This window comes from Chiloscyllium plagiosum, unplaced genomic scaffold (genome assembly GCF_037043375.1).
Source record: "Chiloscyllium plagiosum isolate Xiang-an unplaced genomic scaffold, Cpla_swu_hap1 HiC_scaffold_9, whole genome shotgun sequence".
Classification (NCBI taxonomy): domain Eukaryota; kingdom Metazoa; phylum Chordata; class Chondrichthyes; order Orectolobiformes; family Hemiscylliidae; genus Chiloscyllium; species Chiloscyllium plagiosum.
Window position 1 is genome coordinate 90,326,245 of NW_028270147.1, and position 243,793 is coordinate 90,570,037.

General features: G+C 43.9%; 3 protein-coding genes across 11 annotated transcripts; all 3 read right to left on the reverse strand.

Moving 5' to 3' along the window:
* Positions 1–100,465: 100,465 nt before the first annotated feature.
* On the reverse strand, positions 100,466–132,393 carry LOC122554647 (torsin-1A-interacting protein 2-like). 2 transcript variants are annotated; one of them, XM_043700008.2, is made up of 8 exons: positions 132,279–132,393; positions 127,635–127,700; positions 126,267–126,311; positions 126,038–126,118; positions 124,245–124,304; positions 120,111–120,170; positions 111,382–111,444; positions 100,466–104,302 (listed from the first exon to the last, which is right to left on the reverse strand). In XM_043700008.2, exons 1-8 carry the CDS (start codon positions 132,361–132,363, stop codon positions 103,515–103,517), a joined length of 1,248 nt encoding a protein of 415 aa, XP_043555943.2. In that variant the 5' UTR covers positions 132,364–132,393; the 3' UTR covers positions 100,466–103,514. The 2 variants fall into 2 exon arrangements, with proteins under 2 accessions (XP_043555943.2, XP_043555942.2); XM_043700007.2 differs by lacking the exon at positions 132,279–132,393 and adding an exon at positions 127,801–127,897.
* Positions 132,394–143,509: 11,116 nt separating this feature from the next.
* LOC122554646 (torsin-1A-interacting protein 1-like) lies at positions 143,510–183,633 on the reverse strand. 3 transcript variants are annotated; one of them, XM_043700005.2, is made up of 13 exons: positions 183,481–183,633; positions 180,866–180,946; positions 179,010–179,066; positions 178,088–178,150; positions 177,190–177,261; positions 175,272–175,319; positions 170,264–170,314; positions 169,468–169,545; positions 163,916–164,023; positions 156,087–156,176; positions 154,382–154,468; positions 149,490–149,579; positions 143,510–144,451 (listed from the first exon to the last, which is right to left on the reverse strand). In XM_043700005.2, exons 1-13 carry the CDS (start codon positions 183,530–183,532, stop codon positions 143,691–143,693), a joined length of 1,638 nt encoding a protein of 545 aa, XP_043555940.1. In that variant the 5' UTR covers positions 183,533–183,633; the 3' UTR covers positions 143,510–143,690. The 3 variants fall into 3 exon arrangements, with proteins under 3 accessions (XP_043555940.1, XP_043555941.1, XP_087847032.1); XM_043700006.2 differs by lacking the exon at positions 178,088–178,150; XM_087990906.1 differs by lacking the exon at positions 163,916–164,023.
* An 8,236-nt stretch (positions 183,634–191,869) lies between these two features.
* Positions 191,870–229,244, reverse strand: LOC122554645 (uncharacterized). Of its 6 annotated transcripts, none has more exons than XM_087990903.1 (13): positions 229,218–229,244; positions 224,553–224,651; positions 215,137–215,235; positions 211,954–212,067; positions 211,711–211,836; positions 210,647–210,751; positions 209,409–209,507; positions 209,155–209,280; positions 205,570–205,671; positions 204,069–204,167; positions 201,095–201,199; positions 197,690–197,791; positions 191,870–193,034 (listed from the first exon to the last, which is right to left on the reverse strand). In XM_087990903.1, the coding sequence occupies exons 2-13, from the start codon at positions 224,614–224,616 to the stop codon at positions 192,271–192,273; spliced, it is 1,905 nt and encodes a 634-aa protein (XP_087847029.1). In that variant the 5' UTR covers positions 224,617–224,651; positions 229,218–229,244; the 3' UTR covers positions 191,870–192,270. The 6 variants fall into 6 exon arrangements, with proteins under 6 accessions (XP_087847029.1, XP_087847028.1, XP_087847027.1 ...); XM_087990902.1 differs by lacking the exon at positions 229,218–229,244 and adding an exon at positions 228,990–229,026 and having other exon boundaries at positions 211,969–212,067; XM_087990901.1 differs by lacking the exon at positions 229,218–229,244 and adding an exon at positions 228,990–229,026.
* Between the last annotated feature and the right edge of the window lie 14,549 nt (positions 229,245–243,793).

A 243,793-nucleotide genomic window follows, 5' to 3' on the forward strand; every position in this document is an offset into this window, starting at 1 on the left:
GATGCGTGGGAATTCCAGCCTTAAAATAAAATTATCACTGTCGCAAAATGGCATTAGAGCCTGCAGTTCCACCTTGTTTTGCAAACCTGCAACCTCCATTTGATTTGATTTTTTGTGGCATGTACTGAGGTACAGTGAAAAGTTTTGCTTTGTGTGCAATACAGGCACCTAGAATGCCAATGGCAGCTGGCACAGAGGAATACAATGCCTTCATACTTCTCCCCACCAACCTAACATGGACATATACCACCGTTTGTTCATCGTCACTGGGTCAAAATCCTGCAACTCCTTATCTAATAGCACCTTGTAAGCAGTTTCACCACACAGAACTACCACAGTACAAGATAGTAGCTCACTGCCATCCAAACCTGGTTCAACCACAGATTTAAGTCTCTGACTAACAACCTATCCAACGTGGAAATGAGGATGGTTATTTTACATTATTAATTATGTTCTGGAAAACATGGCATTGACTGGTTTTGGAAGCAGATTCAATATAACTGTATCACAGATTATGGCATGTAAGTTGGCCCACTGTATAAGATGACCTTATTTTTCCAGCGACAAAATCATACTTTGCATATACTCAGAACAGGCTAAAGAAAAGTCATAGTGGACTCAAAACTTTAATGCTGTTTCTCTCTCTCTCCCCAAATACTACCAGACTTGCTGAGTTTCTCTAGCAATTTCTTTTTTTATCTAATTGGTGCTGCCATTCTATGGGCTGATATTCATCTAAATTTCCTGCTGAAGGCTATAATCATTCAAAGACTACAAATAAAACATTAATGTCAAAATTACCAGGCTCCAGTGATTCATCATTGGACAATGGTAAAAACACCAGCAATCACATCATGTCATAGTCATGTCACGGAACTAGTAATCCAGAACTGCAGGTGATTTTTCTGTGGACGTGGGTTAGACTCCCACCATGGCAGATGGTAAATTTTAATTCATTTATAAAAATATGGAAGTAAAAGCTAACTTAATAGCAGCCATGTAACCAATGTCAACTGCTGTGAGAGGAAACCTATCTATTCACTCATGTCCTTTAGGAAGGAAATCTGCAGCCCTTATTTGGTCTGGCCAACATGTGATTTTAGAACAATGTGGTTAACATTTAGCTGCTCTCTGGACAATTAATGATGGTGTCTTAACCAATAATGCTAGCAGCCCGTGAGTGAATGATAAAATAAATCTGAATCACGATAGGATCCTTATGACAGTGCTATAGCCAAAATGATACAGAATGAATTTCCTGAACCCTTTGTCGTGGATACCAAAGGAAAGGAAATTGGTGGATTTTGTGGTTGAAGAACATGAATTAATTCACTTAGTAAACCATGACATGACTTACTATGAATTACCAGACATGCTTTCACATTTAAAAATGGGAATTACTTCCACTGTTAGTACATATTTTATACTCAGTGAATAAGTGGGCTAATACACCACAATCTTTGCCTTACCAAAAGAAACCAAATAAATAACTTAAAAGAGATATTAGATGTTGACATTGCAAAAAGAGCAAGACAGTGGGACTATTTAGATCGGTTTTACACAGAACTTCTGCAGACATGATGGGCCGAATGGCTCTCTGTGGATTCTATGATCAACTTCCCAAGGGCAGTAGAAGTGTGTAATTAGAGATGCCTTATCAATAAAGCTAAAAAGAACCCCTTGTGCATGCACACCCGCACACCGACACCCACCCTTACCTCAACTCCTGAGATGATGCTGCTCTGAGAAAACAGAACTCAGGGTCACATATTAGCTTCTTGATATCCATTGTCTACATAAAACCAGTGACCAGAGCTGCTCAAAGGCTATCATGAGGAAGGAGGAAAGCTGGTAAATGCACCAACACCAGAAGGATACACTTCAATAGGAAATTGTACTGTTTCATTAACTATACAATACTAAAATTAAAAACAAAATGCAGTTGGCCAATCAATCACTTCTCTACAAAATCGCTGGCAAAACATGGCTTTCTAATGAACCTTGGACCAATCAGCTCCCATCTCACAAGTGGGTTCTGTTTAAATAAAAGAGATTTGACCTCCATGACAAAATTCGGCTATTAATTTACTCATGATCTTTGCTTTATAGTGTAGATTGAAAATATTCTGAGTTTCCCTAGTCTGAGAGACTGTGGGACCTTGAAGGAGATTAATGTTCTCCTATTGTTGAACTAGATTGTGTGGAGAGAAGTAAGCTTGGCAAACTATCAATATGAATAACGACACAGCAATTACTGTCTGGAATACCAAGGGGCTGGTACCTACTAAGATTTGTGATGAAATCATCTTAACTGAAGCCAATTAATAGCTATAATAAATAAGAGCCATTAAGAAGCAAAATAACTGCCTTCTTCTAATCCTTGCCTCTTGATCTTTCTTGATGTTAATCAGTCCACTATTGGTGGCAATGTCTTCAGCTGCCAAGACCCTACGCTCTGGTATTCTCTCACTAAACCTCTCTGCTTCACTACTTCTCCTTTAAGATACGCTTAAAAAATAGTTCTTTGACCAAGTTTTTGATCATCGATCTTATAAGGATTAGAGTCATAGAATCATACAGCACAGACACAGACATATCAGTCCAACCAGTCCATGCCGGCCATATTGCCAAACTGAACTGGTTCCACCTGCCGGCACTTGGACCATATTCCTCCAAACCCTGCCTATTCATGATTTTAATGTCCTTTAAATGTTGTAGCTGTACCTGCATCCATCATTTCCTCCGGCTGTTCATTCCACACATCAACAGCTGTCTGTGTAAAAAAAATGCCCCCATGTCCTTTTTAAAACTTGATTTACTCACCTTAAAAACATGTTCCCTAGTTTGGAACTCCTGGGGAAACAACCACTGTCATTCACCCTATCTATACAGAGACAGATAGATTCTTGATTGCTAAGGGGATCAAGGATTACGGGGAGAAAATGGGAGAATGGGGTTGGGAAACTTAACAGCAGTGATTGAATGCAGGAGCAGACTCGATGGGCTGAATGGCCTATTTTCTGCTCCCATGTCTTATGGTCTTATGGCCTATATCCCTCATTATTTTATAAACCTCTATAAGGTCATCCCTCAACCATCCACACTCCAGTGAAAGAAGTCCCAGCTTTTCCAGTCTATTTTTACATCTCAAATTCTTTATTCCTGACAACATCCTGGTAATTTATTTCTGAATCCACTCCAGTTTAATAATATCATTCCTATAACAGGGGGCCAAGAACTGCACACACTACTGCAGAAGAGGCCTCTTCAACGTCCTGTACAACTTCAACATGAAGTCCCAGTGGCTATACTCAAAAGTCTGAGCAATGAAGACAAGCGTGCTAAACGCCATCTTAAGCACCCTGTCTACCTGTGATGCACTTTCAAAGAATTATGTATGTGAACCCCCTAGGTCTCTCTGTTTTGACAACACTACTCAGGGCCCTCACATTAATTGTATAAGTCATGCCCTTTTTTCTTTTACTAAAGTGTAATGCCTCACATTTGTCCAGATTAAACTCTATCTGCCACTCCTCAGTCCATTGACCCAATTAATTCAAATGTTTTTAGCACAGCCTTCAGCCCTCGATATTGTGCCGACCTTTTACCCATCTCTAAGATCAAACTAATCTGCATTCCCTTCATTTTAGTATCATCCATGTGCCTATCCAAGAGTAGCTTAAATATTTCTAATATATCTGAATCTACTACCATTGCTGATAGTGCATTCCGTGCACTCACCACTCTCTGTGTAAAAGAACGACCTCTGACATCTCCCCTAAACCTTCCTCTAATCACCTTAAAATTATGCCACCTTGTGATAGCTACTTCTGCCATGGGAAAAAGTCTTTGGCTATCCACTCTATCTATGCCTCTCGTCATCCTGCACACCTTTATCAAGTCTCCTCTCATCCTTCTTCACTCCAATGAGAAAAGCCCTAGCTCCCTCAACCTTTCTTCATAAGACATGCCCTCCAGTCCAGCAGCATCCTGGTAAATGTCCTCTGTACCCTTTCTAAAGCTTCCACATCCTTCCTTAAATGAGGTCACCAGAACTGAACACAATGTTTCAAGTGTGGTCTAACCAGGGCTCTATAGAGCTGCAGTATAACCTTGCAGCTCTTAAACACAATCCCCTGCTAATGAAAGCCAACACCATATGCCTTCTTAACAACCCTATCAACGTGGACAGCGACTTTGAGGGATCTATGGACATGGACCCCAAGATTCCTCTGTTCCTCCACATATACAAGAATCCTGCCTTTAACTCTGTATTCTGCATTCAAATCTGACTTCCAAACTAAATCACTTCACACTTTTCCAGGTAGAACTCCACCTGCCTCTTCTCAGCCCAGTTCTGCATCCTGTCAATGTCCCATTACAACCTACAATATCCCTCTACTCTATCCACAACTCCACCAACCTTCGTGTCGTCAGCAAAATTACTAACCCACCCTTCCACTTCCTCAACCATGTCATTTATAAAAATCACAAAGAGCAGAACAGGTCCCTGTGGAACACCACTGGCTACTGAGCTCCAGATTGAATACTTTCCATCCACTACCACCCTCTCCCTTCTAAGCCAATTCTGTGTCCAGACAGCCAAATTTCCCTGTATCCAATGTCTGTTTACTTTCTGAATGAACCTACCATGGGGAACCTTATCAACGCCTTGCTAAAATCCATGTACATCACATCCACTGCTCTACCTTCATCGATGTGTTTTGTCACATCCTTAAAGAATTTAATAAGGCTTGTGAGGCATGACCTGCCCCTCACAAAGCCATGCTGACTACCTCTAATCAAAAACAATGGTTTTCTAAGTAGTCATAAATCCTGTTTCTCAGAATCTGCTCCAATAATTTGCCCACTACAGACGTAAGACTGACTGGTCTGGGATTCCCAGGATTATCCATCTTCCCTTTCTTGAACAAGGGAATAACATTTGGCACCCTCCAATCATCTAGTACTACTCCAGTGGACAGTGAGAATGCAAAGATCATCGCCAAAGATGCAGCAATCTCCTCCCTCGCTTCCTGGGTATATCCCGTCTGGCCCAGGAGACTTAACTATCCTTATGCTTTTCAAAGTTTTCAGCACATCTTCCTTCTTAACATCAATCTGTTCGAGCATATCAGCCTGTTTCACACCGTCCTCACAAACATCAAGGTCCCTCTCAGTAGTGAATACTGAAGCAAAGTATTCATTAAAGACCTCTCCTACCTCACCTAACTCCAGGCACAAGTTCCCTCCCCTATCCCTGATCGGCCCTACCTTCACTCTGGCCATCCTCTTGTTTCTCATTTAAGTGTAAAATGCCTTAACGTTTTCCTTAATCCTACCCACTAAAGCTTTTTCATGCACCCTTTTGGCTATCCTAAGTCCATTCTTCAGTTCCTTCCTGGCTATCTTTTAACCCTCTAGAAGTCCTGCCTAGTGTCAATTGATCAAGATTTCTTTGTAATCTTAGCTAATCTTCTTCGCTGTCCACAATACAACAAATTTAGGTGGAATCTGCAAACTTACTCACCATACCTCTTATATTCTCATCCAAATTATTTATGTGACAAATTAAAGTGGACCAGGTTCCGATCCCTGTGTCTTAGGCCTCCAGTTTGAAAAACAACCCTCCATCACCACCCTCTGTCTCCTACCATCAAGCCAATTTTGTATCTAATTGGCAAGCTCACCCTGAATCCCAAGTGATCTAACTTTACTAATTAGTCTACCATGTGGAACTTTGTCAAAAACTTTACTAGGGTCCAAGTAATTAACATCTACTTCTCAGCCCTCATCAATCTTTTTGGTTACTTCATTAAAAAAACTCAATCAAGTTTGTGAGATCCGATTTTCCTGGCACTAAACCGTGCTGACTATCCCGAATCATTCCTTGCCTCTCCAATGCGTATAAATCCTGTGTTTCAGAACCACCAACAATGACTTACCCACCACGATGTCAGACCCACAGGGCTATACTTTCCAGGCTTCTCCTTCCAGCTTTTCTCAAACAATGGCAGGACATTAGCATTCTCCAGTCCTCTGTACTTCACCTGTGTTTATAGATGACCCAAATGTTTCTGCTCGGGGCCCCACAATTTCCTCCCTAACTTCCCACAATATTCTGGGATACACTTGATCAGATCCTTAAGATTTATCTACCTTTATGTTTTCTAAGGCCCCCAGCACTTCCTATTCTGTATTGTGAACTGTTTTCAAAATATCAATGTTTATTTCCCTGAGTTTTGTAGCCTCCACTTCTTTCGCCACAGTAAAAACTGACGTGATTATTCATTTAAAGTCTCTCCATGATGTTCAACATATAGACAACCTCGTTGACCTTTATAGGGTCTTATTCTCTCCTTAGTCGCTCTCTTGCTCTTAATGTACTTGTATAATCTTTTTGGATTATCTTTAACCTCATCTGCCAAGGCTATCTCATATCACTTCTTTGCCTTCCTGACTTCCTTCTCAGGAATGTTCCTACACTCTTTATACTCTTCAAGAGACTCAATTGATCCCCGTTGTCTATACCTAATATATGATTCCTATTTTATTCTTGACTAGAACCTCAATATCTTTATTCATCCATTGTTCCCTAATCTTACCAGCCTTACCTTCCATTCTAAAAGGAACATAATGCCTCTGAACTCTCATTATCATACTTTTTAAGGCTTCCCACTTGTCAGTCATCTCTTTACCTGCAAACTTTTTAAAAGTTTTTGTTTTATACCCTTAATATTTGTCTTACTCCAATTAAGAACTTTAAATTTTATGGAAGACTTATTCTTTTCCATATTTTAAATCTAATGGTATTATGATCACTAGTTCCAAAGTGTTCCCCTATTAACACCTCAGTCACTTGCCTGCCTTATTTCCCAAGAGAAGGTCAAGTTTTGCTCCTTCTCTAACAGGAGCATTTACATATTGATACATTTTTTTTGAATGCATTTAACAAATTCTTCACCAGCCAAATCTTTAGTAATTTGGCAGCCCCAATCAATATTTGAAAATTACTCCTCAGAAATATCTTCTCTAATTACAGTAATCAAAAATGTCACTTCCCCTGCTCTCTTGTCGCTCTTTCTATCCTTCCTATACAATCTAAAACCTGGAACATTGAGCTGCCAGTCCTGTCCTCCCTTAGCCAAGTTTCTGTAATAGCTACAATGTCCCAATCCCATGTTCTCATACTTGCCCTGAGCTAATTAGCCTTAACTGTAAGACCTCTTGATTGAAATAAATGCTGTTTAATTCTTCAGAGTTACTTCATTGTCTGACTTGCTCTTGACTGTCATTTCTAACTAACATGCTCTTTTCTGAATCCAAACCATCCTCATCATTCGTTCTATTTTCAATGTTACTCAGGAAGCCCCCACACCCCTTAAACACTTACGGGCTCTTGAAACATAGCTAGCAAATGCCCCCACCAGTACACTGATCCCTTTCCATTTCAGGTTAAACCCATCCTTTTTGAACAGGTCTCTTATGCCCCAGAAAAGATCTCAATGATTCAAGAAACTGAATCCCTACACATTGTGCCACCTCTTCAGTCATTGAGTTATCTGCCCTCATTACAACTTGGCACCATAAGTAAACTAGAGATTACTACTTTTGATATTCTGTTCTTTAACCTAACCTCTTTTATTCACTCTGCAAAGCTTTAACCCTTTCCCTAACTATGTCATTCCAACCAAAGTATGGAACAATTTGCAGCTTCTCTTTCTCCCCGTTGACAACATGCTTCAAGTTTGTTTGCGGTCAAGTTTGATTTTATGATACTCCAGGGAAGTATTTTGGGCCATTAACTGCGTTGAAGTTAATATACAAATGCAAGTTGTTCGAAATCTACGGCCCACAATCTCTGGTCAGTGTTGATGAGCGAGACAATCACCAGCAGCCAGCAGAGCAGGAAAGAGAAGGATCTGCAAACAGTCACCAGGATGTAAATTGCGTGGGAAAGAGAGGGGAAGTGAATATCAGATAAAATAGACTGGCACATTCCAAGGTCCAAGATTACACACTGAGGGTTGCACTAAAGCTTGGGGCAGCTGCTGCCAAGGTGTAGTGGGGTGAGACCACCGTCTAATGTCTTTCTGCTGAAATTAAATGGGGGTCTGTTGATTATCTCACTCTCCTGGTGCCTCAGATACATATAAATATGGTCTTGTATAAGTAAGAAATGTCTTATGTTTGTTTGTTCTCAATATGCTAAGTCTGTATAGAATTGAACTGCTCTAATGACTATATATCTCTATAAAGATGTTTTATGAATAAAGTATATTTTCAAAATAAAACCAAAATAGCACCAAGAGGGAAAAAATTCAACATGTAAAGTAACCTTTCACCTTTTGGCTAAGTTCAAATATGGGTTCCAAGCTGCAAGTCATCAGAGGTTTTTGAGATCATTGTGGGATCATGATTGGTCACTGGAGTATCATCGATTGAGCTGGGCTGCTATTGGTGGATCATTCCATCGGCTTTAGCTTAATGCCAGTACAGTGTACAGCCAACCAGAGCTATGACCACTGCAAACAGCTGAGCCCAGGCCAGGGTGTCTGGTACACGGACCGGGCGAATGTGAAGAAGGTGAAGGAAGGTACACTAGTCAATTGGACTTCTTTGTGAAGGGGATGGTCTTGAATTGCTGTGGGTTCCAAAAAGCAGATAACTACTATCTGTAGAATCCCCCAGTAGGGGATACTTTGGTGCAACTCTCTGGAACGTGAAATAATGCAAATGTCTCCTGAAGGTATTTTAGAAAGAAAGACAAGAGCCCTCTCTCTGTCCTGTCTGTGCCACCATTGTTTCTCCTCCCTGCACAGGTTGTTACAAACCATATGTTTAACCCCCATGCTCCAGCAGCAGATGTCCTGACCTTCCTGGGAAGTTATGTACAACTTAAAGAAGGCAGCAACAATGTAGTGAACACCTTCAGAATCTGGACCAGTAAGTGGCAGGTCAAGGTAACCCTGGAGGGTGGATATTGGTGGGAACATCCTCCACCTGCATTCCAGCTTCGCAATTGGGGAGAGCTGACGTTCTTTGACATTTATGGGGTAGCATAGAGTTTGCAGAAACTGCAGGAGGTCAGGGCATGTAAAGCGGACTGTGAAGTGACATGTAGGTCAGAAAGGTGGGCATCGTAGAATATGAGTTCCTTGACTGGGGCTGTTAATCTGGTAAGATCAGGGAGCCCTGGCCGACAGATACAAACAGGAGGGTCAGGCACCCTGTTCACTCCAAAAGCTGGTTATGAGGGAACCGAACCAGGACTCTCCATGTGTAAATAAAGTAACTTGGTGCGGGGACACCAACCTCTGTGGAGTTATTTCAGTGGCGATGAGAGTAGAGCATGCTCCTGAAGAAAATTGCTCACAGCATTCGTCTTTGAGTTGGGGTAAACGTTTCTGGCATAGTGCCATTATTTGGGAAGAAAGAGTCAGAGGTGTGGCCAGAGGTAAGGAGGAATCTAAAAGGAAAACTACGTGGGGATCCCACAATCCAACAGCTGCTACATGAAGGGCACAACTGTGACTCCTCTGATGAAGCTAATATGAGGGAGGACGGCCACAAACAATAGGGGAGAAAAAGTCCCGAAGGGGGCAAGGAGATGAGCACCTCCCCAGTGTGGAAAACAGCAGACCTCACGATTGACCTGGTGAAATCCCACCTCCGGATGTCTTGGGAAGTGCAGAGGATCCACCACACCACATCTCCAAGCAGCTGGGAGCAGCAGCACTCTGAACCAGGAGCAGAACGCAAAAACAGCTCTGCCCAATTCAGAACCAGACCTTCCTGGCTTAGCCTCCACTCCGCTAACCCCAGGACAATGCACCCACAGGAGGAATAGCGTAAGTGCAACAGTTCGCCCACACCATAAGGATGCATGACCCAGCAACAAGACCAGGGGAGGACATTTATTGGACAGTTCGGTGACACAAAGACAATCTTGAAAGGAGTTTAAAGATTGGCAGCGTACATACTAAAGCCACTATACAATATGCCTCCATGTTGGCTTACCCAGCCAGCATCAAAGCGGACCTCCTGTTTCTGCAGGAGTGCAGGATATCGCATCTCAGCAGCTACAGGATGTGGTTGAGCTTGTGGACCCATGGGCCTTCAATCTAGTTGGGGGTTATCATTGCCATTCTTCTGTCCTGGGTATTCCACTATGTGGAGGCAACTTCGCCATCTCTGAAGGAGATAGTGGACGGCCGCTTCCTCATAGCAGACTTTAGGTGTAGAACGCTCTCCTGAGAGAAATGAACATGTATGCCCAGCGGTAAAGAATGAGCATCTGACTGTCCTTCAGCAGCTCCCACGTCTATCCTCCTATTTATGAAGCCTACAATACAGTATGCTTTAATAACAGTTCTCTCTACATGTCCTGCCACCTTTTATGACTGATATCACACACGTCTCTCTGCTTCTATGCACCCATCAGAATAGTACATATGTTTTGTACTATGTCTCCATGTTCTTCATACTAAAGCACATTGCAGAGCAGTTATAATGAACTGATATAAGACATTAGTTAAACTTCAGCTGACACACTGTGTTCAGTTCTGGATGTATTGGAAGGATATGATTGCATTGGAGAGGTTTAAAAGAATGCTTTCATAGATGATACCCAGGTAGATGGTGAGGAAAGTGATCATTCTGAAACTGGTACAGTTGGGGGGAAAAAAGTCAATCAAACAGACAGGGCAGGCAGGAACAGAGTAAAGAACGAGGTCAGACCGATAAATTAAACTCAATTTATTTCAATGCAAGAGGTGTAACAAGCAAAGCTGATGAACTCAGGGCATTTGACTAGGATACCATAGCAATTACAGAGACATGGCTCAGGTATGGACAGGACTGGCAGCTTAATGTTCCAGGGTGGAGTTGCAATAGGAAGGATTGAAAGGGGGCAAGAGAGGAGGGGGTGTGGTGTGTTGGATTAAGGATAACATTATGGCCATATCTATAAAGGATATTCCTGGGATTACTTCCAAGGAAGTTATTTGGGTGCAACTGAGAAATAAGAAAGGGATGATCATCCTATTGGGATTGTACTATAGCCCTCCAATAGTCGGCAGGACATCGAGAAACAAATTTGTAAGGAGTTCTCAGATATGTGTAAGGATAATAGGATGGTTATGGTAGGGGATTTTAACTTTCCAAACGTAGACTGGGACTGCCATAGTGTTAAGGGCTGGGATGGAGAGGAATTTGTTAAGTGTGTACAAGAAGATTTTCTGATTCAGTATGTGGATATACCTATGAGAGAAGGTGCAAAACTTGACCTACTCTTGGGAAATAAGGCATGGCAGGTGACTGAGGTGTCAGTGGGGGAGCACTTTGGGGCCAGCGACCATAATTCTATTAGTTTTAAAATAGTGATGGAAAAGGATAGACTGGATCTAAAAGTTGAAGTTCTAAATTGGAGGAAGGCCAATTTTAACAGCATCAGGCAAGAACTTTCAAAACTGGATTGGGGCAGACGTTCGCAGGTAAAGAGACGGCTAGAAAATGGTAAACCTTCAAAAATGAGATAATGAGAGTCCAGAGACAGTATGCTCCTGTTAGGGTGAAAGGCAAGGCTTGTAGGTGTAGAGAATACTGGATGACTAGAGAAATTGAAGTTTTGGTCAAGAATAAGAAGGAGGCAGATGTCAAGTATAGATAGCAAAAATCAAGTGATTCCCTCACAGAGGGAAATCAGGAGGGTAGCGCTGAAAATGTGTTGCTGGAAAAGCGCAGCAGGTCAGGCAGCATCCAGGGAACAGGAGAATCGACGTTTCGGGCATAAGCCCTTCTTCAGGAATGAGGAAAGTTTGTCCAGCAGGCTAAGATAAAAGGTAGGGAGGAGGGACTTGGGGGAGGGGCGTCAGAAATGCGATAGGTGGAAAGAGGTCAAGGTGAGGGTGATAGGTCAGACTGGGGTGGGGGCGGAGAGGTCAGAAAGAAGATTGCAGGTTAGGAAGGCGGTGCTGAGTTCGATGGATTTGACTGAGACTAGGTGGGGGTGAAATCTGAGTTCATCCCTTGTGGTTGGAGGGTTCCTAGGCGGAAGATGAGGCGCTCTTCCTCTAACCGTTGTGTTGTTGTGGTCTGGCGATGGAGGAGTCCAAAGACCTGCATATCCTTGGTGGAGTGGGAGGGGGAGTTGAAGTGTTGAGCCACAGGGTGGTTGGGTTGGTTGGTCCTTGTGTCCCAGAGGTGTTCTCTGAAATGCTCTGAAATCAGGATGGTAAAAAAGGGAACGAGATAGCTTTGGCAAGTAGGGTTAAGGAGAATCCAAAGGGAATCTACAAATACATTAAGGACAAAAGGGTAACTAAGGGGAGAATTAGGCCCCTTAAAAATTAGCAAGGCCATATATTTGTAGAACTGGAGGAGATGGGGGAGATACTAAATGAGTATTTTGCATGACTGTTTACTGTGGAGAAGGACACGGAAGAATGTGGGGAAATAAATCTTGAAAAATGTCCATATTACAGAGGAGGAGGTGCTGGATGTCTTAAGATGCATAAAGGTGGATAAATCCCCAGTACCAAACCAGGCGTACTCTAGAACTCTGTTGAGCACCTAGGGAAGTGATCTCAGGGCCCTTTGCTGAGATACAGAGGCACCTCCATTATGTGAATATTAATTATCCGAATTGTGGATGATCTGAAGGAGATCACAAGGTCCCGATAGAATCATTACATCAAAGAGCTGTTTCAACCCTTTTGTTTACAGGTACAATGATTAAAAATAAACTCGGCTCACTGAAATGCTGCCGAGAACAGTCCTGGATAGTCCAGGCACCATCTCCAAATGACTGACCGCCCTCCCTCTCTCTCTCTCTCCCCACACTTTCCCTGGAGTTCTACATAGGGGTGAACCCTAAAACCCCTTCCCTAGATAATCTCTCCAACATTGTCTTGTGCCAGCATGTTGTGTGTGTGCTGTGTGCGCCGCTATTTGGAGACTTACCCCACAAAGGCAGCAGCAGTCTTTGGTGTCCAGTCCAGCTGCCCCACCGGGTGGGAGGGGAGTATTGGGGGGGAGGGAGGGGCAGGGGTCAAAGTGGGAGCGGACGGGGCTTGGGGGCAGAGGGAGCGGATGAGGTTGGAGGCGGGCAGGGGTGTGGGCAGGGTTGGTGGGGGCAGGGTCTCGCATGCAGTGTGCTGCTGCCTAGTCTCCTGAACGGGGAGCTGACTTCACAGAAAACTCCGAGCTCCAGAGGAAATCAATTAGCCGTATAATCAATTATCCGAAGGAAATAGTGCTCGCCCATCTCGTTCAGATGATCGAGGTTCCTCTATATTTGTATCAATCATAGTCACAGGTGAGGTGCCAGAACACTGGAGGTTGGCTAACGTGGTGCCAGTATTTTTAAAAAGTGGCAAGGAAAAGCCAGGGAACTATAGACATTGGTGGTGGGCGAGTGGTTGGAAGAAATCCTGAGGGATAGGATTTACATGTATTTGGAAAGGCAAGGACTGATTAGGGATAGTCAACATTGCTTTGTGCATGGGAAATCATGTCTCACAGACTTGATTGGGTTTTTTGAAGAAGTAACAAATAGGATTGATGAGGGCAGAGTGGTGGATGTGATCTATGTGGACTTCAGTAAGGTGTTCAACAAGGTTCCTCATGGTAGACTGGTTGGCAAGGTTAGATCAGATAGAACAGATGGAAAGTTAGCTATCTGGATATAGAACTGGCTTGAAGAGAGAAGACAGAAGGTGGTGTTGGAGGGTTGTTTTTCAGACTGGAGGCCTGTGACCAGTGTTGTGCCACAAGGATTGGTACTGGGTCCACGACACTTTCGCCATTTATATAAATGATTTGGATGCAAACATAGGAAGTATGGTTAGTAAGTTTGCGGATGACACCAAAATTGATGGTGTAGTGGGCAGTGAAGAAGGTTACCTCAGAGTACAATGGGATCTTGATCAGATGGGCCAATGTGCTAAGAGTACCCATACCATATGCCTTTTTAATAACTTTTTCGAGTTGCCGTACCACTTCAAGTGCATGTGCTCATATAAACCCAGATCTCTCTGTTCCTCTCTGCACCCTTTTAGAATTGTACATTTATTTCAGTTTGCCTCTCTTAGCTTACTACTAACGGTTCATACACCCTTGCATTAAATTTTATGTATCATGTGCTCAGGTATTCCATCAGCCTGGCTATGCCCTCTGCCACTGAAGTCAATTACTGTAGTCCAAGTTCATACTTCTTACTTTGTGAAAAAAATCACCCAGAGTATGTAAGTGTTCACAACTAAGCAAATGTTTTGTCAATCAAAGCCAAAACGCTGAATCAAGTCATTCACTTTATACAACACAAACCATTGTGACTTGATAGACTCGAACACCAGGATTTTTTAGCTGGTTGAGGAGGAGGAAGCAACCGAACATATCTATTTTTCTTGCACTGATGTGAAATCAAAGGAAGTCATCAACCCACAACAAAACAAAGGATTTAACTTGCATTCATTAGATCAAAGGAACAATAAATTCAAAAATTTCAATAACACAAGTGGCATAACGCATTGTACCATAAGGTTAATGATTAAAATGTTAACTGCATGTAGCTTAATTACTCTGTTAAATAACATCCCTATTTTTAGAGACCACCTTCATTGCCAACTAAGGTTACAGACTGATTTCTAAAAATGAAGAGTTTACCTCCACAACAGCCTTAATAATTTAGGGTTATCTGTGATCTCCTTGGAAGTAAAAGCAGTATAAGGCATGGCACTGAGATGGACACTTCAGGGAGATCTCAACCTCAAGGAACACTACCTTATCTTTCCACTCGGCAATTTACAGCCTTCCAGAGTCAACATTGACCTCAACAACATCATGTCATAACTATTACTCCCTTACTTTTTGGATGGTGGTACGTCTGCTCATTCCCATCTAAATTTTTGCTTCTTATCTCATTATGCTGTCTTTCTGTATTACACCATCAAACCATTCATCATTTAACCTTTCCTGTCTTCCACCCTATCCAAAAGCTTCTATTTGATCTTCCATTTCTCCTTGTCTGTCTTGCCAATGATGAGGAGGTGCCGGTGTTGGACTGGGCTGGACAAAGTTAAAAATCACACAACACCAGGTTATAGTCTAACAGATGTATTTGGAAGCACTTGCTTTTGGAGTGCTGCTCTGTCACTGGGTAGTTAGAGGAGCAGGATCATAAGGCACAGAATTTATAGCACAAGATCATAGTGTCATGCAAGTGACATGATATATTGAACAAACCTAGATTGCCGTTAAGTCTTTCATCTTTTAGAATGGGTTCTGGATTAGAATGGTGCTGGAAAAGCACAGCAGTTCAGACAGCATCCAAGGAGCAGGAAAATCGACGTTTCGGGCAAAAGCCCTTCATCAGGTATTCCTGATGAAGGGCTTTTGCCCGAAACGTCAATGTTCCTGCTCCTTGGATGCTGTCTGAACTGCTGTGCTTTTCCAGAACCACTCTAATCCAGAATCTGGTTTCCAGCATCTGCAGTCATTGTTTTTACCTAAATCTTTTAGAATGGGGTACAGCTTTGATTCTAGTAGGTGTGAAAGTAGATACGTTCCCTGGGCTGGATGGGAATTTTCTGAGAATTCACTGGGAAGCTAGGGAGGAGATGGCCGAGCCTTTGGCCTTGATCTTTGAATCATCATTGTCTACAGATTTAGTACCAGAGGATTGGGGGTTGCAAATGTTGTGCTCTTGTTCAGGAAGGGCAGTAGAGCTGACCCAGGTAATTATAGACCAGTGAGCTTTACGGCTGATATAGGAAAAGTTTTGGAAAGGATTACAGGATTATAAGATTATAAGGTTTATAATCATTTAGCAAGCAAAAATCTGATTGGAAATAGTCAACATGGATTTGTCAAGGACAGGTCATGTCTCGCAAAGCTCATTGAGGTTTTTGAGAAGGTGACCAAGCATGTGGATGAGGGTAGGTCAGTTGAGGTGTTGTACATGGACCTCAGTAAAGCCTTTGATAAAGTTCCACATGGTAGGCTATTGGAGAAAATGCAGAGGTATGGAATTGAGGGTGATTTAGCAGTTTGGATTAGAAACTGGCTTTCTGAAAGAAGGCAGCGAGTGGTGGTTGATGGAAAATATTCAGCCTGGAGTCCAGTTACTAGGGGTGTGCCACAAAGACCTTTGGGGACCATTGCTGTTTGTCATTTTTATAAATGACTTGGACGCAGGCGTAGGTGGATGGGTTAGTAAATTTTCAGATGACACTAAAGTCGGTGGAGTAGTGGACAGTGTGTAAAAATGTTGCAGGTTGCAGCGGGACTTGAATAAACTGCAGAATTGGGCTGAGAGGTGGCAAATGGAGTTCAATGCAGATAAAGGTGAGGTGATTCACTTTGGGAAGAATAACTGGAAGGCAGAATACAGAGTCAATGGAAAGTTTCTTGGTAGTGTGGATGTGTGAGGGATCTTGGTGTCCATGTACATAGATCCCTGAAAGTTACGGTGTGTTAGGTTTTATTGGTAGAGAGATTGAGTTCTGGAGCTGTGATGTCATGCTGCAACTGTACAAAACGGTAGTGCGGCCTCACTTGGAGTATTGTGTGCAGTTCTGGTTACGTCATTACAGGAAGGATGTGGAAGCATTGGAAAAGGTGCAGAGGAGATTGACCAGGATGTTGCCTTGTCTGGAGGGAAGGTCTTATGAGGAAAGGCTGAGGGACTTGGGTCTGTTCTTATTGGAGAGAAGAGGCGATTTAATAGAGACATACAAGATGATCAGAGGATTAGACAGTGAGAGTCTGTTTTTGAGGATAATGACATCTGCTTGTACGAGGAGGACACAGCTGCAAATTGAGGGGTGATAGATTTAAGACAGATGTCAGAGGCAGGCTCTTTACTCAGACAGTGATAAGTGTGCGGAATGCTCTGCCTGTCAATGTAGTCAACTCAGCCACATTAGAGACATTTAAACAGTTCTTGGATAAGCACATTGATGATGGGATAGTGTAGGGTGATGGGCTTAGTTTAGTTCACAGGTTGGCACAACATCAAGGGCCGAAGGGCTTGTTCTGCGCTGTTTTGTTATATGTTCTGTGTTCATTAATATGTAAATCACAGAACTTTTTTCAAGTCACATATCCAAGGTAACTTAAGGTCTTGTAAAGAAAGGTGACATCTCAGCTCAGACAATGCATTATAGGTATGAGGTTAGAATCTGTCTGTATTTCAATATTGACTGGTTCCATTTCCAAAGTAGGAATTTATAAAATGTCGCGTGGGTTGACTGCCTGCACTGACTGGAGACGTAGAAGACACCAAAGAAGGTGACCTCAGCTTACACCAGCATCTTGATCAGGTGGAATATCGTGTGTAATTTTGGTCCCCTTCCTATCGGAAGGATGCTGTGAAACTTGAAAGGGTTCAGAAAATCCTTACAAGGATGTTGCCAGGATTGGAGGATTTAAGCTATATGGAGAGGCTGAAGAGGTTGGAGCTGATTTCCCTGGAGTGTCAGAGGCCTTATAGACGTTTATAAAATCATAAGAGGCATGGATAGGATAAATAGACAAGGTCTTTTCCCTGGGGTGGGGGAGTCCAGAACTAGAGGGCAAAGGTTTAGGGTGAGAGGGGAAAGAAATAAAAGAGACCCGAGGGGCAACTTTCTCACAGAGGGTGGTGCGTGAATGGAATGAGCTGCCAGAGGAAGTGGAGGAGGCTGGTACAATCACAGCATTTAAAAGGCATCTGGATGGGTATCTGAATAGGAAGAGTTCAGAGGAATATGGGACAAGTGCTGGCAAATGGGACAGCATGGACGTGTTGGGTCGAAGGGTCTGTTTCCATGCTGTACCTCTCTGTGACTCTATGACTGCCTACATTGACTGCCTGCAGATTGTGCTTTTTGAGCAAAATAGGATGTATCTGCAAAAATAATTTGGCAAATGCAACTTCACCCATAGACTTGTACGTGTGTGCACGTGGATGCGAGGGCGACAGAGAGAGAGAGTGGGATTGTGGGAGAATCGGAGAGAGTGGGAATGTGGGTGGATGGGAGAGAGTGGGAATGTGGGTGTATGTGTATGTCAGTGTGTTTGGGAGAGAGTGGAATTTTGGGAGTATGCGAGTGAGGGTGTGTGTGGGAGAGAGTGGGGTTGTGGGTGTATGTGCGTGTGAGTGTGTATGGGAGAGAGTGGGATTCTGGGTGGATGTAAGTGTGAGTGTGTACGGGAGAGAGTGGGATTGTGGGTGTACGTGCGTGTCAGCGTGTTTGGGAGAGAGTGGGATTGTGGGTGTATGTGCGTGTGAGTGTGTATGGGAGAGAGTGGGATTGTGGTGATATATGCGTGTGAGTGTGTATGGGAGAGAGTGGGATTGTGGGTGTATGTGTGTGTGAGTCTGTATGGGAGAGAGTGGGATTGTGGGTGTATGTGTGTGTGAGTCTGTATGGGAGAGAGTGGGATTGTGGGTGTATGTGCGTGTGAGTATGTATGGGAGAGATTGGGATTGTGGGTATACGTGCATGTGAGTCTGTATGGGAGAGAGTGGGATTGTGGGTGTATATGCGTGTGAGTATGTATGGGAGAGATTGGGATTGTGGGTATATATGCGTGTGAGTGTGTATGGGAGACAGTGGGATTGTGGGTGTATGGGAGAGAGTGGGATGTGGGTGGAAATGCGTGTGAGAGTGTATGGGAGTGAGTGGGATTGTGGGTGTATGTGCATGTGAGTGTGTATGGGAGACAGTGGGATTGTGGGTGTATGGGAGAGAGTGGGATTGTGGGTGGATGTGAGTCTGAGTGTGTACGGGAGAGAGTGGGATTGTGGGTGCATGCGCGTGTCAGTGTGTTTGGGAGAGAGTGGGATTGTGGGTGTGTGTGAGTGTGTTTGGGAGAGAGTGGGATTGTGGGTGTATGTGCGTGTGAGTGTTCATGGGTGACACGGGATTGTGGGTGTATGTGCGTGTGAGTGTGTATGGGAGAGAGTGGGATTGTGGGTATATGGGCGTGTGAGTGTGTATGGGAGAGAGTGGGATTGTGGGTAGATGGGCGTGTGAGTGTGTAGGGGAGAGAGTGAAATTGTGGATGTATGTGAGAGAGTGTGTATGGGAGAAAGAGGGATTGTGGGTATATGTGAGTGTAAGTGTGTATGGGAGACAGTGGGATTGTGGGTGTATGGGAGAGAGTGGGATTGTGGGTGTATGTTCGTGTGAGTGTGTATGGGAGAGAGTGGGTTTTTAGGTGTATGTGCGTGTGAGTATCTATGGGGGAAAAGTGGTATTGTGGGTGGATGTGCGTGAGTGTGTATGGCACAAAGTGGGATTGTGGGTGTATGTGCGTGTGAGTCTGTATGGGACAGAGTGGGATTGTGGGTGTATGTGCATGTGAGTGTGTATAGCAGAGAGTGGGATTGTGGGGGTATCGGAGAGAGTGGGATTGTGGGTGTATGTGCGTGTGAGTGTGTATGGGAGAGAGTGGGATTGTTAGTGTATGGGAGAGAGTAGGATTGTGGGTGTATGTTCGTGTGAGTGTGTATGGGCGAGAGTGGGTTTGTAGGTGTATGTGCATGTGAGTATCTATGGGGGAACGTGGGATTGTGGGTGGATGTGCGTGTGAGTGTGTTGCGGAGAAAGTGGAATTGTGGGTTTTTGTCCATGTGAGTGTGTGTGGGATAGAGTGGGATTTTGTGTGTATGTGCGTGTGAGTGTGTATGGGAGAGAGTGGGATTGTGGGTGAATAGGAGAGATTGGGATTGTGGGTGTATGTGCGTGTGAGTGTGTATGGGAGAGAGTGGGATTGTGGGTGTACGTGCGTGTGAGTGTGTATGGGAGAGAGTGGGTATATGTACTTGTGAGTATCTATGGGGGAAAATGGGATTGTGGGTATATGAGAGAGAGTGGGATTGTGGGTATATGGGAGAGAGTTGCATTATGTGTGTATGGGCGTGTGAGTGTGTATGGGAGAGATTGGGATTGTGGGTGTATGTGTGTGTGAGTGTTCATGGGTGAAGCGGGATTGTGGATGTATGTGTGTGTGAGTGTGTATGGGAGAGAGTGGGATTGTGGGTGTATGGGCGTGTGAGTGTGTATGGGAGAGAGTGGGATTGTGGGTATATGGACGTGTGAGTGTGTATGGGAGAGAGTGGAATTGTGGGTATATGGGTGTGTGAGTGTGTAGGGGAGAGTGAGATTGTGAGTATATGGGCGTGTGAGTGTGTAGGGGAGAGAATGAAATTGTGGATGTATGTGAGAATGAGTGTGTATGGGAGAGAGTGGGATTGTGGGTATATGTGAGTGTGAGTGTTCATGGGTGAAGCGGGATTGTGGGTGTATGTGTGTGTGAGTGTGTATGGGAGAGATGGGATTGTGGGTATATGGGCGTGTGAGTGTGTATGGGAGAGAGTGGGATTGTGGGTATATGTGAGTGTGAGTGTTCATGGGTGAAGCGGGATTGTGGGTATATGTGCGTGTGAGTGTGTATGGGAGAGAGTGGGATTGTGGGTATATGAGCGTGTGAGTGTGTAGGGGAGAGAGTGGGATTGTGGGTGTATGTTTGTGTGAGTGTGTATGGGACAGAGTGGGTTTGTAGGTGTGTGCGTGTGAGTATCAATGGGAGAACGTGGTATTGTGGGTGGATGTGCGTGTGAGTGCGTACGGGAGAGAGTGGGATTGAGGGGGTATGGGAGAGAGTGGGATTGAGGGGGTATGGGAGAGAGTGGGATTGTGGGTGTATGTGCGTGTGAGTGTGTATGGGAGAGAGTGGGATTGTTGGTGTATGGGAGAGAGTAGGATTGTGGGTGTATGTTTGTGTGAGTGTGTATGGGAGAGAGTAGGATTATGGGTGTATGTTCATGTGAGTGTGTATGGGAGAGAGTGGGTTTCTAGGTGTATGTGCGTGTGAGTATCCATGGGGGAACGTGGGATTGTGGGTGGATGTGCGTGTGAGTGTGTTGGGGAGAAAGTGGGATTGTGTGTTTTTGTCCATGTGAGTGTATGTGGGATAGAGTGGGATTTTGTGTGTATGTGCGTGTGAGTGTGTATGGCAGAGATTGGGATTTTGGGTGTGTGTGCGAGTGAGTATGTCTGGTAGAGTGTGTGATTGTGGGTGTGTGTGAGTGTGTATGGGAGAAAGTGGGATTTTTGGTGCCTGTGCGTGTGAGTGTGCATGGGAGCGAGTGGGATTGTGGGTGTATGTGCCTGTGAGTGTGTATGGGAGAGAGTGGGATTGTGGGTCTGTGTGAGTGTGTATGGGACAGAGTGGGATTGTGGATCTGTGTGAGTGTGTATGGGAGAGATTGGGATTTTGGTTATATGGTAGAGAGTGGGATTGAGGTTGTATGTGCGTGTGAGCGTGTGTATGGGAGAGAGTGTGATTGTGGGTATATGTGCGTGTGAGTGTGTATGGGAGAGAGTGGGATTGTGGGTATATGTGCGTGTGAGTGTGTATGGGAGAGAGTGTGATTGTGGGTATATGTGCGTGTGAGTGTGTATGGGAGAGAGTGGGATTGTGGGTGTATGTGCGTGTGAGTGTGTATGGGAGAGAGTGGGATTGTGGGTGTATAAGTGTATTTGGGAGAGAGTGGGATTGTGGATGTATGTGCGTGTGAGTGTGTATGGGAGAGAGTGGGATTGTGGGTGTATGTCTGTGTGAGTGTGTATGGGAGAGAGTGGGATTGTGGGTGTATGTGCGTGTGAGTGTGTATGGGAGAGAGTGGGATTGTGGGTGTATGGGAGAGATTGGGATTGTGGGTGTATAAGTGTATTTGGGAGAGAGTGGGATTGTGGATGTATGTGCGTGTGAGTGTTCATGGGTGACGTGGGATTGTGGGTGTATGTGCGTGTGAGTGTATATGGGAGAGAGTGGGATTGTGGGTATATGAGAGAGAGTGGGATTGTGGGTATATGGGAGAGAGTTGGATTATGGGTGTATGGGCATGTGAGTGTGAATGGGAGAGATTGGGATTGTGGTGTGTGAGTGTGTTTGGGAGAGAGTGGGATTGTGGGTGTATGTGCGTGTGAGTGTTCATGGGTGAAGCGGGATTGTGGGTGTATGTGCGTGTGAGTGTGCATGGGAGAGAGTGGGATTGTGGGTATATGGGCGTGTGAGTGTGTATGGGAGAGAGTAGGATTGAGGGTATATGGGCGTGTGAATGTGTAGGGGAGAGAGTGAAATTGTGGATATATGTGAGAGTGAGTGTGTATGGGAGAGAGTGGGATTGTGGGTATATGTGAGTGTGAGTGTGTATGGGAGACAGTGGGATTGTGGGTGCATGGGAGAGAGTTGGATTGTGAATGTATGTGCATGTGAGTGTGTATGGGACAGAGTGGGATTGTGGGTGTATGTGCGTGTGAGTGTGTATGGGAGAGAATGGGATTGTGGCTTTATGTGCGTGTGAGTGTGTATGGGAGAGAGTAGGATTGTGGGTGTATGTGCATGTGAGTGTGTATGGGAGAGAGTGGGATTGTGGGTATATGGGAGAGAGTGGGATTGTGGGTATATGGGAGAGAGTGGGATTGTGGCTATATGGGAAAGAGTTGGATTATGGGTGTATGTGCATGTGAGTGTGTATGGGACAGAGTGGGATTGTGGGTGTATGTGTGTGTGCGTGTGTATGGGAGAGAGGGGGATTGTGGGTGTTTGGGAGAGAGTGGGATTGTGGGTGTATGTGCGTGTGAGTGTGTATGGGACAGAGTGGGATTATGGTCTTATAGGAGAGAGTGGGATTGTGGGTGTATGAGAGATAGTGGGATTGTGGGCCATGTGCGTGTGAGTGTGTATGGGAGGGAGTGGGATTGTGGGTGTATGTGTGTGTGTGTGTAGGAGAGAGTGGCAGTGTGGGTGTACCTGCATATGAATGTGTGTGGGAGAGAGTGGGATTGTGGGTGTACGTGCGTGTGAGTGTGTATGGGAGAGAGTGGGGTTATGGGTGTGTGTGAGTGTGTATGGGAGAGAGTGGGATTGTCGGTGTATGTGCATGTGAGTGTGAATGGGAGAGGGTAGGATTGTGGGTGTTTGTGTGTGTGAGGGTGTATGGGAGAGAGTGGGATTGTGTATGCATGTGAGTCTGAGTGTGCATGGCAAAGACTGGGATTGTAGGTGTATGTGTGTGTGCGTGTGTATGGGAGAGAGTGGGATTGTGGGTGTACCTGCGTATGAATGTGTATGGGAGAGAGTGGGATTGTGGATGTATGGGAGAGAGTGGGATTGTGGGTGTATGGGCATGTGAGTCTGTATGGGAGAGAGTGGGATCGTGGGTGTATGTGCGTGTGAGTGTGTATGGGAGAGAGTGGGAATGTGGGTGTACGTGCGTGTGAGTGTGTACGGGAGAGTGTGGGATTGTGGGTGTATGGGAGAGAGTGGGATTATGGGTTTATGTGCTTGTCAGTGTGCATGGGAGAGTGTGGGATTATGGGTGTATGCGCGTGTGAGTGTGTACGGGAGAGTGTGGGATTGTGGGTGTATGCGCGTGTGAGTGTGTATGGGAGACAGTGGGAGTGTGGGTGTACCTGCGTATGAGTGTGTGTGGGAGAGTGGGATTGTGGTTGCATGTGAGTGTGAGTGTGTATGGGAGAGAGAGGGATTGTGGGTGTATTTACGTGTGAGTATTCATGGGGGAAAGTGGTATTGTGGGTGGATGTGCGTGAGTGTGTATGGCACAGAGTGGGGTTGTGGGTGTATGTTCGTGTGAGTGTGTATGGGAGAGAGTGGGTTTGTAGGTGTATGTGCATGTGAGTTTGTATGGGAGAGAGTGGGATTGTGTGTGAGTGTGTATGGGAGATAGTGGGATTTTTGGTGCCTGTGCGTGTGAGTGTGCATGGGAGCGAGTGGGATGTGGGTGTATGTGCCTGTGATTGTGTATGGGAGAGAGTGGGATTGTGGGTGTGTGTGAGTGTGTATAGGACAGAGTGGGATTGTGGGTGTATCTGCATGTGAGTCTGTATGGGAGAGAGTGGGATTGTGGGTGTATGTGCGTGTGAGTCTGTATGGGACAGAGTGGGATTGTGGGTGTATGTACGTGCGAGTGTGTATAGCAGAGAGTGGGATTGTGGAGGAATGGGAGAGAGTGGGATTGTGGGTGTATGGGAGAGAGTAGGATTGGGGCTGTATGTGCGTGTGAGTGTGTATGGGAGAGAGTGGGATTGTAGGTGTATGTCTGTGTGAGTGTGTATGGGAGAGAGAGGGATTGTGGGTGTATGTGCATATCAGTATGTATGGGAGAGAGTGGGATTGTGTTTCTTTGTGCGTGTGAGTGTGTATGGGAGAGAGTGGGATTGTGGGTGTATGTGCGTGCGAGTGTGTATAGCAGAGAGTGGGATTGTGGAGGTATGGGAGAGAGTGGGATTGTGGGTGTATGTGCGTGTGAGTGTGTATGGGAGAGAGTGGGATTGTTGGTGTATGGGAGAGAGTAGGATTGGGGCTGTATGTGCGTGTGAGTGTGTATGGGAGAGAGTGGGATTGTAGGTGTATGTCTGTGTGAGTGTGTATGGGAGAGAGAGGGATTGTGGGTGTATGTGCATATCAGTATGTATGGGAGAGAGTGGGATTGTGTTTCTTTGTGCGTGTGAGTGTGTATGGGAGAGAGTGGGTTTGTGGTTGCGTGTGAGTGTGTATGGGAGAGAGAGGGATTGTGGGTGTATGTGCGTGTAAATGTATATGGGAGAGAGTGGTTTTGTGGGTGTATGTGCGTGTGAGTGTGTATGGGAGAGAGTGGGATTGTTGGTGTATGGGAGTGTGTTTGGGAGAGAGTGGGATTGTGGGTGTATGTGTGTGTGTGTTCATGGGTGAAGCGGGATTGTGGGTGTGTGTGAGTGTGTATGGGAGAGAGTGGGATTGTGGGTATATGGGCGTGTGAGTGTGTAGGGGAGAGAGTGGGATTGTGCGTATATGGGCGTGAGAGTGTGTAGGGGAGAGAGTGGGATTGTGGGTATATGGGCGTGTGAGTGTGTATGGGAGACAGTGGGATTGTGGATGTATGGGAGAGAGTAGGATTGTGGGTGTATGTACGTGTCAGTGTGTATGGTAGAGAGTGGGATTGTGGGTGTATGTGCGTGTGAGTGTGTATGGGAGTGAGGGTGTATGTACGTGTGAGTGTTCATGGGGGAAAGTGGTATTGTGGGTGGATGTGCGTGAGTGTGTATAGCAGAGAGTGGGATTGTGGGTGTATGTTTGTGTGAGTGTGTATGGGAGAGAGTGGGTTTGTAGGTGAATGTGCGTGTGAGTGTGTATGGGAGAGAGTGGGATTGTGGGTGTGTGTGAGTGTGTATGGGAGAGAGTGGGATTTTTGGTGCCTGTGCGTGTGAGTGTGCATGGGAGCGAGTGGGATTGTGGGTGTATGTGCCTGTGATTGTGTATGGGAGAGAGTGGGATTGTGGGTGTGTGTGTGTGTTTATAGGACAGAGTGGGATTGTGGGTATATCTGCATGTGAGTCTGTATGGGAGAGAGTGGGATTGTGGGTGTATGTGCGTGTGAGTGTGTATGGGAGAGAGTGGGATTGTTGGTGTATGGGAGAGAGTAGGATTGTGGGTGTATGTGTGTATGGGAGAGAGTGGGATTATGGGTATATGGGAGAGAGTAGGATTGTGGCTGTATATGCGTATCAGTATGTATGGGAGAGAGTGGGATTGTGTTCGTATGTGCGTGTGAGTGTGTATGAGAGAGAGTGGTTTTGTGGGTGTATGTGCGTGTGAGTGTATATGGGAGAGAGTGGGATTGTGGGTGTATGTGGGTGTGAATGTGTATGGGAGTGACTGGGATTGTGGGTGTATGTACGTGTGAGTATTCATGGGGGAAAGTGGTATTGTGGGTGGATGTGTGTGAGTGTGTATGGCACAGAGTGGGATTGTGGGTGTATGTTCGTGTGAGTGTGTATGGGAGAGAGTGGGTTTGTAGGTGTATGTGCGTGTGAGTATCTATGGGGGAACGTGGGATTGTGGGTGGATGTGCGTGTGAGTGTGTTGGGGAGATAGTGGGATCATGGGTTTTTGTCCATATGAGTGTGTGTGGGATAGAGTGGGATTTTGTGTGTATGTGCGTGTGAGTGTGTATGGCAGAGAGTGGGATTGTGGGTGTGTGTGTGTGTGTATGGGAGAAAGTGGGATTTTTTGGTGCCTGTGCGTGAGTGTGTGTATGGGAGCGAGTGGGATTGTGGGTGTATGTGCCTGTGAGTGTGTATGGGAGAGAGTGGGATTGTGGGTGTATGTACCTGTGAGTGTGTATGGGAGAGATGGGATTGTGGGTGTATATGCATGTGAGTGTGTATGGGAGAGAGTGGGATTGTGGGTGACTGTGCATGTAAGTGTGTATGGGAGAGAGTTGGATTGTGGGTGTATGTGCGTGTGTGTGTGTATGGGAGAGATTGGGATTGTGGGTGTGTGGGAGTGTGTTTGGGAGAGAGTGGGATTGTGGGTGTATGTGCGTGTGTGTGTTCATGGGTGAAGCGGGATTGTGGGTGTGTGTGAGTGGGTATGGGAGAGAGTGGGATTGTGGGTATATGGGCGTGTGAGTGTGTAGGGGAGAGAGTGGGATTGTGGGTATATGGGCGTGAGAGTGTGTAGGGGAGAGAGTGGGATTGTGGGTATATGGGCATGTGAGTGTGTATGGGAGAGAGTGGGATTGTGGGTGTGTATGGGAGAGAGTGGGATTGTGGGTGTATGTACCTGTGAGTATCTATGGGAGAAAGTGGTATTGAGTGTGTATGGGAGAGAGTGGGATTGTGGGTGTGTGTGAGTGTTTATAGGACAGAGTGGGATTGTGGGTGTATCTGCATGTGAGTCTGTATGGGAGAGAGTGGGATTGTGGGTGTATGTGCTTGTGAGTCTGTATGGGACAGGTGGGATTGTGGGTGTATGTGCGTGCTAGTGTGTATAGCAGAGAGTGGGATTGTAGGGGTATGGGAGAGAGTGGGATTTTGGGTGTGTGTGCGAGTGAGTGTGTATGGTAGAGAGTGGGATTGTGGGTGTGTGAGAGTGTGTATGGGAGAAAGTGGGATTTTTTGGTGCCTATGCGTGAGTGTGTGCATGGGAGCGAGTGGGATTGTGGGTGTATGTGCGTGTGAGTGTTCATGGGTGAAGTGGGATTGTGGGTGTATGTGCGAGTGAGTGTGTATGGGAGAGAGTGGGATTGTGGGTATATGGGCGAGCGTGGGATTGAGGGTATATGGGGGGTGAATGTGTAGGGGAGAGAGTGAAATTGTGGATGTATGAGAGAGTGAGTGTGTATGGGAGAGAGTGTGATTGTGGGTATATGTGCGTGTGAGTGTGTATGGGAGAGAGTGGGATTGTGAATGTATGGGTGTGTGAGTGTGTATAGGAGAGAGTGGGATTGTGGGTGTATGTGCGTGTGAGTGTGTATGGGAGAGAGTGGGATTGTGGGTGTATGGGAGAGAGTGGGATTGTGGGTGTATAGGAGAGATTGGGATTGTGGGTGTATAAGTGTATTTGGGAGAGAGTGGGATTGTGGATGTATGTGCGTGTGAGTGTTCATGGGTGACGCGGGATTGTGGGTGTATGTGCGTGTGAGTGTATATGGGAGAGAGTGGGATTGTGGGTATATGAGAGAGAGTGGGATTGTGGGTATATGGGAGAGAGTTGGATTATGGGTGTATGGGCATGTGAGTGTGAATGGGAGAGATTGGGATTGTGGTGTGTGAGTGTGTTTGGGAGAGAGTGGGATTGTGGGTGTATGTGCGTGTGAGTGTTCATGGGTGAAGCGGGATTGTGGGTGTATGTGCGTGTGAGTGTGCATGGGAGAGAGTGGGATTGTGGGTATATGGGCGTGTGAGTGTGTATGGGAGAGAGTAGGATTGAGGGTATATGGGCGTGTGAATGTGTAGGGGAGAGAGTGAAATTGTGGATATATGTGAGAGTGAGTGTGTATGGGAGAGAGTGGGATTGTGGGTATATGTGAGTGTGAGTGTGTATGGGAGACAGTGGGATTGTGGGTGCATGGGAGAGAGTTGGATTGTGAATGTATGTGCATGTGAGTGTGTATGGGACAGAGTGGGATTGTGGGTGTATGTGCGTGTGAGTGTGTATGGGAGAGAATGGGATTGTGGCTTTATGTGCGTGTGAGTGTGTATGGGAGAGAGTAGGATTGTGGGTGTATGTGCATGTGAGTGTGTATGGGAGAGAGTGGGATTGTGGGTATATGGGAGAGAGTGGGATTGTGGGTATATGGGAGAGAGTTGGATTATGGGTGTATGTGCATGTGAGTGTGTATGGGACAGAGTGGGATTGTGGGTGTATGTGCGTGTGAGTGTGTATGGGAGAGAATGGGATAGTGGCTTTATGTGCGTGTGAGTATGTATGGGAGAGAGTAGGATTGTGGGTGTATGTGCATGTGAGTGTGTATGGGAGAGAGTGGGATTGTGGGTATCTGGGAGAGAGTGGTATTGTGGGTATATGGGAGAGAGTGGGATTGTGGCTATATGGGAAAGAGTTGGATTATGGGTGTATGGGCATGTGAGTGTGTATGGGAGAGATTGGGATTGTGGGTATATGTGAGTGAGTGTGTATGGGAGACAATGGGATTGTGGGTGTATGGGAGAGAGTGGGTTTGTGGGTATAAGTATGTGTGTGTGTATGGGAGAAAGTGGGATTGTGGGTATATGGGCGTGTGAGTGTGTATGGGTGCGAGTGGGATTGTGGTTATATGGGCGTGTGAGTGTGTACGGGAGAGAGTGGGATTGTGGTTATATGGGCGTGTGAGTGTGTACGGGAGAGAGTGGGATTGTGGGTATATGTGTGTATGGGAGAGATTGGGATTGCGGGTGTGTGTGCGTGTGTATGGGAGAGAGGGGGATTGTGGGTGTTTGGGAGAGAGTGGGATTGTGGGTGTATGTGCGTGTGAGTATGTATGGGAGAGAGTGGGATTGTGGGTGTATGGGAGAGAGTGGGATTGTGGGTATATGTGTGTGTGAGTGTGTATGGGACAGAGTGGGATTATGTTCTTATAGGAGAGAGTGGGATTGTGGGTGTATGAGAGATAGTGGGATTGTGGGTCATGTGCGTGTGAGTGTGTATGGGAGGGAGTGGGATTGTGGGTGTGTGTGTGTGTGTGTGTGTAGGAGAGAGTGGCAGTGTGGGTGTACCTGCATATGAATGTGTGTGGGAGAGAGTGGGATTGTGGATGTATGGGAGAGAGTGGGATTGTGGGTGTATGTGCATGTGAGTGTGTACGGGGCAGAGTGGGATTGTGTGAGTATGGGCATTTGAGTCTGTATGGGAGAGAGTGGGATCGTGGGTGTATGTGCGTGTGAATGTGTATGGGAGAGAGTGGGAATGTGGGTGTACGTGCGTATGAGTGTGTACGGGAGAGAGTGGGATTGTGGGTTTATGGGAGAGAGTGGGATTATGGGTTTATGTGCTTGTCAGTGTGCATGGGAGAGTGTGGGATTATGGGTGTATGCGCGTGAGTGTGTACGGGAGAGTGTGGGATTGTGGGTGTATGCGCGTGTGAGTGTGTATGGGAGACAGTGGGAGTGTGGGTGTACCTGCGTATGAGTGTGTGTGGGAGAGTGGGATTGTGTTTGTATGTGCGTGTGAGTGTGTATGGGAGAGAGTGGGATTGTGGTTGCATGTGAGTGTGAGTGTGTATGGGAGAGAGAGGGATTGTGGGTGTATGTGCGTGTGAATGTGTATGGGAGAGAGTGGGATTGTGGGTGTATTTACGTGTGAGTATTCATGGGGGAAAGTGGTATTGTGGGTGGATGTGCGTGAGTGTGTATGGCACAGAGTGGGGTTGTGGGTGTATGTTCGTGTGAGTGTGTATGGGAGAGAGTGGGTTTGTAGGTGTATGTGCATGTGAGTGTGTATGGGAGAGAGTGGGATTTTTGGTGCCTGTGCGTGTGAGTGTGCATGGGAGCGAGTGGGTTGTGGGTGTATGTGCCTGTGATTGTGTATGGGAGAGAGTGGGATTGTGGGTGTGTGTGAGTGTGTATGGGAGAGAGTGGGATTGTGGGTGTGTGTGAGTGTGTATAGGACAGAGTGGGATTTTGGGTGTGTGTGCGAGTGAGTGTGTATGGTAGAGAGTGGGATTTTGGGTGTGTGTGCGAGTGAGTCTGTATGGGAGAGAGTGGGATTGTGGGTGTATGTGCGTGTGAGTCTGTATGGGACAGAGTGGGATTGTGGGTGTATGTGCGTGCGAGTGTGTATAGCAGAGAGTGGGATTGTGGAGGTATGGGAGAGAGTGGGATTGTGGGTGTATGTGCGTGTGAGTGTATATGGGAGAGAGTGGGATTGTTGGTGTATGGGAGAGAGTAGGATTGGGGCTGTATGTGCGTGTGAGTGTGTATGGGAGAGAGTGGGATTGTAGGTGTATGTCTGTGTGAGTGTGTATGGGAGAGAGAGGGATTGTGGGTGTATGTGCATATCAGTATGTATGGGAGAGAGTGGGATTGTGTTTCTTTGTGCGTGTGAGTGTGTATGGGAGAGAGTGGGTTTGTGGTTGCGTGTGAGTGTGTATGGGAGAGAGAGGGATTGTGGGTGTATGTGCGTGTGAATGTATATGGGAGAGAGTGGTTTTGTGGGTGTATGTGCGTGTGAGTGTGTATGGGAGAGAGTGGGATTGTGGGTGTATGTGCGTGTGAATGTGAATGGGAGTGACTGGGATTGTGGGTGTATGTACGTGTGAGTATTCATGGGGGAAAGTGGTATTGTGGGTGGATGTGCGTGAGTGTGTATGGCACAGAGTGGGATTGTGGGTGTATGTTCGTGTGAGTGTGTATGGGAGAGAGTGGGTTTGTAGGTGTATGTGCGTGTGAGTATCTATGGGGGAACGTGGGATTGTGGGTGGATGTGCGTGAGAGTGTGTTGGGGTGATATGGGATTGTGGGTTTTTTAGTCCATGTGAGTGTGTGTGGGATAGAGTGGGATTTTGTGTGTATGTGCGTGTGAGTGTGTATGGCAGAGATTGGGATTTTGGGTGTGTGTGCGAGTGAGTGTGTATGGTAGAGAGTGGGATTTTGGGTGTGTGTGCGAGTGAGTGTGTATGGTAGAGAGTGGGATTTTGGGTGTGTGTGCGAGTGAGTGTGTATGGTAGAGAGTGGGATTTTGGGTGTGTGTGGTAGAGAGTGGGATTGTGGGTGTGTGAGAGTGTGTATGGGAGAAAGTGGGATTTTTTGGTGCCTGTGCGTGAGTGTGTGCATGGGAGCGAGTGGGATTGTGGGTGTATGTGCCTGTGAGTGTGTATGGGAGAGAGTGGGATTGTGGGTGTATGTACATGTGAGTTTGTATGGGAGAGATGGGATTGTGGGTGTATATGCATGTGAGTGTGTATGGGGGAGAGTAGGATTGTGGGTGACTGTGCGTGTAAGTGTGTATGGGAGAGAGTTGGATTGTGGGTGTATGTGCGTGTGTGTGTGTATGGGAGAGAGTGGGATTGTGGGTGTATGGGAGAGAGTAGGATTGTGGCTGTATGTGCGTGTGAGTGTGTATGGGAGAGAGTGGGATTGTAGGTGTATGTCTGTGTGAGTGTGTATGGGAGAGAGTGGGATTGTGGGTGGATGTGCGTGTGAGTATCTACGGGGGAAAGTGGGATTGTGGGTGTATGTGCGTGTGAATGTGTATGGGAGAGAGTGGGATTATGGGTGTGTGTGAGTGTGTATGGGAGAGAGTGGGATTTTTGGTGCCTGTGCGTGTGAGTGTGCATGGGAGCGAGTGGGATTGTGGGTGTATGTGCCTGTGAGTGTGTATGGGAGAGAGTGGGATTGTGGGTGTGTGTGAGTGTGTATAGGACAGAGTGGGATTGTGGGGGTATGTGCATGTGAGTGTGTATGGGAGAGAGTGGGATTGTTGGTGTATGGGAGAGAGTGGGATTGTTGGTGTATGGGAGAGAGTAGGATTGTGGGTGTATATGGGAGAGAGTGGGATTGTGGGTATATGGGAGAGAGTGGGATTGTGGGTGTATGTGCATGTGAGTGTGTATGGGAGAGAGTGGGATTGTGGGTGTATGGGAGAGAGTGGGATTGTGGGTGTATGTGCATGTGAGTGTTCATGGGTGAAGCGGTATTGTGGGTGTATGTGCGAGTGAGTGTGTATGGGAGAGAGTGGGATTGTGGGTATATGGGCGAGAGTGGGATTGAGGGTATATGGGGGGTGAATGTGTTGGGGAGAGAGTGAAATTGTGGATGTATGTGAGAGTGAGTGTGTATGGGAGAGAGTGGGATTGTGGGTTTTTGTCCATGTGAGTGTATGTGGGATAGAGTGGGATTTTGTGTGTATGTGCGTGTGAGTGTGTATGGCAGAGATTGGGATTTTGGTTGTGTGCGAGTGAGTATGTCTGGTAGAGTGTGTGATTGTGGGTGTGTGAGTGTGTATGGGAGAAAGTGGGATTTTTGGTGCCAGTGCGTGTGAGTGTGCATGGGAGCGAGTGGGATTGTGGGTGTATGTACCTGTGAGTGAGTACGGGAGAGAGTGGGATTGTGGATCTGTGTGAGTGTGTATGGGAGAGATTGGGATTATGGTTATATGGTAGAGAGTGGGATTGAGGTTGTGTGAGCGTGTGTATGGGAGAGAGTGGGATTGTGGGTATATGGGCGTGTGAGTGTGTAGGGGAGAGAGTGAAATTGTGGATGTATGTGAGAGTGAGTGTGTATGGGAGAGAGTGGGATTGTGGGTATATGTGAGTGTTCATGGGTGAAGCAGGATTGTGGGTGTATGTGCTTGTGAGTGTGTATGGGAGAGAGTGGGATTGTGGGTATATGGGCGTGTGAGTGTATGGGACAGAGTGGGATTGTGGGTATATGGGCGTGTGAGTGTGTAGGGGAGAGAGTGGGATTGTGGGTATATGTTCGTGTGAGTGTGTATGGGAGACAGTGGGATTGTGGGTGTATGGGAGAGAGTGGGATTGTTGGTGTATGGGAGAGAGTAGGATTGTGGGTGTATATGGGAGAGAGTGGGATTGTGGGTATATGGGAGAGAGTGGGATTGTGGGTGTATGTGCATGTGAGTGTGTATGGGAGAGAGTGGGATTGTGGGTGTATGGGAGAGAGTGGGATTGTGGGTGTATGGGAGAGAGTGGGATTGTGGGTATATGAGAGAAAGTGGGATTGTGGGTATATGAGAGAAAGTGGGATTGTGGGTATATGGGAGAGAGTTGGATTATGGTTGTGTGAGTGCGTATGGGAGAGAGTGAGATTGTGGGTGTATGGGAGAGAGTGAGATTGTGGGTGTATGTGCGTGTGAGTATTCGTGAGTGATGCAGGGTTGTGGGTGTATGTGCATGTGAGTGTGTATGGGAGAGAGTGGGATTGTGGGTATATGAGAGAAAGTGGGATTGTGGGTATATGAGAGAAAGTGGGATTGTGGGTATATGGGAGAGAGTTGGTTTATGGGTGTGTGAGTGTGTATGGGAGAGAGTGGGATTGTGGGTGTATGTGCATGTGAGTGTTCATGGGTGAAGCGGTATTGTGGGTGTATGTGCGAGTGAGTGTGTATGGGAGAGAGTGGGATTGTGGGTATATGGGCGAGAGTGGGATTGAGGGTATATGGGGGGTGAATGTGTAGGGGAGAGAGTGAAATTGTGGATGTATGTGAGAGTGAGTGTGTATGGGAGAGAGTGGGATTGTGGGTTTTTGTCCATGTGAGTGTATGTGGGATAGAGTGGGATTTTGTGTGTATGTGCGTGTGAGTGTGTATGGCAGAGATTGGGATTTTGGTTGTGTGCGAGTGAGTATGTCTGGTAGAGTGTGTGATTGTGGGTGTGTGAGTGTGTATGGGAGAAAGTGGGATTTTTGGTGCCTGTGCGTGTGAGTGTGCATGGGAGCGAGTGGGATTGTGGGTGTATGTACCTGTGAGTGAGTACGGGAGAGAGTGGGATTGTGGATCTGTGTGAGTGTGTATGGGAGAGATTGGGATTATGGTTATATGGTAGAGAGTGGGATTGAGGTTGTGTGAGCGTGTGTATGGGAGAGAGTGGGATTGTGGGTATATGGGCGTGTGAGTGTGTAGGGGAGAGAGTGAAATTGTGGATGTATGTGAGAGTGAGTGTGTATGGGAGAGAGTGGGATTGTGGGTATATGTGAGTGTTCATGGGTGAAGCAGGATTGTGGGTGTATGTGCTTGTGAGTGTGTATGGGAGAGAGTGGGATTGTGGGTATATGGGCGTGTGAGTGTATGGGACAGAGTGGGATTGTGGGTATATGGGCGTGTGAGTGTGTAGGGGAGAGAGTGGGATTGTGGGTATATGTTCGTGTGAGTGTGTATGGGAGAGAGTGGGATTGTGGGAGTATGTTTGTGTGAGTGTGTATGGGAGAGAGTGGGTTTGTAGGTGTGTGTGCGTGTGCGTATCTATGGGAGAAAGTGGTATTGTGGGTCGATGTGCGTGTGAGTGTGTATGGGAGAGAGTGGGATTGAGGGGGTATGGGAGAGAGTGGGATTGAGGGGGTATGGGAGAGAGTGGGATTGAGGGGGTATGGGAGAGAGTGGGATTGAGGGGGTATGGGAGAGAGTGGGATTGAGGGGGTATGGGAGAGAGTGGGATTGAGGGGGTATGGGAGAGAGTGGGATTGAGGGGGTATGGGAGAGAGTGGGATTGAGGGGGTATGGGAGAGAGTGGGATTGAGGGGGTATGGGAGAGAGTGGGATTGAGGGGGTATGGGAGAGAGTGGGTTTGAGGGGGTATGGGAGAGAGTGGGATTGAGGGGGTATGGGAGAGAGTGGGATTGAGGGGGTATGGGAGAGAGTGGGATTGAGGGGGTATGGGAGAGAGTGGGATTGAGGGGGTATGGGAGAGAGTGGGATTGAGGGGGTATGGGAGAGAGTGGGATTGAGGGGTATGGGAGAGAGTGGGATTGAGGGGGTATGGGAGAGAGTGGGATTGAGGGGGTATGGGAGAGAGTGGGATTGAGGGGGTATGGGAGAGAGTGGGATTGTGGGGGTATGGGAGAGAGTGGGATTGTGGGTGTATATGCATGTGAGTGTGTATGGGAGAGAGTGGGATTGTGGCTGTATTTGTGTGTATGGGAGAGTGTGGGATTGAGAGTGTATGGGAGTGAGAGTGTGTATGGGAGCGAATGGGATTGTGGCTGTATGTGCGTGTATGTGTGTATGGGAGAGAGTGGGATTGTGAGTGTATGGGAGTGTGAGTGTGTATGGGAGAGAGTGGGATTGTGTGTGTATGGGCGTGTGAGTGTGTATGGGAGAGATTGGGATTTTTGGTGCCTGTGCGTGTGAGTGTGCATGGGAGCGAATGGGATTGTGGGTGTATGTGCCTGTGAGTGTGTATGGGAGAGAGTGGGATTGTGAGTGTATGGGAGAGAGTGGGATTGTGTGTGTATGGGCGTGTGAGTGTGTATGGGAGAGATTGGGATTTTTGGTGCCTGTGCGTGTGAGTGTGCATGGGAGCGAATGGGATTGTGGGTGTATGTGCCTGTGAGTGTGTATGGGAGAGAGTGGGATTGTGGGTGTATGTACGTGTGAGTGTGTATGGGAGAGAGTAGGATTGTGGGTGTATATGCATGTGAGTGTGTATGGGAGAGAGTGGGATTGTGGCTGTATGTGCGTGTATGTGTGTATGGGAGAGAGTGGGATTGTGAGTGTATGGGAGTGTGAGTGTGTATGGGAGAGAGTGGGATTGTGTGTGTATGGGAGTGTGAGTGTGTATGGGAGAGAGTGGGATTGTGTGTGTATGGGAGTGTGAGTGTGTATGGGAGAGAGTGGGATTGTGGGTGTGTGTGAGTGTGCATGGGAGAGAGTGGGATTTTTGGTGCCTGTGCGTGTGAGTGTGCATGGGAGCGAGTGGGATTGTGGGTATATGGGCATGTGAGTGTGTAAGGGAGAGTGAAATTGTGGATGTATGTGAGAGTGAGTGTGTATGGGAGAGAGTGGGATTGTGGGTGGATGTGCATGTGAGTGCGTGTGGCAGTGAGTGGGATTGTGGGTGTATGTACGTGTGAGTATTCATGGGGGAAAGTGGTATTGTGGGTGGATGGGCGTGAGTGTGTATGGCACAGAGTGGGACTGTGGGTGTATGTTCGTGTGAGTGTGTATGGGAGAGAGTGGGATTGTGGCTGTAGGTGGGGGTATGTGTGTATGGGAGAGAGTGGGATTGTGAGTGTATGGGAGATGAGTGTGTATGGGAGCGAATGGGATTGTGGGTGTATGTACATGTGAGTTTGTATGGGAGAGATGGGATTGTGGGTGTATATGCATGTGAGTGTGTATGGGGGAGAGTAGGATTGTGGGTGACTGTGCGTGTAAGTGTGTATGGGAGAGAGTTGGATTGTGGGTGTATGTGCGTGTGTGTGTGTATGGGAGAGAGTGGGATTGTGGGTGTATGGGAGAGAGTAGGATTGTGGCTGTATGTGCGTGTGAGTGTGTATGGGAGAGAGTGGGATTGTAGGTGTATGTCTGTGTGAGTGTGTATGGGAGAGAGTGGGATTGTGGGTGGATGTGCGTGTGAGTATCTACGGGGGAAAGTGGGATTGTGGGTGTATGTGCGTGTGAGTGTGTATGGGAGAGAGTGGGATTTTTGGTGCCTGTGCGTGTGAGTGTGTATGGGAGAGAGTGGGATTTTTGGTGCCTGTGCGTGTGAGTGTGCATGGGAGCGAGTGGGATTGTGGGTGTGTGTGAGTGTGTATAGGACAGAGTGGGATTGTGGGTCTGTGTGAGTGTGTATGGGAGAAAGTGGGATTGTGGGTGGATGTGCGTGTGAGTATCTATGGGGGAAAGTGGGATTGTGGGTGGATGTGCGTGTGAGTATCTATGGGGGAAAGTGGGATTGTGGGTGGATGTGCGTGTGAGTATCTACGGGGAAAAGTGGGATTGTGGGTGTATGTGCATGTGAGTGTGTATGGGAGAGTGGGATTTTTGGTGCCTGTGCGTGTGAGTGTGTATGGGAGTGAGTGGGATTGTGGGTGCGTGTGAGTCTGTATAGGACAGAGTGGGATTGTGGGTGTATCTGCGTGTGAGTCTGTATGGGAGAGAGTGGGATTGTGGGTGTATGTGCATGTGTGTATAGCAGAGAGTGGGAATGTGGGGGTATGGGAGAGAGTGGGATTGTGGGTGTATGTGCGGTGAGTGTGTATGGGAGAGTGTGGGATTATGGGTATATGCGCGTGTGAGTATGTACGGGAGAGAGTGGGAGTGTGGGTGTATGTGCGTGTCAGTATGTATGGGAGAGAGTGGGATTGTGGGTGTATGTACGTGTGAGTATTCATGGGGAAAAGTGGTATTGTGGGTGGGTGGATGGGCGTGAGTGTGTATGGCACAGAGTGGGATTGTGGGTGTATGTTCGTGTGAGTGTGTATGGGAGAGAGTGGGTTTGTAGGTGTATGTACTTGTGAGTATCGATGGGGGAAAGTGGGATTGTGGGTGGATGTGCGTGGGAGAGAGTGGGATTTTTGGTGCCTGTGCATGGGAGTGAGTGGGATTGTGGGTGTATATGCCTGTGAGTGTGTATGGGAGAGAGTGGGATTGTGGGTGTGTGTGCGTGTGAGTCTGTATGGGAGAGAGTGGGGAGTGGGATTGTGGGTGTATGTGCGTGTGAGTATTTATGGGAGGGAGTGGGATTGTGGGTATATGTGCGTGTGAGTGTGTCTGGGAGAGAGTGGGATTGTGGATTTTTGTCCATGTGAGTGTGTGTGGGATAGAGTGGGATTTTGTGTGTGTGTGAGTGTGTATGGCAGAGATTGGGATTTTGGGTGTGAGTGTGTGTGTATGGGAGAAAGTGGGATTTTTTGGTGCATGTGCGTGTGAGTGTGCATGGGAGCGAATGGGATTGTGGGTGTATGTGTGTATGGGAGAGAATGGGATTGTGGGTGTGTGTGAGTGTGTTTGGGAGAGAGTGGGATTGTGGGTCTGTGTGAGTGTATGGGACAGAGTGGGATTGTGGGTGTATGGGAGAGAGTGTGATTCTGGGTGTATGTGCGTGTGAGTGTTCATGGGTGAAGCGGGATTGTGGGTATATGGGCGTGTGAGTGTATGGGAGACAGTGGGATTGTGGGTGTATGGGAGAGAGTGTGATTCTGGGTGTATGTTCGTGTGAGTGTGTATGGGAGAGAGTGGGTTTGTAGGTGTATGTGCGTGTGAGTATCTATGGGGGAAAGTGGTATTGTGGGTGGATGGGCGTGAGTGTGTATGGCACAGAATGGGATTGTGGGTGCATGTTCGTGAGAGTGTGTATGGGAGAGAGTGGGTTTGTACGTGTATGTGCGTGTGAGTATCTATGGGGGAAAATGGGATTGTGGGTGGATGTGCGTGTGAGTATCTATGGGGGAAAGTGGGATTGTGGGTGTATGTGAGTGTGTATGGGAGAGAGTGGGATTTTTGGTGCCTGTGCGTGTGAGTGTGTATGGGAGAGAGTGGGAGTGTGGGTGTGTGTGAGTGTGTATAGGACAGAGTGGGATTCTGGGTGTATGTGCGTGAGAGTGTGTATAGCAGAGAGTGTGATTGTGGGGGTATGGGAGAGAGTGGGATTGTGGGTGTATGTGCTTGTGTGTGTGTATGGGAGAGAGTGGGATTGTTGGTGTATGGGAGAGAGTAGGATTGTGGGTGTATGTTCGTGTGAGTGTATGGGGGAACGTGGGATTGTGGGTGGATGTGCATGTGAGTGTGTGTGGGATAGAGTGGGATTTTGTGTGTATGTGCGTGTGAGTGTGTATGGCAGAGATTGGGATTTTGGGTGTGTGTGCGAGTGAGTGTGTCTGGTAGAGTGTGTGATTGTGGGTGTATGTTCGTGTGAGTGTGTATGGGAGAGAGTGGGTTTGTAGGTGTATGTGCGTGTGAGTATCTATGGGGGAACGTGGGATTGTGGGTGGATGTGCGTGAGAGTGTGTTGGGGTGATATGGGATTGTGGGTTTTTTAGTCCATGTGAGTGTGTGTGGGATAGAGTGGGATTTTGTGTGTATGTGCGTGTGAGTGTGTATGGCAGAGATTGGGATTTTGGGTGTGTGTGCGAGTGAGTGTGTATGGTAGAGAGTGGGATTTTGGGTGTGTGTGCGAGTGAGTGTGTATGGTAGAGAGTGGGATTTTGGGTGTGTGTGCGAGTGAGTGTGTATGGTAGAGAGTGGGATTTTGGGTGTGTGTGGTAGAGAGTGGGATTGTGGGTGTGTGAGAGTGTGTATGGGAGAAAGTGGGATTTTTTGGTGCCTGTGCGTGAGTGTGTGCATGGGAGCGAGTGGGATTGTGGGTGTATGTGCCTGTGAGTGTGTATGGGAGAGAGTGGGATTGTGGGTGTATGTACATGTGAGTTTGTATGGGAGAGATGGGATTGTGGGTGTATATGCATGTGAGTGTGTATGGGGGAGAGTAGGATTGTGGGTGACTGTGCGTGTAAGTGTGTATGGGAGAGAGTTGGATTGTGGGTGTATGTGCGTGTGTGTGTGTATGGGAGAGAGTGGGATTGTGGGTGTATGGGAGAGAGTAGGATTGTGGCTGTATGTGCGTGTGAGTGTGTATGGGAGAGAGTGGGATTGTAGGTGTATGTCTGTGTGAGTGTGTATGGGAGAGAGTGGGATTGTGGGTGGATGTGCGTGTGAGTATCTACGGGGGAAAGTGGGATTGTGGGTGTATGTGCGTGTGAATGTGTATGGGAGAGAGTGGGATTATGGGTGTGTGTGAGTGTGTATGGGAGAGAGTGGGATTTTTGGTGCCTGTGCGTGTGAGTGTGCATGGGAGCGAGTGGGATTGTGGGTGTATGTGCCTGTGAGTGTGTATGGGAGAGAGTGGGATTGTGGGTGTGTGTGAGTGTGTATAGGACAGAGTGGGATTGTGGGGGTATGTGCATGTGAGTGTGTATGGGAGAGAGTGGGATTGTTGGTGTATGGGAGAGAGTGGGATTGTTGGTGTATGGGAGAGAGTAGGATTGTGGGTGTATATGGGAGAGAGTGGGATTGTGGGTATATGGGAGAGAGTGGGATTGTGGGTGTATGTGCATGTGAGTGTGTATGGGAGAGAGTGGGATTGTGGGTGTATGGGAGAGAGTGGGATTGTGGGTGTATGTGCATGTGAGTGTTCATGGGTGAAGCGGTATTGTGGGTGTATGTGCGAGTGAGTGTGTATGGGAGAGAGTGGGATTGTGGGTATATGGGCGAGAGTGGGATTGAGGGTATATGGGGGGTGAATGTGTTGGGGAGAGAGTGAAATTGTGGATGTATGTGAGAGTGAGTGTGTATGGGAGAGAGTGGGATTGTGGGTTTTTGTCCATGTGAGTGTATGTGGGATAGAGTGGGATTTTGTGTGTATGTGCGTGTGAGTGTGTATGGCAGAGATTGGGATTTTGGTTGTGTGCGAGTGAGTATGTCTGGTAGAGTGTGTGATTGTGGGTGTGTGAGTGTGTATGGGAGAAAGTGGGATTTTTGGTGCCAGTGCGTGTGAGTGTGCATGGGAGCGAGTGGGATTGTGGGTGTATGTACCTGTGAGTGAGTACGGGAGAGAGTGGGATTGTGGATCTGTGTGAGTGTGTATGGGAGAGATTGGGATTATGGTTATATGGTAGAGAGTGGGATTGAGGTTGTGTGAGCGTGTGTATGGGAGAGAGTGGGATTGTGGGTATATGGGCGTGTGAGTGTGTAGGGGAGAGAGTGAAATTGTGGATGTATGTGAGAGTGAGTGTGTATGGGAGAGAGTGGGATTGTGGGTATATGTGAGTGTTCATGGGTGAAGCAGGATTGTGGGTGTATGTGCTTGTGAGTGTGTATGGGAGAGAGTGGGATTGTGGGTATATGGGCGTGTGAGTGTATGGGACAGAGTGGGATTGTGGGTATATGGGCGTGTGAGTGTGTAGGGGAGAGAGTGGGATTGTGGGTATATGTTCGTGTGAGTGTGTATGGGAGACAGTGGGATTGTGGGTGTATGGGAGAGAGTGGGATTGTTGGTGTATGGGAGAGAGTAGGATTGTGGGTGTATATGGGAGAGAGTGGGATTGTGGGTATATGGGAGAGAGTGGGATTGTGGGTGTATGTGCATGTGAGTGTGTATGGGAGAGAGTGGGATTGTGGGTGTATGGGAGAGAGTGGGATTGTGGGTGTATGGGAGAGAGTGGGATTGTGGGTATATGAGAGAAAGTGGGATTGTGGGTATATGAGAGAAAGTGGGATTGTGGGTATATGGGAGAGAGTTGGATTATGGTTGTGTGAGTGCGTATGGGAGAGAGTGAGATTGTGGGTGTATGGGAGAGAGTGAGATTGTGGGTGTATGTGCGTGTGAGTATTCGTGAGTGATGCAGGGTTGTGGGTGTATGTGCATGTGAGTGTGTATGGGAGAGAGTGGGATTGTGGGTATATGAGAGAAAGTGGGATTGTGGGTATATGAGAGAAAGTGGGATTGTGGGTATATGGGAGAGAGTTGGTTTATGGGTGTGTGAGTGTGTATGGGAGAGAGTGGGATTGTGGGTGTATGTGCATGTGAGTGTTCATGGGTGAAGCGGTATTGTGGGTGTATGTGCGAGTGAGTGTGTATGGGAGAGAGTGGGATTGTGGGTATATGGGCGAGAGTGGGATTGAGGGTATATGGGGGGTGAATGTGTAGGGGAGAGAGTGAAATTGTGGATGTATGTGAGAGTGAGTGTGTATGGGAGAGAGTGGGATTGTGGGTTTTTGTCCATGTGAGTGTATGTGGGATAGAGTGGGATTTTGTGTGTATGTGCGTGTGAGTGTGTATGGCAGAGATTGGGATTTTGGTTGTGTGCGAGTGAGTATGTCTGGTAGAGTGTGTGATTGTGGGTGTGTGAGTGTGTATGGGAGAAAGTGGGATTTTTGGTGCCTGTGCGTGTGAGTGTGCATGGGAGCGAGTGGGATTGTGGGTGTATGTACCTGTGAGTGAGTACGGGAGAGAGTGGGATTGTGGATCTGTGTGAGTGTGTATGGGAGAGATTGGGATTATGGTTATATGGTAGAGAGTGGGATTGAGGTTGTGTGAGCGTGTGTATGGGAGAGAGTGGGATTGTGGGTATATGGGCGTGTGAGTGTGTAGGGGAGAGAGTGAAATTGTGGATGTATGTGAGAGTGAGTGTGTATGGGAGAGAGTGGGATTGTGGGTATATGTGAGTGTTCATGGGTGAAGCAGGATTGTGGGTGTATGTGCTTGTGAGTGTGTATGGGAGAGAGTGGGATTGTGGGTATATGGGCGTGTGAGTGTATGGGACAGAGTGGGATTGTGGGTATATGGGCGTGTGAGTGTGTAGGGGAGAGAGTGGGATTGTGGGTATATGTTCGTGTGAGTGTGTATGGGAGAGAGTGGGATTGTGGGAGTATGTTTGTGTGAGTGTGTATGGGAGAGAGTGGGTTTGTAGGTGTGTGTGCGTGTGCGTATCTATGGGAGAAAGTGGTATTGTGGGTCGATGTGCGTGTGAGTGTGTATGGGAGAGAGTGGGATTGAGGGGGTATGGGAGAGAGTGGGATTGAGGGGGTATGGGAGAGAGTGGGATTGAGGGGGTATGGGAGAGAGTGGGATTGAGGGGGTATGGGAGAGAGTGGGATTGAGGGGGTATGGGAGAGAGTGGGATTGAGGGGGTATGGGAGAGAGTGGGATTGAGGGGGTATGGGAGAGAGTGGGATTGAGGGGGTATGGGAGAGAGTGGGATTGAGGGGGTATGGGAGAGAGTGGGATTGAGGGGGTATGGGAGAGAGTGGGATTGAGGGGGTATGGGAGAGAGTGGGTTTGAGGGGGTATGGGAGAGAGTGGGATTGAGGGGGTATGGGAGAGAGTGGGATTGAGGGGGTATGGGAGAGAGTGGGATTGAGGGGGTATGGGAGAGAGTGGGATTGAGGGGGTATGGGAGAGAGTGGGATTGAGGGGGTATGGGAGAGAGTGGGATTGAGGGGGTATGGGAGAGAGTGGGATTGAGGGGTATGGGAGAGAGTGGGATTGAGGGGGTATGGGAGAGAGTGGGATTGAGGGGGTATGGGAGAGAGTGGGATTGAGGGGGTATGGGAGAGAGTGGGATTGTGGGGGTATGGGAGAGAGTGGGATTGTGGGTGTATATGCATGTGAGTGTGTATGGGAGAGAGTGGGATTGTGGCTGTATTTGTGTGTATGGGAGAGTGTGGGATTGAGAGTGTATGGGAGTGAGAGTGTGTATGGGAGCGAATGGGATTGTGGCTGTATGTGCGTGTATGTGTGTATGGGAGAGAGTGGGATTGTGAGTGTATGGGAGTGTGAGTGTGTATGGGAGAGAGTGGGATTGTGTGTGTATGGGCGTGTGAGTGTGTATGGGAGAGATTGGGATTTTTGGTGCCTGTGCGTGTGAGTGTGCATGGGAGCGAATGGGATTGTGGGTGTATGTGCCTGTGAGTGTGTATGGGAGAGAGTGGGATTGTGAGTGTATGGGAGAGAGTGGGATTGTGTGTGTATGGGCGTGTGAGTGTGTATGGGAGAGATTGGGATTTTTGGTGCCTGTGCGTGTGAGTGTGCATGGGAGCGAATGGGATTGTGGGTGTATGTGCCTGTGAGTGTGTATGGGAGAGAGTGGGATTGTGGGTGTATGTACGTGTGAGTGTGTATGGGAGAGAGTAGGATTGTGGGTGTATATGCATGTGAGTGTGTATGGGAGAGAGTGGGATTGTGGCTGTATGTGCGTGTATGTGTGTATGGGAGAGAGTGGGATTGTGAGTGTATGGGAGTGTGAGTGTGTATGGGAGAGAGTGGGATTGTGTGTGTATGGGAGTGTGAGTGTGTATGGGAGAGAGTGGGATTGTGTGTGTATGGGAGTGTGAGTGTGTATGGGAGAGAGTGGGATTGTGGGTGTGTGTGAGTGTGCATGGGAGAGAGTGGGATTTTTGGTGCCTGTGCGTGTGAGTGTGCATGGGAGCGAGTGGGATTGTGGGTATATGGGCATGTGAGTGTGTAAGGGAGAGTGAAATTGTGGATGTATGTGAGAGTGAGTGTGTATGGGAGAGAGTGGGATTGTGGGTGGATGTGCATGTGAGTGCGTGTGGCAGTGAGTGGGATTGTGGGTGTATGTACGTGTGAGTATTCATGGGGGAAAGTGGTATTGTGGGTGGATGGGCGTGAGTGTGTATGGCACAGAGTGGGACTGTGGGTGTATGTTCGTGTGAGTGTGTATGGGAGAGAGTGGGATTGTGGCTGTAGGTGGGGGTATGTGTGTATGGGAGAGAGTGGGATTGTGAGTGTATGGGAGATGAGTGTGTATGGGAGCGAATGGGATTGTGGGTGTATGTACATGTGAGTTTGTATGGGAGAGATGGGATTGTGGGTGTATATGCATGTGAGTGTGTATGGGGGAGAGTAGGATTGTGGGTGACTGTGCGTGTAAGTGTGTATGGGAGAGAGTTGGATTGTGGGTGTATGTGCGTGTGTGTGTGTATGGGAGAGAGTGGGATTGTGGGTGTATGGGAGAGAGTAGGATTGTGGCTGTATGTGCGTGTGAGTGTGTATGGGAGAGAGTGGGATTGTAGGTGTATGTCTGTGTGAGTGTGTATGGGAGAGAGTGGGATTGTGGGTGGATGTGCGTGTGAGTATCTACGGGGGAAAGTGGGATTGTGGGTGTATGTGCGTGTGAATGTGTATGGGAGAGAGTGGGATTATGGGTGTGTGTGAGTGTGTATGGGAGAGAGTGGGATTTTTGGTGCCTGTGCGTGTGAGTGTGCATGGGAGCGAGTGGGATTGTGGGTGTGTGTGAGTGTGTATAGGACAGAGTGGGATTGTGGGTCTGTGTGAGTGTGTATGGGAGAAAGTGGGATTGTGGGTGGATGTGCGTGTGAGTATCTATGGGGGAAAGTGGGATTGTGGGTGGATGTGCGTGTGAGTATCTATGGGGGAAAGTGGGATTGTGGGTGGATGTGCGTGTGAGTATCTACGGGGAAAAGTGGGATTGTGGGTGTATGTGCATGTGAGTGTGTATGGGAGAGTGGGATTTTTGGTGCCTGTGCGTGTGAGTGTGTATGGGAGTGAGTGGGATTGTGGGTGCGTGTGAGTCTGTATAGGACAGAGTGGGATTGTGGGTGTATCTGCGTGTGAGTCTGTATGGGAGAGAGTGGGATTGTGGGTGTATGTGCATGTGTGTATAGCAGAGAGTGGGAATGTGGGGGTATGGGAGAGAGTGGGATTGTGGGTGTATGTGCGGTGAGTGTGTATGGGAGAGTGTGGGATTATGGGTATATGCGCGTGTGAGTATGTACGGGAGAGAGTGGGAGTGTGGGTGTATGTGCGTGTCAGTATGTATGGGAGAGAGTGGGATTGTGGGTGTATGTACGTGTGAGTATTCATGGGGAAAAGTGGTATTGTGGGTGGGTGGATGGGCGTGAGTGTGTATGGCACAGAGTGGGATTGTGGGTGTATGTTCGTGTGAGTGTGTATGGGAGAGAGTGGGTTTGTAGGTGTATGTACTTGTGAGTATCGATGGGGGAAAGTGGGATTGTGGGTGGATGTGCGTGGGAGAGAGTGGGATTTTTGGTGCCTGTGCATGGGAGTGAGTGGGATTGTGGGTGTATATGCCTGTGAGTGTGTATGGGAGAGAGTGGGATTGTGGGTGTGTGTGCGTGTGAGTCTGTATGGGAGAGAGTGGGGAGTGGGATTGTGGGTGTATGTGCGTGTGAGTATTTATGGGAGGGAGTGGGATTGTGGGTATATGTGCGTGTGAGTGTGTCTGGGAGAGAGTGGGATTGTGGATTTTTGTCCATGTGAGTGTGTGTGGGATAGAGTGGGATTTTGTGTGTGTGTGAGTGTGTATGGCAGAGATTGGGATTTTGGGTGTGAGTGTGTGTGTATGGGAGAAAGTGGGATTTTTTGGTGCATGTGCGTGTGAGTGTGCATGGGAGCGAATGGGATTGTGGGTGTATGTGTGTATGGGAGAGAATGGGATTGTGGGTGTGTGTGAGTGTGTTTGGGAGAGAGTGGGATTGTGGGTCTGTGTGAGTGTATGGGACAGAGTGGGATTGTGGGTGTATGGGAGAGAGTGTGATTCTGGGTGTATGTGCGTGTGAGTGTTCATGGGTGAAGCGGGATTGTGGGTATATGGGCGTGTGAGTGTATGGGAGACAGTGGGATTGTGGGTGTATGGGAGAGAGTGTGATTCTGGGTGTATGTTCGTGTGAGTGTGTATGGGAGAGAGTGGGTTTGTAGGTGTATGTGCGTGTGAGTATCTATGGGGGAAAGTGGTATTGTGGGTGGATGGGCGTGAGTGTGTATGGCACAGAATGGGATTGTGGGTGCATGTTCGTGAGAGTGTGTATGGGAGAGAGTGGGTTTGTACGTGTATGTGCGTGTGAGTATCTATGGGGGAAAATGGGATTGTGGGTGGATGTGCGTGTGAGTATCTATGGGGGAAAGTGGGATTGTGGGTGTATGTGAGTGTGTATGGGAGAGAGTGGGATTTTTGGTGCCTGTGCGTGTGAGTGTGTATGGGAGAGAGTGGGAGTGTGGGTGTGTGTGAGTGTGTATAGGACAGAGTGGGATTCTGGGTGTATGTGCGTGAGAGTGTGTATAGCAGAGAGTGTGATTGTGGGGGTATGGGAGAGAGTGGGATTGTTGGTGTATGGGAGAGAGTAGGATTGTGGGTGTATGTTCGTGTGAGTGTATGGGGGAACGTGGGATTGTGGGTGGATGTGCATGTGAGTGTGTGTGGGATAGAGTGGGATTTTGTGTGTATGTGCGTGTGAGTGTGTATGGCAGAGATTGGGATTTTGGGTGTGTGTGCGAGTGAGTGTGTATGGGAGAAAGTGGTATTTTTGGTGCGTGTGAGTGTGCATGGGAGCGAGTGGGATTGTGGGTCTGTGTGAGTGTGCATGGGAGCGAGTGGGATTGTGGGTCTGTGTGAGTGTGCATGGGAGCGAGTGGGATTGTGGGTCTGTGTGAGTGTGTATGGGAGAGAGTGGGATTGTGGGTCTGTGTGAGTGTGTATGGGAGAGAGTGGGATTGTGGGTCTGTGTGAGTGTGTATGGGAGAGAGTGGGATTGTGGGTCTGTGTGAGTGTGTATGGGAGAGAGTGGGATTGTGGGTGTATGGGAGAGAGTGGGATTGTGGGTGTATGGGAGAGAGTGGGATTGTGGGTGTATGGGAGAGAGTGGGATTGTGGGTGTATGGGAGAGAGTGGGATTGTGGGTGTATGGGAGAGAGTGGGATTGTGGGTCTGTGTGAGTGTGTATGGGAGAGAGTGGGATTGTGGGTGTATGGGAGAGAGTGGGATTGTGGGTGTATGGGAGAGAGTGGGATTGTGGGTGTATGGGAGAGAGTGGGATTGTGGGTCTGTGTGAGTGTGTATGGGAGAGAGTGGGATTGTGGGTGTATGGGAGAGAGTGGGATTGTGGGTGTATATGGGAGAGAGTGGGATTGTGGGTGTATGGGAGAGAGTGGGATTGTGGGTGTATATGGGAGAGAGTGGGATTGTGGGTGTATGGGAGAGAGTGGGATTGTGGGTGTATATGGGAGAGAGTGGGATTGTGGGTGTATGGGAGAGAGTGGGATTGTGGGTGTATGGGAGAGAGTGGGATTGTGGGTGTATATGGGAGAGAGTGGGATTGTGGGTGTATGGGAGAGAGTGGGATTGTGGGTGTATATGGGAGAGAGTGGGATTGTGGGTGTATGGGAGAGAGTGGGATTGTGGGTGTATGGGAGAGAGTGGGATTGTGGGTGTATGGGAGAGAGTGGGATTGTGGGTGTATATGGGAGAGAGTGGGATTGTGGGTGTATGGGAGAGAGTGGGATTGTGGGTGTATGGGAGAGAGTGGGATTGTGGGTGTATGGGAGAGAGTGGGATTGTGGGTGTATGGGAGAGAGTGGGATTGTGGGTGTATATGGGAGAGAGTGGGATTGTGGGTGTATGGGAGAGAGTGGGATTGTGGGTGTATATGGGAGAGAGTGGGATTGTGGGTGTATGGGAGAGAGTGGGATTGTGGGTGTATGGGAGAGAGTGGGATTGTGGGTGTATGTGCATGTGAGTGTGTATGGGAGAGAGTGGGATTGTGGGTCTGTGTGAGTGTGTATGGGAGAGAGTGGGATTGTGGGTGTATGGGAGAGAGTGGGATTGTGGGTGTATGGGAGAGAGTGGGATTGTGGGTCTGTGTGAGTGTGTATGGGAGAGAGTGGGATTGTGGGTGTATGGGAGAGAGTGGGATTGTGGGTGTATATGGGAGAGAGTGGGATTGTGGGTGTATGGGAGAGAGTGGGATTGTGGGTGTATGGGAGAGAGTGGGATTGTGGGTGTATGGGAGAGAGTGGGATTGTGGGTGTATGGGAGAGAGTGGGATTGTGGGTGTATGGGAGAGAGTGGGATTGTGGGTCTGTGTGAGTGTGTATGGGAGAGAGTGGGATTGTGGGTGTATGGGAGAGAGTGGGATTGTGGGTGTATGGGAGAGAGTGGGATTGTGGGTGTATGGGAGAGAGTGGGATTGTGGGTCTGTGTGAGTGTGTATGGGAGAGAGTGGGATTGTGGGTGTATGGGAGAGAGTGGGATTGTGGGTGTATATGGGAGAGAGTGGGATTGTGGGTGTATGGGAGAGAGTGGGATTGTGGGTGTGTATGGGAGAGAGTGGGATTGTGGGTGTATATGGGAGAGAGTGGGATTGTGGGTGTATGGGAGAGAGTGGGATTGTGGGTGTGTATGGGAGAGAGTGGGATTGTGGGTGTATGGGAGAGAGTGGGATTGTGGGTGTATGGGAGAGAGTGGGATTGTGGGTGTATATGGGAGAGAGTGGGATTGTGGGTGTATGGGAGAGAGTGGGATTGTGGGTGTATGGGAGAGAGTGGGATTGTGGGTGTATATGGGAGAGAGTGGGATTGTGGGTGTATGGGAGAGAGTGGGATTGTGGGTGTATGGGAGAGAGTGGGATTGTGGGTGTATATGGGAGAGAGTGGGATTGTGGGTGTATGGGAGAGAGTGGGATTGTGGGTGTATGGGAGAGAGTGGGATTGTGGGTGTATATGGGAGAGAGTGGGATTGTGGGTGTATGGGAGAGAGTGGGATTGTGGGTGTATGGGAGAGAGTGGGATTGTGGGTGTATGGGAGAGAGTGGGATTGTGGGTGTATGGGAGAGAGTGGGATTGTGGGTGTATGTGCATGTGAGTGTGTATGGGAGAGAGTGGGATTGTGGGTCTGTGTGAGTGTGTATGGGAGAGAGTGGGATTGTGGGTGTATGGGAGAGAGTGGGATTGTGGGTGTATGGGAGAGAGTGGGATTGTGGGTCTGTGTGAGTGTGTATGGGAGAGAGTGGGATTGTGGGTGTATGGGAGAGAGTGGGATTGTGGGTGTATGGGAGAGAGTGGGATTGTGGGTGTATATGGGAGAGAGTGGGATTGTGGGTGTATGGGAGAGAGTGGGATTGTGGGTGTATGGGAGAGAGTGGGATTGTGGGTGTATGGGAGAGAGTGGGATTGTGGGTGTATGGGAGAGAGTGGGATTGTGGGTCTGTGTGAGTGTGTATGGGAGAGAGTGGGATTGTGGGTGTATGGGAGAGAGTGGGATTGTGGGTGTATATGGGAGAGAGTGGGATTGTGGGTGTATGGGAGAGAGTGGGATTGTGGGTGTATATGGGAGAGAGTGGGATTGTGGGTGTATATGGGAGAGAGTGGGATTGTGGGTGTATGGGAGAGAGTGGGATTGTGGGTGTATATGGGAGAGAGTGGGATTGTGGGTGTATGGGAGAGAGTGGGATTGTGGGTGTATGGGAGAGAGTGGGATTGTGGGTGTATATGGGAGAGAGTGGGATTGTGGGTGTATGGGAGAGAGTGGGATTGTGGGTGTATGGGAGAGAGTGGGATTGTGGGTGTATGGGAGAGAGTGGGATTGTGGGTGTATATGGGAGAGAGTGGGATTGTGGGTGTATGGGAGAGAGTGGGATTGTGGGTGTATATGGGAGAGAGTGGGATTGTGGGTGTATGGGAGAGAGTGGGATTGTGGGTGTATATGGGAGAGAGTGGGATTGTGGGTGTATGGGAGAGAGTGGGATTGTGGGTGTATGGGAGAGAGTGGGATTGTGGGTGTATGGGAGAGAGTGGGATTGTGGGTGTATGGGAGAGAGTGGGATTGTGGGTGTATATGGGAGAGAGTGGGATTGTGGGTGTATGGGAGAGAGTGGGATTGTGGGTGTATGTGCATGTGAGTGTGTATGGGAGAGAGTGGGATTGTGGGTCTGTGTGAGTGTGTATGGGAGAGAGTGGGATTGTGGGTGTATGGGAGAGAGTGGGATTGTGGGTGTATGGGAGAGAGTGGGATTGTGGGTCTGTGTGAGTGTGTATGGGAGAGAGTGGGATTGTGGGTGTATGGGAGAGAGTGGGATTGTGGGTGTATGGGAGAGAGTGGGATTGTGGGTGTATATGGGAGAGAGTGGGATTGTGGGTGTATGGGAGAGAGTGGGATTGTGGGTGTATGGGAGAGAGTGGGATTGTGGGTGTATGGGAGAGAGTGGGATTGTGGGTGTATATGGGAGAGAGTGGGATTGTGGGTGTATGGGAGAGAGTGGGATTGTGGGTGTATATGGGAGAGAGTGGGATTGTGGGTGTATGGGAGAGAGTGGGATTGTGGGTGTATGGGAGAGAGTGGGATTGTGGGTGTATGGGAGAGAGTGGGATTGTGGGTGTATATGGGAGAGAGTGGGATTGTGGGTGTATGGGAGAGAGTGGGATTGTGGGTGTATATGGGAGAGAGTGGGATTGTGGGTGTATGGGAGAGAGTGGGATTGTGGGTGTATATGGGAGAGAGTGGGATTGTGGGTGTATGGGAGAGAGTGGGATTGTGGGTGTATGGGAGAGAGTGGGATTGTGGGTGTATGGGAGAGAGTGGGATTGTGGGTGTATGGGAGAGAGTGGGATTGTGGGTGTATGGGAGAGAGTGGGATTGTGGGTGTATGGGAGAGAGTGGGATTGTGGGTGTATGGGAGAGAGTGGGATTGTGGGTGTATGGGAGAGAGTGGGATTGTGGGTGTATGGGAGAGAGTGGGATTGTGGGTGTATGGGAGAGAGTGGGATTGTGGGTGTATGTGCATGTGAGTGTGTATGGGAGAGAGTGGGATTGTGGGTCTGTGTGAGTGTGTATGGGAGAGAGTGGGATTGTGGGTCTGTGTGAGTGTGTATGGGAGAGAGTGGGATTGTGGGTCTGTGTGAGTGTGTATGGGAGAGAGTGGGATTGTGGGTCTGTGTGAGTGTGTATGGGAGAGAGTGGGATTGTGGGTCTGTGTGAGTGTGTATGGGAGAGAGTGGGATTGTGGGTCTGTGTGAGTGTGTATGGGAGAGAGTGGGATTGTGGGTCTGTGTGAGTGTGTATGGGAGAGAGTGGGATTGTGGGTGTATATGGGAGAGAGTGGGATTGTGGGTGTATGGGAGAGAGTGGGATTGTGGGTGTATATGGGAGAGAGTGGGATTGTGGGTGTATGGGAGAGAGTGGGATTGTGGGTGTATGGGAGAGAGTGGGATTGTGGGTGTATATGGGAGAGAGTGGGATTGTGGGTGTATGGGAGAGAGTGGGATTGTGGGTGTATGGGAGAGAGTGGGATTGTGGGTGTATGGGAGAGAGTGGGATTGTGGGTGTATGGGAGAGAGTGGGATTGTGGGTGTATATGGGAGAGAGTGGGATTGTGGGTGTATGGGAGAGAGTGGGATTGTGGGTGTATGGGAGAGAGTGGGATTGTGGGTGTATGGGAGAGAGTGGGATTGTGGGTGTATGTGCATGTGAGTGTGTATGGGAGAGAGTGGGATTGTGGGTCTGTGTGAGTGTGTATGGGAGAGAGTGGGATTGTGGGTCTGTGTGAGTGTGTATGGGAGAGAGTGGGATTGTGGGTCTGTGTGAGTGTGTATGGGAGAGAGTGGGATTGTGGGTGTATGGGAGAGAGTGGGATTGTGGGTGTATATGGGAGAGAGTGGGATTGTGGGTGTATGGGAGAGAGTGGGATTGTGGGTGTATGGGAGAGAGTGGGATTGTGGGTGTATGGGAGAGAGTGGGATTGTGGGTGTATGGGAGAGAGTGGGATTGTGGGTGTATGGGAGAGAGTGGGATTGTGGGTGTATGGGAGAGAGTGGGATTGTGGGTGTATGGGAGAGAGTGGGATTGTGGGTGTATGGGAGAGAGTGGGATTGTGGGTCTGTGTGAGTGTGTATGGGAGAGAGTGGGATTGTGGGTGTATGGGAGAGAGTGGGATTGTGGGTGTATGGGAGAGAGTGGGATTGTGGGTGTATGGGAGAGAGTGGGATTGTGGGTGTATGGGAGAGAGTGGGATTGTGGGTGTATGTGCATGTGAGTGTGTATGGGAGAGAGTGGGATTGTGGGTCTGTGTGAGTGTGTATGGGAGAGAGTGGGATTGTGGGTCTGTGTGAGTGTGTATGGGAGAGAGTGGGATTGTGGGTCTGTGTGAGTGTGTATGGGAGAGAGTGGGATTGTGGGTCTGTGTGAGTGTGTATGGGAGAGAGTGGGATTGTTGGTGTATGGGAGAGAGTGGGATTGTGGGTGTATATGGGAGAGAGTGGGATTGTGGGTGTATATGGGAGAGAGTGGGATTGTGGGTGTATATGGGAGAGAGTGGGATTGTGGGTGTATATGGGAGAGAGTGGGATTGTGGGTGTATATGGGAGAGAGTGGGATTGTGGGTGTATATGGGAGAGAGTGGGATTGTGGGTGTATATGGGAGAGAGTGGGATTGTGGGTGTATATGGGAGAGAGTGGGATTGTGGGTGTATGTGCATGTGAGTGTGTATGGGAGAGAGTGGGATTGTGGGTGTATGGGAGAGAGTGGGATTGTGGGTGTATGGGAGAGAGTGGGATTGTTGGTGTATGTGCGTGTGAGTATTCATGAGTGATGCGGGATTGTGGGTGTTTGTGCGTGTGAGTGTGTATGGGAGAGAGTGGGATTGTGGGTATATGGGGGGTGAATGTGTAGGGGAGAGAGTGAAATTGTGGATGTATGTGAGAGTGAGTGTGTATGGGAGAGAGTGGGATTGTGGGTTTTTGTCCATGTGAGTGTATGTGGGATAGAGTGGGATTTTGTGTGTATGCGCGTGTGAGTGTGTATGGGAGAGATTGGGATTTTGGTTGTGTGTGCGAGTGAGTATGTCTGGTAGAGTGTGTGATTGTGGGTGTGTGAGAGTGTGTATGGGAGAAAGTGGGATTTTTGGTGCCAGTGCTTGTGAGTGTGTATGGGAGAGAGTGGGATTGTGGGTGTATGTACGTGTGAGTGTGTATGGGAGAGAGTAGGATTGTGGGTGTATATGCATGTGAGTGTGTATGGGAGAGAGTGGGATTGTGGCTGTATGTGCGTGTATGTGTGTATGGGAGAGAGTGGGATTGTGAGTGTATGGGAGTGTGAGTGTGTATGGGAGAGAGTGGGATTGTGTGTGTATGGGAGTGTGAGTGTGTATGGGAGAGAGTGGGATTGTGTGTGTATGGGAGTGTGAGTGTGTATGGGAGAGAGTGGGATTGTGTGTGTATGGGAGTGTGAGTGTGTATGGGAGAGAGTGGGATTGTGTGTGTATGGGCGTGTGAGTGTGTATGGGAGAGATTGGGATTGTCGGTGTGTGTGTGTGCATGGGAGAGAGTGGGATTTTTGGTGCCTGTGCGTGTGAGTGTGCATGGGAGCGAGTGGGATTGTGGGTATATGGGCATGTGAGTGTGTAAGGGAGAGTGAAATTGTGGATGTATGTGAGAGTGAGTGTGTATGGGAGAGAGTGGGATTGTGGGTGGATGTGCATGTGAGTGCGTGTGGCAGTGAGTGGGATTGTGGGTGTATGTACGTGTGAGTATTCAGGGGGGAAAGTGGTATTGTGGGTGGATGGGCGTGAGTGTGTATGGCACAGAGTGGGACTGTGGGTGTATGTTCGTGTGAGTGTGTATGGGAGAGAGTGGGTTTGTAGGTGTATGTACTTGTGAGTATCTATGGGAGAAAGTGGGATTGTGGGTGGATGTGCGTGTGAGTATCTATGGGGGAAAGTGGGATTGTGGGTGGATGTGCGTGTGAGTATCTACGGGAGAAAGTGGGATTGTGGGTGCATGTGAGTGTGTACGGGAGAGTGGGATTTTTGGTGCCTGTGCGTGTGAGTGTGTATGGGAGTGAGTGGGATTGTGGGTGCGTGTGAGTCTGTATAGGACAGAGTGGGATTGTGGGTGTATCTGCGTGTGAGTGTGTATGGGAGAGAGTGGGATTGTTGGTGTATGGGAGTGAGTAGGATTGTGGGTGTATGTGCGTGTGAGTGTGTATGGGAGAGTGTGGGATTATGGGTATATGCGCGTGTGAGTATGTACGGGAGAGTGTGGGAGTGTGGGTGTATGTGCGTGTCAGTATGTATGGGAGAGAGTGGGATTGTGGGTGTATGTACGTGTGAGTATTCATGGGGAAAAGTGGTATTGTGGGTGGGTGGATGGGCGTGAGTGTGTATGGCACAGAATGGGATTGTGGGTGTATGTTCGTGAGAGTGTGTATGGGAGAGAGTGGGTTTGTACGTGTATGTGCGTGTGAGTATCTATGGGGGAAAATGGGATTGTGGGTGGATGTGCGTGTGAGTATCTATGGGGGAAAGTGGGATTGTGGGTGTATGTGAGTGTGTATAGGACAGAGTGGGATTCTGGGTGTATGTGCGTGAGAGTGTGTATAGCAGAGAGTGTGATTGTGGGGGTATGGGAGAGAGTGGGATTGTGGGTGTATGTGCTTGTGAGTGTGTATGGGAGAGAGTGGGATTGTTGGTGTATGGGAGAGAGTAGGATTGTGGGTGTATGTTCGTGTGAGTGTGTATGGGGGAACGTGGGATTGTGGGTGGATGTGCATGTGAGTGTGTGTGGGATAGAGTGGGATTGTGTGTGTATGTGCGTGTGAGTGTGTATGGCAGAGATTGGGATTTTGGGTGTGTGTGCGAGTGAGTGTGTATGGGAGAAAGTGGTATTTTTGGTGCGTGTGAGTGTGCATGGGAGCGAGTGGGATTGTGGGTCTGTGTGAGTGTGTATGGGAGAGAGTGGGATTGTGGGTCTGTGTGAGTGTGTATGGGAGAGAGTGGGATTGTGGGTCTGTGTGAGTGTGTATGGGAGAGAGTGGGATTGTGGGTCTGTGTGAGTGTGTATGGGAGAGAGTGGGATTGTGGGTCTGTGAGTGTATGGGACAGAGTGGGATTGTGGGTGTATGTACGTGAGAGTATGTATGGGAGAGTGTGGGATTGTGGGTGTAAGTGTGTATGGGAGTGAGTGGGAATGTGGGTGTATGTATGTGTGAGTATCTATGGGGGAAAGTGGGATTGTGGGTGGATGTGCGTGTGAGTATCTACGGGGGAAAGTGGGATTGTGGGTGTATGTGCGTGTGAATGTGTATGGGAGAGAGTGGGATTATGAGTGTGTATGGGAGAGAGTGGGATTTTTGGTGCCTGTGTGTGTGAGTGTGCATGGGAGCGAGTGGGATTGTGGGTGTATGTGCCTGTGAGTGTGTATGGGAGAGAGTGGGATTGTGGGTGTGTGTGAGTGTGTATAGGACAGAGTGGGATTGTGTGTGTATCTGCGTGTGAGTGTGTATAGCAGAGAGTGGGATTGTGGGGGTATGTGCGTGTGAGTGTGTATAGCAGAGAGTGGGATTGTGGGGGTATGTGCATGTGAGTGTGTATGGGAGAGAGTGGGATTGTTGGTGTATGGGAGAGAGTGGGATTGTTGGTGTATGGGAGAGAGTAGGATTGTGGGTGTATATGGGAGAGAGTGGGATTGTGGGTGTATATGGGAGAGAGTGGGATTGTGGGTGTATGTGCATGTGAGTGTGTATGGGAGAGAGTGGGATTGTGGGTGTATGGGAGAGAGTGGGATTGTGGGTGTATGGGAGAGAGTGGGATTGTGGGTGTATGGGAGAGAGTGGGATTGTGGGTGTATGGGAGAGAGTGGGATTGTGGGTATATGGGAGAGAGTGGGATTGTGGGTGTATGTGCGTGTGAGTATTCATGAGTGATGCGGGATTGTGGGTGTATGTGCGTGTGAGTGTGTATGGGAGAGAGTGGGATTGTGGGTATATGGGGGGTGAATGTGTAGGGGAGAGAGTGAAATTGTGGATGTATATGAGAGTGAGTGTGTATGGGAGAGAGTGGGATTGTGGGTTTTTGTCCATGTGAGTGTATGTGGGATAGAGTGGGATTTTGTGTGTATGCGCGTGTGAGTGTGTATGGCAGAGATTGCGATTTTGGTTGTGTGTGCGAGTGAGTATGTCTGGTAGAGTGTGTGATTGTGGGTGTGTGAGAGTGTGTATGGGAGAAAGTGGGATTTTTGGTGCCTGTGCTTGTGAGTGTGTATGGGAGAGAGTGGGATTGTGGATCTGTGTGAGTGTGTATGGGACAGAGTGGGATTGTGGATCTGTGTGAGTGTGTATGGGAGAGATTGGGATTATGGTTATATGGTAGAGAGTGGGATTGAGGTTGTATGTGCGTGTGAGCGTGTGTATGGGAGAGAGTGGGATTGTGGGTGACTGTGCGTTGGAGTGTGTATGGGAGAGAGTGGGATTGTGGGTATATGGGCGTGTGAGTGTGTAGGGGAGAGAGTGAAATTGTAGATGTATGTGAGAGTGAGTGTGTATGGGAGACAGTGGGATTGTGGGTATATGTGAGTGTTCATGGGTGAAGCAGGATTGTGGGTGTATGTGCTTGTGAGTGTGTATGGGAGAGAGTGGGATTGTGGGTATATGGGCGTGTGAGTGTATGGGACAGAGTGGGATTGTGGGTATATGGGCGTGTGAGTGTGTAGGGGAGAGAGTGGGATTGTGGGTATATGTTCGTGTGAGTGTGTATGGGAGACAGTGGGATTGTGGGTGTATGGGAGAGAGTGGGATTGTGGGAGTATGTTCGTGTGAGTGTGTATGGGAGACAGTGGGATTGTGGGTGTATGGGAGAAAGTGGTATTGTGGGTGGATGTGCGTGTGAGTGTGTACGGGAGAGAGTGGGATTGAAGGGGTATGGGAGAGTGGGATTGAGGGGGTATGGGAGAGAGTGGGATTGAGGGGGTATGGGAGAGAGTGGGATTGAGGGGGTATGGGAGAGTGTGGGATTGAGGGGGTATGTGCGTGTGAGTGTGTATGGGAGAGAGTGGGATTGTTGGTGTATGGGAGAGAGTAGGATTGTGTGTGTACATTTGTGTGAGTGTGTATGGGAGAGAGCAGGATTGTGGGTGTATGTGCGTGTGAGTATGTATGGGAGGGAGTGGGATTGTGGGTTGTTGTCCGTGTGAGTGTGTGTGATATAGAGTGGGATTTTGTGTGTATGTGCGTGTGAGTGTGTATGGCAGAGATTGGGATTTTGGGTGTGTGCGTGTGTATATGGGAGAAAGTGGGATTTTTTGGTGCCTGTGAGTGTGCATGGGAGAGAGTGGGATGGTGGGTGTATGTACGTGTGAGTGTGTATGGGAGAGAGTAGGATTGTTGGTGTATATGCATGTGAGTGTGTATGGGAGAGAGTGGGATTGTGGCTGTATGTGCGTGTATGTGTGTATGGGAGAGAGTGGGATTGAGAGTGTATGGGAGTGTGAGTGTGTATGGGAGCGAATGGGATTGTGGGTGGATGTGCCTATTAGTGTGTATGGGAGAGAGTGGGATTGTGGGTGTATGTACGTGTGAGTGTGTATGGGAGAGAGTAGGATTGTGGGTGTATATGCATGTGATTGTGTATGGGAGAGAGTGGGATTGTGGCTGTATGTGCGTGTATGGGAGAGAGTGGGATTGTGTGTATGGGCGTGTGAGTGTGTATGGGAGAGATTGGGATTGTGGGTGTGTGGGAGTGTGTATGGGAGAGAGTGGGATTTTTGGTGCCTGTGCGTGTGAGTGTGCATGGGAGCGAGTGGGATTGTGGGTATATGGGCGTGTGAGTGTATGGGAGAGAGTGGGATTGTGGGTATCTGGGTGTGTGAGTGTGTAAGGGAGAGAGTGAAATTGTGGATGTATGTGAGAGTGAGTGTGTATGGGAGAAAGTGGTATTTTGGGTGGATGTGCATGTGAGTGCGTGTGGCAGTGAGTGGGATTGTGGGTATATGTACGTGTGAGTATTCATGGGGGAAAGTGGTATTGTGGGTGGATGGGCGTGAGTGTGTATGGCACAGAGTGGGACTGTGGGTGTATGTTCGTGTGAGTGTGTATGGGAGAGAGTGGGTTTGTAGGTGTATGTACTTGTGAGTATCTATGGGGGAAAGTGGGATTGTGGGTGGATGTGCGTGGGAGAGAGTGGGAATTTTGGTGCCTGTGCGTGTGAGTGGGCATGGGAGTGAGTGGGATTGTGGGTGTATGTGCCTGTGAGTGTGTATGGGAGAGAGTGGGATTGTGGGTGTGTGTGCGTGAGTGTTCATGGATGAAGCGGGATTGTGGGTATATGGGCGTGAGAGTGTGTATGGGAGACAGTGGGATTGTGGGTGTATGGGAGAGAGTGTGATTCTGGGTGTATGTTCGTGTGAGTGTGTATGGGAGAGAGTGGGTTTGTAGGTGTATGTGCGTGTGAGTATCTATGGGGGAAAGTGGTATTGTGGGTGGATGGGCGTGAGTGTGTATGGCACAGAGTGGGATTGTGGGTGTATGTTCGTGAGAGTGTGTATGGGAGAGAGTGGGTTTGTACGTGTATGTGCGTGTGAGTGTGTATGGGAGAGAGTGGGATTGTGGGTGTATGTGCGTGTGAGTGTGTATGGGGGAACGTGGGATTGTGGGTGGATGTGCATGTGAGTGTGTGTGGGATAGAGTGGGATTTTGTGTGTATGTGCGTGTGAGTGTGTATGGCAGAGATTGGGATTTTGGGTGTGTGTGCGAGTGAGTGTGTATGGGAGACAGTGGGATTGTGGGTGTATGGGAGAGAGTTGGATTGTGAATGTATGTGAGAGTGAGTGTGTATGGGGGAACGTGGGATTGTGGGTGGATGTGCGTGTGAGTGTGTATGGCAGAGATTGGGATTTTGGGTGTGTGTGCGAGTGAGTGTGTATGGGAGAAAGTGGTATTTTTGGTGTGTGTGAGTGTGCATGGGAGCGAGTGGGATTGTGGGTGTATGTGCCTGTAAGTGTGTATGGGAGAGAGTGGGATTGTGGGTCTGTGTGAGTGTGTATGGGAGAGAGTGGGATTGTGGGTCTGTGTGAGTGTGTATGGGAGTGAGTGGGATTGTGGGTCTGTGTGAGTGTATGGGACAGAGTGGGATTGTGGGTGTATGTACGTGAGAGTATGTATGGGAGAGAGTGGGATTGTGGGTATATGTGCGTGTGAGTGTGTAGGGGAATGGGTGAAATTGTGGGTGTGTGCGTGTGAGTGTGTATGGGATTGAGTGGGATTGTGGGTGTATGGGAGAGAGTAGGATTGTGGGTGTATATGCATGTGAGTGTGTATGAGAGAGAGTGGGATTGTGGGTGTATAGGAGAGATTGGGATTGTGGGTATATGAGAGAGAGTGGGATTGTGGGTATATGGGAGAGAGTTGGATTATGGGTGTATGTGCGTGTGAGTGTGTATGGGAGAGATTGGGATTGTGGGTGTGTGTGAGTCTGTATAGGACAGAGTGGGATTGTGGGTGTATCTGCGTGTGTGTATAGCAGAGAGTGGGAATGTGGGGGTATGGGAGAGAGTGGGATTGTGGGTGTATGCGCGTGTGAGTGTGTATGGGAGAGAGTGGGATTGTTGGTGTATGGGAGTGAGTAGGATTGTGGGTGTATGTGCGTGTGAGTGTGTATGGGAGAGTGTGGGATTATGGGTATATGCGCGTGTGAGTATGTACGGGAGAGTGGGATTGTTGGTGTATGCGCGTGTGAGTGTGTATGGGAGAGTGTGGGATTGTGGGTGTATGTGCGTGTGAGTATGTATGGGAGGGAGTGGGATTGTGGGTTGTTGTCCGTGTGAGTGTGTGTGATATAGAGTGGGATTTTGTGTGTATGTGCGTGTGAGTGTGTATGGCAGAGATTGGGATTTTGGGTGTGTGCGTGTGTATATGGGAGAAAGTGGGATTTTTTGGTGCCTGTGAGTGTGCATGGGAGAGAGTGGGATGGTGGGTGTATGTACGTGTGAGTGTGTATGGGAGAGAGTAGGATTGTTGGTGTATATGCATGTGAGTGTGTATGGGAGAGAGTGGGATTGTGGCTGTATGTGCGTGTATGTGTGTATGGGAGAGAGTGGGATTGAGAGTGTATGGGAGTGTGAGTGTGTATGGGAGCGAATGGGATTGTGGGTGGATGTGCCTATTAGTGTGTATGGGAGAGAGTGGGATTGTGGGTGTATGTACGTGTGAGTGTGTATGGGAGAGAGTAGGATTGTGGGTGTATATGCATGTGATTGTGTATGGGAGAGAGTGGGATTGTGGCTGTATGTGCGTGTATGGGAGAGAGTGGGATTGTGTGTATGGGCGTGTGAGTGTGTATGGGAGAGATTGGGATTGTGGGTGTGTGGGAGTGTGTATGGGAGAGAGTGGGATTTTTGGTGCCTGTGCGTGTGAGTGTGCATGGGAGCGAGTGGGATTGTGGGTATATGGGCGTGTGAGTGTATGGGAGAGAGTGGGATTGTGGGTATCTGGGTGTGTGAGTGTGTAAGGGAGAGAGTGAAATTGTGGATGTATGTGAGAGTGAGTGTGTATGGGAGAAAGTGGTATTTTGGGTGGATGTGCATGTGAGTGCGTGTGGCAGTGAGTGGGATTGTGGGTATATGTACGTGTGAGTATTCATGGGGGAAAGTGGTATTGTGGGTGGATGGGCGTGAGTGTGTATGGCACAGAGTGGGACTGTGGGTGTATGTTCGTGTGAGTGTGTATGGGAGAGAGTGGGTTTGTAGGTGTATGTACTTGTGAGTATCTATGGGGGAAAGTGGGATTGTGGGTGGATGTGCGTGGGAGAGAGTGGGAATTTTGGTGCCTGTGCGTGTGAGTGGGCATGGGAGTGAGTGGGATTGTGGGTGTATGTGCCTGTGAGTGTGTATGGGAGAGAGTGGGATTGTGGGTGTGTGTGCGTGAGTGTTCATGGATGAAGCGGGATTGTGGGTATATGGGCGTGAGAGTGTGTATGGGAGACAGTGGGATTGTGGGTGTATGGGAGAGAGTGTGATTCTGGGTGTATGTTCGTGTGAGTGTGTATGGGAGAGAGTGGGTTTGTAGGTGTATGTGCGTGTGAGTATCTATGGGGGAAAGTGGTATTGTGGGTGGATGGGCGTGAGTGTGTATGGCACAGAGTGGGATTGTGGGTGTATGTTCGTGAGAGTGTGTATGGGAGAGAGTGGGTTTGTACGTGTATGTGCGTGTGAGTGTGTATGGGAGAGAGTGGGATTGTGGGTGTATGTGCGTGTGAGTGTGTATGGGGGAACGTGGGATTGTGGGTGGATGTGCATGTGAGTGTGTGTGGGATAGAGTGGGATTTTGTGTGTATGTGCGTGTGAGTGTGTATGGCAGAGATTGGGATTTTGGGTGTGTGTGCGAGTGAGTGTGTATGGGAGACAGTGGGATTGTGGGTGTATGGGAGAGAGTTGGATTGTGAATGTATGTGAGAGTGAGTGTGTATGGGGGAACGTGGGATTGTGGGTGGATGTGCGTGTGAGTGTGTATGGCAGAGATTGGGATTTTGGGTGTGTGTGCGAGTGAGTGTGTATGGGAGAAAGTGGTATTTTTGGTGTGTGTGAGTGTGCATGGGAGCGAGTGGGATTGTGGGTGTATGTGCCTGTAAGTGTGTATGGGAGAGAGTGGGATTGTGGGTCTGTGTGAGTGTGTATGGGAGAGAGTGGGATTGTGGGTCTGTGTGAGTGTGTATGGGAGTGAGTGGGATTGTGGGTCTGTGTGAGTGTATGGGACAGAGTGGGATTGTGGGTGTATGTACGTGAGAGTATGTATGGGAGAGAGTGGGATTGTGGGTATATGTGCGTGTGAGTGTGTAGGGGAATGGGTGAAATTGTGGGTGTGTGCGTGTGAGTGTGTATGGGATTGAGTGGGATTGTGGGTGTATGGGAGAGAGTAGGATTGTGGGTGTATATGCATGTGAGTGTGTATGAGAGAGAGTGGGATTGTGGGTGTATAGGAGAGATTGGGATTGTGGGTATATGAGAGAGAGTGGGATTGTGGGTATATGGGAGAGAGTTGGATTATGGGTGTATGTGCGTGTGAGTGTGTATGGGAGAGATTGGGATTGTGGGTGTGTGTGAGTCTGTATAGGACAGAGTGGGATTGTGGGTGTATCTGCGTGTGTGTATAGCAGAGAGTGGGAATGTGGGGGTATGGGAGAGAGTGGGATTGTGGGTGTATGCGCGTGTGAGTGTGTATGGGAGAGAGTGGGATTGTTGGTGTATGGGAGTGAGTAGGATTGTGGGTGTATGTGCGTGTGAGTGTGTATGGGAGAGTGTGGGATTATGGGTATATGCGCGTGTGAGTATGTACGGGAGAGTGGGATTGTTGGTGTATGCGCGTGTGAGTGTGTATGGGAGAGTGTGGGATTGTTGGTGTATGCGCGTGTGAGTGTGTATGGGAGAGAGTGGGAGTGTGGGTGTATGTGCGTGTCAGTATGTATGGGAGAGAGTGGGATTGTGGGTGTATGTACGTGTGAGTATTCATGGGGAAAAGTGGTATTGTGGGTGGGTGGATGGGTGTGAGTGTGTATGGCACAGAGTGGGATTGTGGGTGTATGTTCGTGTGAGTGTGTATGGGAGAGAGTGGGTTTGTAGGTGTATGTACTTGTGAGTATCTATGGGGGAAAGTGGGATTGTGGGTGGATGTGCGTGGGAGAGAGTGGGATTTTTGGTGCCTGTGCCTGTGAGTGTGTATGGGAGAGAGTGGGATTGTGGGTGTGTGTGCGTGTGAGTGTTCATGGATGAAGCGGGATTGTGGGTATATGGGCCTGTGAGTGTGTATGGGAGACAGTGGGATTGTGGGTGTATGGGAGAGAGTGTGATTCTGGGTGTATGTTCGTGTGAGTGTGTATGGGAGAGAGTGGGTTTGTAGGTGTATGTGCGTGTGAGTATCTATGGGGGAAAGTGGTATTGTGGGTGGATGGGCGTGAGTGTGTATGGCACAGAAGGGGATTGTGGGTGCATGTTCGTGAGAGTGTGTATGGGAGAGAGTTGGTTTGTACGTGTATGTGCGTGTGAGTGTGTACGGGAGAGAGTGGGATTGTGGGTGTGTGTGAGTGTGTATAGGACAGAGTGGGATTGTGGGTGTATGTGTGTGTTTGGGAGAGAGTGGGATTGTGGATATATGGGCGTGTGAATGTGTAGGGGAGAGAGTGAAATTGTGGATGTATGTGAGAGTGAGTGTGTATGGGAGAGTGGGATTGTGGGTATATGAGAGTGTGTATGGGAGACAGTGGGATTGTGGGTGTATGGGAGAGAGTTGGATTGTGAATGTATGTGAGAGTGAGTGTGTATGGGAGAGAGTGGGATTGTGGGTGTATGTGCGTGTGAGTGTGTATGGGAGAGAATGGGATTGTGGGTGTATAGGAGAGATTGGGATTGTGGGTGTATGTGCGTGAGAGTGTTCATGGGTGACGCGGGATTGTGGGTGTATGTGTGTGTGAGTGTGTATGGGAGACAGTGGGATTGTGGGTATATGGGAGACAGTGGGATTGTGGGTATATGGGAGACAGTGGGATTGTGGGTATATGGGAGAGAGTTGGATTATGGGTGTATGGGCGTGTGAGTGTGTATGGGAGACAGTGGGATTGTGGGTATATGGGCGTGTGAGTGTGTATGGGAGAGATTGGGATTGTGGGTATATGGGCGTGTGAGTGTGTCGGGGGGAGAGTCAAATTGTGAATGTATGTGAGAGCGAGTGTGTATGGGAGACAATGGGATTGTGGGTGTATGGGAGAGAGTGGGATTGTGGGTGTATGTGCGTGTGAGTGTTCATGGGTGACGCGGGAATGTGGGTGTATGTGCGTGAGAGTGTGTATGGGAGAGAGTGCGATTGTGGGTGTATGTGCATGTGAGTGTGTGGTAGAGAATGGGATTGTGGGTATATGTGCGTGTGAGTGTGTATGGGAAGTGTGGAAATTGTGTGTATAAGTGTGTGTGAGTGTGTATCGGAGAGAGTGGGATTGTGGTTGTATGGGCGTGTGAGTGTGTATTGGAGAGAATGGGATTGGGGGTGTATGTCCATGTGGGTGTGTATGTGTGTGAGTGTGTATGGGAGAGAGTTGGTTTGTGGGTATAAGTATGTGTGAGTGTGTATGGGAGCGAGTGGGATTGTGGTTATATGGGCGTATGAGTGTGTAGAGGAAAGAGTGAAATTGTGGGTATATGTGTGTGTGAGTGTGTATGGGAGAGAGTGGAATTGTGGGTGTTTGGGAGAGAGTGGGATTGTGGGTGTATGAGAGTGTGTATGGGAGAGAGTGGGATTGTGGGTGTGTGTGTGAGTGTGTATGGGAGAGAGTGGCATTGTGGGTATATGTGCGTGTGAGTGTGTATGGGACAGAGTGGGATTATGGTTTTATAGGAGAGAGTGGGATTGTGGGTGTATGGGAGATAGTGGGATTGTGGGTGTATGTGCGAGAGAGTGGGATTGTGGGTGTATGTTCGTGTGAGTGTGTATGTGGGAACGTGGGATTGTGGGTGGATGTGCATGTGAGTGTGTGTGGGATAGAGTGGGATTTTGTGTGTATGTGCGTGTGAGTGTGTATGGCAGAGATTGGGATTTTGGGTGTGTGTGCGAGTGAGTGTGTATGGGAGAAAGTGGTATTTTTAGTGCGTGTGAGTGTGCATGGGAGCGAGTGGGATTGTGGGTGTATGTGCCTGTAAGTGTGTATGGGAGAGAGTGGGATTGTGGATCTGTGTGAGTGTGTATGGGAGAGAGTGGGATTGTGGGTGTATGTACGTGAGAGTATGTATGGGAGAGAGTGGGATTGTGGGTATATGTGCGTGTGAGTGTGTAGGGGAATGGGTGAAATTGTGGGTGTGTGCGTGTGAGTGTGTATGGGATTGAGTGGGATTGTGGGTGTATGGGAGAGAGTAGGATTGTGGGTGTATATGCATGTGAGTGTGTATGAGAGAGAGTGGGATTGTGGGTGTATAGGAGAGATTGGGATTGTGGGTGTATGTGTGTGTTTGGGAGAGAGTGGGATTGTGGGTATATGAGAGAGAGTGGGATTGTGGGTATATGGGAGAGAGTTCGATTATGGGTGTATGTGCGTGTGAGTGTGTATGGGAGAGATTGGGATTGTGGGTGTGTGTGAGTCTGTATAGGACAGAGTGGGATTGTGGGTGTATGTGCGTGTGTGTATAGCAGAGAGTGGGAATGTGGGGGTATGGGAGAGAGTGGGATTGTGGGTGTATGCGCCTGTGAGTGTGTATGGGAGAGTGTGGGATTGTTGGTTTATGTGCGTGTGAGTGTGCATGGGAGAGTGTGGGATTATGGGTATATGCGCGTGTGAGTATGTACGGGAGAGTGTGGGATTGTTGGTGTATGCGCGTGTGAGTGTGTATGGGAGAGAGTGGGAGTGTGGGTGTATGTGCGTGTCAGTATGTATGGGAGAGAGTGGGATTGTGGGTGTATGTACGTGTGAGTATTCATGGGGAAAAGTGGTATTGTGGGTGGGTGGATGGGCGTGAGTGTGTATGGCACAGAGTGGGATTGTGGGTGTATGTTCGTGTGAGTGTGTATGGGAGAGAGTGGATTTGTAGGTGTATGTACTTGTGAGTATCTATGGGGGAAAGTGGGATTGTGGGTGGATGTGCGTGGGAGAGAGTGGGATTTTTGGTGCCTGTGCGTGTGAGTGTGCATGGGAGTGAGTGGGATTGTGGGTGTATGTGCCTGTGAGTGTGTATGGGAGAGAGTGGGATTGTGGGTGTGTGTGCGTGTGAGTGTTCATGGATGAAGCGGGATTGTGGGTATATGGGCCTGTGAGTGTGTATGGGAGACAGTGGGATTGTGGGTGTATGGGAGAGAGTGTGATTCTGGGTGTATGTTCGTGTGAGTGTGTATGGGAGAGAGTGAGTTTGTAGGTGTATGTGCGTGTGAGTATCTATGGGGGAAAGTGGTATTGTGGGTGGATGGGCGTGAGTGTGTATGGCACAGAGTGGGATTGTGGGTGTATGTTCGTGAGAGTGTGTATGGGAGAGAGTGGGTTTGTACGTGTATGTGCGTGTGAGTGTGTACGGGAGAGAGTGGGATTGTGGGTGTGTGTGAGTGTGTATAGGACAGAGTGGGATTGTGGGTGTATGTGTGTGTTTGGGAGAGTGGGATTGTGGATATATGGGCGTGTGAATGTGTAGGGGAGAGAGTGAAATTGTGGATGTATGTGAGAGTGAGTGTGTATGGGAGAGTGGGATTGTGGGTATATGTGAGTGTGTATGGGAGAGTGGGATTGTGGGTATATGTGAGTGTGTATGGGAGACAGTGGGATTGTGGGTATATGGGCGTGTGAGTGTGTATGGGAGAGAGTGGGATTGTGGGTATATGGGCGTGTGAGTGTGTCGGGGGGAGAGTCAAATTGTGAATGTATGTGAGAGCGAGTGTGTATGGGAGACAATGGGATTGTGGGTGTATGGGTGAGAGTGGGATTGTGGGTGTATGTGCGTGAGTGTGTGTATGGGAAGTGTGGAAATTGTGTGTATAAGTGTGTGTGTGTGTGTATTGGAGAGAATGGGATTGGGGGTGTATGTCCATGTGGGTGTGTATGGGAGAAAGTAGGATTGTGGGTGTGTATGGGAGAAAGTGGGATTGTGGGTGTATGTGCGTGAGTGTGTATGGGAGAGAGTTGGTTTGTGGGTATAAGTATGTGTGAGTGTGTATGGGAGAGAGTGGGATTGTGGGTATATGGACGTGTGAGTGTGTATGGGAGAGAGTGGGATTGCGGGTGTGTGCGCGTGTGTATGGGAGAGAGTGGGATTGTGGGTGTATGTGCGTGCGAGCGTGAATGTGAGAGGGTAGGATTGTGGGTGTGTGTGTGTATAGGAGGCAGTGGGATTGTGGGTGTATGTGTGTGAGTGTGTTTGGGAGACAGTGGGATTGTGGGTGTATGGGAGACAGTGGGATTGTGGGTATATGGGAGAGAGTTGGATTATGGGTGTATGGGCGTGTGAGTGTGTATGGGAGAGATTGGGATTGTGGGTATATGGGCGTGTGAGTGTGTCGGGGGGAGAGTCAAATTGTGAATGTATGTGAGAGCGAGTGTGTATGGGAGACAATGGGATTGTGGGTGTATGGGAGAGAGTGGGATTGTGGGTGTATGTGCGTGTGAGTGTTCATGGGTGACGCGGGAATGTGGGTGTATGTGCGTGTGAATCTGTATGGGAGAGAGTGCGATTGTGGGTGTATGTGCATGTGAGTGTGTGGTAGAGAATGGGATTGTGGGTATATGTGCGTGTGAGTGTGTATGGGAAGTGTGGAAATTGTGTGTATAAGTGTGTGTGAGTGTGTATCGGAGAGAGTGGGATTGTGGTTGTATGGGCGTGTGAGTGTGTATTGGAGAGAATGGGATTGGGGGTGTATGTCCATGTGGGTGTGTATGTGTGTGAGTGTGTATGGGAGAGAGTTGGTTTGTGGGTATAAGTATGTGTGAGTGTGTATGGGAGCGAGTGGGATTGTGGTTATATGGGCGTGTGAGTGTGTAGAGGAAAGAGTGAAATTGTGGGTATATGTGTGTGTGAGTGTGTATGGGAGAGAGTGGGATTGTGGGTGTATGTGTGTGTGAGTGTGTATGGGAGAGAGTGGCATTGTGGGTATATGTGCGTGTGAGTGTGTATGGGACAGAGTGGGATTATGGTTTTATAGGAGAGAGTGGGATTGTGGGTGTATGGGAGATAGTGGGATTGTGGGTGTATGTGCGTGTGAGTGTGTATGGGAGAGAGTGGGATTGTTGGTGTATGGGAGTGAGTAGGATTGTGGGTGTATGTTCGTGTGAGTGTGTATGGGGGAACGTGGGATTGTGGGTGGATGTGCATGTGAGTGTGTGTGGGATAGAGTGGGATTTTGTGTGTATGTGCGTGTGAGTGTGTATGGCAGAGATTGGGATTTTGGGTGTGTGTGCGAGTGAGTGTGTATAGGAGAAAGTGGTATTTTTAGTGCGTGTGAGTGTGCATGGGAGCGAGTGGGATTGTGGGTGTATGTGCCTGAGAGTGTGCATGGGAGCGAGTGGGATTGTGGGTGTATGTGCCTGTAAGTGTGTATGGGAGAGAGTGAGATTGTGGGTCTGTGTGAGTGTGTATGGGAGAGAGTGGGATTGTGGATCTGTGAGTGTGTATGGGAGAGAGTGGGATTGTGGGTCTGTGTGAGTGTGTATGGGAGAGAGTGGGATTGTGGGTCTGTGTGAGTGTGTATGGGAGAGAGTGGGATTGTGGGTCTGTGTGAGTGTGTATGGGAGAGAGTGGGATTGTGGGTCTGTGTGAGTGTGTATGGGAGAGAGTGGGATTGTGGGTGACTGTGCGTTGGAGTGTGTATGGGAGAGAGTGGGATTGTGGGTATATGTGCGTGTGAGTGTGTCGGGGAATGAGTGAAATTGTGGGTGTGTGCGTGTGAGTGTGTATGGGAGAGAGTGGGATTGTGGGTGTATGGGAGAGAGTAGGATTGTGGGTGTATATGCATGTGAGTGTGTATGAGAGAGAGTGGGATTGTGGGTGTATAGGAGAGATTGGGATTGTGGGTGTATGAGTGTGTTTGGGAGAGAGTGGGATTGTGGGTGTATGTGCGTGTGAGTGTTCATGGGTGAAGCGGGATTGTGGGTGTATGTGCGTGTGAGTGTGTATGGGAGAGAGTGGGATTGTGGGTGTACGCGCTTGTGAGAGTGTCCGGGAGAGTGTGGGATAGTGGGTGTATGCGCGTGTGAGGGTGTATGGGAGAGAGCGGGATTGTGGCTGTGTGTGAGTGTGTATGGGATAGGGTAGGATTGTGGGTGTATGTGCATGTGAGTGTGTATGGGATAGAGTAGGATTGTGGGTGTGTGTGTGTGTGTATGGGGGAGAGTGGGTTTGTGGGTGTATGTGCGTGTGAGTGTGTATGGGAGAGAGTGGGATTGTGTGTGTGTGTATGGGGGAGAGTGGGTTTGTGGGTGTATGTGCGTGTGAGTGTGTATGGGAGAGAGTGGGATTGTGGGTGTATAGGAGAGATTGGGATTGTGGGTGTATGTGCGTGAGAGTGTTCATGGGTGACGCGGGATTGTTGTTGTATGTGTGTGTGAGTGTGTATGGGAGAGATTGGGATTGTGGGTATATGGGCGTGTGAGTGTGTATGGGAGAGAGTCAAATTGTGAATGTATGTGAGAGCGAGTGTGTATGGGAGACAATGGGATTGTGGGTGTATGGGTGAGAGTGGGATTGTGGGTGTATGTGCGTGTGAGTGTGTATGGGAAGTGTGGAAATTGTGTGTATAAGTGTGTGTGTGTGTGTGTATTGGAGAGAATGGGATTGGGGGTGTATGTCCATGTGGGTGTGTATGGGAGAAAGTGGGATTGTGGGTGTGTATGGGAGAAAGTGGGATTGTGGGTGTATGTGCGTGAGTGGGTATGGGAGAGAGTTGGTTTGTGGGTATAAGTATGTGTGAGTGTGTATGGGAGAGAGTGGGATTGTGGGTATATGGACGTGTGAGTGTGTATGGGAGCGAGTGGGATTGCGGGTGTGTGCGCGTGTGTATGGGAGAGAGTGGGATTGTGGGTGTATGGGAGAGAGTGGGATTGTGGGTATATGTGCGTGCGGGTGTGTATGGGAGAGATTGGGATTGTGGGTGTATGTGCGTGCGAGCGTGAATGTGAGAGGGTAGGATTGTGGGTGTGTGTGTGTATAGGAGGCAGTGGGATTGTGGGTGTATGTGACTGTGAGTGTGCATGGGAGAGAGTGGGATTGTGGGTGAATGTGCATGTGGGTATGTATGGGAGGGAGTGGGAATGTGGGTGTATGTGCATCTGAGTGTGAATGGGAGAGGGTAGGATTGTGGGTGTATGTGTGTGTGTGTGTGTATGGGAGACAGTGGGATTGTGGGTGTATGTGTGTGTGAGGGTGTATAGGAAAGAGTGGGATTGTGTATGCATGTGAGTGAGTGTGCATGGCAAAGACTGGGATTGTGGGTGTACGTGTGTGGGCGTGTGTATGGGAGAGAGTGTGATTGTGGGTGTACGTGCGTGTGAGAGTGTATGGGAGAGTGTGGAATTGTGGGTGTATGGGAGAGATTGGAAATTTGGGTGTATGTGCGTGTGAGTGTTCATGGTTGACGTGGGAATGTGGGTGTATGTGCGTGTGTGTGTGTATGGGAGAGTAGGATTGTGGGTATATGGGAGAGAGTTGGATTGTGGCTGTATGTGCGTGTGAGTGTGTATGGGAGTGAGTGGGATTGTGGATGTTTGGGAGAGAGTGGGATTGTTGGTGTATGTGTGTGTGACTGTGTATGGGAGAGAGTGGGATTGTGGGTTTATGTGCGTGTCAGAGTGCATGGGAGAGTGTGGGATTATGTGTGTATGCGCATGTGAGTGTGTACGGGAGAGTGTGGGATTGTGGGTGTATGCGCGTGAGAGTGTGTATGGGAGACAGTGGGAGTGTGGGTGTACCTGCGTATGAGTGTGTGTGGGAGAGAGTGGGATTGTGGGTGTCTGTGCATGTCAGTATGTATGGGAGAGAGTGGGATTGTGGGTTTTTGTCCGTGAGTGTGTATATGGGAGAGGGTGGGATTGTGGGTGTATGTGTGTATGAGAGAGTGTGGGATTGTTGGTGTATGTGAGTGTGTATGCGAGAGAGTGAGATTGTGAGTGTGTGTGAGTGTGTATGGGAGAGAGCGGGGTTTTGGCTGTGTGTGTGTATGGGATAGAGTAGGATTGTTGGTGTATGTGCATGTGAGTGTGTATGGGAGAGGTTTGGATTGTGGGTGTATGAGAGTGTGTATGGGAGAGAGTGTGATTGTGGGTGTATGTGCGTGTGAGTGTGTATGGGAGAGAGTGGGATTGTGTTTGCGTGTGAGTATGTCTGGGAGAGAGTGGGATTGTGGGTGTATGTGCGTGTGAGTTTGTATTGGAGAGAGTGGGTTTGTGTGTGTATGCGTGTGTGAGTCTTTATGGGAGAGAGTGGGATTGCGGGTGTATGTGCGTGTGAGTGTGCATGGGAGAGACTGGGATTGTGGGTTTTGTCCATCTGAGTGTATATGGGAGAGGGTGGGATTGTGGGTGTATGTGTGTGTGAGTGTGTATGGGAGAGAGTGTTTGTGGGTGTACGTGCGTGTGAGTGTGTCCGGGAGAGTGTGGGATAGTGGGTGTATGTGCATGTGAGTGTGTATGGGAGAGAGCGGGATTGTGGCTGTGTGTGAGTGTGTATGGGATAGGGTAGGATTGTGGGTGTATGTGCGTGTGAGTGTGTATTGGATAGAGTAGGATTGTGGGTGTATGTGCGTGTGAGTGTGTATGGGAGCGAGTGGGACTGTGGGTGCATGTGCATGTGAGTGTGTATGGGAGACTTGGAGTGTGGGTGTACCTGTGTATGTGTGTGTGGGAGAGAGTGGGATTGTGGGTGTATGTGCGTGTGAGTGTTCTGGGAGAGAGTGGGATTGTGTGTGTATGTGTGTGCGTGTGTATGGGAGAGAGTGGGATTGTGCGTGTGAGTGTGTATGGGAGAGAGTGGATTTGTGGGTGTATGTATGTGTGATTGTGTATGGCAGAGAGTGGGATTGTGGGTGTATGTGCGTGGGAGTGTGAATGGGAGAGGGTAAGATTCTGGGTGTATGTGTATGTGAGTGTGTATGGGAGAGAGTGGGATTGTGGGTGTATGTGCGTGTGAGGGTGTATGGGAGAGAGTGGGATTGTGGGTGTATGTGCGTGTAAGTGTTTACGGGGCAGAGTGGGATTGTCTGTGTATGGGCGTGTGAGTGTTTATGGGAGAGTGGGATTGTGGATGTTTGGGAGTGAGTGGGATTGTGGGTGTATGTGCGTGTGAGGGTGTATGGGAGAGAGTGGGATTGTGGGTGTATGTGCGTGTAAGTGTTTACGGGGCAGAGTGGGATTGTCTGTGTATGGGCGTGTGAGTGTTTATGGGAGAGTGGGATTGTGGATGTTTGGGAGTGAGTGGGATTGTGGGTGTATGTGCGTGTGAGTGTGCATGGGAGAGTGTGGGATTGTGGGTGTATGCGCGTGTGAGTGTGTACGGGAGTGTGTGGGATTGAGGGTGTATGTGAGGGTGTATGTGAGTGTGTATGGGAGTGTGTGGGATTGTGGGTGTATGTGCGTGTGGGTGTGTATGGGAGAGAGTGGGACTGTGGGTGTGTGTGCATGGGAGAGACTGGGATTGCGGGTTTGTGTGCGTGTGTATGTGAGAGAGTGGGATTGCGGGTGTTTGGGAGAGAGTGGGATTGTGGGTGTTTGGGAGAGAGTGGGATTGTGTGAGTGTATATGGGAGAGAGTGGGATTGTGGGATTTTGTCTGTGTGACTGTATATGGGAGAGGGAGGGATTGTGGGTATATGTGTGTGTGAGTGTGTATGGGAGAGAGTGTGTTTGTGGGTGTGTGTGCGTGAGTGTGTATGGGAGACAGTGGGAGTGTGGGTGTACGCGCTTGTGAGTGTGTATGGGAGAGTGTGGGATAGTGGGTGTATGCGCGTGTGAGTGTGTATGCGAGAGAGAGAGAGATTGTGGCTGTATGTGAGTGTGTATGGGATAGAGTAGAGTTGTGGGTGTATGTGCGTGTGAGTGTGTATGGGTGAGAGTGGAATTTTGGGTGTATCTGCGTGTTCAGTATGTATGGGTGTGAGTGGGATTGTGGGTGTATGTGCGTGTGAGTGTGTATAGGAGAGAGTGGTATTGTAGGTGTGTGTGTATGGGAGAGTGTGGGATTGTTGGTGTATGTGCATGTGAGTGTGTATGGGTGAGAGTGGGGTTGTGGGTGTATGTGCGTGTGAATCTGTATGGGAGAGAGTGCGATTGTGGGTGTGTGTGTATGGGAAGTGTGGAAATTGTGGGTATAAGTGTGTGTGAGTGTGTATCGGAGAGAGTGGGATTGTGGTTGTATGGGCGTGTGAGTGTGTATTGGAGAGAATGGGATTGGGGGTGTATGTCCATGTGGGTGTGTATGGGAGAAAGTGGGATTGTGGGTGTATGTGCGTGTGAGTGTGTATGGGAGAGAGTGGGTTTGTGGGTATAAGTATGTGTGAGTGTGTATGGGAGAGAGTGGGATTGTGGGTATATGGGCGTGTGAGTGTGTATTGGAGAGAATGGGATTAGGGGTGTATGTCCATGTGAGTGTGTATGGGAGAAAGTGGGATTGTGGGTGTATGTGCGTGTGAGTGTGTATGGGAGTGAGTGGGTTTGTGGGTATGGGAGAGAGTGGGATTGTGGGTATATGTGTGTGTGTATGGGAGAGATTGGGATTGCGGGTGTGCGCGCATGTGTATGGGAGAGAGTGGCATTGTGGGTGTATGGGAGAGAGTGGGTTTGTGGGTATAAGTATGTGTGAGTGTGTATGGGAGAGAGTGGGATTGTGGGTATATGGGCGTGTGAGTGTGTATTGGAGAGAATGGGATTAGGGGTGTATGTCCATGTGAGTGTGTATGGGAGAAAGTGGGATTGTGGGTGTATGTGCGTGTGAGTGTGTATGGGAGTGAGTGGGTTTGTGGGTATGGGAGAGAGTGGGATTGTGGGTATATGTGTGTGTGTATGGGAGAGATTGGGATTGCGGGTGTGCGCGCGTGTGTATGGGAGAGAGTGGCATTGTGGGTGTATGGGAGAGAGTGGGATTGTGGGTATATGTGCATGTGAGTGTGTATGGGACAGAGTGGGATTATGGTCTTTTTGGGGAGAGTGGGATTGTGGGTGTATGGGAGATAGTGGGATTGTGGGCCATGTGCGTGTGAGTGTGTATGGGAGGGAGTGGGATTGTGGGTGTGTGGGTGTATGTGTGTGCGAGCGTGAATGTGAGAGGGTAGGATTGTGGGTGTATTTGTGTGTGTGTATAGGAGACAGTGTGATTGTGAGTGTATGTGAGTGTGCATGGTAGAGAGTGGGATTGTGGGTGTATGTGCATGTGTGTGTAAAGGAGAGAGTGGGAGTGTGGGTGTACCTGCATATGTGTGTGTGTGGGAGAGAGTGGGATTGTGGGTGTACGTGCATGTGGGTATGTATGGGAGAGAGTGGGATTGTCGGTGTATGTGCATGTGAGTGTGAATGGGAGAGGGTAGGATTGTGGGTGTATGTGTGTGTGTGTATGGGAGACAGTGCGATTGTGGATGCATGAGAGTGAGTGTGCATGGCAAAGACTGGGATTGTGGGTGTATGTGTGTGTGCGTGTATATGGGAGAGATTGGGATTTTGGGTGTATGTGCGTGTGATTGTGGGTATATGGGAGAGAGTAGGATTGTGGGTATATGGGAGAGAGATGGATTGTGGCTGTGTGTGAGTGTGTATGGGAGAGTGGGATTGTGGATGTATGGGAGAGAGTGGGATTGTGGGTGTATGTGCATGTGTGTGTATGTGCGTGTGAGTCTGTATGGAAGAGAGTGGGATCGTGGGTGTATGTGCGTGAGAGTGTGTATGGGCGAGAGTGGGAATGTGGGTGTACGTGCGTGTCCGCGTGCATGGGAGAGTGTGGGATTATGGGTGTATGCGCGTTTATGGGAGATAGTGGGAGTGTGGGTGTACCTGCGTATGAGTGTGTGTGGGAGAGAGTGGGATTGTGGGTGTATGTGCGTGTAAGTATGTATGGGAGAGAGTGGTATTGTATTTGTATGTGCGTGTGAGTGTGTATGGGAGAGAGTGGGATTGTGGTTGCATGTGAGTGTGTGTGTATGGGAGAGAGAGGGATTGTGGGTGTATGTGCGTGTGAATGTATATGGGAGAGAGTGGTTTTGTGGGTGCGTGTGAGTGTGTATGGGAGAGAGTGGGATTGTGGGTGTGTGTGTGTGTGTATGGGAGAGAGTGGGATTGTGGTTTTTTGTCTGTGAGTGTATATGGGAGAGGGTGGGATTGTGGGTGTATGTGTGTATGAGAGAGTGTGGGATTGTTGGTGTATGTGAGTGTGTATGGGTGAGAGTGGGATTGTGGGTGAACGCGCTTGTGAGTGTGTACGGGAGAGTGTGGGATAGTGGGTGTATGCGCGTGTGAGTGTGTATGCGAGAGAGTGAGACTGTGTGTGTGTATGGGAGAGAGCGGTGTTTTGGCTGTGTGTGTGTTTGGGATAGAGTAGGATTGTGGGTGTACGTGCATGTCAGTATGTATGGGAGAGAGTGGTTTTGTGGGTGTATGTGAGTGTGTATGGGAGAGAGTGGGATTGTGAGTGTATGTGCGTGTGAATGTATATGGCAGAGGGTGGTTTTGTGGGTGTATGTGCGTGCGAGTGTGCATGGGAGAGACTGGGATTGTGGGTGTTTGGGAGAGAGTGGGATTGTGGGTTTTTGTCCATCTGAGTGTATATGGGAGAGTGTGGGATTGTGGGTGTATGTGAGTGTAAGTGTGTATGGGAGAGAGTGGGATTGTAGGTGTACGCGCTTGTGAGAGTGTACGGGAGAGTGTGGGATAGTGGGTGTATGCGCGTGTGAGGGTGAATGCGAGTGAGTGAGATTGTGGGTGTATGTGCATGTGAGTGTGTATGGGATAGAGTAGGATTGTGGGTGTATGTGCGTGTCAGTATGTATGGGAGAGAGTGGGATTGTGGGAGTATGTGAGTGTGTATGGGAGAGAGTGGGATTGTGCGTGCGTGTGAGTGTGTATGGGAGAGAGTGGGATTGTCAGTGTCGGTGCCTGTGAATCTGCATGGGAGAGAGTGGAATTGTGGGTGTATGTGCGTGGGAGTGTGAATGGGAGAGGATAGGATTCTGGGTGTATGTGAGTGTGTATGGGAGAGAGTGGAATTGTGGGTGTATGTGCGTGTGAGGGTGTATGGGAGAGAGTGGGATTGTGGGTGCATGTGAGTGTGACTGTGCATGGGAGAGAGTGGGATTGTGGGTGTATGTGCGTGTGAGGGTGTATGTGAGTGTGAGTGTGTATGGGGGAGAGTGGGATTGTGTCTGTATCGGCCTGAGAGTCTTTATGGCAGAGAGTGAGAGAGTGGGACGGTGGGTGCATGTGAGTGTGACTGTGCATGGGAGAGAGTGGGATTGTGGGTGTTTGTGCGTGTGAGTGTGTATGGGTGAGAATTATTGTGGGTGTACGTGCGAGTGAGTGGAATTCTGGGTGTGAGTGTGTGGGAGAGATGGGATTGTGGGTATATGTGCGTGTGAGTGTATATGGGAGAGAGTGGGATTGTGGGTGCATGTGAGTGTGTACGGGGCAGATTGGGATTGTCTGTGTATGTGCATGTGAGTGTGTATGGGAGAGAGTGGGTTTATGGGTTTATAGGAGAGAGTGGGATTGTGGGTGTATGTTTGTGTGAGTGTGTATGGGAGAGAGTGGGATTGTGGGTGTATGGGAGAGAGTGGGATTGTGGGTGTATGGGAGAGAGTGGGATTGTGGGTGTATGGGAGAGAGTGGGATTGTGGGTGTATGGGAGAGAGTGGGATTGTGGGTGTATGGGAGAGAGTGGGATTGTGGGTGTATGGGAGAGAGTGGGATTGTGGGTGTATGGGAGAGAGTGGGATTGTGGGTGTATGGGAGAGAGTGGGATTGTGGGTGTATGGGAGAGAGTGGGATTGTGGGTGTATGGGAGAGAGTGGGATTGTGGGTGTATGGGCATGTGAGTGTGTTTATGGGAGAGAGTGGGAGTGTGGATGTTTGGGAGTGTGTGGGATTGTGGGTGTATGTGAGTGTGAATGTGTATGGGAGAGAGTGGGTTTGTGGGTATACGTGCGTGTGAGTGTGTATGGGAGAGAGTGAGAGTGTGGGTGTACCTGCATATGAGTGTGTGTGGGAGATAGTGGGATTGTGGGTGTATGTGTGTGTCTGTCTGTATGGGAGAGAGTGGGATTGTGGGTGTATGTGCGAGTGAGTGTGTATGGGAGACAATGGGTTTGTGGGTGTATGTGCGTGTGAATTTATATGGGAGAGAGTCGTTTTGTGGGTGTATGTGAGTGTGTATGGGAGAGAGTGGGATTGTGGGTGTATGTGCGTGTGGGTGTGTATGGGAGTGGGATCGTGGGTGTGTGTGCATGGGAGAGACTGGGATTGCGGGTTTGTGTGCGTGTGTATGTGAGAGTGGGATTGTGGGTGTTTGGGAGAGAGTGGGATTGTGGGTGTATGCGTGTGTGAGTGTGTATGGGAGAATGTGGGATAGTGGGTGTATGCGCGTGTGAGTGTGTATGCGAGAGAGAGAGATTGTGACTATGTGAGTGTGTATGGGATAGAGTAGAGTTGTGGGTGTATGTGCGTGTGAGTGTGTACGGGGCAGAGTGGGATTGTGTGTGTATGGGCGTGTGAGTGTTTATGGGAGAGAGTGGGATTGTGGATGTTTGGGAGTGAGTGGGATTGTGGGTGTATGTGCGTGTGAGTGTGAATGGGAGAGTGTGGGATTATGGCTGTATGCGCGTGTGAGTGTACGGGAGTGTGTGGGATTGTGGGTGTGAATGTGTATGGGAGAGAGTGGGCTTGTGCGTATACGTGCGTGTGAGTGTGGGTGTACCTGCATATGAGTGTGTGTGGGAGAGAGTGGGATTGTGGGTGTATGTGCGTGTCAGTATGTATGGGAGAGAATGGGATTGTGGTTGCATGTGTGTGTGAGTGTGTATGGGAGAGAATGGGTTTGTGGGTGTATGTTTGTGAATTTATATGGGAGAGAGTCGTTTTGTGGGTGTATGTGCGTGTGGGTGTGTATGGGAGAGATTGGGATCGTGGGTGTGTGTGCATGGGAGAGAGTGGGATTGTGGGTTTGTGTGCGTGTGTATGTGAGAGTGGGATTGTGGGTGTTTGGGAGAGAGTGGGATTGTGGGTGTACGCGCTTGTGAGTTTGTACGGGAGAGTGTGGGATAGTGGCTGTATGCGCGTGTGAGTGTGTATGCGAGAGAGAGAGATTGTGGGTGTATGTGAGTGTGAGTATGTATGGGAGAGCGCGGGATTGTGGCTGTGTGAGAGTGTGTATGGGATAGAGTAGAGTTGTGGGTGTATGTGCGTGTGAGTGTGTTTGGGAGAGAGTGGAATTTTGGGTGTATCTGCGTGTCACTATGTATGGGTGTGAGTGGGATTGTGGGTGTATGTGCGTGTGAGTGTGTATGGGAGAGAGTGGGATTGTAGGTGTGTGTGTATGGGAGTGTGGGGGATTGTTGGTGTGTGTGAGTGTGTATGGGTGAGTGGGATTGTGGGTGTATGTGCATGTGTGTGTGTATGGGTGAGAGTGGGGTTGTGGGTGTATGTGCATGTGAGTTTGTACAGGGCAGAGTGGGATTGTGTGTGTATCGGCGTGTGTGTCTGTATGGGAGAGAGTGGGATTATGTGTGTATGTGCGTGTGAGTGTGAATGGTAGGTAGTGGTATTGTGGGTGCATGTGAGTGTGTATGGGATAGAGTGGGATGGTGGGTTTGTGTGAGTGTGTATGGAAGAGAGTGGGATTGTGGGTGTACGTGCGTGTGAGTGTGTATGGGGGAGAGTGGGATTGTCGGTGTATGCGCATGTCAGTGTGTGCATGTGAGTGTGTGTGTTCTTGGTAGAGTGTGTGCACGGGTGTGATGGAGTATAAGCCTGTGAGAGGGTATGTGTCTCAGTGTGGGGATATATGTGTGTATGTCTGAGAGACAGCGTGTGTATGAGAATGGGTCTGTGTGAGTGTCAGATTATGTATGGGTGTGCATGTGTGTGTGTGTGTGTGAGAGAGAGAGTGTTTGGTGTAATGATATCACCTGTAGTGTGACATGAACCCAAGATCCCAGATGTGGCTATCCTCGTGGGTATCGAACTTGACTATCAGCCTCTGTTCGGCTATTCTGCCTTGTTGCCTATCCCGAAGTCCGCCTTGGCACACACACTCCCTCTCTCTCTATCTCTCCCCCTCACATGCACGCACACACACATGTCAGTCTAACAGAGTGAATTTGCATTTGCAGAAATGTATTTGCAGGTGCATTCTAATTTGCTCAAAAAGCACATGATCTGCAGGCAGTCAATCCATGTGACATTTTATAAATTCCTACTTTGGAAAAAGAACTAGTCTGACTCAATACTGGAATACAGACTCTAACCTCACGCCACTAATGCATTGTCTGAGCTGAGATGTCAGCTTTTTTTTAAAACCCGTAAGTTATCTCGGGAATATGACTTGAAAGAAGTTCTGGGATTTACATATTAATGAATCAAAACCTGCAACCCATTCTAAAAGGTGAAAAACTTAACAGCAATGTCGGTTTGTTCAATATGTTGTATCAGTTGCATGACACTATGACCTTGTGCTATAAATTCTGTGCCTTATGATCCTGGCCCATTAGCTGTCTTGCTGAGACACTGTTACACCTCTAAGTGGTCTCAGTTCTGAAGAAGGATCACCTATCAGAAATACTACTATGTTTCTTATTCCACAGATGCTGCAAGATGTGCTGAGTACCTGCCATGTTTTCTGTTTTTATTTAAGGTCCCAGTTCTATGAGAAGTTACTTATTCTAAAGCCAGACAGGAACTGGAACACTGATTTAACCCAACATGCCTGAACGGAGACAGAAAAGATGTTTTTTTAACAAAAATCTGGAAAGGTTATTGGTTTTAATCACTTCCCCCATATCCAATACTGATTACTTTGTGGGGTGGATGTCAAAGGAGGTTTGCCTCAGGATGCAACTGTGCTGCCATCACAGTTGAACAGCCTGTCAACACTCACTATGTTCCCACACTTGATCATTTGAACAAAGAGCTCGAGGGGATCAGAACAGTATACATCATAACGTGAAGTTAGCACTGAACTAGACCCTCGTGTTGTCCACCAGTTTCCACGCTCATATACAAATAATACCCTCGTCAAACACTAATACACTAACATATACCCACAACCTGGTACATCTTATCCAAGGCATCAGGTCAAGATTTGGCCAATATCAGACTGTACATTTATACATATAAAATACTCTTCATTGTTCACCAAGGAAGAGAAACACAGCTCAATAGCTGCTGAAACCCGAATGCATGCCTTTATTAACACTAGGTTTGAGCCTACAGCATTTCTCTGGCTGGCATCACACACTGTACTCTCCATTAACATGAGATCATGCAACACTCTGTGTTTGTTAACTGCCTTGCACCAATTCCCATTACACCTGTGCTCACTGACCTATGTATGATTCTTGATTAAGTCAAGCCTCTCTTTAAAAACTTTTATCATGGTCTTACACCCTGTCCCTTTGAGCTTATCAACCTCTTCCAGCCATATAAATGGCAAAGACAACTGCACTCCTTCAATTCTGGCCTCTTCAGCATCCCTGATTTTAATCATTCCATCATTGGCACCTATACCTGCCAATGTCCACAAGATCTGGGATTCCCTACCACACCTCTCCCCATCTCTCCCTCACTTTCCATTCTTTCAAAGTCCACAAAACCTATATGTGACCAAGATTTTGGTTATTTATAGAGTCACACAGCACAGTCCGTTTCATTCATGTTGACGAGTTTTCCCAAACTAAACTAGTCCCACGTGCCTGCATTTTGTCCATATCCCTTTAATCCTTTTCTATTCATGTAGCTGTCTAAATGTCTTTTAAATATTGTAACGGTACCTGCATCTATCACTCCTTCTGGCAGTTCATTCCAGATATGAACCACCCTCTGTGTGAAAACATTGCCCCTCAGGTCCCTTTTAAATCTTTCCCCTCTCACCATAGAATTATACCCCCCAGTTTGAATTCCCCTACTCTAGGGAAGAGACTTTAGCTATGTCCCTCATGATTTTATAAACCTCTATAAGATCACCCCCTCAGCCTCCTGCACTCCAGTGAAAAAAGTCCCAGCCTATCCAGCTTCTCCTTATAACTCAAACCCTCCAGTCCCAGTAACGTCCTTGTAAATCTTTTCTGCACTCTCTTCAATTTACTAATATCCTTCCAAATTTGACTTCATGCCTGTTTATGTGGCTTACTGCTATACTTTGCTTGGTAAGACTCCTCCAACCTTTAATCACTCATGCACCCTTCAATTTTCGCACTCCTGCTATTTGTACATCACACTTTAGCCTTGGCTCTGGTTACTAAAACCTTCCCTTCTCCACTTAGCTCTACACATCTAAAACCTGCTTGAAATCCATCTTAAAATCCTCCTAAATCGTTGTTTCAATTGCTCTGTGTGTATTCTTTATCGATTTGTACTTCCTTTGCCTTACTGCTGTCATTCCACCTTCACATCCTAAAACGTTGCTTGAGTTGGTCTCTATATTAGTGGCAATTGGTAAGAAGGGAACAGAGCACTTCATGGCTTTTTGAGTAGGTCACACTCCTGGATAAAATATACTAAACATAATAGTTCTTTCTTGCCTTGCAATGCAGCTAAAGTGGACACACTCAACATTATCACTGGAAGCAAAGAGGAATAATGTAGGTATGGACCTTAAGTCTGGAATAGGATCAGATAGGTTTTAGGAAAAGTACAATATTACAAGTCATTTATTTATATAATGTAATGAAACATACCAAGGTATTTCACAGACACAACATAAAACAAAGTACAGGTCGCTCTGCTATAATGCACAAATTGGCTATAACGTGATTGACGAATTGTGGACATTGTTTAGATAACGCCAACTTTCTACTGAATGGGTATCGCAATGAGCGATCATCTACAGCATGATTTTCTATAGCGGGTTTTCATAGCGCAATTTTCTACAGTGCAAGCAGAACAACTTGTATGTACTGATCTTCATAAGGAGATACAACTTCACATGACCAAAGGTTTAGTGAAAGACATAATTTTAACACACATCTTAAAGGCTGAAAGTGAGGTTAAGAGGTGGAAAGGCAAAGGAAGGAAGTACCAGAGCTTGAGGCCTAGAGAACTAAAGGCTTTCTTCAGTGCTGTAACGATTCTGTGAGTCATCTCTTTTTCTCCCCAACTTCCCCTGGAGATTTGGTCCACACATGTATTTCACCAGAGTGGAATAGTGAGAGACACAGCTCTCCTAGGATGGCACACAGTAAGGATGCACATTGTCAAATTATAAATCACTAGCCCAGCATTTCAGAAGGTGCATTTTGATAGTCGTCTTTGTATTAACAGTTGGTAAACTCATCACAAACTCCTTTTTAACAAAAGCGACTGATAGTCTGTTGCTATGTGATCTCTTAACAATCCATTGAAAGGTGAGGATTGCAGGGGGGGAAAAAAACCAGCTCTAATTAAGCCCAGAGACAAAAATCAACAGATTATGACAGGAAAGATAAGCTCTTATTCGTTTATCAGTAATATCAAAACCTCAGGAATAAAAACAAAAGATTACATTCATTATAGCTTCTGCTGGCCAGAATCCACATCACCACCCACATCCCCCTCCATGAATCAAAAGTTACAAATATTTCATCATTTTAATTCCCATTACCTTCTAATGTTTTCTTGTTATCTGTGAAGGACTGGTCTGTCAGCCAACTCTCGCTCTTTCTCAACTCTCTCTTCAAAAAGTCCATAATGTCTTCAACAATGCCTCCAATTATCAGTTCCACTTGTCTCTTTCTTCCCAGCTCTACATCCATCTACTTTTACTGACGTCCCCTCCGAAAATCTTATGCTCCGCTTGCCACATTTTCCAATGATAAAGCCAGTTGCAGTGCCTGTTTGCAGTCCAGTTTGTCTTCAGCTAGTAGACGCTTTTCCACATCAGTAATCCCACATACCAAATGGTCTCTTAGCATCTCATTAAGGGTTAAACCAAAGTCACATGCCTCTTAACCTAATCAAAAATCCCAGTACGGACTTCCATGGTACTTGAATTCCCGAGTAAAACCAATAACATCTCCGATTTAAAGGAGATTTGAGGTCGTAATATTCCTGAACTAAATACGTCAACTTTTGAAAGATTTTAGTATTGGGTGCCTCAGGGAGGGTTAGGCTCCTAATAACTTGAAAAGCTGTGGGTCCGCAAGCTGTCAGGAGAATTATTAATTTTTCATCTGCCCCAATGTCATTTGCTCAGAAAAAAATAATGCATTCTTTCTACATTCTGGGCCCATCTTTGATAGCAGGGTCAAACAATGGCATGATGCCAGTACGCTAACCCCAACTCAAAGACAAATGTTGCAAAGGAGTTTCTTCAGGAACATGCTTAACTCTCATCACCACTAAAATAACACCACAGAGGTCAATATCCTGCCACCAAGTGACCCTTTAGTTACACATGGAGAGTCCTTGACACTGATCCAGCTCCCTCACAGTCAGATCTCAGAGTGTTAAAATGTCTGACCTTGCTCTTTTTATTTGTCAGCCAGGGCTCCCTGATTGCACTAGGGAACTCATATTCAATGAGGTCTACCTACTGACCTCATTACAATCAGTACAATCTCCACCAACTTTTCCACAGCAGTTAGCAATGAGATAACTAATGATAGCATCAGTGACAAAAATAGAAATTACTGGAGAAATTCAGCAGATCTGGCAGCATCTTTGGAGAGACAAACAGAGTCAATATTTTTACTCCAGCAACCCTTCTTCACTTCAGCATCACTAGATCTGAAATGTTAAATGTGCTTTCTATTCAAAGAGTTTCTCAAGTAATTTCTGTATCTTTTTCAGATTTTTGGAATCCACAGCTATTTTTATATCTGGCATTAGTGACAAGTGTGGAGCTCTAACCTTTCCTAGACTGCCTCTACCTCTCACTGCCTTGCAACATGCATCATGAGTATCCCAAGCATCACAGATGCCAGTCCTCAGCCAATTTACCTGACTCAAGAAATGGTTGGCGATATTGATATTTCAAAGGGCATAGGCCCTGAAAAGATTCCAGCAATAGTACCGTGAAGATTTGTGCCACACTCCTAGCTAAGCTGTTCCAGTAAAGCTACAATACTAGCATCTACCCAGTGGCATGTCAAAAATTGCCAAGGTATGTCTTGTTTGCAAAGTGCAGGACAAATCCAGCCCAGTCAATTATTGTCCTATCAGTTTACTGTTGATCATCAGTAAAGCGATGGAAAGTGTCATCAACATTGCTATCAAGCAGCACCTGCTCAGTGACACCTAGTTGGGTTCCGCCAGGGCCAATCAGCTCCTGACATCATTACAGCCTTGGTTCAAACATGGACAAAAGAGCTGAATTCCAGAGGTGAGGTTAGAGTCCCTAACATCAAGGATACATTTGACTGTGTGTGGCATCAAGGAGCCCTAGAGAAACTGGAATCAATGGGTATCAGACAGCAAACTCTCCACTAGTTAGGGTCATACCTGAAGATGGTTGTAGTTGTTGGAAGTCAGCCACCTCAGCACCAGGGCATCTCTGCAGGAGTTCGTCAAGATAGTGTTCTAGGCCCAACCATCTTAAGCTGCTTCATCAAATGACCTTCCCTCCATCATAAGGTCAGAAGTGGGAGTCTTCGTTGATGTTTGTACAATGTTTCAGCAACATTCACAATACCTTAAACACTGATGCAGTCTATGAGCAAATATAGTAAGACCTCGCCAATATCAAGATGGGCTGAAAATGGCAGGTAATGTATATGCCACTCAAATGTAGGCAATGGCCATTCACAATAAGACACAATCCAACCATCACCTCTTGACATTCGAAGGCATTACTGTCATTGAATTCCATCCCCCAACACCCCCCCCCCCCCCCCACCTCAACATATCAACATCTTGAGGGTTATCATTAACCAGACTAACTATATAAGCATAGTGGCTACCAGAGAAGATCAGAGGCTAGGAATCCTGCAATGGATGACTCACCTCCTGACTCCACAAACCATCCACCACCTAAAAGACACCAATCAGAAGGAGGTGGAATACTCCCACCTTGCCTGAATGGGGATAGCTCCAACAACCCTCAAGAAGTTTGACACCATCCAGGACAAAACAGACACCTGATTGGCACCACATCCACAAGCATTCACTCCCTCCACCACTAACGTTCAGTAGCAGCAGTTCTACTATATGTAAGATATATACTGCCAAAATTCATCAAAGTTCATTAGGTGAGCCTATGACCCTTTCCATCTGGAAGGTCAAGGGCAGCAGATACATGGAAATATCGCCACCTGCAAACTCGCCTCCAAGCCACTCACCATCCTGACTTGGAGCTATATTCCTGTTCTTGCAGTGTCACTGGTCAAAATCATGGAATTCCCTCTCTAATGGAATTGTGGATTGACCTACAGCAGATGCACTCAGCAGCTCCAGGAAGCAGCTTAGTATCACCTTCATCAAGGGGAACTAGGGATAGGCAATACAGGTATACGTGTTGATCCAGCCAGCAGAGCTCACATCCCCTGACTGAATACAAAACAAACATGGTTGAAGAAGATATCCACCATTTCAACCAGGCAAAGTTCCATTAGAACGCCCTCATGTAGTTTCAATCCCACCTAGCCAGCTGGTGGACAAAGTGTTTTTATACATATCCATAGGAATCTCTGGACTAAAACGAATTCCACTTTAGTCTTTCTCTGACTGTAAAGTATAGGCGATTATATAATTTACTAGGTAAATTGCTTCTGTGGAGAATGGGTGCAAACATGATGGACCAAATGGCCCCATTCAGTGTTCTTATAATTCTGTGACTCATGGTTGATAACACTCTGATATCACTGTTCAAATTCACCACAGCTACAATTATAAAAGCTTGTCCCCTGCCTGTCCACCAGAATATCAACCATGAGTGTGAAAATAAAGGCTCATACACCACAGAATAACAAAGTTCAGAACAAGTATTGTTCTCAATACTTCTCAATACGTCTGGCATTAAAAGGACACGAGCTATCATTAAGGCTCACTATCCGGGTACTTAGGAGGCAAGGTTGGCGGTACAGTGTTAATGTCACTGGGGCAGTAAACAAAAGGCCCAGACTTTTGTTCGGAGTAGATGGGTTCAAATCCTGTTATTCTAGCTGGTGTAAGCTGAACTAAGCTAATAAATAGAATCCCTACAGTGCAGAAAGAGAACACTCGGCCCATCAATCTGCACTGACTCTCCAAAGAGCATCCCACCCAGACCCATCCCATACCTATGACCTTGCATAGGTTTTTTCCCATGGCTAATTACCTAGCCTGCATATCCTCGGACACTGGGCAATCTAGCATGGCCAATCCACCTAACTGGCACATGTTTGGACATGGGAGAAAACTGGAGCAGCCAGAGGAAACCCACACAGACCCGGGGAAAGCATTCAAACTCCACACAGACAGAAGCTGGAATCAAATCCAGGTGCCTGGCACTGTGAGGCTTACCACTGAGCCACTGTGCCACTCAAATCTGGAATGAATAATGAACAGAAGACCATTATCGGTTGTTGTAAAAATTCATCAGGGTCACTAATGCCCCTGAAGGAAGATAATCTGCTACCCCCACCTGCTCTGTAATGTATGAGACACATGATTACAGCAATGTGATAGACTTCCAAGTACCCTATGAAATGGCCTATGAAGCCACTCACTTGTATTAAATCACTATAAAGCCAAAAAATAGGATTGAAACTGGGTGGATCACCCAGCATCAACCTATATCCCAATAATGGCACACCTGCTCTGACAATCCTGCAAAATCCTTGTGACTAACATCCAAGGAGTCGTATAAAATTGGGATGACTGTCCCACAGATTTGTGAACTGATAGTCTGCCACTGTGAACTATGATTCAGTTAGTATGACTATATCTCAAACACAAAGTCAAAAAAGTATGGTGCTGGAAAAGCACAGCCGGTCAGGCAGCATCCAAGGAGCAGGAGAGTGGATGTTTCGAGGATAAGCTCTTTCTCAGGAATGTGATATTCCTGATGAAGAGCACATGCTCGAAACATCGACTCTCCTGCTTCTCGGATGCTGCCTGTGCATTTCCAGCACCATATCTTTTGACTCTGATCTCCAGCATCTGCAGTCCTCACTTTCTCCTATATCTCAAGCACCAACATCCTCAGGTATGTTCTGTTCCACTGACAAGAACCACCAGATGTGCTGACACAGTATTTTACACTCAGGAGGCAGATGCCCTGGGAGTTTTCAACAATGACTCTGAACACCATGAAGTCTCATGGCATTAGGTCAAACACAGGCAAGGCAATCTCCTGCTGTTAACCACTTTTGGCCATCACCACCTCAGCTGATATATGTTGCGCATCATTTGAAAGAAGCTTTGATCATGCCAAGGTCATAGGATGTATTTTGAATGAACGACTTAAACATCCATCACCAAGACTGGCTGAGCACTGACCAAACTGACTGGGTCCTAAAAGACAGTGCCTCTGGACTGGATCTGCGGTAGGTAGTAAGCAAACCAATCAAAAGGAAGAAACTACATCACTTCATCCCCACCAATCTATCACAGGTGCATCTGAGAATAACAAAATCATTGGAGTCAACACTGCAGATTCCTTTTGGGAACAAAGTCCCTTCTCCACATTGATGACACCATCCATTGTGTCAATGGGCACTATCACTGCACTAAATGGAATTGATTTTGAATGCACCAAGCAACTCAAAACTAGCTATCTATGAGGCACTGTGAGCCAGCAGCAACAGCAGAATTGTATTCAACCACAATCAATAATCTCAAGGACTGGTTTATCCCCCCATTCTCTCATTACTGCCAAGATGGGGAATCAACAGTGCGGGTTGGAATGCCAGGACCAGCACCAAGCCTTCCCCAAAATAAGGTGTCAACCTGGTCGAGCTACATCACAGGAATACGTGCAAGCCAAATAGTGGAAGCATAACGTGGTAGACGGAACTAAACAATTCCACAATGAAATGCTCGATAGTCCTGTCCCATCTCGCTGTGAATGGTGGTGGACAATTAAGCAACTAACCAACAGGAGGAGGAAGCTCAACCAATGTCACCATTTTAATTGAGGGAGTCCAGCACATCGGTGCAAAAGGCCAAAGCATTTACTCTTCAGCTAGAACAGCAGGTGATCCATCTCAACCTCCTCCTGAGTTCCCAGCATCACAGTCTTCAGCTAATTCAATTCACTCCACATGATATCAAAGAAACTGTTGGAGGTACTAAAACTGCAAAGGGTGTGTTTATGGGATGTTACCAAATCGGAACAAGTTAGTAGCTAACTAATCTATTATTCTGTGAAGTTTTCCAATAAAAGTACAGCAAAGTCAATTCTCCTAGTTTTTCTTTTGCTTTAATTTGTCTAGAGTGTATGAATGAAGTGTGTTTTGCTTCATATCTGGCAGTTTGACCAATCGAATTGCAACTGGAACTCAGCACCTCACACTTACCTTTAAAATAAGAATAACTTAGGGTCTAGACATTCTTAATATATTTTGAGAGGATTTGGTCTCATCCATACCATGATGCTTGGCTAATTATCTGTAATTCTTGATTTTCCTCCTCCAACCTTTTTAAAAAGCAGGGTTACCCTTGTCACCCTCCAATCTGCTAAATCTATTCCAGAATCTAGATTAGATGCCCTACAGTGTGGAAACAGGCCCTTTGGCCCAACCAGTCCACCCCGACCCTCCAAAGTGTAACCTATCCAGACCCATTTCCTTCTGACTAATGCACTAACACTATGGGCAATTTAGCGTGGCCAATTCACCTGACCCGCGCATCTTTTTTTTTGGATTGTGGGAAGAAACCAGAGCACCCAGAGGAAACCCACGCAGACACGGGGAGAATGTGCAAATTCCACACAGGCAGGAGTTCTGAGGCAGGAATCGAACCTGGGACCCTGGTGCTGTGAGGCAGCAGTGCTAACCACTGAGCCACAGGGCTGCTCCTTTGGAAAACAAAAACCGATGTATCAACAATCATGTTGGCTACATCCTTCAGTACCCTGGGGTGAAGATTAGAGTTAGATTTAAGTTTAGATTCTATTATCACATGTACTCAAGCATAAGGTACAAGAATACAGTGAAAGGTTGCCACACGCAGCACCATCTTAGGTACAAAAGATAAAGAAATAAGTTAAAAAGTTCAGCACTGTAGTCTTCTCAGCATAGAAGTAGAAAAGTAGAGAAATAAAGTTAAAACGTCAAACAGCACACTCCTTTACGGAGGCATGGGCCTGCAGATGCTCCAAGCTGGGCTTCCCGAATCGGGCTCATTCTCTCCTGTGCTGGGCTAAGATCCGCACAGGTATGCTGGGTTTGGCTACCACTTGCAAAGCTTTGGCCCTGACCAACACACTGCTGCTGACCACCTCTGTCACCGTTCCTCATGGCCCACTATCAAGCTCTGCGGATTTATCAGCTTTCAATCCCATTAATTTTGCTGGCACTTTTTTTTTTAATTGATACTAATTTCTTTTAATACCTCCTTCCCAATAGGCCCTTGCTTTCCCAACATTCCTCAGAATTTGCGTCTTTTGTGAAGACAGAACTAAAGTAGCTGTTTTGTTAAGAAGGCAAGGGCTTTTGTTACAAAGGAAGAGATCACTGGAGTCTTACCGCAATTTGTACAGGGCATATATGTTGCCACAACTGAATTATTGCACATCATTTTAGTCTCTTTACTTTAGTAAGGAAATATTTGATAAAGAGGGAGGACAACAAAGGTGGTCTGGACTTGTTCATCAAGGAGAGGATTGTCCCGTAAGGCAAGACTAAGTAAACTAGGCCTTTCTCCCCTGTAGGAGAAAGTGAGGACTGCAGATGCTGTAGTAGTTTGGAAGCACAAGAGATGAAATTCTAATGGGGCTTGGGATTTTAGAACACGAGGTCACACTTGCCGAATAAGGGGTCAGTTATTTAGTATTGAGATGAGAAAAGTGTCTTTGGTCAGTTGAAAATCTTTGGAAATCTCTACCCCGAGAATCTGCAGATGCTCAGCAACCCTGTTTGATCATTGTCATTCCTTCAACGCTGCCATGTCAAAACCCTGGGATTTCAATCTATGCAAAACAGATTCGGGTACTAAGGGAATTAAGAAATATGGGAATAATCCAGGAATTTGGACTCAGGGTTGAAGACAACAGTGAAGCAGATTCAGTAAGTCACAATGCTGACCAATCAGAACGTACCCGTTTGATCTCAGAACCAAATTTGAGGGTTAACTGCTCCTGCTGCATATCCATGCCAACAGTGGTTGCATCAATCAGCACCCTCTCTTCACATATTGTATAGATATCAGTGTACCTTTCCCAAGTCTGGTTCTTCCACCCTAGTCGTTTTGAGCGGAAGATGAATAGGTTTGACTTTGTGTCGCTTTTAAGCAATATACAAAATGCATATAGTCCAATGCTGAAGCTTTGCCAGGTTATTTTAATTAATTCAATTAATTTCTAACCACAATTTAGAAATTAGAATTAGGATATATAGTCTGGCTACGTCATATAATTTTTAAATAGATAACATGATAGGCTAATTTTTACAAAATCATTGTACTTATGTTCATTTTTACTAGAAATTGCACCAATTTCCTCATTATGGAAGACAAACTAGAGAAATCATAATTATTGCATAGGGTTGGGTATTTCACCATAAGTTGGAAGGAATAGCACATGGTATAAAGCAGTGCCAGACTTTTACAATCAATGTCCTCTACTTGCATTCTGAAAAGCTGTTTGTTAAGGTAATTCAGGGTAGGTTCAGTACAAAGCACATGGACTCTGGATATAAAATTGGCAGAAAATTACAAAGCAGAGAATAAGGTGAGGAAGGGAGAAAGAAATGTTTCACAAGCATTAATATTGGGATTACAGTCATCATTAATTTAAGTTAAGAGCTAAGAATTTGGACAAAGATTGGCAAATTGTATGTAACTTGGAAACAGAGTTAACACTGAGAAAGAATGCAAATTTTTCCACAAAGCATTCAAAAGAATATGTAGGCTGGACATAGATAATGTGAGGTAATTTGCTAGGGAAAATGGAAACATCGTCTACATTTCTTTACTCAAAGTGATTAGAATGCAAAACTGAAGAAAAAATCATTACTGGCTGCTTGATGGAATAAACTGTCTTCAGATTCCAAATGTTAATGTTGCATCTAATAGGGCCTATAACAATGCCACAACATCTTTGTGGACAGTTTGGCAAAAGGTAAATAAATTGCAAATCAAAAATACAATGTGCACGTGCTTAACAGTATGTCAAAGGAATATAAAGGAAGCAAAAGTAATGTTCAAAAAGTGACTTAGATTCAGACAATTATAACTCACTTGCACCATCTGGTGGTTACTTTTAAGTATCATGTGGAAGTGCAGGTGTTGAATTGGCAAAGTCAGAAGTCACATGAAATCAGGTTGTAGTCCAACAATTGGAATCACAAGCTTTCAGAGTGCAGCTCCTTCATCAGGTGAAGTGAGAGAGAAGAGCATGCAGACACTGAAATTTTAAGTCATACTATACCTTCACTAAATAGTTACCTGATGAAGGAGCAGCGCTCTGAAACTAGTACTTCCAAATAAACCTGTTGGACTACAACCTGGTATGGTGTGATTTTTAAGTTTGTCCAGCCCAGTCCAACACCGGCACCTCCACATCACAGAACCTATAGGTAGAGAGATCAAGGGCAGAGAGAGCAAAAGATCATACAACTGGTGTGAGTGGAGAGTTGAATAATAAGTCTCTGCAGATGATGCGAGTAAAGTGTCAACAGCTGAATTACAAGCGAAGAGATTATCTATAATCCGATTAAATGAGGCAGAGAGATAATTACAACAAATTAAAAGTAAGGTGATGTTGGAGACAAACTAAATGACTGGAATAACATGATAGGTATCAGAGTCGCATGCCAAGGGTCTAACCAAGATAATAATTAATTTCCAAAACTGTACAAACTAATTAAGGTAGAGAGATCATAACAATTTATCAAGGTGATGGTACCTAAGCAGGACAGTATGGAAGATTTTAAAGATCTGGAAGTGCGGTGGGATCACATGTAGCGTGACATGAAGCTAAGATCACGGCTGAAGCTGGCTTCACGAGTACGGAGCTTGGCTATCAGTTTCTGTTCGGTGGATTCTGAGTTGTTGTGTTTCCCCAGTTGGCGAACACTTCAGTGGTCAAGGATATTCCGCCTCCGATCTTCAGGTAAGCATCTTCCGAGGTGGACTTCAAGATACACAACAATGCAGAATCACTGATCAGAAACTGATAGCCAAGTTCCATACCCATGAAGTCCGAATCAGCCATGACCTTGGGTCATGTCGCGTTACATGTGATCTCACCATACTGTTCTGTATCTGTAAAATCTTTCCATACTGCCTTGTTTAGACACCATCAACTTGATAAGTTGTTATGATCTCTATACCTTAATTAATTTGTACAGTTTTGACCCTTGGTTAGACCCTTGGCATGCGACTCTAATACCTGTCATTTAGTTTGTTTCCAAAACTACCTCATTTTAAATTTTTTGTAATTATCTCTCTGCCTCATTTAATCCAATTATAGGTCATCCCTTCACTGGTTATTCAGCTGTTGACACTTTACTTGCACAGTATAACACTCTTGGGTCATCTGAAGAGGCTTATCATTCAACACTCCACTCACACCAGTTGTATGATCTTTTCATCTCTCTGGCCTTGATCTCTCTATGTATAAATTGTGTGTTTGTGTTCTCTCCTCTCTCACTCCACCTGACAAAGGGGCTGCACTCTGAAAGCTCGTGATTTCAAATAAACCTGTTGGACTATAACCTGTTGTTGTGTGACTGCTGACTTTTGTATGTGACTTAAGTATGATATACGTCATCAGTTGGTCAGCTCATGCATGCCACTGTTCCAATGCGCATAGAATGGAAAAGTAGCAATGCTCATTGATTTGTCACACAAAGTTGACAAAAAGTACAATTTTAAAATGCAATTTCTCATTCACAGTAGCCAAACCATTAAAATTTCAATCAAGTTGCTCCACAAGCTTAAGTTCATCCAAAACTCTTCCTAACTCCTGAGTCCTGTCCATGATGATCTACATTGGTTGTGGTACAGCTGCAATTCAATTTTAACTCACTCCATGGCTTGCACTCTCCACCATTATAACCTTGAACAACTCTGAAACCCTCCTACATCTCTACATTCCTCTAATGGGCCCTTCTCTCATTTGGATAACAATGTCTACCAGAAAGACATAAGGAATGGGAGCGGCAGCGTATTCACCTCTTCAAACTTATTCTATCATTCAAGATCACAGTTGATTTTCTACCTCAGCAGTACCTTCCTACCTTGACCAATATCATTTTATCCTTTGGTACCTAAACATCTATCCATATCTTAATTGAATATACTTGATGACTGAATATCCACAACTGTTGAGGTAGAGAATTCAAAAGATTCACAACCTTATGAAACCTTGTTTAGGGCAATATGGTGGCTCAGTGGTTAACACTGCTGCCTCACAGTGCCAGGGACCCGGATTTGATTCCAGTCTTGGGCGACTGTCTGTGTGGAGTTTGCATGTTGTCTGCATGGGTTTCCTCCAGTTTCCTCTCACAGTCCAAAGATCAGGTGAATTGGCCGTGCTAAATTACCCATAGTGTTCAGGGATGTGTTGGCTAGGTGCATTAGCCAGGGGTAAAGGTAGAGTAATAGGGGAATGGGTCTGGGTGGGATACTCTTTGGAGGGTCAACGTGGACGTGTTGGGCCTAATGGCCTGTTCCCACACTGTAGGGATTCTCGGTCAAATGTTTCCTTAACTCAATCATAAGTGGCTGACCTTTTATTCTGGAATTACTTTCTTGGCCTTTTTGCTGCTCTACCTGTCTTTCAGCTAATACCTAAAATCCATGTCTTTAACCAAACTTCAGTCCTAACATCACCTTAGATTGTCAGGCATTAAATGTTTTGCATGTGAAACATCTTGGACGTTTTTATCATGCCAAAGGGCTACAGAGGAATATGTTAGTGCTGGAGATGCATCATTCTGAGGAGGTTAACAGCAGCAGAAGCACAAACAGTCACAAAAAGATACAAACCCCAGAATGGTTATCCTGGTTCTATCAGTGTTAAACAAGTTTTTCTTGTCTTTCTCAAGGCATGAGTGGTAGGCAAAATAAAACTGGTTAACATTCAGTCATGTTTGCTGAAAAAATGTCCATTTGCACTGCATTGCAGAAATCTCGCCACTACTGTTACTTTGAATCTGCCAACATTACAATGTGAGGATAAGTTAATGTAATAGGATTTGATCTGGCAAGGAATGCTATTGAACAACATATTGTTGAAAATCTGGCAACAGAAATTATATTGAACATGCCACAATCCATCCAACCCCAATCATTTTAACCACTGTTCAGATTCTTTATGGAGAATGTGTACAATGCTTTATTTGACCTTCTTTTCATTAATATTGTTTTTTGTCTTTGAATAAAAATCATCTAGGGACTGAACAGGTGATGTACTTATTTTTTACACAGTAGCGCCTCGACATACGTTCACGAACAAATCGGTTTACGAACAGGATTGTACGTAAAATTCTGCTTCAACGTACGCACGAAATTCAAGGTACGAACGAAGGTACGAACGCAAAAAGCCCGTGGTTCCATTGTCATTGTTCTGCTTTGCTCCGCGCGCTTTGAATATCCGAACAATGGGAAAAGTGATTCAGTTCACCAACTTTTTGGTTCGCGAACCCGGTCCAGGAACGGATTAAGTTCGTAAGTCGAGGCGCTACTGTATATCCAGAAAACTGCAAGTCAAAACAGTTCTCTCTTAAATTTTCATAATTACATTAAGCACACGGGCTCGGAGTGGGCAAATGTGGGCAGTCATTTTGCATACCACAAAGTCCCATTAAACAGCTAGGAATCGAGGTTTCACATATATGTTCACTGGTATTGGTAGAGGCAAGTATGATTAGGAACAACTTGGTAAAGTTTATTGCTTACTTAGCAGTGTGAAAGAATTGCCACTACCAATCCAAATCAACATATTTAGTCTATAATGCAAAATCCAACCCTGCTAAAAAGCATGTGCAAGGATGAACAGAGCATCTGATTTTTCTGTACTGTTGAAACAAAACAGGTAATGTCCCCTAAAATTCAAGTTGTACTCTCATTGCAGTCAATATATCAGCTTAGGCTTGGAGGTATGAGCGCTATTACAGGGTCAACAGGTCACAGGTTCAAGTCCCACTCCAGAAGCACATATCTTTTCCAGGTTGTGTTGCAGTGCAGTACTAAGATATCGAGGAGATATCTTTCAGACGGGATATTAATCATAAGTTCTAACTGCCTGAATGATCCCAGGACACACTTTAAAAATAGTTTTCCCTGATGTTATGATCAATGTTTATATTTTGACCACTATCACATAAACATTATTGATTATCTAATTGTAAGGTCACGGCTAATTGACTGTTTGCTTTATTTGGGAATTTGAATATTGTTTTTGGTAATGTTGATCTGTTGGATTTTAATTAAACCAGGGTTGACATACTATCCCACAATGAGTTCTCAATAAACATTTAACAACTGACAGCAAATCTGCAGATAAGCTTGCCAGGATTCAGTAGAGCTTGTGATTTGGAAGACCTGCTGCTAAAATGTAATGATTGTCTCTTTTGCAAATCTTAGTAACCTCTGGTATGTTTATCTTCAGTTGCAATGACCAGTATTTTAAGAATGAGCAGACTGGTATGGTTCAAGAGTAAGAACTGCTTTCACTGGTTTGCAAATTTAGTCCAAATTACTGCCATGTTAGTCATGGAAAGTAACCGAAATTGGGAACTGCATTCAGAATGCTGCAACCTATGATTTCTCTACCTCTTACCACCTTCACCAACCCAAACGTATCACCGCCTGTTCAAAGTAAAGCATCTTCAACTATATTAAGATTGGCAAGCAAACCATTCAATAATCATCAGGCTCCTGGAAAGTGTTCAGAACAGTAATCAACTGAAACATTGGCCTAATGTATTTTTAATAATATTTTGCTTTTTAAAAAAATTAGTACGTAAGATGTGTGCACCTCCATTTCTTGCCCATCCCTGGTTGTTCTTACAAAGCGAAAGACTTGTGGATGCTGGAGATCAGAAACAGAGACAGAGATTGCTAGAGGGGCTCAGTGGGTCTGGCGGTATCTGTGGAGAGGAATCAGAGTTGATGTTTCGGGTCCAGTGACTGTCTGAGGAAGGTTTACTGGACCTGGGGCGTGGGCTATACTTTCTCTCCATGGGTGCTCTCAGACCTGCTGAGGTCTTCCAGCAATTTCTGTTTTTGTTGTCCTTAAGATGGTGAACCACCTTCTTGAACTGCTGCAGTTGTTGTGGTGTAGGTACACCCATAGTGTTGTTGGGAAGGAGGTTCCAGGACTTTGGTCCAATTATGGTGAAAGAGCAGCAATATAGTTCCAAGTGTTATCGCTTGGAGAGAAACCCACAGGTGGTGGTAGGTGATGGAGATCATAGTTCAGAAGGTGTGGTTGAAGGAGCCTTGGTAAGTTATTGCAGTGCACCTTGTAAATGATACAGAATGCTGCCTTATGTATCAGTAAAGGGAATGAGTGTTTAAGGTGGTGGATACAATGCCAATCAAATGGGCTGCATTGTTCCAGATGGTGTCAAGCTTCTCAGGTATTTTGTCACTCATTCAGAATGGAAAATATGTTGATATTCACCTTGTAGGTGTGTCAGCTAATAAAATACTTGCTGCAAAATTCCAGCCTGCTCTTGGAGCCATGGTATTTATACAGCATTTACATTTCAACTTTTGGCCAATGATAACTGCTCCCCTCTCTGTGATGCAGATAGTTGGGGAATTCAACAGTGATGTCATTGCATATTAAGAGGAGATTATCATTCCCTGGTAATTGTGTAGTGTAAGTGCACTTATCAAATTGAACTCGCATATTGCACCCACTATGCACGTGCAAACCAACCCCACATGCACACCTCCACGCATGCATCATAGTTCAGAAGGTGTGGTTGAAGGAGCCTAGGTAAGTTATTGCAGTGCACCTTGTAAATGATACACAATGCTGCCTTATGTATCAGTACCCCACTCCACCCCCATGCTGAATAAGGACATGGACTCTTTTCAGTTTCTGAGAAATTTGGAAAGTGCTGAACGTTGTTCAATCATCAACAGACAGGCCAACGTCTGACCTTATGAAGAGAAAGTCACTGAAGTAGCTGAAGATAGTTGGGATTGGGGCACTGATTCCTCATTCCATGTCCTGGAGTATCACTTGGCCTGTCACCAGCAGTGTGCCACAAGATCAGTGCAGGGTCCACTGCTTTTTATCATTTATAATGATCTGGATGTGGACATAGTAGGTATGGTTAGTAAGGTGCAGATGACACCAACATTGGTGGTATAGTGGACAGCCAAGAAGGTTAGTTCATAGTACAACAGGACCTTGATTAGATGGGCAGAGGGGTGGCAGATGGAGTTTAATTTAGATAAATGTAAGATGCTGCATTTTGGAAAGGCAAATCAGGGTAGGATTTATGCACTTAATGGTATGATTCTGCTGATCAAAGACACCTGGGAGTACAGGTTTCACAGTTCCTTCAAATATCAAGCTGGAGCGGGGCTAGAAGAGATTTACCAGGAAGGTTGGGTATGGGAGGTTTGAGTTATAAAGAAAACCTGAATCGGCTGAGACATTTTTCACTGTTGAGAGGTGATCTGATAGAAGTTTATAAAATAGTGAGAGGTATAAATAGAGTTAATGGCAATTGTCTTTTTCCTAGGATGACGGATTTCAACACTTGAGGCACATTTTAAGGTGAGAAGAGAGATTTATAAAAGACTCGAGAGGGTGGTTTTTTCCTTGGGAGGGTGGTTCGTGTGTGGAATGAACTTTCTGAGAAACTTGTGGATGCAGCTACAATTACAACAGTGTAAAGACATTTAGGTCAACGTGAATAGGAAAGCTTTGGAGTAATATGGGCCAGGAGCAGGTAGGTGGGACTTATTTAGATTGGGATTACATTCGGTATGGGTTGGTCGGACCAAAGGATCTGTTTCTGTGCTGTATGACTCCATGACTAGAGTTGCAGGTAGACAGGATAGTGAAGAAAGCTTTCGATATGCTTGCCTATATTGTTTAGTGCATTTGAGTATAGGAGTTGGGAGGCCATGTTGCGGCTGTACGGGACATTGGTTCGGCCACTTTCGGAAAAATGTGTTCAATTCAGGTTTCTCTGCTATTGGAAGGGTGTTGTGAAACTTGAAAGGGTTCAGAAACGATTGACAAGGATGTTGCCAGGATCAGAGGGATTGAGCTATAGGGAGAGGCTGAATAGACTGGAGCTATTTTCCCAAAAGTGTCAAAGGCTGAGGGGTGACCTTATCGGTGTTTATAGAATCATGAGGGGCACTGATGTGGTGAATAGCCAAGGTCTTTTCCCCAGGATGGGGGGAGTCCAAAACTAGAGGGTGTAGGTTTAAGGTGAGAGGGGAAAAGATTTAAAAAGGACCTAAGGAGCAGCTTTTTCATGCAGAGGGTGGCATGTAAATGGATTGAGGTGTCAAAGGTAGTAGTGGAGGCTGGTAGTTGCAACATTTAAAAAGCATCTGGGTGGGTACGTAAATAGGAAGGGTTTAGAGGGATATGGGCCAAATGCTGGCAAATGGGACTAAATTAATTTAGGATATCTGGTCAGCATCACCTGTTGTTCCTCAAGGTCTGTTTCCATGCTGTACAGCTCTATGACAAGACAGCAAACTCTTGCAACTGCACTGAAGTTTCAGCTGTAGGTTATGAAGTTACATTGTCAAGCTTCATGGTGGTTCTTTGGCCGTTGGCAAGGGGGTTCTAATTTATCTTATGATATGGGTGGCTGAGCTTTGGTTCAGCGGAGGTTTAGGGAGATGAGAAACATTGTAGTCAATTAAGGAATGACAGAGTTTCAGCAACAGATAGTTGGTGTTGGGGACAAGAATGGAGAGAGGCGAGAAGTGAAAATAGGCAATGATGCTGAAGGACAGGATAAGGTGGTGGAAACTCAGCTCAGGGTCATGTAGGGTTATTAAACTGAGGATGCTGGATCTGAAATGAAAACACAAATTGCTGGAAATACTTGGTGTTTCAGGCAGCATCTGTGAGAAAACAAAGTTAATGTTCCAGGTTAATGAAAGGTCGCCTCCATGATATTTTCAGACCTGTTGAGCAGTTCCAGTATCTTCTGCTTTTATCATAATCTAATCAAGTGGAATCGGCATCAGTTCATAAAGGGGAAATCATGTTTGCCTCATTTATTAGAGTATTTGAGGAAAACTCAACCGAAGTAGATAGAAAGGAATCAGATATATTGTATTTAGACTTCCATATATTCAACAAGGTACCTCACAAAAGGTTAAGTTACACAAGCCCATGGTGTAAGAGGTAGGTCATTGACATGGAGAGAGAATTGGCTGATGTGCAGGAGACAGTGAGTGGGGATAAGGGGCTTTTTCAGGTTAGTGACCAATGAGCAGTGGAGTTCCGTAGGGATCAGTACTGGGATTGCAGCTGTTAACAATAAATGTTAATGATTTAGACAAAGCAAAGCCAAATTAGCAGATGACACTGGAATTGGTGAAAAAGCAGGCTGAGCGGGATGGAAACAGTTTACAGAGAAACATGGATAGGTTAAATAAGTAGAAAAATGGAATATAATGTGGGAAAATGTGAAGTTGGTCAGTTTGGGAGGGAGAACAAAAAAATTGAATACTATTTACATTGAGAAAAACTGCAACACAAGGGTACTTGTGTACAAAACATAAAGCCAGCACATAGCTGCAGTAGGTAATCAGCAAGGTTAATGGAATGTTGGCTCTGATTTAAAGGAGGTTGATGTATAAGAGTAGGGAATTCTTCCTGCATTTGTACAAGTGCTGGTGAGAATACCTCTAGATTACTATGAGCATTTTTGACTATTATTTAAGGAAGTTACCATTACATTAGAGGCATTTTAGAAAAGGTTCACGAGGATGATACCTGGTATGGAAGATTTCTCTTATAAGCAAAGGTTCAACAGTGTGTGACTTCATTCACTGGAGATTAGAAGAATGAGGGGTGATCTCTTTGAAACATGTAGGATTCTTGAGGGACTTGCCAGGGCACATACTAAGTCCCCTCATGGGAGAGTTTGTGACCAGAGGGCACAGTCTCAGAATAAAGAGGTGCCAATTTAAAACTCAGATGAGGACGAATTTCCTCACGAACAGTTAAGAGTCTTTGGAACTCATTGCCACAGAGCCATGGCATTAGAGTTCTGGTGTCTATTTAAGGCTAAATTGGATAGATTCCTGATCAGCCACGATCCTATTGAATGGCAGAGCAGGTTTGACAGGCCAAACGGCCAACTTTTTAAAAATTTCTTATGGTCTTATCTGAGGTAATAAACAAATATTGACCAGTCTGACACAATGACATGAAAAATAATTGAATTTCTAGCTTGACAGGGAATCAAAGGCACAAAGTATTCCAATCTTCACAGTATGGCATTGGAAGAAATTTCAGGCAGTCTTTCTCAGGACAAGCCATTGTAAAAGCCTGTATCCTAAAGTTAACATTTATATATGTAAAAAATGTTAAGCACATCATTTTTCTTTTTGATTAAAATTCATTCTTAGAAGGTGAGCATCACTGGCAAGTTCGATATCTATTGGCCATCTCTGGTTGCCTTGAATATGCCTCCAGGTCAGCAGCTCCAGGAATTTGATTCAGTAACCACAAAGGAGCAGTGACAGATGCCCCAAACTTGGACGATGATAGCGGTGGGGATAATGTTCCCTTAAGGTATGTTGCCATTTCTCCCCACCAGATGGTGGTATCCTTTTAAAAAAAAGTCTGCAGTAATCCGAAACTGGCTGCACATTTATGTACAAAGGTGGACAATGGAATAAAGGTTTCAGCAGACAAGGTAAATGCTCAACTTATGGAGAAAAATTAGTCTGAAAAATATACAATTTTTATTTTCCTTCACAGCATAAAAGAAACTCATGACACAAAATTGTCACAAATAAATCCTAGTTGAGGGACCATAGAAATGTGAAAGTCAAAACATTCTTTTAAAAAAAAACTTGCATAATCAAAGCACCTAAGTCATTAACTTGTACATTAGTGTGAACAGGCAATATCAGAAATGCTGAGCTCTTAAATCAATTAAAAAAGAATTTGCATTTGTGTAGTGTCTTTCACGACCTCTGGACACCCCAAAGCAACGCACTTGTATTTGAAGTATTGCTGAAAGAGAATATTTTGGTGGAACCGCAGTTAAATCCACTTTCTTTTTTCAGGCACTGATAGGCCTGCTGCACGTAAATGTGATCTTCCTGGAACAAGTGTACTATGGAACTGAAACTACATGTAAAGTATGTGTTTCTACCCTTTGTGCTTTCATTTTCAGTATCTTTAAATTTTAAAGGTTTTTTTTAATTGAGCGATTAAAAGGTACACATTTAGGAAATACTACAGCAGCAGCCAACAGGTATTGCATGGTGCATATAGCTCTCACAGTTGGTTACATCCCCAATACCTACACCTGCAAGGCTATGAGAAGTAAATTTCTCAAATGCTCTTTTACTGATAAGGAAATTACATTGATTTCCCATTTGTTCTACTGCAGAAAATAGGCTTGACAACAAGAAACAAGACAAGTAGTAAAGCCTATAATTAAACAAAACATCCTACAGGAATGGCTCATTCACCGTAGTCTAAGTTTAATATTTGGCCTCTATCAGGAACAGAGGACAAGCTAACCTCCCCCTTTGTGAAAGGAATAACCATAACTGGTTCCCACTATTCTGAACAGAATCAGTACTGGAAAGGGTTACTCTACCATAATATTTTGCTTAACCTTACCTAAAGTACGGAAGTGTTGTCAATGTGAATTCTCTCTTTTTTAAAAACGATTAGGGAACTCTGTGAACATAATGTTCTACTGTGGACATTGTAACACAACATTGACATAAATAAAGTCCAAGAATCTTTACTACTCAACCATAATTGCATTTCTAGTGAAATACAATTCTGTTGAGAATGTTTTTCCTAAACAGAGAGTTATTTCTAATCGTATGGGAGGGGAGCTGTTCAATTTGAGGGACAAAGTTAGCAAAAAGGAGTTGCAATAGACATTTTTCCTAAATTGAGTAGCACAGCCAGTATGTTTTCATTCGATTTTGTAAGTTTAGATCTGTTCAACTTTCTTCAACTGCTACATGTATTAAATAAATTGTGCAGATTTAGCATTAGATTAGATTTTAGATTAGATTAGATTACATTACAGTGTGGAAACAGGCCCTTCGGCCCAACAAGTCCACACCGACCCGCCGAAGCGAAACCCACCCCATACCCCTACATTTACCCCTTACCTAACACTACGGGCAATTTAGCATGGCCAATTCACCTGACCCTGCACATCTTTTGGACTGTGGGAGGAAACCGGAGCACCCGGAGGAAACCCACGCAGACACGGGGAGAACGTGCAAACTCCACACAGTCAGTCGCCTGAGGCGGGAATTGAACCCGGGTCTCTGGAGCTGTGAGGCAGCAGTGCTAACCACTGTGCCACCGTGCCGCCCATGTTTTTGTCACTTTTTTTCAGCAGTTGATTAATCAGGATGTTTAGCTGGAACAGAAAAAAAAGCAACAAAATTCGATGCTGGTTCCAGTATGACATAACACAAGACCAAATAAAGGGACGCAATCACAATACAACAACAAATCTGACTGTGAAGCTACCAGCTTTCCCTTGGAAGTGGGTAGAATAGTAACTAGCCATGCATCGATTGTCTCTGGATTATATCACTAATTAGTGTGGTTCAAAAATAAAAATCATTCCTAGTCTGTACCACCCAACCCAAACAAAACATGCATCCAAGTGACCAAAGGTCACATGACAAAAAAAACACAAAACGAGATCAAGATTTGGTTCAAAGACGACAGCTCTCTGCTTTGGAGTAAGAATCATCACGAGTAATCAAACACATCTTTCAGGGGTTGCTTGATTTGCACATCCTTCAATTTCAAGGAAACAGAAAACTGGGTTTTCTCAGTAAAGGTGGTCAATCGATGGCATCAGCTTTATGCTTGGATAGTATTACATATTTCCCTTCAGATGCCTGTATAACTGAACTGACAACAGTTTAATAGCAGTAGTTGCTGAACAGCCCCAAATACAATTGGCATCCAAGTCAATCTGACCCAGGGACATACTCCAAATTTGAGCCGCCAGTGTACGTTGGCTGTTTCTGCTGCCAGTGGCAGGGGAGAACTTTCCCCAAATAACTTGGCATCCTTTTTCTAGGGCAGCCATAATGCCCAAGCCAAACAGTGGTTGGCCCACTCTAAATCCTCCACGGGGTTCCAAGTCTGTTATCGCACTGGCAATCAGTGCTAAACTCATGCTAAATGCTTGGATCCAGCTGTTATCTTTAACTTGCCAACACAGCCAAGATCAGAAGCACGTTTGAGGGTGGGAGTATGGATAATGATTTAATGTTGTAAAGTGGGCTATTGATCACAGCATTTGGAATCTGTGCCTCAATGAAACAAACAAAAGAGAAGGATGCTGCTCATCATGATGTCAAGGTTCCCTCACAAAGATGCTACTAAGAAATCACCTGAGTTCAGCTAATGGCACTTCATGCTAAACAGCACATTAAGAAACTAAAGGAGAAGACAGATGATGAGCTCAGAGTGTCTCAAGATATCCAGGCACCAATATTTTACTAAAATTTCATTTGACAACATATTAAAAAATATTTTGCTGGTATGTTCGATTTTCAAATTTCCACAAAGCAGGTCAATTGACAAATAAAAGAGGTTTGTTCTTCTGAGTGGGTGAAAGATCATATCTTAAATCAGGGTATCTTTCACCCATTATTATTCAAGAAGGCTAGAAAAACACACTTGGGACAGCTAAGTATAATGGTGTGGGAGATGCAGAGAAGAGGGGAAATTAGTGCAGGTGGCTAAACTTCACCCTTTCCCCAGATCACTGCCCATCTTCTTTGCAGCCCCTCTCTTCAATCTCACGCACAGGCACCACCGGGAGCACAACGTGCGCAATGCGACTCCACAGTCCACTCAGCTTGTCCGTGTCCATTCCCTCTCTTCCTTGAGAGGCAGCGAACTTCCACTTCAGAAAATCGCGGACTTTCACTTCCACGGCTCCCAGGCTAACACCCGCAGGCAGCATCTCCTCATCCAGCAGGATGGTGATCAACAAGGCGACATCTTTGTAGGCTGCGTTCTCGTGGTCACAATACTTGTAGAATATCAGGGTGGAGGGCGGGGGCAGGTCCTGGAAATGGTGAACCACTGCTGCCTTGCTGCCTTTCTCAAATCCAGACGAGAGCAATGTGTCCACCTCTAGCTTCACAGCATCACTGTTCTGCCTGCTTCTGCCGGAAGCATCAATTTCCACTGTGGAGGTGGCATTGAGGGCCGAGGTAAAAGCTCCAGCAATCCGGTTAGCGAGGCACCTCATGGTCTGCTCTCCGTTCCATGCAGCTGCAAACATCAGGATGGCAGGTTTCATGTGCCGGGTCAGATTGATATGGTTGCGCAGGGTGATCTTGCTTCTCCTCCACAACACTGACTGCTGACCATTAAACAGTGCTTCAACCTGATCAAATTGGTTTGAAAATGCCGTCAGTGCCGTTCCTTCCCCCACTGTCACAGCTGGCGATTCATTCCTCACAAAGAGGAACATTATTAAACAAACTATGACTATAAGCGCCATAATCAAGGCCACGTTCTTGTTTGAGGCATGTGTGGTGCCTGTGGAGGAAAGGAAAATACAGAAAAATCACTGACTGTTTAGATTAGATTAGGTTACTTACAGTGTGGAAACAGGCCCTTCGGCCCAACAAGTCCACACCGACCCGCCGAAGCGCAACCCACCCAGACCCATTCCCCTAACACTACGGGCAATTTAGCATGGCCAATTCACCTAGCTTGCACGTTTTTGGACTGTGGGAGGAAACCGGAGCACCCGGAGGAAACCCACGCAGACACTGGGAGAAGGTGCAAACTCCACACAGTCAGTCGCCTGAGGCAGGAATTGAACCCAGGTCTCTGGCGCTGTGAGGCAGCAGTGCTAACCACTGAGCCACCGTGCCACCCCCTACTTTTGCTGAAATTTCACTTTGCACTACGTTCAGTAAATCAGTACTAATGTGTGGAATATGCCAGCAGCAAAATCGCGACCAATATCCCCCAGCATGGGACATTTGAGTACTGACACCATTGCAGGAACTCACTGTAAGTAGTGTCTGAGCACTTAACTACACCCATACTGGCTGCAACTCAAACATGGACTAAAATTATTAAAAACCTTCGGTACTGCAAATGATTCTAAAAACGTTGCTATTTTGAACCAGGAGACTTTGCAAACCAACGACAATCAGACCTTAAAAATTCAGTAATGAGAATTTTTTAAAAACCTCATAACTTTTCTATGCAGATTGGGATTTGGCAAGTTCTGGAGCAAACCCAATGCAGGAAATTTCCTACGCAATAATGCAGCATAGAACTTAGAAAGGTTATGATGCAGACGGAAACTATTCATGCATTGTGTCTGTGCCTTTAGATTAGATTACTTACAGTGTGGAAACAGGCCCTTCGGCCCAACAAGTCCACACCGACCCGCCGAAGCGCAACCCACCCATACCCCTACATTTACCCCTTTAACCTAACACTACGGGCAATTTAGCATGGCCAATTCACCTGACCCGCACATCTTTGGACTGTGGGAGGAAACCCATGCAGACACGGGGAGAATGTGCAAACTCCACACAGTCAGTCGCCTGAGTCGGGAATTGAACCCGGGTCTCTGGCACTGTGAGGCAGCAGTGCTAACCACTGTGCCACCGTGCCTTCTATTCAATAATTATCCAGCCTCGTCCTACTTTCCACAATAGGACCATTCAATTATGCCACTTCAAGTAGAAGTCGAAGTAACTTTAAATGCGATGAGAGTTTCTGCCTCTACCATGTTTTTTTCCAGCAATCAGTTCTAAATCCCAACAGACTCTGGGTGGGAAAAAAAAATCAACACTGCTCTAATACTTCCGTCAACTGTTTTAAATCTATTTTCCTCAGGTACTGACTTTAAGGAAAATGGGTCCTTCATTTTAACTTAACTTATGTGCCTCTATTTTCATACACTTAAATCCTTTGTTCCAAAGACGACCCCAGCTTACCCAAACTCAACTCAGATTCACCACTCCTGGAAACATTCTTGTAAATTGCCTCTGCCCCCTTTTGTGAGTCATCACATCCTTCCTGTATTATGCAATGACCAGAGAGTATCCCACGTGGGTTTTTAACCAGCTTATATACCTATCCTGCTTTCTTCAGGCATCTGTGTGCGTACACTTGAGGATCTTTCCCTTGCTCCATCCTTTTTTGCCACTCTATTTATTAGATATTCCTTCGTCTTGATTACCCACGACAAATGCATTACCTCTCATTGTGATGTGAGTTCATTTATGAACCACGTACACAGACCAATAAATTTTGGAACAGCTTCTTCAGTTCGCATCCACAGAGCTTGTTACTCCCGTCAAATATTCAGTTCTCCACCTGGCTAGATTTTCTTTGAATACATTTTGATAATTGTTTTAAACCAACCTTTTCAGACATGACACCCCATGGCAAGTAGGACTTGAACATGGACCTTCTGGCCAGGGACACTACCACTGTGCCGCAAGACCCACATACACATTTTATTACTCTTTGTGAAAACAAAAACCAGATTGAACCAATTGAAAAGAACCTAACAGCCTTAAACCAAGACAATATAATTCTGTTCAATGCTGACTCCCTTACCAAATGCAGATTGAATGACTGCTTTCCAGAACACTTCCACTTCATCTGCAGGAACGATCCTGATCTCCCATTTACTTTCTATTTTATTGACTAGCTTCACTTACGTTAACAATTATACCCTAGGCTTGCTGCAATGTCACACTGAGGCACAACGCAAACTCAAGGAACAATATGTTGTGTTCTGCTTTCGGCACTTAACTAACTTGAGGTCTCAATATTGAATTCAGTAAGTTCAGAAACTGGCTGTATTATGTCTGTTCTCCATTTTTTCTTAGTTTCTTCACTGCACACCCCTCACCATTCTTCTTTTGTTTGTCATTTATTTAATTTGTTCTTAGTGGAGAGGATCTCTCTTTCACATTGTAATTCACACTGATTTTGCATCTCTTTTTCTTTCACCAACACTAAGAACTCCTTTGTCTTTTGTACTGAGCCTCTACATCTGCCTCCTTGTTCCTCCTCTGCCTTTGTCAAAAGTACAACAAAAGCATTTACCATGCCTTTCAATTCTGAAGAAAGGTCATACCAGACTCAAAATATTAACCCTGTTTCTCCCGACACAGATGCTGCCAGACATGTAATATATTTAAACCTGGCTTCCTCCAGGCCAAGAGGGAATAGCTGTACACCTGGCCTATCCTTCCCCGACTGTTGCAGATCAGGGAGAAGGAACACTGCTGTTATGAGGGATGGGGCATTGGACAGGATGACCCTCTGGGCTTCAGTGTTCAGAGGATCTATTGGGTGAAAAGTCCTGCCAACCATTAGCCCCTTGTCCACATCCAAATGCACTGCCACCAAGGAAGAACACAGTCTTCCCATAAATCTTACATGTAACAGTGATCACTGGCAAGTGACAGCCATGACCGACAATACCGACCGTGGCTTTCTTGCATTCCCCAATGCTAACAGTGGGTTGAATATAAATTTTCACTCCAGGTTCATTTCTAAAATCAGCAGAAGCAGTCCAGTAACAGCCTGTGCAGATTTTCTTGCCATTGATCCTGTTGTAGACACCATTTTAATTTTCCTGAAGAAGATGAGTCCACTACTTGTAGAACAAAGAAAGCTGTGTGAGAAGAATGGTTGGAAAACACTCAGGGATTTGAACAGACAGGATCCCGAGGGTATGCAAGGAACTGACGTTAATGTCCCTTTAAGAGACAAAAGTTTCATCTCCCTTCGCTTAGTTGGTGTTGAGGCTTTTATCCATTCCAGACCTCAGTCTCTTCGAAGTAGTTCAGCTGGGTAGACCAGTGGCAGAAACAGCTCAGTCACCACGTGCATTAGATTGTCTATAGCTGGACATGACTCTGTCAATAGGCAGGAAGCAGCAGAGGGCCTAGCCAATATTCAGCTTCTCCTCCTCCTTGGCCTCAACTCTGTGCAGCTACCAGTCAGTTCAGAACAAAAAGTGAGAAACAGCAGCAACATCAGCAAGTTTGAAAAAAGCTGCAGGCAGGGATAGCTTCAGCCGAAGGCAGCAGGCAGGGAAGCAAGGGGTGGGGGAGTGGGGGTGCTTACCAGATGTTCAGGTTTTTTCTTTCCTTCTAGGCCTCAGTCTTCAAGAAGCAGCTGGTCAGCTGACTGGAATAGCAGTAAAAGAGTTGTGGAATACAATAGCAAGCAGCAAACAGTTGCACAGCTGTACTGAATTCAGCACTTTCTAGTTAGAGATGTAGTTTAACCAACTGCGCACCATGAATTCCCCAAATTTCACTATTTGTTGCTGTGGGATTTGAACCAGAGCATTGGCCTGACTTTGAGTTTCTATTTCAGAGATGTGTCCACCAGCACCATCCTGCATTCATTTTTTGAGCAACCTGTTTGCTGCATACGTTCGGTTTCTTTTCCCTTTCTATATCCAGAAGCACTATCTCACATGATTGAATATTTGTTTTCCCTTCCACCAATGTTAGCTTCCAACCATTATCCACCACCTGCATACATTTCACTATTTTCTAATCAGCCTGTTCAGAGATATTATGACACACCTCTGGAGCAGGTGAGACTTGAAGCCAGGTCTCCTGGTCCAGAATCATAGAATCCCTACAGTGTGCAAGCTGGCCATTCAGTCCACTGAATCCACACCAACCCTCTGAAGAGTATCCTAGCCAGACCAACCCCCTACCCTATCCCTGTAACCTTATATCATCCATGGCTAATCCACATAGCTGGCACATCCCCGGACACAATTGGCAATTTAGCATGGCCAATCCCCCAAACTTGCACATCTTTGGACTGTGCGAGGAAAGTGGAGCACCCGGAGGAAACCCACACAGACACCAGGAGAATGTGCAACCTGCACATAGATAGACGTCAGAGGCTGGAATCAGACTCTGTGAGGCAGCAGTGCTAACCACTGAACCACTGTGCACCCCAAGTACAGATACTGCCACTGCACAAGAGCTCATGCATACATGGTGTTTTAAATTACCTGTGCAATCAATTAAATATTTAAATGCATAGCCTGTTAAGGACATACTGTATACATTTTAATACAACTAATTAGATCCCAACACCTGCTTGCTTTGTTACCTTTCATTCTTATGTATTTAAAATCCTATTGACAGAATTACTGATTAAACACCATTTCAACATTAGCCCCCAACTAGAATATTAACGCACAGCTCCATCGTCAATAGTTAGGGCAATTTCTACATGTGTCAAAACAGTCTCTGTGGACTTGATAGTAAACGATACTCTAAATACACACGATGCAATCACAATTTATTAAATACATTAGTACAAATCACTATCTGAAAGCAATTATTATGTGCCTCATATTGCTCTCAAAAGGAAATTACCCTGAGTAATATTGAATGACACATCTCTCCACAACTGGCTTCATGTCTAAGAACTAACCACCAATAAGATACTTTTTGGCAGAATTGGGATGAAGCCAACAGAAAGGTGCCTGTCCTGTCTTTGCCCAAGTACTTTACACTCAATATCACATTATGCTTGTTCCTAGATGTGTACCTCTACAACTCAACTGTGCCTTATTGCTTTGCTTCCCTCTTTAGCCAAATGGCAGGATGGTTTGCATGACCTTGATGTTCATTGCTTCTCGATTCTTTCACTGAATCCCCTGTTCGGCTTAGCTACTATAGCTATTTTCTTTCCTACTTCAACAAAAAACAAACTCTGTACTTTCACACATTAAAGCTGCAGGAAAGTATAACTCTGACAACAGAACTTTCTAAACATTTCCCCATCATGATTCCACTTTGAGCTTGAAGATTGTCATCATGCCCGAATAAGAGCTGAGATTAGGGAGAAGGTGTGTATGTATGTGCAGGTAGTGCAATGGGAGAGGAGAAAGGAGGTGGGGTTCTGGAGAGAGAAAAATGAGAAAGCTTAGGGGAATGGAGAATTTGGGTGTGACAATCCGAGAGGTGGGTGGTGGAGGGCAGACATCCACATGACCACTGCTGCCAAAATGTGGGGTCCCGATCCCTACTTTGAGAAGCCCTCATCTAAGAGATGCATACATTGGAATTGTTAAACATTTGATAATGAAAATGGTGTAGATCTTAATCTAGTACAGAATGGGTTAGTATGCTCCTGGTCTTTTAAAAAAGAACATTTGAAGGTGTTTTGAAACAGAACTAGAATGTTGGATAAAACAAAACTCCTTTAGCCATTGCATGATGCCAAAGGTAATGGCCAACTAAGTAAAATTGGATTCACACTTAATCAAGTTTGCTCTAACTAACTTTCACATCTCTCTATATTTGCATGCAAGACACCCAGTGAACAGACTGCATCTTTTTACTTTTCTGTATTTCTAATTAAGAGCTGAAGTGAGAAAAGGACTGTTTTAAACACCAGGGACTGTGGAAGAAATTGCTGCACTTTTTAAAAACAAGCTTCCAGCACTCATTGTAAGTGCAGTTTACACCGTTGTTTGTTCAACCAGTGGGACAAGTTTAGCTGCAAATCAGCTGAAGCCAGGGAGTCTATACAAAATGAAATTTGGCCATTAACATGTAGTTGATTGATTTGAAGAGTGATGACCAGTTATCGATGACTAAAGCTTTCTGCCTGCCAACATGATGTGATTGGATTCCAAATGGCTGAACTGCTTGTGGGTGTGAACAAGACAAGGAGAAGCCTTCAGACCTCCAGAAATAAAGGTACTATATTTGCCTCTGCAGTAAAAAGAACTAAAATGTGAAGAAAGCCAGTTTAGCTTTCCTCACCAATTGCTGTAAGCTGTTGATTTTAACCAAAAAGTCAAAGACCTTATAAGTTGTGAACCAGGTGTCTCTGCAAGGAAGTGAAAAACACTTAGAGAGGATGGGATTGACAAGCAACAAGCCAAAAGGATAATCTCAGTGAACCCTTTGGACAAAGACTATTGGACTGCCTTTCCAGTTTTTCTCTCTCAATGTTGTCTTTGTCAAAAGAAGCCTGAAAGAATTATGCACACTGGAAATCAGAAACGAAAACAGAAATTGCTGGAACCACTCAGCAGGTCTGGCAGCATCTGTGGAGAGAAAGCAGAGTTAATGTTTCGGTGCCAGTGACCCTTCAAAATTCTTTTCGTGTCTGCCTTTAACCTTTGTGACAACCCCAAGAATAGCAGGGCTTGACTTCCAGCACACCAGCCAAGTGAGGTATGACACCAGACTCCCACTTTCCAATACACAGTTTTGGGGAGGCTCAACACATTACTGTCCTCTGTGAATTCCAAGAGCTCAGAAAGTTTGATTTGCCGCCAGTTGGTTTAGAGCTGCATCATTTATAAAATTTCCCTTTGGCATAAAGTTGATTTAAAGCAACTGGATAAATTTTAAGCACCAACAACAAAAATAGAAATTGCTGGAAAAGCTTAGCAGGTCTGGCAGCATTTGTGACGGGAAATCAGAATTAATGTTTTGGATTTGGAAACGTTAACTCTGATTTCACTTCACAGATGCCTCCAGACATGCTGAGCTTTTCCAGCAATTTCCACTTCTGTTTCAGATTGACAGCATCCGCAATTCTTTTGGTTTAAATTTTAAGCCATGTTTGGTTTGTACCTTTTCCAGCAGGTCTTCTGTCCCTTTCTCCTTTCCTGGGCGAAGGTTCACTGTGAGGCAATACTGTTGGGTTGAAACAAACCAGGACTAATAAATTAAAAAACAAACCTAACCTTTGTGCAATGTCATTACCACCACACCAACATCAATACAGGTTTAAATTCAGTCAGCAAATGTAATCCAGTCTGCTGAATGATGAACACAGGATCAGGGCAGAAATTTCATTCAGCTAGTTGGAATGTTGGTCATTTAGATAAAATGAAAACTATCACACATAATGCATAGGCAGAGAATAACCCCTAATTCTCACTTATTCAGTAAATGCAAATCATTCCGCTTAGCGCATGTACATTAAGAAACATTCAATAATGGAAAATTGTCCTCAACATCTCATAGCTCACCCGCTATATAAATAATTCCTTTGCCCTGAGCAATAGTACAACCTTCAACCAACAGTGCCAGTATAGTGCTGATCAGGTGGTAGAATTTTGTGATGGCCTGAAATCATGTAAGGTGCTATACACCTTTTTAATCTCACTGTCCCAGTTTAATATTTTGTACTTCAGTACTCTTCTATGTTGAACACCACTTGCAGGATGCATTGTGGGTGGCAAAGGTACAGAATGTACTCTTGGTGGGGCAGTGGGCAGGGAATGGTACTGATCAAGCCCACTGAGTCCGAAAGGACATAGTTGCTGGACTGGGATTGCAGTAGGTGGTAAGGGAACCAACAAGAGGGCAAAACATGCTTGACCTCTGCCTACTACAGATGCATACATGACAGTATCGGTAAGAAAGATCACCAAACAGTCCTTGTGGGGCCAATGGCCCAAATCTGAGCAGTTGCGGTAAACCAGAATGGGGAAAATGCAACACAGGAAGGGGTTAATGAGGGAAACAATAAACAGGCAAGGACAAAAAAGGAGAGAATGCAGATGTAAGAGTAACTCAACAAATAATACAAGAGGCTACAAAAATGATAAGATGACAAAACTTAAGGGACTTAATTTGAATATACATAACATTCAAAATAAAACAGATGAACTAGTCGTACAAATTAAGAAAAATAAGTATGATCTCGTGGTCATAACGGAGATGTGGCTGCAGGATGCCCAGATTGGCACCTGAATATCGAAGGGTATGTAACATTTAGGAAGGACAGAAAACTAGGGAAGAGTAGTGGAATGCCTCTGTTAATTAAACAAATTATTAGCAGGAAACTACAGATCAGTTAGCTTAATACTTGTCATAGAGAAAATATTAGAAACTTTTAAAGATGTTATAACAGGACACTTGGATCAGTTCAAGGTAATCAGGCAGGGATTTGTTAATGGAAATCATGTTGAACTAACTTATTGGAGTTCTTTGAGAAAGTAATGCATCGTGAATAAAGGGGAAACCAATGGATGTATTGTATTTGGATTTCCAGAAGGCATTTGGTAAGATACCACATCAAAAGTTATGACAAAAAATAAAAGCTCATGATATTGGACATGACTTTTGGCAAGGTCATCAGAATGTCTGGCTAACAGGAAGCAGAGAAGAAGAAGAAATGGGTCTGTTACAGGCTTGCAGAATACCACAAGTGGTATGTTGCAGAGGTCAGTGCTGGGACTTCAACTCTTAACAATTTATGTAATGATTTGGATGAAGGGACAAAAGAATGGCACAAAGATAGGTAGAAAGTGAGTTGAGAAGAGGGCATAGCCTAATAATGAACGTAGATAGATAAGATGAGTGAGCAAACGTCCAACAAATGCAGTATAACTTGGCCAAGTGCAAAATTGTGAACTTTAGCACAAAGAACAAAGAAGAAGCATATTATTCAAATGGTGAGAGGTTGCAGAGCTTTGACATGGAGAGAGATCAGGATCCCCTCTGACATGAATCACACAAATTTACTATGAAGGTACAGCAAGTAATTAGGAAAGATAATAAAATGCAATGGTTTATTGTGAGGGAAACGGAATGCGAGAGTAAGGAGGTAATGCTTCAATAATACAGAGAATTTGTGTAATTGCATCTGGAGTACTATATACAGTATTGTCACTCCTTTTATGGAAAGGATATTAACACATTGGAAGCAATTGAGAGAAAGTTTACTAGACGAACATCTGGAATAAGTAGATGGCCTTGTGAGGAAAAGCTAGACCTGTATCCTCTAGAATTTGGAAGAATCAGAGGTGACTTCATTGAAACATATAAGATACTGAGAGGTTTTGACTGGGTGGATGTGGAAAGGATGTTTCCTGTTGTGAAAGAATCTAGAAATAGGGGTCATAGTTTAAAAATAAGGGGTCACCCATTTAAAGCAGAGTGAGGAAACAGTTTTTTTCTCTCAGAGGTTTGATAGTCTTTGGAACTCCCTTCCTCAAAAGGCAGTGGGTGCAGAATCTTCAAATATTTTTGACAGAGAAGTAATCAGATTCTTGATTATCAAGGGGATGAAAGATTATTGGAGATATGCAGGAATGTACAGTTGAGGTTAAAATCATATCAGCCACAATCTTACTGAATGGTGAAGCAGACTTAAAGAGATAAGCAGCCTTCTCTTGTTCCTTGGTTTCTGCTTGTTAAGATCCACCCACCCGCAACCCTATCACTGGGAATAGCTTACAAATGGCACTATCACAGAGTTAAATTGGATGGATTTTGAACAGTTCTTGCAAATCAAAATAGGGCACCCATGAGGCACTGTGGATCGTCAGCAGCAGCAGAATCATACTCCGACACAATTTGCAACCTCATGGTCCAGCATATGCCCCAATTTACCATTACCCTCAAGCCAGGTAATGAATCCTGGTTCAAGCAAGGAAAGTGCAGGAGGGCAGGAGTAACTCTGGCTCGACCTAGTGAAGCTACACAACAGCACTAATTGTGTGCCAAACAACACAAACAGCAAATGACACACTGAGTTAAGTGATTCCACAACCTACGGATCTGATCTAAACTCTGCAGCCTTGCAACATATAGTCGTGAATGGTGGTGGACAATAAGACAATTCATTACTGGGGGGGGGGGGGGGGGGGGGAGGGGGGTGTGAGAGAGAAGAGTCCAACACATCAGTGCAAATTATAAGGCTGAAGCGTTCACAATAATCTTCAGCGAGAAATGCAAAGTAGATGATCCATCTCAGCCTGCTCCAGTGGTCCCCAGTGTCACAGTTGTTAGTCTACAACTGATTTGATTCACTCCACGCGATACCATTTGGAGGCAACGGATACTGCAAAGGCAATGGGCCCTTACAACATTCTGGCAATAGTGTTGAAAAGTTGTGTTACAGATCTTTCACAATTCTAGTTAAGCTGTTCCAATACAGTTACAAGATTGGCATCTACCTAACCATGTGGAAAATTGTCCACATATGACCTGTACACAAAAAGCAGGACAATTTCAACCCGGCCAATTACAGCCATATCTGTCTACTCTCCATCATCAGTAAAGTGTTGGAAGGTGCCATCAACAGTGCTACCAATCATCCCTTGTTCATTAATAATCTGTTCACTAATGCCCAACCTCTGCCAGGGTCACCCAGCTCCTGACTTAGAGTCTTAGAGATGTACAGCAGGGAAACAGACCCTTTGGTCCAATTCGTCCAACCCAATCTAGTCCCACCTGCCAGCACCCGGCCCATATCCCTCCAAACCCTTCCTATTCATATACCCATCCAAATGCCTCTTAAATGTTGCAATTGTACCAGCCTCCACCACTCCCTCTGGCAGCTCATTTCATACACGTACCACCCTCTGAGTGAAAAAGTTGCCCCTTCGGTCTCTTTTATATCTTTCCCCTCTCACCCTAAACCTATGCCCTTTAGTTCCGAACTCCCCCACCACAGCAAAAAGACTTTGCCTATTTATCCTATCCATGCCCCTCATGATTTTGTAAACTCTATAAGGTCACCCTCCTGCCTCCGGCGCTCCAGAGAAAACAGCCACAGCCTGTTCAGCCTCTCCCTGTAGTACAAATCCTCCAACCCTGGAAACATCCTTGTAAATCTTTTCTGAACCCTTTCAAGTTTCACAACATCTTTCCGATAGGAAGGAGTCCAGAATTGCACGCAATATTCCAACAGTGGCCTATCCAATGTTCCGTACAGCAGCAACATGACCTCCCAACTCCTGTACTCAATACACTGACCAATAAAGGAAAGCATACTAAACGCCTTCTTCACTATCCTATCTACCTGAGACTTTCAAGGAGCTGTGAACCTGCACTCCAAGGTCTCTTTGTTCAGCAACACTCCCTAGGACCTTAGCGTTAAGTGTATAAGTCCTGCTAAGATTTGCTTTCCCAAAATGCAGCACCTCACATTTATCTGAATTAAATTCCATCTGCCACTTCTCAGCACATTGGCCCATCTGGTCCAGATCCTGTTGTCATCTGAGGTAACCCTCTTCGCTGTCCACTACACCTCCAATTTTGGTGTCATCTGCAAACTTACTAACTGTACCTCTTATGCTCACATCCAAATCATTTATATAAATGACGAAAAGAAGTGGACCCAGCACCGATCTTTGTGGCGCTCCATTGATCACAGGCCTCCAGTCTGAAAAAGAACTCTCCACCACCACCCTCTGTCTTCTACCTTTGAGCTAGTTCTGAATCCAAATGGCTAGTTCTCCCTGTATTCCATGAAATCTAACCTTGCTAATCAGTCTCCCATGGGGACCCTTGTTGAACGCCTTACTGAAGTCCATATAGATCACATCTACCGCTCTGCCCTCATCAATCTTCTTTGTTACTTCTTCAATACTTCTTCAAAAAACTCAATCAAGTTTGTGAGACATGATTTCCCATGCACAAAGCCATGTTGACTATCCCTAATCAGTCCTTGCCTTTCCAAATACATGTACATCCCGTCCTCAGGATTCCCTCCAACACCTTGCCCACCACCGATGTCAAGCTCACTAGTCTACAGTTCCCTGGCTTATCCTTACCACCTTCCTTAAATAGTGGCACCACGTTAACCAACCTCCAGTCTTTCGGCACCTCACCTGTGACTATCGAAGTTACAAATATCTCAACAAGGGGCCCAGCAATCACTTCCCTAGCCTCCCATAGAGTTCTAGGGCATCTGATCAGGTCCTGGGGATTTATCCACCTTCATGCATTTCAAGACATCCAACACTTCCTCCTCTGTAATATGGACATTTTTCAAGATGTCACCATCTATTTCCCTACATTCTATATCTTCCACATCCTTTTCCACAGTAAATACTGATGCAAAATACTCGTTTGGTATCTTCCCCAGTCTTGGTTCAAATAGACAAGTGAGCTTAATTCCAAATGTGAAGAGAGGTGAGAATAACTGTCCCTGACATCAAAGCTGCACTTGACCGAATGTGGTGTCAACGAAGTCTACGCTAAACTGGAATCAATGAGTATCAATGGGGAAAACTCTCCACTAATTGGAGTCATACCTAGCATATATGAAGATGACTGTGTTCGTTGGAGGACTGTCATCTCAGCTTCAGGATGTCTCCACAGAAGTTCTTCAGGATAGTGTCTGAGGCCCATCTTCAGCTTGATCAATGACCTCCATCATAAGGTCAGAAGCGGGAATGTTTGCAGATGATTGCAACACCATTTGTGATTCCTCAGGTAACTGAAATAGTCCATGTCCAAATGCAGCAAGACTGGGACAATATTCAGGCTTGGGCTGAAAAGTGGCAAGTAACATTCATGCCATTTAAAAGCCAAGCAATGACCACCTCCAACTAGAGAAAACTGACCAAAACACCTTATGGCCAATGCTATTATCACCACTGAATCCCCTGCTGTTAACATCCTAGGTATTACCATTAAACAGAAATTGAACAGCACTATCTATATACATAGAATAGCTACTATAGCAGGTCAGAGGCTAGGATTTCTGCAGTAAGTAACTCATCTCCTCGTGCCTCAAAGCCTTTCCAGCAGGCACAAGTCAGTAGTTTGATTGAATACTTCCCAGCTGCCTGGATAATTATAGTTCCACCAATATTCGAGAAGATGAACCCTGAAACCTAGCAGTCCATTTGATTGGTACCACATCCACAAACATCCACTTCCTTCACCACTGATGTTCAAGAAGCAGCAGTGTGTACCATCTTCAAAATGCACTGTAGTTCCTTAGATAGCACCTTACAAACCCACGACCACAGCCATCTAGAAAGACAGCAAGACACTCAGGAACACTGCCATCTACCAATTCCCTCCGTCACTCAACATCCTGACCTGGAAATCTATTGCTGTTCCTTCAATGTCATTGGGTCAAAATCCTGGGAATCTTCCCAAATAGCATTGTGGATCTACCTATAAGACAAGAACTGCAATGGTTCAAGAAGGCAACTTACCAGAACCTTCTCAAAGACAACTAGTGATGGACAATAAATGCTGGCCCGCAGTGATTTCCACATCTTAAGACTGCATTAGTAAGAATAGCATAGATGGAGGATTAGCTAAATAACAGAAGACAGAGGTTGGATAAGGGTCACATTTTCAGGTTAGCAACCTGTAAAAAGTTGTGTGCCACAGCAATCAATATGTATTTTTATATATTAATGACTTGGAAGAAGAAAGTGAAAGCCAAGTGTTCAGGATGACACATATTGGCTGCAGAGGGAGATAGGTTTAAGTGAGTGGGCAAAACTTGACAGATGGAATATCATGTGAAGAATGTGAGGAGAGTGGAGGAACTGAATATTATTTAAATAGAGGTCTGCAGATAGCTACAGCAAATCAGGATTCATGCATAAATCACAAAAAGCTAACACACAAACTCATCAAGTAATAAGAAATACAAATGAAATTTTCGCCATTATTTCAAAACAAATGGAGTAAATAGAAAAAACATGGAGATCTTGCTAAAATTATAAAAGGCCCTAGTCACAACACAGCTGGAATACTGTGAACAGTTTTGGTCCCCTTATCTAAGGGAAGACATACTGGTATTCGGGATAATCTACTGCAGATTCACTAGGTTTATCCTAGATATGATGGGACAGTCTTATGAGGAGAGATTGAGTAGGTTAGACCTGTACTGACTGGAGTTCAGAAGAATGAGAAGTGTCCTTCTTGATACATTTAAGATTCTTAGGGGACTTGACAAGGTAGATGCAGAGAGGTTGTTTCCCCTTGAGTGAAGTCTATGACTAGAGTGAGCAATCTCAGCATAAGGGGTTGCCCATTTAGGGCAGAGATAAGGAGGAATTCCTTCTCTCAGAAGGTAATGAATTTGTCTATACCACAGATGGCTGTTGAGACTAGGTCATTAGAGTCATAGAGATGTACAGCACGGACAGACCCTTCGGTCCAACTCGTCCATGCCGACCAGATATCCCAAACCAATCCAGTCCCACCTGCCAGCACTTGGCCCATATCCCTCCAAACCTTTCCATATACCCATCCAGATGCCTTTTAAATGTTGCAATTGTACCAGTCTCCACCACTTCCTCTGGCAGCTCATTCCATACACGTATCAGCATGAAAGCATTACCCCTTAGGTGTCTTTTATATCTTTTCCCTTTTATTCTAAACCTATGCCCTCTAGTTCTGGACTCACCCACCCCAGGGAAGAGACTTTGCCTATTTACCCTATCCATGCCCCTCATGATTTTATTAACCTCTATAAGGTCACCCCTCAGCCTCCGATATTCCAGGGAAAACAATCCCAGCCTACTCAGCCTCTCCCTATAGCTCAAATCCTCCAACCCTGGCAACATCTTTGTAATCATTTCTGAACTCTTTCAAGTTTCACAACATCTTTCTGATAGGAAGGAGATCAGAATTGCACACAATATTCCAAAGTTGGCCTAACCAATGTCCTGTACAGTCACAACATAACCTCCCCCTCAACAATTGTACTCAATACTCTGACCAATGAAGGAAAGCATACCAAACGCCTTCTTCACTATCCTATCTACCTGCGACTCCACTTTCAAGGAGCTGTGAACCTGCACTCCAAGGTCTCTTTGTTCAGCAACACAAGCATATTTAAAGTTGAGATATACATATGTTTAATCTTTAAGGAAATCAAGAGTTATGGTAAAAAGGTAGGAAAGTAGAGTTGAGGATTATCAGATCAGCTATGATCCCATGAAATAGCACTGCAAGCTCAATGGGCTAAATGGCCTACTTTTATACTATGGTCTCTGACTTTTATTGCTAGTCCTTTCAGAAACCTCATCCTATTACAGCCTAACTGACACAGCCAGAACTTTAGCCTTAATCCAGAACTTAAGGCAACAAATGATGACTGAAATAAACGGAGGACCAATAAAGAAACAGTATATAAAAAAAATGTACATTAAGAATTTTTTTAAAAATATAGTAAAAGGAAAAGGGAGGCCCAAGTGAACACAGGAACATAGACGAGGAGGCAATTCTCTCTCAACCTGTGGAATTCTTTACCACTGAGAGTTGTTAAGGTTTGGTTAAGTATATTCAAGGGTGAGATAGACAGATTTTTAATTACTAAGGGAATCAAGGATTATGAAATAAGGCAGGAAAATGAATTTGACTATCAGCTCAGTCATGAACTCAGTGAATGTTGCAGCAGACTCAATGAGCCAAAAAGGCTATTTCTCCTCCTGGACCTTATGGCCCAATGCATCAGTGATTGCTGCAGAAAACCCTTAAAAGAATTAAACAGTTGTCCAACCAAAGTCTGATAAGCCTTAAATTCTGCCTATGCCAAAAGAAAAAGGAGACAAGTGTTACAACACAACATTGCTGCTCTGCTTTACCTGAAGTTACAGGCCTGTGATCAGCTTTAGTTTGTAATGAAGCATCACCATCCTTTCGACCTATGGGAAAGCAGGATTTGTAAAGTGATCACCATTGTCTCCAAGTACATGTATACAATGAGACTGTGACTGAAATAACTGAGTCACTTGGTTGAAACATTAAAACTTGAAGCTAAAAAGCTGTGATAGATAATATAAATTGACAGTCTGAATCATAAACGAATACATTGTTTGATCATGACAATAATTATTAACTAGACAAAAGTTGGTTCAACATCATCTTTCTTCTCTGTTGTGATAAACATAATGTTTCTGAATAATTGGAACAAATTAACACAAAAAGCAATCACACATGTTCCTTTAAAGAAATCAGTGAAAATGCTGTTTGTCACAGGCAGTAAGTTATGGGGAAAGAATCACTTGTAGGTTTTACATTTTAGCAAATAAGGGATCAAAGTTTAAAATGTCACTCACTCTACCCTGTTTGAATACAGAGATCATTGTGCACACTTATCAACAGTTTCCCATCGTGCAGGGAAATCTGTCAATGTTGGGGCTGAAGAGATTTAGCTGCAGAATTCTTGCATGCTCAGGGCTCCTGCAATCTGCTGGAGGTTTGAATCTAAGGAGAGAAAATGAGGTCTGCAGATGCTGGAGATCAGAGATGGAAATGTGTTGCTGGAGAAGCGCAGCAGGTCAGGCAGCATCTAGGGAACAGGAGAATCGACGTTTTGGGCATTAGCCCTTCTTCAGGAAGAAGGGCTAATGCCCGAAACGTCGATTCTCCTGTTCCCTAGATGCTGCCTGACCTGCTGCGCTTCTCCAGCAACACATTTCCATGTTTGAATCTAAGGACCCAATTAAACTTAAGCCAGAGTTGGCAAGTGTCAATATAACAGTGAAAAAAATTTAACGCTTTAACAAGTTAACACTTTTAGTCACCAGTGTGATAATTTTAAGTCACACAGTAATTGCTATCCCGAAAAAAATCTTTGACAGTCAAAGCTTGTGATGCACAATATATACAACAATTGGATTAATATTTGACATAGTATATGACTAAAGTTAATGAAACATTTTGGCTGTCCATTAAACTAATTACCTGAATGTCACATTTTCTGTTCAGGAATGAAACTGAGATATTAAAGTTACTATCAATCACACATTCCCAAAAATATAAGAAATAGAATGGATAATGAGTCCATGCTGCAGTTCAGCAAGATTATAATGGATATTCTACCTACCTGCACTATCTCCATTTCCCTTCATATTCAAATATCTTATCAAGTTTTACCTCAAATGCAATCAACAACTGAGCACCTAGGGCTCTATATGGTAATGATTTTCAAAGATTCACAAACTTTTGAGTGAAGAAATCCCGCCTAATCTCAGACTTAAATCACTAACTCCTAAACCTAAGACTTATGTACCATATTTCTCAGCCAGCGAAAACATTTTCTCAACATCTATCCAGTCAAGCCATTTTAATATCGTGCTTCAATCTAAAAGTGAATAACTTGACATCTTGTAATACCATATTTCATCTGCCATGTTCTTTCTCACTTAACCTGTCTACATCTGTTTGCATTCTTTTTGTGTACAAGAAAGAAATAGTGGTAAGTCTACAGGAACGAATGATGGAGTAGAACTTACTGATTGTTCTGCCGGGAATTAGCATTGACTTAATGGGCCAAAAATGACTTCTTGCTTTCTTTCAACAGCAAATTCAATTATGGCTCACCCAAGGCATTAATATTGACTGTAACTAGCTGAAGCTCTACAACTTATTCTTCCTGATGAAGGGCTTATGCCTGACACATCCATTCTCCTGATCCTCGGATGCTGCCTGACCTGCTTTGCTTTTCCAGCACCACACTCTCGACTCTGATCTCCAGCATCTGCAGTCCTCACTTTTTCCTAACTGATTCTCTGTGCCCCACATATTACAGCCTGTCAAACCAAAAAAGCTCTGTACTCTCTCTTTAGTCTGTTAATGAATTTGTAAACTATGTCAATATATTATTCCCAAATGCACAAGATCTAATTTTCTGTTAAAACCTCTCGTGTGACTCCTTATTACATGCTTTTCTAAATTCAAGTAATCTACATCCACCAGTTCATCCTTTTCCGTCATACTAGTTATAGTCTCAAAAAAGACGAAGCAGATTTGCCAAACAATTTTTTTTTCCACAGATCAATACCAATTATTCCCAATCATGTGATTGTCCAAGAGACCCATTATCACTGCTCTAAACTCTTGGCTTCCCATTATTTCCAGAATTTATGTCATTTCCTTCTCTCCCACTACGTTATCTGTCTGCCTCTAATGGACCTATGTTTGCTTTCACTAATCGCTTCCCGTTTACCAATCTACAGAAATGTTTACAACCTCTTAGAGTGTCACTAGTCCACACTCATTCTCTTTTATCTCAGCAATGCATTAATCCTTTGTTGATTCTAAAATCCTTCTAATACTTACTATCATTGGCAAAATATACACCTGCTCCTTTGCTCTAACACTATTGTTAACTTTTCTTGCTAGCCACATTTAGATCACTCTCTGTGGAATGCTTGTGTTTAGATTTTTAGATTAGATTCCCTACAGTGTGGAAACAGGACCTTCAGCCCAACCAGTCCACCCCGACCCTCTGAAGAGTAACCCACCCAGACCCATTTCCCTCTGACTAATGCACCTAACACTACGGGCAATTTAGCATAGCCAATTCACCTGACCTGTACATCTTTGGACTGTGGGAGGAAACCGGAGCACCCGGAGGAAACCCACGCAGACACGGGGAGAACGTACAAACTCCACCCAGACAGTCACCCGAGGCTGGAATCGAACCTGGAACCCTGGCGCTGTGAGGCAGCAGTGCTAACCACTGAGCCACCGTGCTTCAAAGAAATAAGTAATTTGCACCAAATATTCACCAACTCTTTAAAAGATAGCTATTGCTTCCAATAGTTTCCAAACGAATATAGCCTGGTCACCCCTCACACCAATGAAGAATGCTTTGTTTAGATTTAAGATGGAACAATGTTCCCGGTGACCAGGGAATCCAGAATCAGGGATTTTACGTTAAGGGTATGGGGTAGGACCAAGATGAGAAGAAATTTCTTCACCCTGGGAGAAATGACCCTGTGGAATTCTCTGCCACAGTAAGTATTTGAGGCCAAAATATTAAATATTTTCAAGGAGGAGTTAGATTTAGTTCCAGTGTCGCCAACAGTGTGGGTTCAAATCTTGCACCAGCTGAGGTTACCATAAAGGAGTCACATTCCCAACCTCGCCCCTTTCCTGAGCTAACCCACAGGTTAAACCACAACCAATCATATTTTTCAAATGAGACAGCAGCTGTATGCTCTGGTAAAATGATGGCAAATTCACCTCAACCTTTTACTTTTCCTGAATTCATCAGGTCCCATCTGATTTAAATGTAGTCTGCTCCAATCAAACAACTCTCTTTACTCTAAATACTGTTACCAGCTACTCATGAAGCAAGACCTCTGACTTCCTCATCAATCTTTCAACTTACATTTCTTTCCAAAATGCTTATCCCTGTGTCAATTTGTATATGGCTCAGGTATCAATAGAGAGATTATCTTGGAAGTTGTGCTTTTTAATCTGACTCCAATACAAGAAGCACTCTCAAGGAATGTTGGTTTAGCTCCGTTGCCTGGACGGCTGGTTTGTGACAAAAAGTGACGTCAACAGCATGGGTTCAATTCCTGCACTGGCTAAAGCTACGATAAAAGGATTTTTCTTCTCAACCTATTCCCTTAGTTGAGGAAAGGTGACCCTCAGGTTGAACAACTTCCAGTTGTCATGCTCTAATGAGAAAGCAGCATTATAGTCTGGTAAGGTCAAGAGCAACTTTATTTAAACACTCTCTGCAGAACTCTATTCCTTGTTTTACATCTGTCATTAATTCTTATGTAGACCATGACAGATAACTGGATGTTATCACTCCCATTTTGTCTCTAGTCAGGATGGAATGTCCTTAAATCATTGCCACATTCCTATTCACTCCCATCACTGAAACAAACAACTCTAAGGAGATTGAGCCAGTCAGTTCTGAACTCAGTAGTGCATCCATCATATCCTCTTGATTCGGAAACAAGAAAGAGTCATACCTTTGATTGAACGAAGAGGTCTTCGGCTTAGTCTAGGCTGTGTGTGCAGAAGAACCTGATCTGCAAAAAACAAATACAAGAGGCTATGAGCACTCAAAGTTGAGTTGTAAGTTTAGCTTAAGCCGTTTAGCATAAACACCACTGTTAAGTACTCGTTATTGATTTTGTCTACAATAATACATAGATGACAGAAGCAAGCGCAGTAATTAGCCATGATGATTCAACCCCATCGTGACTTCACTGATCTCTGGATGTAGGTTTACTCGCTGAGCTGCAAGGTTCATTTTCAGACGTTTCGTCAGCATACTAGGTAACATCTTCAGTCAGCCTCCCAATGAAGCACTGGTGGTGTAGCCCGCTTTCTATTTATGTGTTAGAGTTTCCTTGGGTTGGTGATGTCATTTCCCGCGATGATGTCATTTTCTGTTCTTTTCTCGGGGGTGGTAAATGGGATCCCAGACAATGTGTTTGTTGATAGAGTTCCAGTTGGAATGCCATGATTCTAGGAATTCTCGTGCGTGTCTCTGTTTGGCTTGTCCTAGGATGGATGTGGTCGAATTCTCTACAAGAATCTCAGGGAGTCCCTCTCCCACTGCAACTTTCTCCCCACCCCCACCCTCCTCTAGCATATCTCTCCACACTTCAGGCTCTCTGCCTTTATTCCTGATTAAGGGCTTTTGCCCGAAATGTGGATTTTACTGCTCCTCGGATGCTGCCTGAACTGCTGTGCTCTTCCAGCACCACTAATCCAGAATCTGGTTTCCAGCATCTGCAGTCATTGTTTTTACCTCATATCTTTTTGTGGTTAGTTTTCTACATTGGACAAACAGGCAGAAAACTAGCTACCAGGACACATGAACATCAACTTGCCACAAAACGACATGACCCATTCTCACTAGTATCCTTACATACAGACAAGGAAGGACACCACTTCGACTGGGACAACACATCCATCCTAGGATAAGCCGAACAGAGACAAGCACGAGAATTCCTAGAAGCATGGCATTCCAACAAACACATTGGATCCCATTTACCACCCCCTGAGAAAAAAAAAGGACATGACATAGGAAATGGTGTCATCATAGGAAATGACATCATCAAACCAAGGAAACCCAAACACACAAATAGAAAGCGGGCTACACCACCAGTGCTTCATCCGGAGGCTCACTGATGATGTTACCTAGTATGGTGACGAAACATCTGAAAACAAACCTTCCAGCTCAGCAAGCAAACCTACATCCAGAAACTCAACCTGAGCTACAAATCTTCTCAAAACTCGCCTTCACTGATCTCATCGTGGGCAGTGGTTGAGATATTAAACTGTTTCAACAAGCCTGGAGTCCGAAAAGACAAAAATATAAATATTGCTGAGGCTCCTAGATCAGGTGACAAGCCAGTGACTCTTGCCAGACAGCTCAACAGCATGGGCAGATGTACACAAGATTGGTGTCGCTTTAATGCCCCACTACGAGGGGGGAGGGTGAAGGGAAGCTGGGAAAAAGAAAAAGGAGATAGAAATAATAATCAATATTATTCACATAATTCCCTGTCAGCAGGGAAATGAATAAATCATATTAAACTAGCTGGTCCCCCTGGTGAGGAGGGAAATCGGTTGAAACGTTTGGTTCATTGCTCTGATGCACAGATATTAGCAGTTTCACTGTATTTATTCCAGTATAAGCAGTTTACCTGGGAAGGACAAGCAGAATTGATTTACAGCTAGTGAGTTAAAGGATAATTGGAAAACGCCCTCAAATAGAACTAACTATGTACAATCTCTGGGAACTCTGTACCTGATGAAAACCGAGATCGTGTCCTGCTACAGATCGGTGAATCACCACCTGCCCCCACATCACCTTCAGAGTCACTAGTTTCTAAGGAAAAAAGGAACACAAGTATCTCAATCTGAGATCTCTACCAGCATTTATAATAACAACAGTTGCTTTGAAAGCACATTGCTTGAAAAATTATTGATGCCAGATTAGATAAAACAGTGCCAATACCTTATGTATCTCCACTTACTTGTGTCTGCTCTGCCAAAATCAACTTCATCTTTAGGAATGTGATCTGTAGGAAAAGAAGCGCTTCAGTTACATGCTGTAATTGCTGTTCCATGCAACTACACTAACCTATGCCTATTCAATCTGAAGTTAGATAATTGCAGACACTGTATAAGGACCTGGGTAGTGGAAATAAAGCACTCTCTCATCCTTGGACAGGAGAAGTGGAAGAACATATTAGACTTCTTTTACATCAAGGCAAGACTAAGAAGATTTAATGACAGATAGTCTACTGCAGATTCACTAGGTTTATCCCAGATATGGAGGGACAGTCTTATGAGGAGGGATTGACTAGGTTGGGCCTGTACAGACTGGAGCTCAGAAGAATGAGAAGTGTCCTTTTTGATACATTTAAGATTCTTAGGGGACTTAACAAGGTAGGTGCAGAGAGGTTGTTTCCCCTTGAATGAAGTCTATGACTAGAGCATGCAATCTCAGCATAAGGGGTTGTCCATTTAGGGCAGAGACAAGGAAGAATTCCTTCTCTCAGAAGGTAATGAATTTGTCTTTACAGCAGACAGCCGTTGAGGCTAGGTCATTAGAGTCATAGAAATGTACAGCATGGAAACAGACCCTTCAGCCCAACTCATCCATGCCGACCAGATATCCCAACCCAATCTAGTCCCATCTGCCAGCACCCAGCCCATATCCCTCCAAACCCTTCCTATTCATAAACCCATCCAGATGTCTTTTAAATGTTGCAACTGTATTAGCCTTTGCCACTTCCTCTGGCAGCTCATTCCATAAAGATACCATCCTCTGTGTGAAAACGTTACCCTTAGGTCTCTTTTATATTTTTTCCCTCTCACCCTAAACCTATGCCCTCTAGTTCTGGACTCCCCGACCCCAGGGAAAAGACTTTGTCTATTTATTCTATCCATGCCCTTCATGATTTCATAAACCTCTATAAGGTCACCCCTCAGCTTCCGACCCTCCAGGGAAAACAGCCCCAGCCTGTTCAGCCTCTCCCTATAGCTCAAATTCTCCAATCATGGCAACATCCTTGTAAATCTTTTCTGAACCCTTTCAAGTTTCACAACATCCTTCCGATAGGAAGGAGACCAGAACTACACGCAATATCCCAAAACTAACATAACTAATATCCTGTGCAGCCACAACATGACCTCCCAACTCCTATTCTCAATGCTCTGACCAATAAAGGAAAGCATACCAAATGCCTTCTTCACTATCCTATCTACCTGCGACGTCACTTTCAAGGAGCTATGAACCTGCACTTCAAGTTCTCTTTGTTCAGCAACACTCCCTCGGACCTTACCAGTAGTTTAAAAAAATAGTCCACATTTAAGAATTTGAAGCATTTAACTCATACCTCTCCTCACAGGACTACTGTCCACACCATCTGTCACTCTCTTACTTGGAGAAAGTCTATTTCCATCTGGAAAAGCAAATGAAGATAACAAATCAAGCAAAGAACAAAATATCACACTGCAAATAAAGGTTTAGACATCATTGTTTTGAAACAAATCTTGGTTTACCATCCTGAAACACTTTGACAGTTCGTAAATAGGTTTCAAAGAACCAGTATCCAACTAATTCAACCAGTCTGCTTTCAACCATCTTCTGAGTAGAATTATTGATGGTTCCACTGATAAGATGGAGAATAATAAAGGACTGGATACAAAGTTCACTTGATCAGCTGCTGAATGCACAACATTCAGTCCAACACACGATAGATGGCTATTAAATAAAAATTGCATTAAAGTGGGAAATTGATGAGGCATTAGTCTGCTTTAAAACTTCATAGTGGGATAATGCTGGATCATCTTATCTCTTGGCAAATGTGTCTCAATCTTTGGAAATACTTTCTACTACTGACTTTCTCATTTTGAGGTTAATTTATATTACCATTTAAAGAAACAGACAGACCAAAGGTATTATTTAATCACAGGGCGTTTGTGCAGAATCCATAAACCACTGAGCTTTGTTCTCTGAACTTCCAACAACCAGGATACCAAAGCTGGACACACCTACAGACCTGAATTGAGAATACATTCAAATCAATATTTCTATACCTGGTTTGTTAATCATTAACCATGTTCTTTGATTACACATTCAGAATCAATCTGACTTAAGTTCAAAACATTCAGGTTATATACATTCCATCTGACTCATCATCCGCGCACTCAACTGTATTTCAAAGAAAATGTTAAGTTTCTTTCTTGGCCCAATTACATTGGTAACGGTTGCCTCTCATCTAGTATCGTCACCCTTCTTGTCAGATTTGCTGTCATCACTGACCTCTACAAATAACATCCCTTGGCTCCTATATTTATGACCAAATATTCTTACTTACACTTTCACAAACTCAAGCACCATTTCAGAATTTCATCCAACAACTATGTGAGCCACATTGCTACGTTGCAGTTTCTGAGACAACCATTCGTGACGCAGAGCTGGGAATGGGGCATACGCGGAAGGCAGCCTTGCGTATTTGGACAATGTTAAAAATCACAACACCAGATTATAGTCCAACAGGTTTATTTGGAAGCACTAGCTTTCAGAGCGCTACTCTTTCATTAGCTAGCTGTTTGACAGGATCATAAGACACAGAATTTATAGCAAAAGATTATAGTGTCATGCAACTGAAGTGATAAATTGAACAAACCCAGATTGCTGTTTAGTCTTTCATCTTTTAGAATGGGTTGCAAGTTTTGGTTCATTAATATGTAAATTCCAGAACTTTTTTTTAAAGTCAAATTCTTAAGATAACTCAGCTTAGACAATGTATTAAAGGTGTACGGTTAGAGTACATGAGTCTTAAGTCAGACTGGTTCTATTTACAAAGCAAGAATGTATAAACTATTTCATAGATTTACTTCCTGCATTGCTGCCTGCAGATTGTGTGCTTTTTGAGCAAAATAGAATGCATTTGCAAGTATAATTCAGCAAGAGAGCAGAGGTGACCAGAAACCCAACAACTCAGGATGGAGCATCCATGAGGCCTTGTGGGCCACCAACAGCAGCAGAATTGTACTCCAATACAATCTGCAACCTATTGCCTAGCGTATCCCCACTCGACCATTACTATCAAGCCAAGCGATCAGCACTGGATCAAAGAGTGCAGGAGGGCATGCCAGGAACAGCAATAAACATATTTAAAAGTGAAGTACCAACCCGGTGAAGCTACACAACAGGGTTTGCTCTGCATCAAACACCCTAATCAGTAAGTGATAGACATAGCTAAGCAATCCTACAACAAACAGATGAGGTCTGAGCTCTGCAGTCCGATCGTATCCACGGTGGTAGACAATTTAACAACTCACTGGGAGAGGAGCCTCTGTAAATATCCCCACCTTCAATAATGGGGGAACCCAGCACATTAGCGCAAAAAAGATAAGACTGAAAAATTCACAACAATCTTCAGTTAAAAGTGCTGAGTGGATAATTCATCTCATCCTCCTGCAGTGGTTCCCAACACCACAGCTCCCAGCCTTCAGTCAATTCTTGATATCATCTAGAGTGAATCAAAACGGTTGGAGGCAGTGAATACAGCAAAGGCCCTGACACATTCGGAAAAAGTGAAGGCTTGTGCTCCAGCACTTGCCACACCCAGGACCAAACTATTCCAGCACAGCTACAATACTAGCATCTATTTGACAACTTGGAAAATTGCACAGGTACGTCCAAAAAGCAGGGCAAATCCAACCCAGCCAATTACCACCCCATCAGTCTACTTTCAATCATCAGTAAAGTTATAGAAGGTGTCAGCAACAGTACTTTCAAGCAGCACCTGATCAGCAATAATCTGCTCAGTGACACCCAGTTTGGATTCCCCCAAGGCCACTCATGACAGCTTTGGTTCAAACATGGACAGAAGAACAGAATTCCAGAGGCGAGATGAGAGTGACAGCACTTGACATCAAGGCTGCGTTTACACCAAGTAATGTGATCGAGTACGCATGACAATAAATAATTTGAAGAGCATGGGAGCCCCTACCAAAACTAAAATCAACGGGAATCAGGGGAATGCTCTGCAATGGTTGGAGACATATCTTGCGCACAGAAAGATGGCTGCAATGGTTGGAGGCCAGTTATCTCAACTCCTAGACACCATAGTAGGAGCTCCTCAGGGTAGTATCAGAGGCCCAACCATCGTCAACAATTTCATCAATGACTTTCCCTCCATCATAACGTGGGGACATTCATTGGTAATTGCACAATGCTCAACACTATCTATGACTGCCAGATGCTGACAGTCCATTGCACAGATGCAACTAGACCTGGCCACTATTCAGGCTTGGAGAAAGTGAGGACTGCAGATGCTGGGGATCAGAGCTTAAAAATGTGTTGCTGGCAAAGCGCAGCAGGTCAGGTAGCATCAAAGGAGCAGGAGAATCGACGTTTCGGGCATAAGCCCTCTTCAGGCTTGGGCTGACAAGTTGCAAGTAGCATTTGTAACATACAAATGCCAGATAAGACCAATAAGAGACGATTTAACCACTGCCCCTTGAAATCCAATGGTTTTACCGAATCCCCCACTGCCAACATCCTGGGGGTTACCATTGACCAGAAACTCAACTGGACTCGACACAGAAACACAGTGGCTACAAGTACAGGTCAGAGGTTAGGAATTCAGCAGCGAGTGACTCACCACCTGCTTCCGAACACACGACCACTTCGATCTAGAAGCACAAAATAAGCGGATACATGGGAATACCGCCACGTTCAGGTTCCCCTCCAAGGTACTCACCATGGTGACTTGGAAACATATCGCCATTCCTTCAGCGTCACTGGTGCAAACTCCTGGAACTCCCCACCCAAACAGCATTGTGGCTCTACCTGTAGCCCCACGGACTGCAGCGGTTCAGGAAGGCAGCTCGCTACCGCCTTCAACAAGGCCAACTGGAAATAGGCAATAAATGGCAGCCTAAGGCAGTGAAGCCCACAACCTTAAACCTACCTGTTTAACCCCTGTCACGTAGTATGTTGGCAGCTGCAACTTTTGGAAGCACACCATGAGCTCTGAAACGAATGCCCTGCCTGATCCCATCACTCCTTGTTGCAACCGAGATGCTGGTGGTGCATGTGCAGAGCGATGATGGTGATGCCGGTGGTGCATGTGCAGAGCGATGATGGTGATGCTGGTGGTGCATGTGCAGAGCGATGATGGTGATGCCGGTGGTGCATGTGCAGAGCGATGATGGTGATGCTGGTGGTGCATGTGCAGAGCGATGATGGTGATGATGGTGGTGCATGTGCAGAGCGATGATGGTGATGATGGTGGTGCATGTGCAGAGCGATGATGGTGATGCCGGTGGTGCATGTGCAGAGCGATGATGGTGATGCCGGTGGTGCATGTGCAGAGCGATGATGGTGATGCTGGTGGTGCATGTGCAGAGCGATGATGGTGATGCCGGTGGTGCATGTGCAGAGCGATGATGGTGATGCCGGTGGTGCATGTGCAGAGCGATGATGGTGATGCCGGTGGTGCATGTGCAGAGCGATGATGGTGATGCCGGTGGTGCATGTGCAGAGCGATGATGGTGATGCCGGTGGTGCATGTGCAGAGCGATGATGGTGATGATGGTGGTGCATGTGCAGAGCGATGATGGTGATGATGGTGGTGCATGTGCAGAGCGATGATGGTGATGCCGGTGGTGCATGTGCAGAGCGATGATGGTGATGATGGTGGTGCATGTGCAGAGCGATGATGGTGACCACCTGAATTTGGTGGTGACCCAGCTCCTGAGGTGGGAAAGGCCCCTCTAAAAGTGGACTATCTACCCCCGCAGGTTTGTTAATGTGTGGAACTGAGCTGGCCTGGCTGATTGAGTGTATTGAAAGGTGAACCAGACAAATGTGTTGCTGATAAACTGGAGCTGATAATGGCTCATAGGGGACGGGCAGGGAAGGTGCGGGTTAAGGCTAGAAACAGATCAGCCGGGACTGAATGACGAAGCAACGGCTTCGAGGGGCTGAACGGCCTCCGACTTTCCGTCGTCTATCCCCTCACCTCCTGTTTGGGCTCTCTCCCCCCGCTCGGGCCCGGAGCTGTCGCTATCGCTGTCGGAGCCGGAGCCGGTGCCGGTGTCGCTCATGCCTCCGGGCAACCGCAGAGTGAACCCCGCCGCCGAGCCGCCGCAGCAGCATCCGGGGTCTCAGCGGGCGGAACCGGAACTGGGACCGGAAACACAGGTCTCCTCGGGCGGCCATCTTGGTGAGGGCGGGATTGAGTCCGTATCCGGTCCACAGAGAGGGGGAGGGGAGGGCATAGGGTCAGAGGGGAGGGGGAAGAGGAGGGCATAGGGTCAGAGGGGAGGGGGAGAGGAGGGCATAGGGTCAGAGAGGAGGGAAGAAGGAGGGCATAGGGTCAGAGGTGAGGGGGAGAGGAGGGCATAGGGTCAGAGGGGAGGGGGAGAGGAGGGCATAGGGTCAGAGGGGAGGGGGAGAGGAGGGCATAGGGTCAGAGGGGAGGGGGAGTGGAGGGCATAGGGTCAGAGGGGAGGGGGAGAGGAGGGCATAGGGTCAGAGGGGAGGGGGAGAGGAGGGCATAGGGTCAGAGGGGAGGGGGAGTGGAGGGCATAGGGTCAGAGGGGAGGGGGAGAGGAGGGCATAGGGTCAGAGGGGAGGGGAAGAGGAGGGCAAAGGATCAGAGGGGAGGGGGAGAGGAGGGCATAGGGTCAGAGGGGAGAGGGAGAGGAGGGCATAGGATCAGAGGGGAGGGGGAGAGGAGGGCATAGGGTCAGAGGGGAGAGGGAGAGGAGGGCATAGGATCAGAGGGGAGGGGGAGAGGAGGGAATAGGATCAGAGGGGAGGGGGAGAGGAGGGCATAGGGTCAGAGGGGAGAGGGAGAGGAGGGCATAGGATCAGAGGGGAGGGGGAGAGGAGGGCATAGGGTCAGAGGGGAGAGGGAGAGGAGGGCATAGGATCAGAGGGGAGGGGGAGAGGAGGGAATAGGATCAGAGGGGAGGGGGAGAGGAGGGCATAGGATCAGAGGGGAGAGGGAGAGGAGGGCATAGGATCAGAGGGGAGGGGGAGAGGAGGTCATAGGATCAGTGGGGAGGGGGAGAGGAGGGAATAAGATCAGAGTGGAGGGGAGAGGAGGGAATAGGATCAGAGGGGAAGTATTGGACAGAAATGAATGAAGGTGTGAAGGGCAATAAAAGAGAGAAGAGTGAATGGAGAGGGATAGGGGAGTGGAATGAGAGCGGGATAATGGAGAAGTGGGTTAAAGGAGGGGAAGGTGAGAGGAAATGGAAAGAAGATAGGAAATAGAAAAGGGAGGAGTGGAGGGGAGGTAGAATGGTGGGGTAGGCGGAATAGAAGGGAGAAGGAGTAAGCAAGGTGGGCATGGAAAGGGAGGGGAGTGCAAAGCGATGGCTGGAGGGAGAGGTAATTGAGAGCAGGTAGGAAATGCAGGAAAGGCTAGGGTTGTGGGAGTTAAAATAGAGGGAAAGGGAGGGGGTACCTGGACCTCTGGGAGGAAAGAGGGATATGTTCAAGGAAAGAGAAGCAGGGGAAATGTTGAGAGGGAAGACAGACAGAGGGAGGGGATTTGGAAAGGGAAGGAGATAAAGGATGCATATGAAGAATTAAGGGGTTTGGTGTTAAAAGGGTAGGGAGAGAGAGTGGGAAGCAAAGAGAATTGAAGTGTGGGAAGTAGAAAGAAAAGAGTTTTGGAGTTAAGGAAGTGGGAAAGGAGAAGAAATTGGATGAATGGGATTTGTGTAAGGGAAATATAGGGTTTGAAGGGGGAGATTTCTTTCATTTCCTCAACCCTTAAAATTAGATGGAGATACTTGAGAATTTTTTAATGTTTATTCTCACATTTACAAGGGAGACTTATTCTTCCCATGGTAAAAATGTTAACTACCTGAGGTGTTCCAAACATTAATTTTTATACTAGATTAGAGTGGTGCTAGAAAAGCACAGCAGGCCAGACAGCATCCGAGGAGCAGGAAAATCGAGGTTTCGGGCAAAAGCTCTTCATCAGCTCTATTCCTGATGAAGGGCTTTTGCCCGAACCGTCAATTTTTCTGCTCCTCGGATACTGCCTGGCCTGCTGTGCTTTTCCAGCACCACTCTAATCTAGACTCTGGTTTCCAGCATCTGCAGTCCTTGCTTTTACCTAATTAATTTTTATACTACCTATTTATTTGAATAGACAAATCACCTTTGTGATTCTATTCATCCAATCATGGTCAAATCTCATCTATGGTATTTAAATAGAAAACAACAATGGGGAATGTGTACATGATGTAAGGGAGGTAAACAGATGACCAATTGCTATGTCTTTAATCTTGTTTTGATGTGTCACTTAGTTTTATGGACTGGAACATTGTACTGGACCAATAATCATGTACAATGGGTTAATGTTTTAGGATGGCACTTCTTCTCATGGGAAAGGAACCATTTGCTGTAGGCCTAGCGTTGTTCACATGTAAGAGTTATCGTTTCACTGACCTGTGTGATTCTTTGTCACTCTGGGACATGACTGTTTTAACCCTTTTTCATCTGTTTTTGCTTTGTTTGTTCTGTTAACATGTCTGACCGCACATGGCTAATACCCTGAATCATCATCTATTTTTTTTTCTAAGCTACATTACTTGCCCCAAAAACTATCCTGAGATTGTATAATTTTTTTTATTTAAAATGATCTTTCTTCTTTCAGGCCACCCACCTCCTCTTGGCCATGCCCACAATGGCCAACTAACTAAAAACCGTTGAGAATTTTCTCCTTCCCTCAGGTGACCAATTGTCACAGAATCCTCAACACTCCAAATGCAAGCAATGACTATCTATACTACTGTATTATAACTGGAGCAGTTAGTTCTTGCCCCACTCATTGTTCTGAACGGTGATGTATGTTTCTCTCTGGTATCTTTTTTATTATCTTCTCTAAATAACAAGCCGTACCCGATCAGGTAGAATGAAAACAACACTTGCACTATCACCTCCTATTGCCACATTATCATTATCCAAAATGTATCCATACATTGAACCATTGGTTTCAAAGGTCCTCACAACATTTGCTATTTTTGATTTGTTCAATTTCTCTTCAGATGTGTTTGGTTTTCTGTTGTAGGATATAGCATATTTTGTGTACTCTTTCTAATCCACAGAATGTTCAAATGTTCAGGTAATGGAGGACTCGAGTATGAGAAATTGTTTGTACATTGCTCCATTCATCTTGAATGCTTTTTTTTTAAAAAATATTTTTATTGGAGCCCTTTTAAATCTTTTACAAAACATCTATATACAAAAGAAATACCAAAAAACAGAAAAGTAGATTCAGTACAACAAAGTCATATTGCGATACGATTAGTAATGAGCGATCTACTATTCTTCCAGAACATATGTATCAACTTAAACTAAACTACAAACAAATTAAATAAAAATTAAATTAAACTAAATTCAAATTAAATTAAATTATATCTCACTATTCTGTTTCACTCATCACACCTCCACTGAGGCTTCCATCCCTGGGAGCACCAGACATTGTACCCATATTCTTTCTCCCCTAGCCTCCTCCTCCGAAAGCCTCCTGGGCACCCATACTGATTCCCACGGCCCTGATTAATACTGCTGATAAGTCTGCATCAATATAATTTTGAAAGGGCCACCACATCTTATAAAACTGCTCGGTTTTGTGGTGCACCATGTTTGTGAGGTAGTCCTGGGGGAGATGCTCAATCACCAGCCTACGCCACACCTGGTGGCTTTTCCAACGTCCAATTCATTAAAATGTTCGTCCTTGCACAGTGGGTAAGAATGTTGCACAGTCTCTTCCCAAGTTCCCCCAGAGAGAGCAAATTTGGCAAACCCAGAAGAAGAAATACCAGATCCACGTTAATTTCAATCCCCAGGATGTCCTTTAGCTCCCTTACTATAGCACTCCAATATCTCTAGATATTATGACCAATAGCAATGTGTGAGAGTGCCTATACTAATTTTACATTTGGGACACCCTGGTGACACTCCTCTCTTGAACTTAGCTAGCCTCTCTGGCTATATGAGCCCTGTGTAAGATCTTCAATTGCATGGTTTACACTCTGTTACATACTGAAATTTTCCATACATTTCGCCATATATCTTCCCATACCTCCAATGAGATAACTTCTCCTAGCTCTCGATTCCATGTCCTACACAGTCCTTCCACGTCCCCTAAGGCACGACCTTTCTGTAAGTGATACAAAGTACTAACTGAAAGAGCATCCGGACACTGGAGAACTCTTCTCCATGTCTGACTCCACGTCTCTCCTGAGCGAGGAGCATGGTCTTCCTCTTATATAATCCCTTATCTGAAAATACCGGAAAAGGTCCCTATTAGACAATCCATATTTCTGACTTAACTGGCTAAATGACATCAAGACCTCCCCCTCGAACAAATCTCCCATGAAAGAGATTCCCTTATTCTCCCATAACTTAAAGCCGGAGTCCATTGCCCGAGGTTTAAATACTGGGGCTCCCACCAATGGGGTAAACGGTGAGGTTTTTAACCAATAGCCCTCATCTTGCATCATTATCCTCTGTGCTTTCACTGTATTTAAAATGATTGGATTCTTACACTGCTCGGTCACGGATTTCATCTTATCCGTAAGTAATAGATTAACTGGGGGACATCTCAACTGCAAGGCTTCAGCATCAAGCAAATCACCTCGAAATTTCTCCGGACCCAGTCACTAACATATGCTAACAGGGCACTTATTTGATATTTCTTCAAGTCTGGAAGATCCACCCCTCCCTCACCCAGCGAAAGCTGCCATTTGGTAAATTTAATTGGAGGGCGCCTGTGACACCAAATAGAGGATCCTAGTCAACCACTGAGCCTCCGTAACACTCATCTGGGTAACAACAACGGGAGCATTCTCATGGGGTACAACAGGCGAAGAAGAACATTCATTTTAATCAGGGCTATTCGGCCTAACAGTGATAACGGTAATCCCTCCCAGTGCTGCAAATCCTGTTTTATCCTCTCCAACAGTTGTGCATAGTTAGTTTTATACAGCTGGTGGAAGGCAGGGGTAATAAAAATTCCCAAATACAAAAAACTTTTTGACAATCATCTAAATGGGAACTGCATTCCATCCTTCAGATCAGGCACCTCCACTAATCGGCTACCGATTTTGTAAAGTTGATCCTGTAGCTCGAGAAACCGCCCAATAAATTAATTGTTTGAATCAATCGAGGAACAGACTTCTCCGGATTGGCCAAGAACAAAAGGACGTCATCAGTATATAGGATGATCTTATGCTCCCCCATTCCCACCCTTGACCCACTATTTCACGATCCCTCCTGATAGCCTCAGCTAACGGCTCAATTGCCAAGGTGGATAACAGTGGTGAGAGAGGGCATCCCTGTCGACTTCCTCTCCCAATATTAAAGTTATCTGACAGTGCCGTTTCTGATGACTGCTGCCTTAGGATCATTATACAACACCGCCACCCACCTGGCAAAGGATCCCCCCCAGACAAAAGCGCTGTAGGACCCCAAACAGATATAGCCATTCTATCCAGTTAAACCCTTTTCTGCATCTAGGGAGCCCACCAAACCTGGGATCAATCTTTGCTGGCATACCTGCACTGTGTTCAGTACCTTCCTGATATTGTTGGAGGAGCTATGGCCCTTAACAAAACCCATCTGATCTTCTTTTATAATATGGGACAAGACCTTTTCCAACCTCAGAGCTAGCATCTTGGATAGAATTTTAAAAGCTACATTCAACAGTGAAATAAATCTTTATAAACATGTTCTTCAGGGTCTTTCCCCTTCTTTAAAATGGGGGCGATATTAGTCTCCCTGAGAGAGGGTGGAAGACAATTCTGTGTATATGAATAGTTGTACATCCCCAGAAGTGGCTCCACCAACACATTTATGAATTCCTTATAGAAGTCACTTGGAAATTCATCTGGCCCCAGTGCTTTGCCCCCCTGGAAATGCCTTATTGTTTCCTGCACTTCCTGTATCGTTATAGGCGCATTCAACAGGGAAGCCTGTTCCATGTTTATACTGGGAGGTCCAGGTTCTCAAAAAAGGACTGTGTTCCCCTCCTTCCGACCGATATAGCTCTGCAAAGTATTCCCTAAATCTAACATTGATCTTCTTCAACTTATGGGTGCCAGCCCTCTCTCTAACAGACATGATAGATTGGAAGCTTTATTCCTCCTAGCCAGATATCTACCTGGCTTATCTCCAAATTCAAACAGTCTTTGTTTGGCAAAGAAGACCAATATTTTTTGCCACCTGTTTGTGCATTCAGTCGAGAGCTGCCCAGAGGGCTGTGACCCGCTGCAGCTTGACCAATGAGGACCTATTATAATATACTTCCTCAGCTATCTGCAGCCTGGCCTCCAGTCTCCGTTTTGCTCCTCCCTCTACTTCCTTCTAGTCGCTGATTACAAAATGATCTGGCCTCGTAAATATGCCTTAGTGGCCACCCAAAGTATTGGGCATACCCAAGTTGATAACCCATAAGGCACTCAATCCTCTTCTGATGTACTCAACAAATTTGTTATCCCTGAAGAGGAATGGGTCCACGCGCCAGTGCCATGCATCCATTCCACCATCCTTGATTTTAACATCTACATACACTGGCGCATGGTCCAAGACAGCTATATTCCCAATTTTGCATGCCAATGTTCTATCTAAACCGTCAGTTGGCATAAAAAACATGTCAAATCGCCTATGGCACTCGTGTGGATTGGAGTAGAAAGTAAAGTCTCTTCCATTGAGGTGGAGATGCCTACACACATCCACTAGTCCCAACTCCTCACGCACGTCCACCAACTGCTTAGATTGCGTGGGTGTACGTGCTGGACCCCTTGGCACCCTGTCAACCTCAGGATCTATTAGGCAATTAAAATCCCCTCCTATGAGTGTACGGCACATCCAAAGATTAATTAATTTAGCAACTGCATCAATTAGAAATTTAAGAGGGTGCGTCGGGGGACAATACACATTCAAGACACCATACTCTTCTCTATGTATTAGATCTTTAAGAATGATGAACCGTCATGTTCGTCCTTAATTTGCTCAGTTACCTGGAAAGGGTGGTTCCTTCTTACCAGTATAGCCACTCCTCTACTCTTAGAGCTGAAGGAGGTGAAGAATACCCTGTCATAATCCCCCTGCTGCAGTTTCAGATGTTCCTTATCAGTTAAATGCATCTCTTGCAGTAGGGCGATATCCACCCTTTCCTTCCTAAGGCTTGTGTCATGGAAATTAAATCGACTCGACTCAAATGCTTGCAAGAGCAAAGAAAAAGTTTATTTCAGACCTTTGCAAAGGGACCCAATACATTGGCAAGGCACCTCATGTCAGGGGTGCCTGATAACTTTCACATATTCCCTTTATACTATAATTCGCTTATTCTTATCAACACCTCAAGCCAGGAGCCTGGAACATTTGAATTCCTTTCCAGATATGGAGTTGTTTTTCTCCTTCCTTGACTGTTGATATGGTAGTTTAACTGGCCTTGCAAGTCTACTGTTAGGTTGGTTTAACTGGCCTTGTAGGTCTGCTGTTAGGTCGATTTGCCTTTACATTTTTTCTGTCTGTCTGCAATACTTGCCCCTAGTTTCAGTCAGGCCCTTCTTTGTTTTCCCTATGCTTTTATAGATTTCACAATAAATGTTAATTTTCCATTACAGTTTGACAGCACCTTCTTTCTTTTAATAGGGGAGTAGCTCCCTTTTACAATTCAGGTGCACCACCTGAACAAATCACTAGCCATGGTCATCCAGGGCCGCCCATGGTTTCCCAGGAGGAGGAGGCTTATCTGAGGTGTGACGAGCGACAAATACATTACCTCTTTGAAGTCTAAAAAACTATTCCTATAAAAACTACAACTAAAAAACTAATCACTACATTTAACACCTAAATAACCCCCAATTTGCTAGAGATCTTCCCCCATGCCCATAGTGGCACTACTCCCAATCCTTGCTACCATCCCAACTCCCTCTAGCTGAGGATATGCCCGAGCCCCAAAAGAAGAAAACCTGTTATTTACCTTCTGAGAGTTAACAATGGATGCCCCTTCCCTCCCACCCATCTTAACCACCCCAATAGAAAAACAAAAGTACAGCAATAAAAAAAAAGTTCCTAGATAATACCCAACCGACTGACATATATAATAATTCCAGTTTTATATCAAGGCCGTACATATAAAGCCAAGAACCACAAAAAAAGGGTGAGATAGAAGAGAAAAAAGGGGCAATTAAAAAAACCCATACCATTGTAACTATGCCCCCTCCACTCCCACCCCGACTTGAGTCCTTTAATTCAGAGAATTCACAAAGTCCTTCACCTTATCTGCAGAGTCAAAGTTATGTACCATCCCTCCATGAGCGAAACGCAACACGGCCAGGTACCTCAAGGAATATTGAACGTTCAGGCCCTTTAATTCCTTCTTAACTTCATCAAATGCCCTTCTCAATTAGGGCTCCTGAAAGGTCCCAAAAGAACATTATCCTTGAGCCTTTGTACATTAAAGCCAGTGAATTTCTTCCCAGTCTTCTTACTGTTTCAATTAATTACTGTTTTTCTTTATAATACAGGAGCTGCAATAGCACCGCACAGGTTGCGGTGGGACCTGCGCCCTTGTGCGGTCCTATTGCAGCTCCTGCATTGCAATCCTCTTGAATGCTTTTAACATTCAGATTGACTACTTCCTATCGATGGATGGTAGCTGTAGAAGACATATTGTTCTATTTTCCAGGGGACGTTGCCTGATCCTTTGCTAGAAACCATGTCTGCACTGTGATGACACAATAGCAGCCATTCTCCACATTGACCACTCAAGTAGGCTCCATATCAGCCGCCACAGCTGGTGTAGTAGTTAGCAGTTGTGTTAAAGTCACATTTGGCCTCCTGTATCTTACAGATTAGATAGGGACACAATCACTGATTTTCTTTTGTTGTATCCCTTTAGGGTGGAACTAATATCTTCCCTTGTATTTTCATCCCAGAAGGAATGATGCCACAATGCCTAACATTATATTTTCTCTTAATTACTTGAATATTCGCAACTATGTACAACTTTCCAGGTTGCATATTGTCAGTTATCACAGATATAACTAGGGTCATTCCCAATAACATTTCCCTTTTTAAACATAGTATTTGTTGAATATTTGTGGATCTTACTTGTGAGTTGGCAACCAGTTATGCCTGCCTTTGTTTTAGATCAATTCAACAATTGGTTATTGCTGATCCTTAGATGTACTTCCCTTGTTGAAAGTGTCTCATTATTTGATGTATCTGTTCAACCATTCTTGACTCAAAAGGATTACAGTGGAAGGGGGAAGAGAGAGAGAGACAAGATAGATAGTGTTCAAGCTGTTTTCTTTTGAGACATACCTTTCCTTATTACTTTATTAATTGCTTATGTATGACTGTCAACTACTATTACCAGGATTTTAATGTGCCCAGTTAGTCCTGCATCTCCTTTTTTTTAAAAAAAGAAAAGTTGTTAATGTAGGGATGTTTAATGTCATCCAATCAATTGAACTTACGAAAAGATTCTAGTATTAAATCATTATTAAGGACTAGACCTTGTTTCCGCAGCCTAATCCCACAGATTTGAGCATTCCTTTAGAATTCCATTTTGCTTCCCTTCTCTATTGAAAGAGGGTTTGCAGGAATTGGGGAAAGGTGGAATGGGGTAAGATGGGAGGTTTGGGGGAAAATGGGAAGAGTGATTTGTATTGCTGACAAAAGATGTTGTTTTGTTGCAGCTTTTACTTACCAGCACAATTTGAAAAGAATACCTATTTAATGGGAGGACCAACATTTCTTGGCAAGCGGACCCTGATTGGAAGAGGCATTGGTATGTAAACACAACAATTAATGATGATTGACAGTTCATTGCCAAACTTTGTTTAAATTTTAAACCAGGCAGGTTGACTTTAATTTCTCAGGGCATTGCCTGAGGACTGAATCAGTGAATGGCTGTCACCTATTTTGCAGGATTCAAATATTCGTGTTCGTTCTGTCTGTAATAAACAGAGCCCACTGTATTACTATTCAGTTTCCATTACATGCAAGTGTATCTCACTGTAAACCCAACTAATAATCCTAAATATGTTAAATACAAACAGTATTCAATGGGGAGCAATATAAAAAATATATTTTGCTTAAAGGAAAAGTTCAGTTCTATTTATAAAGATAATTCATATTATTATTTCCTCACATATAAAAATGTTCCCTGCATGTACTATTTGGAAGACGACAGATGAATGCTTTTCTTTAGATTGTTAAATAGAGACATTGAATACAGGGAAGGCACTTAAGTGGGAAATAATTAAAGGAATACTTGCATTTAGATTAAGCGCACTGCACATAAACAACTGTTGTAATCTAACACAGCAGCTATCCTAAAATGAGAAACATCACATCAATGAAAATGTTTAATTGTTGGTTGAAGGAAGAATCTTAGCAATAACACCAGGAAATCACTTTGCTCTTCATTCTGTAGTGTTGATTTCCTAAATGTTCACAAGCACTATCAAGTGACAAAGGCTGACCCTTCACCTAACTTTTAATACTTTCAAAAATAAAGTGAAATGTCTGAAGCTTTCTAAATAAAAAAAACAGTTTATTGTAATTTTTTTAGCACTTGGTGAAATAGACAATATAAAACCATTTAAGAAATAAATACAATTTCAATTTATACCTTAATATTTTGAGTGGAGTTAATCTTTGTAACATTAAAATATGAAATGTGGGTTTGTCAAATGGAAATCACCAAGAATGTCCAAATGTTTTGGATGGACTTGAACACACTGTTTCCAGTATCCAAGTTATTTCTGAATTCCATTCTCTAAATCACAGTCTGGAGCTTGAGATCACTGCAGGCTAGAGGATTGATGAGATCTTGCCTTTGACCCAGTGTTCCTCTGCCAGTGGATGAGTATACACCAGTGACCAAGCAAATGGCCAGTCCAACAATGCTATGTCTTGACTCTTGGGCTTGAAATGGCAGTTCCCAGCAACAGCAAGTGGAGATCGTGAAGTGATGTGCTGCACAAACATAGGATCCTTGCACAGACCATTTTCCAGCTTCCTCCTTTGGTGAGAGAGAGGGTCTTGCAGATAAGACAATCTTCCAAAGCGCACAGTATCTCAGTGGAGAAAAAAATAAATTGTACAAATTTTTAATAGCAAAAAAGATAGGCTTGTTTTAAAAACTGATTTGAGCTTCCCTAGCCCAGAAAGCATCACATTGAGGTTCAGAAAAATACTCAACCAGACACTTAAAAATATATATTTCACAGTAAGTAATTTGAACAATTATTTTAACAAGCAGTCAAAAAGAATCAGCTGGATTTTGAGATTCCAGTAACAGGTGGTCTTTCACATAAAGTACAGTGAACATCAATGTTTCATTTGCAATTTTAAACTCTATTCAGGGCATGCCATTCAGATAACTTCATGGAGGGCAGTCTCCAGTTTCAATCTCTCTCTCCGGACTGACTGGGAGCACCAGATGGGAAATGCGGCTCCATAGCCCACTCAGTTTATCAGTATCCATATGCAGTTTATCGGAGCAGAATTTCTTCTTGACAAAGTCATGGACCATTTCCTCCATGTTTTTGAGGGACAAGTCCAGCTTCAACTTTGGCTCATCCAGCAAGACTGTGATCAAAATGGAGACATCCTTGAATGCAGCATTTTCATGATCACAGTACTTGTAGAACAGAAAGGTAGAAGAGGGTGGGAGATCCTGGAAGTGATGTATTACAGCGGCCTTCCTCCCTTCCGTGAACCCGGCTGTCAGTTGGTTGTCAAGTTTCAGCTTCAGTGCATCGCTATCCGGTGATTTCTGATCTGATCCATTGATTTCTAGTACACTTGAATTGAAAGCAGATGCGTACACCTCAGCTATCCTGCGAGTGAGGCATTGCATGGTTCTCTTTGCATCCTGTGCGGCAGTAAACATGAGAATAACAGGCTGAGTGGGCATTTCCTCACCCACATGTTTCTTCAACAAAATACTGCTCCGTTTCCACAATTCGTCTTGCTGATTTGGAAACTTGGTCTTCATCTCTTTCCACTTGGCTAGAAAGAGTTCCGGTCTCAGCATTAGGTGATCAGGCTTCTTGCATACCCAAAGATAAAATACACAGATGCTCAAGACCGCAACCAATCCCATTAGTGCAAATAGAACTTGCCAGGAGGAGGACTTGGTTTCTAAGAAAAGATGAAATAGGCACAGTTATTCTTTTTGTTCCAGGAATAGTAGATTGCAGAAGTTTTAAGTAGATCAGATGCCACACTAGAGATCGCCTTCGGCTATATTATTTGATTGTGCCCAGTCAGAACTAGTTCTACTCAAGTCCATTCAATAGTACTAAGGGGCTTTAGGTTTGGTGTGATCCATCATAGTTACAATACTAAAATATTCTGGCCATTTGCAATTTCCATCATTCAACCATTGGCAATTACACTTCGAGCAGTTTCATCCTGAAACATTCTCCCCTTCAACCCCAACCCTCAAACCTCTCCACCACACATCTTTTTAAGATGCTTATTAAAATCCAAAGCACCCACCTTAATATCATTTCACATGACTCAATGTCAAATCTCTCAAAAACTAATGAACAGAAATGTAAGAATATAGAAATCAGAGCAAAAGTAGATCACACGATCCCTCAAGCCTTCTCTACCATTTAATATGATCACAGCTGATGATACCTCAACTCCACTTTCCTTCTCATTCCCCTTATTTCTCAATTCCTCAAAAGACCAAAAATCTGTCCATCCTAGCTTTGAAAATATTCAATGATGAGCATCCACAACCCTCTATAGTAGAGAATTCCAAATATTCACAAGTCTCTGTCAAAATAAATTTCTCCGTATTTTAGATCGAAATGATCAATCCTTACCATGTGGTTGTGTCAGCTGAGCTAGATTCCCCAGCTATGGGAATCAATCTTTCCGTGACTACCCTGTCAGGCCTCTTCCGAATCTTTTACATTACTCTTTTTGCTGACATTGGCTTCCAGTCAAACAATATATTTATTTTAAAATTCTTATCATTTGTTTCCCAAACCTTCCTTGGCCTCACCCCTTCCTACCTCTTATCTCCTCCTGGTCCACAAACATAACAGATACCTGACTCCTCTAATTGTGGACTCTTGAGGAAGCCCAGATTTAATTTGCACATCGCTGACCACATTTTAAGAACATAAGAACTAATAGCAGAAGTAGATAGAGGGCTGACCAAGCCTGCTCTGCCACTTAACATGATTATAGCTGATCTCTCTGTTAAAATACACTTTCCCCAACTCCCCCTTATTTCCGTAAGTAGTCAAAAAGTCAGTCTTAAAGTCCAAAAACGTGCAGGTTAGGTGAATTGACCATGCTAAATTGCCATGGTGTTAGATGTAGGGGAATGGGTCTGGGTGGGTTGCTCTTCGGAGGGTTGGTGTGGACTTGTTGGGCCAAAGGGCCTGTTTCCACACTGTAAGTAATCTAATCTAATCTAATCTGACTCCCTGGGCTAGCAAATTCCAAACATGAGGAATAAGTGAAGAAATTTCTCATTTCAGTCTCTGAAGCCCCGTACAATTAAAAGAAAGATTCTTTGATCATGTGCTCCAATCCATTTGTAATTGAGGACAACTTTCTATTTGCCTTCCTAATTGCTTGTTGTACTTGCAGGTCCATTTTTGAGATTCTTGTACATCCAGGTCTCCTCAACCATCAACATTTACAAGATTCACACTTTTTAAAAAAAAAATTCTGCTTTTCTAACAGCCAAACTAAATAACCTCACACTTCCCCACATTATAGTCCATCTTCCATTTTGTTCTCCACTCAGCTAATCTATCATTTCTCAGCCTCTACCCTCCAAACAACTTGCATTCCCAATTATCTTTGTTAAACCAGGAAACTTGAATACAAATATATTCTGTCCAGGTCATGAACATAGATATAAATGGCTGAAGTCCCAGAACTCTCCCAGACAGTACTCTGCTAATCACAGATTGTTAACTTTAAAACACAGGTAGTTCTCCTACAATGCTGTAGTTGCATTCCAATGAAACCTCACTTAATAGAAAATAATTTAATAGAAATAATGGAGCCTATGGGAAAAGTGGGCTTACAGGCACTCAAACATCACCCAAAAGTCTAATGCAAAGTATAGCACAGTCTGAATAAAGGTTGAAATTGTATTTATTAATGAAACTAAAGTAAATTTAACATTGTACATTTTTAAAAAATGTACTCTCTCCCTTTCACAGAAAGCTGCTCTGTTGGTAGCTGACACCGACGCATGTGCAGAATGGCACAAAGACAGGCACCGACATCGCACATGCGCAGAACGGCATGGCGATTTCAGTGTAGACATCGATGCATGTGCAGAACGAAGCACGTGAACTGATCCCTGCTGGAATCACACTATTGCAAATGGAAGTAGGCGTTCTTGAAAAAGACCATTCCCAAATTCTTCAGTGACATACAGCCATATCGCGCTGTCGAAACGCATGTTATCCTGAACTACCTGTACCCCATTTATCACTGATCTTTCCTTTTTGACTGCTAACCATGGTAATACTTCACCCTCAAGCCATAAGCCTTCATTTTGCATATTAACCTTTTGTGTGACACCTTACCAAGCAATGTTTAGAAATCCAAATAGGCTGCATTTACTGCTTCTCCTATGTGAGGGGGGGGGGGGGGGGGTGCTGAATGGTCTATTTCCATTTCTAAATAAAATTTAAAAAATCAAACATGATTTCCCATTTGCAAAACCACGTCAACTTTGATCCTAGCGTGATTTTCTGTGCGCAATGCTCTGTTCTCTGAAGTAGAGACAGATCCTTGGCCATGACTTGGAAAATATCACCAAGTGCCAATATTACATTAAATTATGAATATGGGACTGAAGGCAGGCTCAAGTCTATAGCAGCTAGAGTGAGGATTCAACCACATGCTGGTGATAATAATCTGATCCACACACTAGCCATCTAGTCAACTTAGTTGACCAGCCCTGCAATTTCATTATTTAGGAGTTGCTAAAGAACAAATTTCAACATTTTTCCAATATCAGAGGTTAGTGCAACTGCTCGGTGGTTCTCAGATTTCTCTCTTTTTCTTGAGCAGTAATATTATATTTGCTGACTCCCAATTCAGTAATACTAATCCTATGGGATCAATTATTCTTAGGTGTTTGACTAAGTCACTGTAATTTTAAAGTTTTTAGAAGCCAAGATCCCAGTACTCCACTCATTATATTTGTCAACTAAAAATACCCCACTTTTACCTACTCTCTGCTTCCTGTCCACTAATTGAGCTTCCATCTATATTATAGTATTGCTAATACCAACTTTCATTCAATCCTCGTGTGACATATTACATTCTTGACTTAGCAAATATAGGAGTGAAGGAGTATAGTGGTTGGAGAGTCAGAGAAAACCAGCCGATTGAGGAATGTTTCTGCTATAGCTTGCAGACCTGCTTCAGAATTAGTTAGCTCAGCTAGCTGGATAGCTGGTTTGCAATACAAAAAATGATGCCAAGATCATGGGTTCAATTCCTATAGTAGCTGAGGTTACTATGAAGGTCCCCCTTATCAAGTTCTCCCCTTGCCTGAGGTGTGATGACACTCAGGTGAAAATAATACCAGTCATTTCTCTTCAATGAGAGAGCATCTTTATGGTCCTCTGGGACTGTGGTGACTGTACTTTTTTTTAAACTATTATAAAACTTCCATCTTTGTATTCCAACCCTTAAGATAAAGGCCAACACTCCATTAGCCCTTTTAGTTATTTATTATGTCTGTCCAGTAATTTATACGTTGTTGAACTTGGATCCCTGGATCCTCTACTCATCCACAATTCAAAATCAGAAAATATTCTGATTTCTTTTTCTTCGGTTCAAAAGTATATGATCTCACACTTCCTCACATTGAACTCCAGCTGCCAGAGTTCTGTCTACCCATAAGATTAGTTAGAGGTGGCTTTTGCAATTTTGTGCTCTCATCTACACTGTTCTCTGAAATCAACTAAATTATTGCTGTCAGCAAATTTGTCTATATGGTTCTCTATTAGTTGTGCCAAGTCATTTTGCAATATAGTGAAAAGCTCGTGTCCCAGTATAGAATCTTGGGAAACACCGCTATTCACTTCCTGTCAATTGAATACACACCCATTAATGTCTGTCTATCCTTTAGTTCATAAATCAATTCCTGTTTAGTTAACAATCCTTTAAGATACTAATAGTACTAAAATAAATGATTTTTGTGTAAATTTAATGTTGGAAAATAGAATATTGTCCTGTTTGAGCACTCAGCAAGTTTAGACGAAAGTGGGTACTGCAGATGCTGGAGATTAGAGTCGAGATTGGTGCTAGAAAAGCATCACTCTACTAATCTTGACCCAGCAAGTTTACCCTGGTTAGCCATATCAGTTAATTGTTGGCTGAGTGCAAATTAATGCTCCCCCTGCTCCATTCCTAGGTATGACCAATCACTTCAAATTCAGGGGAGTTTTCCTTTTACTTTCCATATAGACATCCATAGGCCCCTCTGACTAAGACTGCAGACTGCCCTGGGTACCAAATCCTTGGAGCTTCTTTTGAGCTCAGTAACAAGTAAAATTATAATTTAAATCTCTATCCTTGTCTTATATTTTAGAGTTAATATTCTGTTTTGTAAGGGGTATTCAACTCAACTTCCCTTTGACCATTAAGAAGTATATCTGCAAAAATAACATGATACACAATTCTCCCTCCTCCAAGCCTATTTTAACAGTATACTGTGCCCTTTAACATTACAAAGCAACATTACTATTTCCTCAGCAGCTGTTTTGAAGTTTTATTTTTATCTAATTGCTGATTTTACAATAAGTTCTTACCAAATTTATAAAGCACAATTTTTAAACACAGTCTATAGCCACCTGGATGACACACAAATTTCATCTTCTGTTCATTCTAATGGAGTACTGAGGATTGAATGGTGAGGGGAATTTGAACACTAACTCATCCTCCATCAATCCTAGAAACTAAAAAGAGTGAGAACAGACTATGGTATGCCTTCCCTAACTGCTAACATTAAGGGTGCCCTGTGAAATGTGATTTATTGGTCATTAATAAAGTGTATATAGGAAAGTCCATGCCCTGGCTGCACTCCTAGAACACCAAAAGTGGTCATAATACATTGAAAGAAAAGCTCAATTGTAATGAAGCTGAAACCATCACTCCAGAAGAGTTTGTTACAACATACCTTCTGCACTTGGCCTAATGAACTGTGGAGTTCGTACTGAATCGGTGTGGTATTGTGGTTTCCTGTAGTTGGTGGGCTGGTAAGTATCAGCTATGGGAAAGAATGAACGAACATTTAAAATATACTGTATAGGTTCAATAACAAGAATGATTTTTTTTTTTAAAACTTTGCATGTTTCTAGTCGGAAACTCATTTGCTGCTCCTATGAGAGGATTGCATGAAAGACTTAACTATTGTAATACATGGTGATACTGTATTATGGACCTCACCTGCTTTACAAATGGTTAAGTACTGAACAGCCACTGTTATATTATACAACCATGATATTTGATTCGTGAGTTTTGAGAAGATTTGTAGCTCAGGTTGAGGTTCTGAATGTAGGTTTGCTCGCTGAGCTGGAAGGTTTGTTTTTCATGTAGAGGATACCAAATATATCTGTACTAACTATAACTCCAGCGAATGGAGCAATGTAACTACAATTTAATTATTAATTCTCATTTTTCAATTATATACACCTCATTTTAATGCAAAGTATAGCACTCCTTTGCTATTTCTACTACATGTATACATGGAGCTTAAACAATATATATGCATGGAGCAGAAACATATCAGGAATGAGGGATTTTAGATATAAGGTCAGATTAGAGAAAGTGGGCTTACTTCAAGCAGAGATGATTAAAAGGTGATTTTACAGAGATATTCAAAAACTATAAACAATTTTGACAGGGTAAAGGAGGATATACTATTTCCACTCGGTGGGTCAGTAACTTGGGGTCATAACTTCAAAGTTAGCAAGAGAGCTAAGACTGAATTGAGCAGCAACTTCTTTACGTACTTCGAGTTGTCAGGATTTGGAACTCTTTGCCTGGGAGAGTGGTGGAGATGGATTCCATAGGAGGTTTTAAAAGTGAGCTGGATATATATTTGAAAGAGATTAATTTCGAATGTTACGGATATAGGGCTAGAGAATGGGATTAGCTGGGTAGCTCTTTCGGGAGCTGGTACAAATGCAATGGGTCAGAATGGCCTCCTTTCATACAGTAAAATTCTATAATTATATCAGAAAGAAATTAGGATATATGGGGAACTAGCTACAAAAGTAAACGATAGCAAAAGTTTGTTCAGTCACTAAAAGGGAATAGTGTGTGTAAAGTCAATCTTTGCCTCTAGAGAACAAGAATGGAGAGTTAATAGTAGATAATGAGTAAATGGTGACTTACATAAAAATACTTGTTAGTGTCATCATTATACAGAATACAAAAAAAATCCCATTAAAAGGTGGAATGGAGAAAGGAACTTAATGAAATTACAATCAAGGAAGTGCTACAAAAGCAAATTGATGGAGCTGTGGACAGACAAGTCTTTGGATTTGAATGGATTTCGTCCTAGGGTCTTAAAAATAGGTGGCTAATGATGCAATGCTTTGGTGTTAATTTTACAAATTCCCACAATTCAAGAAAGATTCCATCAGACTGGAAAATACAAATGGAACCCCTTTCCTCAGCAATGGAAGGAGGCAGTTAACAGGAAACCACAAGATTTCAAGAAAGCGTTTGATAAGGTTCCACATCAAAAAGTTTATTGCAGAAAATAAAAGATCATGGTGGAGGGCAACATATTAGCATGAACAGAAGACTGACTGGTTGGCAGATGTGCATATTTGTGCCTGATTGGCAGAATGCAATAAGTGGAGCCTGAACTTTTCACAATTTACATCAATGACTGAGATGAGGTGACGAAGGCACTATCATTAAATTTGTAGATGATGCAAAGAAAAGTTGGAAACTTTGTGGTGAAGAAAAAAATGATGTTTGTTCACTTTGGCAAAAAGAACCACAAAATACACAGGTTATAGCGAGGAGAATGTAAAGAGAGGATGTAAGAAAATCAACTATACATAGCATTGGTGAGACTACACCTCAAGTACCATACACAGTTCTGATTTACTTCCTGGAGGATAGATAACTGGAAATAGAAAAGAGAAGCTAATTCCTGTAATGTAGGAGTTGTCTTATAGTAGGGGTTGAGAAGATTGAGCCTGTACTCACTGGAAGTTTGGAGAATGATAGATGTTTAGAGGAGGTTTTCCCTTTCCTGAAGGAAGCTGTAACTAGAGTTGGAACTTTTCCTGCATAGTTTGTAAGATCCTTTTCCAGGGTTCTTAATTTGTAAGTCTATGTTCTTTAGCTTTAATTGAGCAGAGAAGGGAGTCCTAGTTTCCCAGCTGCAGCTTCAAGGAACTGTTCATTTGTTTTTTCAAGTGGTCTGATACTATAGATTTCAGAACTTTAATAACTGTTCATGGACTGACAGAATCAAAGATGAACTGTTATACATAAAAAGTAGCAATAACTTTGGCTGAAATAAACTATTACAGACAAGGATAAACTTATACAGGAATTGAAAGCAATTAGCCATCTCTGGGAAAAGGAGGATTTGAAGCTACAAGAACAAAACTGTCTTGACATCTACTGCTTCATTGTCACAAGGATAACTCATTGCTGTTCTGAAGAATTTAAGGAGTTAACAGCAGGAAAGATGTGTCATCAAAACAGACAGTTAAGGCTAAATATAACAAAGGGAACGAAGATGATACTTCTGATAAGGAGGAAAGTTTCTGGACTTGCAATAATTTGAAAGAAAGAATCTAAAGAACCATCAATAATATCACATCATGGGCTTGAAAGATGAAAATCTGTATAAAAATCTAACACCAAAACTCTTCCTTAGCAGAACTTCGAAGAACTTCCTTAGCATCAAACCCTGTACATTTCCAGAGGCGGAGTCGAAAAGCGTGGTGCTGGAAAAGCACAGCAGGTCAGTAATGTATGATGAAGGACTTATGCCCGTAACGTCGATTCTCCCGCTTCTCGGATGCTGCCTGACCTGCTGTACTTTTCCAGTGCCCCGCTTTTCGACTGATCTCTAGCATTTGCAGTCCTCACTTTCTCCACTTCCAGAGACAGACACTCGGTTAGGATCATTGCTAAATTCCACCATTAATCAGATAATACCCAAGTTGAGTTGTGAGGCTTAACTTGGTGACTTGAGGGGTCTTATTTTAGTTGCTACATGCAATAACGTTCAAATAATTATTTCAGTACTTGATTGTCTTTGAGATTTCTTAATAAGTAGCCAAATTAAAGGTAACTTGTGATTTACCCAGAACAGTAGTGTGTTCACGGGCTTATGATTTTAAAAAAAGTGAGATTTTTTTTAACCGAATAAAGGATGAACTGAGAGAAAAACAGGAATAAGTGAAAGTCAGGGCCAATATAATAAAAGGAGACTGATATCAAAGGTAACAGCCCATGAGATCCAGGAAAATTAAGCAAATTGGATCCACAATTGGCTTAGTGACAGGAAGCAGAGGGCAAAGGTTGAGGGGTGTTTTCCCAACTGGAAGCCTGTGTCCACTGGCGTCAGTGCAGGGGACTTTGTCATTTGTGGTGTATACAAATGAATGTAAGAGGATTGATCAGTATGTTCACAGACGATTCACAGAAGTGGTGGGGTGGCAAATAGTGAAGAGGATAGCCTTAGATTACAAGAGGATATTGACGAGTTGATCAGTGGCAAATGGAATTCAAATATCAGGAGGTATACTTGGGCAGACAAACAAGGCAAGGGAAACATGATAACAGTAGGACCCTTGGAAGCAGCAAAGATCAAAAGGACCTTGATACGCACATACAATAGTCTCTTTAAAAAGGTATCAGAGCAGATAGATAAAGTAATTAAGGCGACATATGGTATACTTGCCTTTATTAGTCAAGACAGAGTTTAAGAGCAGGAAGATACTGCTAGAATTAGATAAAACATGAGTTAAGCCACAGCTAGAATATTATCTGCAGTTCTGGAATCCACATCATAAGAGGGATGTGATAGCACTGGAAAGGGTGCAGAGATTTACCAGGATGTTGCCTGAGCAGAGAAGATAGAGAGAGGGCACGATGGAGATGTATAAAATTATGAGGGGCATAGATAGGCTACACAGGAAGTAACTTTGCAGGGATCAACAAGCAGGAGGCAGAGATTGAAGGTAAGGAGCCAAAAGATTTAGAGAAGGAAATGTGAGGAAAATCTTTTTAGCCAGAGGGTGATTGGAATCTGGAATTCATTGCCTGTAACATTGGTATGGGCAGAAACCTTCATAACAATCTAGATGTGCACTTGCGATGACAGGGCTATGAAAATAGGATTAGAATAGTCAGGTGGTTATTTTTAACCAGTGTGGATGTGATGGGCCAATGGGCCTTTCTCTTTACTGGAGACCTCTATGACTCAATGCTCCTTATTTTCTGTCTTATAATAGGCGAGCCAAAGTCCTCTTTCAGAGGGTTGTTAGGCTATAGCATTCTTTTGCACAAATATATTCAAGGCGAAGGGCTTTTGATCTATGCTGAAATCAAGGTGATGGCTTAGGTAGGGAAGCGAAATTAATAGTCAAATCAGGCATGGTCTTATCGAAGTTTGATGGACTGAATGGCCTACACTCTGCTCCAATTTCTTATGCACAAGATGATCAGATCATGGCAGCTTCAAGTCCAGGTGTTCCAGCAGATTGAGCAGAAGCTGTGTGGTCATTCTAGGTAACTGAAGATTCATTTGTGTAGGGAGTCAAACACTCTTCCTTTCCATCGAACGTTGGGATAGGAGATCCAATTAGTGAGAAAAGGGCTTCTTCCTGTTGGTACTTAGGCTGCCACAGGCAATCTCATTTATTGACAGTACCAAGTCACATTCTGTTCAATGGCTGAACTCTAACAACATTAAGTGACCTTCGTTTCTGCACAATGGTGTAGTTTATAAGCTATTTTGTCAACGAATTTGAAACTCTATTAAACACAACAAAGTCAGATAGGTACTCTAAAGGACTTTAACCAACTTACCTATTGGTCTCAACCTGGTAGATTGTGCACAATGTTGTACATCAATATAGTTCTGGCATTCCCCGTAGCTTGTGGCTTGAAGGTCAGCTTTAAAGAGGAGAGATGAATTAGAAATTATACTATGGCAAACTACATATAGGTGTTTAAAAAATCTCCAATATGCTCACCAACAGGAAAGTTCACTTTTTATTTGCATGTATGTTATTGGAGACATCACTCCTGGCTCCTATTTATTGGAAAGACTCAACTGCTGCAATAGATGTACAACTAAATTACAAGTTCCTTGGTTTCTGAATGGCTAAAACAAACAACCATTCAATACGGATGATATCAAATTTATCTGGTCCAAATGTATCTTCAGTGAATACCAATGCTACTTCAATTCAGTTAAATTGGTAATTTGGAGCTACAATCATGGCCTGCCAGCAGAAGAACATAATGAGAATATAAAGTACAGTTAACCTTTGTAACAAGAGCAATTTTTATTTAATTAAAATAATAATTCATGGGATTATGGCAACATTTATTATACATCCCTACTTTCTTTCAGGTGGGTGATAATGAGCTTCCTCCTTGAATTGCTGAAATCTGTAGTGTAGGTACACCCACAGTGCGGAGAGAGGGAGATCCAGAATTCTGACTCAGCGGGATTGAAGGGATGGTGATATAGTTCCATGTCAACATGATGTGTGGCCTGGAGGGAAATGTGCAGGCAGTGGTGCTTTAGTCGTTATAGGTGGTAGGGGTTGCATTTGGAAAGTGCTGTCTGAGCAGCCTTGGTCAGTTGTTGCAGTGCATCTTGTAGATGGTGCACGTTGCCACCAGTGGGAGTAGGGATGTAAAAGTTGAAGATTTTAAACTGGATGCCAATCAAACAGACTGCTGTGCCTTGGATGATATCAAGCTTCGAGAGTACTGTTGGAGTTACATTCATCGAGATAAGCAGGGAGCATTTCATCACCCTCCTGAACTGTGCCTTGTGGAGGATGAAAAGGCTTTGAGTAAAGGATGTTACTCTCTGCAGAATTCCTAGTCTTTTCTCTGCTCTTGATAGTGGATGTTTCAGCAATAGTAATGCCATTGAATGGGGTGATGTTTGAATTCTTTGTTGAAGACATTCATTGTCTAGTACTTGTTTGGTACAAAATGTTGTTTGCCACTCATCAGCTCAAACCGAAACGTTGTCAAGTTCTTTCTACATTTGAACATGGATTTCTTCAGTATCTGAGGCATTGTGTAACCACCAGCTAACATTCCCACCATAATAAATGCAGAGTGAAAATGATTGAGAATGAGAATAAAACAATATTATTGAATGGCTGATTAAGCTTGATGGGCAGAATAGCCTACCCTTCTCCAATTCCTTATGCATCATAAGACTTGGATCATGACAGCTTCAAGTCCAACAGATGTTCCAGCAGATTGATCATGCGCTTCTGGTCATTCTAGGTAACTGAAGATTGGATTATGTAGGGAATTCAAGTGCTAATTCCTTTCTGTTCAACTGTGAGAAATCCTGTTGGCATTTAGGTTGCTGCATTAAACTTCATTTATTGGCCATTTTGAATTCCAAAACATTAAAAGTGACTTTCATTTCTGCACAGTGGTATCATTTACAAGTCTTTCTTTCAATGAATGGGAAGCCTAATTAAGCATAACAAAACCAGGCAGACAGGCACTCCAAAAGGATCTTATTCGAACTTACCTGCTGCTCTCCACCTGGTAGATTGTGCACTACGTTGTACATCAGTGTAGGCTTGGTATTCTGTCTTACTTGTGGCTTGGTGAGGGCCAACTATAAACAAAAACGAATAGGAAATTGTAGTGCAGCCATTTATCAGCCCAAGTCTAGACATTGTCCAGTTCTTGCTACATTTGAACATGGACCCATTCAGTGTCTGAACAATGTATATATTATGGTGGGATGTTTGCACAAAGTTAAACTAATACATTTCCATAGAGAATAAACACTGAAAAAGATGGGATCCTAGCAAAATGTTCCTTTCCCACACATTACATCAATAACAAAATGTCTCCTTTAAAGTAATGCACAAAATTTCCATCTTCAAGTTTGTAAATGGTTTTGAATCATTTCTTTGCCAATTTAAAATCAAATGATTCTTGTGTCAAGTTAAGAATACTAGTACACCTATAATATGATGAGCCCGGTCATTAAAAGTGAGTGCAGAATGTTTTCCTCAAAAACATTTTCCTCTTCTCCCTGAAGAGGTTTGCTCTTCGATGGACTATATTTCCATGATTCATTAACAGGTATTTCTCCCATTGATTGTTTTTTGTTATAGGTACTAATACCCAGGAGGGCATCATGTCCTTCCCTGATTTACAAATGTGTGCAAAGCCTTTCTAAGGGATTGCTTTTCTCATCATTTTCACTAACCCAGAGGAATTGATGTCAATTTTAATTCTCACCTGCTACCTACTTATTGAGATTAACTGATATCAGACTATGTGGTTTTGCTGCTCACAATATTAACTTGTCGAGTTACTAGAAAGCTATTACCCTGCCATTTCAAGAGGAACCTAATGGTCTACTTCAGAAGCATAGAGTGATGCTTGGTCAGCACCCCCATGGACTCAGAATTAAAGTTGTTGTTATATGAAGAAAAGACAGAGGAATACAAATCTGTCCAAACAAGTTATGATACACAGACAGATATTGAATTCCAATTCCAACAATGCTAGTCAACTGCCGAAAACTATACAATTCTCATATTAATTTCAAAAGAAAAAAAATGTCAGCTGTTATGATCTGATAATCCACAAGTCCATTTTTCTTCCTTTTCCTCAAAACGGTCAACATTCTTGATTTTTTCATTCATTCGTGGGACATGGTGTCAATGGCTGGCCAACATGAATTACCTGTCCCTAGTTACCCTCGAGATGGTGGTAGTGAGCTACCTTCTTGAACCACTGCAGTCCACTCGCTGTGGGTTGACCCACAATCTCATTAGGGAGGGAATGCCCAGGAGTTTCACCCAGCGACAGTGAAGGAACGGTGATATATTTCTAAGTCAGGATGGTGTGGTGTAAAATTATGTCCCAATACATGTGTGAATCATAATGTAACACATGTATTGGGCCAAGCAGTGGAATGTGGTGAAACGGTTAAAAATTATGTCCCAATACATGTGTGAATCTAACCGGAATGGAGGTGTTGCTTAGTCCCGTGTGAATCTTATTACACACCTCCCCGTGTGAATCTTCTTATCTGTATGTAACCAGAATGGAATGTGTTTTTTAGCCTTGCTCTGCTGTTCACATGAATGTTTATATCTGGAAAAGAGTATATCAGCTGGAAAAGTCTCCAGTTCGGTGAGTCTGCTCCGGGGTTACGTTTAACCGCCGAGCGTGGGTTGTTGGCAACCGCTCTACGAGAACTGACGGCTCCCAGTTCCGGTAACATGTAGAGTGAGTATAAGCCAGACCCGTTGGTTGTGGCGACGCTGCGGGGAATAAAATGCCCATATTCTAGCAGACTCGCCTCTTGGTCGTTTGTTCTGTGTCAGACTACTCTCCTACGAACCTGACCTTGAGAATTTTTTAAAACAGATGGTGATTGTCCTGAGAGGAGAACTTGCAGGGGATGGTGTTCCCATGTATCTGCTGCACCTGTCCTTTTAGATGGAAATGGTTGAGAGTTTAAAAGGTACTGTCTGAGGATTTTTGGTGAATTTCTGCAGTGCATCCTGTAGATAGTAAACCGCTGCTGCTACTGAGTGTTGGTGATGGAGGGAGTGGATGCTTATGGACATGGTCCCAATCAAGTGGGCTGCTTTTTCCTGGATGGTGTTAATCCCCTTGATTGTTGCAGCTGCAGCCATTCACACAAGTGGGGAATACTCCATCACACACTTGACTTGTGCCTTGTAGCTGATGGTCAGGCTTTGGGGAGTCAGGAAGTGAGTTAGTCCCCTCAGTATTCCTAGCCTCTGACTTCCTGTTGTAGCCACTGTGTCTATGTGATGAGTCCAGTTGAGCTTCTGGTTAGTGGTAACAAGCAGGATCTTGATACTGGGGATTCAGTGATGGTAACACCACTGACTGTCAAATGGCAGTAGTTAGATTGTCTCTTATTGTTAATGGTCACAGCCTGGCATTTGTGTGGTGCAACTGTTACTTGCCACTTGTCAGCCCAAGCCTAGATATTGTCCAGTCTTTTTGCAGTTGAACATGGATTGCTTCAGTCCATGTATTCACCTTGAATGACCCAGCCTTTACAGCCCTCTATGATAAACAATTCCACAGATTCACTACTCAGAGAAGAAATTCCTAATTGAGCATTAATGACTAAGGTCCCACTAGGGAAAATGAGTAACAAATCCAAAACTAAATAGCATCATATCTAAATGAATGAAGCAGCTGCAACAAATTAGACGATCTAATAATAGAGAAATTAATAGGTTGACCCAACAACCATGACAGAGATTTGGCTATAAAGTGACCAAGCTTGGGAGCTAAATATCCTAGGACACAACTTTTAAAAGATGTAGCTAAAATGAAAAAGGAGGGAACCTTGATTTTAAAAAGGACAGGCAGCTCAAATTCAGAAGCAGAATTAGTTTAGAGCAAAGGAATCGCTTGGGCCAGAAATATGTAGTGAACATTGCAATGTACATGGCCTATAAATAGAGTATAAATCAGCAAATTAGACAAATATTTATAAAGAGTAATATTGAAATTATGAGGAACTTCAATCTTTACATAAGGCTGGGGAAACCAGATTTGTACACATAGGGCGGAGTATGAATTCATGGAGTAGATACAAAATAGTTTTCTAGATCAATGTGTCAAAAACCTGTCAACTTGAACAGGTCATTTTGTATCTAGCACTGTGCAATAAGGAATGGATACTTAATAGCCTTGTGTTAAAGGAAAGAAAAATGACCATATTACAACAGAATTTTGTACGAAAATGAATTGGTCACATCCAAAATTAAGGATTTAAACATAATATAAACCAAGCTACACAGCCAACTCACCCTTCATAATACCCAAGGTAGGTTGGGAAATTTTTATTTTCTTACCTGTTACAGCTTCAAAAAACAACTTGGTGGATTTGACAAACCTAATTTCCCTTTCATAAATCACCATTTACTCAAAATCATAACATAATTAACCCAGTGCCCTGTAAGCATGTCCCGAACAACAGATTCTAGCATTTTCTCTCCTATTGGTGTTAGGTTAAGTAGTCTACAGTTACTTTATTTCTCTCCTCTTCATTCATAATGGTTATGTTTGGTACTTGACAATCTAGGGAAGCTGCCCTGAAATCTGGAGGAATTAAAGGATCTGGCTCATCAACCACAGCTAACTGTAATCAGTTACTCATTTTGTGATCACTCACAAGGATGATGTACGTCAAGCCCAGGGTCACCACAAAAAAAAATACATACAGTTCCCAGTTTACTCTGACTGATAGAAAACACTGCCCATGTCCCCATACTTAACAAGAACTACAGTTTATTGCAAATAAATAAGTTACAGACAAGGTAAACAAAACTATGAACTATCACAAGATAACTTTTACAGTTAAAACTCTAAACTCCTTTTAAATCCCGGTTTATACAGACAGACATGGGCAAACTAAAACTAGTGTCGTGGGTGTAAGGAAAACCAACTGGAAAAACAGTTCAATAGAACCAGTCCACAGGGTCCAATCAGATATTCCTTTTCAGTCCCAGGATTGGTTTGGTTCTTTGAGACCCTTTCTTCAGATTCTTTCAATACTTCTTGGGAGGCACAGGTTGATTGGTACACAATTTGCAAACTCTCTTAGTTACGGGTGACAGGCAATGGGCAACAGCCTACAAGCCATGGTGGGAGAAAATAATTGGCTTTCTGCAAGCTTCAGGTACTTTTACTGCAGAGAAAGACACCGAAGCTGCTCTTCCAGCAGAAAGGACACTACAGTAAATGCTCAAGCTGTTCATCTGTCCAAGGGTCAGAGAGCTGCCCTGAGGCTGATGACTTCCATCATCTCGAACTGTTAACATTTGCAAGAAACATTCAGCTACCTGTTACCAGCAAAATCAGTCTCTGCACATACACCCTTTGCTGTAGCGTCTTAATCCACCTCCACTTCTTGCAAAGCAACTGCATAAACACAAATCACTTAAAGGAAAGAAGTGTAGCAATTTCATCGCCAGTCATTGGTTTTAAAACCAATCTTTTTCCATCATAGTCCAGCATTAAAGAAAATCAAGTAAAATAAAAGGATGCTGTTTTTACATCATTAATTTCCCCAGCACTACTACTTATTTAAATTGATTTTTTCTCAATGGATTTTGAGTTCTCCATTATTTCTGGAATGTCTTTGTTTTTTCTACGTGAGGACGTATTAAGTTATTTTTAATGTGTCTGTCATTTCTTAATTTATTTGTTTCTACATCCAAAGAATCCTCGTTTCTTTCACAAAGTTATGATTATTTACGTACCATAAATAAAACATCTACAAGCTGTTTTTAAACGTCTCTTATTAGTACAGAGGAACCTCGATTATCCGAATATCGGATTATCCAAAGGGGATCTCAAGGTCCTGATAGAAACATTACATCAAATAGCTGTTTTAACCCTGATCGCGTCTTTTATTTACAGGTACAATGATTAAAAATAAACTCAGCTCACTGAAATGTTGCCGAGAACAGGCACGGTCTCTAAATGACTCCCCTCCTGCCCTCTCTCTTTCCTGGAGTTATACACAGGCGTGTACCCTAAACCACCCTTCCCCAGATAATCTCTCCAACATTGTCCTGTACAGAGCGCAGGTGGAACCTGTCAAAACGTAGTGTGTGTCCACACATGCGCACGCTATTTGGAGGCACCCCACAAAGACAGCAGCAGTCTTACTGTTGGTGGATAGTCCAGCTGCCCGGGGGGGGGGGGGGCGCGGTTGGTGTTACCGGACTGGGGGCAGGTTGGGGGTGGACACGGCAGGAGTGGGCAGGGTTGGGGGGTGAGATCTCTTGACTTCTGAACGGAGAGCAGATTTCACAAAAAACTCCGAGCCCCAGAGGAAAGGCATTGAATCAATTAACCGAATAATCAATCAGTTATCTGAACGAAATAGTGCCCGCCCATCTTGTTCAGATAACCAAGGTTCCTCTGTATATGCTTATTTCCCTTCTCCGTCCTCAATGTCTTACTCCTTTGCCGAATTACAAAATTCTTCAAATTCTAAGGCTTCTTATTCTTTGTTGGAACATTACAAGCTTCTTTCTTTGATCTAATGTTATTTTTAATCACTTGTTAGAGAAAGTTCCAAGTGTGACCACAGTTTTGTGTCTCAAAGAAATGTTTATTCATTGTTGATTAAGTATTAATACATCAAATACAGCCCTTGCTTGTCCAGCATCTTTGATTATCCAGCCCCAGCCTCTCCCTACAGCTCAAATCCTCCAACCCTGGCAACATCCTTGTAAATCTTTTCTGAACCCTTTCAGGTTTCACATCTTTTCGATAGGAAGGAGACCAGAACTGCACACAATATTTCAACAGTGGCCTAACCAATGTCCTGTACAGCCGCAACATGATCTCCCAACTCCTGTACTCAATACACTGACCAATAAAGGAAACCAAATGCCTACTTCACTATCCTATCTACCTGCGACTCCATTTTCAAGGAGCTATGAACCTGCACTCCAAGGTCACTTTGTTCAGCAACACTCCCTAGGACCTTACCATTAAGTGTACAAATCCTGCTAAGATTTGCTTTCCCAAAATGCAGCACCTCACATTTATCTAAATTAAACTCCATCTGTCACTTCTCAGCCCATTAGCCCATCTGGTCAAGATCCCATTGTAATCAGAGGTAACCTTCTTCGCTGTCCACTACACCTCCAATTTTTGTGTCATCAGCAAACTTACTAACTATATCTCTTAGACTCATAACCAAACCATTTATAAAAATGAAGAAAAGTAGTGGTCCCAGCACCAATTCTTGTGGCACTCCACTGGTCACAGGCCTCCAGTCTGAAAACAACCCCTCACCACCACCAGCCTCTGTCTTCTGCCTTTGAGCCAGTTCTGTATCCAAATGGCTAGTTCGCCCTGTATTCCATGAGATCTAATCTTGCTAACCAGTCTCCCGTGGGGAACTTTGTCAAACGCCTTACTGAAGTCCATATAGATCACATCTACCGCACTGCCCTTATCAATTGTCTTTGTTACTTCTTCAAAAAAAAACACAATCAAGTTTGTGAGACATGATTTCCCATGCACAAAGCCATATTGACTATCCCTAATCAGTCCTTGCCTTCCAAGTATATGTAAATTCTGTCCCTCAGGATTGCCTCCAACAACTTGCCCACCATCAACTCAGGCTTACTGATCTACACTTCCCTGGCTTGTCCTTACCAAATTTCTTAAACCTTTCTTCTTCCTTGGCATGAATTTCTGACATGCCTCCTGAATCAGTCCCAGAATCTCGTCATTGCTGTTCTACCATCTCCCCTGCTAGGCTTCCCGTAGTGCTTGTAATGAAGTCAGCCAGAGGGACATTATAGGAGCTCCCTCATTTGGGGCTGTTAATCTGGTTCAATCTACACACCCTGGCTAACAGATATAAATAGGAGTGACAGAGGTTCTGTTGACTCAGAGCCGGCTCTGAGGAAGCCAGACCAATGTCAAGTATTTTGCATGTGTAAATAAGAACATGGTGACAGGATGCCAGCCTCCTTCTCTGTCAATCATCTCTGGCCAGCTCCTCCCTCATGTCTTTATAGTTACCTTTACTCAACTGTAATATCGTTACGTCCAATTCCAGCTTCTTCCTCTCAAATTACAGGATGAATTCAATCATATTATGGTCACTATCCCCAAGCGGTTCCTTCAAGTCTAACGAAGTCTACTTCATTGCACATCACTATAATCCAGAATTGCCCGTTTCCTAGTGGGCGCTACTAAAAACCGCTCCCAAAAACTCTCAGATATTCCATAAATTCCTTTGCTTGATTTTTACTACCATCTGATTTTCCCAGGCCATCTACATGATATTTCTAATGTGCCTTTCTTACAGGCCTTTTCTATCTCCCGATTTATTTTCCTCCCCACATCCTGACTACTGGTAGGAAGCACCCTCCCAATCCCAGCTCCCCCCCCCCCTTAATTCTTTCCATAATTTTCCATGCAACTGAACCTCTCCATCCACTATTTAACCTTTGAAATTTTCCACCCCAGAGACTTGAGGATGCTCAAGTTTGAGTATCTTCAAGGCAAAAATCGATAGATTCTCGATGAATAATGAAGGTAGTAGGGTAATGTAGGAAAGTTCAGCTAAAGGAGAAATCTTACTGAACGGTAGATCATGCTTTAAGGGTAAAATGACCCACTTCTATTTCTGATGTTCTCATGAAAAGTAGAAAATGTAGACACAATTAATTGCACAAATATAAGTCCTGTGCCTTCATGCTTAAATCCAATATGTTGAAACTAAAATTGTTAGCTGAAAAAAGTTGATTTCTCCATAGCATGCAGAGTTGAAACACCACCTTACATTTATATCTAATGACAATCTACCTGTATGACAAGATGCAGGAGATCTGGGCTTATCTTGGGCTTGGCGTAAATATAGTGATGTCTGTCTGTCAGGTATTTTTTGCGTATTGCCAGTTGAAGGAAATGGCTCTGTAAAAAAAAATATATATACACGCAATTGTAAAATCTGTTCACCTCCACGAACTGCAGGTGCCCTTTTGATCAAAAATGTCAAGGACTTATCATACACAGATTCCTCAAATAACAATAAAACATGTTCACTTAATAAATGTGAATGCTCTTTCCCTGAAGAACACAAGAAATAAAAACAAGACTAGGGAATTTAACCTTCAAGACTGCTACCCAATTAAACAAGATCATCACTCATCTCAACTCTACTTCTTTCACTTTTCCATATCGCTTGATTCTCTCAGAAATAAAAATTTTATCGCTCGGTTTTAAATATACCGAATTCAGAGCACAGTAGGCACAGAATTCCAAATATTCACAACTATTCAGTGAAGAAATTTCTCATTTAGTGTCCTAAATGACCAGCTCCTTGTTCTGAGTCTATAACCACTAGTTCTTCATATGCCAGAGGAAATACACTCACAGCGCCTTTCCTATCAAGCCCTAAGAATTTTATGTTTTAGAATTTTATTTTTCTAAATTCTAGGAAATATAAATAATGGATTGCAGACAGAAATATAAAATAGATATCACAATCATGATGTTCATGTCCCTTGTCCGCATAAGAATTTAGGAGGATCAGTAGACAATTCAGCCCCTCAAGCCGACTCCACCATTCAATGCAATCATGGCTGATCTCATTTTGGTTTCAACTCCACCTTCCTCCCTGCTCCCCATAACCCTTCAACACATTACTAATTAAAAATCTCTCTTTCTTCCTTAAAATTTGCTCAACATCCTGGCATCCACTGCATTCAGATAGTGAATTTCCACAGAATTACAATCCTTTCAAGTAATTTCTCCTTATTTCTGTTTTAAGCCAGCTACCTCTTATCCAAAAAAACTATGACCTCTAATTTAAGATTGCCACACAAGAGTAACATCCTTTCTACAGCTTCATCAATCCCCTTTACCTTCTTATATACCTCAATTAGATCTCTTTTCATTCTTCCAAACTCCAGAGAATATAGGTCTAAACAACAATTTATTTTCCTAAGATAAGCCCCTCATCTCTGGTGAATCTAATGAATCTCCTCTCAATTGCCTCCAATGTAACATATCTATATTCGAGTAAGAGAACTGAAACAGTACACAATACTCCAGGTGCTTGTAGAGTTACAGCAACATCTCTACTTTTATATTCTATTAGCAATAAACGCTAAATTCCATTTCTCGCCTTATTACCTGCTTCTCTTGAATGTTGACTTTGTGACTCATGCATAAAGACACCCAGATCTCTGTGCACCAAAGTACTCTGAAGTTAATCTCCATTTAGATAACAAGTTGCCTATTTATTCTTGCAACCTAATCAATAACCTCATACTTATCGACGTACAACTTCACCTGCCAATTTTTGACACATTCACCTAACTTATCCACTTAAAGTTTTTTTTCGTAGCTTACTTTCCCATGCATTTTAGTTTCATCTGCGAATTTGGCTATAGTACATTCTATTCCTGCATCCAAGTCAGTAACCTAAGATTGTAAATGGGGGGGGGGGGGGGGAAACAGCGGTTTAGAACAGAGTGGTGCTGGAAAAGCACAGCCGGTCAGGCAACATCCGAGGAGCAGGAAAATTGACATTTCGGGCAAAAGCCCTTCATCAGGAATAGAGGCAGAAAGCCTCCAGGGTGGAGAGATTGTAAATAGTTGGGGCCCAAGGCTTGAGCCGAGCGGCTCCCCACTAGTTCCAACCTGCCACCCAAAAAAACACGCAATTATTCCAGCTCTTTGCTTCCATTATTGGTTAGTCAATCCTCTATACAAGTTAATATATTACCATGTGATCTGACCTTATGTATTAACCTTTTGTGCAGCACCTTATCGAACCCATTCTGGAAATCCAGATATTCTACATCTACAGGACCCTAATAATCCACTTTGCTTGTTTTATCTTTGAAGAACTTTAGTAAATTAGTCAAACATGATTTACTAGTCATAAGAGATTTTTGATTTTCCAAATATCCCATTCCAACATTTTCCCAACCACAGATGTTAATCTAATTCACCTATAGTTTCCAACTTTCTGCCTCACTCCTTTTTTGAATAAAGGGAATTACATTAGCATTTTTCTATCCACAAGAACTTTTCTAGAACCACTATTTCTGCTGAGACTTCCTTTAAGGCCATCAGACCCTGGATACTTGTCTGCCTTTAATCTCAATAGTTTACTGAATACATTTTCCCTAGAGATGACAATTGTTTTAAGATCCTCCTTTTCTATAACCTCTACATTATCAATTACATTTGGGATAGTTTCAGTATCCTCCACCATGAACGCTGAAGCAAAATATTGATTTGGGAAACACAGAAATGGCAGAGACCCTATTATTAACTCTCCAGTCCTCTAAGGTACCAACATTCATTTTAGAGACACTCTTCTTTTGCTTATATACTAACAGAAGAAATTGCTATTTGTTTTTATATGTTGCATTGGTCTTCTTTCATACTTTATCTTAGCTCATTCTATTCTTATTTTGGTAACCCTTGTTGGTCTTTAAAAGTTTCCAATCCTCCAGCCTGCCACTGACCTTTAAGATGGTATGTCTTAGTTTTGCCCTTATGTTAGCTTTAACTTCTTTGCTTACCCACAGATGCTTGATTTACCTCTTACAATCTTTCTTCCTCTTTGAATATATTTTAGCTGCAAAAAAGCAAATATCACCTTAAAATGGCTGCCACTGTTCATTAACTGTCCTATCCTATGGTTTTTCTGCCCAGTCCATTAGGGCCAAATGTGTTTTGATGCCTATGTAATTACCTAAGTTTAACACCAGAACAGTAATAGGGGACTCTAGATTCTCATCTTGCCGCTGAATTTTAAATTCTAGCATGTTCTGACCACTTTACATTCACTATGAGATCATGAATTAATCCCATCTTATTACACAATATTAAATCAAAAATAGCCTGGCCCCTGTTTGGCTCTCCAAAATACTGCTCTGAGAAAGAATCTCTAATACACGAACTCTCCCTCGAGGCTACCCTTGCTAACTTGATTAAAACAGTCTACATACATATTAAAATCACCCATGATTATTCTTCTGACAACACCCCAGTATTTCCTCGTTTTTATTGTGGAATTAGTGTCAGGGAACCTTTAGATAACTCACATCAGATACTTCTTCCCTTGTTTTTTTTCTATCCAGACTGGCTTAATGTTTTCATTTCCAGTACTAGAATCACTTCTTAACACAGCACTGATTTCTTCCACTACTGACAAAGCTACACTTCATTTTCCCTTCTATCTATCCTTCCGAAAGAGTATCATCGAATATTCAACTCAGAGTCCTGATCTCCCTGTAACCAAGCCTCAGTAATCGATACCTATGCATACCCATTTGTCTCTATTTGCAATGTTAGCTAATTAAATTGTAGTCTGAATGCTATGTGGGTTCAGATACAAAAACTTTGTCTTATCAATTCACCTTACACTTTGATTTATTGATGCAAATTAGCATTCACACACACTGTCCCTTCCTGTCATTTGCTTGTAACAACTAGAAACGTCACTAATCTGCATTCCTATCTGGTCCTCACAGTTTGATTTTTTTTTAAATTTCCACACAACTGAAAATTTTTTAAAAATCATTTAGCCATAAACAATTTGCAAAATCCCAAGAACATGAAGATCTTACATAAGCCCAAGCACCATCTGTTTTTTTTTCCCCCTAAATATTCTAAAGACTGCAACAAAGCACTTTATGCTACACTGATCCATTGTGCTCAAATTCTAGTAAACTCGCACTGACCAAAAATTATATTTTTATCCCTCTCCCTCACTTTCTCTCAATTGACAGGATTTTAGGATAAGATAGAGAAACATGAGGTTTAGCATTGCGTTGATCAGTACTACTAAATGTTAGTGTCTCTGTCAACCTGATCTTTTTTGAAGTACCTCCAATTTTCTTCTTCATGCAAATAGTTGTACTCTGCTTCACACAATCACAAAAATAAACATTGAACACTTAACAGTGAAAATCCACATTCCATCACATCCTTGACATTTTTTTTTCATGCCAAACATGTAGAAAAAAAAGTGTTACGATGTGGAGGTCAAATTCTTCTATTTAATTAAAGGCAAACACCCAGAAAAGTTTGCCTCAATCTGTTAAAATGTGAGTGGGTGACAGAGAACTCATACTTTCCACTTTAAAAGAAAAAACAACAATTTATTTTCCTAACTTTAATAGTAAACACTAAAAAAAAATTCAAAGATCCAAGCCCACTTTTTCTTAACTACTTACTAGCTGATCTCAACTCTATAAAAATGCTGCTCCAACAAAAAAAAGATCAACCATTACATTAACTTAAACTCAAGTCCACACAGTCTGTCTTCTATCTTCCATCTGATCTCCCTAGGTCATCGTCTTTCTTTATACTGCAAATGTGCTTCATAGGGGAGGATACCTTTTTGATAGACAGTGTATGTTAATTTCTTTGAGAGCAAGATGTTAGATGGGCAGTTTGCTCTCTGGCTCTACAGCAGTTGCTCTGCAGACAAGTGGCAGTTGCTCTCTGACCAAATTTTCAAAACGCCTTGCCTTTATATCCTCAAATGTCGTTCCCTGTCATTGGTCTGATGTTGTCAAAACAATAAATTCAAACTCAAAAATTGGGTTTTAGTATCCTGAGCATAATTTAAAGTAACTGATTAAATTTGAATTGTCGTCAAAATAGCAACAAAAACTCTGTATCCATTTAACAGCCATTTGCTACATGTATCCATTCTGGAACAGCCTGTCTCCCAGCTGATCCCTTCAGACAGCTGAGCCTACACTAAGTTTACATCAAAATTCAGATGTTAAAGTGAACATACATGCCTTCGATTTCATAACCAAAGAAAACTACTGTTGATGCAGTAATAGAGACACGATATAAATAATAATATCCTAGTAATTTCAAACAAGAGAAACACAACCAAATGATTAGAAGGGTAATAACTTTCTTGCATTATTCTCTGGCTAGATAGCAGCACTAGCTAATACCTTTAAAAGAGAAAGTGAGAAAGCTTTTTTACAGAGTGAGAATTAAGTAAAAGCCATGTTTAATTTCAGCACTTTTCCAATTAACAACAAATTGTAATTTGATGTTTGAATCAGGCATTAGATTCACAGGACTACAACTGAGCTCTCTATCAGCGTGCAGAACTGAACAATATGGAGCACATTAATCCAGAACACCAAGAGAAAAACAAACAATCAAATTAGGCTTGAGTGGGTCATCCACCTGACAGTACATCAATGCCTTCTCGGTTTTCAAATATTCATTCTTAGGATGTGGGTGGTGCTGACTAGGTCAGCATTTAGTTGTCCAAACTTGGATTTCTCTCAGTGAAAGGCAACTGCCTAAAAAAAAAACAGCATGGTGCCATTTTACACATTACAAATTAAAGCAAGCATTACCAGAAAATGTCTGAAGTGTTGACACTGTTGTGGTATCTTGCAACCCGTCAACTTCCACCTCCGAGTCTGAATCCATATCTGAAAGTTGAGATTATTTATTGCAGATTATATCTCATGAAAGAAACTCAACTACTAGAAAGAAATAACAATTCTGATACCATTCCATACTACTTTCTTAAAGCAGGCACAATCAAATTATGAGACAAAAGATTTGCAGGATATTTGTAAAATACATTTTGTTGATTGAAAACACCAAGTCTGATTATCATTTGTACCAAAAATGTGGAATAGACACAAAATGCCCAAGCATTAGTGAGAGAAATTGGGCAGTGCAGACAAGGGAATGAAATAACACCAGAAGGAAAATTATAAAAGCAGTAATTTACTTATGAACACTGATACGGGGCATTAAAATTTACACCCCTTAGCCTTTCAGCATCTCTGCGCAACTTCATTAATAAGAATGATATCAGAGTTTACAAATTCATGATAATATTTGTACAAAATATGCAGCATTTATGTTGAACAACCTTTTGTTTTCATTTCTGCAAATCCTTTGTAATTGTAAAAATCACTTGGAGAGAGAGAGTCAAAGATGTACAGCATGGAAACAAACCCTTTGGTCCAACCCATTCATGCCAACCAGTTATCCCAACCCAATCTAGTCCCAGATGATTCCACTGTTTGTTTTTAAAAACAAAAAAAGTTTTCTGAAAAAGGGATGATTCCCAATTGGGACAAGTTACTATGGTTAGACAATCTAAAAGACTATTTGAGAGTAGTGGGAACAGATTACCTTCATCTGCAGAATTCTGAGGCAACACTGTATCTTCAGATTGGTTCCCATCTGAAATCAAATCGCGAACACTGAAAACTGAAAAAAGGTCTAGGGACAGGTTTGTTCCTTCATATACAGCAAAATCAACAACTTCTAAAACACTTTACTATCCTAAGGACCAAATTCACCTGCCTGCCTTTTAGTACCTCAACCGAGATGGTCATTCTTCCAAGTATGAGCCAAGCAGAGGTTTCTATGGATCATTTGTCGCAAGGGTTGAAGGGAAATGTACGTACTAATATTCTTGCTGTACTGTATACAGTACATTCATTGGAAGGTACCACAAAGGTCCAGTCCTGCACTGAACATTGTGATTGCATTAAAAAATGCAAAAGGTATTTTGCATTCAAGAAACCACCTGCACATAATAACATTTTAAAGGGAACATTACCCAGCACATAACAACCAAATGCCACTCACACTGCTTGTACATTGTACCGGGTAGTTGGAAAATAATATAAAACTCTTCATTTCATATAGGTCCAACAAGCTACTTGACTTTGAGTTACATCATAATTAAAACGAAGGCTGTAGAAATATTCACATGCCATTTAATCGGACTTTTCATGACAGAATTAATCAACGAATGAAGGGACACATCTCTTTACATTTTTTATATGTGTTAGAAAAGTTATAGGATTAACTTAGAAACAGAAAATGATGGGTTAAATGACCTATTGTTGCTCCTATGTCCATTCCTCATACTCACACATCTTCTACCTCAATACCATTCTCCCCTCTCTCTCCCATTCACCTTTAACTTCTAGGAATCAGTTTATTTCACAAATATATTCAAATGACTTCTCCACAGCCTTCTGTGGTCAAAAGTTCCACAGGTTCACAAGACTCTCAGTGAAAGGATTTCTTATCTTAGTCCAAAATGATGTACTAAATAGCCTGACATCATTAATGATTCCTTGTTCAGGACCCCCAGCCATTGAAAACATTAACCCTTTATCCAGTCCATTCAACCCTGTCAGACTTGTATGATTTAATAAGAGCCTCCCCCTCAATATTCTAAACTTGAGTGAATACAGACTCAGCCAACCTCATACTACCTGGTAAATCAATCTGGTAAACTTTTGCTGCACTCCCTCTATGGCAAGTATTCATTTACTTCAGTAGAGGACTTCAAAATTAAGACAGACATGAATAAGAAATTATCAATTAGTTAGTTTATAAGTGGTAGTAAAGAATAGAATATTGACTGAAAAATGCATCAGAAAAATATCTGGAAAACAAAAACTGAACAAAGTAGTGAGCACAGATTCCAAGAGGAGAAAGTCTTGCTTGACCAAACATATTGAATATTTTGAAGGAAGAAGCAAAAAAAAAAAAAGGCAAGGGCAAGACATGAGATGGAGAATCCACATGTATTCTCAAACTTTTTTGATAAGGTACTGTATACTACTGGTTTTGGGATTAACTTAGAACACATGGAGTCGGGGCTAGGTAGAAGAATGTTCATTTCAAAACACTGCAGGTACTATTAACTGGTAATAAATAAGCAAAAAAGGTGTTTAACAACAATATTTCAACAAAATACAATGCAACATTAAGAACAGAATGGTACATTCTTTGACAAATTAATTTCAATGTACATGGACATGAAATGCAACAAATATACATACATGCGAATTAGGAGCAGCAGTAGACCACTTGGCCTCTTATGCCATTCAATAAAGGTCATAGTTGATTGGATTATAACCTCAACACCTTTGGCCTAACTACCCCTAATAATCAATCAATCAGCTTCTTGCTTATCAAGAACCTTAAAAACATCAAGATTATGCTTTCACCTTTTTGAGGGAGATCGATCCAAATATTTTTCCATCATCTGAGAGAAAAAGTTCTCCTGTCTGAAATGGGTGACCGTTTATTTTTAAATCCAGAATCCCCGAGTTCTAGATCTTCTCACAAGAGAAAATGTCCTTTTCATATCCACTATGTCAAGAGCCCTCAGAGTCAGAGTCATCAGCATGGAAATGGACCTTTGGTCTAACCAGTCCATGCCAAACATAATCTCAAACTAAACTAGTCCCACCTGCATGTGCTTGGTCAATACCTCTCCAAACATTTCTTATTCCTATACTTATCTGAATGTCTTTTCAATGTTGTGACTGTACCCGCATCCACCACTTCCTCTGGAAGTTCATTCCACACACAAACCACTGTATATATATTAAAAAAAAATTGTCCCTTTTGTCTATTCATAAAGCTTTCTTCTGGCACCTTAAAAATATGCCCAGACCTTGAAATCCCCTGCCCTAGGGAAAAGACACCTGCCATTCACCTTAGCAGTATGCCTCATGGAATTTATAAACCTCCTATGTTCCAGCAAAGAAAAATAAAATTCCAGCCTGTACAGCCTCGAGTTATAACTCAAACCCTTCATTCCTGGCAGCATCCTGGTAAATCTTTTCTAAACACTCTCCACCTTAATGATATCCTTCCTATAACAAAAAGTGACCAGAACTAGACATAGTACTCCAGAATAGGCAAATGGAGTTCGATATAATGTGAGGTATTGCATTTTGCAAAGTCAAATCAAGGTAGGAGTTTCATGGTGAATGGTAGGGCCTTAAGGAGTATAGTGGAACAGAGGGATCTTGGAGTTCAGGTTCACAGTTCACTGAAAGTGGAATCACAGGTAGACAGGACAGCGAAGTCGTCTTTTGGCACACTGGCCTTCATCAGTCAGTCAGAGCTTTGGGTATAGAATATGGGAAGTTATGTTGCACCAATACAGGACGTTGGTGGGGCCGCAATTGGAGTAAAATGTTCAGTTTTGGTCATCTTGCTATAGGAAGGATGCTATTAAACTGGAAAGAGTGCAGAACAAATTTACAAGGATGTTGCCAGGACTCAATGGTCTGAGTTTTAGGGAGAGGGTGGACAGGCTGGCCTGTTTTCTTTAGACCGGAGGAGATTGAGGGGGGTGGAATCTTGTCAAAGCATATGAAGTTCATCGTGGAGAAGTTGAATGTAGTCAGTCTTTTTTCCAGGGTTGGAGAATTGAAGTCCAGAAGGCATCAGTTTAAGCTTAGACAGGAAGGAATAAAAAAGGGAACTTGAGGGGCAACTTTTTTTTGTTTTAAACACAGAGGATGGTACGCATACGTAATGAACTGCCAGTGGAAGTGTTTGAGGTGGGTACGTTAACAACATTTAACAAGGCATTTGGACAAATACTAGTATTGGAGAGGTTGAGAAGGAGATGAGCCAAGTGCAGGGAAAGTGCATTAGTGTGAATGGACATTTTGGTTGGCATAGACCAGTGTGGGCCAAAGTGCCAGTGTCAGTGCTGTAAGACTCTGACTCTTTGAAGAGGCCTCACTAACATTTTGTACAACCTCAACATAACATCCCAACCCATATACACAAATGTCTGAACAATGAAGACATGCACACTAAAGCCTTCTTAGCCACCTTTGTACCTAAACCCCTTAGTCTCTGTTCTACAACACTATCCAAAGGCCGTACTTTTAATTGTATATTTCCTGTATGTTTATATCTTGTATGTTTTAACCACGTTACCACTTATTCTGCTCAACTCCAGCAGATACAGGTCTCTTCTATCTAACTTATCTTTAGAAGGCAAACCGCCCATTCCAGGTATTAGTGTAATAAGCCTTCTCTGAACTGCAAATATGTTTTCATTTCCCTGAAATAAACAAATGTATATGTTATTCTGGATGTGGGCTCACAAAAGCACTGTAAATCTGATATGTAACTCCCTACATTTAAGTGGACAGTTCAGAATAGATAGAATAAATATATTATATACATGCCTTATTGAAAAGCTGTGAGAGGAATTGCCATCATGTTAGCTATACAACTTGAAGATATCAAATCTGGGACACAGGATAAAAAGGATAAGTATAATATCAAATCAGAAAGGAAATAATTATTAAAGAAGGCCTAAATAGGCTCTAGCTATCCTCTTTAGGAAAGAAATACCAGAGGGACCACCTGATAGAAGATATGAAGGAGTTTGATAGATTAGATGTACAGAAGATGCCTGTGGAGGTGTTTGAAACCAGGAGTCATAGAGGACACAGATACGAATAAATTAGAAATTCAAACAAAACCTCATTTGACAAAAAGAGTGGAGGAAGTGTGGAACTTGCTACCACAAAAAGTGATTTAGGTGAATAGCAAAGATGTAAAAGGAGAAGCGAGATAAATGTAACAGAAAAAGGAATAGAAGATCATGTTGAAAGGGGAAGGGGATTTCAAGCAGGAAGAGGCTTCTATGGAGCATAAACTCTGGCAGTAGATTGATTGAAACAAATGAGCCACTTCTATGCTCCTAATTATATACATTGCTTCATAGTATTACCAAGGAGTACATTCATCTGCTTAATTGAGAGTGAACACATATCTGTAATGAGAGGCAGGAGGAAACCCAGAAGAACTACCTATAAAACGATCAACTGAGTGATGCCGATTCTGATTTAGAAACTCAACCTCTGCGACTGTAATGAAACTATTGCAATAGTGACAGAAACAAATGAAACAAAAAAAAATTTAGTCTGTAACCCAGTGGCAGTCAGGAATTGTAATTTCTACCACACTTGAAAGAAGCAAAAGCAGACTTGGTGTGGGCCACCGGAAAACAGGCAAGTTAGGTGATCAGTAGTTTAGGAATGTCAACCATACTAATTGCACACACCACTGTCAACACTCCCAAGTCAAGTGCAACACAGATTCAATGGCAAGCTATCCAAGGGAAATGCAGTTGTACTGTAGATCCCAATCACCAAACACCATCAAACTATACTCCCTTCAAAACAACCTACACCTTCAAAGTTTTGCTTGGATTCTTTTGCCATTACTGTGACGTAACTCAGTGAACAATAGATTATTGACAAGAACAACAACCTGTGTTTATATACAGTGCCTTTAACATGGTAAAATATTTCAAGATCCTTCATAAGTGTATTATCATTTAAAAATGACGCACCTGGAGATGCTTGGTTGGTCTCAGAAGAATAGTCCATCTCTTCTGGTTCTGTGACAGAAGACAAAATGGAAACTTTGAAACTTACTGACAGTAAAATCTCACAAGTAAACAAGGCAGTGTAGAGTCTTTCTCTGAAGTGAAATAATGGGCATCTGTCTTGTCACCTTCACTTAAAGAAGGGCTTCCTGAAGAAGGGCTAATGCCCGAAACGTCAATTCTCCTGTTCCCTAGATGCTGCCTGACCTGCTGCGCTTTTCCAGCAACACATTTCCATCTCCACCTTCACTTCAACCAAAGCAGAGCAAATCAATGCATTTCACCAAGGTAGGCATAGCCTAAAGTACCCAAATTGCAGCTAAACAGCTAAAGGGAAAACAATGAAGGAAGTGCAGCAAAACTCTCATATTCATGTTCACTTCTATTAATAGCGTTACCCCACCTTCCAGTTTTCAAATCTACAACTTTTCTGGTCTCTTGTACATCACCTTTTCCCACCATTTCAATTCTGCTCTTGAGGTACTGTCACTGAATCAGTAATCCACATGTTCAGCCTGTTTCTATGGGAATATAGGTCAAAATCACAGTCATAGTTAATAGAACTTAAACATAATTCATACATTTGGAATAGGCGGCTTGTTTCAGTAATGGTGTCAGGAAACTATCAGCAATTGTCATTAAAATGTATCATGTCAACTTTAGAGCAGGAAATATGCCATAATTCCACAATCTTGTGACTCTAGACCCACAGTAATGAGCCATGATGACAGTGGCTGAAGACAAAAAGGGTCTAAAAATTAATCACTGAAGACAAAAACAGCAGATAACTTTCAGTGACAAGGAATTACGTAAACATTGTAGTATTCATAATCTGTACCAAAATGCGAATGCTTCCAGGCCACATCAAATGAATGGAATTATTATACCTTGTTTCAGAAGAAATATTAACTTTTCCTTTATTCACCTCTTATTACTGTCAATATTGTGGACCAAAGTATTTGCATGCAGTTGGTGCATGTAACAAAGTCATCCATACTATCAAAACATAACCTTACTGGATTATATACATGCTAAGAAAAGGACTTGGACAGACCTTCAAAAAAAAACTTTACAATGTTACCCTATTTTAACTCACTACCACTTTCTGAAGAGCAATAGGAACAGCCTTTCCAGTGCTTTCCACATTGCCAGAACAAAGAGTTAATTTCAAGACTTTCAAAAAGAATATAATGGATCCATTTTTAAATGTTTGCTGCTTATTTTTAACTCTCTCCTGCTTCTCATGCCTCAATTGTCCAGTTATTGGTTGGTTTTCAGTTCTAACATTCTGGTTATTGATATATTGTTTATGCAATAACATAAGCTGGCTTTAATCCCTTTCCTTTAGAACAAAGATTTTCATAACGCAAAACTACCCACTACCTCACCTCCTCCTTCCAACACCCCACTTCAACAGTCCTACAAACAAAACCAAGCTGAGAAGTTTACAACTCAACCCCCAGGTCCTAACTATTAAACGTAGAATGTTCCTTTCCCTTCCATTAAAATTATTTCTTTGCCTGAGTCTTGCAGCCCAACGGTTTCTTCCTGGTCTGCTCACTTCCCTCTCCATTCATCAGCACAGCACAAAGTAGACTTGTACATTCCCAGCCAAGATATAGCCAAGCTCTTTCTATTTAATGTAGCTGGATTAGATGAAATACATTAAGGATCTTCAAGTCATTTCTGTCAAATTCCTACTGGTGAATGACATCAGGTTTGATTCTTGGTCAGACGGCACACTATGTGCTAGCAACAGATTATGAACTAGACACTGGGAATTAGTGTTTGTGAATACGTATATCATGTCAATTTCTGCAGATTCGCCATATTTACAAAAACAACCCAAAAAAAACTTAAGGGACTCAGACATGAGCCATACCTGTACTAGACCGTAACTCTAGATCCCTTTTTACAGGATTTTCTTGGGACCGTCTCGGAGCAGAGACCCGACCTTAAAACAAAAAGCAAAAGATATAAACTGATCAGAACATTAAATAAGCAGATACAAAACCCGAAGTGAAAGAGTAGGGAAAAGAAACACAGCAAGGAGGACAACATTCAAGTGTCTGAACAAAAACTCCTCAAATCTGCTTGCATAACTTTCTGCAGTAAATATTGGAGCCAGTATGCGTTCACAGATAAGATTTTGTTTTCTTGTTAAGCAGGAATATTAAGGTAATGAAACCAAGGTGGCTACACGAAATCAAGATACAGACATCATTTAACAGAATGGCCGAAGAGGCTCAAGGGGTTGAATGGCCCACTGCTATTCCTAGGAAATCCAGGGGTCCAGCACAGCCAAATGTCTTGATGAAAGAGTCAGACTTTTGTATGATTTTTGGTTTGGTATCCAACAACTGTTTAGAATTTAAAAACTTGCAAACTCTGCATACCTTTTACTGTAGACAGGAGCAAGTAAGCCTTTGGTCAGAATAACACATATTACTTTTAAAATTCACAAGTTATGTAGCTATGATGTAAAGCAGCTACAAGGTGCCAGTGTGGTAGGACACAGACTTCTTGTTGTGTTCAGTAGATGGTGAGTATCTGCTCCAGACCGTAAGAAGACTGCTGACCAGAGGCTTGGACCTTCTCTTGCTGTAGGTTAAGGAAACAGTTGAAAGCATAGTAGGAACTGGTCACCCAAGGCAACCCAAACAAATCTTTATAACTGGTATCAATCAGCACAGGGCAAAAGGGCAGCTCAGTTAGCTAGTGTGGCATTAAAAACCCTGTAAAATTAGAAATGAACAAAGCAACAATCAGAAAAAGAATACCTTTATGAGATTTCTTATGAGATTCTGGTACTTCTGAACCTGATCCACGTCCTAGTACAGTAGCTGGAAAGGAGCAGCCAGTATTAAAAATAGACCAAACTACTGTAAAAAATGTCAGTGTTTCCCACAGATTTTAAGTTCTTGCCCACCCGAGGTAGGTAATCATCAAAATATCACACACCAAGATACTAGAAAAACTCAACGAGTTGGCACAACTAGTACTTTCAAGAGAGGAACAGTACATTAGCTCATATATTTTAGGACTGATCAAAAGAGAAAAAGAATAAAACAGCTGTGAGGACTGAACTTAATGGCAAAACAAAGCCCACTCCACAGAGGGCTGCTGGGCAACAATGCATATCAGTCCTGATGAATCCATATGGGGCACCGGCTGATTTATTAAGACTCCAACAAAACTTCCTGGTTCTGAAGGGTAACAGGACTTGAAATAACAACTGATTTCTCTCCATACATGTTGCCAGACCCGCTGAATTTCTCCAGTAATTTGAGCTTTTGTTTCTTTCAATGCTTCTTGGTTAGCTGAAGTTGGGGTGCCTCCAATTTTAACAGCCTCCCTCCTCCTGTTCAAGGCAACACAGCTTGCTACCCCTTTAGTTGAGACCAGATGAAAAGATAGTGGAAGTTCATGGTGATTGTTAAAATCATTTCTGAGGCTGAACTTGAAAAAGAGCCACAGAAATTACTATTTTCCATAACTTGAACTGGAAGGTTGATTTAACGAAACATGTTCCATTTAATGAGAATGATGAGATAATTGCTAGTGTAGTTAATGGAGGGAGGGGGTGGGGGAGAAATAAAAAGTGTTATTTTCGGCCTGGGGCCAAATCTCAGCTCATTGAGTTAGTAATGGGAATAACAAACCTCCAAAAGTTTTTTAAAAATTGAATCAGAAAGAATGTACCTTTAGGAGATTTCTTTGGAGGTTCTCGTGCTCCTGTATCAATTCCATAATCAGAATCTGAAAGCAAATCACTTGCATCACAACCAGAGCAAAATAGATCTCTTTCAATATTTTTACATTTTACTCTCTTTATCCTTGCTCATACACTTGACAAATAGACTTACTTCCAGGTAAAAGAAAGAGAGAGAATAAAGTTTGACAACATACGTTTTCAAATTAGCAGTCTCCTTTCCACCCCACATGCACGTGCACTCACAACACTGCACCACGCCCATTGTCTAAAAAGCCGACAAAATATGGAAAAGTCCTCCATTTGATGACAGTTCCACCTGTGGTTCCAAATGATAAATAATTTGCCCCAAATGTTACAGTGGAAGGTCACCCACAAATTGCCTGAAACAAATAATTCTGTTTAATCACCAATCTATACATGGCTGCATACAAATGAGAAGGCAGAACTGTCTCTCCCAAGAACCAGCACGGTAGGTGTTGGGAGTGGAAAATAATTGAGTGAATTGATACTGGGGAAATAACCATCACCTTCCTGCGACCATACAGTCATAAAGGGTCAATTGGCATCCACTTAAGAGCATCTTCACACTATCGCTGTGATTAACTGCGAGAAGGACAGCAGCCTTCCCAACTGGTAAAATGGAGCATTCTGCCTGCCAAACTGCAGGGTATTGGGTTTCAATCCACCCAAACCTGGGGATGTTGGGCACAAGTTTGGGTTTTGCCAGATAAAGTGGCCAAAGAAAGCTAATCCCACACCTCTGCCTTTGAACTCCCTTCCCTACTTCACCCTACCATGACCCCTGTCCTGCAACCCTCCCCAACCCGCCCACCAAAACTTCATTCTGCTCTGTCACCAGTAGCCTCAGCAGCTGAAGCAGTTCTGCTATTGATAGGGGCAGCCAGCTTCCGATTAGCCAGCAACTTCAGATGGAGCGAGACATTGCTGTCCCAGGAAGCCTACCTGGTGACCCATAAAGTGCCTAATAGGCACAAGAGCCAGTGGGCTTTCCTGCTTGTGGTGGTGAGGGGTGCTACACATACCATAGCACCCATCACCACACTTTGAAAACAAAACTGGCATTCCCTACCATAGACAAAAAGGATTTGGGAGCATTTAAACTGACAAAACTGAATATTACTCATCAGTGTAGATAGTAGATAGTATCGGGTGGAATACTAATTTTCATTCTATGAGTTTCCCCATTAGCAGGTTTGATTAAAAATACCCCTCATGAATTTGTTGTCACAAAATATCTGTTTTAAAAGGAAGGGCAAATTCAGGAAGTGAGGAATTCAAACACACGATACGGGGGGAGATAAAGAGACAGCTAGGGGGTTTGGAGACCTACTTCAAATAGTTCACGATACTTCCAGGAAAGTACAATTAAAATTGTAGAGCCTTGTAATTTCCTGCAACACAACTGAAACATGTGATATTACAACACAGAACTTTTGCTGTATCTAAATATTTGAGGAAACTCAAATATCTTAAATCATGATGATTCCAGTTATACACCAACAAAACAGATTTCCAATCTTATTAATGTTGGAAATGTGGCAAATATATTGTCATCTATAGGTCCATAATTTCTTAATGTATTTCACTTTAGAGGTGTGGATCCATAATAGCTTCAATTAAAATGTCCACTTCCTTCAAGTTACCTAAGTGGGAACAACTTTCTCATCTTCCTACTCTGCAGAAAATAAAACCACCAATAGGCAGCAAGTACTTCAGATCTGTTGAACTCCTATTAAAGCTTAGAGCTTTGATACCTGTAGTTTGCCCCAAACTTCCCAAGTGTCAACAGACAAATGGATCACACATTATGAAAGCATCTTACCATAGTTTCTTTTTCTCTGGCTCTTTATTGGAGAACGGGTTGTCACTACTATTCCAGCATAACTCTTCACTCTGGAGGATCCTGTATATAACCGATGGCAGTACATTTTTAAATGTTACTATTCCGTAACAAGACTAACCAGCATTCACTGTTCAAGATCAACTGTTCACTATTTGGGCTGATGTCACCGCATAAATAATGCTAAACCATATCACGATTTGTGGATCAACTGCAAATGTTAGCGTTCAGGAGGTGGGTGAAGGTTCAGGCTCTGCTGATTTGTTCTGTGAGAACTGCGGGATAACAGACTTCTTCATTTGGTTCTGCCCAGGACTGATCAGAAAGAGAGATAGAACTTGATACCTTGCAGATATGTTCTCAAGTGTAGTAAGGAGGGAGGAGGATTCCAGTACAGGTATGTGAAGGGCCAAGTGGGAGAGGCCAAGTGCTGGTGAGGGTGGAGATAATTACGCATGGAGGGGAGAGTCATCCAGTGTCCCAGGGTGGTGGAGGGGCTAGTCCAAAGCAAGCATACTGGGGTTGGAAGTGAGGTTGTGGCAGAGACGGCCTTGTGAAGGGCAAATCCAGCGTGTGAGGAATTCAAGCACATGATGCAGGAGTGGGGATGGGGCAGATAAAGAGACAGCTGGGGGTTTTGGAGACCTACTTCAAGATAGTTCACGATACTTCCAAGAAAGTACAATTAAACATTGCAGAGCCTTGTAATTTCCTGCAACACAACTGAAATGTATATTACAAACTTCCCAACTGTTTTTTAAATAACCGTTGAAAGAATCAACACAGAAAGTGGTACACACAAAGGGATCAACAATAACTCTGTCTAAACTATTAAGGGACAAGGACCAGCTTCTATAGGAATTGAAAGTAATTAACCATGCCTGGGAAAAGAGAAATCAAGGCAACATGAACAAAACTGTTTTGGCATCTGCTTGATAACTGATTGCCTTATGCCATAAGCATTAATTATTGCCCTGTACAAATTTATTATTGCCCTGTACAAGAATTTAAGCAGTTAATCACAGGAAAGCCATATCTTTCTAGCAGAGAAACCAATGTCAAATGTAACAAGAAAGAAAGAAAGAAGCTACTTCTGATAAAGAAGCAAGCTGTGGACTTGATGCAAAAGGGAGTCCTAAAAAGATACTCAATAATGTCAGCCTATAGACCTGAAGGATGAAAACACTGCAGAAGAATCCAACATCAGAACCCTTCAGCAGAAGGGCTTCAAAGAACAGCACTGCACAAGGATCAAACCCTGGACATCAGAGTCGAGGCGCCTATTGGTTGGAATCTATGATTAACTGGATGATAGCCAAGCTGAGTTGAGGTTTAACTTGCTAACTTGAGGAGTCTTATTTTGATGGTTACAGGCAATAAAGTTTAAATCATTGTTTCAGTACTTGATTGTTCATAAGATTTATTTTTAAAAAGCCAGATTAAAAAGGTAGCTTGTGGTAATTTAACCAAACCCAATTTGCTGACCAATAAAGGATGGCATACCAAGCACTTCCTTCACTATCCTATCTACCTTTGACTCTACTTTCAAGGAATTATGAACCTGCATTCCAAGGTCTCTTTGTTCAGCAGCACTCCATAAGACCTTAAGTGTATAACTCCAAAGGTGTAGAAGTTCTGCCATGATTTGTCTTTCCATAATGCAGCAACTCACTTATCTAAATTGAACTCTAACTGACACTCCTCGGCCCATCTGTTCAATACCCCATTGTACTTGAAGGTAACCTTCTTGGCTATGCATCACATCTCCAATTTTGGTGTCATCTGCAAGTTTACTAACCATACCACCTATGTTTACATCTAAAACATTTTTATAAATGACGAACAGCAGCGGACCCAGCACAAATCAGAAGAAAGAAAAAGATGGTTTTCTGTCCAGGGTTTGCAAACATCAACTTCTATTTAGCATTTATGTAAGCAAGGCAAAAAAAAAAGTCAAAAAAGACAAAACAAAAATTTTCAATGCAAGACTGTGTTTTTAATCCAATATTTACACAGGGTGTTTTTTTTTTATAAATACACACAGTATTTGGAAATAAATGACACTGTGGAGGTTTAAAATGTCACCTAATTGCCCTGTCATAGCAGCTTTGGCACAGTAATCTCCTCCAGCTGCGATAATCTGTTTCAATTTTAGCAGAGCTCTAGTCTGTATTTAAAGTCACACTAATGACCATTGCCAGAGTCTTCCAGGCCTACATGAGATGATAGTCAATCTCGGCTCCAGGCAGCCACCGTCTTGGGAGAGAGGATGATGAAAAAAGGAAGTACTGTACCATTTTTTTATATAAACACTTGTGGCAGCGCACCCTCAGGAAACCACCCAATTTACTCAGCAGTCGTGAAATAATCTCAACCTCGTTAACTTGGACTAGCGGGAAGCATCTCTGGAGCTTATAAACTGATGCTTACAAAAGGAATCAGGTTTGAATCGTTTTCGGTTTCCGTTCTCAGACTTGAGCAAATCCCCCTCCCTCACAGTTAAAACTCACACGACCTCGCTTAACCAATTAAAAAAAAAGAATACTCAGTATACAGATAACCTTAACTTTCTCCCACTCCCGCCTCTAGTTTCTTACCTTTTATGTCCTTGGGTCGGGAGTTGGCGCTTCTCGTCAATCGCACGCTCATTTTGGACTCTTTCGCTGTCGTTCTCGCCCGCCGACCTCTCCCCGCTGTTAACGTTTCCTTCCGGACACCATACGAAGCGCACACACACACACCCCTCCCCCTTTCCCTCTCTCCCCGGATCCAATTCCAGACGGACTCATTGCGGGGCAAACATAACTTCCGCTTTCCACCTAGTGTGGGGCGGCCCTTATTTCCGGTCGGATAAATTCCCCACCTTCTTGAAGGCGGGCCGTGTTGGCTGGCGCTCAAATCTAAAATCGGTCGGCCTTTCAGTTCCTTGATTTCCCGCCCCCTTTAGCGCTGCTATTCTCCTTTCACCAATTTTAGCAGTCGGCGGGGAGACGGTCTCGCCCCTCTCGCATCGGGAAAAAAAACAATAGTTGACCGTTAGCATTCAAATATTTGAATTGACGCCGCGAGCTGCAAGTTCTGAGAACCGTTAAACGGACCGCCGGCCAAAAATTGTCGTCCTCAAGCAATATGACCCGGTGAAAACTACTCGTCTATTTGTGTGCGATGATAGATTTGAAAAGAATTAAAAAGACGCGTCGAGGTCCGTTTCACTGTTACCAGTGCCCGAGCCTGAACTCATGCAAATGTCAAATCGAACCTTCCAGAAAGATTCCACGTTAGCAGGCAGACTCCCAACCTCTCAGAAAGTTAAAAAATCACACAACACCAGGTTATAGTCCAACAGGTTTAATTGGAAGCACACTAGCTTTCGGAGCGACGCTCCTTCATCTGGTGATAGTGGAGGGCTCAATCCTAACACAGAATTTATAGCAAACATTTACAGTGTGATGTAACTGAAATTATACATTGAAAAATTGATTGTCTGCTAAGCCTTTCATCTGTTAGAATACAGTGATGGTTGGACATCGAGGCCTCTCAAGTAAAATACCCACTTATTAACCTTTTATTCTCAGATAAGAAGAAAATCATTACAGATCACTGTAAAAACCCTATAATACTAAATACAATTAAGGCTTGGAATATAATGTGGCAAAATGAGGGCAACTTACATAAAACATCCCCCTATGCACCGATAGTGGGAGCATGGGGATTCCAACCAGGGTTTACAGATGCCACTTTTAAACTCTGGAGATCCAGGGGTATCTCATGTTTAGGGGATCTATTTAAAATGGGGTCCTGATGTCTTTTGAACAGCTGCGTCAGAAATTCGGATGACCGAATGGAGACCTCTTTCGATACTTCCAAATTCGAGATTGTATACAGAAGAAGACTACGTTATTAGTCTTTATAAATCAGATAGAGAATGTAGTGTCCTACGACCAGTGGGGGTATCTTCCATCAGTACTATTTATCATTTACTACATGATGAAGTATCGGGAGATATGGATAATCTGCTTAAAACATGGGATCAGGATTTGGGACTAGAAATCTCTATAGAAACGTGGAATGATATTTGGGAAAATGCCAGAAGAATTACTATCTGTAACAGAACCCAGGCTATCCAGCTGATAGGGCCCATATTGCACCGGATCGATTGGCAAAATTTAAGGCAGGAGCATCTCCAATGTGTCCTAAATGCAAAACAGAGGTGGGCACTCTTATACATTGCCTATGGACCTGTCATAAGATCCGCAGATATTGGACTAAAGTAGCAAGTACCCTGACAGAAATTTTAGGAACAGAAATTAAAGTGGACCCTGTATCACTCCTTTTGGGCTTTTCAAACTTTCCCACCCTGGACACGTACAGGAAAAGACTATTTTCTATTCTTTCTTTCTGTGCAAGGAAAAATATTTTGGTGAATTGGGTAGCTGAGGGCCCCCCTGGACTTTCAAATTGGCACAGATTAATTATGGAATGTATTCCCCTTGACTTCCTCACAAATATGGTGCACCAAAAGACCGAATTATTTTATAAAATATGGCAGCCCTTCTTGAATTACATAAATACAGATATTTCGGCTATCCTAACAAGGGTTTTTTTTTAATTGAGATTACAAACCTGGCTGGTCCGGGGCCCCTCGGGGGAGGAATCCCGCACGAATACGGGTTTTATTACATCTGATGTTAACACATTCCGAGCATGTAAGAGACTTAAATATACACTCTGGTTAGTTGTAGGTTCGATTAGTAGATAGTTGAGTTTTGTTTTTTTTTTCTTTTTCGGTTTTTTTTGTCTTTTGTTAAATTTTGGCTATTGTATATTTGAGTTAATTGTATATCAATGTTTATATCTGAGAGTTTTGTTTATTTTTGTAAACTTGTAAAAGTGTTAAATTTCTAATAAAAATATCTATAATAAAAAAAATAGTGATATTTTCACTTCTTTCATGTGTAAATCACAAAACCCTTTTTTTAAGTTGCATTCTCGGGTTAGCTGTTAACAATGGTGATAGCTAGACAATATGTTGAAGGTGTTAGCCCCCTGTGTTCTCTGTCTATGACCTGATGTTTAGATCGTTATCTCACTTTTTAGATTAGAATCAGAGTTTTACATAAATTCATGCAGTTTTTGAGCTCAGAGTTCTACATGAATGTATGCAGTTTTTGAGCAAAGTGCAATGTAACTCTGCAAGTACAAAAAACATTCACCACACAAAATATATGTGTGCATGTGGGTCTTTGTGTGTGTGTCTGTCTGGGGTGGGGGTTGTGAGTGTGAGAAAGAGTGTGTGTGTGTGTGTGTGTGTAGTGAGTGCAGAGGGTCTTAAGTCTGTGAGGGGGTGCATGTGTGTGGGTGTCTGTGTGCGCGTCTGTGTGCACCTATGTCCGTGTGTATGTAAGAGTGTGTGTGTGTGTGTGTGTGTGTAGTGCAATGGTGATCACCTGTAACGTGACATGAACCCAAGGTCCCGGTTGAGGCCCTCCCTATGGGTACCGAACTTAGCTATCAGCCTCTGCTCGGCCACTTTCCTCTGCTGCCTGTCCCGAAGTCCACCTTGGAGGATGGTCACCCGAAGGTCCGAGGCTGAATGTCCTGGACCACTGAAGTGTTCCCCAACTGGGAGGGAACACCTCCCACCTTGTACATGGCAGGTACTCATGTGACTCAGCCAACATTGTCTATCTTATACATTGCAGGCAAGGATGCCCGGAGGCATGGTACATTGGGGAAACCGAGCAAAGGCTATGGCAACGGATGAATGGGCACCGCACAACAATCAACAGACAGGAGGGTTCCCTCCCAGTTGGGGAACACTTCAGTGGTCCAGGACATTCAGCCTCGGACCTTCGGGTGACCATTCTCCAAGGTGGACTTCGGGACAGGCAGCAGAGGAAAGTGGCCGAGCAGAGGCTGATAGTTAAGTTCGGTACCCATAGGGAGGGCCTCAACCGGGACCTTGGGTTCATGTCACATTACAGGTGATCACCATTGCACTACACACACACACAGATATTCCTACACACACACACTCTCACATACACAAGGACACAGGTACACAGACGTGCACACAGACACCCACACACACCCTTATAGACACACACACTCCCACACATGCACTCCCTCACAGACTTAAGACACTCTGCACTCACTACATGCACACACACACACACTTTCTCACACTCACAACCCCCACCCCAGACAGACACACACACAGACAGACAAAGACCCACATGCACACATATATTTTGTGTGGTGAATTTTTTTGTACTTGCAGAGTTACATTGCACTTTGCTCAAAAACTACATACATTCATGTAGAACTCTGAGCTCAAAAACTGCATGAATTTATATAAAACTCTGATCTCACTTTTTAGATTGGAATCAATCTAAACATCAGGTCATAGACAGAGAACACAGGGGGCTAACACCTTCAACATATTGTCTAGCTATCACCATTGTTAACAGCTAACCCGAGAATGCAACTTTTAAAAAAGGGTTTTGTGATTTACACATGAAAGAAGTGAAACTATCACTGTATTCTAACAGATGAAAGACTTAACAGACAATCAATTCTTCAATGTATAATTTCAGTTACATCACACTGCAAATTTTTGCTATAAATTCTGTGTTACAATCGAGCCCTCCACAATCACCTGATGAAGGAGCGTCGCTCCGAAAGCTAGTGTGCTTCCAATTAAGCCTGTTGGACTATAACCTGGTGTTGTGTAATTTTTAACTTTGTACACCCCAGTCCAACACCGGCATCTCCGAATCAAAACTCTTAGAAGTGATTGAAAACATTAAGCTATGCAGGACCCAAGACCGCGAGTGTCAATAACACACCTTTACCTTGGATCGAATATGAGCAGAAAATAAAGCTACAAATAATGAGCCCACCTGCCAGCGGAGAGAGACCAATGAAGTTTCAGGTAGTTGGCGATTTTTTCATCAGAACTAGGAGAGGTCGAAAGTGTAATAGACAAAAAGGGCCTTGTGTTATCGTTGGAGGCAGGACATATTAAACAGCAAAGAAAAACGCACAAAACGAAATGGGAAAGTTTGTGATTGAAAATTGTTGAACTATTCCCCCTTCCTGACTGATTTGGATGAAAGATGGGAGTCTCACCTGAACTCTAGGCTTCCTTTTCTCCTCATCACAAGATCATGTCAGATATGACTTCCCTCTAGTAAAACGATGTTGACTATCCAAGATCAAACTTTGCCTTAACAAGTGCAGATTAATCCTTTCCTTAAGGAATTTTCTCCAGTAGTTTCCCTGCCACTGATATGGGACTCACTGATCTGTAATTGCCTAGTTTACCCCTACTACCCTTCAATTGTATTAACTACCTTCTAATATCGTGGCAATCAGAATTACACACAGTCTTGCATCTGTAGCTAACCTATGTTTTATAAAGACTACAACAAGACTTCCTTATTCCTACTTTCTTTGCCCCAATTGATGAAGGTAAACACCCTGTATGGTTTCTTCACCACCATGTCTACCTTTGCTGAGAATTTCAGGGATCTATGGACTTGTACACCAAGGTCCCTTTGTTCCTCAGTACTCTAAGAAACTACCATTCATTGTTTATGTCCTTCTCTTATTAGATATTACAAAATGTAGCAATTCACACAATGAAAACAGACTAACAACAACACAACCAATTTTCAAGTCATCTATAAACTTACTAATTATACCTTCACCATTTATATCCAAGTGGTAATATCCATAACAAACAGCAAGCATCCCAGCACCAATCCTTGTGGTACACCAGTCATCACAAGCTTCCAATCACAAAAGCACCCCCATCACCCTTTGCCCCCTACTCACAAACCAGTTTCAAATCCAGTTTGCCAACTTCAGTTATTTGTAAGCTACCTTTAATTCAGCCACTTATTAAGAAATAGCACAGACAAGCAAATAGTGAAACAATTATTTAAACTTTATTGCACGTCACAACCAAAATAAGACCCCTCAACTAAGGATGTTAAGCCTCACAGCCCAATTTAGCTACTACCCAATTAAAAGTAGAATTTTTGCAAAGTTTGTAGCTCAGGTTGAGGTTTCGGTTGTAGGTTTGCTCGCTGAGCTGTAGGTTTGATATCCAGACGTTTCATTACCTGGCTTGGTCACATCATCAGTGGCGACCTCCAAGTGAAGCTTCACTTGGAGGTCGCCACTGATGATGTTACCTAGCCAGGTAATGAAACGTCTGGATATTAAACCTACAGCTCAGCGAGCAAACCTACACCCTAAAAGCAGAATTTAGATACGATTCAAACCAATAATGTCTGTTTCTGGGTACGTCCAGAGATCGATCCTCGTGCAGTGTGATTCTTTGTAGTTCTGCTGCCAAAGAATTTTAAAGTTGAATTCTTAAATTAAGCCCATGGTATGTGACATTATTTATGACACTTCTGGATTCACCAAGTCTATAGCTTGCTTTCTTATCAGGCATAGGTTCTCTTTTTTCACCAGCTGTCTTGTGAAAACACAGAACTCCTTAAATTCTTCTGCATGCAATCTTAATTGCCCAATTATCATAAAGCAGCTAGTTACCAAACAATTGTTACCTCCTCTCCCAGGAAACAATTTGTTTATGTTGCTTTGACTTCTTATTCCCAGGGATGCTTAATTGCTTTCAATTCCTTTATAACAGTTTGTCCTCCTTTTATCATAGGAAAGTTTATTCCAGAAAAAGTTTTGCCAATTCTTTTAATTCCTGAAAAGTTATTAAAGTTCTGAAGTGTCACCATCCCTTCTATTTGTTCATTTATTTTTAATATGATGAAAAGATAGTATATTTGGCCAGTATGCCAATAAAGAAAATAAGCTATTAATGTGAAATTGCACTGTGCTACACTTGTTGAAATTTTAAGATTATCACACTTTAACTGAGCTAATTATTTTTCAGCATTTGTTGCTGACACCAATATCAAATCATAATAAAATATATCCAAGTATACAAAACAAAATCAAGATGTGAGATAACACAAACACAAGTGGCCTTATGAAAATTACTCCCCAATTCCAGATGTCATCCCACCAAATATGTTCCTTAATGGTTTTTAATATGTCTTTTATCTCTGACTATTCTGCTGAAACTTAAGATATAACTTGTGCACCTCTCTTAAAATCATTTTTATTTCTTGCCAATAAGACATAAAGAAGGGGGACCTGGAGCGAGATTGAAAGCTATCACATTGAAGTGCATGGACATGCACATATCTGGCAATGAGCTAGACTAGCTTTCCATCGTCAGTCATCAGTCTCTCCATGAAGACAGACAGACACGTGCATACCTGAGCCAACAGAGGACTGACAATCTCAATGGCTTCATTCATCCTTCAATCCAGGTTATTGATTGTTTCTGACAAATCAGATTGCTGTTCTTATGCCTGTGTATTTTGATAAGGTCATTAATAGCCAAGGCCATGGAATCATCTTCTGCTCGAGACTGAACAGGTGTCAGGCTGTTTCTTCCTTGACCAGTTGTTGAGATATCTTAGTAATGTACTCACCAGATTGTGCTTCGGAGTCTAATCTAGAAAGAGAACCCACCAAGGTGAAAGTCCCTCTGCTGGTGGAGATTGTAGGTGAAACCTTGTCAATGTATCCTCTGATGGCTAAGTGGCTTCCTCCTCAGAAGTGTAGATTTACCTGATAGTCTCTATCAGTAATCTCTTACCTATGTTTTGCTGGGTGGTGCTTGTGATTGCAGTGAAGAGATGGAACTAATAGTGTAAGACAGAGAAGCACTGTGCAGCTTAAGAATGAATTAATGATGGAAACAGTAGAGCAACGCAGTGCAGCACAGCACAATGGAGCTTCGTGGGTTGGTTGCACTCTTCTTTCATGAAATCTGAGAATGTTTCCTCATGTGTCATTAGGAACCTTGTATCTACCATTCCTCACCAGACTTGCCCAATTCTGCTCCGTTGTGAGACAGCTTTGCCTGCAGAGAGACAAAAGGAGGGACTGAGTTTGATGGAGATGAATGGAAGAAGTTAGCTGTGATGTCAGGTTTTGCCAGTGAGTGAATATGAAACGCAAAAGGCAGAAGCATCCATAATTTGGAAGGATCAGGTGGAGGAATAGTTGATAGTGGATACAATGCATGCAATAGAGTAAATTGTAGTCCATGAGACTTGTTGAGAGGTATGTGTAATGGCAGAATTATAAATGAGTGATAGCCCTGTGAGTGTAAGATAGCAGAGAGAAGATGGTGACACTTACCCTTTTAGTGTCATGAAAATAATTCACCTTCTTTCTAAACTGTTGTGATTCGCAATTCACTGGCATACTACACTGACCTGAGCTACAATATAGGTCCAGGCTGGCTGTGACTCGTGGTGTGGCCTCCTATAGCAATCAACAAGATACAACACTGCTGTCCTCTCCACCACCCTGTCCACCAGCACCTTCAGGTCCGTGTTGGTGAACTGAGGAGATAACTTGGCTTTCTAGGTAATTTCCTTGAAGATAATGTTGTAGGACGCCCATATGAATGGTAGTTCCTGGCTTGTTCACAACACTGGCAATGGTGTGCAGCTGGGTTTTAATATGGTGCGAACATCAAAAGACTCTGGCAGCAACAATCACTTCTGCTTCTCCTGCTGCATGATTGCACAGGGCCCAGATATGTGATTAAAGACTGAAAGATTACATCAGAAAAGTCACCATGAGCCATGGCAAACTTAGCACCACAAATGTAAATTGATAAAATTAGTTGAAAGTTAGAAAGTTCAGACCGTACTAATTAGCATACTAGTTATCTATTCATGCACTCACTCAATTGATCAGCAGACAATGTGTTAACTAACACATATTCAGTTTTTAAAATTCCATGTTAAATTCAAACTCAATTTCAATTTGAGAAATATCCATCTATAATCATCAAAACATTCCCATTCTCAGCAAATTTGCATCTTTTACTCTATGTTGCAGTATATTTTCATAACTATTTCTTTGACCATGTTGACATTCAGCTTCTTTATTCAGTTACAGATTATACAATAGCAAATATAATTAAGCTTCCATAGCAAAGTCCAAACCATCATCATTTATTTAGTGGCAATATCATTTTCTAGCTTCCAGGAGATTAATTTATTTGTGATATTTGAAGAAAGCTATAAATTAAACACGGGAAGCCTGAAATAAAAACAGAAAATGTGGAACATTACAGAAAGCCAGTCAGCATATGACTCAAAAAACTTTAAAATTTCAGAAAAGATCCTTTAGCAAAAATCACAAGATTGAATACTAGGTAATTAATTTTAAAAATATATTTCCATTTCAAGACTTAGGACTTCTCTGTGCATGCAATTTGTTTCTTTGATAAAATTCAGTGCAAATTTTGTGATGTCTCCTCAGAATGTTCACTTATGTTTGCAGCCATTCTTTTCAATATCTTTTTCAGGTTGGACGGGTAATATGGCGTGTGCAATTCGACTCCACAATCCACTAAATTTGTCAATATCCAGGGTATTATATTGCCCAGTCTGACTGGAGATGGAAAATTTTGTCACAAGAAAATCATAGACTCTTTCCTCCAGAAGATTGAAGCTTAAATTTGGATCTAATTTTTCCTCATCCACTAAAACTGTGATTAAGAGGGCTACATCCTTGAAGGCTGCATTTTCATGATCACAATATTTGTAGAATAGAAGGGTAGATGGAGGTGGCAGATCCTGGAAGTGATGAATAACAGCTGACTTGCTACCCGCACCAAACCAAGAAGTTAGTTGGTTATCTAGATCTAGCTTCACTTTATCGCTGTTTAAAAACTTTTTACTAGATCCCTCAATTTTCAGAAACCTGGAATTGAAAGCTGAAGCATAAGCTTCAGCGATTCTGTCTGTGAGGCAATGCATGGTTTCATTTGCATTCCAAGCAGCTGCAAACATTAAAATGGATGGCTCAGAATGGACAGTCATGTTAATATGTTTCTGCAACATTATCCTGCTTTTTTTCCACAACTGTTCATCTTGATTTGGAAAACTCTTCTGCACTTTGTCAAAATTCTGTAAGAATATGTTCAGCTTATTTTCCACAACTTCAGACTCTTGCTGATTCAGAAAATTCAACATGATACAGGCGACTGGAACCAACAAAACTGCTGCCAAGCAAACGGACCATTTCCCTTCAGGGATAGAGAAAAGTTTTATTAATATGCAGGTACCAAGGTTAATGTTTGCACAGTAATGTCAAATAAATATGCAGTGGCACAAACAAATCTTCATATAAGAGCAGACAGCATATTACTAGCAAAATCATCATGATTAAGGTACAAAGATGAAGTAGACAGCAAAGCAATATTACTGGTAGTAGTCTAAAATCAGGAGGCTCGGAAAATCTCTGATGATCTAAAGAATTGATTCCATACTTGAATGTAGTCTGGGCTTAAGTTTGGCATTGACAAGACAGTGAGAAAGAGAGACTTAGAGCTAGGGAATGCAATTAAAAATTAGTTTTTATTGAACATATACCACAGAAAATGGGAATATGGCCTAACCAGTTTATTCTATCACTTATGTTCCATTTGAACCTCTTTTCATCTGTCGAACTCTTGCCCACAATGGAAACCTTTTCTCTATATAATCCATGACAATCTTTCATTATCTGCAAGACTTCTGACCTCTTTTCAACAGAATAAAAATAGTCTGCTCATTCTTTCTTGAATAGAATACCGCACAGTTCTGATTCCCTCACTCTAAATCATTCTTGCACCACGCTGAGTGCCTTGTTACCCTTTTTATAATATGGTGAACAGAACTGCGCATGCACTGTAGTAATAAACTATTAATTCTTTCTTTTTGTTTAAATTTTATTTTTCTGTTTGCCTATTCCTTTTGCGCACTTTTCCTTTTGTTCATTAGTGACCTTCAGGGAAGGAAATTCACCTCACTTTGATTTACATGTGACACCAGACCCATAACAATGTGGTTCACTCTCAATTGCCCTCTAAAATAGCCTAGCAAGTCATTCAGTTGTATCAATCGCTAAAATGTCTCAAAGAAATTAAACCAAAAGGATCACCTGGGATTGACCCAGGCACCGGAAAAGACAATGGCAGAAACAGCCCTGTCACCCCTGCAAAGTCCTTCTCACTAACATCTGGGGGCTAGTGCCAAAATTAGAAGAGCTGTCACACAGACTAGTCAAACAACAGCCTGACATAGTCATACTCACAGAATCATGCCTTACAGACAATGTCCAAGACACCACTATAACCCCATCCCTGGATATGTCCTGTCCCAGCAGCTCGACAGACTCAGCAATGGTTGCAGCAGAGTGATAACAGTTGAGAGAGAGTTGCCCTGGGAGTTCTCAACATTGACTCCAGACCCCTGAAGTCTCATGGCTTCAGGTTAAACATGGGGGCAAGGAAACTTGCTGATTACCACATACAGTCGTCTCTCGGCTGATGAATCAGTACACGTCCATACTGAACAACACTTGGAGGAAGCACTGAGGGTGGCAAGGGCACAAATGTACTATGGATGGGGGATTTCAATGTCCAGTGTCTCAGCAGCAACATTAGAATCTGACTAGCTCGATTAGTAAAGGACACAGCTGCTAGACTGGGTCAGCAGCAGGTGCTGAGGAAACCAAACAGCAGGAAATACATACTTGACTTCATTCTTACCAATCTGCTGACTGAAGATGCATCTGTCTGTGACAGTATTGGTAAGTGACCACTACACAATCCTGTGGAAACAAAGTCCCACCTTCACATTGAGAATAACCTCCATTGTGTTGTGTGGCACTACCACTGTGTTAAATGGGACAGCCTTCAAAAAGATCTAAAAGTGTGGGGCTGGAAAAGCAAAGCCGGTCAGGCAGCATCCGAGAAGCAGGAGAGTCAACATTTCAAGCATAAACTCTTCATCAGGAATGGGGGGGGGGGAGACAAGGGGCTGAAAGGTAAATGGGTGTTGGGGCTGAGGTGGGGGGGATGCGGCAAGGTAGCTGGGAATGCGATAGGTAGATGAAGGTGGGGAGTGATGGTGATAAGTTGGAGCAGAGTATGGAGCGAGTAGGTGAGAAGGAAGATGGACAGGTCAGACACTGTCTGCTCTGACCCATCACCCCCCACCTTCATCTGCCTATCACATTCCAAGTTACCTTTCCCCCAGCCCCACTCCTCCCCCTTGGGCCCACCCACATTCCTGATGAAGAACTTATGTTCGAAATGCCAACTCTCCTGCTACTCGGATGCTGTCTGATTGGCTGTGCTTTTCCAGCACTACAATTTTTGACCCTGATCTCCAGCATCTGCAGTCCTCACTTTTCTTGAACAGATCTACCAACTCAAGACTGGGAATCATGAGATGCTATGGGTCATCAACAGTAGAACTGTATTCCAGCACAATCTGTAACCTCATGGCCCAGCGTATCCCCCACCCAACCATTTCCATCAAGCCAGAGGATCTACCTTGGTTTAATGGAGAGTTCGGGTGGGCATGCCAGGAACAGCACCAGGCATACCTTAAAATGAAATGGTCAACCTGGTGAAGCTACCAAACAGGACTACTTGTGTGTCAAACAGCCTAAAGAGCAAGGGATACACAGAGCTAAGCAATCCACAACCAACAGATCAGATCTAAGCTCTGCATTCCTGCCACAGCCACTTAAAAATGGTAATACACAATTAAATAACTCATCTGAGGACCACACTCTGCAAATATCCCCAGCCTCAATGATGGAAGAGCCTAACATATCAGTGCAAAAGATAAGGCTGAAGCATTCACTGCAAACGTCAGCTGGAAGTCTGACAAGTGAAATATTCATCTCACCATCCTCCAGTGGTGCGCAGCATTACAGATACCAATCTTCAGCCAATTTGATTCACTCCATGGTGATATCAATAAATGGTTGGACGCACTGGATATTGCAAAAGCTTTGGGCCCTGACAACATTCTGGCAATTGCATGAAAGACTTGTGCTCCAGAACTTGCCGCTTCCTTAGACAAGCTCTTCCAGCACAGTTACTTTACTGGTATCTACCCGATAGTGTGGAAAATTGCCCAGGTATGTCCTGTACATAAAAAGGACAAATCCAACCCAGCCAATTACTGTCCTATCAATCTACTCTCGATTATCAATAAAATGATGGAAGGTTTCATCAATAGTGCTATCAAGCAGCACCTGCTCAGCAATAACCAGTGACACCCAAATTTAGCTCCTTACTTTATTACAGCCTTGGTTCAAATATAGACAAAAGAGCTGAATTCCAGAGGCGAGGTGAGAGTGACAGCTCTCAACATTAACGCTGCATTCGACCAAGCGTAGCATCAAGGAGCTCAAGCAAAACTGAAATCAATGGGTATTGGGGTAAAATTCTACTGGTTGGAGTTATACTTAGCTGCTTCATCAATGACCTTCCCTCCATCATAAGGTCAGAAGTGGGGATGTTCACTGATGATTGCACAATATTCAGCACCATTCACGACTCCTCAGATACTCAAGCAGTTCTTGTTCAAATGCAACAGATCTGGACAATATCCAGGCTTGGACTGACAAGTATGCACAGTGGTTATAAGACAAGTCAACTCCCAAAGCCTGTCCATCATCTACAAGGCACAAGTCAGAACTGTTAAGGAATACTCCCTCTTGCCTGAATGGCTGCAGCTCCAACAACACTCAAGAAGCTTGACACCATCCAGGACAAAGTAACAGGAGTTAGTGTGCAGCGTTCAAGATGACAGCTCACCACCATCTTCTTAAGGACAACCAGGAATGGGCAATAAATGTTGGCCGGCCAGCATTGCCCACATCCCACAAATGAATTTTTTAAAATAATTTAGGCTGAAAATGCAATTGGGTTTACTACACCACAGATGCTAATAAAACTGGATCTTGCTGTCTCACTGCGTATCTGCATCATGTCTCTCAGACTTGAAAGTGTCAATTCAGGTGATATTTTGGATTACTCTACAATCAATCAATAGTCAACTTTTCCCAAGTATTGAGACTGCAATTTCTTAATATGATCTTCACATTCCCTTTTCCCACTCGCTAGTCCATATTCCACTTTCAAGACGACTGTAGTATTTTGAACTTTAAGCAGTGAGATTCAACATTTACACCATTCTCTGTATAATTTCATGTTTTAGTGCTGAACAGGATTCTTGGATGAACACTGCAACTCCATGTCTCTTTTATATTGTTATCACCTCTCAATGCTATGTGCAACCCCACATTTTGCCTGGCATGTAGCCCTGAACATCCCTCACGAGCACTTTATGCATCTTGTTAAGAAATTTGTGCATCAATTCAGTCACCAATGAAATCTTTGTCTTTCTGTCTGGTAGTCTGGGGATGCTGGGATAACGTGGAACAGGAGGTAACAGCTAACGACCTGCTTGGCTAAAACAGCAGCTTTAGATGGACACTTAGAGTCATACTGCATAGAAACAGATTCTTCGGTCCAATGCAGTACATAATCCCACTTGCCTGCTCCTGGCTCATATTCCTCCAAACCTTTCCTATTCACGTATCTATCCAAATGTCTTTTAAATGTTGTAATTGTACCTGCATCCACCACTTTCTCAGAAGTTCATTTCACCCTCGTAAAAAAATTGCCTTTTATGTCTTTTTTAAATCTCTACTTGGACAGGCTTTTAGGTAAATTGTGCCTCTGCTTTCTCATACTGGTAAGAGCAAACTGTACATGCAGCAAGAACAAAGTGTATACATAAGACACCTCAGGCAAAACTTGAATGTAAATGATCGCCAATCACTTGTCCAAGATGATGGATAATATTACTGAAACACTAATCTGCATTGCCTTACCATTTTCAACGTGAGTTTTTGCTTCATCATGATGTAATTTTCCATCCTGTCTGCACACTGGAAATTGCACATTTGATAATAATATCCCCTCACATGTTTCACCTGCAGATTAAGAGAAAGAGGTGATTAGCAGTTAGAAAGAATCATACCAAAGACATATGATATCCTTCGCTTTCAACCTGCGGGTGACAAACAACTGCAACTTTACTGCTTCCAAGAGGTAGAAAGCTCTGCAAAGAAAGAACTAAGAAGGGTTTTTGAGCTCGACCACCAGCTGGAGTTATTGTAATATATTCAGGAGATGGAGAATTAGTTGGATAGCATGTTCAGAGAGGTGATCATATCGCAGATCAAGGACCAGGTAGCCGAAAGGAAGTGTGTGACTGCCAGGCAGTACAAAAGAAACGGGCAGAATAGAGCAAGAGTCCTTTGGATCCTACTCACAAATTGGTTTTCCATTTTGGAAGCTAATGAGGGTGTTGGTTCTTCAATATGGACTGCAGTCATGATCTTATGTGTGGCTTGAGGAAGAGGAAGGGAAGAGCAATAGTAATTGGGGTTGGTTTGGCAAGATAAGGTGTTTATGTGATTATAGACATGACTCTATGACATAATGTTGCCTCCCATGGTCAAGGATGTCACAGCGCTGCTGAATGGCATTCTTTAGGAGTAAAGATGAACAGCCAGAGGCCATGGTCTACAATGGTATAATTGACCTGGGCAGGAAGCGAGTGTGGTCCTGCACTCAGAATTTAGGTCATTGGTTGGAAATGTAGTAAGCACCACCTCAAATGAAGTCTTTGCCAGATTATTACCAGTGGTGTGTGCAAATATGAGGCTAAGGCAGATAAATGTGGGTGCAAAGATGGTGCAGGATCGAGGGATTTCGATTCCTCGCACATTGGGATTGTCTCTGGGGAAGATGGCACCTGAATGAACTGAATGGGTTGCAACTGAACATAGCTTGGACTGAGGTCCTTGCAGGCATTTTGCTAATGCTGTTGGGCAAGAGTGTGCAAAACCTAAATCTGGCTGAAGGTACAGTACCATAAGGTGTTCATTATTTCTGAGTATAATATGTCTGGAAAATATGGGGAAGGAAGCAAGGAGAGCTGGCAGGATTGGTCGAGGAGATTATTGCAATTTTGAAGAAAGAGAGATATCCTAAAATGTTCACTGACAGAATCAATTTAGAGGTAAGGAATAAAAACTATACTGCTGAGTGTAATCTACAGACCACTAACCTTGTGGAAAGGATGCACAGGAAGAAATCTGCAGGAAAGGCACCATGAGATGCCATCGTTATGGATGATTTGTAATGTGGAACTTTAATTCCCCAAATATAGTCTGGTAATGTAAGGGGAATCAAGGGCAAGCATCTTTGATTGTGTCCAGAAGAATTTCCTACACAGTACGGATCCAGTTCAAAAAGTAAGGACGCATGATTCACAGAAATGAGGTAGTCCAAGTGGATCAAGTGTCAGTGGAGATCATTTAGAAAAGAGTGATCATTGTAAGGTTTCGCATGATGGAGGAGAATGACAATGGTCAATCTAGAGTAAGAAGGATCAAATCAGTGCAGAACTGACTTAAATGGGGCAACACAGAAGTGGGCCAGATACAATGGAATGAAAGATTGGGAGGAAAAAATGGAGTTGCAGAGTCAGCTATCTTAAAAGAGGAGATGGTTCAGATACAATCAAAGCATATTCCATCTAAAAGCAAAGAGTGGACAAAAAATAAAATTCAGAACTTCCTCATGACAAAGGAGGTACAAGCTAAAAAAACGATCAAATTGCTTATGACAGATATCACATTTGAAAATGCAATTAAGGACCGAAAAAAATACAAAAGGTTCAGATGTTGATAAGGAAGAACCAACACAGATTTCTATAGGGGAAGTTTTATTTAACTAACTTGTTGGAGCCAATTAAATAGGTTACAGAATTAATCAATTAGGGTAATACAGTTGAGGTGGTGTTCATGAACCTTCATGAAAGAATTCGAAACAGCGTCATGCACCGGTCTTGAAAGAGACAACACAGATTATGGGATAAAGGGCACATTAGATTAAAAAAATCTGCCTGAGCAGTAAGAAACAAAGAGTAATGCTGAATGGATGTTTCTCAAGTTTGAAGAAGGGTTGTATTAGAGTTTCCCACTCCAGTGGGAATTTCACAGTTGGCAGATGATACAAAACTTGGAAGCATTGTAAACTATTAGGAAGACTGTGTACAATATCAAAAAGAACAGAGACAAGTTGGTGGTGTGGGTGGATAGGTAGCAGGTGAAGTTCAATGTAGAGATGTGTGAGCTGATGTGTTGCCGTAGCATGAACATGGACTGATGATATAAAATTACAACTTTGAAGAGGTAAAATTCTAAAGGGGGGGGGGGTGCACGAGTAGAGCGACCTGGGTGTATATATCATTGAAGGTAGCAAAACTGGAGGAGAGGGCAGTTTAGGCAGCACAGGGATATTCTGGGCTTAATTTACAAGGGCATAAAGTACAAGAGCAAGGCTATCATGCTGAACTTATGTAAAACTTGTGATAGACCTCAGCTGAGTATTATGTTACCCTTCTTAGTGCCAAACTGTACAAAGGGTGTGATTGCTTTTGCACTGAGACGTACAACAATAGTTCCAAGAATGAGTGAATCCAATTATGAGGATAGATTGGAGAGTCTTGGAGAGGAGAAAGCTAACAGGAGATCTGATCCAATCTTCAAAATTATAAGTGGACAGGGAGGAACTGTCCAGGCTTGTGAAAGCACCAAGAGCAAGAGAAAACAGATTTAAATTGTTTTGCAAAAGAAACAAATGTGATGTGAGAAAAACATAATCACACATTAAATGTTTTGGGTGTGAAATATATTGCAATGGAAGTATGGTGGAGGCAGTTACAATTGAGACATCGAAGAGGATATTAAAGGATTATTTAAATAGAACCAATGAGCAAGGATACAAAAAAGCTCAAGAATCACACTGACTCATAATACTGATTTAGAGAGCCTATGCAGACATGATGGGCTAAACAGTCGCCTTCCAAACATAATATTTGCATCCTTCTATGCATGATGAGTGGTTAAACTGGACCATATTGAAAGTTTTCAGTCAAATTGAATGATCAGTAAGAAAATGTGAAGAAAATGTGAACATCTCTTCAGTTATGTGAAGGGTTGGGGTGAGTCTGGACTGAGAGCAGAGTGACGTTTCCTCCAAACTGTCCACCTTTAAATTAAATGGACAAATGTATCAGAGTACATTCAAAGCCCTTATTGTTCTACTGGGCAGTTGAGGGAACAGTGAGAGTGTACCACGTATATCTGACTGCTTTTGTGTAAAAACACTATCGAACATGGGGATTATTTCTCCAAAACATTGCATTTTCTGACGACTGTAACCTTGATTTTCCTCATCAGTGTGACTTTGATTATCCAACTTGGCCTGCTGCTGCAGGTTTGACACGTTAACCTCTTGTGCTTCAGAGCTCTGTTCAGGTCTGAGTCCTGTGACAAACAGAAGTGAGGTAGTGAAAAACAATCAGCAATTAGACCAAGCAAAAAGTATCTGATCAGAAATTATCCAATCACTCAAAAGGTTAAAGATTCTTTATAGTTTTGAAACACAGAATACTTTACATCCATAATCACAAAATAGGTTCTGGAAAAGAATGATGACAAATTGGAATGTAATCTGACAGACAGTCCATCGAACAATGTATCGCTGAAAGTGTGTACAGGCTGTGATCAAAAAGTGGTTCTGATGACAGCAGGTACTGAGTGTTAAAGATTCTCACCACGATGAGAAAGATTGGTGGCCAACTTCAAGGGTAACCATACTGGCTTTGATAGGCACACAAATAGTAAGAGTGCAGTAAAAGGAGAATTAGGGCTGTTTTGGAAAAAAAGCAATGGAAATTATCCATGCAGGCAAGGACAATAGCGGAGGTATTGAATATTTTTCATCTGTTTTTTCCATGTTATAATGCCACTCAGGGTCCTCGGATGACCTACTGCCATTCTACGACACTTTACTCTATTCTATGCCAGTGTTTTCTGTCTTTCCAAGTATATTGTGTTCCCTGGTATTCTCCTCCATATTCTCTCTCAGTTCACAGACCCTTTGCATGTTAGTTTAAAGCTTTGCCAACAGCATTAGCACAAGGCTCCAACAGGACCTCAGTCCCAGCTCTGTTTAGCTGCAGTGCATCCAGCTTCTACAGGTGCCATCTTCCCCAGAGGCACTCCAAAAATCGAAGGAATTTGCAGCCCTTGCACCTGGACCATATTTCCACCCATGCATTTATTTGTATTATTCTCACATTTCAGTAATAATTTGCAAAAGGCATGCGGGAGTAATCGAGAGAAGACGTTATTTGAAGTCCTGCTTGGTAATGTTCTACTTAGCTACTTAAATTCTGATTGCAGGATCACAATCTCTTCCTGCGTAGGTCACTGGTACCATTGTGAAGCATGACCATTGGATGTCGTAGTACAAGAGAAAGTAATAAAGTCTTGATCAGCGTTCCTGTGCAAGTGTTTCATTTCATGGAGTATAATAAAAAGACTGGGGAGTTACAGGTGCAAATTATCATGTAGAAGTATGTTGTGGCAAAAACAGAGACCCTGCTTTAAGAAAAGGTTAAATATTCCTGTGTACAAGGTGTCTAGAAAATTAAGGAAAGAAGGAGGGTTTGTAAAATGGTTAAAGAAATCATTGCAGAGCGAGAGAAAGAAGATTCACTGATTAAATCAACTTGATTAAGGTTAAAGAGCAAAAAGGATGTAATTAAACTGTTTAATGTAATTTACTGACCAGCAACCAGTGGGAAGCATGGAGATAAACAAATCTAGGGGGAAATCACAGAGAGATGCCACCATCACAGACTAGGTATAATGGGGAACGTCAATTACCCAAAATAGACTTGTAGTATAGTAGTCATATAAGGAGTAGCAATTTGGAAGTCTTCCTAGATGGTATTTGTGAGAATTCTCGACAGCAGTATGCTGTCAAAAAAAGTTGGGATTCACTGTTGGACACGCTTTTCACAACTGTGATGGTCCAAGTACATCAAACGTCAGTGGAGGCAGCATTTAGGAGACAGTAATCATTGTACTGGAAGGTTAGCATGATAGAGGAGAATAACAATGATCAATCCAAAGTAAGAAGAATTGATTGTAGAGAGCTGATTTCAACGGAGCAAATAGACTGGGCTAGGTGGGCGGCACGGTGACACAGTGGTTAGCACTGCTGCCTCACAGCGCCAGAGACCCGGGTTCAATTCCCGCCTCAGGCGACTGACTGTGTGGAGTTTGCACATTCTCCCCATGTCTGCGTGGGTTTCCTCCGGGTGCTCCGGTTTCCTCCCACACTCCAAAAATGTGCAGATTAGGTGAATTGGCCACGCTAAATTGCCTGTAGTGTTAGGTGCAGGGGTAAATGTAGGGGAATGGGTCTGGGTGGGTGCGCTTCGGCGGGTCGGTGTGGACTTGTTGGGCCGAAGGGCCTGTTTCCACACTGTAAAGTAATCTAGATAGACTGGGCCAAAAGGTAAGAGGTGAATACATGGACTTCAAAAATAAACTACGTCTTAAGAGGAGAAGGTTCAAATACAATCAAGGCATGTTCCCTCAAAGGCAAAGGGAGGAAAAAAAAAAATTTCAGAACTATTTGGATAACAGAGGATATAGAAATTAAGAGAAAGAAGATAAAGTGTGCGTATGACAGATGTCAGTTATAAAGTGCAACTGACAACAAAAAATAAATTCAGGACATTCATGGGGAGGAGGTGAACAAGAATATTAAAAAAAACAAAGAAATACTGGAAAAGCTGGGAGCCAAATTCTAGGATAATTCTAAATATTTCTATCGGCAGATAACTAGTAATAGAGTGGAATAAGGCCACTTCTTAATAAAATTGGGACTTTACACATAGTGGCAAGGGGTGTGGCTGAGGTATTAAATGAATACTTTGCTATTTGTCTTTACCAAGGAGTTTGATGTCACCCAGGCCATGCTGACAGAAGAGGGAACTATGGACACAGATCATTGAACATTGACAGGACAGGTAGAGAGAGCATAGAATACTCTGGGCTTAATCAACAGGCACAGAGTACCAAAAATGTTTAATAATACTAAAGTAGTACTTATTAATTTTTTAATAACATAGACAAACGTCTCAAGGGAACATTCTGTGCCCTCACTCTTCTGGGCATGGCATCTGGTAATGAAATAGAGAATGTATCATGTGTATCTGACTGCTTTGTCCAAAGATGAATGCAAACTAAATGTCATATCCACACTGTTGGAATAAGAAATTATTTCTCAAAAACATCACCAGCATTTTCTCTGCATTTTTAACTTGCTTTTCCTCACCAGTGTCACTTTGATTATCCAACTTGGCCTTCTGCTGCAGGTTGTTTTCATTAGCATCCTGTCCCTGAGATTTCTGTTCAGGTCTGTATTCTGAGACAACTAAAAGTGATGGAGTGAACAACAATCAGCACTCAGACCAAACAAAAATGATCTCATCACAAATTAGGCAAAATCTCATAAAAGATCAAAGACTCTTCATTATAAAATTTTCTGCTGAAATATAGAACACTTTGCATCCATAACTGCAAAATAAATTCTGGAAAAGAAAGATGACAGAATGGAATCCAATCTGACAGATCGTGCATTGAATACTGTGTTGAAGAGAGCATCTATAGGCTGTGACTAAAAAGTGGTTTTGAGAACAGTAGGTAATGAGAGTTGCAAGTTCTTATCAGCAGGAGTTTGGCAAAGAATACAACCTCCAAATAATATCCTCATGAATAATGTTCTTTTTAATGGGAGAATAGAATATTCTGTCAATGCTAATGTATGTTCCTCTGCAACAACAGACTTGAAAATATTAACAGAAGAAGTGATGGTTTGGAATGCTGTACCAACCAGTCAACACTAAGTTTTTCCCAGCAAGTTAAGTTGGACCAAAAACAAGTCAGTTAGTAGTTGCTAAACGTTCAGACCTTTTAAATATTTGTTATGGAAGAAGACTTGCTCAGAGTTCAGAATAAGTGGGTGCCCATAATTTTGTAATGCGATGATTGCATTGGATCAGCTAAGATTTTCAGACTGAACCTTGATATATCGAATTTATCATTCAACAGAACAAAAAATTGTCACCACTGTCATACGTATCCAACGATCCTGGAACAGCAAAGCCCAAATATGATTGTAGCCTCAAGACCTTGTAAAACTGGTGGTGCCAATATTGAGATTGAAGTTTTGAGAGGATAGTCTGCTAACTTCCTTTACTCTAACTCGCCAGGCTACATTAAACTTCCAGCATAACTATAGTTGTCTGCTGTTATCTGAATTCTATGTAGGTAGATTCTGCAGTTCCACCATTTCCTGTATCATCCCATGTTCTCGTGAAGTACAGGATTCTTGGATAAATGCTGCCACACCACGTCACTTTTATATTTTTATCGCATCCTAATGTTATTTTCAACCCCACATTTGTCACACCTGCAGCCCTGAATGTATTCATTAGATTATACCAAATCAACATGGCTCAAGAGCATTTTGTGCATCAACCCACACACCACTAAAATCTTCATCTATCTGTCTGGTAGTCTGGGGATGCTGGATGATGTGGAACAGAGGTAGCGACTTGCTGCCTGCTCGGCTAAAACATCAGCTTTCCATTGACATTTGCAAAGGTTTCCAAGTAGATTATGTCTCTACCTTCTGAAGGGTAAAGGAAATGGCACGTGTACCAACACGAAAATGAGTACAGGATAAACCTCAGATAAAATTTGAATGTAAATGACCTACAAACTCTAGTCCAAGACAATGGATATTGCTCAAACACTAATCTGCATTGTCTCACCATTTTCAACTCTATTTTTCTCTCCATCCTGATGTAATTGTGCATCCTGAATGGACCTTGGAGATTGCACATTTGATGCTGACATCCCCTTGCATGGTTCATCTGTGCATCACAAGAGAAAAAGGAGACATGCTGTTATAACGAATCATTCCAAACAAAGACATTCTGACATCAGAAATCGTTGTCTTTAAACCTGTAGGTAGCAAACAATTGCAAATTAGATTATTGCTGCCAAAAGATAGAAAGCTCTGCAAAGAAAGATATAAGAAGGGTATCTGAGTTCAAGCAGCTGGAGTTAATGTAGCACATTTATGAGGGTGAACATTAAAAACAATCAGTCAATCAGAGAGATGGTCACAATGCACTTCAAGGGCCTGGAGGCTGAAAGGGAGTGGGTGAATGCTGGGCAGTTCAAAAAAAAAACAGGCAGATTAACAAGAGGCCCACTGAAGCCTTCCTGGTTTTTCATTTTGGAAGCTGATGAGGTTATGCTTCTTCAATGTGGACTGCAGTCACTGTCATTTTTGTGGCACCACAAGGAAGAAGTAAGAAAGAACAATAGTAATCGGGGTTAGTCAAGGATCAAGGATGTCACAGCACAGCTGTAAGGCATTCTGTATGGATAGGATGAACAGCCAGAAGTCATGGTCGACAATAGTATAATTGACCTGGACAGGAAGCGAGTGTGGTCCTGCAATCAGAATTTAGGTTACTGGTTGAAAAGCACCTCAAATTATTCCCAGTGCCAGGTGCAAGAGAGTATATATGAGATATGAAATATGAGGATAAGACAGAAAAATGTATCAGTGGATAGAGAGTGCAGGATCAAGGGATTTAAATTCCTGGCACATTGGGATCGGCTCTGCAGAAGATAGTACCTGAAAGAGCCAGATGGGTTGCAGTCCTTGACCTGAGGTCCTTGCAAATGTTTTGCTAATGGTTTTGGGAGGTCTTTAAACTAACCTGGCAAAAATGTGCAAAACTGAAACCTGGCTGAAGGTAAGGTAGGATAGGATGTTCAGTATCCCTGAGTAGTGTGTGTCTGGAAAATATGGAAAAGAAAGGAAGGGGGCAGGGCTGGCAGAATTGGTTGAGGAGATCATTGCAATGCTGGAGAAAGAGAGATGTCCCAAAGTGTTCACTGACAGAACCAATTTGGAGTTAAGGAACAAAAACTATAATGCTGGGTATAATGTATGGACGAGGAGAAAGTGAGGACTGCAGATGCTGGAGATCAGAGCTGAAAATGTGTTGCTGGAAAAGCGCAGCATCCAAGGAGCAGGAGAATCGACGTTTCGGGCATGAGCCCTTCTTCAGGAATGTATGGACCACCACCTTGAAAAGGATGCAGAGGAACAAATCTGCAGGAAATTCACAATGAGAGGCCATCATTATATATGAATTATAATGTGGAACTTTAATTAACCAAATATAAACTGCTAATGTAAGTGGAATCAAGTGGTAAGCATCCTAGATCATGGCCAGAAGAATTTCCAATACAGCATGCGTGCAGTCCAAAAAGTAGGAAACAATGTTGGACATGGTCCTCAGAAATGAAGCAGCCAACTGGATCAGTTTGGAAAACAGTGTTTATTGTATTGTAAGGTTCAGCACAGTGGAGGATGACAATGATTGATCTAAAGTAAGAAGAATCGTATCAACGGAGAGGTGACTTCGATGGGGCAAAACAGAAGAGGGCCAGATAGATTCGAATGAAAGATTGGGAGGAAACAATGGACTTGCTACCTTAAAAAGATGAGATGGTTCAGATACAATCAAAGCACATTCCCTCAAAAGGCAAAGACATGACAAACAAAAATCCAGAACTTCTTGATGACAAAGAAGGTACAAATTAAGCGCTTATGACAGGTGTCAGGTTTGAAAGTGCAATTAAGAACCAAAAAGAATACAAAATGTTCAGAGAAGAGTTGAGCAAGAATATTAGAAAAGCAAAAGGCGAATAATGGGAAAAGACCGGCAGCCAATTTCAACAGTAACCCTAAAGGCTTCTTCAAACATACAAATAGTGAAAGCATGGTAAAAGGATGAGTTGGGCTCATTTGGAAGGAAAAGGGGAATTTATAAATGAAACAAGGGACATGGTTGGAAGTATTAAGCGAATACTTAAAATAATACCACGTAACTCTGTCACAGGAAGGATTCAAAATTGATAAGGAGAAAGAATAGAACATTGATGCTTAAAGTTCACAAGACCAGATAAGATCATACCATCATAGGAAACACCTCCAAGTATATTTAAGGAGGTGTGAATGGAAATTGCTGGGCACCGGCCATAATTATTCAGTCTTCCCTCAACTCAGGGGAGGTAGCAGAAGACTGGATTATTGCTCAAAAAACGGTTAAGCCCAGTGATTATCGACCAGCCAGTTTAGTTGCAAACCTGGGGAAGAACTTTGAAACAATTATTCAGCGTAGAATTAGCAGACACATGGAATATCATAGGTTGATAAAGAAGAGCAGCATAGATTTCTAAAGGGGAAATCTTATTTAACTAACTTGCTGGAGCCTGTTCAAGAGGTCCCAGAAACAGTCAATTTGGGTAATGCTGTCGAGGTGGTGTCAATGGTCTTTCATGAGGGTGTTTGAATCAGTGCCAGGCAAAGGTCTTGCCAGAAACTATTATGGAATAAAGGGCACAATAGATTCAAAAGTTGTCTGAGGAATAAGAAACAAAGAGTAATGGTCAGTGGAAGTTTCTTAAGCTGGAAGAAGGGGTGTACTGGAGTTTACCCATGTTACCTTTCTTGATAGATATTAAAGACCTAGATCTTTCTGTACAAGGAGCAATTTCAAAGTTTGCAGGTAATACGAAACTTGGAAGCATTGTAAACCATTAGGAAGACTGTCTACAATATCAGAAAGGACAGCAACAAGTTAGTGGAGCGGATGGAAAGGTAGCAGGTGAAGTACAATGTGCAGAAGTTTGAGCAAGAACATGGACTCATGACATAAAATTACAATTTTGAAGAGGTAAAATTCTAAAGGAGGTGCAGGAGCAGAGTTACCTGGGTGCATATCAACAGAGATAATTGCAAGTGGTAGAACAGGAGGAGAGAGCAGTTTGGAAAGTACAGGAATATTCTGGACTTAATTTACAAGGGCATAAAGTACAAAAGCAAGGCTGTCATGTTGAACTTGTATAAGACATTTGATAGACCTCAGCTGGAGTATATGTTACCTTCCTGGTACCAAACTGTACGATGGATGTGATTGCTTTTGCAATGAGGTTTATAACAGCAGTTCCAAGAATGAGTGAATCCAATTATGAGGATAGATTGGAGAATCTTGGAGAGGAGAAAGTTAACAGGCGATCTGATCCAGTCTTCAAAATTATAAGTGGACAGGGAGGAAGTGTCCAGGCTTGTAAAAGCATCAAGAACAAGAGGGAACAGATTTAAACTGTTTGCAAAAGAAACATATGTGGACTCACGATATAAAATTGTTCCTGTATCCAGAACAAAGTATGCACAGAAGACACCGCAGGCAAAATGTGAATCTTAATGACCTTCAATTTCTTGTACAAAATAATGAATATTGCTCAAACACTAATCTGCACGGACTCACTATTTTCAACTTGATTTTTCTCTTCTTCCTCATGTAATTGTCTGTCCTGTCTCCACGTTGGAGATTGCAAATGTCTCAGAGTACATTGCGCACCCTCTTTCTTCTGCTGGGCAGAGTCCATAGCATCTGGTGAAGGAACAGAGAGTCTACCTGACTGCTGTGTCTAAGTTAAATGTCTAAATGTTAGTTACAGAAATTACTTCTCAAAAACATCACCAGCATTTTCTGTGCATTTTTAACTTGCTTTTCCTCACCACTGTCACATTGACTATCCAACTTGGTCTTCTGCTGCAGGTTGTTCTCATCACCATCCTGCCCCTGAGATCTCTGTTCAGGTCTGTGTTCTGAGACAACTAAAAGAGATGGAATAAACAACAATCAACATTCAGCAAAAAATACCATCAGAAATTAGCCAAAATATCATAAAAAAACAAAGACTCTTCGTAGTAAAAGCTATTATTCAGAAACAGAGAATACTTTGCACCAATAATCACAAGATAAGTTCTGGAAAAGACAGATGACAGATTGGAATGCAACTTGACAGCAACAGTCCTCTGGCATCCAGCCCACAAATTGGTTTCCTGGTTTGGAAGCTGGTAAAGGCATGGCTCTTCAAAAGATTGCAATCACAGTCATATATGTGAGACCAGGTAGAAGAAAAAAGTCAGAGCAATATTATTTGGCATTAGTTAGGGAACAGGTAGACATTTCTGTGGATGTAGATATGACTTGAGGATGTAATGTTGCCTCCCAGGGTCAAGGGTGTCATAGACTGGCTTAAAGCATTTACTGGATGGTCTGGGACTGGAAATATTCTGCAGTGGAAGTGTGGTGGAGGCAGATACAATTGAGGCATTGAAGAGGGTATTAAATTATTATTTAAATAGAGCCAATGAGCAAGGATATGAAAATCACAAGAATCACGCTGACTCATAACACTGATTTAGAGAGCCTATATAGACAAACAATCTCCTTCCAAACATAATATTTGCATCCTTTTATGAATCACGAGTGGTTAAACTGGATCATATTGAAAGCTTTCAGATAAAGAACAAAAACGGTTATCCAAATTTCGGATTATGAGAACAAGATCTCAAGTGTACCATAAAAATGTTAGGTGAACAATCAGCTATCGAAACAAAATACTCCCCACCCATCTCGTTTGGATAATCGAGGTTGTTCTGTAACTTGTATGATTAATATTGTCTCGGAAAATGTGAACATCTCTTTAGTTATGTGAGGGGTTGAAATGAGTCTGGCTCGACAGTAGGAGTGACGTTTGCGCCAAACTGTCCACCTTTAAATTAAATGGACAAATGTATCAGAGTACATTCCAAGCCCTTAGTGTTCTACTAGGCAGGTGAGGGATCAGAAAGAGTGTATCACATATATGTGATGGCTTTGGCGTAAAAACAAAATCAATGTAATTCCACACTGTCGAACACAGGAATTATTTCTCAAAAACACCATTGCATATTCTGATGACTGTAACCTTGATTTTCCTCATCGATGTGACTTTGATTATCCAACTTGGCCTGCTGCTGTAGGTTCGGCTCATTATCTTCGAGTACATCAGAGCTCTGTTCAGGTCTGAGTCCTGTGACAAACAGAAGTGAGGTAGTGAAGAACAATCAGCAATTAGACCAAGCAAAAAGTATCTGATCAGAAATTATCCAAACACTCAAAAGGTTAAAGATTCTTTATAGTTTTGAAACATAGAATACTTTACATCCATAATCACAAAATAGGTTCTGGAAAAGAATGATGACAAATTGGAATCTAATCTGACAGACAGTCCATCGAACAATGTATCGCTGAAAGTGTGTACAGGCTGTGATCAAAAAGTGGTTCTGATGACAGCAGGTACTGAGTGTTAAAGATTCTCACCACGATGAGAAAGATTGGTGGCCAACTTCAAGGATAACCATACTGGCTTTGATAGGCACACAAATAGTAAGAGTGTAGTAAAAGGAGAATTAGGGCTGTTTTGGAAAAAAAGCAATGGAAATTATCCATGCAGGCAAGGATAATAGCTGAGGTATTGAATATTTTTCATCTGTTTTTTCCATGTTATAATGCCACTCAGGATCCTTGGATGACCTTCTGCCATACCACCACACTTTTAGATTCGTATCGCCTCCCAATGTTATTTTCAACCCCACATTTTGCCCAACCCGCATCCCTGAACATATTAATGAGATTACAAATCAATGTGACATAAGAACATTTCTGCATGTTACTTATTAACAAATTTGTGTATTAACCACACACCACTGAAATCTTTGCTTGTTTGGTAACCTGAGGATGCAGGCATGATTTGGAACAGAAGGTAATGGCATACTGCTTGTTCGGCTAAAATGTCAGCTTTAGAATGACATTTGGAGAGATTTCCATATAAGCTGTCCTTGCCTTCCTATACTGGGAACAGGAAATGATACGTGAACCAGGAACAGTGTGTGTACAGAGACTCCTCAAGCAAAAAGGGAATCTAAATGACCTTCAACCTCCAATACAAAATAATGGATATCACTCAAACACTAATCTGCATGGACTCACTATTTTCGACATGATTTTCCTCTTCTTCCTCATTTAATTGTTCATCCTGTCTGCATATTGGAGACTGCAAATGTCTCAGAGTACATTCCGTGCCCTCCTTCTGCAGCTGGGCAGAGTCCATGGCATCTGGTGAAGGAACAGAGAGTTCACCGTGTGTCTGACTGCTGTGCCTAAAGTTGAATGCCTAAATGACACAGGAATTATTTCGTAAAAACATCACCAGCATTTACTCTACATTTTTACCTTGCATTTCCTCACCAGTGATGCTTTGATTATCCAACTTGGCCTGCCGCTGCAGGTTGTCCTCATCACCTTCCTGCCCCTGAGATCTCTGTTCATGTCTGTGTTCCGAGACAACTAAGAGTGATGGAGTGAAGAACAATACGCATTCAGACCAAGCAAAGAATATCATCAGAAATTTGCCAAATCTCATAAAAAATCAGACTCTGTACAGTAAAATCTTTTATTCTCAAACTGAGAACATCTGCACCAATAATCACAATATAGGTTCTGGAAAAGGGAGATGACAGATTGGAATGCAATCCGTCAGCAGCAGTCCTCTGGGGTTTTCTGTTTTGTAAGCTGGTAAAGGCATGGCTCTTCAAAAGACTGCAGTCACAGTCATGTATGTGACACCAGAAAGAAGACACAAATTGCAATGTCATTTGGCATTAGTTAGGGACAGACAGACACTATTGTAGATGTATATAAAACCCAAGGATTTGATTAGATTAGAATCCTGACAGTATGGAAACAGGCCCTTTGGCCCAACAAGTCCTCACCAACCCTCCGAAGAGTAACCCATTCCCCGACTCTCTACTAATGCACTTATCACTATGGGCAATTTAGCATGGCCAATTCACCTGACTTGTACATCTTTGGACTGTAAGAGGAAACCCATGCTGACATGGGGAGAATGTGCAAACTCCACGCAGACAGTCGCCTGAGGCTGGAATCAAACCCAGTCCCTGGTGCTGCGAGGCAGCAGTGCTAACCACTAAGCCCATGTAATGTCTCCAAGGTCAAGAATGTCATTGAGTGGCTTCAAGCATTTTCTGGGAGAGGATGAACATCCAAAGGTAACGTTCCATAATGGCACCAGTGACCTATGCAGGAAGAGATTGTGATCCTGCAATCAGATTTTAGCAATTAGGTAGAAAATTACCGAGCAGGACTTCAAATGATGCCTTCTCCCGATTACCCCCAATCCCCTTGCCATGTGCAAATGAGAACAGAAATATAAGAATAAGGCAGATGATTGTATGGGTGGAAACATGGTCCAGGTCTGAAGGATTTAAATTCCTTGGATATTGTGACAGCCTTTGAGGAAGATGGTACCTGTAGGAGCAGGATGCTTTGCAGCTCAACAGAGGTGAGACTGAGGTCCTTGTGGGACCTTTTGCTCGTCCTATTGGCAGGGCTTTGAACTTATGTGCCAAGGGTCTGTGAACTGAGAGAGAATACAGAGGACAATACCAGAGAACACAATATACTTGGAAAGACAGACAACACTGACAGAGTCATTTAATAGGTAAAGTTGTAGTAAGGGAGAAAGTAATAAAGTCTTCATCAGCATTCCTGTGCATGTACGTCATTGCATGGAGTATAATTAAAAAGACTGGGAAGTTAGAGGCACAAGTTGACATGTAGAAGTATGTTGTGGCAAAAACAGAGACCTGCTTTAAAGAAGGGTAGCACTGGGTGTTAAATATTCTGAGTACAAGGTGCCTGGAAAATGAAGGAAAGGAAGAGGGTTTGTAGAAATGATTAAGGAAATCATTGCAGATGTCATGGCACAGTGGTTAGCATTGCTACCTCACAGTGCCAGAGACCCGGGTTCATTTCCCGCCTCAGGCAACTGTCTGTGTGGAGTTTGCACATTCTCCCCCTGTCTGCGTGGGTTTCCTCCGGGTGCTCCGGTTTCCTCCCACAGTCCAAAAATGTGCAGGTTAGGTGGATTGGCCATGGTAAATTGCCCATAGTGTTAGGTGAAGGGGTAAATGTAGGGGAATGGGTCTGGGTGGGTTGCTCTTCGGAGGGTCGGTTGTTGGGCCAAAGGGCCTGTTTCCACACTGTAAGTAAGTAGTAAGTCCCAAAGGGTTCACCGATGAAATCAATTTGATTAAAGTTAAGGAGCAAAAAGGATGCAACTAAATTGTTTAATGGAATTTATTGACCACCAACCAGTGGGAAGGATGTACAGAAACAAATATGGAGGGAAATCAGAGAGATGCCAACATTATAAACTCGTTAAAATGAGGAATGTCAATTACCCAAACATAGACTTGTAGTATATTAGTAATGTAAGGAGTAGCAAGTGGCAAGCCTTCCTAGATTGTGTTCTTGAGAATTCCCTACAACGGTACGCTGTCAAAAAAGTTGAGATTCACTGTTGGATGTGGTTGTCACAAATGAGATGGACTAAGTGCATAAAATGTCAGTAGGGACAGCATTTAGGAGACAGTAATCATTGTACCATAAGGTTCAGCATGATGGAGCAGAATAGCAATGATCAATCCAAAGTAAGAAGAATTGATTGTGGAGAGCTGATTTCAACCTAGCAAATAGACTGGGCCAGATAGACTGGAACAAAAGGTAAGAGGTGAATACATGGACTTCAAAAATAAACTACGTCTTAAGAGGAGATGGTTCAAATAACAATCAGGGCATGATCCTTCAAATGCAAAGGGAAAGACAAAAACAATTCCAGAATTTCCTGGATAACAGAGGAGATAGAAATTAAGAGAAAGAAGATAAAGTGTGCCTATGACAGGTATCATTTATAAAATGCAGTTGACAACAAAAATAAATTTAAAAAAATTCAGAGGGGAGTGAACAAGAGTATTAAAAAAGCAAAGAGGAATAATGAGAAAATTCTAGGATAATCCGAAATGGTTCTATTAGCACTTAATTAGTAAAAGAGTATTAAAATGTGGAGTAGGGCCAATTCAAATCAAAAATGGAACTTTACACAGAGGCAAGGGGTGTGGCTGAGGTATTAAATGAATACTTTGCTATTTGTCTTTACCAAGGAGTTGGATGTCACCCAGTCCATGCTGACAGAAGAGGGAACTATGGACACAGATCATTGAACATTGACAGGACAGGTAGAGAGAGCATAGAATACTCTGGACTTAATCAAGACAAGCAAAGAGTACTAAAAGAAATTTAATAATACTAAAGGAGTACTTATTAAATTTTTAAGAACACACACAAATGTCACAATAGTACATTCTGTGCCCTTATTCTTCTGGGCAGAGTCCATGGCATCTGGTGAAGAAATAGAGAATGTATCATGTGTATCTGACTGCTATGCCCAAAGTTGAGTGCAACCTAAATGTCATATCCACACTGTTGGAATCAGAAATTTGTTTGTCAAAAACATCACCAGCATTTTCTCTGCATTTTCAACTTGCTTTTCCTCACCACTGTCACATTGACTATCCAACTTGGTCTTCTGCTGCAGGTTGTTCTCATCACCATTGTGCCCCTGAGATCTCTGTTCAGGTCTGTGTTCTGAGACAACTAAAAGTGATGGAGTGAGCAACAGTCAGCATTCAGACCAAGCAAAAGTATCTCATCAGAAATTAGTCAAAATCTTATTAAAACTTAAAGACTCAATCATAAAAAACTTTTTTTCTGAATCACAAAACACTTTGCATCCATAATTACAAAATAAGTCTTGGAAAGAAAGATGACAGATTGGAATCAAATCTGATGGATGGTCCATCTAATACCATCTAATGTATTGCAGGAAGTGTCTACAGACTGTGATCAAAGAGTGGTTCTGATAATAGCATGTAAGGTTCTGATCACCATGAGCTCGGCAAACACGTTCAGTCTCTCAGTAATTATCCTGTAGGGAACAATGCTTTTAATGTGAGAGGGATAGAATATTTCAACAATGCCAATGTGTGTTGAGCTGCAACAACAGACTTGAAAGTATTAATTGAGTGATGGTTTGGAGTGCTGTACCAACCAGTCAATATCCAACATTTCCCAGCAAGTTAAGTTGTGAACCATACATACAGCAGCAACGTTAGCAAAAAAAAAACAAACAGGTCAGGTAGCAATTGCTGCACTCTTACATCTTTAATTAATTTTTTTTGGAAGATGACCGAGACTTCAGAACAACTGGCTTCTCACAATCTCATAACATGATGATTGTATTGTATAGCTAAACAAAATACAGAACAGAACCTCTACAGTGCAGAAAGCCACCATTTGGCCCATTAAATCTGCATTGATCCTCTGAAGAGCATCCCATTCCCCTGTCCTATCCCCACATTTACCATAGCTAATCCACTAACCTGCACATCCCGGGACACTAAGGACAATTTAGCAGTCAATCCACCTAAACTGCACATCTTCGGACTGTGGGAGGAAACCAGAGCACCCTACAGAAATCCACACAGAACAGGGAGAACGTGCAAATCCACACATACAGTTGCCCAAGGTTGGAATTGACCCAGGCTCTCCATAGCTGTGAGGCAGCAGTGCTAACCCCTGAGCCACCATGCAAGATTTTCCGAATGAACATCCTGAATTGGACTCATCATTCAACAGAACATAAATCTATTGCAAGCATCTTAAGTACCCAGAGATCCTGAAATAACAAAGTCAGAATGTGATCATAACATGTGACCATGTAAAATCTCTGAGGACTGATATCTCCACCCGAAACATTAACTTTGATTTTTTTTTCCACAGATGTTCCCAGACCTACTGAGCTTTTCCAGCAATTTCTACTTTTATCTTGTAAGACTTCTGATTCCAACAAGTATTGAGACTGAAGTTTCTCAATACTGTCTGCTCACTCCTTTTCCTCATACTCACTAATCTACATTTACCAAGGAGGTAGATGCTACCCAGGTCATAGTGACAGAAGAGGGAACTCTGTCACGGGAAGGGTTCAAAATTGATAAGAAGTGGTGAATAGACAGTGCTACTGAAGATTTATAAGATACAGGGACCAGATAAGACCATAAGAAGTATATCCAAAAATAGTGTATGACATTTGGATGGAAATTGCCAGTGCACTGGCCATAATTTTTCAGTCTTCCCTAGATTCAGGCATGGTGCCAGAAGAATGGACAATTACAAACATCACACCCTTGTTCAGAAAGATTTGGACATGCCGGTGTTGGACTGGGGTGTACAAAGTTAAAAATCACACAACACCAGGTTATAGTCCAATAGGTTTAATTGGAAGCACACTAGCTTTCGGAGCATCGCTCCTTCATCAGGTGATAGTGGAGGGCTCAATCCTAACACAGAATTTATAGCAAACATTTACAGTGTGATGTAACAGAAATTATACATTGAAAAATTGAGTGTCTGTTAAGTCTTTCATCTCTTTGAATACCATGATAGGTTCACTTCTTTCATGTGTAAATCACAAAACCCTTTTTTTTTAAAAAGTTGCATTCTCAGGTTAGCTGTTAACAATGGTGATAGCTAGACAATATGTTGAAGGTGTTGGCCCCCCTGTGTTCTCTGTCTATGCCATGATGTTTAGATTGATTCCAGTCTAAAAAGTGAGATAACAGAGTTTTACATGAATTCATGTAGTTTTTGAGCAAAGTACAATGTAACCCTGAAAGTACAAATTCACCCCACAAAATATATGTGTGCATGTGGGTCTTTGTGTGTGTCTGTCTGTATGGGTTGGGGGTTGAGAGTGTGAGAAAGTGTATGTGTGTGTGTAGTGAGTGTGTCACGGTAGGCGCTGCAATACGTGTCAGATTGTGGACATAGATACCACTATTACGCGTGGGAACACCTCCCACCGTGTACATGGCAGGTACTCATGTGACTCAGCCAACGTTGTCTATCTTATACGTTGCAGGCAAGGATTCCCGGAGGCATGGTACATTGGGGAAACCGAGCAAAGGCTACGACAATGGATGAATGGGCACCGCACAACAATCAACAGACAGGAGTGTTCCCTCCCAGTTGGGGAACACTTCAGTGGTCCAGGACATTCAGCCTCGGACCTTCGGGTGACCATCCTCCAAGGTGGACTTCGAGACAGGCAGCAGAGGAAAGTGGCCGAGCAGAGGCTGATAGTTAAGTTCGGTACCCATAGGGAGGGCCTCAACCGGGACCTTGGGTTCATGTTACATTACAGATGATCACCATTGCACTATACACACACAGATACTCCTACACACACATACACGCACTCCTATACACACAGACACACATATACACAGACACACACACAGACACCCACACACACCCTTACAGACACACACACATCCTCACAGACTTAAGACACTCTACACTCACTACACACACACATACTCACACTCACAACCCCCAACCCAGACAAACACACACACACAGACAGACAAAGACCCACATGCACACATATATTTTGTGGGGTGAATTTGTACTTGCAGGGTTACATTGTACTTTGCTCAAAAACTGCATGAATTCATGTAAAACTCCGTTATCTCACTTTTTAGATTAGAATCAATCTAAACATCATGGCATACACAGAGAACACAGGGGGCTAACACCTTCAACATATTGTCGAGCTATCACCATTGTTAACAGCTAACCCGAGAATGCAACTTTTAAAAAAAAGGTTTTGTGATTTACACATGAAAGAAGTGACATTCATGGTATTCAAACAGATGAAAGACTTAACAGACAATCAATTTTTCAATGTATAATTTCAGTTACATCACACTACAAATGTTTGCTATAAATTCTGTGTGTTAGGATTGAGCCCTCCACTATCACCTGATGAAGGAGCGACGCTCCGAAAGCTAGTGTGCTTCCAATTAAACCTGTTGGACTATAACCTGGTGTTGTGTGATTTTTAACTTTGTTCAGAAAAGGTTTTAAGGATAAGCCCAGCAGTTACAGACCAGCCAGTTTTGTGGCAATGGTGCGAAAGCATCTAGAAACAATTGTGTAGGATAGAATTCGCAACCACATGGATTATAGTGTGTTGGTTTGGAAGAACCAGTACACAAAAGGGAAATCATGTTGAACCAACTTGCTGGAGCCTTTTAATGAGGTCCTGGTAACAGTCAGTCAGGGTAATGCTGTTGGTAGTGTACAGTGGTCAAATCATTGCCATGCAACATTATAGCTCATGGAATAAAAGGGACAGTAGCAATATGGATGAAAAACTAGCTAAGTCATCAGAAACTGAGTGATGGTCAATGGTGATATATTGTCTGGAAGAAGGTTTGTAGTGGATTTTCCTAGGAGGTTGGTGTTGCAGATCTTGCTTTTCCTGACATATATTGATGACCTAGATCTTGCTGTGCAGGGGGCAGTTTCAAAGTTTGCAGCCCTCTTGTGGTGTAGTCGTAATGTCCTTATCCCTGGACAGGGAAGCTCAGGTTCAAGACCCACCTACTCCAGAGGTGTGTAATAACAATTCTGAATAAGTTGTTAAGGAAAATAGGCTAATTTAAAAAAAAATAATAAAATGGGGAAGTAATAGTCGAGTGAATTATTGCTGGACTGCTGGTTCAAGAAACTCAAAGTTTGAAGCTTATACAAAATGTTGTAAACTGTGAGGAGGACAGCGTAGAATATCAAAAGGTCATAAAGAAGTTGGTGGAGTGGGTGGATGGGTGGCAGATAGGCTTCAATTTAGAGACGTGTGAACTGATGCATTATTGTAGCAAGAACATGGACACAAAATATAAGAGGTACAATTCTAAAGGTAGCACAGGAGTAGAGGTACCTGGGTGTAAATGTGCACAGAACTTCAAACATGGCAGGACAGCAAGAACATCAGACCACAGCAACAGGAATTGGTTATTCAGTTCCTCAAACTTCTTCTGCCATTTAATGAGATAATGGCTGATCTGTGACCTGAATCCATGTACCTGCCTTTAGCCGATACCTCTTCAAATTGGTTTGGAAACATGTGAAAACGTGGCTAGCAAGAGCCATTTCTGCTCTTCAAGACTGTTTTGAGCACACTGACTGGCGTGTGTTCAGAGAAGCCACAACCGATGGCAATTCCATCAACTTAGAGGAGTACACAGCATTTGGTGATTTGCTACATTAGCAAGTGTATTGACGCTGTCACTGTGTCCAAGACCATCCCTTCTCACCCCAACCAAAAGGCGTGGATGACCGCAAAGGTGTGTGCTCTGCTGAGGACCCAGATTCCACCTTCAGAGCAGATGACAAGGTGGCCATAACAACAGCGAGGGCCAACCTGACCCAGACCATCAAAGAGGCAAAGCATACACATGCACAGAGAAAACACAGCCACTTTCAGGATATGCGGAGCATGTGGAAGGGCATCCAGACCATCACCAACTATAGAACAGCATCACTTGTGCACGTGATGCCTCCCTCCTGGATGAGTTGAACAACTTTTATGCACGGTTTGAGGCATGAAATGATGTGGCAGCGAGGAAGTCCACATCCCCCCCCGCCCCACCCCCTCAATGACCAGGTGCTGTGTCTTACCACGGCCGACGTGAGGAAAACCCTATGCAGAGTCAACCCACGTAAGCCTGCTGGACCAGATAACATCCCAGGCAGAGTGCTCAGAGGATGCTCTGATGTACTAGCGGACGTTCTCACAGACATCTTCAACATCTCCCTGAGCTGCACCATAGTTCCAACGTGCTTCAAGGCCGCTACCATCGTTCCCAGGCTGAAGACGTCTTCAGCAGCCTGTCTCAATGATTACCGCCCTGCTGTGCTTATGCCCATCATCATGAAGTGCTTCAAGAGGCTTGTGATGAGGCATATTAAGACCCTGCTGCCCCCCTGACTGAACACCCTGCAGTTCACGTATTGACCCAACCGCTCAACAGATGATGCCATTTCCACCACCTTCCATCTGGCCCTTATCCACCTGGAGAAGAACGACACCTCCGTCAGACTACTGTTCATAGACTTCAATTCTGCATTTAGCACCATCATTCCTCAGCATATGATTGGAGAGCTGAGTCTGCTGGGTCTAAATACCTCCCTGTGCAACTGGATCCTGGACTTTCTGACGCAAAGAACTCAGTCAGTCCGGATCGGGAACAGCATCTCCAACACCATCACACTGAGCAGGGGGGCCGCCTCAGGACTCTGTGCTCAGTCCACTACTATTCACGCAGCTGACACATGACTATGCAGCAATGCACAGGTCAAATCACATCATCAAGTTCACTCATGATACGACTGTAGTGGGTCTCATCAGCAGGAATGACGAGTCAGCATACAGAGACAAGGTGCAGCAGCTAACAACCTGTCTCTACGTGGCCACCGCCATCCGACGCCTTAAAACGGCGGTGCTCAGACCCGGCGTAGTGCACCAGTTGGAGGACGCTCAGGTGTGCGGTGGGATCCCGTCCGCGCTCATCCCAGCCCCCACGGAATTTCACGTTGGCCCCAAGGTCCCGTACTTCCCGTGGGAGCCTGTGTGCCACAACCTGAGCCACCTCCAGAATTTTAATTTTGTCCCTTTTAAGGACGTAAAAAGGCGGGCCCTGTATCGACTGCTCCTGCACACCGTCCACCTCTTCTCCCTCATCCACCGTCCGGACACGCCTTGGCGTGCCCATTTGCCACCGGGCGGTGGGGATCCCCAGTGGAGGGCTCTCTACGCGGGAGCCCTCCCCCTTTCTCTCGGGGATCTGGGGTGGAGGGTGCTGCACTCAGCGGTCCCCTGCAACCGCAGATTGCGATGGTTCACAGACTCCCAGCTCAACAGCTTGTTCTGTGGCGCTGTGGAGTCCGTGGACCATGTATATATTGGGTGTGGGCATTTGCACTCCCTTTTTGATTTTCTTAAAAACCTCCTCCTTTGCTTTTGGTTGCACTTCAGTCCCATGCTCCTGATCTTCGGACACCCGGTACGGAGGAGGGAAGGCAGGTCTGAAGACCTCCTTGTGGGTCTGCTCCTGGGCCTGGCCAAACTGGCCATAAACAGGTCCAGGCAGTGGGCCGTGGAGGGGGTCGTTAGGACCGACTGCCTGCCCCTCTTCCGCGGTTACATTAGGGCCCGGGTGTCCTTGGACAAGGAGCACGCGGTGTCCACCAACACCCTGGAGTTGTTCAGGGAGAGGTGGGCGCCGCAGGGAGTGGAGTGCATTATTTCCCCCTCCAACTCTATTTTGATTTAATCCCTGCCCTCCCCTTCACTGTTTTGATCACACAGCACTGCCCTTTGATGTGAAGGGCAGTGCTTGTCACTGGCCACTCGGGTGTTTCCTTTCTTCCTGGTGGTGGAAATTGAATAAAGATTCGTACACCTTGTGTCTCTCACTGTATCTCACACCTGCACACACACACAATATGGGTGCTGGGGAAAAGATATCGCAGTTAGGCGGTAGTGTGGGGGTTAAAAAAAACAGGAGTATCAGAGGTTCTGTTCACTCTGAAAGCTGGCTCAGAGGGGGCTAAATCAGTGGCAAGTGCTCCCCACGTGTAAATAAAGGGTAACTTGGTGATAGGGTACCAGAAAAAAAAATAAGCAGGAATGTAATAAATATTTGCTGAAAGAACTGCACTACTTTGTATTTATTTAAAATTATCTTCCATTTTGAAAAGTTGGGAAAAGAATGTTTAGCTATTTTGCTTCAAATCAAACAGTAATGCAATAAGTTTAATATTAATGTAATAATAATTGTAAAAAAAAAAAGACAAAAACGACCAGTCTCTGACTGTGGACAACACGAAAGAGATAGTTGTTGACTTCAGGACGGCACAGAGTGACCACTTTCTGCTGGACATCGACGGTTCCCCTGAGGAGATCATGAAGAGCATCAAATTTCTTGGCAAATACCTGGCATAGAATCTCACCTGGACCCTCAACACCAGCTCCATATCCAAGAAAGCCCAGCAGCGTCTCGACTTTCTGCGCAGGCTGGGGAAAGCCCACCTCCCACCCCCCCCGTCCTCACCGCATTCTACAGAGGGTTTGTAAATTGCACCATCTCGGATCATAAGACCCTACAACGGACGGTGAGGACAGCTGAGAAGATGACCAGGGTCTCTCTTCCCTCCATTACAGACATTTACACCACACGCTGCATCCAAAAGGCTAAGAGCATTGTGGAAGACACCACACGCCCCTCACTCAAACTCTTCTCCCTCCTGCCATCTGGCAGAAGATACCAGAACATACGGTCTCTCACGGTCAGACTGTGCAACAATGTCATCCCCCAAGCCATCAGGCTCCTGAACACCGTATAATTGGACTCTTTCCCATCTGAAATTCTTTCATATAGCTGCTTGAAAAATGTCTATCATTCATCATTCTTCTATTACACTGTTACTTGTGTGTTTTGCACTTCTTATGCACTTTATGCCATGTACGATTGTGTAGTTTGTGCTGTCAATTTAGCACCCTCAGTACTGGAGCAACGCTGTCTCATTTTTACTGTATCAGCTGTATACTGTATACCGTACAGTATACGGTAGAAATGACAAATAAGAGCTAATCTACTCTACTTAATACCATTGCTTCACAACTACTTATAAGTCTCGGAATTAAAGTTATCAACAGATCTAGCATCCACTGCCATCTCTGGAAGAGAGTTCCCAACATCTATCATCCTGTGTATAGAAATTCTGCCTTACATCTCAGTTCAACAGTCTGACACTAATTCTCAGACAATGCCCATAATTCTAGAATCCCCAACCAGGGTAAATTGTTTATCTTAAAATCCAAGGCCAATATATCCTTCCTAAGGTTTGACCCCAGATCTGCTCACCGTACTCCAAAGGGACTCTAACTTGGGTTTTGTATAATTGCAGCATTACTTCTGCATCCTTATACTCCAGTCCTCTAGAAATAAAGGCTAGCATTGTATCAGCTTTCTTGATTATTCTGCACCTGTTCATGGCAGATAGAGCAGTTTAGGAAACATATTACTCTGGGCTTTATTAACAGGGGCATAGAGATCAAGAGCAAGGTTATTATGCTTAACTTGCACAAGACAGTTGTTAGACCTCAAATGGAGTATTATGTTACCATGCTGGGTGCCAAACTACAAGAAGGATGTGATCCCTTTGAAGAGAGTACCGATGAGACTTTCAAGAATAGGTCCAGGAATGAGAGACTCCAGTTATTAGGATAGTTTGGAAGAGTTTAGGATTATTCTCCTTGGAGAGAGGGAGACTAACAGGAAATCTGATCAAATATTTCAAAATAATGGAGCAGACAGGAAGAAACTATCTTTGCTCATAAAAGTGTTAAGAACTAGAAGGCACAGATTTTAAATATTTCATGAAAGAAACAAATACGATATGAAAAAAATCTTATTCACACATTGAGTGGTTTGGGTCTGGGATGCACTGCAATGCAGAGGTAAACTTGATGCATTATTGAGGGCATTAAATTATTATTTAAAGAGAAACAATGTACAAGGGTATGGGGTAAAGTTTGAGAATCACATTAAGTCATAACGTTTTGCAGAGCCTACACAGACTCAATTGGCCAAATAGTCTTCTAATTGTAAAATTCACATTCCTACATGAATCATGGGCGGTTCTGCAGGATCAAATCAAAAGTTTTAAGATAAATTGTATGTTTAACACTCTCTAGAAAAATATAATAAACTCTTTAGTAATACAACAGGTTGGGGGAAGTGTGGGCAGAGAGCAGGGGAGAGGTTTGCTCCAAACTGTCATCCATTAAATAAAAGGACAGAGGTTTCAGAGTACATTCCATGCCCTCATTCTTCTGCTGGGCAGAATGCATTGTGTTTGTTAAGGGAACAGTATTACCGAAATCTGATTGCTTTTGCCTAAAGAGGAGGTCGACATAAAAGGCATATCTCTGTTGTCAAACACAGGACTTATTTCACAAAAAACATCATGTGTTTTCTCTCCATTTTTACTTTCATTTTCCTCACCAGTTTCACTTTCATAATCCGACTTAGCCTGCTGCTTCAGGTTTTTCTCATTACCTTCCAGCATCTGAGATCTCTGTTCAGGTCTGTTTTCTGAGCCAACTACAGCGATGGAATAAAGAACAATCAGCATTCAGACCAAGTAAAAAGTGTCTTATCAGAAATTAGCCAAAACACATAAAAGTTCAAACACGCAAGACACTTTTCATCCACATGCACAATTATGGGGAGGCAATGGTGTCACGGTAGTGTCACTAGACTAGCCAACAGTGAAATTTGAATTCAGTAAAAATTTGGGATAGGGAGCTGGCCTAATAGCAACCATTGTTGATTGTTGTAAAAACCCATCTGGTTCACAAATATTCCATAGGAATAAAAACTACCATCTTATCTGGTTTGGTATACACACGAATCCAGCCCCACAGCAATGTGATTGACTTAAATGCCATCTGGGCAATTAGGGTTGGGGAACATTAGTGGATGACAGTGGGTTGTTTGGGGTGACAGCCCATGTCTGGTGTATGGGGTTTGAGGTAAGGGCATGGGGGAAGGTGCTAAGGCCCTAAAATTATTGAGCTTGATATTGAGTCCAGAAGGCTGCAGCATCCCCAGGTGGAAAATGTGTGGCTGTTCTTCGAAGTTGCACTGAGCTTTGCTGGAGCACTCCAGCAAACCTGAAACAAATGCTGACCAGGGAACAGAGTTGTTGTGGTTCTGTTCGCCGAGCTGGAAGTTTTTGTTGCAAACGTTTCGTCCCCTGGCTAGGCGACATCATCAGTGCTTGGGAGCCTCCTGCGAAGCGCTTCTTTGATGTTTCCTCCAGTGTTTATAGTGGTCTGTCCCTGCCGCTTCCGGTTGTCAGTTTCAGCTGTCCGCTGTAGTGGTTGGTATATTGAGTCCAGGTCGATGTGTTTGTTGATGGAGTTTGTGGGTGAATGCCATGCCTCTAGGAATTCCCTGGCTGTTCTGTCTGGCTTGCCCTATGATAGTAGTGTTGTCCCAGTCGAATTCATGTTGCTTGTTGTCTGCGTGTGTGGCTACTAAGGATAGCTGGTTGTGTCGTTTCGTGGCTAGTTGATATTCATGTATGCGGATTGTTAGCTGTCTTCCTGTTTGTCCTATATAGTGTTTAGTGCAGTCCTTGCATGGTATTTTATACACTACATTCGTCTTGCTCTTGTTGGGTATCGGGTCCTTCGTTCTGGTGAGTTGTTGTCCGAGCGTGGCTGTTGGTTTGTGTGCCGTTAGGAGTCCTAGGGGTCGCAGTAGTCTGGCAGTCAGTTCCGAGATGCTCCTGATGTATGGTAGTGTGGCTAGTCCTTTTGGTTGTGGTGTGTCCTCGTTCCGTGTTCTTTCTCTTAGGCATCTGCTGATGAAGTTGCGCGGGTATCCGTTTTTGGCGAATACCTTGTATAGGTGTTCCTCTTCTTCTTTTTGCAGTCCTGGTGTACTGCAGTGTGTTGTGGCCCTTTTGAATAGTGTCTTGATGCAGCTTCGTTTGTGTGTGTTGGGGTGGTTACTTTCATAGTTTAGGACTTGGTCTGTGTGTGTGGCTTTCCTGTATACTCTTATAGTGAATTCTCCGTCTGGTGTTCTCTGTACCATCACGTCTAGGAATGGGAGTAGGCTATCCTTTTCTTCTTCTCTCGCGAATCGGATTCCTGTGAGTGTGGCGTTGATGATCCGGTGTGTTTTTTCTATTTCCGTGTTTTTAATGATTACAAACGTGTCATCGACATATCTGACCCAGAGTTTGGGTTGAATTTGTGGTAGGACTGTTTGTTCTAACCTTTGCATAACTGCCTCTGCTATGAGTCCCGAGATCGGTGATCCCATGGGTGTTCCGTTGATTTGTTCGTAAATCTGGTTGTTGAATGTGAAGTGTGTTGTGAGGCGGAAACACGGAAATAGAAAAAACACACCGGATCATCAACGCCACACTCACAGGAATCCGATTCGCGAGAGAAGAAGAAAACGATAGCCTACTCCCATTCCTAGACGTGATGGTACAGAGAACACCAGACGGAGAATTCACTACAAGAGTATACAGGAAAGCCACACACACAGACCAAGTCCTAAACTATGAAAGTAACCACCCCAACACACACAAACGAAGCTGCATCAGGACACTATTCAAAAGGGCCACAACACACTGCAGTACACCAGGACTGCAAAAAGAAGAGGAACACCTATACAAGGTATTCGCCAAAAACGGATACCCGCGCAACTTCATCAGCAGATGCCTAAGAGAAAGACCACGGAATGAGGACACACCACAACCAAAAGGACTAGCCACACTACCATACATCAGGAGCATCTCGGAACTGACTGCCAGACTACTGCGACCCCTAGGACTCATAACGGCACACAAACCAACAGCCACGCTCAGACAACAACTCACCAGAACGAAGGACCCGATACCCAACATGAGCAGGACGAATGTAGTGTACAAAATACCATGCAAGGACTGCACTAAACACTATATAGGACAAACAGGAAGACAGCTAACAATCCGCATACATGAACATCAACTAGCCACGAAACGATACGACCAGCTATCCTTAGTAGCCACACACGCAGATAACAAGCAACATGAATTCGACTGGGACAACACTACTATCATAGGGCAAGCCAGACAGAGAACAGCCAGGGAATTCCTAGAGGCATGGCATTCACCCACAAACTCCATCAACAAACACATCGAACTGGACTCAATATACCAACCACTACAGCGGACAGCTGAAACTGACAACCGGAAGCGGCAGGGACAGACCACTCTAAACACCAGAGGAAACATCAAAGAAGCGCTTTGCAGGAGGCTCCCAAGCACTGATGATGTCGCCTAGCCAGGGGACGAAACGTTTGCAACAAAAACTTCCAGCTCGGCGAACAGAACCACAACAACGAGCACCCGAGCTACAAATCTTCACACAAACTTTGAGGGAACAGAGTGCTGTGTTGAAGTGTCAGGCGGCAGGAAGCTCAGGCTCATTTTTTGTAGACAGAATGTAGATGTTCCGCACAGCAGTCGCCCAGTCTGTGTTTTGTCTCTCCAATGTAGACCAGACTACATTGTGAGCAGCGAACGCAGTAGACTAGGTTGAAAGAAGTGCAGGTAAATTGCTGCTTCACCTGGAAGGTGTATCTGGGGCTTTGGACAGTGAGGAGGATATAAACTGGCAGGTGTTGCACCTTCTGCGATTGTATGGGAAGGTGCTGTGGGGGTATGAGAAGGTGTTGGGAGTAGATGAGGAGCTAATAAAGATGTCCCAGAGAGAACAGTCCCTGTGGAAGGCTTTTTAAGGGAGGAGAGGGGAATACGCATCTGGCGGTGGCAGAAATTATTGCTAATGATCCTTTGGATATGGATGCTGGTGAAGGAGATGGGTCTGACACAACTGAGGACCTTGTCAACAGAGTGGGGAATCTTGGTTGAAGAAGGAGGACATTTTGGAGGACCTCTTTTAGACGCTTGTACCATCAGAACAGATATGATGGAGAACCTGGAAGAATGGAATAGAGACTAGAAAGGAAAGTCTGACTGGCACTGCCTTGCCTAATGAGACGGTTTTATCATCCAAAATAGGACAGTGTAAACACTGTCAAAACTCTAACGATGCAAGCAAAACCTGTAACATTTGCAGCTCAATCCTAATCAATTTACAACTGACATATATATGTGTATATTTTTCCACATTTACAAAAAAATACACTCAACTAGTGGTCAAATGTAAAATAAGGTTATTTAGATTATAGATGAAAACACGGTTTCGTTTTCCTTAGTGTGTAAGCTGACCTCAATGAGCTAACAAACTAAACACGCAGCCAGTGAAGCCAATATTCTAAATTTATCACGGAACGCAGGGCTGCTCCCAGTATCCAAACACAGGAGGGTGGCAGGGTGGATTTTTAAACCTCGTGAGGAGCAGTCACTTTCAAATTTTCAGAACTGAGGTTCTGTTCTTTAGCTTTTTTTTGTTAAACTTCGGAGGTCCTGGCAAATCCACCTCCGGTGCAGACATTGCACTGCGCCCTAACAAATCCGTGAGCTGAGCCGCTCCCTCCAAAACTCTCACAATGCGAACAGCCTCCGACAACCGACCTCACTCAACGCTCTCGTTTTTGCCAATTCACCTTCCAGCTGGTGATCCATGCTGCTGCCGGTCAGGGCTGGCGGACCCACAGAATCCTCACCTCACCTCACCCACCACCCCCCCCCAAACCCCTGAGAGTCCCGCAGGGACAAAGTGAGCTTCCCCAGCCTGCAGCAGCGCAGTGTTCGTTTCCGCCCCGCTGGCTGGGTGGGTGGGTCACAGAGAGAGAGAGAGAGAGAGAACCTGCGGAAAATGACCCGTGACAGCGGAGTGGGGTTGGGGGGGAAGCTCCTCTTGGGACGGACTGTGGGGCCAAACGCATTTCCGAAAAGACTGTGGAACTGACCTGGGGGGGGGATGTCGACCATCATCAACAAAAACAAGTCAATCTGATTCGATCGACCCACCCAAAACGTATAATTCCGGAAACGATCTGCACTCGCGCTAACGTAACCCAAACAGAAAGCCTTGCAAAAGCAAGGAATTGAGGGCAATCACTTTCCTGTTTTCACAACAGAACATGGTGACAACAGACTTGGGGGGGGGGGATAAAGGTACAAGAATGGCTACGTACTGATAGGACGTCTCACAAATTAGAACCTGCTTTGGAAATCAGAAATTGTTGGAGAAACTTAGCAGGCCTGGCAGCATCTCTGCTGAGAAACAAAGTCAACGTTTCCGGTCCAGTGACCCTTCATCAGAAATGCTTTGATCGATTGGAAGAGAAATAGGTGATTGATCCTCCGCGGTACCTGCCCCCTGCCCCCCCCCCCCCCCCAGATCAATGGCAGACCTGTCCTGGCTTCATATCCTTAAATATCTTTTTCCAACAAAAGTCAACCAGTCAAACTGAAATTTTGCATTGGAGTTGGCCTTCTTTGTGTGGGAGAGAATTCCATTTCTGTTGGTAGGTGTCATGATGTAGCCAGCGCTTGCGATATCTTGTTTACTGAGGCCTAGATGAGGTTCTGCCACTGCCACTCGGCTTCTGATTGCATTACAGCGTTGGTTCAAACATGGGGAAAAGAACTGAATTCCAGGGGTGAGGTAATTAACAGCCCTTAACATCAAGGCCACATTTGACTGCCGTGGGCGGCACGGTGGCACAGTGGTTAGCACTGCTGCCTCACAGCGCCAGAGACCCGGGTTCAATTCCCAACTCAGGCGACTGACTGTGTGGAGTTTGCACGTTCTCCCCGTGTCTGCGTGGGTTTCCTCCGGGTGCTCCGGTTTCCTCCCACAGTCCAAAGATGTGCAGGTCAGGTGATTTGGCCATACTAAATTGCCCGTAGTGTTAGGTAAGGGGTAAATGTAGGGGTATGGGTGGGTTTCGCTTCGGCGGGTCGGTGTGGACTTGTTGGGCCGAAGGGCCTGTTTCCACACTGTAATCTAATCTAATCTTTACATTAAGGAGCTCTAACAAAACTGGACTCTGGGAGAAAGTGAGGACTACAGATGCTGGGGATCAGAGTCGTAAGTGTGGTGCTTGAAAAGCACAGCAGGTCAGGCAGCATCCAAGGAGCAGGAGAATTGACATTTCAGGCAAAAGCCCTTCATCAGGATCAGGTCGACACGGTCATTCTACAAGATCTTGGCTGATCTACCCCAGGTTTAACTGCTGTTTAATGCCATCTCATCATAACTCAACTCTCCAATGTTTCAAAAATCCAACTGCCTCCTCGATAAATTCTTCCAGCAATCTGGCTTCCACAAGTTTCTGGGTTGGAGAATTCCAAATGCTCGTTAATTGGAATAAATGATTCCTTCACATCTCTGTTTTAAATGAGTAACGATGGCCCCCAGTTCAAGATTCCCCCACCAGCGAACACATCTCCCCAAAATCAACCTTTTCATTCCACCTCAGAATCATTTATAGAGTCATAGAGATGTACAGCATGGAAACAGACCCTTCGGTCCAACCTGTCCATGCCGACCAGATATCCCAACCCAATCTAGTCCCACCTGCCAGCACCCAGCCCATATCCCTCCAAACCCTTCCTATTCATAAACCCATCCAAATGCCTCTTAAATGTTGTAATTGTACCAGCCTCCACCACATCCTCTGGCAGCTCATTCCATACACGTACCACCCTTTGCGTGAAAAAGTTGCCCCTTAAGTCTCTTTTATATCTTTCCCCTCTCACCTTAAACCTATGCCCTCTAGTTCTGGACTCCCGACCCCAGGGAAAAGACTTTGTCTATTTATCCTATCCATGCCCCTCATAATTTTGTAAACCTCTATGATGACACCCTTCAGCCTCCAACACTCCAGGGAAAACAGCTCCAGCCTGTTCAGCCTCTCCCTGTAGCTCAAATCCTCCAACCCTGGCAACATCCTTGTAAATCTTTTCTGAACCCCTTCAAGTTTCACAACATCTTTCCAATACGAAGGAGACCAGAATTGCATGCAGTATTCCAACAGTGACCTAACCAATGTCCTGTACAGCCGCAACATGACCTCCGAACTCCTGTACTCAATACTCTGACCAATAAAGGAAAGCATACCAAACGCCTTCTCACTATCCTAACTATTCTATTTTCAAGGAGCTATGAACCTGCACTCCAAGGTCTCTTTGTTCAGCAACACTCCCTGGGACCTTAGCGTTAGGTGTATAAGCCCTGCTAAGATTTGCTTTCCCAAAATGCAGCACCTCCCATTTATCTGAATTAAACTCCATCTGCCACTTCTCAGCACATTGGCCCATCTGGTCCAGATCCTGTTGTAATCTGAGGTAACCCTCTTCGCTGTCCACTACACCTCCAATTTTAATGTCATCTGCAAACTTTCTAACTGTACCTGTTATGCTCGCATCCAAATCATTTATGTAAATGACAAAAATTAGAGGACCCAGCACCGATCCTTGTCGCACTCCACTGGTCACAGGCCTCCAGTCTGAAAAACAACCCTCCACCACCACCCTCTGTCTTCTACCTTTGAACCAGTTCTGTATCCAAATGGCTAGTTCTCCCTGTATTCCATGAGATCTAACCTTACTAATCAGTCTCCCAGGGAACCTTGTCAAACGCCTTACTGAAGTCCATATAGATTATATCTACTGCTCTGCCCTCATCAATCTTCTTTGTTACTTCTTCAAAAAACTCAATCAAGTTTGTGAGACATGCTGACTATCCCGAATCAGTCCTTGCCTTTCCAAGTACATGTACATTCTGTCCCTCAGGATTCCCTCCAACAACTTGGCCACCACCAGTCTATAGTTCCCTGGCTTGACTTTACCGCCCTTCTTAAACAGTGGCACCACGTTTGCCAACCTCCAGTCTTCCGGCACCTCACTGTGACTATCAATGATACAAATATCTCAGCAAGAGGCCCAGCAATCACTTCTCTAGCTTCCCACAGAGTTCTCAGGTACACCTGATCAGGTCCTGGGGATTTATCTACCTTTAACCATTTCAAGACATCCAGCACTTCCTCCTCTGTAATCTGGACATTTTGCAAGGTGTCATCATCTATTTCCCTACAGTCTATGTCTTCTATGTCCTTTTCCACAGTAAATACTGATGCAAAATATTCATTTAGTATCTCCCCCATTTTCTGTGGCTCCACACAAAGGCCGCCTTGCTGATCTTTGAGGGGCCCAATTCTCTCCCTTGTTACCCTTTTGTCCTTAATATATCTGTAATAACCCTTTGGATTCTCCTTAATTCTATTTGTCAAAGCTATCTCATGTCCCCGTTTTGCCCTCCTGATTTCCCTCTTAAGTATACTCCTACTTCCTTTATACTCTAAAGAATTCACTCGATCTATCCTGTCTATACCTGACATATGCTTCCTTTTTCTTAACCAAACCCTCAATTTCTTTAGTCATCCAGCATTCCCTTTACCTACCAGCCTTCCCTTTCACCCTGACAGGAATATACTTTCTCTGGATTCTTGTTATCTCATTTCTGAAGGCTTCCCATTTTCCAGCCGTCCCTTTACCTGCGAACATCTGCCTCCAATCAGCTTTCAAAAGTTCTTGCCTAATACCGTCAAAATTGGCCTTTCTCCAATTTAGAACTTCAACTTTTAGATCTGGTATATCCTTTTCCATCACTATTTTAAAACAAATAGAATTATGGTCGCTGGCCCCAAAGTGCTCCCCCACTGACACCTCAGTCACCTGCCTCGCCTTATTTCCCAAGTGTAGGTCAAGTTTTGCACTTTCTCTAGTAGGTACATCCACATACTGAATCAGAAAATTGTCTTGTACACACTTAAGAAATTCCTCTCCATCTAAACTTTTAACACCATGGCAGTCCCAGTCGATGTTTGGAAAGTTAAAATACCCTACCATAACTACCCTATTATTCTTACAGATAGCTGAGATCTCCTAACAAGTTTGTTTCTCAATTTCCCTCTGACTATTGGGGGGTCTATAATACAATCCCAATAAGGTGATCATCCCATTCTTATTTCTCAGTTCCACCCAAATAACTTCCCTGTATGCATTTTTGGAAATATCCTCTCTCAGTACAGCTGTAATGCTATCCCTTATCAAAAATGCCACTCCCCCTTCTCTCTTGCCTCCCTTTCTAACCTTCCTGTAGCATTTGTATCCTGGAACATTAAGCTGCCAGTCCTGCCCATCCCTGAGCCATGTTTCTGTAATTGCTATGATATCCCAGTCCCATGTTCCTAACCATGCCCTGAGTTCATCTGCCTTCCCTGTTAGGCCCCTTGCATTGAAATAAATGCAGTTTAATTTATTAGTCCTACCTTGTCCCTGCCTGCCCTGACTGTTTGACTCATTTCTGTTTTCAGCTGTACCCGTCTCAGATCGATCTCTTTCCTCACTGTCTTCCTGGGTCCCACCCCCCCACATTACTAGTTTAAATCCTCCCAAGCAGTTCCCTGCCAGTATATTAGTCCCCTTCCAATTTAGGTGCAATCCGTCCTTCTTGTACAGGTCACTTCTACCCCAAAAAAGATTCCAATGATCCAAAAATGTGAATCCTTCTCCCATACACCAGCTCCTCAGCCATGCATTCATCTGCTCTATCCTCCTATTCCTGCTCTCACTAGCTCGTAACACTGGGAGTAATCCAGATATTACTACCCTTGAGGACCTCCTTTTTAAATTTCTGCCTGACTCTGTAATCTCCCTTCAGAGTCTCAACCTTTTCCCTTCCAATGTCATTGGTTCCAATGTGGCTAATGACCTCCTGCTGGCCCCTCTCACCCGTGGGAACATTCTGCACCCTCTCTGAGACACCCTTGATCCTGGCACCAGGGAAACAACACACCATTCTGCTTTCTCTCTGCTGGCCACAGAAACGTCTGTCTGTACCTCGGACTACAGAATCCCCTAACACAATTGAGCTCTTGGAAGCCGGCATACCCTTCGTTGCATTAGAGCCAGTCTCAATACCAGAAACTTGGCTGTTTGTGCTACATTCCCCTGAGAATCCATCACCCCCTACATTTTCCAAAACAGCTTACTTGTTTGAAATGGGTATATCCACAAAAGACTCCTACTCTAGCTGCCTACCTGTCTCACCCTTCCTGGAGTTAACCCATCTATGACTGTGTCTGAGACTTTACCCCCTTCTTATAACTGCCATCCATCACATACTGTTGCTGTTGCAAATTCCTCATCGCTTCTATCTGTCTCTCCAACCGATCCACTCGATCTGATAAGATTCGCATCCAACAGCATTTATGGCAGATATAATCCACAGTAACCCTTAAATTCTCTTTAAACTCCCACATCTGACAAAAAGAACATATCACTGCAAAGGCCATTTTTGCTCCTTCACAATCTACAGACCCAGAAAATAACACAGTCTTATTCCTCTACAACACTGCCCCAGGTTAAATTAATAGCTATGGCTTATATTATAAGTTTAATCAAGAGACTTATCTCCAAAAGCGAATAATCAAGAAAGAACCCACTGTACTCACTATTGCAGCCTTTCTCTTGGACAGACTTAAAACAACAAATAACTTATCTGATTCTGTGCTGTGAACTTCGCCCAACAGTTCCTCCAAGATTAGTTGTGAATTTCACTGTTTGTTAATTTTCCCAGATGCACTCTGATGTCCAGCGATACACAAAATCAAACAGCAAAGGCGGAAACTGTGTAGGTTTTCTCTCTCTCTCTCCTGCACTGACCTCACCATGTGCTTCCTTTGTCTGTTCTTCTCCCTTTTAAAACTGCTGTTGTTTTGACTTTTTTTTTCCAAAGTTCAAAACAATTGCAATAACATATAAAACAATAATTGCTGCTCCTGGAATTCGAGGAAATCACCTCCAACACCTAAAATACCCCCCAAAAAGGAGCAGCTCTTACAGCCAGAAATTTTTCCCGTCCTTCAGAATTCTCTTTGTGCAAGCAGGCCCTTCAGCCCAACCAGCCCACGCCAACCCTCTGAAGGGTAATCCACCCAGCCGCATTTCCCTCTGCCTAATGCACATAACACTGTGAGCAATTTAGCGTGGCCAATTCACCTGACCGGCACATCTTTGGATTGTGGGAGGAAACTGGAGCACCTGGAGGAAACCCACGCAGACACAGGGAGAATGTAGTAACTCCACACAGACAGTCACCCGAGGCATGGGATCGAACCTGGGGCCTTGGTGCTATGAGGCTGCAGTGCTAACCACTGAGCCACCGTGAGCCTAATTTATGTTTCAATAAGCTCACTCCTCATTCCTCTAAACTCTGATGATTGAAGGCCTAAGCTGTTCTCAATAAGTCAACCACCTCATCCCAGGAATCAGCCTACTGAATCTTTTTTGAACTGTACCCAATGCCAGTATATTCTTCCTTAAATACAGGGACCAAAACTGTTTGCAGCCTTCTAGGGGTGGTCTCATAAACACTCTGTACAATTAGGAACATGAGTAAAGCCATTCAGCCCCTCGAGCCTGTGCTGCCCTTCAATGAGATCATACTGATCTGTGGCCTAATTCCATATATCTGCCTTTGCCCCATTTTCCTTGATATCTTTGTTTAACAAAAAATTATCTCTCAGATTTAAAATGATGAACTGACGTAGGACGTACTGCTGTTTGTAGAAGAGTTCCAAAATTCTACCACTTTTTGTGTGTAGAAGTGTTTCCTAACATCTCTCTTCAGTGGTCTGGTCCTAATTTTTAGACTATGCCCTCTAGCTCTAGAATTGTCAACCAGTGGAAATGGTTTATCTTTATCCTGTCCTTCCCTATTAAGATCTTGAAGACTTTGATCAGATTATCCCATAGTCTTCTAAATTCTAGAGAAAACAGGCCTAATTTGTATAATCTGTTCTCTTAACTTAATCTCTGAAGTCCAGGTATCATTGCTCCAAGGCCAATATATCCTTTGTGAGGTGTGATGTCCAGATCTGCTCACAGTACTCCAAATGGGGTCTTCTAGATATATAGCATTCCATTAGGTTTCTTGATTATTTTCTGCATTTGTTTGTGGCATTTTAGAGATGTATGCCCCTGAATCCACAAGTCTCTTTGGATATCCCTGTATTTGACTTCATACCATCTAGAAAGCGCCCTGATTTGTCCTTTTTTGATTCAAAATGGATAACCTCACACTTGCTTTCATTGAGTTCCATCTGCTACAGTTTTGCCCATTCACTTAGTCTGTCAATATTTCTATGTAATTTTATGTTTTCACCTACACTATCTACAATGCTGCCTAACTGTATCATCAGTAAATTTGGACATATGAATCTCTATCCAAGTAGTTAATAAATAATGTGAATAATTTTGCCATAACATAGATCCTTCTGGGACATCACTGGTCAAATTCTGCCAATTTGAGTGCCCACCCAGTTTCCCTATTTTCTGTCGTTTGCCATTCAACCAATATCCCTGCCATGTCAGTGATTTACCCCTCAAATCCACCTTTAACAGTCTCTCGTATGAGTGGGTCTTCATCAGGCGTCTTCTGGAGGTCCATATTGACGACATTGATAAACATTCCCCTGTCGACTGTTTTAGTCACCTCCTCAAAAAAAATCAATGAGGTTTGTCAGGCATGACCAACCTGTCATGAATCCAATCTGGCTTTCCCCGATGCACTGAAAAGTTTTGAACTGTTCAGTTATCCCATCCACGAACAATTTCGCCAACACAGATGTTGGCTAACTGGTCTGTAATTCCCTGGTTTTCATCTTCCACCTTCCTTAAAAAGCAGAGCAACATGCAATTTTCCAATCCCAACAGGATGACTCCTGTATCTAAGGAACTCTGAAGGTTTGTAGTTTGGGCAGTACAATCTCTAACTTCCTTTAACATCCTTAAATGGAATCGGACAGGTTCTGGGGATTTGTTATGCTTTAATTCCATTAATGTCCTTATTACTAATGTGTTATTTAGGTTACTTTTATTCAGTGCCTACCCCAATCCATTATTAATTTCCCTGGCATTTCCAGCAAGCTAGTCTCCTTTTCTGTTGTAAATACTGAAGCAAAGAAATTATTCAATATGTCTGCCATTTCCCTAGTCATTAGCAATATCCCCACTTTCAGTCTTTAGTGAGCCAACATTGATCCTAACCACCCTCATTTCCTTTATCTAACTCTAACATTTCTTTATTGATTTTGACACCTCTTGCAAGATTTTCATAATCCCTTTCAGTAGCTCTTATAACCTGTTTTGTGGCCCTTTGCTGGTCTTTATATCTTTTCTATACAGCAGGATCTGTGCTGTTTTTGTATTTTTGTAAGCTGTTTAGTTTTATTCTGTCCATTTTCTCTTTGTCCGTGGCTGTTTTTCCTCTTTTCTGCCATTTTCATTATCCGTCCTGTAAACCTTACATCTGATAGATTTACTTCACCGTCCTGACCATCCTGTAGCCATATCTCAGTAATGGCATCAATATTTGATTTGAAGTTTTGCCCGTAGTTCATTTAATTTATTCCTTACACTCTGTGCACTTCATCATAGAATCCCTACAGTACAGATAGAGGCCATTTGGCCCATCAAGTCTGCATAGACTCTCCAAAGAGTTTCCCACACTTACCATAACCCACCCAGCCTGCACATCCCTGGACGCTATGGGCAATTTAGCATAGCTAATCCACCTAAGCTGTACATCTTTGGAGTGTGGGAGGAAACTGGAGCACACGAGAATACCCACATAGGCGCAGGGATAATGCACAGGCTCAACACAGACAGACACCCAAGGCTGGAATGAACACAAGTATCTGACGCTATGAGGCAGCAGTACTAACTACTTGGATATAGAACTCTGACTTGGCGCTCTAAGATGACCCTCAGCACTGATGCTTTGTTCACCAGCTTACTATTTTTCTTTTCTGGTTTAACCAATATATTCAAGTTTTGACATTATCTGCTAGAGTTGAAATCGGATTCACGACTGTTTCTTTAATCTCTGTCCTGATTTTGAAATTGAATTGTCTGCCCCCTCCCCACCTTTATACTAGTTTCAAGTCCTTCTGACCACTCTATTTAGTCTTTCCACCAGGACGAGTCCCAGATTAGTTCATGAAGTCCACCCCAATACTATAGTTCCTTCCTGGCATGTGTTGTAAGTTAACATGTTTTTAATTGCAGAAATTGAACCACAGGGCTCTAACCTGGAAAGATAGGTTGGCCATTATATTTACCACCATTGTTTACTCACATGCATTACATCACTTTTTCCAATCATGAAGATACCATAGTAAAAGGAAAACATGTTAGGAATTCTACTGTATTGATTGGCACTGAGATTACAGCGGACCTTGATTAGATGGGCCAATGGGCCGAAGTATGGCAGATGGAGTTTAATTTAGATAAATATGCATTTTGGTAATCTGGCAGGCCTTGCACAGTTAATAGTAGGGCTCTTTGTTACCTTCCCCCACCCTCCTCTCTGACCTACATTCCCACCCCCATTCACCTATTGTACTCTATGCTACTTTCTCCCACCCCCATCCCCACTCTCATTTATCTCTCCACTCTGCAGGCACCCTGACTCTATTCCTGATGAAGGGCTTTTGCCCGAAACGTCGATTTTCCTGCTCCTCGGATGCTGCCTGACCTGCTGTGCTTTTCCAGCACCACTCTAATCTAGACTCTGGGAAGTGTTGCCAAACAAAGAGACATAAGGGTGCAGGTAGACAGAGTTGTGAAGAAGTCTTTTGGCACGTTTGCCTTCATTGATGAACGCATTGAGTGTAAGATTTGGGAAGTCATGTCATGGCTGTACAGGATATTGGTTAGCCCACTTTTAGAATACAGTGTTCAATCTGGTCTCCCTGCTATATGAAAGATTTTGTTAAGCGTGAAATGATTCAGAAAGGATTTACAAGGACATTGCTAGGGTTGAAGGGTTTGAGCTATAGGGGGAGGCTGAATAGGTTGGAGCTGTTTTCCTTGGAGCATCTTGAGACTGAGGGGTGATCTTACAGAAATTTATAAAATCACAAAGACATGGATAGGGTGAATAGCCACAGTCTTTTTCTCAGGATAGGGAGTCCAAAACTAGAGGGCATAAGTTTAAGGTGGGAGGGGAAAGATTTAAAAGGGACCTAAGGGACAAGGTTTTCACGCAGAGGGTGGTGTGTGTATGGAATGAGCTGCCAGAGGAGATGGTGGTGTCTGGTACAATTACATCATTTAAAAGAAATCTGGATGTGTATATGAATAGGAAGGGTTTGGAGGGATATGGGCCAAATGCTGGCAAATAAGACGAGGTCAGTTTAGGATATCTCGTTGGCATGGATGAGTTGGATTGAGGGGTCCGTTTCTGTGCTGTATAACTGTAGAACTCTATTTAAATATTCAGTAATCATTATCTTTGAAACAATAGAAGTCCTGCCATTAAACATAAAAATTTCCAAGCTCCTGCTACACTTGATTGATCGACAATCAGTTTTGAAATAAAGTATTGGCCACAAGTTAAAAAAATGACCCCTTGGGGCTTCTGTTTCAGTGGATTCCCTTGTTGTCACTTTCCAGGATTTTTTCTGATTGCAGGGCTGAGTTCCAACCAGAAATACTTACCTCAGCAGGAGCGGAGCATTGGTCAAGTGATGGCTGTAATATGCTCACATCTCTGCCTCTCAACATGGCATCTTAATTCTTAAAACTGAAAGAACAAATGTGTTTTTATTTGTTTTAAAACCAAGCAAATAATTCCAATCAGTAGTTGACAGTTTTGTCTTGGCACACACCCCAACCCACAGATATTTGGGAATGGAACTTGCTTATGATTCTTGAGGATTATGAGATTCCATACTCCACATCTCCAATAAAACAGACCCCATTGTAGGAAAATAGCTTGGGCTCTGAAATATTCTCCATTTCAAACCCAAACTCCACAGTGGAGTAGCCAATGGTGGAACTGCTGAGTGCATGCTCACTTCTCACAGTGATTTGACATCCCAAAATCAACTATCTTGAGATTTCCTCCCTCGCAGAGGATAATCAGTAAGACTGGTGAATTGAACAAACTGGTCTGATTCATCTTGTACACTTCGAAATGGAGGTCAAACACAAATCATAGAAATAGTAGCCATAGTCACAGAGGACCACAGGGCTGGTCTCTCATTAGAGAAAGATGAGTTTAACCCGAGGGTCACAGGGTCTCCATCAAGGGGTGAGGTGAGAAAGCAGGACCTTCATGGCAACTTCAGATGGTGTGGAAATTGAACTGCCCTGTTGAATTCACTCTGTATCACCAACCAGCAGTCCAGCCAATTGAGCTAAGTGGAACTAATGCTGCCAGACCTGCTGAGTTTCTCCAACATTCTCCAAGTCTGTTCTGTTAGTTAGCCCTCCTGGCCTGGATGACTTGGATGGTCATTCCTCGATACTTGTGGGCTTAGAGGACCTGGGCCTCCTGAGAGTGCACTGCCAACATGCAGTGTAACCCTGTTCACTTTGAACATTTGCAGGCTTTGCACTTACAGGTTGAGGACGAGTTGATAGAGAAGCCAGGGATCTCTGGAGTATCCTGAAAATCTTCAAGGAGTCCTGTGTTTTGCTTCTTTAAGGATGCCTACTGACAATACCCTGTCTCTCTGAAAGGAATGAGGTAGAGGTTCTTTGTCCATCTCTTGTCTTGTCATTGCTGCTGAGAGTAATGAAATGCATGTCATTGTGTGGATATCAGCAAATACTTAATGTGCTGGATTCGGGTCTCCGTGATGCTGGCACCTGTCTATCTCGTAAAGGCTACTTTTCTTTTGGTCTGTGGACTAAAAATTAAAAAACATACTACTTTAAACAAAGGTGACTGTCGAAGATGATGGAAGCAGTTTTAAAGTCAAATTACTGGAAGACTTAATGAGTTTTGTATATACGATGTTGCTTTATTGGAGTAATTCTGCCCAGAAACAATTTTTTATTGCCTTTTCAATTGACATCAGTTGTTTTAGGTGCAAGAGAGCACAGCTAGTAAGAACTTCTTTATTAAATCCTGTGCACCTGCACAGGTGGCTAGAGTCTTGTGTGAGAACAATACACCAGAAACATCTATCTTGTGAAGAAAACCATCGCACTTTCTCTGTCATATGTGTGGAGAAGTCAAAGAAAATTCCTAGTAGCTAGTTACCATCTCTCACCTTTCCTCTGTTAGCTGCTCTCGCTGCAGATGCCCTGCTGAAAGGGAATGAGAACACTATCTTCAAAGACAATAAAAGGGCAATTTCTTAATCAATGAATTAAAAACTGAGAATTATTATATCCACAATCTTGTCATCAGCACAAATTCAGAAGGAATCCAATGAAAATACTTATGTACATATGTGATCCAAACTGGTGCTATTGGTTGTTTCCCTGTTGTTTTTTTGTCCACCTTCAATATTCATATCTGTCTTTGACTGTATGTTTGAATAGGAATTTTTAAAATGAGGTAAAATTGAAGTGATACAGTTATAGATTTGCCATTCACCTTCTCTACCTTTTGCCACTGGTTAAACGTCTGATTGTAATAAATTATTATTTTCTTATTAATGTAAAAATCTGGTATGCATATTCTTCTAACCTGAACTAGATAGGTAAAAATGAGGACTTAGGTGATTTAATTGCATTTTTACATTTGTGATGACTCTGGGAGTACTGGGGCTTGATTTCCAGCACAATAATCCGTGATTCATTATAATATGGAGAGACAGTCTCATGCATACCAGATTCTGGATTAGTGGTGCTGGAAGAGCACAGCAGTTCAGGCAGCATCCAAGGAGCTTCAAAATCGATGTTTCAGGCAAAAGCCCTTCATCAGGAATAAAGGCAGTAAGCCTGAAGCGTAGAGAGATAAGCTCGAGGAGGGTGGGGGTGGGGAGAAAGTAGCATAGAGTACAATGGGTGAGTGGGGGAGGGGATGAAGGTGATAGGTCAGGGAGGAGAGGGTGGAGTGGATAGGTGGAAAAGGAGATAGGCAGATAGGACAAGTCTGAACAAGTCATGGGGACAGTGCTGAGTTGGAAGTTTGGAACGAGGGTGAGGTGGGGGAAGGGGAAATGAGGAAACTGTTGAAGTCCACATTGATGCCCTGGGGTTGAAGTGTTCCGAGGCGGAAGATGAGGCGTTCTTCCTCCAGGCGTCTGGTGGTGAGGGAGCGGCGGTGAAGGAGGCCCAGGACCTCCATGTCCTCGGCAGAGTGGGAGGGGGAGTTGAAATGTTGGGCCACGGGGCGGTGTGGTTGATTGGTGCGGGTGTCCCGGAGATGTTCCCCAAAGCGCTCTGCTAGGAGGCGCCCAGTCTCCCCAATGTAGAGGAGACCGCATCGGGAGCAACGGATACAATAAATGATATTAGTGGATGTGCAGGTAAAACTTTGATGGTTGTGGAAGGCTCCTTTAGGGCCTTGGATAGAGGTGAGGCATACCAGAGCCAGTGTGATACGATACTGTTAGTGTACTCCTCCACCTTTCGGTTCAGGTTATTAAATGCCTCGACAAAACTCCCGACTATTCCTATTTCTCTATATTTTGAGTCATTAATGGCAAAGACCATGGGATTTGTGTGAGGCTGAACAGGTGTCTGGTACTCAGAGGAGTGTCAGAGACCTGGGCATTTCTTCATTGATCAGCTGAGGGAGACATGTCAGTGATGTGCTCAATGCATTCTGCTCCTGAGTCTAAGCTAGAGGGACTATCCACTGAAGGAGAAAACTCTGAAATGATGGAGAGTGGGAGTTCTCTGGGAGTTCAGTGGCTTCCTCCTCTGAGATGGAGGTGGAACTGAGGGTCAATGGCCTCTTCTAAATGCTACTAGAGCCTGCACAAGTCAAGAGAAAGAATTAGTTGTCCCAAGAGGGAAAAAAATGCTTGTACAGATTATGAATCATTTAGCACTGGTGTTAATGAGAAAGCAAAGAAGCATAGCACAGTGAAGTTATTGAGTTGGTTCACCATACAAACATAGAACAAAAGTAGGCTTTTCAGCCCCTTGATCCTGCACTACCTTTCAATACGATCATGGTTGGTCTGGTTACAGCCACAAATCTACATCCCTGTATAACCTTTCACCCCCTTGCTTATCACAAATCTATCAATCTCTGCCTTAAAACTATATTCAGGGGGATCCAAGATGGCGGCGACCTAGGAGGATCACGTTTCCTGGGCTCCATGCCACAACACCAGCAGGACAGAGCTAGAAACCATCCCATCCATTCTGCTGTGGGTTAATACACAGTAAAAGAGCTGTAGAACTTGAAAATTTTACTTTTTTTAACAGGAGAATGCGCAAGAAAGGGAGTTTGCCTGGGGCCAGGGCCATGTCCCAACCCACTGAGGCGGGGGGCTTGCTTACTCACCAGGCCCTGGTTGAGGAGCTTGCCAAAGCTCCTGGGGGGGGGGGGGGGGCAGATTGAAGAGAAAATCAAGGAGAAGCTGGCCCCAGTCTCTACTCTGCTGCAAGACCTGGGGAAAAGCACTGCTGAGCTCGAGTGCAGGGCCACAGGGGTGGGGTTCGAGGCTGATTCATCCAAGAGTTGGATTGAAACCCTAGAAACACATTTCTGTGGTTTGCTGGATCTGGTGGATGATCTTGAGAACAGGGGCAGAAGAAAGGACCTTTGTGTTGTTGGCATACCAGAGAGGACAGAAAGTGAGCGGCCAGTGGAATTTTTTGAGAATTGGTTCCCCGAATTTCTTCATTTGGAGGCTGAAAGGGGAAGGATAAAGATTGAGAGAGCCCACTGGGTCACAGCATGAAGGCCAGGAATGGGCCAGTGCCCTCACTCTGTCCTGGTATG

Bases quoted from the DNA above. Each gene is read 5' to 3' on its own strand.
- LOC122554647 (XM_043700008.2), bottom strand. From the start codon at position 132,363: ATGAGCGACACCGGCACCGGCTCCGGCTCCGACAGCGATAGCGACAGC. The intron at 127,701-132,278 runs GTGAGGGGATAG...TTGCTTTTCCAG, and splicing joins GGAGAGAGCCCAAACAGGAG to ATGGAAATAGACTTTCTCCA. The intron at 120,171-124,244 runs GTATGACTCTTT...GCTTTCCCATAG, and splicing joins ACCTCTTCGTTCAATCAAAG to GTCGAAAGGATGGTGATGCT.
- LOC122554646 (XM_043700005.2), bottom strand. From the start codon at position 183,532: ATGAGCGTGCGATTGACGAGAAGCGCCAACTCCCGACCCAAGGACATA. The intron at 179,067-180,865 runs GTAAGATGCTTT...ATTTGCTTTCAG, and splicing joins CCAGAGAAAAAGAAACTATG to ATTCTGATTATGGAATTGAT. The intron at 144,452-149,489 runs GTATGTTGTAAC...ATCTTTTCTTAG, and splicing joins CATTAGGCCAAGTGCAGAAG to AAACCAAGTCCTCCTCCTGG.
- LOC122554645 (XM_087990901.1), bottom strand. From the start codon at position 229,014: ATGATGGTCGACATCCCCCCCCCAG. The intron at 215,236-224,552 runs GTGAGGAAAATG...CATCACTTTTAG, and splicing joins GGATTATGAAAGTGAAACTG to TTGTCTCAGAACACAGACCT. The intron at 201,200-204,068 runs GTGAGGAAAAGC...TGTTTGTCACAG, and splicing joins GGATAATCAAAGTGACACTG to GACTCAGACCTGAACAGAGC.